Source organism: Erinaceus europaeus, chromosome 18 (assembly GCF_950295315.1).
Source record: "Erinaceus europaeus chromosome 18, mEriEur2.1, whole genome shotgun sequence".
Classification (NCBI taxonomy): Eukaryota; Metazoa; Chordata; class Mammalia; order Eulipotyphla; family Erinaceidae; genus Erinaceus; species Erinaceus europaeus.
Window position 1 is genome coordinate 78,382,334 of NC_080179.1, and position 215,940 is coordinate 78,598,273.

Below are 215,940 nucleotides of genomic sequence, written 5' to 3' on the forward strand. Positions count from 1 at the left end.
GTAACTGCTTCCCAGCTGAACATGAGCGTTGACAGGTCGGTCCATACTGCAACCTGGCTCTCTCTTTCCCTAGTGGGGAAGGGCTCTGGGGAAGCGGAGCTCCAGGACACATGGGTGGGGTTGTCTGTCCAGGGAAGTCTGGTCAGCATCATGCTAGCATCTGGAACCTGGTGGTGCAAAATAGAGTTAACTTATAAATCCAAACCAATTGTTGACCAGTGATGGGCCTAAAGAGTGGACTAGTACAGATGAAGAGTGTGGTTGCTCTCCATTTTGTAGACAGCTAGGAGGCATATTTGAGTTACATTCCAAAGGGCCTGTGGCTATACTAGTGTTTGTTTGTTTGTTTGTTTTTCAGCCTGAGCCTGAAATCTGAAATGCAGGTAGATCCTAATTATTCTCTGGGGAGGCAATGTCATGGCTGGCAGAAGGACCAGAAAGCTGGATCAGGGATGAGAGTAGCTCCCAAATCTGGGAAAGGTGTATAAATATTCTTGGCCATCAACCCAATTGATGTGATGTGATCTGATCTGGGGTCCATATTCAGCTTAGGAGTGAGCCTATGTGAATTGGGTTAACTTTGCAAAAGCCCTGCTTCCCTTTTCTCTCTCTCTCTCTCTCTCTCTCTCTCTCTCTCTCAAGTGTCTCCCTCTCTCTCCCTCTTTCTTTCTTTCTCTCTCTCTCCCTCAGCTTCTTTCTCCTTTCTTTTCTTCCTAACTTCTTTCTGCTCTCTGTCATATCAGTACTCACCTAGGGTTTAGGGTAATGCTGGTCATTGAACTCTTCTTTTCCTCTCTACATTTTTTTTTATGTTGTCAGTAAGTAATGACTTAACTATTGAAGTACTACCTGGACCCTTAGGCAAGACAACTGCTTTGCCACCACCAGACCTTTTCTTCTCCTCCTCCTGCTCCTCCTCCTGCTCCTCCACCTCCTCCTCCTCAGCTGGGAGTGGGTCTCCCTGTGGGAGTGGGGCTTGTGCTCTCCTTGGCCCTGGTGCCTGGTTCTCCCGCTCCAGGAGAAGCAGTTGGGTGGGTCAGCAGGCAGCCTGTGGAGCAGAGGCAGTTAGCCGGCAGCAGGCATCATGCAGGCAGGCAGGCAGGCAGGCAGGCAGGCTGTCCGTGTGTATGTGGCGTGCGTGTGGGTGCGCAGCGTGTCCCCGCATGTGTCGCTGCCAGCCTGCCTGCCTGTGCAGCGGTGTGGGCTTTGTGAGGGGTGCCGGGTGGTGATGGTGGTGGTGGCTGGGGCGGAGGCTGGGGCGGCGTGGGGTGGGTGGGGGTGGTGTGTTGGGTGCAGGTGGCCAGCGGGCACTCGTGGAGGGGTGGCAGTGTGCGGAGCCGGCCAGTGGGCGTCGCTGTTGCGCCGGCGGCTGGCGGCTTGGCTTCTTGAGGCCGGCAGAAAGGGCTGTGTGCGTCTACGGCCATACCACCCTGAACACGCCCGATCTCGTCTGATCTCGGAAGCTAAGCAGGGTCGGGCCTGGTTAGTACTTGGATGGGAGACCGCCTGGGAATACCGGGTGCTGTAGGCTTTTGCTGCCTGCCTGCCTGCCTGCCTGCCTGCCTCTGCAGCGCATTGCCCAGCAGCTTGTCCTGGGCACACGACCCCTTCTTCTCTCTCGCTCTCTCTCTTTTTCATCTGTTCTGGACAAGTTGTTTTTTTGGAAAGACTTTTTTATGGATGAGAACGATAGGAGGACAGAGGGAGAACCACACATCACTCTGGCACATGTGCTGCCGGGGATCCAACTCGGGACCTCATGCTTGAGAGTCTAAAGCTTGACCACCCCACCACCTCCCGGAATCCTTTTTGAAAATCATTGTTATGTCTTGATTCATTCCCTTTGGTTGCCCTGGTTGTTTTATTGTTGGAGTTATGATGGATGTCGTTGTTGTTGGATAGGACCGAGAGAAATGGAGAGTGGAGGGGAAGACAGAGAGGGAGAGAGAAAGACAGACACCCACAGACCTGCTTCACCACTTGGGAAGCGACTCCCCTGCAGGTGGGGAGCCGGGGGCTCGAACAGGGATCCTTACGCCAGTCCTTGTGCTTTGCGCCAGGTGTGCTTAAGCTTCTCTCTCTCTGTCTCTGTCTCTCTCTGCCTCTCTCCCTCTCTCTGTCTCTCTCCCTCTCTCTCTCAAATTTATTTATTTATTTATTTATTTATTTATTTATTTATTTATCAAAAAGAAACATTGAGAAAACCACTGGAGAAGAGGGGTCCAACTGCACACAATTCCCACCACCAGAACTCTGTATCCCCTCCCCTCCCTTGCCCTCCCCTCCTCTGGTAGCTTTCCAATTCTTTATCCCTCTGGGAGTATGGACCCAGGGTCACTGTGGGATGCAGAAGGTGTGTGTGCGTGTGTGTGTGTGTGTGTGTGTGTGCGTGCGTGCGTGCGTGTGTGTGCACGCGTGTGTACGTGTGCATGTGCATGTGCGTGTGCATGTGCATGTGCGTGTGTGGTGTGCGGGTGGGAGTTCTGGCTTCTGTAACTGCTTCCCAGCTGAACATGAGCGTTGACAGGTCGGTCCATACTGCAACCTGGCTCTCTCTTTCCCTAGCGGGGAAGGGCTCTGGGGAAGCGGAGCTCCAGGACACATGGGTGGGGTTGTCTGTCCAGGGAAGTCTGGTCAGCATCATGCTAGCATCTGGAACCTGGTGGTGCAAAATAGAGTTAACTTATAAATCCAAACCAATTGTTGACCAATGATGGGCCTAAAGAGTGGACTAGTACAGATGAAGAGTGTGGTTGCTCTCCATTTTGTAGACAGCTAGGAGGCATATTTGAGTTACATTCCAAAGGGCCTGTGGCTATACTAGTGTTTCTTTGTTTGTTTGTTTGTTTTTCAGCCTGAGCCTGAAATCTGAAATGCAGGTAGATCCTAATTATTCTCTGGGGAGGCAATGTCATGGCTGGCAGAAGGACCAGAAAGCTGGATCAGGGATGAGAGTAGCTCCCAAATCTGGGAAAGGTGTATAAATATTCTTGGCCATCAACCCAATTGATGTGATGTGATCTGATCTGGGGTCCATATTCAGCTTAGGAGTGAGCCTATGTGAATTGGGTTAACTTTGCAAAAGCCCTGCTTCCCTTTTCTCTCTCTCTCTCTCTCTCAAGTGTCTCCCTCTCTCTCCCTCTTTCTTTCTTTCTTTCTCTCTCTCTCCCTCAGCTTCTTTCTCCTTTCTTTTCTTCCTAACTTCTTTCTGCTCTCTGTCATATCAGTACTCACCTAGGGTTTAGGGTAATGCTGGTCATTGAACTCTTCTTTTCCTCTCTACATTTTTTTTTATGTTGTCAGTAAGTAATGACTTAACTATTGAAGTACTACCTGGACCCTTAGGCAAGACAACTGCTTTGCCACCACCAGACCTTTTCTTCTCCTCCTCCTGCTCCTCCTCCTGCTCCTCCACCTCCTCCTCCTCAGCTGGGAGTGGGTCTCCCTGTGGGAGTGGGGCTTGTGCTCTCCTTGGCCCTGGTGCCTGGTTCTCCCGCTCCAGGAGAAGCAGTTGGGTGGGTCAGCAGGCAGCCTGTGGAGCAGAGGCAGTTAGCCGGCAGCAGGCATCATGCAGGCAGGCAGGCAGGCAGGCAGGCAGGCAGGCAGGCTGTCCGTGTGTATGTGGCGTGCGTGTGGGTGCGCAGCGTGTCCCCGCATGTGTCGCTGCCAGCCTGCCTGCCTGTGCAGCGGTGTGGGCTTTGTGAGGGGTGCTGGGTGGTGATGGTGGTGGTGGCTGGGGCGGAGGCTGGGGCGGCGTGGGGTGGGTGGGGGTGGTGTGTTGGTTGCAGGTGGCCAGCGGGCACTCGTGGAGGGGTGGCAGTGTGCGGAGCCGGCCAGTGGGCATCGCTGTTGCGCCGGCGGCTGGCGGCTTGGCTTCTTGAGGCCGGCAGAAAGGGCTGTGTGCGTCTACGGCCATACCACCCTGAACACGCCCGATCTCGTCTGATCTCGGAAGCTAAGCAGGGTCGGGCCTGGTTAGTACTTGGATGGGAGACCGCCTGGGAATACCGGGTGCTGTAGGCTTTTGCTGCCTGCCTGCCTGCCTGCCTGCCTCTGCAGCGCATTGCCCAGCAGCTTGTCCTGGGCACACGACCCCTTCTTCTCTCTCGCTCTCTCTCTTTTTCATCTGTTCTGGACAAGTTGTTTTTTTGGAAAGACTTTTTTATGGATGAGAACGATAGGAGGACAGAGGGAGAACCACACATCACTCTGGCACATGTGCTGCCGGGGATCCAACTCGGGACCTCATGCTTGAGAGTCTAAAGCTTGACCACCCCACCACCTCCCGGAATCCTTTTGGAAAATCATTGTTATGTCTTGATTCATTCCCTTTGGTTGCCCTGGTTGTTTTATTGTTGGAGTTATGATGGATGTCGTTGTTGTTGGATAGGACCGAGAGAAATGGAGAGTGGAGGGGAAGACAGAGAGGGAGAGAGAAAGACAGACACCCACAGACCTGCTTCACCACTTGGGAAGCGACTCCCCTGCAGGTGGGGAGCCGGGGGCTCGAACAGGGATCCTTACGCCAGTCCTTGTGCTTTGCGCCAGGTGTGCTTAAGCTTCTCTCTCTCTGTCTCTGTCTCTCTCTGCCTCTCTCCCTCTCTCTGTCTCTCTCCCTCTCTCTCTCAAATTTATTTATTTATTTATCAAAAAGAAACATTGAGAAAACCACTGGAGAAGAGGGGTCCAACTGCACACAATTCCCACCACCAGAACTCTGTATCCCCTCCCCTCCCTTGCCCTCCCCTCCTCTGGTAGCTTTCCAATTCTTTATCCCTCTGGGAGTATGGACCCAGGGTCACTGTGGGATGCAGAAGGTGTGTGTGCGTGTGTGTGTGTGTGTGTGTGTGTGTGCGTGCGTGCGTGCGTGTGTGTGCACGCGTGTGTACGTGTGCATGTGCATGTGCGTGTGCGTGTGCATGTGCGTGTGTGGTGTGCGGGTGGGAGTTCTGGCTTCTGTAACTGCTTCCCAGCTGAACATGAGCGTTGACAGGTCGGTCCATACTGCAACCTGGCTCTCTCTTTCCCTAGCGGGGAAGGGCTCTGGGGAAGCGGAGCTCCAGGACACATGGGTGGGGTTGTCTGTCCAGGGAAGTCTGGTCAGCATCATGCTAGCATCTGGAACCTGGTGGTGCAAAATAGAGTTAACTTATAAATCCAAACCAATTGTTGACCAATGATGGGCCTAAAGAGTGGACTAGTACAGATGAAGAGTGTGGTTGCTCTCCATTTTGTAGACAGCTAGGAGGCATATTTGAGTTACATTCCAAAGGGCCTGTGGCTATACTAGTGTTTCTTTGTTTGTTTGTTTGTTTGTTTGTTTTTCAGCCTGAGCCTGAAATCTGAAATGCAGGTAGATCCTAATTATTCTCTGGGGAGGCAATGTCATGGCTGGCAGAAGGACCAGAAAGCTGGATCAGGGATGAGAGTAGCTCCCAAATCTGGGAAAGGTGTATAAATATTCTTGGCCATCAACCCAATTGATGTGATGTGATGTGATGTGATCTGATCTGGGGTCCATATTCAGCTTAGGAGTGAGCCTATGTGAATTGGGTTAACTTTGCAAAAGCCCTGCTTCCCTTTTCTCTCTCTCTCTCTCTCTCAAGTGTCTCCCTCTCTCTCCCTCTTTCTTTCTTTCTTTCTCTCTCTCTCCCTCAGCTTCTTTCTCCTTTCTTTTCTTCCTAACTTCTTTCTGCTCTCTGTCATATCAGTACTCACCTAGGGTTTAGGGTAATGCTGGTCATTGAACTCTTCTTTTCCTCTCTACATTTTTTTTTATGTTGTCAGTAAGTAATGACTTAACTATTGAAGTACTACCTGGACCCTTAGGCAAGACAACTGCTTTGCCACCACCAGACCTTTTCTTCTCCTCCTCCTGCTCCTCCTCCTGCTCCTCCACCTCCTCCTCCTCAGCTGGGAGTGGGTCTCCCTGTGGGAGTGGGGCTTGTGCTCTCCTTGGCCCTGGTGCCTGGTTCTCCCGCTCCAGGAGAAGCAGTTGGGTGGGTCAGCAGGCAGCCTGTGGAGCAGAGGCAGTTAGCCGGCAGCAGGCATCATGCAGGCAGGCAGGCAGGCAGGCAGGCAGGCAGGCAGGCAGGCTGTCCGTGTGTATGTGGCGTGCGTGTGGGTGCACAGCGTGTCCCCGCATGTGTCGCTGCCAGCCTGCCTGCCTGTGCAGCGGTGTGGGCTTTGTGAGGGGTGCCGGGTGGTGATGGTGGTGGTGGCTGGGGCGGAGGCTGGGGCGGCGTGGGGTGGGTGGGGGTGGTGTGTTGGGTGCAGGTGGCCAGCGGGCACTCGTGGAGGGGTGGCAGTGTGCGGAGCCGGCCAGTGGGCGTCGCTGTTGCGCCGGCGGCTGGCGGCTTGGCTTCTTGAGGCCGGCAGAAAGGGCTGTGTGCGTCTACGGCCATACCACCCTGAACACGCCCGATCTCGTCTGATCTCGGAAGCTAAGCAGGGTCGGGCCTGGTTAGTACTTGGATGGGAGACCGCCTGGGAATACCGGGTGCTGTAGGCTTTTGCTGCCTGCCTGCCTGCCTGCCTGCCTCTGCAGCGCATTGCCCAGCAGCTTGTCCTGGGCACACGACCCCTTCTTCTCTCTCGCTCTCTCTCTTTTTCATCTGTTCTGGACAAGTTGTTTTTTTGGAAAGACTTTTTTATGGATGAGAACGATAGGAGGACAGAGGGAGAACCACACATCACTCTGGCACATGTGCTGCCGGGGATCCAACTCGGGACCTCATGCTTGAGAGTCTAAAGCTTGACCACCCCACCACCTCCCGGAATCCTTTTGGAAAATCATTGTTATGTCTTGATTCATTCCCTTTGGTTGCCCTGGTTGTTTTATTGTTGGAGTTATGATGGATGTCGTTGTTGTTGGATAGGACCGAGAGAAATGGAGAGTGGAGGGGAAGACAGAGAGGGAGAGAGAAAGACAGACACCCACAGACCTGCTTCACCACTTGGGAAGCGACTCCCCTGCAGGTGGGGAGCCGGGGGCTCGAACAGGGATCCTTACGCCAGTCCTTGTGCTTTGCGCCAGGTGTGCTTAAGCTTCTCTCTCTCTGTCTCTGTCTCTCTCTGCCTCTCTCCCTCTCTCTGTCTCTCTCCCTCTCTCTCTCAAATTTATTTATTTATTTATCAAAAAGAAACATTGAGAAAACCACTGGAGAAGAGGGGTCCAACTGCACACAATTCCCACCACCAGAACTCTGTATCCCCTCCCCTCCCTTGCCCTCCCCTCCTCTGGTAGCTTTCCAATTCTTTATCCCTCTGGGAGTATGGACCCAGGGTCACTGTGGGATGCAGAAGGTGTGTGTGCGTGTGTGTGTGTGTGTGTGTGTGTGTGCGTGCGTGCGTGCGTGTGTGTGCACGCGTGTGTACGTGTGCATGTGCATGTGCGTGTGCGTGTGCATGTGCGTGTGTGGTGTGCGGGTGGGAGTTCTGGCTTCTGTAACTGCTTCCCAGCTGAACATGAGCGTTGACAGGTCGGTCCATACTGCAACCTGGCTCTCTCTTTCCCTAGCGGGGAAGGGCTCTGGGGAAGCGGAGCTCCAGGACACATGGGTGGGGTTGTCTGTCCAGGGAAGTCTGGTCAGCATCATGCTAGCATCTGGAACCTGGTGGTGCAAAATAGAGTTAACTTATAAATCCAAACCAATTGTTGACCAATGATGGGCCTAAAGAGTGGACTAGTACAGATGAAGAGTGTGGTTGCTCTCCATTTTGTAGACAGCTAGGAGGCATATTTGAGTTACATTCCAAAGGGCCTGTGGCTATACTAGTGTTTGTTTGTTTGTTTGTTTTTCAGCCTGAGCCTGAAATCTGAAATGCAGGTAGATCCTAATTATTCTCTGGGGAGGCAATGTCATGGCTGGCAGAAGGACCAGAAAGCTGGATCAGGGATGAGAGTAGCTCCCAAATCTGGGAAAGGTGTATAAATATTCTTGGCCATCAACCCAATTGATGTGATGTGATGTGATGTGATCTGATCTGGGGTCCATATTCAGCTTAGGAGTGAGCCTATGTGAATTGGGTTAACTTTGCAAAAGCCCTGCTTCCCTTTTCTCTCTCTCTCTCTCTCTCTCAAGTGTCTCCCTCTCTCTCCCTCTTTCTTTCTTTCTTTCTCTCTCTCTCCCTCAGCTTCTTTCTCCTTTCTTTTCTTCCTAACTTCTTTCTGCTCTCTGTCATATCAGTACTCACCTAGGGTTTAGGGTAATGCTGGTCATTGAACTCTTCTTTTCCTCTCTACATTTTTTTTTATGTTGTCAGTAAGTAATGACTTAACTATTGAAGTACTACCTGGACCCTTAGGCAAGACAACTGCTTTGCCACCACCAGACCTTTTCTTCTCCTCCTCCTGCTCCTCCTCCTGCTCCTCCACCTCCTCCTCCTCAGCTGGGAGTGGGTCTCCCTGTGGGAGTGGGGCTTGTGCTCTCCTTGGCCCTGGTGCCTGGTTCTCCCGCTCCAGGAGAAGCAGTTGGGTGGGTCAGCAGGCAGCCTGTGGAGCAGAGGCAGTTAGCCGGCAGCAGGCATCATGCAGGCAGGCAGGCAGGCAGGCAGGCAGGCAGGCAGGCAGGCTGTCCGTGTGTATGTGGCGTGCGTGTGGGTGCACAGCGTGTCCCCGCATGTGTCGCTGCCAGCCTGCCTGCCTGTGCAGCGGTGTGGGCTTTGTGAGGGGTGCCGGGTGGTGATGGTGGTGGTGGCTGGGGCGGAGGCTGGGGCGGCGTGGGGTGGGTGGGGGTGGTGTGTTGGGTGCAGGTGGCCAGCGGGCACTCGTGGAGGGGTGGCAGTGTGCGGAGCCGGCCAGTGGGCGTCGCTGTTGCGCCGGCGGCTGGCGGCTTGGCTTCTTGAGGCCGGCAGAAAGGGCTGTGTGCGTCTACGGCCATACCACCCTGAACACGCCCGATCTCGTCTGATCTCGGAAGCTAAGCAGGGTCGGCCCTGGTTAGTACTTGGATGGGAGACCGCCTGGGAATACCGGGTGCTGTAGGCTTTTGCTGCCTGCCTGCCTGCCTGCCTGCCTCTGCAGCGCATTGCCCAGCAGCTTGTCCTGGGCACACGACCCCTTCTTCTCTCTCGCTCTCTCTCTTTTTCATCTGTTCTGGACAAGTTGTTTTTTTGGAAAGACTTTTTTATGGATGAGAACGATAGGAGGACAGAGGGAGAACCACACATCACTCTGGCACATGTGCTGCCGGGGATCCAACTCGGGACCTCATGCTTGAGAGTCTAAAGCTTGACCACCCCACCACCTCCCGGAATCCTTTTGGAAAATCATTGTTATGTCTTGATTCATTCCCTTTGGTTGCCCTGGTTGTTTTATTGTTGGAGTTATGATGGATGTCGTTGTTGTTGGATAGGACCGAGAGAAATGGAGAGTGGAGGGGAAGACAGAGAGGGAGAGAGAAAGACAGACACCCACAGACCTGCTTCACCACTTGGGAAGCGACTCCCCTGCAGGTGGGGAGCCGGGGGCTCGAACAGGGATCCTTACGCCAGTCCTTGTGCTTTGCGCCAGGTGTGCTTAAGCTTCTCTCTCTCTGTCTCTGTCTCTCTCTGCCTCTCTCCCTCTCTCTGTCTCTCTCCCTCTCTCTCTCAAATTTATTTATTTATTTATTCATTTATTTATCAAAAAGAAACATTGAGAAAACCACTGGAGAAGAGGGGTCCAACTGCACACAATTCCCACCACCAGAACTCTGTATCCCCTCCCCTCCCTTGCCCTCCCCTCCTCTGGTAGCTTTCCAATTCTTTATCCCTCTGGGAGTATGGACCCAGGGTCACTGTGGGATGCAGAAGGTGTGTGTGCGTGTGTGTGTGTGTGTGTGTGCGTGCGTGCGTGCGTGCGTGTGTGTGCACGCGTGTGTACGTGTGCATGTGCATGTGCGTGTGCGTGTGCATGTGCGTGTGTGGTGTGCGGGTGGGAGTTCTGGCTTCTGTAACTGCTTCCCAGCTGAACATGAGCGTTGACAGGTCGGTCCATACTGCAACCTGGCTCTCTCTTTCCCTAGCGGGGAAGGGCTCTGGGGAAGCGGAGCTCCAGGACACATGGGTGGGGTTGTCTGTCCAGGGAAGTCTGGTCAGCATCATGCTAGCATCTGGAACCTGGTGGTGCAAAATAGAGTTAACTTATAAATGCAAACCAATTGTTGACCAATGATGGGCCTAAAGAGTGGACTAGTACAGATGAAGAGTGTGGTTGCTCTCCATTTTGTAGACAGCTAGGAGGCATATTTGAGTTACATTCCAAAGGGCCTGTGGCTATACTAGTGTTTCTTTGTTTGTTTGTTTGTTTGTTTTTCAGCCTGAGCCTGAAATCTGAAATGCAGGTAGATCCTAATTATTCTCTGGGGAGGCAATGTCATGGCTGGCAGAAGGACCAGAAAGCTGGATCAGGGATGAGAGTAGCTCCCAAATCTGGGAAAGGTGTATAAATATTCTTGGCCATCAACCCAATTGATGTGATGTGATGTGATGTGATCTGATCTGGGGTCCATATTCAGCTTAGGAGTGAGCCTATGTGAATTGGGTTAACTTTGCAAAAGCCCTGCTTCCCTTTTCTCTCTCTCTCTCTCTCTCTCTCTCTCTCTCTCTCTCAAGTGTCTCCCTCTCTCTCCCTCTTTCTTTCTTTCTTTCTCTCTCTCTCCCTCAGCTTCTTTCTCCTTTCTTTTCTTCCTAACTTCTTTCTGCTCTCTGTCATATCAGTACTCACCTAGGGTTTAGGGTAATGCTGGTCATTGAACTCTTCTTTTCCTCTCTACATTTTTTTTTATGTTGTCAGTAAGTAATGACTTAACTATTGAAGTACTACCTGGACCCTTAGGCAAGACAACTGCTTTGCCACCACCAGACCTTTTCTGCTCCTCCTCCTGCTCCTCCTCCTGCTCCTCCACCTCCTCCTCCTCAGCTGGGAGTGGGTCTCCCTGTGGGAGTGGGGCTTGTGCTCTCCTTGGCCCTGGTGCCTGGTTCTCCCGCTCCAGGAGAAGCAGTTGGGTGGGTCAGCAGGCAGCCTGTGGAGCAGAGGCAGTTAGCCGGCAGCAGGCATCATGCAGGCAGGCAGGCAGGCAGGCAGGCAGGCAGGCAGGCAGGCAGGCTGTCCGTGTGTATGTGGCGTGCGTGTGGGTGCGCAGCGTGTCCCCGCATGTGTCGCTGCCAGCCTGCCTGCCTGTGCAGCGGTGTGGGCTTTGTGAGGGGTGCCGGGTGGTGATGGTGGTGGTGGCTGGGGCGGAGGCTGGGGCGGCGTGGGGTGGGTGGGGGTGGTGTGTTGGGTGCAGGTGGCCAGCGGGCACTCGTGGAGGGGTGGCAGTGTGCGGAGCCGGCCAGTGGGCGTCGCTGTTGCGCCGGCGGCTGGCGGCTTGGCTTCTTGAGGCCGGCAGAAAGGGCTGTGTGCGTCTACGGCCATACCACCCTGAACACGCCCGATCTCTTCTGATCTCGGAAGCTAAGCAGGGTCGGGCCTGGTTAGTACTTGGATGGGAGACCGCCTGGGAATACCGGGTGCTGTAGGCTTTTGCTGCCTGCCTGCCTGCCTGCCTGCCTCTGCAGCGCATTGCCCAGCATCTTGTCCTGGGCACACGACCCCTTCTTCTCTCTCGCTCTCTCTCTTTTTCATCTGTTCTGGACAAGTTGTTTTTTTGGAAAGACTTTTTTATGGATGAGAACGATAGGAGGACAGAGGGAGAACCACACATCACTCTGGCACATGTGCTGCCGGGGATCCAACTCGGGACCTCATGCTTGAGAGTCTAAAGCTTGACCACCCCACCACCTCCCGGAATCCTTTTTGAAAATCATTGTTATGTCTTGATTCATTCCCTTTGGTTGCCCTGGTTGTTTTATTGTTGGAGTTATGATGGATGTCGTTGTTGTTGGATAGGACCGAGAGAAATGGAGAGTGGAGGGGAAGACAGAGAGGGAGAGAGAAAGACAGACACCCACAGACCTGCTTCACCACTTGGGAAGCGACTCCCCTGCAGGTGGGGAGCCGGGGGCTCGAACAGGGATCCTTACGCCAGTCCTTGTGCTTTGCGCCAGGTGTGCTTAAGCTTCTCTCTCTCTGTCTCTGTCTCTCTCTGCCTCTCTCCCTCTCTCTGTCTCTCTCCCTCTCTCTCTCAAATTTATTTATTTATTTATTCATTTATTTATCAAAAAGAAACATTGAGAAAACCACTGGAGAAGAGGGGTCCAACTGCACACAATTCCCACCACCAGAACTCTGTATCCCCTCCCCTCCCTTGCCCTCCCCTCCTCTGGTAGCTTTCCAATTCTTTATCCCTCTGGGAGTATGGACCCAGGGTCACTGTGGGATGCAGAAGGTGTGTGTGCGTGTGTGTGTGTGTGTGTGTGTGTGTGTGCGTGCGTGCGTGCGTGTGTGTGCACGCGTGTGTACGTGTGCATGTGCATGTGCGTGTGCGTGTGCATGTGCGTGTGTGGTGTGCGGGTGGGAGTTCTGGCTTCTGTAACTGCTTCCCAGCTGAACATGAGCGTTGACAGGTCGGTCCATACTGCAACCTGGCTCTCTCTTTCCCTAGTGGGGAAGGGCTCTGGGGAAGCGGAGCTCCAGGACACATGGGTGGGGTTGTCTGTCCAGGGAAGTCTGGTCAGCATCATGCTAGCATCTGGAACCTGGTGGTGCAAAATAGAGTTAACTTATAAATCCAAACCAATTGTTGACCAATGATGGGCCTAAAGAGTGGACTAGTACAGATGAAGAGTGTGGTTGCTCTCCATTTTGTAGACAGCTAGGAGGCATATTTGAGTTACATTCCAAAGGGCCTGTGGCTATACTAGTGTTTGTTTGTTTGTTTGTTTGTTTGTTTTTCAGCCTGAGCCTGAAATCTGAAATGCAGGTAGATCCTAATTATTCTCTGGGGAGGCAATGTCATGGCTGGCAGAAGGACCAGAAAGCTGGATCAGGGATGAGAGTAGCTCCCAAATCTGGGAAAGGTGTATAAATATTCTTGGCCATCAACCCAATTGATGTGATGTGATCTGATCTGGGGTCCATATTCAGCTTAGGAGTGAGCCTATGTGAATTGGGTTAACTTTGCAAAAGCCCTGCTTCCCTTTTCTCTCTCTCTCTCTCTCTCAAGTGTCTCCCTCTCTCTCCCTCTTTCTTTCTTTCTTTCTTTCTCTCTCCCTCAGCTTCTTTCTCCTTTCTTTTCTTCCTAACTTCTTTCTGCTCTCTGTCATATCAGTACTCACCTAGGGTTTAGGGTAATGCTGGTCATTGAACTCTTCTTTTCCTCTCTACATTTTTTTTATGTTGTCAGTAAGTAATGACTTAACTATTGAAGTACTACCTGGACCCTTAGGCAAGACAACTGCTTTGCCACCACCAGACCTTTTCTTCTCCTCCTCCTGCTCCTCCTCCTGCTCCTCCACCTCCTCCTCCTCAGCTGGGAGTGGGTCTCCCTGTGGGAGTGGGGCTTGTGCTCTCCTTGGCCCTGGTGCCTGGTTCTCCCGCTCCAGGAGAAGCAGTTGGGTGGGTCAGCAGGCAGCCTGTGGAGCAGAGGCAGTTAGCCGGCAGCAGGCATCATGCAGGCAGGCAGGCAGGCAGGCAGGCAGGCAGGCAGGCTGTCCGTGTGTATGTGGCGTGCGTGTGGGTGCGCAGCGTGTCCCCGCATGTGTCGCTGCCAGCCTGCCTGCCTGTGCAGCGGTGTGGGCTTTGTGAGGGGTGCCGGGTGGTGATGGTGGTGGTGGCTGGGGCGGAGGCTGGGGCGGCGTGGGGTGGGTGGGGGTGGTGTGTTGGGTGCAGGTGGCCAGCGGGCACTCGTGGAGGGGTGGCAGTGTGCGGAGCCGGCCAGTGGGCGTCGCTGTTGCGCCGGCGGCTGGCGGCTTGGCTTCTTGAGGCCGGCAGAAAGGGCTGTGTGCGTCTACGGCCATACCACCCTGAACACGCCCGATCTCGTCTGATCTCGGAAGCTAAGCAGGGTCGGGCCTGGTTAGTACTTGGATGGGAGACCGCCTGGGAATACCGGGTGCTGTAGGCTTTTGCTGCCTGCCTGCCTGCCTGCCTGCCTGCCTCTGCAGCGCATTGCCCAGCATCTTGTCCTGGGCACACGACCCCTTCTTCTCTCTCGCTCTCTCTCTTTTTCATCTGTTCTGGACAAGTTGTTTTTTTGGAAAGACTTTTTTATGGATGAGAACGATAGGAGGACAGAGGGAGAACCACACATCACTCTGGCACATGTGCTGCCGGGGATCCAACTCGGGACCTCATGCTTGAGAGTCTAAAGCTTGACCACCCCACCACCTCCCGGAATCCTTTTTGAAAATCATTGTTATGTCTTGATTCATTCCCTTTGGTTGCCCTGGTTGTTTTATTGTTGGAGTTATGATGGATGTCGTTGTTGTTGGATAGGACCGAGAGAAATGGAGAGTGGAGGGGAAGACAGAGAGGGAGAGAGAAAGACAGACACCCACAGACCTGCTTCACCACTTGGGAAGCGACTCCCCTGCAGGTGGGGAGCCGGGGGCTCGAACAGGGATCCTTACGCCAGTCCTTGTGCTTTGCGCCAGGTGTGCTTAAGCTTCTCTCTCTCTGTCTCTGTCTCTCTCTGCCTCTCTCCCTCTCTCTGTCTCTCTCCCTCTCTCTCTCAAATTTATTTATTTATTTATTTATTTATTTATCAAAAAGAAACATTGAGAAAACCACTGGAGAAGAGGGGTCCAACTGCACACAATTCCCACCACCAGAACTCTGTATCCCCTCCCCTCCCTTGCCCTCCCCTCCTCTGGTAGCTTTCCAATTCTTTATCCCTCTGGGAGTATGGACCCAGGGTCACTGTGGGATGCAGAAGGTGTGTGTGCGTGTGTGTGTGTGTGTGTGTGTGCGTGCGTGCGTGCGTGTGTGTGCACGCGTGTGTACGTGTGCATGTGCGTGTGCGTGTGCGTGTGCATGTGCGTGTGTGGTGTGCGGGTGGGAGTTCTGGCTTCTGTAACTGCTTCCCAGCTGAACATGAGCGTTGACAGGTCGGTCCATACTGCAACCTGGCTCTCTCTTTCCCTAGCGGGGAAGGGCTCTGGGGAAGCGGAGCTCCAGGACACATGGGTGGGGTTGTCTGTCCAGGGAAGTCTGGTCAGCATCATGCTAGCATCTGGAACCTGGTGGTGCAAAATAGAGTTAACTTATAAATCCAAACCAATTGTTGACCAATGATGGGCCTAAAGAGTGGACTAGTACAGATGAAGAGTGTGGTTGCTCTCCATTTTGTAGACAGCTAGGAGGCATATTTGAGTTACATTCCAAAGGGCCTGTGGCTATACTAGTGTTTCTTTGTTTGTTTGTTTGTTTTTCAGCCTGAGCCTGAAATCTGAAATGCAGGTAGATCCTAATTATTCTCTGGGGAGGCAATGTCATGGCTGGCAGAAGGACCAGAAAGCTGGATCAGGGATGAGAGTAGCTCCCAAATCTGGGAAAGGTGTATAAATATTCTTGGCCATCAACCCAATTGATGTGATGTGATGTGATCTGATCTGGGGTCCATATTCAGCTTAGGAGTGAGCCTATGTGAATTGGGTTAACTTTGCAAAAGCCCTGCTTCCCTTTTCTCTCTCTCTCTCTCTCTCAAGTGTCTCCCTCTCTCTCCCTCTTTCTTTCTTTCTTTCTCTCTCTCTCCCTCAGCTTCTTTCTCCTTTCTTTTCTTCCTAACTTCTTTCTGCTCTCTGTCATATCAGTACTCACCTAGGGTTTAGGGTAATGCTGGTCATTGAACTCTTCTTTTCCTCTCTACATTTTTTTTTATGTTGTCAGTAAGTAATGACTTAACTATTGAAGTACTACCTGGACCCTTAGGCAAGACAACTGCTTTGCCACCACCAGACCTTTTCTTCTCCTCCTCCTGCTCCTCCACCTCCTCCTCCTCAGCTGGGAGTGGGTCTCCCTGTGGGAGTGGGGCTTGTGCTCTCCTTGGCCCTGGTGCCTGGTTCTCCCGCTCCAGGAGAAGCAGTTGGGTGGGTCAGCAGGCAGCCTGTGGAGCAGAGGCAGTTAGCCGGCAGCAGGCATCATGCAGGCAGGCAGGCAGGCAGGCAGGCAGGCAGGCAGGCTGTCCGTGTGTATGTGGCGTGCGTGTGGGTGCGCAGCGTGTCCCCGCATGTGTCGCTGCCAGCCTGCCTGCCTGTGCAGCGGTGTGGGCTTTGTGAGGGGTGCCGGGTGGTGATGGTGGTGGTGGCTGGGGCGGAGGCTGGGGCGGCGTGGGGTGGGTGGGGGTGGTGTGTTGGGTGCAGGTGGCCAGCGGGCACTCGTGGAGGGGTGGCAGTGTGCGGAGCCGGCCAGTGGGCGTCGCTGTTGCGCCGGCGGCTGGCGGCTTGGCTTCTTGAGGCCGGCAGAAAGGGCTGTGTGCGTCTACGGCCATACCACCCTGAACACGCCCGATCTCGTCTGATCTCGGAAGCTAAGCAGGGTCGGGCCTGGTTAGCACTTGGATGGGAGACCGCCTGGGAATACCGGGTGCTGTAGGCTTTTGCTGCCTGCCTGCCTGCCTCTGCAGCGCATTGCCCAGCAGCTTGTCCTGGGCACACGACCCCTTCTTCTCTCTCGCTCTCTCTCTTTTTCATCTGTTCTGGACAAGTTGTTTTTTTGGAAAGACTTTTTTATGGATGAGAACGATAGGAGGACAGAGGGAGAACCACACATCACTCTGGCACATGTGCTGCCGGGGATCCAACTCGGGACCTCATGCTTGAGAGTCTAAAGCTTGACCACCCCACCACCTCCCGGAATCCTTTTTGAAAATCATTGTTATGTCTTGATTCATTCCCTTTGGTTGCCCTGGTTGTTTTATTGTTGGAGTTATGATGGATGTCGTTGTTGTTGGATAGGACCGAGAGAAATGGAGAGTGGAGGGGAAGACAGAGAGGGAGAGAGAAAGACAGACACCCACAGACCTGCTTCACCACTTGGGAAGCGACTCCCCTGCAGGTGGGGAGCCGGGGGCTCGAACAGGGATCCTTACGCCAGTCCTTGTGCTTTGCGCCAGGTGTGCTTAAGCTTCTCTCTCTCTGTCTCTGTCTCTCTCTGCCTCTCTCCCTCTCTCTGTCTCTCTCTCTCTCTCTCTCAAATTTATTTATTTATTTATTCATTTATTTATCAAAAAGAAACATTGAGAAAACCACTGGAGAAGAGGGGTCCAACTGCACACAATTCCCACCACCAGAACTCTGTATCCCCTCCCCTCCCTTGCCCTCCCCTCCTCTGGTAGCTTTCCAATTCTTTATCCCTCTGGGAGTATGGACCCAGGGTCACTGTGGGATGCAGAAGGTGTGTGTGCGTGTGTGTGTGTGTGTGTGTGTGTGCGCGTGCGTGCGTGCGTGTGTGTGCACGCGTGTGTACGTGTGCATGTGCATGTGCGTGTGCGTGTGCATGTGCGTGTGTGGTGTGCGGGTGGGAGTTCTGGCTTCTGTAACTGCTTCCCAGCTGAACATGAGCGTTGACAGGTCGGTCCATACTGCAACCTGGCTCTCTCTTTCCCTAGCGGGGAAGGGCTCTGGGAAAGCGGAGCTCCAGGACACATGGGTGGGGTTGTCTGTCCAGGGAAGTCTGGTCAGCATCATGCTAGCATCTGGAACCTGGTGGTGCAAAGTAGAGTTAACTTATAAATCCAAACCAATTGTTGACCAATGATGGGCCTAAAGAGTGGACTAGTACAGATGAAGAGTGTGGTTGCTCTCCATTTTGTAGACAGCTAGGAGGCATATTTGAGTTACATTCCAAAGGGCCTGTGGCTATACTAGTGTTTCTTTGTTTGTTTGTTTGTTTGTTTGTTTTTCAGCCTGAGCCTGAAATCTGAAATGCAGGTAGATCCTAATTATTCTCTGGGGAGGCAATGTCATGGCTGGCAGAAGGACCAGAAAGCTGGATCAGGGATGAGAGTAGCTCCCAAATCTGGGAAAGGTGTATAAATATTCTTGGCCATCAACCCAATTGATGTGATGTGATGTGATGTGATCTGATCTGGGGTCCATATTCAGCTTAGGAGTGAGCCTGTGTGAATTGGGTTAACTTTGCAAAAGCCCTGCTTCCCTTTTCTCTCTCTCTCTCTCTCAAGTGTCTCCCTCTCTCTCCCTCTTTCTTTCTTTCTCTCTCTCTCCCTCAGCTTCTTTCTCCTTTCTTTTCTTCCTAACTTCTTTCTGCTCTCTGTCATATCAGTACTCACCTAGGGTTTAGGGTAATGCTGGTCATTGAACTCTTCTTTTCCTCTCTACATTTTTTTTATGTTGTCAGTAAGTAATGACTTAACTATTGAAGTACTACCTGGACCCTTAGGCAAGACAACTGCTTTGCCACCACCAGACCTTTTCTTCTCCTCCTCCTGCTCCTCCTCCTGCTCCTCCACCTCCTCCTCCTCAGCTGGGAGTGGGTCTCCCTGTGGGAGTGGGGCTTGTGCTCTCCTTGGCCCTGGTGCCTGGTTCTCCCGCTCCAGGAGAAGCAGTTGGGTGGGTCAGCAGGCAGCCTGTGGAGCAGAGGCAGTTAGCCGGCAGCAGGCATCATGCAGGCAGGCAGGCAGGCAGGCAGGCAGGCAGGCAGGCAGGCAGGCTGTCCGTGTGTATGTGGCGTGCGTGTGGGTGCGCAGCGTGTCCCCGCATGTGTCGCTGCCAGCCTGCCTGCCTGTGCAGCGGTGTGGGCTTTGTGAGGGGTGCCGGGTGGTGATGGTGGTGGTGGCTGGGGCGGAGGCTGGGGCGGCGTGGGGTGGGTGGGGGTGGTGTGTTGGGTGCAGGTGGCCAGCGGGCACTCGTGGAGGGGTGGCAGTGTGCGGAGCCGGCCAGTGGGCGTCGCTGTTGCGCCGGCGGCTGGCGGCTTGGCTTCTTGAGGCCGGCAGAAAGGGCTGTGTGCGTCTACGGCCATACCACCCTGAACACGCCCGATCTCGTCTCATCTCGGAAGCTAAGCAGGGTCGGGCCTGGTTAGTACTTGGATGGGAGACCGCCTGGGAATACCGGGTGCTGTAGGCTTTTGCTGCCTGCCTGCCTGCCTGCCTGCCTCTGCAGCGCATTGCCCAGCATCTTGTCCTGGGCACACGACCCCTTCTTCTCTCTCGCTCTCTCTCTTTTTCATCTGTTCTGGACAAGTTGTTTTTTTCGAAAGACTTTTTTATGGATGAGAACGATAGGAGGACAGAGGGAGAACCACACATCACTCTGGCACATGTGCTGCCGGGGATCCAACTCGGGACCTCATGCTTGAGAGTCTAAAGCTTGACCACCCCACCACCTCCCGGAATCCTTTTTGAAAATCATTGTTATGTCTTGATTCATTCCCTTTGGTTGCCCTGGTTGTTTTATTGTTGGAGTTATGATGGATGTCGTTGTTGTTGGATAGGACCGAGAGAAATGGAGAGTGGAGGGGAAGACAGAGAGGGAGAGAGAAAGACAGACACCCACAGACCTGCTTCACCACTTGGGAAGCGACTCCCCTGCAGGTGGGGAGCCGGGGGCTCGAACAGGGATCCTTACGCCAGTCCTTGTGCTTTGCGCCAGGTGTGCTTAAGCTTCTCTCTCTCTGTCTCTGTCTCTCTCTGCCTCTCTCCCTCTCTCTGTCTCTCTCCCTCTCTCTCTCAAATTTATTTATTTATTTATTTATTTATTTATCAAAAAGAAACATTGAGAAAACCACTGGAGAAGAGGGGTCCAACTGCACACAATTCCCACCACCAGAACTCTGTATCCCCTCCCCTCCCTTGCCCTCCCCTCCTCTGGTAGCTTTCCAATTCTTTATCCCTCTGGGAGTATGGACCCAGGGTCACTGTGGGATGCAGAAGGTGTGTGTGCGTGTGTGTGTGTGTGTGCGTGCGTGCGTGCGTGTGTGTGCACGCGTGTGTACGTGTGCATGTGCGTGTGCGTGTGCGTGTGCATGTGCGTGTGTGGTGTGCGGGTGGGAGTTCTGGCTTCTGTAACTGCTTCCCAGCTGAACATGAGCGTTGACAGGTCGGTCCATACTGCAACCTGGCTCTCTCTTTCCCTAGCGGGGAAGGGCTCTGGGGAAGCGGAGCTCCAGGACACATGGGTGGGGTTGTCTGTCCAGGGAAGTCTGGTCAGCATCATGCTAGCATCTGGAACCTGGTGGTGCAAAATAGAGTTAACTTATAAATCCAAACCAATTGTTGACCAATGATGGGCCTAAAGAGTGGACTAGTACAGATGAAGAGTGTGGTTGCTCTCCATTTTGTAGACAGCTAGGAGGCATATTTGAGTTACATTCCAAAGGGCCTGTGGCTATACTAGTGTTTCTTTGTTTGTTTGTTTGTTTTTCAGCCTGAGCCTGAAATCTGAAATGCAGGTAGATCCTAATTATTCTCTGGGGAGGCAATGTCATGGCTGGCAGAAGGACCAGAAAGCTGGATCAGGGATGAGAGTAGCTCCCAAATCTGGGAAAGGTGTATAAATATTCTTGGCCATCAACCCAATTGATGTGATGTGATGTGATCTGATCTGGGGTCCATATTCAGCTTAGGAGTGAGCCTATGTGAATTGGGTTAACTTTGCAAAAGCCCTGCTTCCCTTTTCTCTCTCTCTCTCTCAAGTGTCTCCCTCTCTCTCCCTCTTTCTTTCTTTCTTTCTCTCTCTCTCCCTCAGCTTCTTTCTCCTTTCTTTTCTTCCTAACTTCTTTCTGCTCTCTGTCATATCAGTACTCACCTAGGGTTTAGGGTAATGCTGGTCATTGAACTCTTCTTTTCCTCTCTACATTTTTTTTTATGTTGTCAGTAAGTAATGACTTAACTATTGAAGTACTACCTGGACCCTTAGGCAAGACAACTGCTTTGCCACCACCAGACCTTTTCTTCTCCTCCTCCTGCTCCTCCTCCTGCTCCTCCACCTCCTCCTCCTCAGCTGGGAGTGGGTCTCCCTGTGGGAGTGGGGCTTGTGCTCTCCTTGGCCCTGGTGCCTGGTTCTCCCGCTCCAGGAGAAGCAGTTGGGTGGGTCAGCAGGCAGCCTGTGGAGCAGAGGCAGTTAGCCGGCAGCAGGCATCATGCAGGCAGGCAGGCAGGCAGGCAGGCAGGCAGGCAGGCTGTCCGTGTGTATGTGGCGTGCGTGTGGGTGCGCAGCGTGTCCCCGCATGTGTCGCTGCCAGCCTGCCTGCCTGTGCAGCGGTGTGGGCTTTGTGAGGGGTGCCGGGTGGTGATGGTGGTGGTGGCTGGGGCGGAGGCTGGGGCGGCGTGGGGTGGGTGGGGGTGGTGTGTTGGGTGCAGGTGGCCAGCGGGCACTCGTGGAGGGGTGGCAGTGTGCGGAGCCGGCCAGTGGGCGTCGCTGTTGCGCCGGCGGCTGGCGGCTTGGCTTCTTGAGGCTGGCAGAAAGGGCTGTGTGCGTCTACGGCCATACCACCCTGAACACGCCCGATCTCGTCTGATCTCGGAAGCTAAGCAGGGTAGGGCCTGGTTAGCACTTGGATGGGAGACCGCCTGGAATACCGGGTGCTGTAGGCTTTTGCTGCCTGCCTGCCTGCCTGCCTGCCTCTGCAGCGCATTGCCCAGCAGCTTGTCCTGGGCACACGACCCCTTCTTCTCTCTCGCTCTCTCTCTTTTTCATCTGTTCTGGACAAGTTGTTTTTTTGGAAAGACTTTTTATGGATGAGAACGATAGGAGGACAGAGGGAGAACCACACATCACTCTGGCACATGTGCTGCCGGGGATCCAACTCGGGACCTCATGCTTGAGAGTCTAAAGCTTGACCACCCCACCACCTCCCGGAATCCTTTTTGAAAATCATTGTTATGTCTTGATTCATTCCCTTTGGTTGCCCTGGTTGTTTTATTGTTGGAGTTATGATGGATGTCGTTGTTGTTGGATAGGACCGAGAGAAATGGAGAGTGGAGGGGAAGACAGAGAGGGAGAGAGAAAGACAGACACCCACAGACCTGCTTCACCACTTGGAAGCGACTCCCCTGCAGGTGGGGAGCCGGGGCTCGAACAGGGATCCTTACGCCAGTCCTTGTGCTTTGCGCCAGGTGTGCTTAAGCTTCTCTCTCTCTGTCTCTGTCTCTCTCTGCCTCTCTCCCTCTCTCTGTCTCTCTCTCTCTCTCTCTCAAATTTATTTATTTATTTATTCATTTATTTATCAAAAAGAAACATTGAGAAAACCACTGGAGAAGAGGGGTCCAACTGCACACAATTCCACCACCAGAACTCTGTATCCCCTCCCCTCCCTTGCCCTCCCCTCCTCTGGTAGCTTTCCAATTCTTTATCCCTCTGGGAGTATGGACCCAGGGTCACTGTGGATGCAGAAGGTGTGTGTGCGTGTGTGTGTGTGTGTGTGTGTGTGCGCGTGCGTGCGTGCGTGTGTGTGCACGCGTGTGTACGTGTGCATGTGCATGTGCGTGTGCGTGTGCATGTGCGTGTGTGGTGTGCGGGTGGGAGTTCTGGCTTCTGTAACTGCTTCCCAGCTGAACATGAGCGTTGACAGGTCGGTCCATACTGCAACCTGGCTCTCTCTTTCCCTAGCGGGGAAGGCTCTGGAAAGCGGAGCTCCAGGACACATGGGTGGGGTTGTCTGTCCAGGGAAGTCTGGTCAGCATCATGCTAGCATCTGGAACCTGGTGGTGCAAAGTAGAGTTAACTTATAAATCCAAACCAATTGTTGACCAATGATGGGCCTAAAGAGTGGACTAGTACAGATGAAGAGTGTGGTTGCTCTCCATTTTGTAGACAGCTAGGAGGCATATTTGAGTTACATTCCAAAGGGCCTGTGGCTATACTAGTGTTTCTTTGTTTGTTTGTTTGTTTGTTTGTTTTTCAGCCTGAGCCTGAAATCTGAAATGCAGGTAGATCCTAATTATTCTCTGGGGAGGCAATGTCATGGCTGGCAGAAGGACCAGAAAGCTGGATCAGGGATGAGAGTAGCTCCCAAATCTGGGAAAGGTGTATAAATATTCTTGGCCATCAACCCAATTGATGTGATGTGATGTGATGTGATCTGATCTGGGGTCCATATTCAGCTTAGGAGTGAGCCTGTGTGAATTGGGTTAACTTTGCAAAAGCCCTGCTTCCCTTTTCTCTCTCTCTCTCTCTCAAGTGTCTCCCTCTCTCTCCCTCTTTCTTTCTTTCTCTCTCTCTCCCTCAGCTTCTTTCTCCTTTCTTTTCTTCCTAACTTCTTTCTGCTCTCTGTCATATCAGTACTCACCTAGGGTTTAGGGTAATGCTGGTCATTGAACTCTTCTTTTCCTCTCTACATTTTTTTTATGTTGTCAGTAAGTAATGACTTAACTATTGAAGTACTACCTGGACCCTTAGGCAAGACAACTGCTTTGCCACCACCCCACCACCAGACCTTTTCTTCTCCTCCTCCTGCTCCTCCTCCTGCTCCTCCACCTCCTCCTCCTCAGCTGGGAGTGGGTCTCCCTGTGGGAGTGGGGCTTGTGCTCTCCTTGGCCCTGGTGCCTGGTTCTCCCGCTCCAGGAGAAGCAGTTGGGTGGGTCAGCAGGCAGCCTGTGGAGCAGAGGCAGTTAGCCGGCAGCAGGCATCATGCAGGCAGGCAGGCAGGCAGGCAGGCAGGCAGGCAGGCAGGCAGGCTGTCCGTGTGTATGTGGCGTGCGTGTGGGTGCGCAGCGTGTCCCCGCATGTGTCGCTGCCAGCCTGCCTGCCTGTGCAGCGGTGTGGGCTTTGTGAGGGGTGCCGGGTGGTGATGGTGGTGGTGGCTGGGGCGGAGGCTGGGGCGGCGTGGGGTGGGTGGGGGTGGTGTGTTGGGTGCAGGTGGCCAGCGGGCACTCGTGGAGGGGTGGCAGTGTGCGGAGCCGGCCAGTGGGCGTCGCTGTTGCGCCGGCGGCTGGCGGCTTGGCTTCTTGAGGCCGGCAGAAAGGGCTGTGTGCGTCTACGGCCATACCACCCTGAACACGCCCGATCTCGTCTCATCTCGGAAGCTAAGCAGGGTCGGGCCTGGTTAGTACTTGGATGGGAGACCGCCTGGGAATACCGGGTGCTGTAGGTTTTTGCTGCCTGCCTGCCTGCCTGCCTGCCTCTGCAGCGCATTGCCCAGCATCTTGTCCTGGGCACACGACCCCTTCTTCTCTCTCGCTCTCTCTCTTTTTCATCTGTTCTGGACAAGTTGTTTTTTTCGAAAGACTTTTTTATGGATGAGAACGATAGGAGGACAGAGGGAGAACCACACATCACTCTGGCACATGTGCTGCCGGGGATCCAACTCGGGACCTCATGCTTGAGAGTCTAAAGCTTGACCACCCCACCACCTCCCGGAATCCTTTTTGAAAATCATTGTTATGTCTTGATTCATTCCCTTTGGTTGCCCTGGTTGTTTCATTGTTGGAGTTATGATGGATGTCGTTGTTGTTGGATAGGACCGAGAGAAATGGAGAGTGGAGGGGAAGACAGAGAGGGAGAGAGAAAGACAGACACCCACAGACCTGCTTCACCACTTGGGAAGCGACTCCCCTGCAGGTGGGGAGCCGGGGGCTCGAACAGGGATCCTTACGCCAGTCCTTGTGCTTTGCGCCAGGTGTGCTTAAGCTTCTCTCTCTCTGTCTCTGTCTCTCTCTGCCTCTCTCCCTCTCTCTGTCTCTCTCCCTCTCTCTCTCAAATTTATTTATTTATTTATTTATTTATTTATCAAAAAGAAACATTGAGAAAACCACTGGAGAAGAGGGGTCCAACTGCACACAATTCCCACCACCAGAACTCTGTATCCCCTCCCCTCCCTTGCCCTCCCCTCCTCTGGTAGCTTTCCAATTCTTTATCCCTCTGGGAGTATGGACCCAGGGTCACTGTGGGATGCAGAAGGTGTGTGTGCGTGTGTGTGTGTGTGTGTGTGTGTGTGCGTGCGTGCGTGCGTGTGTGTGCACGCGTGTGTACGTGTGCATGTGCGTGTGCGTGTGCGTGTGCATGTGCGTGTGTGGTGTGCGGGTGGGAGTTCTGGCTTCTGTAACTGCTTCCCAGCTGAACATGAGCGTTGACAGGTCGGTCCATACTGCAACCTGGCTCTCTCTTTCCCTAGCGGGGAAGGGCTCTGGGGAAGCGGAGCTCCAGGACACATGGGTGGGGTTGTCTGTCCAGGGAAGTCTGGTCAGCATCATGCTAGCATCTGGAACCTGGTGGTGCAAAATAGAGTTAACTTATAAATCCAAACCAATTGTTGACCAATGATGGGCCTAAAGAGTGGACTAGTACAGATGAAGAGTGTGGTTGCTCTCCATTTTGTAGACAGCTAGGAGGCATATTTGAGTTACATTCCAAAGGGCCTGTGGCTATACTAGTGTTTCTTTGTTTGTTTGTTTGTTTTTCAGCCTGAGCCTGAAATCTGAAATGCAGGTAGATCCTAATTATTCTCTGGGGAGGCAATGTCATGGCTGGCAGAAGGACCAGAAAGCTGGATCAGGGATGAGAGTAGCTCCCAAATCTGGGAAAGGTGTATAAATATTCTTGGCCATCAACCCAATTGATGTGATGTGATGTGATCTGATCTGGGGTCCATATTCAGCTTAGGAGTGAGCCTATGTGAATTGGGTTAACTTTGCAAAAGCCCTGCTTCCCTTTTCTCTCTCTCTCTCTCAAGTGTCTCCCTCTCTCTCCCTCTTTCTTTCTTTCTTTCTCTCTCTCTCCCTCAGCTTCTTTCTCCTTTCTTTTCTTCCTAACTTCTTTCTGCTCTCTGTCATATCAGTACTCACCTAGGGTTTAGGGTAATGCTGGTCATTGAACTCTTCTTTTCCTCTCTACATTTTTTTTTATGTTGTCAGTAAGTAATGACTTAACTATTGAAGTACTACCTGGACCCTTAGGCAAGACAACTGCTTTGCCACCACCAGACCTTTTCTTCTCCTCCTCCTGCTCCTACACCTCCTCCTCCTCAGCTGGGAGTGGGTCTCCCTGTGGGAGTGGGGCTTGTGCTCTCCTTGGCCCTGGTGCCTGGTTCTCCCGCTCCAGGAGAAGCAGTTGGGTGGGTCAGCAGGCAGCCTGTGGAGCAGAGGCAGTTAGCCGGCAGCAGGCATCATGCAGGCAGGCAGGCAGGCAGGCAGGCAGGCTGTCCGTGTGTATGTGGCGTGCGTGTGGGTGCGCAGCGTGTCCCCGCATGTGTCGCTGCCAGCCTGCCTGCCTGTGCAGCGGTGTGGGCTTTGTGAGGGGTGCCGGGTGGTGATGGTGGTGGTGGCTGGGGCGGAGGCTGGGGCGGCGTGGGGTGGGTGGGGGTGGTGTGTTGGGTGCAGGTGGCCAGCGGGCACTCGTGGAGGGGTGGCAGTGTGCGGAGCCGGCCAGTGGGCGTCGCTGTTGCGCCGGCGGCTGGCGGCTTGGCTTCTTGAGGCCGGCAGAAAGGGCTGTGTGCGTCTACGGCCATACCACCCTGAACACGCCCGATCTCGTCTGATCTCGGAAGCTAAGCAGGGTCGGGCCTGGTTAGCACTTGGATGGGAGACCGCCTGGGAATACCGGGTGCTGTAGGCTTTTGCTGCCTGCCTGCCTGCCTGCCTGCCTCTGCAGCGCATTGCCCAGCAGCTTGTCCTGGGCACACGACCCCTTCTTCTCTCTCGCTCTCTCTCTTTTTCATCTGTTCTGGACAAGTTGTTTTTTTGGAAAGACTTTTTTATGGATGAGAACGATAGGAGGACAGAGGGAGAACCACACATCACTCTGGCACATGTGCTGCCGGGGATCCAACTCGGGACCTCATGCTTGAGAGTCTAAAGCTTGACCACCCCACCACCTCCCGGAATCCTTTTTGAAAATCATTGTTATGTCTTGATTCATTCCCTTTGGTTGCCCTGGTTGTTTTATTGTTGGAGTTATGATGGATGTCGTTGTTGTTGGATAGGACCGAGAGAAATGGAGAGTGGAGGGGAAGACAGAGAGGGAGAGAGAAAGACAGACACCCACAGACCTGCTTCACCACTTGGGAAGCGACTCCCCTGCAGGTGGGGAGCCGGGGGCTCGAACAGGGATCCTTACGCCAGTCCTTGTGCTTTGCGCCAGGTGTGCTTAAGCTTCTCTCTCTCTGTCTCTGTCTCTCTCTGCCTCTCTCCCTCTCTCTGTCTCTCTCTCTCTCTCTCTCAAATTTATTTATTTATTTATTCATTTATTTATCAAAAAGAAACATTGAGAAAACCACTGGAGAAGAGGGGTCCAACTGCACACAATTCCCACCACCAGAACTCTGTATCCCCTCCCCTCCCTTGCCCTCCCCTCCTCTGGTAGCTTTCCAATTCTTTATCCCTCTGGGAGTATGGACCCAGGGTCACTGTGGGATGCAGAAGGTGTGTGTGCGTGTGTGTGTGTGTGTGTGTGTGCGCGTGCGTGCGTGCGTGTGTGTGCACGCGTGTGTACGTGTGCATGTGCATGTGCGTGTGCGTGTGCATGTGCGTGTGTGGTGTGCGGGTGGGAGTTCTGGCTTCTGTAACTGCTTCCCAGCTGAACATGAGCGTTGACAGGTCGGTCCATACTGCAACCTGGCTCTCTCTTTCCCTAGCGGGGAAGGGCTCTGGGAAAGCGGAGCTCCAGGACACATGGGTGGGGTTGTCTGTCCAGGGAAGTCTGGTCAGCATCATGCTAGCATCTGGAACCTGGTGGTGCAAAGTAGAGTTAACTTATAAATCCAAACCAATTGTTGACCAATGATGGGCCTAAAGAGTGGACTAGTACAGATGAAGAGTGTGGTTGCTCTCCATTTTGTAGACAGCTAGGAGGCATATTTGAGTTACATTCCAAAGGGCCTGTGGCTATACTAGTGTTTCTTTGTTTGTTTGTTTGTTTGTTTGTTTTTCAGCCTGAGCCTGAAATCTGAAATGCAGGTAGATCCTAATTATTCTCTGGGGAGGCAATGTCATGGCTGGCAGAAGGACCAGAAAGCTGGATCAGGGATGAGAGTAGCTCCCAAATCTGGGAAAGGTGTATAAATATTCTTGGCCATCAACCCAATTGATGTGATGTGATGTGATGTGATCTGATCTGGGGTCCATATTCAGCTTAGGAGTGAGCCTGTGTGAATTGGGTTATCTTTGCAAAAGCCCTGCTTCCCTTTTCTCTCTCTCTCTCTCTCAAGTGTCTCCCTCTCTCTCCCTCTTTCTTTCTTTCTTTCTCTCTCTCTCCCTCAGCTTCTTTCTCCTTTCTTTTCTTCCTAACTTCTTTCTGCTCTCTGTCATATCAGTACTCACCTAGGGTTTAGGGTAATGCTGGTCATTGAACTCTTCTTTTCCTCTCTACATTTTTTTTATGTTGTCAGTAAGTAATGACTTAACTATTGAAGTACTACCTGGACCCTTAGGCAAGACAACTGCTTTGCCACCACCAGACCTTTTCTTCTCCTCCTCCTGCTCCTCCTCCTGCTCCTCCACCTCCTCCTCCTCAGCTGGGAGTGGGTCTCCCTGTGGGAGTGGGGCTTGTGCTCTCCTTGGCCCTGGTGCCTGGTTCTCCCGCTCCAGGAGAAGCAGTTGGGTGGGTCAGCAGGCAGCCTGTGGAGCAGAGGCAGTTAGCCGGCAGCAGGCATCATGCAGGCAGGCAGGCAGGCAGGCAGGCAGGCAGGCAGGCAGGCAGGCTGTCCGTGTGTATGTGGCGTGCGTGTGGGTGCGCAGCGTGTCCCCGCATGTGTCGCTGCCAGCCTGCCTGCCTGTGCAGCGGTGTGGGCTTTGTGAGGGGTGCCGGGTGGTGATGGTGGTGGTGGCTGGGGCGGAGGCTGGGGCGGCGTGGGGTGGGTGGGGGTGGTGTGTTGGGTGCAGGTGGCCAGCGGGCACTCGTGGAGGGGTGGCAGTGTGCGGAGCCGGCCAGTGGGCGTCGCTGTTGCGCCGGCGGCTGGCGGCTTGGCTTCTTGAGGCCGGCAGAAAGGGCTGTGTGCGTCTACGGCCATACCACCCTGAACACGCCCGATCTCGTCTGATCTCGGAAACTAAGCAGGGTCGGGCCTGGTTAGTACTTGGATGGGAGACCGCCTGGGAATACCGGGTGCTGTAGGCTTTTGCTGCCTGCCTGCCTGCCTGCCTGCCTGCCTCTGCAGCGCATTGCCCAGCAGCTTGTCCTGGGCACACGACCCCTTCTTCTCTCTCGCTCTCTCTCTTTTTCATCTGTTCTGGACAAGTTGTTTTTTTGGAAAGACTTTTTTATGGATGAGAACGATAGGAGGACAGAGGGAGAACCACACATCACTCTGGCACATGTGCTGCCGGGGATCCAACTCGGGACCTCATGCTTGAGAGTCTAAAGCTTGACCACCCCACCACCTCCCGGAATCCTTTTTGAAAATCATTGTTATGTCTTGATTCATTCCCTTTGGTTGCCCTGGTTGTTTTATTGTTGGAGTTATGATGGATGTCGTTGTTGTTGGATAGGACCGAGAGAAATGGAGAGTGGAGGGGAAGACAGAGAGGGAGAGAGAAAGACAGACACCCACAGACCTGCTTCACCACTTGGGAAGCGACTCCCCTGCAGGTGGGGAGCCGGGGGCTCGAACAGGGATCCTTACGCCAGTCCTTGTGCTTTGCGCCAGGTGTGCTTAAGCTTCTCTCTCTCTGTCTCTGTCTCTCTCTGCCTCTCTCCCTCTCTCTGTCTCTCTCCCTCTCTCTCTCAAATTTATTTATTTATTTATTTATTTATTTATCAAAAAGAAACATTGAGAAAACCACTGGAGAAGAGGGGTCCAACTGCACACAATTCCCACCACCAGAACTCTGTATCCCCTCCCCTCCCTTGCCCTCCCCTCCTCTGGTAGCTTTCCAATTCTTTATCCCTCTGGGAGTATGGACCCAGGGTCACTGTGGGATGCAGAAGGTGTGTGTGCGTGTGTGTGTGTGTGTGTGTGTGTGTGCGTGCGTGCGTGCGTGTGTGTGCACACGTGTGTACGTGTGCATGTGCATGTGCGTGTGCGTGTGCATGTGCGTGTGTGGTGTGCGGGTGGGAGTTCTGGCTTCTGTAACTGCTTCCCAGCTGAACATGAGCGTTGACAGGTCGGTCCATACTGCAACCTGGCTCTCTCTTTCCCTAGCGGGGAAGGGCTCTGGGGAAGCGGAGCTCCAGGACACATGGGTGGGGTTGTCTGTCCAGGGAAGTCTGGTCAGCATCATGCTAGCATCTGGAACCTGGTGGTGCAAAATAGAGTTAACTTATAAATCCAAACCAATTGTTGACCAATGATGGGCCTAAAGAGTGGACTAGTACAGATGAAGAGTGTGGTTGCTCTCCATTTTGTAGACAGCTAGGAGGCATATTTGAGTTACATTCCAAAGGGCCTGTGGCTATACTAGTGTTTCTTTGTTTGTTTGTTTGTTTTTCAGCCTGAGCCTGAAATCTGAAATGCAGGTAGATCCTAATTATTCTCTGGGGAGGCAATGTCATGGCTGGCAGAAGGACCAGAAAGCTGGATCAGGGATGAGAGTAGCTCCCAAATCTGGGAAAGGTGTATAAATATTCTTGGCCATCAACCCAATTGATGTGATGTGATGTGATGTGATCTGATCTGGGGTCCATATTCAGCTTAGGAGTGAGCCTATGTGAATTGGGTTAACTTTGCAAAAGCCCTGCTTCCCTTTTCTCTCTCTCTCTCTCAAGTGTCTCCCTCTCTCTCCCTCTTTCTTTCTTTCTTTCTCTCTCTCTCCCTCAGCTTCTTTCTCCTTTCTTTTCTTCCTAACTTCTTTCTGCTCTCTGTCATATCAGTACTCACCTAGGGTTTAGGGTAATGCTGGTCATTGAACTCTTCTTTTCCTCTCTACATTTTTTTTTATGTTGTCAGTAAGTAATGACTTAACTATTGAAGTACTACCTGGACCCTTAGGCAAGACAACTGCTTTGCCACCACCAGACCTTTTCTTCTCCTCCTCCTGCTCCTCCTCCTGCTCCTCCACCTCCTCCTCCTCAGCTGGGAGTGGGTCTCCCTGTGGGAGTGGGGCTTGTGCTCTCCTTGGCCCTGGTGCCTGGTTCTCCCGCTCCAGGAGAAGCAGTTGGGTGGGTCAGCAGGCAGCCTGTGGAGCAGAGGCAGTTAGCCGGCAGCAGGCATCATGCAGGCAGGCAGGCAGGCAGGCAGGCAGGCAGGCAGGCAGGCTGTCCGTGTGTATGTGGCGTGCGTGTGGGTGCGCAGCGTGTCCCCGCATGTGTCGCTGCCAGCCTGCCTGCCTGTGCAGCGGTGTGGGCTTTGTGAGGGGTGCCGGGTGGTGATGGTGGTGGTGGCTGGGGCGGAGGCTGGGGCGGCGTGGGGTGGGTGGGGGTGGTGTGTTGGGTGCAGGTGGCCAGCGGGCACTCGTGGAGGGGTGGCAGTGTGCGGAGCCGGCCAGTGGGCGTCGCTGTTGCGCCGGCGGCTGGCGGCTTGGCTTCTTGAGGCCGGCAGAAAGGGCTGTGTGCGTCTACGGCCATACCACCCTGAACACGCCCGATCTCGTCTGATCTCGGAAGCTAAGCAGGGTCGGGCCTGGTTAGTACTTGGATGGGAGACCGCCTGGGAATACCGGGTGCTGTAGGCTTTTGCTGCCTGCCTGCCTGCCTGCCTGCCTGCCTCTGCAGCGCATTGCCCAGCAGCTTGTCCTGGGCACACGACCCCTTCTTCTCTCTCGCTCTCTCTCTTTTTCATCTGTTCTGGACAAGTTGTTTTTTTGGAAAGACTTTTTTATGGATGAGAACGATAGGAGGACAGAGGGAGAACCACACATCACTCTGGCACATGTGCTGCCGGGGATCCAACTCGGGACCTCATGCTTGAGAGTCTAAAGCTTGACCACCCCACCACCTCCCGGAATCCTTTTGGAAAATCATTGTTATGTCTTGATTCATTCCCTTTGGTTGCCCTGGTTGTTTTATTGTTGGAGTTATGATGGATGTCGTTGTTGTTGGATAGGACCGAGAGAAATGGAGAGTGGAGGGGAAGACAGAGAGGGAGAGAGAAAGACAGACACCCACAGACCTGCTTCACCACTTGGGAAGCGACTCCCCTGCAGGTGGGGAGCCGGGGGCTCGAACAGGGATCCTTACGCCAGTCCTTGTGCTTTGCGCCAGGTGTGCTTAAGCTTCTCTCTCTCTGTCTCTGTCTCTCTCTGCCTCTCTCCCTCTCTCTGTCTCTCTCCCTCTCTCTCTCAAATTTATTTATTTATTTATTTATTTATTTATTTATTTATCAAAAAGAAACATTGAGAAAACCACTGGAGAAGAGGGGTCCAACTGCACACAATTCCCACCACCAGAACTCTGTATCCCCTCCCCTCCCTTGCCCTCCCCTCCTCTGGTAGCTTTCCAATTCTTTATCCCTCTGGGAGTATGGACCCAGGGTCACTGTGGGATGCAGAAGGTGTGTGTGCGTGTGTGTGTGTGTGTGCGTGCGTGCGTGCGTGTGTGTGCACGCGTGTGTACGTGTGCATGTGCATGTGCGTGTGCGTGTGCATGTGCGTGTGTGGTGTGCGGGTGGGAGTTCTGGCTTCTGTAACTGCTTCCCAGCTGAACATGAGCGTTGACAGGTCGGTCCATACTGCAACCTGGCTCTCTCTTTCCCTAGTGGGGAAGGGCTCTGGGGAAGCGGAGCTCCAGGACACATGGGTGGGGTTGTCTGTCCAGGGAAGTCTGGTCAGCATCATGCTAGCATCTGGAACCTGGTGGTGCAAAATAGAGTTAACTTATAAATGCAAACCAATTGTTGACCAATGATGGGCCTAAAGAGTGGACTAGTACAGATGAAGAGTGTGGTTGCTCTCCATTTTGTAGACAGCTAGGAGGCATATTTGAGTTACATTCCAAAGGGCCTGTGGCTATACTAGTGTTTGTTTGTTTGTTTGTTTTTCAGCCTGAGCCTGAAATCTGAAATGCAGGTAGATCCTAATTATTCTCTGGGGAGGCAATGTCATGGCTGGCAGAAGGACCAGAAAGCTGGATCAGGGATGAGAGTAGCTCCCAAATCTGGGAAAGGTGTATAAATATTCTTGGCCATCAACCCAATTGATGTGATGTGATCTGATCTGGGGTCCATATTCAGCTTAGGAGTGAGCCTATGTGAATTGGGTTAACTTTGCAAAAGCCCTGCTTCCCTTTTCTCTCTCTCTCTCTCTCTCTCTCTCTCTCTCAAGTGTCTCCCTCTCTCTCCCTCTTTCTTTCTTTCTCTCTCTCTCCCTCAGCTTCTTTCTCCTTTCTTTTCTTCCTAACTTCTTTCTGCTCTCTGTCATATCAGTACTCACCTAGGGTTTAGGGTAATGCTGGTCATTGAACTCTTCTTTTCCTCTCTACATTTTTTTTTATGTTGTCAGTAAGTAATGACTTAACTATTGAAGTACTACCTGGACCCTTAGGCAAGACAACTGCTTTGCCACCACCAGACCTTTTCTTCTCCTCCTCCTGCTCCTCCTCCTGCTCCTCCACCTCCTCCTCCTCAGCTGGGAGTGGGTCTCCCTGTGGGAGTGGGGCTTGTGCTCTCCTTGGCCCTGGTGCCTGGTTCTCCCGCTCCAGGAGAAGCAGTTGGGTGGGTCAGCAGGCAGCCTGTGGAGCAGAGGCAGTTAGCCGGCAGCAGGCATCATGCAGGCAGGCAGGCAGGCAGGCAGGCAGGCTGTCCGTGTGTATGTGGCGTGCGTGTGGGTGCGCAGCGTGTCCCCGCATGTGTCGCTGCCAGCCTGCCTGCCTGTGCAGCGGTGTGGGCTTTGTGAGGGGTGCCGGGTGGTGATGGTGGTGGTGGCTGGGGCGGAGGCTGGGGCGGCGTGGGGTGGGTGGGGGTGGTGTGTTGGGTGCAGGTGGCCAGCGGGCACTCGTGGAGGGGTGGCAGTGTGCGGAGCCGGCCAGTGGGCGTCGCTGTTGCGCCGGCGGCTGGCGGCTTGGCTTCTTGAGGCCGGCAGAAAGGGCTGTGTGCGTCTACGGCCATACCACCCTGAACACGCCCGATCTCGTCTGATCTCGGAAGCTAAGCAGGGTCGGGCCTGGTTAGTACTTGGATGGGAGACCGCCTGGGAATACCGGGTGCTGTAGGCTTTTGCTGCCTGCCTGCCTGCCTGCCTCTGCAGCGCATTGCCCAGCAGCTTGTCCTGGGCACACGACCCCTTCTTCTCTCTCGCTCTCTCTCTTTTTCATCTGTTCTGGACAAGTTGTTTTTTTGGAAAGACTTTTTTATGGATGAGAACGATAGGAGGACAGAGGGAGAACCACACATCACTCTGGCACATGTGCTGCCGGGGATCCAACTCGGGACCTCATGCTTGAGAGTCTAAAGCTTGACCACCCCACCACCTCCCGGAATCCTTTTGGAAAATCATTGTTATGTCTTGATTCATTCCCTTTGGTTGCCCTGGTTGTTTTATTGTTGGAGTTATGATGGATGTCGTTGTTGTTGGATAGGACCGAGAGAAATGGAGAGTGGAGGGGAAGACAGAGAGGGAGAGAGAAAGACAGACACCCACAGACCTGCTTCACCACTTGGGAAGCGACTCCCCTGCAGGTGGGGAGCCGGGGGCTCGAACAGGGATCCTTACGCCAGTCCTTGTGCTTTGCGCCAGGTGTGCTTAAGCTTCTCTCTCTCTGTCTCTGTCTCTCTCTGCCTCTCTCCCTCTCTCTGTCTCTCTCCCTCTCTCTCTCAAATTTATTTATTTATTTATTTATCAAAAAGAAACATTGAGAAAACCACTGGAGAAGAGGGGTCCAACTGCACACAATTCCCACCACCAGAACTCTGTATCCCCTCCCCTCCCTTGCCCTCCCCTCCTCTGGTAGCTTTCCAATTCTTTATCCCTCTGGGAGTATGGACCCAGGGTCACTGTGGGATGCAGAAGGTGTGTGTGCGTGTGTGTGTGTGTGTGTGTGCGTGCGTGCGTGCGTGCGTGTGTGTGCACGCGTGTGTACGTGTGCATGTGCATGTGCGTGTGCATGTGCATGTGCGTGTGTGGTGTGCGGGTGGGAGTTCTGGCTTCTGTAACTGCTTCCCAGCTGAACATGAGCGTTGACAGGTCGGTCCATACTGCAACCTGGCTCTCTCTTTCCCTAGCGGGGAAGGGCTCTGGGGAAGCGGAGCTCCAGGACACATGGGTGGGGTTGTCTGTCCAGGGAAGTCTGGTCAGCATCATGCTAGCATCTGGAACCTGGTGGTGCAAAATAGAGTTAACTTATAAATCCAAACCAATTGTTGACCAATGATGGGCCTAAAGAGTGGACTAGTACAGATGAAGAGTGTGGTTGCTCTCCATTTTGTAGACAGCTAGGAGGCATATTTGAGTTACATTCCAAAGGGCCTGTGGCTATACTAGTGTTTCTTTGTTTGTTTGTTTGTTTTTCAGCCTGAGCCTGAAATCTGAAATGCAGGTAGATCCTAATTATTCTCTGGGGAGGCAATGTCATGGCTGGCAGAAGGACCAGAAAGCTGGATCAGGGATGAGAGTAGCTCCCAAATCTGGGAAAGGTGTATAAATATTCTTGGCCATCAACCCAATTGATGTGATGTGATGTGATGTGATCTGATCTGGGGTCCATATTCAGCTTAGGAGTGAGCCTATGTGAATTGGGTTAACTTTGCAAAAGCCCTGCTTCCCTTTTCTCTCTCTCTCTCTCTCTCAAGTGTCTCCCTCTCTCTCCCTCTTTCTTTCTTTCTTTCTCTCTCTCTCCCTCAGCTTCTTTCTCCTTTCTTTTCTTCCTAACTTCTTTCTGCTCTCTGTCATATCAGTACTCACCTAGGGTTTAGGGTAATGCTGGTCATTGAACTCTTCTTTTCCTCTCTACATTTTTTTTTATGTTGTCAGTAAGTAATGACTTAACTATTGAAGTACTACCTGGACCCTTAGGCAAGACAACTGCTTTGCCACCACCAGACCTTTTCTTCTCCTCCTCCTGCTCCTCCTCCTGCTCCTCCACCTCCTCCTCCTCAGCTGGGAGTGGGTCTCCCTGTGGGAGTGGGGCTTGTGCTCTCCTTGGCCCTGGTGCCTGGTTCTCCCGCTCCAGGAGAAGCAGTTGGGTGGGTCAGCAGGCAGCCTGTGGAGCAGAGGCAGTTAGCCGGCAGCAGGCATCATGCAGGCAGGCAGGCAGGCAGGCAGGCAGGCAGGCAGGCAGGCTGTCCGTGTGTATGTGGCGTGCGTGTGGGTGCGCAGCGTGTCCCCGCATGTGTCGCTGCCAGCCTGCCTGCCTGTGCAGCGGTGTGGGCTTTGTGAGGGGTGCCGGGTGGTGATGGTGGTGGTGGCTGGGGCGGAGGCTGGGGCGGCGTGGGGTGGGTGGGGGTGGTGTGTTGGGTGCAGGTGGCCAGCGGGCACTCGTGGAGGGGTGGCAGTGTGCGGAGCCGGCCAGTGGGCGTCGCTGTTGCGCCGGCGGCTGGCGGCTTGGCTTCTTGAGGCCGGCAGAAAGGGCTGTGTGCGTCTACGGCCATACCACCCTGAACACGCCCGATCTCGTCTGATCTCGGAAGCTAAGCAGGGTCGGGCCTGGTTAGTACTTGGATGGGAGACCGCCTGGGAATACCGGGTGCTGTAGGCTTTTGCTGCCTGCCTGCCTGCCTGCCTGCCTGCCTCTGCAGCGCATTGCCCAGCAGCTTGTCCTGGGCACACGACCCCTTCTTCTCTCTCGCTCTCTCTCTTTTTCATCTGTTCTGGACAAGTTGTTTTTTTGGAAAGACTTTTTTATGGATGAGAACGATAGGAGGACAGAGGGAGAACCACACATCACTCTGGCACATGTGCTGCCGGGGATCCAACTCGGGACCTCATGCTTGAGAGTCTAAAGCTTGACCACCCCACCACCTCCCGGAATCCTTTTGGAAAATCATTGTTATGTCTTGATTCATTCCCTTTGGTTGCCCTGGTTGTTTTATTGTTGGAGTTATGATGGATGTCGTTGTTGTTGGATAGGACCGAGAGAAATGGAGAGTGGAGGGGAAGACAGAGAGGGAGAGAGAAAGACAGACACCCACAGACCTGCTTCACCACTTGGGAAGCGACTCCCCTGCAGGTGGGGAGCCGGGGGCTCGAACAGGGATCCTTACGCCAGTCCTTGTGCTTTGCGCCAGGTGTGCTTAAGCTTCTCTCTCTCTGTCTCTGTCTCTCTCTGCCTCTCTCCCTCTCTCTGTCTCTCTCCCTCTCTCTCTCAAATTTATTTATTTATTTATTTATTTATTTATTTATTTATCAAAAAGAAACATTGAGAAAACCACTGGAGAAGAGGGGTCCAACTGCACACAATTCCCACCACCAGAACTCTGTATCCCCTCCCCTCCCTTGCCCTCCCCTCCTCTGGTAGCTTTCCAATTCTTTATCCCTCTGGGAGTATGGACCCAGGGTCACTGTGGGATGCAGAAGGTGTGTGTGCGTGTGTGTGTGTGTGTGCGTGCGTGCGTGCGTGTGTGTGCACGCGTGTGTACGTGTGCATGTGCATGTGCGTGTGCGTGTGCATGTGCGTGTGTGGTGTGCGGGTGGGAGTTCTGGCTTCTGTAACTGCTTCCCAGCTGAACATGAGCGTTGACAGGTCGGTCCATACTGCAACCTGGCTCTCTCTTTCCCTAGTGGGGAAGGGCTCTGGGGAAGCGGAGCTCCAGGACACATGGGTGGGGTTGTCTGTCCAGGGAAGTCTGGTCAGCATCATGCTAGCATCTGGAACCTGGTGGTGCAAAATAGAGTTAACTTATAAATGCAAACCAATTGTTGACCAATGATGGGCCTAAAGAGTGGACTAGTACAGATGAAGAGTGTGGTTGCTCTCCATTTTGTAGACAGCTAGGAGGCATATTTGAGTTACATTCCAAAGGGCCTGTGGCTATACTAGTGTTTGTTTGTTTGTTTGTTTTTCAGCCTGAGCCTGAAATCTGAAATGCAGGTAGATCCTAATTATTCTCTGGGGAGGCAATGTCATGGCTGGCAGAAGGACCAGAAAGCTGGATCAGGGATGAGAGTAGCTCCCAAATCTGGGAAAGGTGTATAAATATTCTTGGCCATCAACCCAATTGATGTGATGTGATCTGATCTGGGGTCCATATTCAGCTTAGGAGTGAGCCTATGTGAATTGGGTTAACTTTGCAAAAGCCCTGCTTCCCTTTTCTCTCTCTCTCTCTCTCTCTCTCTCTCTCTCAAGTGTCTCCCTCTCTCTCCCTCTTTCTTTCTTTCTCTCTCTCTCCCTCAGCTTCTTTCTCCTTTCTTTTCTTCCTAACTTCTTTCTGCTCTCTGTCATATCAGTACTCACCTAGGGTTTAGGGTAATGCTGGTCATTGAACTCTTCTTTTCCTCTCTACATTTTTTTTTATGTTGTCAGTAAGTAATGACTTAACTATTGAAGTACTACCTGGACCCTTAGGCAAGACAACTGCTTTGCCACCACCAGACCTTTTCTTCTCCTCCTCCTGCTCCTCCTCCTGCTCCTCCACCTCCTCCTCCTCAGCTGGGAGTGGGTCTCCCTGTGGGAGTGGGGCTTGTGCTCTCCTTGGCCCTGGTGCCTGGTTCTCCCGCTCCAGGAGAAGCAGTTGGGTGGGTCAGCAGGCAGCCTGTGGAGCAGAGGCAGTTAGCCGGCAGCAGGCATCATGCAGGCAGGCAGGCAGGCAGGCAGGCAGGCTGTCCGTGTGTATGTGGCGTGCGTGTGGGTGCGCAGCGTGTCCCCGCATGTGTCGCTGCCAGCCTGCCTGCCTGTGCAGCGGTGTGGGCTTTGTGAGGGGTGCCGGGTGGTGATGGTGGTGGTGGCTGGGGCGGAGGCTGGGGCGGCGTGGGGTGGGTGGGGGTGGTGTGTTGGGTGCAGGTGGCCAGCGGGCACTCGTGGAGGGGTGGCAGTGTGCGGAGCCGGCCAGTGGGCGTCGCTGTTGCGCCGGCGGCTGGCGGCTTGGCTTCTTGAGGCCGGCAGAAAGGGCTGTGTGCGTCTACGGCCATACCACCCTGAACACGCCCGATCTCGTCTGATCTCGGAAGCTAAGCAGGGTCGGGCCTGGTTAGTACTTGGATGGGAGACCGCCTGGGAATACCGGGTGCTGTAGGCTTTTGCTGCCTGCCTGCCTGCCTGCCTCTGCAGCGCATTGCCCAGCAGCTTGTCCTGGGCACACGACCCCTTCTTCTCTCTCGCTCTCTCTCTTTTTCATCTGTTCTGGACAAGTTGTTTTTTTGGAAAGACTTTTTTATGGATGAGAACGATAGGAGGACAGAGGGAGAACCACACATCACTCTGGCACATGTGCTGCCGGGGATCCAACTCGGGACCTCATGCTTGAGAGTCTAAAGCTTGACCACCCCACCACCTCCCGGAATCCTTTTGGAAAATCATTGTTATGTCTTGATTCATTCCCTTTGGTTGCCCTGGTTGTTTTATTGTTGGAGTTATGATGGATGTCGTTGTTGTTGGATAGGACCGAGAGAAATGGAGAGTGGAGGGGAAGACAGAGAGGGAGAGAGAAAGACAGACACCCACAGACCTGCTTCACCACTTGGGAAGCGACTCCCCTGCAGGTGGGGAGCCGGGGGCTCGAACAGGGATCCTTACGCCAGTCCTTGTGCTTTGCGCCAGGTGTGCTTAAGCTTCTCTCTCTCTGTCTCTGTCTCTCTCTGCCTCTCTCCCTCTCTCTGTCTCTCTCCCTCTCTCTCTCAAATTTATTTATTTATTTATTTATCAAAAAGAAACATTGAGAAAACCACTGGAGAAGAGGGGTCCAACTGCACACAATTCCCACCACCAGAACTCTGTATCCCCTCCCCTCCCTTGCCCTCCCCTCCTCTGGTAGCTTTCCAATTCTTTATCCCTCTGGGAGTATGGACCCAGGGTCACTGTGGGATGCAGAAGGTGTGTGTGCGTGTGTGTGTGTGTGTGTGTGCGTGCGTGCGTGCGTGCGTGTGTGTGCACGCGTGTGTACGTGTGCATGTGCATGTGCGTGTGCATGTGCATGTGCGTGTGTGGTGTGCGGGTGGGAGTTCTGGCTTCTGTAACTGCTTCCCAGCTGAACATGAGCGTTGACAGGTCGGTCCATACTGCAACCTGGCTCTCTCTTTCCCTAGCGGGGAAGGGCTCTGGGGAAGCGGAGCTCCAGGACACATGGGTGGGGTTGTCTGTCCAGGGAAGTCTGGTCAGCATCATGCTAGCATCTGGAACCTGGTGGTGCAAAATAGAGTTAACTTATAAATCCAAACCAATTGTTGACCAATGATGGGCCTAAAGAGTGGACTAGTACAGATGAAGAGTGTGGTTGCTCTCCATTTTGTAGACAGCTAGGAGGCATATTTGAGTTACATTCCAAAGGGCCTGTGGCTATACTAGTGTTTCTTTGTTTGTTTGTTTGTTTGTTTGTTTTTCAGCCTGAGCCTGAAATCTGAAATGCAGGTAGATCCTAATTATTCTCTGGGGAGGCAATGTCATGGCTGGCAGAAGGACCAGAAAGCTGGATCAGGGATGAGAGTAGCTCCCAAATCTGGGAAAGGTGTATAAATATTCTTGGCCATCAACCCAATTGATGTGATGTGATGTGATGTGATCTGATCTGGGGTCCATATTCAGCTTAGGAGTGAGCCTATGTGAATTGGGTTAACTTTGCAAAAGCCCTGCTTCCCTTTTCTCTCTCTCTCTCTCTCTCAAGTGTCTCCCTCTCTCTCCCTCTTTCTTTCTTTCTTTCTCTCTCTCTCCCTCAGCTTCTTTCTCCTTTCTTTTCTTCCTAACTTCTTTCTGCTCTCTGTCATATCAGTACTCACCTAGGGTTTAGGGTAATGCTGGTCATTGAACTCTTCTTTTCCTCTCTACATTTTTTTTTATGTTGTCAGTAAGTAATGACTTAACTATTGAAGTACTACCTGGACCCTTAGGCAAGACAACTGCTTTGCCACCACCAGACCTTTTCTTCTCCTCCTCCTGCTCCTCCTCCTGCTCCTCCACCTCCTCCTCCTCAGCTGGGAGTGGGTCTCCCTGTGGGAGTGGGGCTTGTGCTCTCCTTGGCCCTGGTGCCTGGTTCTCCCGCTCCAGGAGAAGCAGTTGGGTGGGTCAGCAGGCAGCCTGTGGAGCAGAGGCAGTTAGCCGGCAGCAGGCATCATGCAGGCAGGCAGGCAGGCAGGCAGGCAGGCAGGCAGGCTGTCCGTGTGTATGTGGCGTGCGTGTGGGTGCGCAGCGTGTCCCCGCATGTGTCGCTGCCAGCCTGCCTGCCTGTGCAGCGGTGTGGGCTTTGTGAGGGGTGCCGGGTGGTGATGGTGGTGGTGGCTGGGGCGGAGGCTGGGGCGGCGTGGGGTGGGTGGGGGTGGTGTGTTGGGTGCAGGTGGCCAGCGGGCACTCGTGGAGGGGTGGCAGTGTGCGGAGCCGGCCAGTGGGCGTCGCTGTTGCGCCGGCGGCTGGCGGCTTGGCTTCTTGAGGCCGGCAGAAAGGGCTGTGTGCGTCTACGGCCATACCACCCTGAACACGCCCGATCTCGTCTGATCTCGGAAGCTAAGCAGGGTCGGGCCTGGTTAGTACTTGGATGGGAGACCGCCTGGGAATACCGGGTGCTGTAGGCTTTTGCTGCCTGCCTGCCTGCCTGCCTGCCTCTGCAGCGCATTGCCCAGCATCTTGTCCTGGGCACACGACCCCTTCTTCTCTCTCGCTCTCTCTCTTTTTCATCTGTTCTGGACAAGTTGTTTTTTTGGAAAGACTTTTTTATGGATGAGAACGATAGGAGGACAGAGGGAGAACCACACATCACTCTGGCACATGTGCTGCCGGGGATCCAACTCGGGACCTCATGCTTGAGAGTCTAAAGCTTGACCACCCCACCACCTCCCGGAATCCTTTTTGAAAATCATTGTTATGTCTTGATTCATTCCCTTTGGTTGCCCTGGTTGTTTTATTGTTGGAGTTATGATGGATGTCGTTGTTGTTGGATAGGACCGAGAGAAATGGAGAGTGGAGGGGAAGACAGAGAGGGAGAGAGAAAGACAGACACCCACAGACCTGCTTCACCACTTGGGAAGCGACTCCCCTGCAGGTGGGGAGCCGGGGGCTCGAACAGGGATCCTTACGCCAGTCCTTGTGCTTTGCGCCAGGTGTGCTTAAGCTTCTCTCTCTCTGTCTCTGTCTCTCTCTGCCTCTCTCCCTCTCTCTGTCTCTCTCCCTCTCTCTCTCAAATTTATTTATTTATTTATCAAAAAGAAACATTGAGAAAACCACTGGAGAAGAGGGGTCCAACTGCACACAATTCCCACCACCAGAACTCTGTATCCCCTCCCCTCCCTTGCCCTCCCCTCCTCTGGTAGCTTTCCAATTCTTTATCCCTCTGGGAGTATGGACCCAGGGTCACTGTGGGATGCAGAAGGTGTGTGTGCGTGTGTGTGTGTGTGTGTGTGTGTGCGTGCGTGCGTGCGTGTGTGTGCACGCGTGTGTACGTGTGCATGTGCATGTGCGTGTGCGTGTGCATGTGCGTGTGTGGTGTGCGGGTGGGAGTTCTGGCTTCTGTAACTGCTTCCCAGCTGAACATGAGCGTTGACAGGTCGGTCCATACTGCAACCTGGCTCTCTCTTTCCCTAGCGGGGAAGGGCTCTGGGGAAGCGGAGCTCCAGGACACATGGGTGGGGTTGTCTGTCCAGGGAAGTCTGGTCAGCATCATGCTAGCATCTGGAACCTGGTGGTGCAAAATAGAGTTAACTTATAAATCCAAACCAATTGTTGACCAATGATGGGCCTAAAGAGTGGACTAGTACAGATGAAGAGTGTGGTTGCTCTCCATTTTGTAGACAGCTAGGAGGCATATTTGAGTTACATTCCAAAGGGCCTGTGGCTATACTAGTGTTTCTTTGTTTGTTTGTTTTTCAGCCTGAGCCTGAAATCTGAAATGCAGGTAGATCCTAATTATTCTCTGGGGAGGCAATGTCATGGCTGGCAGAAGGACCAGAAAGCTGGATCAGGGATGAGAGTAGCTCCCAAATCTGGGAAAGGTGTATAAATATTCTTGGCCATCAACCCAATTGATGTGATGTGATGTGATGTGATCTGATCTGGGGTCCATATTCAGCTTAGGAGTGAGCCTATGTGAATTGGGTTAACTTTGCAAAAGCCCTGCTTCCCTTTTCTCTCTCTCTCTCTCTCTCAAGTGTCTCCCTCTCTCTCCCTCTTTCTTTCTTTCTTTCTCTCTCTCTCCCTCAGCTTCTTTCTCCTTTCTTTTCTTCCTAACTTCTTTCTGCTCTCTGTCATATCAGTACTCACCTAGGGTTTAGGGTAATGCTGGTCATTGAACTCTTCTTTTCCTCTCTACATTTTTTTTTATGTTGTCAGTAAGTAATGACTTAACTATTGAAGTACTACCTGGACCCTTAGGCAAGACAACTGCTTTGCCACCACCAGACCTTTTCTTCTCCTCCTCCTGCTCCTCCTCCTGCTCCTCCACCTCCTCCTCCTCAGCTGGGAGTGGGTCTCCCTGTGGGAGTGGGGCTTGTGCTCTCCTTGGCCCTGGTGCCTGGTTCTCCCGCTCCAGGAGAAGCAGTTGGGTGGGTCAGCAGGCAGCCTGTGGAGCAGAGGCAGTTAGCCGGCAGCAGGCATCATGCAGGCAGGCAGGCAGGCAGGCAGGCAGGCAGGCTGTCCGTGTGTATGTGGCGTGCGTGTGGGTGCGCAGCGTGTCCCCGCATGTGTCGCTGCCAGCCTGCCTGCCTGTGCAGCGGTGTGGGCTTTGTGAGGGGTGCCGGGTGGTGATGGTGGTGGTGGCTGGGGCGGAGGCTGGGGCGGCGTGGGGTGGGTGGGGGTGGTGTGTTGGGTGCAGGTGGCCAGCGGGCACTCGTGGAGGGGTGGCAGTGTGCGGAGCCGGCCAGTGGGCGTCGCTGTTGCGCCGGCGGCTGGCGGCTTGGCTTCTTGAGGCCGGCAGAAAGGGCTGTGTGCGTCTACGGCCATACCACCCTGAACACGCCCGATCTCGTCTGATCTCGGAAGCTAAGCAGGGTCGGGCCTGGTTAGTACTTGGATGGGAGACCGCCTGGGAATACCGGGTGCTGTAGGCTTTTGCTGCCTGCCTGCCTGCCTGCCTGCCTCTGCAGCGCATTGCCCAGCAGCTTGTCCTGGGCACACGACCCCTTCTTCTCTCTCGCTCTCTCTCTTTTTCATCTGTTCTGGACAAGTTGTTTTTTTGGAAAGACTTTTTTATGGATGAGAACGATAGGAGGACAGAGGGAGAACCACACATCACTCTGGCACATGTGCTGCCGGGGATCCAACTCGGGACCTCATGCTTGAGAGTCTAAAGCTTGACCACCCCACCACCTCCCGGAATCCTTTTTGAAAATCATTGTTATGTCTTGATTCATTCCCTTTGGTTGCCCTGGTTGTTTTATTGTTGGAGTTATGATGGATGTCGTTGTTGTTGGATAGGACCGAGAGAAATGGAGAGTGGAGGGGAAGACAGAGAGGGAGAGAGAAAGACAGACACCCACAGACCTGCTTCACCACTTGGGAAGCGACTCCCCTGCAGGTGGGGAGCCGGGGGCTCGAACAGGGATCCTTACGCCAGTCCTTGTGCTTTGCGCCAGGTGTGCTTAAGCTTCTCTCTCTCTGTCTCTGTCTCTCTCTGCCTCTCTCCCTCTCTCTGTCTCTCTCCCTCTCTCTCTCAAATTTATTTATTTATTTATCAAAAAGAAACATTGAGAAAACCACTGGAGAAGAGGGGTCCAACTGCACACAATTCCCACCACCAGAACTCTGTATCCCCTCCCCTCCCTTGCCCTCCCCTCCTCTGGTAGCTTTCCAATTCTTTATCCCTCTGGGAGTATGGACCCAGGGTCACTGTGGGATGCAGAAGGTGTGTGTGCGTGTGTGTGTGTGTGTGTGTGCGTGCGTGCGTGCGTGTGTGTGCACGCGTGTGTACGTGTGCATGTGCATGTGCGTGTGCGTGTGCATGTGCGTGTGTGGTGTGCGGGTGGGAGTTCTGGCTTCTGTAACTGCTTCCCAGCTGAACATGAGCGTTGACAGGTCGGTCCATACTGCAACCTGGCTCTCTCTTTCCCTAGCGGGGAAGGGCTCTGGGGAAGCGGAGCTCCAGGACACATGGGTGGGGTTGTCTGTCCAGGGAAGTCTGGTCAGCATCATGCTAGCATCTGGAACCTGGTGGTGCAAAATAGAGTTAACTTATAAATCCAAACCAATTGTTGACCAATGATGGGCCTAAAGAGTGGACTAGTACAGATGAAGAGTGTGGTTGCTCTCCATTTTGTAGACAGCTAGGAGGCATATTTGAGTTACATTCCAAAGGGCCTGTGGCTATACTAGTGTTTCTTTGTTTGTTTGTTTGTTTGTTTTTCAGCCTGAGCCTGAAATCTGAAATGCAGGTAGATCCTAATTATTCTCTGGGGAGGCAATGTCATGGCTGGCAGAAGGACCAAAAAGCTGGATCAGGGATGAGAGTAGCTCCCAAATCTGGGAAAGGTGTATAAATATTCTTGGCCATCAACCCAATTGATGTGATGTGATGTGATGTGATCTGATCTGGGGTCCATATTCAGCTTAGGAGTGAGCCTATGTGAATTGGGTTAACTTTGCAAAAGCCCTGCTTCCCTTTTCTCTCTCTCTCTCTCTCTCAAGTGTCTCCCTCTCTCTCCCTCTTTCTTTCTTTCTTTCTCTCTCTCTCCCTCAGCTTCTTTCTCCTTTCTTTTCTTCCTAACTTCTTTCTGCTCTCTGTCATATCAGTACTCACCTAGGGTTTAGGGTAATGCTGGTCATTGAACTCTTCTTTTCCTCTCTACATTTTTTTTTATGTTGTCAGTAAGTAATGACTTAACTATTGAAGTACTACCTGGACCCTTAGGCAAGACAACTGCTTTGCCACCACCAGACCTTTTCTTCTCCTCCTCCTGCTCCTCCTCCTGCTCCTCCACCTCCTCCTCCTCAGCTGGGAGTGGGTCTCCCTGTGGGAGTGGGGCTTGTGCTCTCCTTGGCCCTGGTGCCTGGTTCTCCCGCTCCAGGAGAAGCAGTTGGGTGGGTCAGCAGGCAGCCTGTGGAGCAGAGGCAGTTAGCCGGCAGCAGGCATCATGCAGGCAGGCAGGCAGGCAGGCAGGCAGGCAGGCAGGCAGGCTGTCCGTGTGTATGTGGCGTGCGTGTGGGTGCGCAGCGTGTCCCCGCATGTGTCGCTGCCAGCCTGCCTGCCTGTGCAGCGGTGTGGGCTTTGTGAGGGGTGCCGGGTGGTGATGGTGGTGGTGGCTGGGGCGGAGGCTGGGGCGGCGTGGGGTGGGTGGGGGTGGTGTGTTGGGTGCAGGTGGCCAGCGGGCACTCGTGGAGGGGTGGCAGTGTGCGGAGCCGGCCAGTGGGCGTCGCTGTTGCGCCGGCGGCTGGCGGCTTGGCTTCTTGAGGCCGGCAGAAAGGGCTGTGTGCGTCTACGGCCATACCACCCTGAACACGCCCGATCTCGTCTGATCTCGGAAGCTAAGCAGGGTCGGGCCTGGTTAGTACTTGGATGGGAGACCGCCTGGGAATACCGGGTGCTGTAGGCTTTTGCTGCCTGCCTGCCTGCCTGCCTGCCTCTGCAGCGCATTGCCCAGCAGCTTGTCCTGGGCACACGACCCCTTCTTCTCTCTCGCTCTCTCTCTTTTTCATCTGTTCTGGACAAGTTGTTTTTTTGGAAAGACTTTTTTATGGATGAGAACGATAGGAGGACAGAGGGAGAACCACACATCACTCTGGCACATGTGCTGCCGGGGATCCAACTCGGGACCTCATGCTTGAGAGTCTAAAGCTTGACCACCCCACCACCTCCCGGAATCCTTTTTGAAAATCATTGTTATGTCTTGATTCATTCCCTTTGGTTGCCCTGGTTGTTTTATTGTTGGAGTTATGAATGATGTCGTTGTTGTTGGATAGGACCGAGAGAAATGGAGAGTGGAGGGGAAGACAGAGAGGGAGAGAGAAAGACAGACACCCACAGACCTGCTTCACCACTTGGGAAGCGACTCCCCTGCAGGTGGGGAGCCGGGGGCTCGAACAGGGATCCTTACGCCAGTCCTTGTGCTTTGCGCCAGGTGTGCTTAAGCTTCTCTCTCTCTGTCTCTGTCTCTCTCTGCCTCTCTCCCTCTCTCTGTCTCTCTCCCTCTCTCTCTCAAATTTATTTATTTATTTATTCATTTATTTATCAAAAAGAAACATTGAGAAAACCACTGGAGAAGAGGGGTCCAACTGCACACAATTCCCACCACCAGAACTCTGTATCCCCTCCCCTCCCTTGCCCTCCCCTCCTCTGGTAGCTTTCCAATTCTTTATCCCTCTGGGAGTATGGACCCAGGGTCACTGTGGGATGCAGAAGGTGTGTGTGCGTGTGTGTGTGTGTGTGCGTGCGTGCGTGCGTGTGTGTGCACGCGTGTGTACGTGTGCATGTGCATGTGCGTGTGCGTGTGCATGTGCGTGTGTGGTGTGCGGGTGGGAGTTCTGGCTTCTGTAACTGCTTCCCAGCTGAACATGAGCGTTGACAGGTCGGTCCATACTGCAACCTGGCTCTCTCTTTCCCTAGCGGGGAAGGGCTCTGGGGAAGCGGAGCTCCAGGACACATGGGTGGGGTTGTCTGTCCAGGGAAGTCTGGTCAGCATCATGCTAGCATCTGGAACCTGGTGGTGCAAAATAGAGTTAACTTATAAATCCAAACCAATTGTTGACCAATGATGGGCCTAAAGAGTGGACTAGTACAGATGAAGAGTGTGGTTGCTCTCCATTTTGTAGACAGCTAGGAGGCATATTTGAGTTACATTCCAAAGGGCCTGTGGCTATACTAGTGTTTGTTTGTTTGTTTGTTTGTTTGTTTTTCAGCCTGAGCCTGAAATCTGAAATGCAGGTAGATCCTAATTATTCTCTGGGGAGGCAATGTCATGGCTGGCAGAAGGACCAGAAAGCTGGATCAGGGATGAGAGTAGCTCCCAAATCTGGGAAAGGTGTATAAATATTCTTGGCCATCAACCCAATTGATGTGATGTGATCTGATCTGGGGTCCATATTCAGCTTAGGAGTGAGCCTATGTGAATTGGGTTAACTTTGCAAAAGCCCTGCTTCCCTTTTCTCTCTCTCTCTCTCTCTCAAGTGTCTCCCTCTCTCTCCCTCTTTCTTTCTTTCTTTCTTTCTCTCTCCCTCAGCTTCTTTCTCCTTTCTTTTCTTCCTAACTTCTTTCTGCTCTCTGTCATATCAGTACTCACCTAGGGTTTAGGGTAATGCTGGTCATTGAACTCTTCTTTTCCTCTCTACATTTTTTTTTATGTTGTCAGTAAGTAATGACTTAACTATTGAAGTACTACCTGGACCCTTAGGCAAGACAACTGCTTTGCCACCACCAGACCTTTTCTTCTCCTCCTCCTGCTCCTCCTCCTGCTCCTCCACCTCCTCCTCCTCAGCTGGGAGTGGGTCTCCCTGTGGGAGTGGGGCTTGTGCTCTCCTTGGCCCTGGTGCCTGGTTCTCCCGCTCCAGGAGAAGCAGTTGGGTGGGTCAGCAGGCAGCCTGTGGAGCAGAGGCAGTTAGCCGGCAGCAGGCATCATGCAGGCAGGCAGGCAGGCAGGCAGGCAGGCAGGCAGGCAGGCAGGCTGTCCGTGTGTATGTGGCGTGCGTGTGGGTGCGCAGCGTGTCCCCGCATGTGTCGCTGCCAGCCTGCCTGCCTGTGCAGCGGTGTGGGCTTTGTGAGGGGTGCTGGGTGGTGATGGTGGTGGTGGCTGGGGCGGAGGCTGGGGCGGCGTGGGGTGGGTGGGGGTGGTGTGTTGGGTGCAGGTGGCCAGCGGGCACTCGTGGAGGGGTGGCAGTGTGCGGAGCCGGCCAGTGGGCATCGCTGTTGCGCCGGCGGCTGGCGGCTTGGCTTCTTGAGGCCGGCAGAAAGGGCTGTGTGCGTCTACGGCCATACCACCCTGAACACGCCCGATCTCGTCTGATCTCGGAAGCTAAGCAGGGTCGGGCCTGGTTAGTACTTGGATGGGAGACCGCCTGGGAATACCGGGTGCTGTAGGCTTTTGCTGCCTGCCTGCCTGCCTGCCTGCCTCTGCAGCGCATTGCCCAGCATCTTGTCCTGGGCACACGACCCCTTCTTCTCTCTCGCTCTCTCTCTTTTTCATCTGTTCTGGACAAGTTGTTTTTTTGGAAAGACTTTTTTATGGATGAGAACGATAGGAGGACAGAGGGAGAACCACACATCACTCTGGCACATGTGCTGCCGGGGATCCAACTCGGGACCTCATGCTTGAGAGTCTAAAGCTTGACCACCCCACCACCTCCCGGAATCCTTTTTGAAAATCATTGTTATGTCTTGATTCATTCCCTTTGGTTGCCCTGGTTGTTTTATTGTTGGAGTTATGATGGATGTCGTTGTTGTTGGATAGGACCGAGAGAAATGGAGAGTGGAGGGGAAGACAGAGAGGGAGAGAGAAAGACAGACACCCACAGACCTGCTTCACCACTTGGGAAGCGACTCCCCTGCAGGTGGGGAGCCGGGGGCTCGAACAGGGATCCTTACGCCAGTCCTTGTGCTTTGCGCCAGGTGTGCTTAAGCTTCTCTCTCTCTGTCTCTGTCTCTCTCTGCCTCTCTCCCTCTCTCTGTCTCTCTCCCTCTCTCTCTCAAATTTATTTATTTATTTATTTATTTATTTATTTATTTATTTATCAAAAAGAAACATTGAGAAAACCACTGGAGAAGAGGGGTCCAACTGCACACAATTCCCACCACCAGAACTCTGTATCCCCTCCCCTCCCTTGCCCTCCCCTCCTCTGGTAGCTTTCCAATTCTTTATCCCTCTGGGAGTATGGACCCAGGGTCACTGTGGGATGCAGAAGGTGTGTGTGCGTGTGTGTGTGTGTGTGTGTGCGTGCGTGCGTGCGTGCGTGTGTGTGCACGCGTGTGTACGTGTGCATGTGCATGTGCGTGTGCATGTGCATGTGCGTGTGTGGTGTGCGGGTGGGAGTTCTGGCTTCTGTAACTGCTTCCCAGCTGAACATGAGCGTTGACAGGTCGGTCCATACTGCAACCTGGCTCTCTCTTTCCCTAGCGGGGAAGGGCTCTGGGGAAGCGGAGCTCCAGGACACATGGGTGGGGTTGTCTGTCCAGGGAAGTCTGGTCAGCATCATGCTAGCATCTGGAACCTGGTGGTGCAAAATAGAGTTAACTTATAAATCCAAACCAATTGTTGACCAATGATGGGCCTAAAGAGTGGACTAGTACAGATGAAGAGTGTGGTTGCTCTCCATTTTGTAGACAGCTAGGAGGCATATTTGAGTTACATTCCAAAGGGCCTGTGGCTATACTAGTGTTTCTTTGTTTGTTTGTTTGTTTTTCAGCCTGAGCCTGAAATCTGAAATGCAGGTAGATCCTAATTATTCTCTGGGGAGGCAATGTCATGGCTGGCAGAAGGACCAGAAAGCTGGATCAGGGATGAGAGTAGCTCCCAAATCTGGGAAAGGTGTATAAATATTCTTGGCCATCAACCCAATTGATGTGATGTGATCTGATCTGGGGTCCATATTCAGCTTAGGAGTGAGCCTATGTGAATTGGGTTAACTTTGCAAAAGCCCTGCTTCCCTTTTCTCTCTCTCTCTCTCTCTCAAGTGTCTCCCTCTCTCTCCCTCTTTCTTTCTTTCTTTCTCTCTCTCTCCCTCAGCTTCTTTCTCCTTTCTTTTCTTCCTAACTTCTTTCTGCTCTCTGTCATATCAGTACTCACCTAGGGTTTAGGGTAATGCTGGTCATTGAACTCTTCTTTTCCTCTCTACATTTTTTTTTATGTTGTCAGTAAGTAATGACTTAACTATTGAAGTACTACCTGGACCCTTAGGCAAGACAACTGCTTTGCCACCACCAGACCTTTTCTTCTCCTCCTCCTGCTCCTCCTCCTGCTCCTCCACCTCCTCCTCCTCAGCTGGGAGTGGGTCTCCCTGTGGGAGTGGGGCTTGTGCTCTCCTTGGCCCTGGTGCCTGGTTCTCCCGCTCCAGGAGAAGCAGTTGGGTGGGTCAGCAGGCAGCCTGTGGAGCAGAGGCAGTTAGCCGGCAGCAGGCATCATGCAGGCAGGCAGGCAGGCAGGCAGGCAGGCAGGCAGGCAGGCTGTCCGTGTGTATGTGGCGTGCGTGTGGGTGCGCAGCGTGTCCCCGCATGTGTCGCTGCCAGCCTGCCTGCCTGTGCAGCGGTGTGGGCTTTGTGAGGGGTGCTGGGTGGTGATGGTGGTGGTGGCTGGGGCGGAGGCTGGGGCGGCGTGGGGTGGGTGGGGGTGGTGTGTTGGGTGCAGGTGGCCAGCGGGCACTCGTGGAGGGGTGGCAGTGTGCGGAGCCGGCCAGTGGGCATCGCTGTTGCGCCGGCGGCTGGCGGCTTGGCTTCTTGAGGCCGGCAGAAAGGGCTGTGTGCGTCTACGGCCATACCACCCTGAACACGCCCGATCTCGTCTGATCTCGGAAGCTAAGCAGGGTCGGGCCTGGTTAGTACTTGGATGGGAGACCGCCTGGGAATACCGGGTGCTGTAGGCTTTTGCTGCCTGCCTGCCTGCCTGCCTGCCTCTGCAGCGCATTGCCCAGCAGCTTGTCCTGGGCACACGACCCCTTCTTCTCTCTCGCTCTCTCTCTTTTTCATCTGTTCTGGACAAGTTGTTTTTTTGGAAAGACTTTTTTATGGATGAGAACGATAGGAGGACAGAGGGAGAACCACACATCACTCTGGCACATGTGCTGCCGGGGATCCAACTCGGGACCTCATGCTTGAGAGTCTAAAGCTTGACCACCCCACCACCTCCCGGAATCCTTTTGGAAAATCATTGTTATGTCTTGATTCATTCCCTTTGGTTGCCCTGGTTGTTTTATTGTTGGAGTTATGATGGATGTCGTTGTTGTTGGATAGGACCGAGAGAAATGGAGAGTGGAGGGGAAGACAGAGAGGGAGAGAGAAAGACAGACACCCACAGACCTGCTTCACCACTTGGGAAGCGACTCCCCTGCAGGTGGGGAGCCGGGGGCTCGAACAGGGATCCTTACGCCAGTCCTTGTGCTTTGCGCCAGGTGTGCTTAAGCTTCTCTCTCTCTGTCTCTGTCTCTCTCTGCCTCTCTCCCTCTCTCTGTCTCTCTCCCTCTCTCTCTCAAATTTATTTATTTATTTATCAAAAAGAAACATTGAGAAAACCACTGGAGAAGAGGGGTCCAACTGCACACAATTCCCACCACCAGAACTCTGTATCCCCTCCCCTCCCTTGCCCTCCCCTCCTCTGGTAGCTTTCCAATTCTTTATCCCTCTGGGAGTATGGACCCAGGGTCACTGTGGGATGCAGAAGGTGTGTGTGCGTGTGTGTGTGTGTGTGTGTGTGTGTGCGTGCGTGCGTGCGTGTGTGTGCACGCGTGTGTACGTGTGCATGTGCATGTGCGTGTGCGTGTGCATGTGCGTGTGTGGTGTGCGGGTGGGAGTTCTGGCTTCTGTAACTGCTTCCCAGCTGAACATGAGCGTTGACAGGTCGGTCCATACTGCAACCTGGCTCTCTCTTTCCCTAGCGGGGAAGGGCTCTGGGGAAGCGGAGCTCCAGGACACATGGGTGGGGTTGTCTGTCCAGGGAAGTCTGGTCAGCATCATGCTAGCATCTGGAACCTGGTGGTGCAAAATAGAGTTAACTTATAAATCCAAACCAATTGTTGACCAATGATGGGCCTAAAGAGTGGACTAGTACAGATGAAGAGTGTGGTTGCTCTCCATTTTGTAGACAGCTAGGAGGCATATTTGAGTTACATTCCAAAGGGCCTGTGGCTATACTAGTGTTTCTTTGTTTGTTTGTTTTTCAGCCTGAGCCTGAAATCTGAAATGCAGGTAGATCCTAATTATTCTCTGGGGAGGCAATGTCATGGCTGGCAGAAGGACCAGAAAGCTGGATCAGGGATGAGAGTAGCTCCCAAATCTGGGAAAGGTGTATAAATATTCTTGGCCATCAACCCAATTGATGTGATGTGATGTGATGTGATCTGATCTGGGGTCCATATTCAGCTTAGGAGTGAGCCTATGTGAATTGGGTTAACTTTGCAAAAGCCCTGCTTCCCTTTTCTCTCTCTCTCTCTCTCTCAAGTGTCTCCCTCTCTCTCCCTCTTTCTTTCTTTCTTTCTCTCTCTCTCCCTCAGCTTCTTTCTCCTTTCTTTTCTTCCTAACTTCTTTCTGCTCTCTGTCATATCAGTACTCACCTAGGGTTTAGGGTAATGCTGGTCATTGAACTCTTCTTTTCCTCTCTACATTTTTTTTTATGTTGTCAGTAAGTAATGACTTAACTATTGAAGTACTACCTGGACCCTTAGGCAAGACAACTGCTTTGCCACCACCAGACCTTTTCTTCTCCTCCTCCTGCTCCTCCTCCTGCTCCTCCACCTCCTCCTCCTCAGCTGGGAGTGGGTCTCCCTGTGGGAGTGGGGCTTGTGCTCTCCTTGGCCCTGGTGCCTGGTTCTCCCGCTCCAGGAGAAGCAGTTGGGTGGGTCAGCAGGCAGCCTGTGGAGCAGAGGCAGTTAGCCGGCAGCAGGCATCATGCAGGCAGGCAGGCAGGCAGGCAGGCAGGCAGGCTGTCCGTGTGTATGTGGCGTGCGTGTGGGTGCGCAGCGTGTCCCCGCATGTGTCGCTGCCAGCCTGCCTGCCTGTGCAGCGGTGTGGGCTTTGTGAGGGGTGCCGGGTGGTGATGGTGGTGGTGGCTGGGGCGGAGGCTGGGGCGGCGTGGGGTGGGTGGGGGTGGTGTGTTGGGTGCAGGTGGCCAGCGGGCACTCGTGGAGGGGTGGCAGTGTGCGGAGCCGGCCAGTGGGCGTCGCTGTTGCGCCGGCGGCTGGCGGCTTGGCTTCTTGAGGCCGGCAGAAAGGGCTGTGTGCGTCTACGGCCATACCACCCTGAACACGCCCGATCTCGTCTGATCTCGGAAGCTAAGCAGGGTCGGGCCTGGTTAGTACTTGGATGGGAGACCGCCTGGGAATACCGGGTGCTGTAGGCTTTTGCTGCCTGCCTGCCTGCCTGCCTGCCTCTGCAGCGCATTGCCCAGCAGCTTGTCCTGGGCACACGACCCCTTCTTCTCTCTCGCTCTCTCTCTTTTTCATCTGTTCTGGACAAGTTGTTTTTTTGGAAAGACTTTTTTATGGATGAGAACGATAGGAGGACAGAGGGAGAACCACACATCACTCTGGCACATGTGCTGCCGGGGATCCAACTCGGGACCTCATGCTTGAGAGTCTAAAGCTTGACCACCCCACCACCTCCCGGAATCCTTTTTGAAAATCATTGTTATGTCTTGATTCATTCCCTTTGGTTGCCCTGGTTGTTTTATTGTTGGAGTTATGATGGATGTCGTTGTTGTTGGATAGGACCGAGAGAAATGGAGAGTGGAGGGGAAGACAGAGAGGGAGAGAGAAAGACAGACACCCACAGACCTGCTTCACCACTTGGGAAGCGACTCCCCTGCAGGTGGGGAGCCGGGGGCTCGAACAGGGATCCTTACGCCAGTCCTTGTGCTTTGCGCCAGGTGTGCTTAAGCTTCTCTCTCTCTGTCTCTGTCTCTCTCTGCCTCTCTCCCTCTCTCTGTCTCTCTCCCTCTCTCTCTCAAATTTATTTATTTATTTATCAAAAAGAAACATTGAGAAAACCACTGGAGAAGAGGGGTCCAACTGCACACAATTCCCACCACCAGAACTCTGTATCCCCTCCCCTCCCTTGCCCTCCCCTCCTCTGGTAGCTTTCCAATTCTTTATCCCTCTGGGAGTATGGACCCAGGGTCACTGTGGGATGCAGAAGGTGTGTGTGCGTGTGTGTGTGTGTGTGTGTGCGTGCGTGCGTGCGTGTGTGTGCACGCGTGTGTACGTGTGCATGTGCATGTGCGTGTGCGTGTGCATGTGCGTGTGTGGTGTGCGGGTGGGAGTTCTGGCTTCTGTAACTGCTTCCCAGCTGAACATGAGCGTTGACAGGTCGGTCCATACTGCAACCTGGCTCTCTCTTTCCCTAGCGGGGAAGGGCTCTGGGGAAGCGGAGCTCCAGGACACATGGGTGGGGTTGTCTGTCCAGGGAAGTCTGGTCAGCATCATGCTAGCATCTGGAACCTGGTGGTGCAAAATAGAGTTAACTTATAAATCCAAACCAATTGTTGACCAATGATGGGCCTAAAGAGTGGACTAGTACAGATGAAGAGTGTGGTTGCTCTCCATTTTGTAGACAGCTAGGAGGCATATTTGAGTTACATTCCAAAGGGCCTGTGGCTATACTAGTGTTTCTTTGTTTGTTTGTTTGTTTGTTTTTCAGCCTGAGCCTGAAATCTGAAATGCAGGTAGATCCTAATTATTCTCTGGGGAGGCAATGTCATGGCTGGCAGAAGGACCAAAAAGCTGGATCAGGGATGAGAGTAGCTCCCAAATCTGGGAAAGGTGTATAAATATTCTTGGCCATCAACCCAATTGATGTGATGTGATGTGATGTGATCTGATCTGGGGTCCATATTCAGCTTAGGAGTGAGCCTATGTGAATTGGGTTAACTTTGCAAAAGCCCTGCTTCCCTTTTCTCTCTCTCTCTCTCTCTCAAGTGTCTCCCTCTCTCTCCCTCTTTCTTTCTTTCTTTCTCTCTCTCTCCCTCAGCTTCTTTCTCCTTTCTTTTCTTCCTAACTTCTTTCTGCTCTCTGTCATATCAGTACTCACCTAGGGTTTAGGGTAATGCTGGTCATTGAACTCTTCTTTTCCTCTCTACATTTTTTTTTATGTTGTCAGTAAGTAATGACTTAACTATTGAAGTACTACCTGGACCCTTAGGCAAGACAACTGCTTTGCCACCACCAGACCTTTTCTTCTCCTCCTCCTGCTCCTCCTCCTGCTCCTCCACCTCCTCCTCCTCAGCTGGGAGTGGGTCTCCCTGTGGGAGTGGGGCTTGTGCTCTCCTTGGCCCTGGTGCCTGGTTCTCCCGCTCCAGGAGAAGCAGTTGGGTGGGTCAGCAGGCAGCCTGTGGAGCAGAGGCAGTTAGCCGGCAGCAGGCATCATGCAGGCAGGCAGGCAGGCAGGCAGGCAGGCAGGCAGGCAGGCTGTCCGTGTGTATGTGGCGTGCGTGTGGGTGCGCAGCGTGTCCCCGCATGTGTCGCTGCCAGCCTGCCTGCCTGTGCAGCGGTGTGGGCTTTGTGAGGGGTGCCGGGTGGTGATGGTGGTGGTGGCTGGGGCGGAGGCTGGGGCGGCGTGGGGTGGGTGGGGGTGGTGTGTTGGGTGCAGGTGGCCAGCGGGCACTCGTGGAGGGGTGGCAGTGTGCGGAGCCGGCCAGTGGGCGTCGCTGTTGCGCCGGCGGCTGGCGGCTTGGCTTCTTGAGGCCGGCAGAAAGGGCTGTGTGCGTCTACGGCCATACCACCCTGAACACGCCCGATCTCGTCTGATCTCGGAAGCTAAGCAGGGTCGGGCCTGGTTAGTACTTGGATGGGAGACCGCCTGGGAATACCGGGTGCTGTAGGCTTTTGCTGCCTGCCTGCCTGCCTGCCTGCCTCTGCAGCGCATTGCCCAGCAGCTTGTCCTGGGCACACGACCCCTTCTTCTCTCTCGCTCTCTCTCTTTTTCATCTGTTCTGGACAAGTTGTTTTTTTGGAAAGACTTTTTTATGGATGAGAACGATAGGAGGACAGAGGGAGAACCACACATCACTCTGGCACATGTGCTGCCGGGGATCCAACTCGGGACCTCATGCTTGAGAGTCTAAAGCTTGACCACCCCACCACCTCCCGGAATCCTTTTTGAAAATCATTGTTATGTCTTGATTCATTCCCTTTGGTTGCCCTGGTTGTTTTATTGTTGGAGTTATGAATGATGTCGTTGTTGTTGGATAGGACCGAGAGAAATGGAGAGTGGAGGGGAAGACAGAGAGGGAGAGAGAAAGACAGACACCCACAGACCTGCTTCACCACTTGGGAAGCGACTCCCCTGCAGGTGGGGAGCCGGGGGCTCGAACAGGGATCCTTACGCCAGTCCTTGTGCTTTGCGCCAGGTGTGCTTAAGCTTCTCTCTCTCTGTCTCTGTCTCTCTCTGCCTCTCTCCCTCTCTCTGTCTCTCTCCCTCTCTCTCTCAAATTTATTTATTTATTTATTCATTTATTTATCAAAAAGAAACATTGAGAAAACCACTGGAGAAGAGGGGTCCAACTGCACACAATTCCCACCACCAGAACTCTGTATCCCCTCCCCTCCCTTGCCCTCCCCTCCTCTGGTAGCTTTCCAATTCTTTATCCCTCTGGGAGTATGGACCCAGGGTCACTGTGGGATGCAGAAGGTGTGTGTGCGTGTGTGTGTGTGTGTGCGTGCGTGCGTGCGTGTGTGTGCACGCGTGTGTACGTGTGCATGTGCATGTGCGTGTGCGTGTGCATGTGCGTGTGTGGTGTGCGGGTGGGAGTTCTGGCTTCTGTAACTGCTTCCCAGCTGAACATGAGCGTTGACAGGTCGGTCCATACTGCAACCTGGCTCTCTCTTTCCCTAGCGGGGAAGGGCTCTGGGGAAGCGGAGCTCCAGGACACATGGGTGGGGTTGTCTGTCCAGGGAAGTCTGGTCAGCATCATGCTAGCATCTGGAACCTGGTGGTGCAAAATAGAGTTAACTTATAAATCCAAACCAATTGTTGACCAATGATGGGCCTAAAGAGTGGACTAGTACAGATGAAGAGTGTGGTTGCTCTCCATTTTGTAGACAGCTAGGAGGCATATTTGAGTTACATTCCAAAGGGCCTGTGGCTATACTAGTGTTTGTTTGTTTGTTTGTTTGTTTGTTTTTCAGCCTGAGCCTGAAATCTGAAATGCAGGTAGATCCTAATTATTCTCTGGGGAGGCAATGTCATGGCTGGCAGAAGGACCAGAAAGCTGGATCAGGGATGAGAGTAGCTCCCAAATCTGGGAAAGGTGTATAAATATTCTTGGCCATCAACCCAATTGATGTGATGTGATCTGATCTGGGGTCCATATTCAGCTTAGGAGTGAGCCTATGTGAATTGGGTTAACTTTGCAAAAGCCCTGCTTCCCTTTTCTCTCTCTCTCTCTCTCTCAAGTGTCTCCCTCTCTCTCCCTCTTTCTTTCTTTCTTTCTTTCTCTCTCCCTCAGCTTCTTTCTCCTTTCTTTTCTTCCTAACTTCTTTCTGCTCTCTGTCATATCAGTACTCACCTAGGGTTTAGGGTAATGCTGGTCATTGAACTCTTCTTTTCCTCTCTACATTTTTTTTTATGTTGTCAGTAAGTAATGACTTAACTATTGAAGTACTACCTGGACCCTTAGGCAAGACAACTGCTTTGCCACCACCAGACCTTTTCTTCTCCTCCTCCTGCTCCTCCTCCTGCTCCTCCACCTCCTCCTCCTCAGCTGGGAGTGGGTCTCCCTGTGGGAGTGGGGCTTGTGCTCTCCTTGGCCCTGGTGCCTGGTTCTCCCGCTCCAGGAGAAGCAGTTGGGTGGGTCAGCAGGCAGCCTGTGGAGCAGAGGCAGTTAGCCGGCAGCAGGCATCATGCAGGCAGGCAGGCAGGCAGGCAGGCAGGCAGGCAGGCAGGCAGGCTGTCCGTGTGTATGTGGCGTGCGTGTGGGTGCGCAGCGTGTCCCCGCATGTGTCGCTGCCAGCCTGCCTGCCTGTGCAGCGGTGTGGGCTTTGTGAGGGGTGCTGGGTGGTGATGGTGGTGGTGGCTGGGGCGGAGGCTGGGGCGGCGTGGGGTGGGTGGGGGTGGTGTGTTGGGTGCAGGTGGCCAGCGGGCACTCGTGGAGGGGTGGCAGTGTGCGGAGCCGGCCAGTGGGCATCGCTGTTGCGCCGGCGGCTGGCGGCTTGGCTTCTTGAGGCCGGCAGAAAGGGCTGTGTGCGTCTACGGCCATACCACCCTGAACACGCCCGATCTCGTCTGATCTCGGAAGCTAAGCAGGGTCGGGCCTGGTTAGTACTTGGATGGGAGACCGCCTGGGAATACCGGGTGCTGTAGGCTTTTGCTGCCTGCCTGCCTGCCTGCCTGCCTCTGCAGCGCATTGCCCAGCATCTTGTCCTGGGCACACGACCCCTTCTTCTCTCTCGCTCTCTCTCTTTTTCATCTGTTCTGGACAAGTTGTTTTTTTGGAAAGACTTTTTTATGGATGAGAACGATAGGAGGACAGAGGGAGAACCACACATCACTCTGGCACATGTGCTGCCGGGGATCCAACTCGGGACCTCATGCTTGAGAGTCTAAAGCTTGACCACCCCACCACCTCCCGGAATCCTTTTTGAAAATCATTGTTATGTCTTGATTCATTCCCTTTGGTTGCCCTGGTTGTTTTATTGTTGGAGTTATGATGGATGTCGTTGTTGTTGGATAGGACCGAGAGAAATGGAGAGTGGAGGGGAAGACAGAGAGGGAGAGAGAAAGACAGACACCCACAGACCTGCTTCACCACTTGGGAAGCGACTCCCCTGCAGGTGGGGAGCCGGGGGCTCGAACAGGGATCCTTACGCCAGTCCTTGTGCTTTGCGCCAGGTGTGCTTAAGCTTCTCTCTCTCTGTCTCTGTCTCTCTCTGCCTCTCTCCCTCTCTCTGTCTCTCTCCCTCTCTCTCTCAAATTTATTTATTTATTTATTTATTTATTTATTTATTTATTTATCAAAAAGAAACATTGAGAAAACCACTGGAGAAGAGGGGTCCAACTGCACACAATTCCCACCACCAGAACTCTGTATCCCCTCCCCTCCCTTGCCCTCCCCTCCTCTGGTAGCTTTCCAATTCTTTATCCCTCTGGGAGTATGGACCCAGGGTCACTGTGGGATGCAGAAGGTGTGTGTGCGTGTGTGTGTGTGTGTGTGTGCGTGCGTGCGTGCGTGCGTGTGTGTGCACGCGTGTGTACGTGTGCATGTGCATGTGCGTGTGCATGTGCATGTGCGTGTGTGGTGTGCGGGTGGGAGTTCTGGCTTCTGTAACTGCTTCCCAGCTGAACATGAGCGTTGACAGGTCGGTCCATACTGCAACCTGGCTCTCTCTTTCCCTAGCGGGGAAGGGCTCTGGGGAAGCGGAGCTCCAGGACACATGGGTGGGGTTGTCTGTCCAGGGAAGTCTGGTCAGCATCATGCTAGCATCTGGAACCTGGTGGTGCAAAATAGAGTTAACTTATAAATCCAAACCAATTGTTGACCAATGATGGGCCTAAAGAGTGGACTAGTACAGATGAAGAGTGTGGTTGCTCTCCATTTTGTAGACAGCTAGGAGGCATATTTGAGTTACATTCCAAAGGGCCTGTGGCTATACTAGTGTTTCTTTGTTTGTTTGTTTGTTTTTCAGCCTGAGCCTGAAATCTGAAATGCAGGTAGATCCTAATTATTCTCTGGGGAGGCAATGTCATGGCTGGCAGAAGGACCAGAAAGCTGGATCAGGGATGAGAGTAGCTCCCAAATCTGGGAAAGGTGTATAAATATTCTTGGCCATCAACCCAATTGATGTGATGTGATCTGATCTGGGGTCCATATTCAGCTTAGGAGTGAGCCTATGTGAATTGGGTTAACTTTGCAAAAGCCCTGCTTCCCTTTTCTCTCTCTCTCTCTCTCTCAAGTGTCTCCCTCTCTCTCCCTCTTTCTTTCTTTCTTTCTCTCTCTCTCCCTCAGCTTCTTTCTCCTTTCTTTTCTTCCTAACTTCTTTCTGCTCTCTGTCATATCAGTACTCACCTAGGGTTTAGGGTAATGCTGGTCATTGAACTCTTCTTTTCCTCTCTACATTTTTTTTTATGTTGTCAGTAAGTAATGACTTAACTATTGAAGTACTACCTGGACCCTTAGGCAAGACAACTGCTTTGCCACCACCAGACCTTTTCTTCTCCTCCTCCTGCTCCTCCTCCTGCTCCTCCACCTCCTCCTCCTCAGCTGGGAGTGGGTCTCCCTGTGGGAGTGGGGCTTGTGCTCTCCTTGGCCCTGGTGCCTGGTTCTCCCGCTCCAGGAGAAGCAGTTGGGTGGGTCAGCAGGCAGCCTGTGGAGCAGAGGCAGTTAGCCGGCAGCAGGCATCATGCAGGCAGGCAGGCAGGCAGGCAGGCAGGCAGGCAGGCAGGCTGTCCGTGTGTATGTGGCGTGCGTGTGGGTGCGCAGCGTGTCCCCGCATGTGTCGCTGCCAGCCTGCCTGCCTGTGCAGCGGTGTGGGCTTTGTGAGGGGTGCTGGGTGGTGATGGTGGTGGTGGCTGGGGCGGAGGCTGGGGCGGCGTGGGGTGGGTGGGGGTGGTGTGTTGGGTGCAGGTGGCCAGCGGGCACTCGTGGAGGGGTGGCAGTGTGCGGAGCCGGCCAGTGGGCATCGCTGTTGCGCCGGCGGCTGGCGGCTTGGCTTCTTGAGGCCGGCAGAAAGGGCTGTGTGCGTCTACGGCCATACCACCCTGAACACGCCCGATCTCGTCTGATCTCGGAAGCTAAGCAGGGTCGGGCCTGGTTAGTACTTGGATGGGAGACCGCCTGGGAATACCGGGTGCTGTAGGCTTTTGCTGCCTGCCTGCCTGCCTGCCTGCCTCTGCAGCGCATTGCCCAGCAGCTTGTCCTGGGCACACGACCCCTTCTTCTCTCTCGCTCTCTCTCTTTTTCATCTGTTCTGGACAAGTTGTTTTTTTGGAAAGACTTTTTTATGGATGAGAACGATAGGAGGACAGAGGGAGAACCACACATCACTCTGGCACATGTGCTGCCGGGGATCCAACTCGGGACCTCATGCTTGAGAGTCTAAAGCTTGACCACCCCACCACCTCCCGGAATCCTTTTGGAAAATCATTGTTATGTCTTGATTCATTCCCTTTGGTTGCCCTGGTTGTTTTATTGTTGGAGTTATGATGGATGTCGTTGTTGTTGGATAGGACCGAGAGAAATGGAGAGTGGAGGGGAAGACAGAGAGGGAGAGAGAAAGACAGACACCCACAGACCTGCTTCACCACTTGGGAAGCGACTCCCCTGCAGGTGGGGAGCCGGGGGCTCGAACAGGGATCCTTACGCCAGTCCTTGTGCTTTGCGCCAGGTGTGCTTAAGCTTCTCTCTCTCTGTCTCTGTCTCTCTCTGCCTCTCTCCCTCTCTCTGTCTCTCTCCCTCTCTCTCTCAAATTTATTTATTTATTTATCAAAAAGAAACATTGAGAAAACCACTGGAGAAGAGGGGTCCAACTGCACACAATTCCCACCACCAGAACTCTGTATCCCCTCCCCTCCCTTGCCCTCCCCTCCTCTGGTAGCTTTCCAATTCTTTATCCCTCTGGGAGTATGGACCCAGGGTCACTGTGGGATGCAGAAGGTGTGTGTGCGTGTGTGTGTGTGTGTGTGTGTGTGTGCGTGCGTGCGTGCGTGTGTGTGCACGCGTGTGTACGTGTGCATGTGCATGTGCGTGTGCGTGTGCATGTGCGTGTGTGGTGTGCGGGTGGGAGTTCTGGCTTCTGTAACTGCTTCCCAGCTGAACATGAGCGTTGACAGGTCGGTCCATACTGCAACCTGGCTCTCTCTTTCCCTAGCGGGGAAGGGCTCTGGGGAAGCGGAGCTCCAGGACACATGGGTGGGGTTGTCTGTCCAGGGAAGTCTGGTCAGCATCATGCTAGCATCTGGAACCTGGTGGTGCAAAATAGAGTTAACTTATAAATCCAAACCAATTGTTGACCAATGATGGGCCTAAAGAGTGGACTAGTACAGATGAAGAGTGTGGTTGCTCTCCATTTTGTAGACAGCTAGGAGGCATATTTGAGTTACATTCCAAAGGGCCTGTGGCTATACTAGTGTTTGTTTGTTTGTTTGTTTTTCAGCCTGAGCCTGAAATCTGAAATGCAGGTAGATCCTAATTATTCTCTGGGGAGGCAATGTCATGGCTGGCAGAAGGACCAGAAAGCTGGATCAGGGATGAGAGTAGCTCCCAAATCTGGGAAAGGTGTATAAATATTCTTGGCCATCAACCCAATTGATGTGATGTGATGTGATGTGATCTGATCTGGGGTCCATATTCAGCTTAGGAGTGAGCCTATGTGAATTGGGTTAACTTTGCAAAAGCCCTGCTTCCCTTTTCTCTCTCTCTCTCTCTCTCAAGTGTCTCCCTCTCTCTCCCTCTTTCTTTCTTTCTTTCTCTCTCTCTCCCTCAGCTTCTTTCTCCTTTCTTTTCTTCCTAACTTCTTTCTGCTCTCTGTCATATCAGTACTCACCTAGGGTTTAGGGTAATGCTGGTCATTGAACTCTTCTTTTCCTCTCTACATTTTTTTTTATGTTGTCAGTAAGTAATGACTTAACTATTGAAGTACTACCTGGACCCTTAGGCAAGACAACTGCTTTGCCACCACCAGACCTTTTCTTCTCCTCCTCCTGCTCCTCCTCCTGCTCCTCCACCTCCTCCTCCTCAGCTGGGAGTGGGTCTCCCTGTGGGAGTGGGGCTTGTGCTCTCCTTGGCCCTGGTGCCTGGTTCTCCCGCTCCAGGAGAAGCAGTTGGGTGGGTCAGCAGGCAGCCTGTGGAGCAGAGGCAGTTAGCCGGCAGCAGGCATCATGCAGGCAGGCAGGCAGGCAGGCAGGCAGGCAGGCAGGCAGGCTGTCCGTGTGTATGTGGCGTGCGTGTGGGTGCACAGCGTGTCCCCGCATGTGTCGCTGCCAGCCTGCCTGCCTGTGCAGCGGTGTGGGCTTTGTGAGGGGTGCCGGGTGGTGATGGTGGTGGTGGCTGGGGCGGAGGCTGGGGCGGCGTGGGGTGGGTGGGGGTGGTGTGTTGGGTGCAGGTGGCCAGCGGGCACTCGTGGAGGGGTGGCAGTGTGCGGAGCCGGCCAGTGGGCGTCGCTGTTGCGCCGGCGGCTGGCGGCTTGGCTTCTTGAGGCCGGCAGAAAGGGCTGTGTGCGTCTACGGCCATACCACCCTGAACACGCCCGATCTCGTCTGATCTCGGAAGCTAAGCAGGGTCGGGCCTGGTTAGTACTTGGATGGGAGACCGCCTGGGAATACCGGGTGCTGTAGGCTTTTGCTGCCTGCCTGCCTGCCTGCCTGCCTCTGCAGCGCATTGCCCAGCAGCTTGTCCTGGGCACACGACCCCTTCTTCTCTCTCGCTCTCTCTCTTTTTCATCTGTTCTGGACAAGTTGTTTTTTTGGAAAGACTTTTTTATGGATGAGAACGATAGGAGGACAGAGGGAGAACCACACATCACTCTGGCACATGTGCTGCCGGGGATCCAACTCGGGACCTCATGCTTGAGAGTCTAAAGCTTGACCACCCCACCACCTCCCGGAATCCTTTTGGAAAATCATTGTTATGTCTTGATTCATTCCCTTTGGTTGCCCTGGTTGTTTTATTGTTGGAGTTATGATGGATGTCGTTGTTGTTGGATAGGACCGAGAGAAATGGAGAGTGGAGGGGAAGACAGAGAGGGAGAGAGAAAGACAGACACCCACAGACCTGCTTCACCACTTGGGAAGCGACTCCCCTGCAGGTGGGGAGCCGGGGGCTCGAACAGGGATCCTTACGCCAGTCCTTGTGCTTTGCGCCAGGTGTGCTTAAGCTTCTCTCTCTCTGTCTCTGTCTCTCTCTGCCTCTCTCCCTCTCTCTGTCTCTCTCCCTCTCTCTCTCAAATTTATTTATTTATTTATTCATTTATTTATCAAAAAGAAACATTGAGAAAACCACTGGAGAAGAGGGGTCCAACTGCACACAATTCCCACCACCAGAACTCTGTATCCCCTCCCCTCCCTTGCCCTCCCCTCCTCTGGTAGCTTTCCAATTCTTTATCCCTCTGGGAGTATGGACCCAGGGTCACTGTGGGATGCAGAAGGTGTGTGTGCGTGTGTGTGCGTGTGTGTGTGCGTGCGTGCGTGCGTGCGTGTGTGTGCACGCGTGTGTACGTGTGCATGTGCATGTGCGTGTGCGTGTGCATGTGCGTGTGTGGTGTGCGGGTGGGAGTTCTGGCTTCTGTAACTGCTTCCCAGCTGAACATGAGCGTTGACAGGTCGGTCCATACTGCAACCTGGCTCTCTCTTTCCCTAGCGGGGAAGGGCTCTGGGGAAGCGGAGCTCCAGGACACATGGGTGGGGTTGTCTGTCCAGGGAAGTCTGGTCAGCATCATGCTAGCATCTGGAACCTGGTGGTGCAAAATAGAGTTAACTTATAAATGCAAACCAATTGTTGACCAATGATGGGCCTAAAGAGTGGACTAGTACAGATGAAGAGTGTGGTTGCTCTCCATTTTGTAGACAGCTAGGAGGCATATTTGAGTTACATTCCAAAGGGCCTGTGGCTATACTAGTGTTTCTTTGTTTGTTTGTTTGTTTGTTTTTCAGCCTGAGCCTGAAATCTGAAATGCAGGTAGATCCTAATTATTCTCTGGGGAGGCAATGTCATGGCTGGCAGAAGGACCAGAAAGCTGGATCAGGGATGAGAGTAGCTCCCAAATCTGGGAAAGGTGTATAAATATTCTTGGCCATCAACCCAATTGATGTGATGTGATGTGATGTGATCTGATCTGGGGTCCATATTCAGCTTAGGAGTGAGCCTATGTGAATTGGGTTAACTTTGCAAAAGCCCTGCTTCCCTTTTCTCTCTCTCTCTCTCTCTCTCTCTCTCTCTCTCTCAAGTGTCTCCCTCTCTCTCCCTCTTTCTTTCTTTCTTTCTCTCTCTCTCCCTCAGCTTCTTTCTCCTTTCTTTTCTTCCTAACTTCTTTCTGCTCTCTGTCATATCAGTACTCACCTAGGGTTTAGGGTAATGCTGGTCATTGAACTCTTCTTTTCCTCTCTACATTTTTTTTTATGTTGTCAGTAAGTAATGACTTAACTATTGAAGTACTACCTGGACCCTTAGGCAAGACAACTGCTTTGCCACCACCAGACCTTTTCTTCTCCTCCTCCTGCTCCTCCTCCTGCTCCTCCACCTCCTCCTCCTCAGCTGGGAGTGGGTCTCCCTGTGGGAGTGGGGCTTGTGCTCTCCTTGGCCCTGGTGCCTGGTTCTCCCGCTCCAGGAGAAGCAGTTGGGTGGGTCAGCAGGCAGCCTGTGGAGCAGAGGCAGTTAGCCGGCAGCAGGCATCATGCAGGCAGGCAGGCAGGCAGGCAGGCAGGCAGGCAGGCAGGCAGGCTGTCCGTGTGTATGTGGCGTGCGTGTGGGTGCGCAGCGTGTCCCCGCATGTGTCGCTGCCAGCCTGCCTGCCTGTGCAGCGGTGTGGGCTTTGTGAGGGGTGCCGGGTGGTGATGGTGGTGGTGGCTGGGGCGGAGGCTGGGGCGGCGTGGGGTGGGTGGGGGTGGTGTGTTGGGTGCAGGTGGCCAGCGGGCACTCGTGGAGGGGTGGCAGTGTGCGGAGCCGGCCAGTGGGCGTCGCTGTTGCGCCGGCGGCTGGCGGCTTGGCTTCTTGAGGCCGGCAGAAAGGGCTGTGTGCGTCTACGGCCATACCACCCTGAACACGCCCGATCTCGTCTGATCTCGGAAGCTAAGCAGGGTTGGGCCTGGTTAGTACTTGGATGGGAGACCGCCTGGGAATACCGGGTGCTGTAGGCTTTTGCTGCCTGCCTGCCTGCCTGCCTGCCTCTGCAGCGCATTGCCCAGCATCTTGTCCTGGGCACACGACCCCTTCTTCTCTCTCGCTCTCTCTCTTTTTCATCTGTTCTGGACAAGTTGTTTTTTTGGAAAGACTTTTTTATGGATGAGAACGATAGGAGGACAGAGGGAGAACCACACATCACTCTGGCACATGTGCTGCCGGGGATCCAACTCGGGACCTCATGCTTGAGAGTCTAAAGCTTGACCACCCCACCACCTCCCGGAATCCTTTTTGAAAATCATTGTTATGTCTTGATTCATTCCCTTTGGTTGCCCTGGTTGTTTTATTGTTGGAGTTATGATGGATGTCGTTGTTGTTGGATAGGACCGAGAGAAATGGAGAGTGGAGGGGAAGACAGAGAGGGAGAGAGAAAGACAGACACCCACAGACCTGCTTCACCACTTGGGAAGCGACTCCCCTGCAGGTGGGGAGCCGGGGGCTCGAACAGGGATCCTTACGCCAGTCCTTGTGCTTTGCGCCAGGTGTGCTTAAGCTTCTCTCTCTCTGTCTCTGTCTCTCTCTGCCTCTCTCCCTCTCTCTGTCTCTCTCCCTCTCTCTCTCAAATTTATTTATTTATTTATTCATTTATTTATCAAAAAGAAACATTGAGAAAACCACTGGAGAAGAGGGGTCCAACTGCACACAATTCCCACCACCAGAACTCTGTATCCCCTCCCCTCCCTTGCCCTCCCCTCCTCTGGTAGCTTTCCAATTCTTTATCCCTCTGGGAGTATGGACCCAGGGTCACTGTGGGATGCAGAAGGTGTGTGTGCGTGTGTGTGTGTGTGTGTGTGTGTGTGTGCGTGCGTGCGTGCGTGTGTGTGCACGCGTGTGTACGTGTGCATGTGCATGTGCGTGTGCGTGTGCATGTGCGTGTGTGGTGTGCGGGTGGGAGTTCTGGCTTCTGTAACTGCTTCCCAGCTGAACATGAGCGTTGACAGGTCGGTCCATACTGCAACCTGGCTCTCTCTTTCCCTAGTGGGGAAGGGCTCTGGGGAAGCGGAGCTCCAGGACACATGGGTGGGGTTGTCTGTCCAGGGAAGTCTGGTCAGCATCATGCTAGCATCTGGAACCTGGTGGTGCAAAATAGAGTTAACTTATAAATCCAAACCAATTGTTGACCAATGATGGGCCTAAAGAGTGGACTAGTACAGATGAAGAGTGTGGTTGCTCTCCATTTTGTAGACAGCTAGGAGGCATATTTGAGTTACATTCCAAAGGGCCTGTGGCTATACTAGTGTTTGTTTGTTTGTTTGTTTGTTTGTTTTTCAGCCTGAGCCTGAAATCTGAAATGCAGGTAGATCCTAATTATTCTCTGGGGAGGCAATGTCATGGCTGGCAGAAGGACCAGAAAGCTGGATCAGGGATGAGAGTAGCTCCCAAATCTGGGAAAGGTGTATAAATATTCTTGGCCATCAACCCAATTGATGTGATGTGATCTGATCTGGGGTCCATATTCAGCTTAGGAGTGAGCCTATGTGAATTGGGTTAACTTTGCAAAAGCCCTGCTTCCCTTTTCTCTCTCTCTCTCTCTCTCAAGTGTCTCCCTCTCTCTCCCTCTTTCTTTCTTTCTTTCTTTCTCTCTCCCTCAGCTTCTTTCTCCTTTCTTTTCTTCCTAACTTCTTTCTGCTCTCTGTCATATCAGTACTCACCTAGGGTTTAGGGTAATGCTGGTCATTGAACTCTTCTTTTCCTCTCTACATTTTTTTTTATGTTGTCAGTAAGTAATGACTTAACTATTGAAGTACTACCTGGACCCTTAGGCAAGACAACTGCTTTGCCACCACCAGACCTTTTCTTCTCCTCCTCCTGCTCCTCCTCCTGCTCCTCCACCTCCTCCTCCTCAGCTGGGAGTGGGTCTCCCTGTGGGAGTGGGGCTTGTGCTCTCCTTGGCCCTGGTGCCTGGTTCTCCCGCTCCAGGAGAAGCAGTTGGGTGGGTCAGCAGGCAGCCTGTGGAGCAGAGGCAGTTAGCCGGCAGCAGGCATCATGCAGGCAGGCAGGCAGGCAGGCAGGCAGGCAGGCAGGCAGGCAGGCTGTCCGTGTGTATGTGGCGTGCGTGTGGGTGCGCAGCGTGTCCCCGCATGTGTCGCTGCCAGCCTGCCTGCCTGTGCAGCGGTGTGGGCTTTGTGAGGGGTGCTGGGTGGTGATGGTGGTGGTGGCTGGGGCGGAGGCTGGGGCGGCGTGGGGTGGGTGGGGGTGGTGTGTTGGGTGCAGGTGGCCAGCGGGCACTCGTGGAGGGGTGGCAGTGTGCGGAGCCGGCCAGTGGGCATCGCTGTTGCGCCGGCGGCTGGCGGCTTGGCTTCTTGAGGCCGGCAGAAAGGGCTGTGTGCGTCTACGGCCATACCACCCTGAACACGCCCGATCTCGTCTGATCTCGGAAGCTAAGCAGGGTCGGGCCTGGTTAGTACTTGGATGGGAGACCGCCTGGGAATACCGGGTGCTGTAGGCTTTTGCTGCCTGCCTGCCTGCCTGCCTGCCTCTGCAGCGCATTGCCCAGCAGCTTGTCCTGGGCACACGACCCCTTCTTCTCTCTCGCTCTCTCTCTTTTTCATCTGTTCTGGACAAGTTGTTTTTTTGGAAAGACTTTTTTATGGATGAGAACGATAGGAGGACAGAGGGAGAACCACACATCACTCTGGCACATGTGCTGCCGGGGATCCAACTCGGGACCTCATGCTTGAGAGTCTAAAGCTTGACCACCCCACCACCTCCCGGAATCCTTTTGGAAAATCATTGTTATGTCTTGATTCATTCCCTTTGGTTGCCCTGGTTGTTTTATTGTTGGAGTTATGATGGATGTCGTTGTTGTTGGATAGGACCGAGAGAAATGGAGAGTGGAGGGGAAGACAGAGAGGGAGAGAGAAAGACAGACACCCACAGACCTGCTTCACCACTTGGGAAGCGACTCCCCTGCAGGTGGGGAGCCGGGGGCTCGAACAGGGATCCTTACGCCAGTCCTTGTGCTTTGCGCCAGGTGTGCTTAAGCTTCTCTCTCTCTGTCTCTGTCTCTCTCTGCCTCTCTCCCTCTCTCTGTCTCTCTCCCTCTCTCTCTCAAATTTATTTATTTATTTATCAAAAAGAAACATTGAGAAAACCACTGGAGAAGAGGGGTCCAACTGCACACAATTCCCACCACCAGAACTCTGTATCCCCTCCCCTCCCTTGCCCTCCCCTCCTCTGGTAGCTTTCCAATTCTTTATCCCTCTGGGAGTATGGACCCAGGGTCACTGTGGGATGCAGAAGGTGTGTGTGCGTGTGTGTGTGTGTGTGTGTGTGTGTGCGTGCGTGCGTGCGTGTGTGTGCACGCGTGTGTACGTGTGCATGTGCATGTGCGTGTGCGTGTGCATGTGCGTGTGTGGTGTGCGGGTGGGAGTTCTGGCTTCTGTAACTGCTTCCCAGCTGAACATGAGCGTTGACAGGTCGGTCCATACTGCAACCTGGCTCTCTCTTTCCCTAGCGGGGAAGGGCTCTGGGGAAGCGGAGCTCCAGGACACATGGGTGGGGTTGTCTGTCCAGGGAAGTCTGGTCAGCATCATGCTAGCATCTGGAACCTGGTGGTGCAAAATAGAGTTAACTTATAAATCCAAACCAATTGTTGACCAATGATGGGCCTAAAGAGTGGACTAGTACAGATGAAGAGTGTGGTTGCTCTCCATTTTGTAGACAGCTAGGAGGCATATTTGAGTTACATTCCAAAGGGCCTGTGGCTATACTAGTGTTTGTTTGTTTGTTTGTTTTTCAGCCTGAGCCTGAAATCTGAAATGCAGGTAGATCCTAATTATTCTCTGGGGAGGCAATGTCATGGCTGGCAGAAGGACCAGAAAGCTGGATCAGGGATGAGAGTAGCTCCCAAATCTGGGAAAGGTGTATAAATATTCTTGGCCATCAACCCAATTGATGTGATGTGATGTGATGTGATCTGATCTGGGGTCCATATTCAGCTTAGGAGTGAGCCTATGTGAATTGGGTTAACTTTGCAAAAGCCCTGCTTCCCTTTTCTCTCTCTCTCTCTCTCTCTCTCTCTCTCTCTCTCAAGTGTCTCCCTCTCTCTCCCTCTTTCTTTCTTTCTTTCTCTCTCTCTCCCTCAGCTTCTTTCTCCTTTCTTTTCTTCCTAACTTCTTTCTGCTCTCTGTCATATCAGTACTCACCTAGGGTTTAGGGTAATGCTGGTCATTGAACTCTTCTTTTCCTCTCTACATTTTTTTTTATGTTGTCAGTAAGTAATGACTTAACTATTGAAGTACTACCTGGACCCTTAGGCAAGACAACTGCTTTGCCACCACCAGACCTTTTCTTCTCCTCCTCCTGCTCCTCCTCCTGCTCCTCCACCTCCTCCTCCTCAGCTGGGAGTGGGTCTCCCTGTGGGAGTGGGGCTTGTGCTCTCCTTGGCCCTGGTGCCTGGTTCTCCCGCTCCAGGAGAAGCAGTTGGGTGGGTCAGCAGGCAGCCTGTGGAGCAGAGGCAGTTAGCCGGCAGCAGGCATCATGCAGGCAGGCAGGCAGGCAGGCAGGCAGGCAGGCAGGCAGGCAGGCTGTCCGTGTGTATGTGGCGTGCGTGTGGGTGCACAGCGTGTCCCCGCATGTGTCGCTGCCAGCCTGCCTGCCTGTGCAGCGGTGTGGGCTTTGTGAGGGGTGCCGGGTGGTGATGGTGGTGGTGGCTGGGGCGGAGGCTGGGGCGGCGTGGGGTGGGTGGGGGTGGTGTGTTGGGTGCAGGTGGCCAGCGGGCACTCGTGGAGGGGTGGCAGTGTGCGGAGCCGGCCAGTGGGCGTCGCTGTTGCGCCGGCGGCTGGCGGCTTGGCTTCTTGAGGCCGGCAGAAAGGGCTGTGTGCGTCTACGGCCATACCACCCTGAACACGCCCGATCTCGTCTGATCTCGGAAGCTAAGCAGGGTCGGGCCTGGTTAGTACTTGGATGGGAGACCGCCTGGGAATACCGGGTGCTGTAGGCTTTTGCTGCCTGCCTGCCTGCCTGCCTGCCTCTGCAGCGCATTGCCCAGCAGCTTGTCCTGGGCACACGACCCCTTCTTCTCTCTCGCTCTCTCTCTTTTTCATCTGTTCTGGACAAGTTGTTTTTTTGGAAAGACTTTTTTATGGATGAGAACGATAGGAGGACAGAGGGAGAACCACACATCACTCTGGCACATGTGCTGCCGGGGATCCAACTCGGGACCTCATGCTTGAGAGTCTAAAGCTTGACCACCCCACCACCTCCCGGAATCCTTTTGGAAAATCATTGTTATGTCTTGATTCATTCCCTTTGGTTGCCCTGGTTGTTTTATTGTTGGAGTTATGATGGATGTCGTTGTTGTTGGATAGGACCGAGAGAAATGGAGAGTGGAGGGGAAGACAGAGAGGGAGAGAGAAAGACAGACACCCACAGACCTGCTTCACCACTTGGGAAGCGACTCCCCTGCAGGTGGGGAGCCGGGGGCTCGAACAGGGATCCTTACGCCAGTCCTTGTGCTTTGCGCCAGGTGTGCTTAAGCTTCTCTCTCTCTGTCTCTGTCTCTCTCTGCCTCTCTCCCTCTCTCTGTCTCTCTCCCTCTCTCTCTCAAATTTATTTATTTATTTATTCATTTATTTATCAAAAAGAAACATTGAGAAAACCACTGGAGAAGAGGGGTCCAACTGCACACAATTCCCACCACCAGAACTCTGTATCCCCTCCCCTCCCTTGCCCTCCCCTCCTCTGGTAGCTTTCCAATTCTTTATCCCTCTGGGAGTATGGACCCAGGGTCACTGTGGGATGCAGAAGGTGTGTGTGCGTGTGTGTGCGTGTGTGTGTGCGTGCGTGCGTGCGTGCGTGTGTGTGCACGCGTGTGTACGTGTGCATGTGCATGTGCGTGTGCGTGTGCATGTGCGTGTGTGGTGTGCGGGTGGGAGTTCTGGCTTCTGTAACTGCTTCCCAGCTGAACATGAGCGTTGACAGGTCGGTCCATACTGCAACCTGGCTCTCTCTTTCCCTAGCGGGGAAGGGCTCTGGGGAAGCGGAGCTCCAGGACACATGGGTGGGGTTGTCTGTCCAGGGAAGTCTGGTCAGCATCATGCTAGCATCTGGAACCTGGTGGTGCAAAATAGAGTTAACTCATAAATGCAAACCAATTGTTGACCAATGATGGGCCTAAAGAGTGGACTAGTACAGATGAAGAGTGTGGTTGCTCTCCATTTTGTAGACAGCTAGGAGGCATATTTGAGTTACATTCCAAAGGGCCTGTGGCTATACTAGTGTTTCTTTGTTTGTTTGTTTGTTTGTTTTTCAGCCTGAGCCTGAAATCTGAAATGCAGGTAGATCCTAATTATTCTCTGGGGAGGCAATGTCATGGCTGGCAGAAGGACCAGAAAGCTGGATCAGGGATGAGAGTAGCTCCCAAATCTGGGAAAGGTGTATAAATATTCTTGGCCATCAACCCAATTGATGTGATGTGATGTGATGTGATCTGATCTGGGGTCCATATTCAGCTTAGGAGTGAGCCTATGTGAATTGGGTTAACTTTGCAAAAGCCCTGCTTCCCTTTTCTCTCTCTCTCTCTCTCTCTCTCTCTCTCTCAAGTGTCTCCCTCTCTCTCCCTCTTTCTTTCTTTCTTTCTCTCTCTCTCCCTCAGCTTCTTTCTCCTTTCTTTTCTTCCTAACTTCTTTCTGCTCTCTGTCATATCAGTACTCACCTAGGGTTTAGGGTAATGCTGGTCATTGAACTCTTCTTTTCCTCTCTACATTTTTTTTTATGTTGTCAGTAAGTAATGACTTAACTATTGAAGTACTACCTGGACCCTTAGGCAAGACAACTGCTTTGCCACCACCAGACCTTTTCTTCTCCTCCTCCTGCTCCTCCTCCTGCTCCTCCACCTCCTCCTCCTCAGCTGGGAGTGGGTCTCCCTGTGGGAGTGGGGCTTGTGCTCTCCTTGGCCCTGGTGCCTGGTTCTCCCGCTCCAGGAGAAGCAGTTGGGTGGGTCAGCAGGCAGCCTGTGGAGCAGAGGCAGTTAGCCGGCAGCAGGCATCATGCAGGCAGGCAGGCAGGCAGGCAGGCAGGCAGGCAGGCAGGCTGTCCGTGTGTATGTGGCGTGCGTGTGGGTGCGCAGCGTGTCCCCGCATGTGTCGCTGCCAGCCTGCCTGCCTGTGCAGCGGTGTGGGCTTTGTGAGGGGTGCCGGGTGGTGATGGTGGTGGTGGCTGGGGCGGAGGCTGGGGCGGCGTGGGGTGGGTGGGGGTGGTGTGTTGGGTGCAGGTGGCCAGCGGGCACTCGTGGAGGGGTGGCAGTGTGCGGAGCCGGCCAGTGGGCGTCGCTGTTGCGCCGGCGGCTGGCGGCTTGGCTTCTTGAGGCCGGCAGAAAGGGCTGTGTGCGTCTACGGCCATACCACCCTGAACACGCCCGATCTCGTCTGATCTCGGAAGCTAAGCAGGGTTGGGCCTGGTTAGTACTTGGATGGGAGACCGCCTGGGAATACCGGGTGCTGTAGGCTTTTGCTGCCTGCCTGCCTGCCTGCCTGCCTCTGCAGCGCATTGCCCAGCATCTTGTCCTGGGCACACGACCCCTTCTTCTCTCTCGCTCTCTCTCTTTTTCATCTGTTCTGGACAAGTTGTTTTTTTGGAAAGACTTTTTTATGGATGAGAACGATAGGAGGACAGAGGGAGAACCACACATCACTCTGGCACATGTGCTGCCGGGGATCCAACTCGGGACCTCATGCTTGAGAGTCTAAAGCTTGACCACCCCACCACCTCCCGGAATCCTTTTTGAAAATCATTGTTATGTCTTGATTCATTCCCTTTGGTTGCCCTGGTTGTTTTATTGTTGGAGTTATGATGGATGTCGTTGTTGTTGGATAGGACCGAGAGAAATGGAGAGTGGAGGGGAAGACAGAGAGGGAGAGAGAAAGACAGACACCCACAGACCTGCTTCACCACTTGGGAAGCGACTCCCCTGCAGGTGGGGAGCCGGGGGCTCGAACAGGGATCCTTACGCCAGTCCTTGTGCTTTGCGCCAGGTGTGCTTAAGCTTCTCTCTCTCTGTCTCTGTCTCTCTCTGCCTCTCTCCCTCTCTCTGTCTCTCTCCCTCTCTCTCTCAAATTTATTTATTTATTTATTCATTTATTTATCAAAAAGAAACATTGAGAAAACCACTGGAGAAGAGGGGTCCAACTGCACACAATTCCCACCACCAGAACTCTGTATCCCCTCCCCTCCCTTGCCCTCCCCTCCTCTGGTAGCTTTCCAATTCTTTATCCCTCTGGGAGTATGGACCCAGGGTCACTGTGGGATGCAGAAGGTGTGTGTGCGTGTGTGTGTGTGTGTGTGTGTGTGTGTGCGTGCGTGCGTGCGTGTGTGTGCACGCGTGTGTACGTGTGCATGTGCATGTGCGTGTGCGTGTGCATGTGCGTGTGTGGTGTGCGGGTGGGAGTTCTGGCTTCTGTAACTGCTTCCCAGCTGAACATGAGCGTTGACAGGTCGGTCCATACTGCAACCTGGCTCTCTCTTTCCCTAGTGGGGAAGGGCTCTGGGGAAGCGGAGCTCCAGGACACATGGGTGGGGTTGTCTGTCCAGGGAAGTCTGGTCAGCATCATGCTAGCATCTGGAACCTGGTGGTGCAAAATAGAGTTAACTTATAAATCCAAACCAATTGTTGACCAATGATGGGCCTAAAGAGTGGACTAGTACAGATGAAGAGTGTGGTTGCTCTCCATTTTGTAGACAGCTAGGAGGCATATTTGAGTTACATTCCAAAGGGCCTGTGGCTATACTAGTGTTTGTTTGTTTGTTTGTTTGTTTGTTTTTCAGCCTGAGCCTGAAATCTGAAATGCAGGTAGATCCTAATTATTCTCTGGGGAGGCAATGTCATGGCTGGCAGAAGGACCAGAAAGCTGGATCAGGGATGAGAGTAGCTCCCAAATCTGGGAAAGGTGTATAAATATTCTTGGCCATCAACCCAATTGATGTGATGTGATCTGATCTGGGGTCCATATTCAGCTTAGGAGTGAGCCTATGTGAATTGGGTTAACTTTGCAAAAGCCCTGCTTCCCTTTTCTCTCTCTCTCTCTCTCTCAAGTGTCTCCCTCTCTCTCCCTCTTTCTTTCTTTCTTTCTTTCTCTCTCCCTCAGCTTCTTTCTCCTTTCTTTTCTTCCTAACTTCTTTCTGCTCTCTGTCATATCAGTACTCACCTAGGGTTTAGGGTAATGCTGGTCATTGAACTCTTCTTTTCCTCTCTACATTTTTTTTATGTTGTCAGTAAGTAATGACTTAACTATTGAAGTACTACCTGGACCCTTAGGCAAGACAACTGCTTTGCCACCACCAGACCTTTTCTTCTCCTCCTCCTGCTCCTCCTCCTGCTCCTACACCTCCTCCTCCTCAGCTGGGAGTGGGTCTCCCTGTGGGAGTGGGGCTTGTGCTCTCCTTGGCCCTGGTGCCTGGTTCTCCCGCTCCAGGAGAAGCAGTTGGGTGGGTCAGCAGGCAGCCTGTGGAGCAGAGGCAGTTAGCCGGCAGCAGGCATCATGCAGGCAGGCAGGCAGGCAGGCAGGCAGGCAGGCTGTCCGTGTGTATGTGGCGTGCGTGTGGGTGCGCAGCGTGTCCCCGCATGTGTCGCTGCCAGCCTGCCTGCCTGTGCAGCGGTGTGGGCTTTGTGAGGGGTGCCGGGTGGTGATGGTGGTGGTGGCTGGGGCGGAGGCTGGGGCGGCGTGGGGTGGGTGGGGGTGGTGTGTTGGGTGCAGGTGGCCAGCGGGCACTCGTGGAGGGGTGGCAGTGTGCGGAGCCGGCCAGTGGGCGTCGCTGTTGCGCCGGCGGCTGGCGGCTTGGCTTCTTGAGGCCGGCAGAAAGGGCTGTGTGCGTCTACGGCCATACCACCCTGAACACGCCCGATGTCGTCTGATCTCGGAAGCTAAGCAGGGTCGGGCCTGGTTAGTACTTGGATGGGAGACCGCCTGGGAATACCGGGTGCTGTAGGCTTTTGCTGCCTGCCTGCCTGCCTGCCTGCCTGCCTCTGCAGCGCATTGCCCAGCATCTTGTCCTGGGCACACGACCCCTTCTTCTCTCTCGCTCTCTCTCTTTTTCATCTGTTCTGGACAAGTTGTTTTTTTGGAAAGACTTTTTTATGGATGAGAACGATAGGAGGACAGAGGGAGAACCACACATCACTCTGGCACATGTGCTGCCGGGGATCCAACTCGGGACCTCATGCTTGAGAGTCTAAAGCTTGACCACCCCACCACCTCCCGGAATCCTTTTTGAAAATCATTGTTATGTCTTGATTCATTCCCTTTGGTTGCCCTGGTTGTTTTATTGTTGGAGTTATGATGGATGTCGTTGTTGTTGGATAGGACCGAGAGAAATGGAGAGTGGAGGGGAAGACAGAGAGGGAGAGAGAAAGACAGACACCCACAGACCTGCTTCACCACTTGGGAAGCGACTCCCCTGCAGGTGGGGAGCCGGGGGCTCGAACAGGGATCCTTACGCCAGTCCTTGTGCTTTGCGCCAGGTGTGCTTAAGCTTCTCTCTCTCTGTCTCTGTCTCTCTCTGCCTCTCTCCCTCTCTCTGTCTCTCTCCCTCTCTCTCTCAAATTTATTTATTTATTTATTTATTTATTTATCAAAAAGAAACATTGAGAAAACCACTGGAGAAGAGGGGTCCAACTGCACACAATTCCCACCACCAGAACTCTGTATCCCCTCCCCTCCCTTGCCCTCCCCTCCTCTGGTAGCTTTCCAATTCTTTATCCCTCTGGGAGTATGGACCCAGGGTCACTGTGGGATGCAGAAGGTGTGTGTGCGTGTGTGTGTGTGTGTGTGTGTGCGCGTGCGTGCGTGCGTGTGTGTGCACGCGTGTGTACGTGTGCATGTGCGTGTGCGTGTGCGTGTGCATGTGCGTGTGTGGTGTGCGGGTGGGAGTTCTGGCTTCTGTAACTGCTTCCCAGCTGAACATGAGCGTTGACAGGTCGGTCCATACTGCAACCTGGCTCTCTCTTTCCCTAGCGGGGAAGGGCTCTGGGGAAGCGGAGCTCCAGGACACATGGGTGGGGTTGTCTGTCCAGGGAAGTCTGGTCAGCATCATGCTAGCATCTGGAACCTGGTGGTGCAAAATAGAGTTAACTTATAAATCCAAACCAATTGTTGACCAATGATGGGCCTAAAGAGTGGACTAGTACAGATGAAGAGTGTGGTTGCTCTCCATTTTGTAGACAGCTAGGAGGCATATTTGAGTTACATTCCAAAGGGCCTGTGGCTATACTAGTGTTTCTTTGTTTGTTTGTTTGTTTTTCAGCCTGAGCCTGAAATCTGAAATGCAGGTAGATCCTAATTATTCTCTGGGGAGGCAATGTCATGGCTGGCAGAAGGACCAGAAAGCTGGATCAGGGATGAGAGTAGCTCCCAAATCTGGGAAAGGTGTATAAATATTCTTGGCCATCAACCCAATTGATGTGATGTGATGTGATCTGATCTGGGGTCCATATTCAGCTTAGGAGTGAGCCTATGTGAATTGGGTTAACTTTGCAAAAGCCCTGCTTCCCTTTTCTCTCTCTCTCTCTCAAGTGTCTCCCTCTCTCTCCCTCTTTCTTTCTTTCTTTCTCTCTCTCTCCCTCAGCTTCTTTCTCCTTTCTTTTCTTCCTAACTTCTTTCTGCTCTCTGTCATATCAGTACTCACCTAGGGTTTAGGGTAATGCTGGTCATTGAACTCTTCTTTTCCTCTCTACATTTTTTTTTATGTTGTCAGTAAGTAATGACTTAACTATTGAAGTACTACCTGGACCCTTAGGCAAGACAACTGCTTTGCCACCACCAGACCTTTTCTTCTCCTCCTCCTGCTCCTACACCTCCTCCTCCTCAGCTGGGAGTGGGTCTCCCTGTGGGAGTGGGGCTTGTGCTCTCCTTGGCCCTGGTGCCTGGTTCTCCCGCTCCAGGAGAAGCAGTTGGGTGGGTCAGCAGGCAGCCTGTGGAGCAGAGGCAGTTAGCCGGCAGCAGGCATCATGCAGGCAGGCAGGCAGGCAGGCAGGCAGGCAGGCAGGCTGTCCGTGTGTATGTGGCGTGCGTGTGGGTGCGCAGCGTGTCCCCGCATGTGTCGCTGCCAGCCTGCCTGCCTGTGCAGCGGTGTGGGCTTTGTGAGGGGTGCCGGGTGGTGATGGTGGTGGTGGCTGGGGCGGAGGCTGGGGCGGCGTGGGGTGGGTGGGGGTGGTGTGTTGGGTGCAGGTGGCCAGCGGGCACTCGTGGAGGGGTGGCAGTGTGCGGAGCCGGCCAGTGGGCGTCGCTGTTGCGCCGGCGGCTGGCGGCTTGGCTTCTTGAGGCCGGCAGAAAGGGCTGTGTGCGTCTACGGCCATACCACCCTGAACACGCCCGATCTCGTCTGATCTCGGAAGCTAAGCAGGGTCGGGCCTGGTTAGCACTTGGATGGGAGACCGCCTGGGAATACCGGGTGCTGTAGGCTTTTGCTGCCTGCCTGCCTGCCTGCCTGCCTCTGCAGCGCATTGCCCAGCAGCTTGTCCTGGGCACACGACCCCTTCTTCTCTCTCGCTCTCTCTCTTTTTCATCTGTTCTGGACAAGTTGTTTTTTTGGAAAGACTTTTTTATGGATGAGAACGATAGGAGGACAGAGGGAGAACCACACATCACTCTGGCACATGTGCTGCCGGGGATCCAACTCGGGACCTCATGCTTGAGAGTCTAAAGCTTGACCACCCCACCACCTCCCGGAATCCTTTTTGAAAATCATTGTTATGTCTTGATTCATTCCCTTTGGTTGCCCTGGTTGTTTTATTGTTGGAGTTATGATGGATGTCGTTGTTGTTGGATAGGACCGAGAGAAATGGAGAGTGGAGGGGAAGACAGAGAGGGAGAGAGAAAGACAGACACCCACAGACCTGCTTCACCACTTGGGAAGCGACTCCCCTGCAGGTGGGGAGCCGGGGGCTCGAACAGGGATCCTTACGCCAGTCCTTGTGCTTTGCGCCAGGTGTGCTTAAGCTTCTCTCTCTCTGTCTCTGTCTCTCTCTGCCTCTCTCCCTCTCTCTGTCTCTCTCCCTCTCTCTCTCAAATTTATTTATTTATTTATTCATTTATTTATCAAAAAGAAACATTGAGAAAACCACTGGAGAAGAGGGGTCCAACTGCACACAATTCCCACCACCAGAACTCTGTATCCCCTCCCCTCCCTTGCCCTCCCCTCCTCTGGTAGCTTTCCAATTCTTTATCCCTCTGGGAGTATGGACCCAGGGTCACTGTGGGATGCAGAAGGTGTGTGTGCGTGTGTGTGTGTGTGTGTGTGTGCGCGTGCGTGCGTGCGTGTGTGTGCACGCGTGTGTACGTGTGCATGTGCATGTGCGTGTGCGTGTGCATGTGCGTGTGTGGTGTGCGGGTGGGAGTTCTGGCTTCTGTAACTGCTTCCCAGCTGAACATGAGCGTTGACAGGTCGGTCCATACTGCAACCTGGCTCTCTCTTTCCCTAGCGGGGAAGGGCTCTGGGAAAGCGGAGCTCCAGGACACATGGGTGGGGTTGTCTGTCCAGGGAAGTCTGGTCAGCATCATGCTAGCATCTGGAACCTGGTGGTGCAAAGTAGAGTTAACTTATAAATCCAAACCAATTGTTGACCAATGATGGGCCTAAAGAGTGGACTAGTACAGATGAAGAGTGTGGTTGCTCTCCATTTTGTAGACAGCTAGGAGGCATATTTGAGTTACATTCCAAAGGGCCTGTGGCTATACTAGTGTTTCTTTGTTTGTTTGTTTGTTTGTTTGTTTTTCAGCCTGAGCCTGAAATCTGAAATGCAGGTAGATCCTAATTATTCTCTGGGGAGGCAATGTCATGGCTGGCAGAAGGACCAGAAAGCTGGATCAGGGATGAGAGTAGCTCCCAAATCTGGGAAAGGTGTATAAATATTCTTGGCCATCAACCCAATTGATGTGATGTGATGTGATGTGATCTGATCTGGGGTCCATATTCAGCTTAGGAGTGAGCCTGTGTGAATTGGGTTAACTTTGCAAAAGCCCTGCTTCCCTTTTCTCTCTCTCTCTCTCTCAAGTGTCTCCCTCTCTCTCCCTCTTTCTTTCTTTCTCTCTCTCTCCCTCAGCTTCTTTCTCCTTTCTTTTCTTCCTAACTTCTTTCTGCTCTCTGTCATATCAGTACTCACCTAGGGTTTAGGGTAATGCTGGTCATTGAACTCTTCTTTTCCTCTCTACATTTTTTTTATGTTGTCAGTAAGTAATGACTTAACTATTGAAGTACTACCTGGACCCTTAGGCAAGACAACTGCTTTGCCACCACCAGACCTTTTCTTCTCCTCCTCCTGCTCCTCCTCCTGCTCCTCCACCTCCTCCTCCTCAGCTGGGAGTGGGTCTCCCTGTGGGAGTGGGGCTTGTGCTCTCCTTGGCCCTGGTGCCTGGTTCTCCCGCTCCAGGAGAAGCAGTTGGGTGGGTCAGCAGGCAGCCTGTGGAGCAGAGGCAGTTAGCCGGCAGCAGGCATCATGCAGGCAGGCAGGCAGGCAGGCAGGCAGGCAGGCAGGCAGGCAGGCTGTCCGTGTGTATGTGGCGTGCGTGTGGGTGCGCAGCGTGTCCCCGCATGTGTCGCTGCCAGCCTGCCTGCCTGTGCAGCGGTGTGGGCTTTGTGAGGGGTGCCGGGTGGTGATGGTGGTGGTGGCTGGGGCGGAGGCTGGGGCGGCGTGGGGTGGGTGGGGGTGGTGTGTTGGGTGCAGGTGGCCAGCGGGCACTCGTGGAGGGGTGGCAGTGTGCGGAGCCGGCCAGTGGGCGTCGCTGTTGCGCCGGCGGCTGGCGGCTTGGCTTCTTGAGGCCGGCAGAAAGGGCTGTGTGCGTCTACGGCCATACCACCCTGAACACGCCCGATCTCGTCTGATCTCGGAAGCTAAGCAGGGTCGGGCCTGGTTAGTACTTGGATGGGAGACCGCCTGGGAATACCGGGTGCTGTAGGCTTTTGCTGCCTGCCTGCCTGCCTGCCTGCCTGCCTCTGCAGCGCATTGCCCAGCAGCTTGTCCTGGGCACACGACCCCTTCTTCTCTCTCGCTCTCTCTCTTTTTCATCTGTTCTGGACAAGTTGTTTTTTTGGAAAGACTTTTTTATGGATGAGAACGATAGGAGGACAGAGGGAGAACCACACATCACTCTGGCACATGTGCTGCCGGGGATCCAACTCGGGACCTCACGCTTGAGAGTCTAAAGCTTGACCACCCCACCACCTCCCGGAATCCTTTTTGAAAATCATTGTTATGTCTTGATTCATTCCCTTTGGTTGCCCTGGTTGTTTTATTGTTGGAGTTATGATGGATGTCGTTGTTGTTGGATAGGACCGAGAGAAATGGAGAGTGGAGGGGAAGACAGAGAGGGAGAGAGAAAGACAGACACCCACAGACCTGCTTCACCACTTGGGAAGCGACTCCCCTGCAGGTGGGGAGCCGGGGGCTCGAACAGGGATCCTTACGCCAGTCCTTGTGCTTTGCGCCAGGTGTGCTTAAGCTTCTCTCTCTCTGTCTCTGTCTCTCTCTGCCTCTCTCCCTCTCTCTGTCTCTCTCCCTCTCTCTCTCAAATTTATTTATTTATTTATTTATTTATTTATTTATCAAAAAGAAACATTGAGAAAACCACTGGAGAAGAGGGGTCCAACTGCACACAATTCCCACCACCAGAACTCTGTATCCCCTCCCCTCCCTTGCCCTCCCCTCCTCTGGTAGCTTTCCAATTCTTTATCCCTCTGGGAGTATGGACCCAGGGTCACTGTGGGATGCAGAAGGTGTGTGTGCGTGTGCGTGTGCATGTGCGTGTGTGGTGTGCGGGTGGGAGTTCTGGCTTCTGTAACTGCTTCCCAGCTGAACATGAGCGTTGACAGGTCGGTCCATACTGCAACCTGGCTCTCTCTTTCCCTAGCGGGGAAGGGCTCTGGGGAAGCGGAGCTCCAGGACACATGGGTGGGGTTGTCTGTCCAGGGAAGTCTGGTCAGCATCATGCTAGCATCTGGAACCTGGTGGTGCAAAATAGAGTTAACTTATAAATCCAAACCAATTGTTGACCAATGATGGGCCTAAAGAGTGGACTAGTACAGATGAAGAGTGTGGTTGCTCTCCATTTTGTAGACAGCTAGGAGGCATATTTGAGTTACATTCCAAAGGGCCTGTGGCTATACTAGTGTTTCTTTGTTTGTTTGTTTGTTTTTCAGCCTGAGCCTGAAATCTGAAATGCAGGTAGATCCTAATTATTCTCTGGGGAGGCAATGTCATGGCTGGCAGAAGGACCAGAAAGCTGGATCAGGGATGAGAGTAGCTCCCAAATCTGGGAAAGGTGTATAAATATTCTTGGCCATCAACCCAATTGATGTGATGTGATGTGATGTGATCTGATCTGGGGTCCATATTCAGCTTAGGAGTGAGCCTATGTGAATTGGGTTAACTTTGCAAAAGCCCTGCTTCCCTTTTCTCTCTCTCTCTCTCTCTCAAGTGTCTCCCTCTCTCTCCCTCTTTCTTTCTTTCTTTCTCTCTCTCTCCCTCAGCTTCTTTCTCCTTTCTTTTCTTCCTAACTTCTTTCTGCTCTCTGTCATATCAGTACTCACCTAGGGTTTAGGGTAATGCTGGTCATTGAACTCTTCTTTTCCTCTCTACATTTTTTTTTATGTTGTCAGTAAGTAATGACTTAACTATTGAAGTACTACCTGGACCCTTAGGCAAGACAACTGCTTTGCCACCACCAGACCTTTTCTTCTCCTCCTCCTGCTCCTCCTCCTGCTCCTCCACCTCCTCCTCCTCAGCTGGGAGTGGGTCTCCCTGTGGGAGTGGGGCTTGTGCTCTCCTTGGCCCTGGTGCCTGGTTCTCCCGCTCCAGGAGAAGCAGTTGGGTGGGTCAGCAGGCAGCCTGTGGAGCAGAGGCAGTTAGCCGGCAGCAGGCATCATGCAGGCAGGCAGGCAGGCAGGCAGGCAGGCAGGCAGGCTGTCCGTGTGTATGTGGCGTGCGTGTGGGTGCGCAGCATGTCCCCGCATGTGTCGCTGCCAGCCTGCCTGCCTGTGCAGCGGTGTGGGCTTTGTGAGGGGTGCCGGGTGGTGATGGTGGTGGTGGCTGGGGCGGAGGCTGGGGCGGCGTGGGGTGGGTGGGGGTGGTGTGTTGGGTGCAGGTGGCCAGCGGGCACTCGTGGAGGGGTGGCAGTGTGCGGAGCCGGCCAGTGGGCGTCGCTGTTGCGCCGGCGGCTGGCGGCTTGGCTTCTTGAGGCCGGCAGAAAGGGCTGTGTGCGTCTACGGCCATACCACCCTGAACACGCCCGATCTCGTCTGATCTCGGAAGCTAAGCAGGGTCGGGCCTGGTTAGTACTTGGATGGGAGACCGCCTGGGAATACCGGGTGCTGTAGGCTTTTGCTGCCTGCCTGCCTGCCTGCCTGCCTGCCTGCCTCTGCAGCGCATTGCCCAGCAGCTTGTCCTGGGCACACGACCCCTTCTTCTCTCTCGCTCTCTCTCTTTTTCATCTGTTCTGGACAAGTTGTTTTTTTGGAAAGACTTTTTTATGGATGAGAACGATAGGAGGACAGAGGGAGAACCACACATCACTCTGGCACATGTGCTGCCGGGGATCCAACTCGGGACCTCATGCTTGAGAGTCTAAAGCTTGACCACCCCACCACCTCCCGGAATCCTTTTTGAAAATCATTGTTATGTCTTGATTCATTCCCTTTGGTTGCCCTGGTTGTTTTATTGTTGGAGTTATGATGGATGTCGTTGTTGTTGGATAGGACCGAGAGAAATGGAGAGTGGAGGGGAAGACAGAGAGGGAGAGAGAAAGACAGACACCCACAGACCTGCTTCACCACTTGGGAAGCGACTCCCCTGCAGGTGGGGAGCCGGGGGCTCGAACAGGGATCCTTACGCCAGTCCTTGTGCTTTGCGCCAGGTGTGCTTAAGCTTCTCTCTCTCTGTCTCTGTCTCTCTCTGCCTCTCTCCCTCTCTCTGTCTCTCTCCCTCTCTCTCTCAAATTTATTTATTTATTTATCAAAAAGAAACATTGAGAAAACCACTGGAGAAGAGGGGTCCAACTGCACACAATTCCCACCACCAGAACTCTGTATCCCCTCCCCTCCCTTGCCCTCCCCTCCTCTGGTAGCTTTCCAATTCTTTATCCCTCTGGGAGTATGGACCCAGGGTCACTGTGGGATGCAGAAGGTGTGTGTGCGTGTGTGTGTGTGTGTGTGCGCGTGCGTGCGTGCGTGTGTGTGCACGCGTGTGTACGTGTGCATGTGCATGTGCGTGTGCGTGTGCATGTGCGTGTGTGGTGTGCGGGTGGGAGTTCTGGCTTCTGTAACTGCTTCCCAGCTGAACATGAGCGTTGACAGGTCGGTCCATACTGCAACCTGGCTCTCTCTTTCCCTAGCGGGGAAGGGCTCTGGGAAAGCGGAGCTCCAGGACACATGGGTGGGGTTGTCTGTCCAGGGAAGTCTGGTCAGCATCATGCTAGCATCTGGAACCTGGTGGTGCAAAGTAGAGTTAACTTATAAATCCAAACCAATTGTTGACCAATGATGGGCCTAAAGAGTGGACTAGTACAGATGAAGAGTGTGGTTGCTCTCCATTTTGTAGACAGCTAGGAGGCATATTTGAGTTACATTCCAAAGGGCCTGTGGCTATACTAGTGTTTCTTTGTTTGTTTGTTTGTTTGTTTTTCAGCCTGAGCCTGAAATCTGAAATGCAGGTAGATCCTAATTATTCTCTGGGGAGGCAATGTCATGGCTGGCAGAAGGACCAGAAAGCTGGATCAGGGATGAGAGTAGCTCCCAAATCTGGGAAAGGTGTATAAATATTCTTGGCCATCAACCCAATTGATGTGATGTGATGTGATGTGATCTGATCTGGGGTCCATATTCAGCTTAGGAGTGAGCCTGTGTGAATTGGGTTAACTTTGCAAAAGCCCTGCTTCCCTTTTCTCTCTCTCTCTCTCTCTCTCAAGTGTCTCCCTCTCTCTCCCTCTTTCTTTCTTTCTTTCTCTCTCTCTCCCTCAGCTTCTTTCTCCTTTCTTTTCTTCCTAACTTCTTTCTGCTCTCTGTCATATCAGTACTCACCTAGGGTTTAGGGTAATGCTGGTCATTGAACTCTTCTTTTCCTCTCTACATTTTTTTTATGTTGTCAGTAAGTAATGACTTAACTATTGAAGTACTACCTGGACCCTTAGGCAAGACAACTGCTTTGCCACCACCAGACCTTTTCTTCTCCTCCTCCTGCTCCTCCTCCTGCTCCTCCACCTCCTCCTCCTCAGCTGGGAGTGGGTCTCCCTGTGGGAGTGGGGCTTGTGCTCTCCTTGGCCCTGGTGCCTGGTTCTCCCGCTCCAGGAGAAGCAGTTGGGTGGGTCAGCAGGCAGCCTGTGGAGCAGAGGCAGTTAGCCGGCAGCAGGCATCATGCAGGCAGGCAGGCAGGCAGGCAGGCAGGCAGGCTGTCCGTGTGTATGTGGCGTGCGTGTGGGTGCGCAGCGTGTCCCCGCATGTGTCGCTGCCAGCCTGCCTGCCTGTGCAGCGGTGTGGGCTTTGTGAGGGGTGCCGGGTGGTGATGGTGGTGGTGGCTGGGGCGGAGGCTGGGGCGGCGTGGGGTGGGTGGGGGTGGTGTGTTGGGTGCAGGTGGCCAGCGGGCACTCGTGGAGGGGTGGCAGTGTGCGGAGCCGGCCAGTGGGCGTCGCTGTTGCGCCGGCGGCTGGCGGCTTGGCTTCTTGAGGCCGGCAGAAAGGGCTGTGTACGTCTACGGCCATACCACCCTGAACACGCCCGATCTCGTCTGATCTCGGAAGCTAAGCAGGGTCGGGCCTGGTTAGTACTTGGATGGGAGACCGCCTGGGAATACCGGGTGCTGTAGGCTTTTGCTGCCTGCCTGCCTGCCTGCCTGCCTGCCTGCCTCTGCAGCGCATTGCCCAGCAGCTTGTCCTGGGCACACGACCCCTTCTTCTCTCTCGCTCTCTCTCTTTTTCATCTGTTCTGGACAAGTTGTTTTTTTGGAAAGACTTTTTTATGGATGAGAACGATAGGAGGACAGAGGGAGAACCACACATCACTCTGGCACATGTGCTGCCGGGGATCCAACTCGGGACCTCATGCTTGAGAGTCTTAAGCTTGACCACCCCACCACCTCCCGGAATCCTTTTTGAAAATCATTGTTATGTCTTGATTCATTCCCTTTGGTTGCCCTGGTTGTTTTATTGTTGGAGTTATGATGGATGTCGTTGTTGTTGGATAGGACCGAGAGAAATGGAGAGTGGAGGGGAAGACAGAGAGGGAGAGAGAAAGACAGACACCCACAGACCTGCTTCACCACTTGGGAAGCGACTCCCCTGCAGGTGGGGAGCCGGGGGCTCGAACAGGGATCCTTACGCCAGTCCTTGTGCTTTGCGCCAGGTGTGCTTAAGCTTCTCTCTCTCTGTCTCTGTCTCTCTCTGCCTCTCTCCCTCTCTCTGTCTCTCTCCCTCTCTCTCTCAAATTTATTTATTTATTTATTTATTTATTTATCAAAAAGAAACATTGAGAAAACCACTGGAGAAGAGGGGTCCAACTGCACACAATTCCCACCACCAGAACTCTGTATCCCCTCCCCTCCCTTGCCCTCCCCTCCTCTGGTAGCTTTCCAATTCTTTATCCCTCTGGGAGTATGGACCCAGGGTCACTGTGGGATGCAGAAGGTGTGTGTGCGTGTGTGTGTGTGTGTGTGTGTGTGTGCGTGCGTGCGTGCGTGTGTGTGCACACGTGTGTACGTGTGCATGTGCATGTGCGTGTGCGTGTGCATGTGCGTGTGTGGTGTGCGGGTGGGAGTTCTGGCTTCTGTAACTGCTTCCCAGCTGAACATGAGCGTTGACAGGTCGGTCCATACTGCAACCTGGCTCTCTCTTTCCCTAGCGGGGAAGGGCTCTGGGGAAGCGGAGCTCCAGGACACATGGGTGGGGTTGTCTGTCCAGGGAAGTCTGGTCAGCATCATGCTAGCATCTGGAACCTGGTGGTGCAAAATAGAGTTAACTTATAAATCCAAACCAATTGTTGACCAATGATGGGCCTAAAGAGTGGACTAGTACAGATGAAGAGTGTGGTTGCTCTCCATTTTGTAGACAGCTAGGAGGCATATTTGAGTTACATTCCAAAGGGCCTGTGGCTATACTAGTGTTTCTTTGTTTGTTTGTTTGTTTTTCAGCCTGAGCCTGAAATCTGAAATGCAGGTAGATCCTAATTATTCTCTGGGGAGGCAATGTCATGGCTGGCAGAAGGACCAGAAAGCTGGATCAGGGATGAGAGTAGCTCCCAAATCTGGGAAAGGTGTATAAATATTCTTGGCCATCAACCCAATTGATGTGATGTGATGTGATGTGATCTGATCTGGGGTCCATATTCAGCTTAGGAGTGAGCCTATGTGAATTGGGTTAACTTTGCAAAAGCCCTGCTTCCCTTTTCTCTCTCTCTCTCTCAAGTGTCTCCCTCTCTCTCCCTCTTTCTTTCTTTCTTTCTCTCTCTCTCCCTCAGCTTCTTTCTCCTTTCTTTTCTTCCTAACTTCTTTCTGCTCTCTGTCATATCAGTACTCACCTAGGGTTTAGGGTAATGCTGGTCATTGAACTCTTCTTTTCCTCTCTACATTTTTTTTTATGTTGTCAGTAAGTAATGACTTAACTATTGAAGTACTACCTGGACCCTTAGGCAAGACAACTGCTTTGCCACCACCAGACCTTTTCTTCTCCTCCTCCTGCTCCTCCTCCTGCTCCTCCACCTCCTCCTCCTCAGCTGGGAGTGGGTCTCCCTGTGGGAGTGGGGCTTGTGCTCTCCTTGGCCCTGGTGCCTGGTTCTCCCGCTCCAGGAGAAGCAGTTGGGTGGGTCAGCAGGCAGCCTGTGGAGCAGAGGCAGTTAGCCGGCAGCAGGCATCATGCAGGCAGGCAGGCAGGCAGGCAGGCAGGCAGGCTGTCCGTGTGTATGTGGCGTGCGTGTGGGTGCGCAGCGTGTCCCCGCATGTGTCGCTGCCAGCCTGCCTGCCTGTGCAGCGGTGTGGGCTTTGTGAGGGGTGCCGGGTGGTGATGGTGGTGGTGGCTGGGGCGGAGGCTGGGGCGGCGTGGGGTGGGTGGGGGTGGTGTGTTGGGTGCAGGTGGCCAGCGGGCACTCGTGGAGGGGTGGCAGTGTGCGGAGCCGGCCAGTGGGCGTCGCTGTTGCGCCGGCGGCTGGCGGCTTGGCTTCTTGAGGCCGGCAGAAAGGGCTGTGTGCGTCTACGGCCATACCACCCTGAACACGCCCGATCTCGTCTGATCTCGGAAGCTAAGCAGGGTCGGGCCTGGTTAGTACTTGGATGGGAGACCGCCTGGGAATACCGGGTGCTGTAGGCTTTTGCTGCCTGCCTGCCTGCCTGCCTGCCTGCCTCTGCAGCGCATTGCCCAGCAGCTTGTCCTGGGCACACGACCCCTTCTTCTCTCTCGCTCTCTCTCTTTTTCATCTGTTCTGGACAAGTTGTTTTTTTGGAAAGACTTTTTTATGGATGAGAACGATAGGAGGACAGAGGGAGAACCACACATCACTCTGGCACATGTGCTGCCGGGGATCCAACTCGGGACCTCATGCTTGAGAGTCTAAAGCTTGACCACCCCACCACCTCCCGGAATCCTTTTTGAAAATCATTGTTATGTCTTGATTCATTCCCTTTGGTTGCCCTGGTTGTTTTATTGTTGGAGTTATGATGGATGTCGTTGTTGTTGGATAGGACCGAGAGAAATGGAGAGTGGAGGGGAAGACAGAGAGGGAGAGAGAAAGACAGACACCCACAGACCTGCTTCACCACTTGGGAAGCGACTCCCCTGTAGGTGGGGAGCCGGGGGCTCGAACAGGGATCCTTACGCCAGTCCTTGTGCTTTGCGCCAGGTGTGCTTAAGCTTCTCTCTCTCTGTCTCTGTCTCTCTCTGCCTCTCTCCCTCTCTCTGTCTCTCTCCCTCTCTCTCTCAAATTTATTTATTTATTTATCAAAAAGAAACATTGAGAAAACCACTGGAGAAGAGGGGTCCAACTGCACACAATTCCCACCACCAGAACTCTGTATCCCCTCCCCTCCCTTGCCCTCCCCTCCTCTGGTAGCTTTCCAATTCTTTATCCCTCTGGGAGTATGGACCCAGGGTCACTGTGGGATGCAGAAGGTGTGTGTGCGTGTGTGTGTGTGTGTGTGTGTGCGTGCGTGCGTGCGTGCGTGTGTGTGCACGCGTGTGTACGTGTGCATGTGCATGTGCGTGTGCGTGTGCATGTGCGTGTGTGGTGTGCGGGTGGGAGTTCTGGCTTCTGTAACTGCTTCCCAGCTGAACATGAGCGTTGACAGGTCGGTCCATACTGCAACCTGGCTCTCTCTTTCCCTAGCGGGGAAGGGCTCTGGGGAAGCGGAGCTCCAGGACACATGGGTGGGGTTGTCTGTCCAGGGAAGTCTGGTCAGCATCATGCTAGCATCTGGAACCTGGTGGTGCAAAATAGAGTTAACTTATAAATCCAAACCAATTGTTGACCAATGATGGGCCTAAAGAGTGGACTAGTACAGATGAAGAGTGTGGTTGCTCTCCATTTTGTAGACAGCTAGGAGGCATATTTGAGTTACATTCCAAAGGGCCTGTGGCTATACTAGTGTTTCTTTGTTTGTTTGTTTGTTTGTTTTTCAGCCTGAGCCTGAAATCTGAAATGCAGGTAGATCCTAATTATTCTCTGGGGAGGCAATGTCATGGCTGGCAGAAGGACCAGAAAGCTGGATCAGGGATGAGAGTAGCTCCCAAATCTGGGAAAGGTGTATAAATATTCTTGGCCATCAACCCAATTGATGTGATGTGATGTGATGTGATCTGATCTGGGGTCCATATTCAGCTTAGGAGTGAGCCTATGTGAATTGGGTTAACTTTGCAAAAGCCCTGCTTCCCTTTTCTCTCTCTCTCTCTCTCTCTCTCTCAAGTGTCTCCCTCTCTCTCCCTCTTTCTTTCTTTCTCTCTCTCTCCCTCAGCTTCTTTCTCCTTTCTTTTCTTCCTAACTTCTTTCTGCTCTCTGTCATATCAGTACTCACCTAGGGTTTAGGGTAATGCTGGTCATTGAACTCTTCTTTTCCTCTCTACATTTTTTTTTATGTTGTCAGTAAGTAATGACTTAACTATTGAAGTACTACCTGGACCCTTAGGCAAGACAACTGCTTTGCCACCACCAGACCTTTTCTTCTCCTCCTCCTGCTCCTCCTCCTGCTCCTCCACCTCCTCCTCCTCAGCTGGGAGTGGGTCTCCCTGTGGGAGTGGGGCTTGTGCTCTCCTTGGCCCTGGTGCCTGGTTCTCCCGCTCCAGGAGAAGCAGTTGGGTGGGTCAGCAGGCAGCCTGTGGAGCAGAGGCAGTTAGCCGGCAGCAGGCATCATGCAGGCAGGCAGGCAGGCAGGCAGGCAGGCAGGCTGTCCGTGTGTATGTGGCGTGCGTGTGGGTGCGCAGCGTGTCCCCGCATGTGTCGCTGCCAGCCTGCCTGCCTGTGCAGCGGTGTGGGCTTTGTGAGGGGTGCCGGGTGGTGATGGTGGTGGTGGCTGGGGCGGAGGCTGGGGCGGCGTGGGGTGGGTGGGGGTGGTGTGTTGGGTGCAGGTGGCCAGCGGGCACTCGTGGAGGGGTGGCAGTGTGCGGAGCCGGCCAGTGGGCGTCGCTGTTGCGCCGGCGGCTGGCGGCTTGGCTTCTTGAGGCCGGCAGAAAGGGCTGTGTGCGTCTACGGCCATACCACCCTGAACACGCCCGATCTCGTCTGATCTCGGAAGCTAAGCAGGGTCGGGCCTGGTTAGTACTTGGATGGGAGACCGCCTGGGAATACCGGGTGCTGTAGGCTTTTGCTGCCTGCCTGCCTGCCTGCCTGCCTCTGCAGCGCATTGCCCAGCAGCTTGTCCTGGGCACACGACCCCTTCTTCTCTCTCGCTCTCTCTCTTTTTCATCTTTTCTGGACAAGTTGTTTTTTTGGAAAGACTTTTTTATGGATGAGAACGATAGGAGGACAGAGGGAGAACCACACATCACTCTGGCACATGTGCTGCCGGGGATCCAACTCGGGACCTCATGCTTGAGAGTCTAAAGCTTGACCACCCCACCACCTCCCGGAATCCTTTTTGAAAATCATTGTTATGTCTTGATTCATTCCCTTTGGTTGCCCTGGTTGTTTTATTGTTGGAGTTATGATGGATGTCGTTGTTGTTGGATAGGACCGAGAGAAATGGAGAGTGGAGGGGAAGACAGAGAGGGAGAGAGAAAGACAGACACCCACAGACCTGCTTCACCACTTGGGAAGCGACTCCCCTGCAGGTGGGGAGCCGGGGGCTCGAACAGGGATCCTTACGCCAGTCCTTGTGCTTTGCGCCAGGTGTGCTTAAGCTTCTCTCTCTCTGTCTCTGTCTCTCTCTGCCTCTCTCCCTCTCTCTGTCTCTCTCCCTCTCTCTCTCAAATTTATTTATTTATTTATTTATTTATTTATTTATTTATCAAAAAGAAACATTGAGAAAACCACTGGAGAAGAGGGGTCCAACTGCACACAATTCCCACCACCAGAACTCTGTATCCCCTCCCCTCCCTTGCCCTCCCCTCCTCTGGTAGCTTTCCAATTCTTTATCCCTCTGGGAGTATGGACCCAGGGTCACTGTGGGATGCAGAAGGTGTGTGTGCGTGTGTGTGTGTGTGTGTGTGCGTGCGTGCGTGCGTGCGTGTGTGTGCACGCGTGTGTACGTGTGCATGTGCATGTGCGTGTGCATGTGCATGTGCGTGTGTGGTGTGCGGGTGGGAGTTCTGGCTTCTGTAACTGCTTCCCAGCTGAACATGAGCGTTGACAGGTCGGTCCATACTGCAACCTGGCTCTCTCTTTCCCTAGCGGGGAAGGGCTCTGGGGAAGCGGAGCTCCAGGACACATGGGTGGGGTTGTCTGTCCAGGGAAGTCTGGTCAGCATCATGCTAGCATCTGGAACCTGGTGGTGCAAAATAGAGTTAACTTATAAATCCAAACCAATTGTTGACCAATGATGGGCCTAAAGAGTGGACTAGTACAGATGAAGAGTGTGGTTGCTCTCCATTTTGTAGACAGCTAGGAGGCATATTTGAGTTACATTCCAAAGGGCCTGTGGCTATACTAGTGTTTCTTTGTTTGTTTGTTTGTTTTTCAGCCTGAGCCTGAAATCTGAAATGCAGGTAGATCCTAATTATTCTCTGGGGAGGCAATGTCATGGCTGGCAGAAGGACCAGAAAGCTGGATCAGGGATGAGAGTAGCTCCCAAATCTGGGAAAGGTGTATAAATATTCTTGGCCATCAACCCAATTGATGTGATGTGATCTGATCTGGGGTCCATATTCAGCTTAGGAGTGAGCCTATGTGAATTGGGTTAACTTTGCAAAAGCCCTGCTTCCCTTTTCTCTCTCTCTCTCTCTCTCAAGTGTCTCCCTCTCTCTCCCTCTTTCTTTCTTTCTTTCTCTCTCTCTCCCTCAGCTTCTTTCTCCTTTCTTTTCTTCCTAACTTCTTTCTGCTCTCTGTCATATCAGTACTCACCTAGGGTTTAGGGTAATGCTGGTCATTGAACTCTTCTTTTCCTCTCTACATTTTTTTTTATGTTGTCAGTAAGTAATGACTTAACTATTGAAGTACTACCTGGACCCTTAGGCAAGACAACTGCTTTGCCACCACCAGACCTTTTCTTCTCCTCCTCCTGCTCCTCCTCCTGCTCCTCCACCTCCTCCTCCTCAGCTGGGAGTGGGTCTCCCTGTGGGAGTGGGGCTTGTGCTCTCCTTGGCCCTGGTGCCTGGTTCTCCCGCTCCAGGAGAAGCAGTTGGGTGGGTCAGCAGGCAGCCTGTGGAGCAGAGGCAGTTAGCCGGCAGCAGGCATCATGCAGGCAGGCAGGCAGGCAGGCAGGCAGGCAGGCAGGCAGGCAGGCTGTCCGTGTGTATGTGGCGTGCGTGTGGGTGCGCAGCGTGTCCCCGCATGTGTCGCTGCCAGCCTGCCTGCCTGTGCAGCGGTGTGGGCTTTGTGAGGGGTGCCGGGTGGTGATGGTGGTGGTGGCTGGGGCGGAGGCTGGGGCGGCGTGGGGTGGGTGGGGGTGGTGTGTTGGGTGCAGGTGGCCAGCGGGCACTCGTGGAGGGGTGGCAGTGTGCGGAGCCGGCCAGTGGGCGTCGCTGTTGCGCCGGCGGCTGGCGGCTTGGCTTCTTGAGGCCGGCAGAAAGGGCTGTGTGCGTCTACGGCCATACCACCCTGAACACGCCCGATCTCGTCTGATCTCGGAAGCTAAGCAGGGTCGGGCCTGGTTAGTACTTGGATGGGAGACCGCCTGGGAATACCGGGTGCTGTAGGCTTTTGCTGCCTGCCTGCCTGCCTGCCTGCCTGCCTCTGCAGCGCATTGCCCAGCAGCTTGTCCTGGGCACACGACCCCTTCTTCTCTCTCGCTCTCTCTCTTTTTCATCTGTTCTGGACAAGTTGTTTTTTTGGAAAGACTTTTTTATGGATGAGAACGATAGGAGGACAGAGGGAGAACCACACATCACTCTGGCACATGTGCTGCCGGGGATCCAACTCGGGACCTCACGCTTGAGAGTCTAAAGCTTGACCACCCCACCACCTCCCGGAATCCTTTTGGAAAATCATTGTTATGTCTTGATTCATTCCCTTTGGTTGCCCTGGTTGTTTTATTGTTGGAGTTATGATGGATGTCGTTGTTGTTGGATAGGACCGAGAGAAATGGAGAGTGGAGGGGAAGACAGAGAGGGAGAGAGAAAGACAGACACCCACAGACCTGCTTCACCACTTGGGAAGCGACTCCCCTGCAGGTGGGGAGCCGGGGGCTCGAACAGGGATCCTTACGCCAGTCCTTGTGCTTTGCGCCAGGTGTGCTTAAGCTTCTCTCTCTCTGTCTCTGTCTCTCTCTGCCTCTCTCCCTCTCTCTGTCTCTCTCCCTCTCTCTCTCAAATTTATTTATTTATTTATCAAAAAGAAACATTGAGAAAACCACTGGAGAAGAGGGGTCCAACTGCACACAATTCCCACCACCAGAACTCTGTATCCCCTCCCCTCCCTTGCCCTCCCCTCCTCTGGTAGCTTTCCAATTCTTTATCCCTCTGGGAGTATGGACCCAGGGTCACTGTGGGATGCAGAAGGTGTGTGTGCGTGTGTGTGTGTGTGTGTGTGTGTGTGCGTGCGTGCGTGCGTGTGTGTGCACGCGTGTGTACGTGTGCATGTGCATGTGCGTGTGCGTGTGCATGTGCGTGTGTGGTGTGCGGGTGGGAGTTCTGGCTTCTGTAACTGCTTCCCAGCTGAACATGAGCGTTGACAGGTCGGTCCATACTGCAACCTGGCTCTCTCTTTCCCTAGCGGGGAAGGGCTCTGGGGAAGCGGAGCTCCAGGACACATGGGTGGGGTTGTCTGTCCAGGGAAGTCTGGTCAGCATCATGCTAGCATCTGGAACCTGGTGGTGCAAAATAGAGTTAACTTATAAATCCAAACCAATTGTTGACCAATGATGGGCCTAAAGAGTGGACTAGTACAGATGAAGAGTGTGGTTGCTCTCCATTTTGTAGACAGCTAGGAGGCATATTTGAGTTACATTCCAAAGGGCCTGTGGCTATACTAGTGTTTCTTTGTTTGTTTGTTTGTTTGTTTTTCAGCCTGAGCCTGAAATCTGAAATGCAGGTAGATCCTAATTATTCTCTGGGGAGGCAATGTCATGGCTGGCAGAAGGACCAGAAAGCTGGATCAGGGATGAGAGTAGCTCCCAAATCTGGGAAAGGTGTATAAATATTCTTGGCCATCAACCCAATTGATGTGATGTGATGTGATGTGATCTGATCTGGGGTCCATATTCAGCTTAGGAGTGAGCCTATGTGAATTGGGTTAACTTTGCAAAAGCCCTGCTTCCCTTTTCTCTCTCTCTCTCTCTCTCTCTCTCAAGTGTCTCCCTCTCTCTCCCTCTTTCTTTCTTTCTCTCTCTCTCCCTCAGCTTCTTTCTCCTTTCTTTTCTTCCTAACTTCTTTCTGCTCTCTGTCATATCAGTACTCACCTAGGGTTTAGGGTAATGCTGGTCATTGAACTCTTCTTTTCCTCTCTACATTTTTTTTTATGTTGTCAGTAAGTAATGACTTAACTATTGAAGTACTACCTGGACCCTTAGGCAAGACAACTGCTTTGCCACCACCAGACCTTTTCTTCTCCTCCTCCTGCTCCTCCTCCTGCTCCTCCACCTCCTCCTCCTCAGCTGGGAGTGGGTCTCCCTGTGGGAGTGGGGCTTGTGCTCTCCTTGGCCCTGGTGCCTGGTTCTCCCGCTCCAGGAGAAGCAGTTGGGTGGGTCAGCAGGCAGCCTGTGGAGCAGAGGCAGTTAGCCGGCAGCAGGCATCATGCAGGCAGGCAGGCAGGCAGGCAGGCAGGCAGGCTGTCCGTGTGTATGTGGCGTGCGTGTGGGTGCGCAGCGTGTCCCCGCATGTGTCGCTGCCAGCCTGCCTGCCTGTGCAGCGGTGTGGGCTTTGTGAGGGGTGCCGGGTGGTGATGGTGGTGGTGGCTGGGGCGGAGGCTGGGGCGGCGTGGGGTGGGTGGGGGTGGTGTGTTGGGTGCAGGTGGCCAGCGGGCACTCGTGGAGGGGTGGCAGTGTGCGGAGCCGGCCAGTGGGCGTCGCTGTTGCGCCGGCGGCTGGCGGCTTGGCTTCTTGAGGCCGGCAGAAAGGGCTGTGTGCGTCTACGGCCATACCACCCTGAACACGCCCGATCTCGTCTGATCTCGGAAGCTAAGCAGGGTCGGGCCTGGTTAGTACTTGGATGGGAGACCGCCTGGGAATACCGGGTGCTGTAGGCTTTTGCTGCCTGCCTGCCTGCCTGCCTGCCTCTGCAGCGCATTGCCCAGCAGCTTGTCCTGGGCACACGACCCCTTCTTCTCTCTCGCTCTCTCTCTTTTTCATCTGTTCTGGACAAGTTGTTTTTTTGGAAAGACTTTTTTATGGATGAGAACGATAGGAGGACAGAGGGAGAACCACACATCACTCTGGCACATGTGCTGCCGGGGATCCAACTCGGGACCTCATGCTTGAGAGTCTAAAGCTTGACCACCCCACCACCTCCCGGAATCCTTTTTGAAAATCATTGTTATGTCTTGATTCATTCCCTTTGGTTGCCCTGGTTGTTTTATTGTTGGAGTTATGATGGATGTCGTTGTTGTTGGATAGGACCGAGAGAAATGGAGAGTGGAGGGGAAGACAGAGAGGGAGAGAGAAAGACAGACACCCACAGACCTGCTTCACCACTTGGGAAGCGACTCCCCTGCAGGTGGGGAGCCGGGGGCTCGAACAGGGATCCTTACGCCAGTCCTTGTGCTTTGCGCCAGGTGTGCTTAAGCTTCTCTCTCTCTGTCTCTGTCTCTCTCTGCCTCTCTCCCTCTCTCTGTCTCTCTCCCTCTCTCTCTCAAATTTATTTATTTATTTATTTATTTATTTATTTATTTATCAAAAAGAAACATTGAGAAAACCACTGGAGAAGAGGGGTCCAACTGCACACAATTCCCACCACCAGAACTCTGTATCCCCTCCCCTCCCTTGCCCTCCCCTCCTCTGGTAGCTTTCCAATTCTTTATCCCTCTGGGAGTATGGACCCAGGGTCACTGTGGGATGCAGAAGGTGTGTGTGCGTGTGTGTGTGTGTGTGTGTGCGTGCGTGCGTGCGTGCGTGTGTGTGCACGCGTGTGTACGTGTGCATGTGCATGTGCGTGTGCATGTGCATGTGCGTGTGTGGTGTGCGGGTGGGAGTTCTGGCTTCTGTAACTGCTTCCCAGCTGAACATGAGCGTTGACAGGTCGGTCCATACTGCAACCTGGCTCTCTCTTTCCCTAGCGGGGAAGGGCTCTGGGGAAGCGGAGCTCCAGGACACATGGGTGGGGTTGTCTGTCCAGGGAAGTCTGGTCAGCATCATGCTAGCATCTGGAACCTGGTGGTGCAAAATAGAGTTAACTTATAAATCCAAACCAATTGTTGACCAATGATGGGCCTAAAGAGTGGACTAGTACAGATGAAGAGTGTGGTTGCTCTCCATTTTGTAGACAGCTAGGAGGCATATTTGAGTTACATTCCAAAGGGCCTGTGGCTATACTAGTGTTTCTTTGTTTGTTTGTTTGTTTTTCAGCCTGAGCCTGAAATCTGAAATGCAGGTAGATCCTAATTATTCTCTGGGGAGGCAATGTCATGGCTGGCAGAAGGACCAGAAAGCTGGATCAGGGATGAGAGTAGCTCCCAAATCTGGGAAAGGTGTATAAATATTCTTGGCCATCAACCCAATTGATGTGATGTGATCTGATCTGGGGTCCATATTCAGCTTAGGAGTGAGCCTATGTGAATTGGGTTAACTTTGCAAAAGCCCTGCTTCCCTTTTCTCTCTCTCTCTCTCAAGTGTCTCCCTCTCTCTCCCTCTTTCTTTCTTTCTTTCTCTCTCTCTCCCTCAGCTTCTTTCTCCTTTCTTTTCTTCCTAACTTCTTTCTGCTCTCTGTCATATCAGTACTCACCTAGGGTTTAGGGTAATGCTGGTCATTGAACTCTTCTTTTCCTCTCTACATTTTTTTTTATGTTGTCAGTAAGTAATGACTTAACTATTGAAGTACTACCTGGACCCTTAGGCAAGACAACTGCTTTGCCACCACCAGACCTTTTCTTCTCCTCCTCCTGCTCCTCCTCCTGCTCCTCCACCTCCTCCTCCTCAGCTGGGAGTGGGTCTCCCTGTGGGAGTGGGGCTTGTGCTCTCCTTGGCCCTGGTGCCTGGTTCTCCCGCTCCAGGAGAAGCAGTTGGGTGGGTCAGCAGGCAGCCTGTGGAGCAGAGGCAGTTAGCCGGCAGCAGGCATCATGCAGGCAGGCAGGCAGGCAGGCAGGCAGGCAGGCAGGCAGGCAGGCTGTCCGTGTGTATGTGGCGTGCGTGTGGGTGCGCAGCGTGTCCCCGCATGTGTCGCTGCCAGCCTGCCTGCCTGTGCAGCGGTGTGGGCTTTGTGAGGGGTGCCGGGTGGTGATGGTGGTGGTGGCTGGGGCGGAGGCTGGGGCGGCGTGGGGTGGGTGGGGGTGGTGTGTTGGGTGCAGGTGGCCAGCGGGCACTCGTGGAGGGGTGGCAGTGTGCGGAGCCGGCCAGTGGGCGTCGCTGTTGCGCCGGCGGCTGGCGGCTTGGCTTCTTGAGGCCGGCAGAAAGGGCTGTGTGCGTCTACGGCCATACCACCCTGAACACGCCCGATCTCGTCTGATCTCGGAAGCTAAGCAGGGTCGGGCCTGGTTAGTACTTGGATGGGAGACCGCCTGGGAATACCGGGTGCTGTAGGCTTTTGCTGCCTGCCTGCCTGCCTGCCTGCCTCTGCAGCGCATTGCCCAGCATCTTGTCCTGGGCACACGACCCCTTCTTCTCTCTCGCTCTCTCTCTTTTTCATCTGTTCTGGACAAGTTGTTTTTTTGGAAAGACTTTTTTATGGATGAGAACGATAGGAGGACAGAGGGAGAACCACACATCACTCTGGCACATGTGCTGCCGGGGATCCAACTCGGGACCTCATGCTTGAGAGTCTAAAGCTTGACCACCCCACCACCTCCCGGAATCCTTTTTGAAAATCATTGTTATGTCTTGATTCATTCCCTTTGGTTGCCCTGGTTGTTTTATTGTTGGAGTTATGATGGATGTCGTTGTTGTTGGATAGGACCGAGAGAAATGGAGAGTGGAGGGGAAGACAGAGAGGGAGAGAGAAAGACAGACACCCACAGACCTGCTTCACCACTTGGGAAGCGACTCCCCTGCAGGTGGGGAGCCGGGGGCTCGAACAGGGATCCTTACGCCAGTCCTTGTGCTTTGCGCCAGGTGTGCTTAAGCTTCTCTCTCTCTGTCTCTGTCTCTCTCTGCCTCTCTCCCTCTCTCTGTCTCTCTCCCTCTCTCTCTCAAATTTATTTATTTATTTATCAAAAAGAAACATTGAGAAAACCACTGGAGAAGAGGGGTCCAACTGCACACAATTCCCACCACCAGAACTCTGTATCCCCTCCCCTCCCTTGCCCTCCCCTCCTCTGGTAGCTTTCCAATTCTTTATCCCTCTGGGAGTATGGACCCAGGGTCACTGTGGGATGCAGAAGGTGTGTGTGCGTGTGTGTGTGTGTGTGTGTGTGTGTGCGTGCGTGCGTGCGTGTGTGTGCACGCGTGTGTACGTGTGCATGTGCATGTGCGTGTGCGTGTGCATGTGCGTGTGTGGTGTGCGGGTGGGAGTTCTGGCTTCTGTAACTGCTTCCCAGCTGAACATGAGCGTTGACAGGTCGGTCCATACTGCAACCTGGCTCTCTCTTTCCCTAGCGGGGAAGGGCTCTGGGGAAGCGGAGCTCCAGGACACATGGGTGGGGTTGTCTGTCCAGGGAAGTCTGGTCAGCATCATGCTAGCATCTGGAACCTGGTGGTGCAAAATAGAGTTAACTTATAAATCCAAACCAATTGTTGACCAATGATGGGCCTAAAGAGTGGACTAGTACAGATGAAGAGTGTGGTTGCTCTCCATTTTGTAGACAGCTAGGAGGCATATTTGAGTTACATTCCAAAGGGCCTGTGGCTATACTAGTGTTTGTTTGTTTGTTTGTTTGTTTGTTTTTCAGCCTGAGCCTGAAATCTGAAATGCAGGTAGATCCTAATTATTCTCTGGGGAGGCAATGTCATGGCTGGCAGAAGGACCAGAAAGCTGGATCAGGGATGAGAGTAGCTCCCAAATCTGGGAAAGGTGTATAAATATTCTTGGCCATCAACCCAATTGATGTGATGTGATGTGATGTGATCTGATCTGGGGTCCATATTCAGCTTAGGAGTGAGCCTATGTGAATTGGGTTAACTTTGCAAAAGCCCTGCTTCCCTTTTCTCTCTCTCTCTCTCTCTCTCTCTCAAGTGTCTCCCTCTCTCTCCCTCTTTCTTTCTTTCTCTCTCTCTCCCTCAGCTTCTTTCTCCTTTCTTTTCTTCCTAACTTCTTTCTGCTCTCTGTCATATCAGTACTCACCTAGGGTTTAGGGTAATGCTGGTCATTGAACTCTTCTTTTCCTCTCTACATTTTTTTTTATGTTGTCAGTAAGTAATGACTTAACTATTGAAGTACTACCTGGACCCTTAGGCAAGACAACTGCTTTGCCACCACCAGACCTTTTCTTCTCCTCCTCCTGCTCCTCCTCCTGCTCCTCCACCTCCTCCTCCTCAGCTGGGAGTGGGTCTCCCTGTGGGAGTGGGGCTTGTGCTCTCCTTGGCCCTGGTGCCTGGTTCTCCCGCTCCAGGAGAAGCAGTTGGGTGGGTCAGCAGGCAGCCTGTGGAGCAGAGGCAGTTAGCCGGCAGCAGGCATCATGCAGGCAGGCAGGCAGGCAGGCAGGCAGGCAGGCTGTCCGTGTGTATGTGGCGTGCGTGTGGGTGCGCAGCGTGTCCCCGCATGTGTCGCTGCCAGCCTGCCTGCCTGTGCAGCGGTGTGGGCTTTGTGAGGGGTGCCGGGTGGTGATGGTGGTGGTGGCTGGGGCGGAGGCTGGGGCGGCGTGGGGTGGGTGGGGGTGGTGTGTTGGGTGCAGGTGGCCAGCGGGCACTCGTGGAGGGGTGGCAGTGTGCGGAGCCGGCCAGTGGGCGTCGCTGTTGCGCCGGCGGCTGGCGGCTTGGCTTCTTGAGGCCGGCAGAAAGGGCTGTGTGCGTCTACGGCCATACCACCCTGAACACGCCCGATCTCGTCTGATCTCGGAAGCTAAGCAGGGTCGGGCCTGGTTAGTACTTGGATGGGAGACCGCCTGGGAATACCGGGTGCTGTAGGCTTTTGCTGCCTGCCTGCCTGCCTGCCTGCCTCTGCAGCGCATTGCCCAGCAGCTTGTCCTGGGCACACGACCCCTTCTTCTCTCTCGCTCTCTCTCTTTTTCATCTGTTCTGGACAAGTTGTTTTTTTGGAAAGACTTTTTTATGGATGAGAACGATAGGAGGACAGAGGGAGAACCACACATCACTCTGGCACATGTGCTGCCGGGGATCCAACTCGGGACCTCATGCTTGAGAGTCTAAAGCTTGACCACCCCACCACCTCCCGGAATCCTTTTTGAAAATCATTGTTATGTCTTGATTCATTCCCTTTGGTTGCCCTGGTTGTTTTATTGTTGGAGTTATGATGGATGTCGTTGTTGTTGGATAGGACCGAGAGAAATGGAGAGTGGAGGGGAAGACAGAGAGGGAGAGAGAAAGACAGACACCCACAGACCTGCTTCACCACTTGGGAAGCGACTCCCCTGCAGGTGGGGAGCCGGGGGCTCGAACAGGGATCCTTACGCCAGTCCTTGTGCTTTGCGCCAGGTGTGCTTAAGCTTCTCTCTCTCTGTCTCTGTCTCTCTCTGCCTCTCTCCCTCTCTCTGTCTCTCTCCCTCTCTCTCTCAAATTTATTTATTTATTTATCAAAAAGAAACATTGAGAAAACCACTGGAGAAGAGGGGTCCAACTGCACACAATTCCCACCACCAGAACTCTGTATCCCCTCCCCTCCCTTGCCCTCCCCTCCTCTGGTAGCTTTCCAATTCTTTATCCCTCTGGGAGTATGGACCCAGGGTCACTGTGGGATGCAGAAGGTGTGTGTGCGTGTGTGTGTGTGTGTGTGTGTGTGTGCGTGCGTGCGTGCGTGTGTGTGCACGCGTGTGTACGTGTGCATGTGCATGTGCGTGTGCGTGTGCATGTGCGTGTGTGGTGTGCGGGTGGGAGTTCTGGCTTCTGTAACTGCTTCCCAGCTGAACATGAGCGTTGACAGGTCGGTCCATACTGCAACCTGGCTCTCTCTTTCCCTAGCGGGGAAGGGCTCTGGGGAAGCGGAGCTCCAGGACACATGGGTGGGGTTGTCTGTCCAGGGAAGTCTGGTCAGCATCATGCTAGCATCTGGAACCTGGTGGTGCAAAATAGAGTTAACTTATAAATCCAAACCAATTGTTGACCAATGATGGGCCTAAAGAGTGGACTAGTACAGATGAAGAGTGTGGTTGCTCTCCATTTTGTAGACAGCTAGGAGGCATATTTGAGTTACATTCCAAAGGGCCTGTGGCTATACTAGTGTTTGTTTGTTTGTTTGTTTGTTTGTTTTTCAGCCTGAGCCTGAAATCTGAAATGCAGGTAGATCCTAATTATTCTCTGGGGAGGCAATGTCATGGCTGGCAGAAGGACCAGAAAGCTGGATCAGGGATGAGAGTAGCTCCCAAATCTGGGAAAGGTGTATAAATATTCTTGGCCATCAACCCAATTGATGTGATGTGATGTGATGTGATCTGATCTGGGGTCCATATTCAGCTTAGGAGTGAGCCTATGTGAATTGGGTTAACTTTGCAAAAGCCCTGCTTCCCTTTTCTCTCTCTCTCTCTCTCTCTCTCTCAAGTGTCTCCCTCTCTCTCCCTCTTTCTTTCTTTCTCTCTCTCTCCCTCAGCTTCTTTCTCCTTTCTTTTCTTCCTAACTTCTTTCTGCTCTCTGTCATATCAGTACTCACCTAGGGTTTAGGGTAATGCTGGTCATTGAACTCTTCTTTTCCTCTCTACATTTTTTTTTATGTTGTCAGTAAGTAATGACTTAACTATTGAAGTACTACCTGGACCCTTAGGCAAGACAACTGCTTTGCCACCACCAGACCTTTTCTTCTCCTCCTCCTGCTCCTCCTCCTGCTCCTCCACCTCCTCCTCCTCAGCTGGGAGTGGGTCTCCCTGTGGGAGTGGGGCTTGTGCTCTCCTTGGCCCTGGTGCCTGGTTCTCCCGCTCCAGGAGAAGCAGTTGGGTGGGTCAGCAGGCAGCCTGTGGAGCAGAGGCAGTTAGCCGGCAGCAGGCATCATGCAGGCAGGCAGGCAGGCAGGCAGGCAGGCAGGCTGTCCGTGTGTATGTGGCGTGCGTGTGGGTGCGCAGCGTGTCCCCGCATGTGTCGCTGCCAGCCTGCCTGCCTGTGCAGCGGTGTGGGCTTTGTGAGGGGTGCCGGGTGGTGATGGTGGTGGTGGCTGGGGCGGAGGCTGGGGCGGCGTGGGGTGGGTGGGGGTGGTGTGTTGGGTGCAGGTGGCCAGCGGGCACTCGTGGAGGGGTGGCAGTGTGCGGAGCCGGCCAGTGGGCGTCGCTGTTGCGCCGGCGGCTGGCGGCTTGGCTTCTTGAGGCCGGCAGAAAGGGCTGTGTGCGTCTACGGCCATACCACCCTGAACACGCCCGATCTCGTCTGATCTCGGAAGCTAAGCAGGGTCGGGCCTGGTTAGTACTTGGATGGGAGACCGCCTGGGAATACCGGGTGCTGTAGGCTTTTGCTGCCTGCCTGCCTGCCTGCCTGCCTGCCTCTGCAGCGCATTGCCCAGCAGCTTGTCCTGGGCACACGACCCCTTCTTCTCTCTCGCTCTCTCTCTTTTTCATCTGTTCTGGACAAGTTGTTTTTTTGGAAAGACTTTTTTATGGATGAGAACGATAGGAGGACAGAGGGAGAACCACACATCACTCTGGCACATGTGCTGCCGGGGATCCAACTCGGGACCTCATGCTTGAGAGTCTAAAGCTTGACCACCCCACCACCTCCCGGAATCCTTTTGGAAAATCATTGTTATGTCTTGATTCATTCCCTTTGGTTGCCCTGGTTGTTTTATTGTTGGAGTTATGATGGATGTCGTTGTTGTTGGATAGGACCGAGAGAAATGGAGAGTGGAGGGGAAGACAGAGAGGGAGAGAGAAAGACAGACACCCACAGACCTGCTTCACCACTTGGGAAGCGACTCCCCTGCAGGTGGGGAGCCGGGGGCTCGAACAGGGATCCTTACGCCAGTCCTTGTGCTTTGCGCCAGGTGTGCTTAAGCTTCTCTCTCTCTGTCTCTGTCTCTCTCTGCCTCTCTCCCTCTCTCTGTCTCTCTCCCTCTCTCTCTCAAATTTATTTATTTATTTATTTATTTATTTATTTATTTATTTATTTATTTATCAAAAAGAAACATTGAGAAAACCACTGGAGAAGAGGGGTCCAACTGCACACAATTCCCACCACCAGAACTCTGTATCCCCTCCCCTCCCTTGCCCTCCCCTCCTCTGGTAGCTTTCCAATTCTTTATCCCTCTGGGAGTATGGACCCAGGGTCACTGTGGGATGCAGAAGGTGTGTGTGCGTGTGTGTGTGTGTGTGTGTGCGTGCGTGCGTGCGTGCGTGTGTGTGCACGCGTGTGTACGTGTGCATGTGCATGTGCGTGTGCATGTGCATGTGCGTGTGTGGTGTGCGGGTGGGAGTTCTGGCTTCTGTAACTGCTTCCCAGCTGAACATGAGCGTTGACAGGTCGGTCCATACTGCAACCTGGCTCTCTCTTTCCCTAGCGGGGAAGGGCTCTGGGGAAGCGGAGCTCCAGGACACATGGGTGGGGTTGTCTGTCCAGGGAAGTCTGGTCAGCATCATGCTAGCATCTGGAACCTGGTGGTGCAAAATAGAGTTAACTTATAAATCCAAACCAATTGTTGACCAATGATGGGCCTAAAGAGTGGACTAGTACAGATGAAGAGTGTGGTTGCTCTCCATTTTGTAGACAGCTAGGAGGCATATTTGAGTTACATTCCAAAGGGCCTGTGGCTATACTAGTGTTTCTTTGTTTGTTTGTTTGTTTTTCAGCCTGAGCCTGAAATCTGAAATGCAGGTAGATCCTAATTATTCTCTGGGGAGGCAATGTCATGGCTGGCAGAAGGACCAGAAAGCTGGATCAGGGATGAGAGTAGCTCCCAAATCTGGGAAAGGTGTATAAATATTCTTGGCCATCAACCCAATTGATGTGATGTGATCTGATCTGGGGTCCATATTCAGCTTAGGAGTGAGCCTATGTGAATTGGGTTAACTTTGCAAAAGCCCTGCTTCCCTTTTCTCTCTCTCTCTCTCTCTCAAGTGTCTCCCTCTCTCTCCCTCTTTCTTTCTTTCTTTCTCTCTCTCTCCCTCAGCTTCTTTCTCCTTTCTTTTCTTCCTAACTTCTTTCTGCTCTCTGTCATATCAGTACTCACCTAGGGTTTAGGGTAATGCTGGTCATTGAACTCTTCTTTTCCTCTCTACATTTTTTTTTATGTTGTCAGTAAGTAATGACTTAACTATTGAAGTACTACCTGGACCCTTAGGCAAGACAACTGCTTTGCCACCACCAGACCTTTTCTTCTCCTCCTCCTGCTCCTCCTCCTGCTCCTCCACCTCCTCCTCCTCAGCTGGGAGTGGGTCTCCCTGTGGGAGTGGGGCTTGTGCTCTCCTTGGCCCTGGTGCCTGGTTCTCCCGCTCCAGGAGAAGCAGTTGGGTGGGTCAGCAGGCAGCCTGTGGAGCAGAGGCAGTTAGCCGGCAGCAGGCATCATGCAGGCAGGCAGGCAGGCAGGCAGGCAGGCAGGCAGGCAGGCAGGCTGTCCGTGTGTATGTGGCGTGCGTGTGGGTGCGCAGCGTGTCCCCGCATGTGTCGCTGCCAGCCTGCCTGCCTGTGCAGCGGTGTGGGCTTTGTGAGGGGTGCCGGGTGGTGATGGTGGTGGTGGCTGGGGCGGAGGCTGGGGCGGCGTGGGGTGGGTGGGGGTGGTGTGTTGGGTGCAGGTGGCCAGCGGGCACTCGTGGAGGGGTGGCAGTGTGCGGAGCCGGCCAGTGGGCGTCGCTGTTGCGCCGGCGGCTGGCGGCTTGGCTTCTTGAGGCCGGCAGAAAGGGCTGTGTACGTCTACGGCCATACCACCCTGAACACGCCCGATCTCGTCTGATCTCGGAAGCTAAGCAGGGTCGGGCCTGGTTAGTACTTGGATGGGAGACCGCCTGGGAATACCGGGTGCTGTAGGCTTTTGCTGCCTGCCTGCCTGCCTGCCTGCCTCTGCAGCGCATTGCCCAGCATCTTGTCCTGGGCACACGACCCCTTCTTCTCTCTCGCTCTCTCTCTTTTTCATCTGTTCTGGACAAGTTGTTTTTTTGGAAAGACTTTTTTATGGATGAGAACGATAGGAGGACAGAGGGAGAACCACACATCACTCTGGCACATGTGCTGCCGGGGATCCAACTCGGGACCTCATGCTTGAGAGTCTAAAGCTTGACCACCCCACCACCTCCCGGAATCCTTTTTGAAAATCATTGTTATGTCTTGATTCATTCCCTTTGGTTGCCCTGGTTGTTTTATTGTTGGAGTTATGATGGATGTCGTTGTTGTTGGATAGGACCGAGAGAAATGGAGAGTGGAGGGGAAGACAGAGAGGGAGAGAGAAAGACAGACACCCACAGACCTGCTTCACCACTTGGGAAGCGACTCCCCTGCAGGTGGGGAGCCGGGGGCTCGAACAGGGATCCTTACGCCAGTCCTTGTGCTTTGCGCCAGGTGTGCTTAAGCTTCTCTCTCTCTGTCTCTGTCTCTCTCTGCCTCTCTCCCTCTCTCTGTCTCTCTCCCTCTCTCTCTCAAATTTATTTATTTATTTATCAAAAAGAAACATTGAGAAAACCACTGGAGAAGAGGGGTCCAACTGCACACAATTCCCACCACCAGAACTCTGTATCCCCTCCCCTCCCTTGCCCTCCCCTCCTCTGGTAGCTTTCCAATTCTTTATCCCTCTGGGAGTATGGACCCAGGGTCACTGTGGGATGCAGAAGGTGTGTGTGCGTGTGTGTGTGTGTGTGTGTGTGTGTGCGTGCGTGCGTGCGTGTGTGTGCACGCGTGTGTACGTGTGCATGTGCATGTGCGTGTGCGTGTGCATGTGCGTGTGTGGTGTGCGGGTGGGAGTTCTGGCTTCTGTAACTGCTTCCCAGCTGAACATGAGCGTTGACAGGTCGGTCCATACTGCAACCTGGCTCTCTCTTTCCCTAGCGGGGAAGGGCTCTGGGGAAGCGGAGCTCCAGGACACATGGGTGGGGTTGTCTGTCCAGGGAAGTCTGGTCAGCATCATGCTAGCATCTGGAACCTGGTGGTGCAAAATAGAGTTAACTTATAAATCCAAACCAATTGTTGACCAATGATGGGCCTAAAGAGTGGACTAGTACAGATGAAGAGTGTGGTTGCTCTCCATTTTGTAGACAGCTAGGAGGCATATTTGAGTTACATTCCAAAGGGCCTGTGGCTATACTAGTGTTTCTTTGTTTGTTTGTTTGTTTTTCAGCCTGAGCCTGAAATCTGAAATGCAGGTAGATCCTAATTATTCTCTGGGGAGGCAATGTCATGGCTGGCAGAAGGACCAGAAAGCTGGATCAGGGATGAGAGTAGCTCCCAAATCTGGGAAAGGTGTATAAATATTCTTGGCCATCAACCCAATTGATGTGATGTGATGTGATGTGATCTGATCTGGGGTCCATATTCAGCTTAGGAGTGAGCCTATGTGAATTGGGTTAACTTTGCAAAAGCCCTGCTTCCCTTTTCTCTCTCTCTCTCTCTCTCTCTCTCAAGTGTCTCCCTCTCTCTCCCTCTTTCTTTCTTTCTTTCTCTCTCTCTCCCTCAGCTTCTTTCTCCTTTCTTTTCTTCCTAACTTCTTTCTGCTCTCTGTCATATCAGTACTCACCTAGGGTTTAGGGTAATGCTGGTCATTGAACTCTTCTTTTCCTCTCTACATTTTTTTTTATGTTGTCAGTAAGTAATGACTTAACTATTGAAGTACTACCTGGACCCTTAGGCAAGACAACTGCTTTGCCACCACCAGACCTTTTCTTCTCCTCCTCCTGCTCCTCCTCCTGCTCCTCCACCTCCTCCTCCTCAGCTGGGAGTGGGTCTCCCTGTGGGAGTGGGGCTTGTGCTCTCCTTGGCCCTGGTGCCTGGTTCTCCCGCTCCAGGAGAAGCAGTTGGGTGGGTCAGCAGGCAGCCTGTGGAGCAGAGGCAGTTAGCCGGCAGCAGGCATCATGCAGGCAGGCAGGCAGGCAGGCAGGCAGGCAGGCAGGCTGTCCGTGTGTATGTGGCGTGCGTGTGGGTGCACAGCGTGTCCCCGCATGTGTCGCTGCCAGCCTGCCTGCCTGTGCAGCGGTGTGGGCTTTGTGAGGGGTGCCGGGTGGTGATGGTGGTGGTGGCTGGGGCGGAGGCTGGGGCGGCGTGGGGTGGGTGGGGGTGGTGTGTTGGGTGCAGGTGGCCAGCGGGCACTCGTGGAGGGGTGGCAGTGTGCGGAGCCGGCCAGTGGGCGTCGCTGTTGCGCCGGCGGCTGGCGGCTTGGCTTCTTGAGGCCGGCAGAAAGGGCTGTGTGCGTCTACGGCCATACCACCCTGAACACGCCCGATCTCGTCTGATCTCGGAAGCTAAGCAGGGTCGGGCCTGGTTAGTACTTGGATGGGAGACCGCCTGGGAATACCGGGTGCTGTAGGCTTTTGCTGCCTGCCTGCCTGCCTGCCTGCCTCTGCAGCGCATTGCCCAGCAGCTTGTCCTGGGCACACGACCCCTTCTTCTCTCTCGCTCTCTCTCTTTTTCATCTGTTCTGGACAAGTTGTTTTTTTGGAAAGACTTTTTTATGGATGAGAACGATAGGAGGACAGAGGGAGAACCACACATCACTCTGGCACATGTGCTGCCGGGGATCCAACTCGGGACCTCATGCTTGAGAGTCTAAAGCTTGACCACCCCACCACCTCCCGGAATCCTTTTGGAAAATCATTGTTATGTCTTGATTCATTCCCTTTGGTTGCCCTGGTTGTTTTATTGTTGGAGTTATGATGGATGTCGTTGTTGTTGGATAGGACCGAGAGAAATGGAGAGTGGAGGGGAAGACAGAGAGGGAGAGAGAAAGACAGACACCCACAGACCTGCTTCACCACTTGGGAAGCGACTCCCCTGCAGGTGGGGAGCCGGGGGCTCGAACAGGGATCCTTACGCCAGTCCTTGTGCTTTGCGCCAGGTGTGCTTAAGCTTCTCTCTCTCTGTCTCTGTCTCTCTCTGCCTCTCTCCCTCTCTCTGTCTCTCTCCCTCTCTCTCTCAAATTTATTTATTTATTTATTCATTTATTTATCAAAAAGAAACATTGAGAAAACCACTGGAGAAGAGGGGTCCAACTGCACACAATTCCCACCACCAGAACTCTGTATCCCCTCCCCTCCCTTGCCCTCCCCTCCTCTGGTAGCTTTCCAATTCTTTATCCCTCTGGGAGTATGGACCCAGGGTCACTGTGGGATGCAGAAGGTGTGTGTGCGTGTGTGTGTGTGTGTGTGTGTGCGTGCGTGCGTGCGTGCGTGTGTGTGCACGCGTGTGTACGTGTGCATGTGCATGTGCGTGTGCGTGTGCATGTGCGTGTGTGGTGTGCGGGTGGGAGTTCTGGCTTCTGTAACTGCTTCCCAGCTGAACATGAGCGTTGACAGGTCGGTCCATACTGCAACCTGGCTCTCTCTTTCCCTAGCGGGGAAGGGCTCTGGGGAAGCGGAGCTCCAGGACACATGGGTGGGGTTGTCTGTCCAGGGAAGTCTGGTCAGCATCATGCTAGCATCTGGAACCTGGTGGTGCAAAATAGAGTTAACTTATAAATGCAAACCAATTGTTGACCAATGATGGGCCTAAAGAGTGGACTAGTACAGATGAAGAGTGTGGTTGCTCTCCATTTTGTAGACAGCTAGGAGGCATATTTGAGTTACATTCCAAAGGGCCTGTGGCTATACTAGTGTTTCTTTGTTTGTTTGTTTGTTTGTTTTTCAGCCTGAGCCTGAAATCTGAAATGCAGGTAGATCCTAATTATTCTCTGGGGAGGCAATGTCATGGCTGGCAGAAGGACCAGAAAGCTGGATCAGGGATGAGAGTAGCTCCCAAATCTGGGAAAGGTGTATAAATATTCTTGGCCATCAACCCAATTGATGTGATGTGATGTGATGTGATCTGATCTGGGGTCCATATTCAGCTTAGGAGTGAGCCTATGTGAATTGGGTTAACTTTGCAAAAGCCCTGCTTCCCTTTTCTCTCTCTCTCTCTCTCTCTCTCTCTCTCTCTCAAGTGTCTCCCTCTCTCTCCCTCTTTCTTTCTTTCTTTCTTTCTCTCTCTCTCCCTCAGCTTCTTTCTCCTTTCTTTTCTTCCTAACTTCTTTCTGCTCTCTGTCATATCAGTACTCACCTAGGGTTTAGGGTAATGCTGGTCATTGAACTCTTCTTTTCCTCTCTACATTTTTTTTTATGTTGTCAGTAAGTAATGACTTAACTATTGAAGTACTACCTGGACCCTTAGGCAAGACAACTGCTTTGCCACCACCAGACCTTTTCTTCTCCTCCTCCTGCTCCTCCTCCTGCTCCTCCACCTCCTCCTCCTCAGCTGGGAGTGGGTCTCCCTGTGGGAGTGGGGCTTGTGCTCTCCTTGGCCCTGGTGCCTGGTTCTCCCGCTCCAGGAGAAGCAGTTGGGTGGGTCAGCAGGCAGCCTGTGGAGCAGAGGCAGTTAGCCGGCAGCAGGCATCATGCAGGCAGGCAGGCAGGCAGGCAGGCAGGCAGGCAGGCAGGCTGTCCGTGTGTATGTGGCGTGCGTGTGGGTGCGCAGCGTGTCCCCGCATGTGTCGCTGCCAGCCTGCCTGCCTGTGCAGCGGTGTGGGCTTTGTGAGGGGTGCCGGGTGGTGATGGTGGTGGTGGCTGGGGCGGAGGCTGGGGCGGCGTGGGGTGGGTGGGGGTGGTGTGTTGGGTGCAGGTGGCCAGCGGGCACTCGTGGAGGGGTGGCAGTGTGCGGAGCCGGCCAGTGGGCGTCGCTGTTGCGCCGGCGGCTGGCGGCTTGGCTTCTTGAGGCCGGCAGAAAGGGCTGTGTGCGTCTACGGCCATACCACCCTGAACACGCCCGATCTCGTCTGATCTCGGAAGCTAAGCAGGGTCGGGCCTGGTTAGTACTTGGATGGGAGACCGCCTGGGATTACCGGGTGCTGTAGGCTTTTGCTGCCTGCCTGCCTGCCTGCCTGCCTCTGCAGCGCATTGCCCAGCATCTTGTCCTGGGCACACGACCCCTTCTTCTCTCTCGCTCTCTCTCTTTTTCATCTGTTCTGGACAAGTTGTTTTTTTGGAAAGACTTTTTTATGGATGAGAACGATAGGAGGACAGAGGGAGAACCACACATCACTCTGGCACATGTGCTGCCGGGGATCCAACTCGGGACCTCATGCTTGAGAGTCTAAAGCTTGACCACCCCACCACCTCCCGGAATCCTTTTGGAAAATCATTGTTATGTCTTGATTCATTCCCTTTGGTTGCCCTGGTTGTTTTATTGTTGGAGTTATGATGGATGTCGTTGTTGTTGGATAGGACCGAGAGAAATGGAGAGTGGAGGGGAAGACAGAGAGGGAGAGAGAAAGACAGACACCCACAGACCTGCTTCACCACTTGGGAAGCGACTCCCCTGCAGGTGGGGAGCCGGGGGCTCGAACAGGGATCCTTACGCCAGTCCTTGTGCTTTGCGCCAGGTGTGCTTAAGCTTCTCTCTCTCTGTCTCTGTCTCTCTCTGCCTCTCTCCCTCTCTCTGTCTCTCTCCCTCTCTCTCTCAAATTTATTTATTTATTTATTCATTTATTTATCAAAAAGAAACATTGAGAAAACCACTGGAGAAGAGGGGTCCAACTGCACACAATTCCCACCACCAGAACTCTGTATCCCCTCCCCTCCCTTGCCCTCCCCTCCTCTGGTAGCTTTCCAATTCTTTATCCCTCTGGGAGTATGGACCCAGGGTCACTGTGGGATGCAGAAGGTGTGTGTGCGTGTGTGTGTGTGTGTGTGTGTGTGTGTGCGTGCGTGCGTGCGTGTGTGTGCACACGTGTGTACGTGTGCATGTGCATGTGCGTGTGCGTGTGCATGTGCGTGTGTGGTGTGCGGGTGGGAGTTCTGGCTTCTGTAACTGCTTCCCAGCTGAACATGAGCGTTGACAGGTCGGTCCATACTGCAACCTGGCTCTCTCTTTCCCTAGTGGGGAAGGGCTCTGGGGAAGCGGAGCTCCAGGACACATGGGTGGGGTTGTCTGTCCAGGGAAGTCTGGTCAGCATCATGCTAGCATCTGGAACCTGGTGGTGCAAAATAGAGTTAACTTATAAATCCAAACCAATTGTTGACCAATGATGGGCCTAAAGAGTGGACTAGTACAGATGAAGAGTGTGGTTGCTCTCCATTTTGTAGACAGCTAGGAGGCATATTTGAGTTACATTCCAAAGGGCATGTGGCTATACTAGTGTTTGTTTGTTTGTTTGTTTGTTTGTTTTTCAGCCTGAGCCTGAAATCTGAAATGCAGGTAGATCCTAATTATTCTCTGGGGAGGCAATGTCATGGCTGGCAGAAGGACCAGAAAGCTGGATCAGGGATGAGAGTAGCTCCCAAATCTGGGAAAGGTGTATAAATATTCTTGGCCATCAACCCAATTGATGTGATGTGATCTGATCTGGGGTCCATATTCAGCTTAGGAGTGAGCCTATGTGAATTGGGTTAACTTTGCAAAAGCCCTGCTTCCCTTTTCTCTCTCTCTCTCTCTCTCAAGTGTCTCCCTCTCTCTCCCTCTTTCTTTCTTTCTTTCTTTCTCTCTCCCTCAGCTTCTTTCTCCTTTCTTTTCTTCCTAACTTCTTTCTGCTCTCTGTCATATCAGTACTCACCTAGGGTTTAGGGTAATGCTGGTCATTGAACTCTTCTTTTCCTCTCTACATTTTTTTTATGTTGTCAGTAAGTAATGACTTAACTATTGAAGTACTACCTGGACCCTTAGGCAAGACAACTGCTTTGCCACCACCAGACCTTTTCTTCTCCTCCTCCTGCTCCTCCTCCTGCTCCTCCACCTCCTCCTCCTCAGCTGGGAGTGGGTCTCCCTGTGGGAGTGGGGCTTGTGCTCTCCTTGGCCCTGGTGCCTGGTTCTCCCGCTCCAGGAGAAGCAGTTGGGTGGGTCAGCAGGCAGCCTGTGGAGCAGAGGCAGTTAGCCGGCAGCAGGCATCATGCAGGCAGGCAGGCAGGCAGGCAGGCAGGCTGTCCGTGTGTATGTGGCGTGCGTGTGGGTGCGCAGCGTGTCCCCGCATGTGTCGCTGCCAGCCTGCCTGCCTGTGCAGCGGTGTGGGCTTTGTGAGGGGTGCCGGGTGGTGATGGTGGTGGTGGCTGGGGCGGAGGCTGGGGCGGCGTGGGGTGGGTGGGGGTGGTGTGTTGGGTGCAGGTGGCCAGCGGGCACTCGTGGAGGGGTGGCAGTGTGCGGAGCCGGCCAGTGGGCGTCGCTGTTGCGCCGGCGGCTGGCGGCTTGGCTTCTTGAGGCCGGCAGAAAGGGCTGTGTGCGTCTACGGCCATACCACCCTGAACACGCCCGATCTCGTCTGATCTCGGAAGCTAAGCAGGGTCGGGCCTGGTTAGTACTTGGATGGGAGACCGCCTGGGAATACCGGGTGCTGTAGGCTTTTGCTGCCTGCCTGCCTGCCTGCCTGCCTGCCTGCCTCTGCAGCGCATTGCCCAGCATCTTGTCCTGGGCACACGACCCCTTCTTCTCTCTCGCTCTCTCTCTTTTTCATCTGTTCTGGACAAGTTGTTTTTTTGGAAAGACTTTTTTATGGATGAGAACGATAGGAGGACAGAGGGAGAACCACACATCACTCTGGCACATGTGCTGCCGGGGATCCAACTCGGGACCTCATGCTTGAGAGTCTAAAGCTTGACCACCCCACCACCTCCCGGAATCCTTTTTGAAAATCATTGTTATGTCTTGATTCATTCCCTTTGGTTGCCCTGGTTGTTTTATTGTTGGAGTTATGATGGATGTCGTTGTTGTTGGATAGGACCGAGAGAAATGGAGAGTGGAGGGGAAGACAGAGAGGGAGAGAGAAAGACAGACACCCACAGACCTGCTTCACCACTTGGGAAGCGACTCCCCTGCAGGTGGGGAGCCGGGGGCTCGAACAGGGATCCTTACGCCAGTCCTTGTGCTTTGCGCCAGGTGTGCTTAAGCTTCTCTCTCTCTGTCTCTCTCTGCCTCTCTCCCTCTCTCTGTCTCTCTCCCTCTCTCTCTCAAATTTATTTATTTATTTATTTATTTATTTATTTATTTATCAAAAAGAAACATTGAGAAAACCACTGGAGAAGAGGGGTCCAACTGCACACAATTCCCACCACCAGAACTCTGTATCCCCTCCCCTCCCTTGCCCTCCCCTCCTCTGGTAGCTTTCCAATTCTTTATCCCTCTGGGAGTATGGACCCAGGGTCACTGTGGGATGCAGAAGGTGTGTGTGCGTGTGTGTGTGTGTGTGTGTGTGCGTGCGTGCGTGCGTGTGTGTGCACGCGTGTGTACGTGTGCATGTGCGTGTGCGTGTGCGTGTGCATGTGCGTGTGTGGTGTGCGGGTGGGAGTTCTGGCTTCTGTAACTGCTTCCCAGCTGAACATGAGCGTTGACAGGTCGGTCCATACTGCAACCTGGCTCTCTCTTTCCCTAGCGGGGAAGGGCTCTGGGGAAGCGGAGCTCCAGGACACATGGGTGGGGTTGTCTGTCCAGGGAAGTCTGGTCAGCATCATGCTAGCATCTGGAACCTGGTGGTGCAAAATAGAGTTAACTTATAAATCCAAACCAATTGTTGACCAATGATGGGCCTAAAGAGTGGACTAGTACAGATGAAGAGTGTGGTTGCTCTCCATTTTGTAGACAGCTAGGAGGCATATTTGAGTTACATTCCAAAGGGCCTGTGGCTATACTAGTGTTTCTTTGTTTGTTTGTTTGTTTTTCAGCCTGAGCCTGAAATCTGAAATGCAGGTAGATCCTAATTATTCTCTGGGGAGGCAATGTCATGGCTGGCAGAAGGACCAGAAAGCTGGATCAGGGATGAGAGTAGCTCCCAAATCTGGGAAAGGTGTATAAATATTCTTGGCCATCAACCCAATTGATGTGATGTGATGTGATGTGATCTGATCTGGGGTCCATATTCAGCTTAGGAGTGAGCCTATGTGAATTGGGTTAACTTTGCAAAAGCCCTGCTTCCCTTTTCTCTCTCTCTCTCTCAAGTGTCTCCCTCTCTCTCCCTCTTTCTTTCTTTCTTTCTCTCTCTCTCCCTCAGCTTCTTTCTCCTTTCTTTTCTTCCTAACTTCTTTCTGCTCTCTGTCATATCAGTACTCACCTAGGGTTTAGGGTAATGCTGGTCATTGAACTCTTCTTTTCCTCTCTACATTTTTTTTTATGTTGTCAGTAAGTAATGATTTAACTATTGAAGTACTACCTGGACCCTTAGGCAAGACAACTGCTTTGCCACCACCAGACCTTTTCTTCTCCTCCTCCTGCTCCTACACCTCCTCCTCCTCAGCTGGGAGTGGGTCTCCCTGTGGGAGTGGGGCTTGTGCTCTCCTTGGCCCTGGTGCCTGGTTCTCCCGCTCCAGGAGAAGCAGTTGGGTGGGTCAGCAGGCAGCCTGTGGAGCAGAGGCAGTTAGCCGGCAGCAGGCATCATGCAGGCAGGCAGGCAGGCAGGCAGGCAGGCAGGCAGGCTGTCCGTGTGTATGTGGCGTGCGTGTGGGTGCGCAGCGTGTCCCCGCATGTGTCGCTGCCAGCCTGCCTGCCTGTGCAGCGGTGTGGGCTTTGTGAGGGGTGCCGGGTGGTGATGGTGGTGGTGGCTGGGGCGGAGGCTGGGGCGGCGTGGGGTGGGTGGGGGTGGTGTGTTGGGTGCAGGTGGCCAGCGGGCACTCGTGGAGGGGTGGCAGTGTGCGGAGCCGGCCAGTGGGCGTCGCTGTTGCGCCGGCGGCTGGCGGCTTGGCTTCTTGAGGCCGGCAGAAAGGGCTGTGTGCGTCTACGGCCATACCACCCTGAACACGCCCGATCTCGTCTGATCTCGGAAGCTAAGCAGGGTCGGGCCTGGTTAGTACTTGGATGGGAGACCGCCTGGGAATACCGGGTGCTGTAGGCTTTTGCTGCCTGCCTGCCTGCCTGCCTGCCTGCCTGCCTCTGCAGCGCATTGCCCAGCAGCTTGTCCTGGGCACACGACCCCTTCTTCTCTCTCGCTCTCTCTCTTTTTCATCTGTTCTGGACAAGTTGTTTTTTTGGAAAGACTTTTTTATGGATGAGAACGATAGGAGGACAGAGGGAGAACCACACATCACTCTGGCACATGTGCTGCCGGGGATCCAACTCGGGACCTCATGCTTGAGAGTCTAAAGCTTGACCACCCCACCACCTCCCGGAATCCTTTTTGAAAATCATTGTTATGTCTTGATTCATTCCCTTTGGTTGCCCTGGTTGTTTTATTGTTGGAGTTATGATGGATGTCGTTGTTGTTGGATAGGACCGAGAGAAATGGAGAGTGGAGGGGAAGACAGAGAGGGAGAGAGAAAGACAGACACCCACAGACCTGCTTCACCACTTGGGAAGCGACTCCCCTGCAGGTGGGGAGCCGGGGGCTCGAACAGGGATCCTTACGCCAGTCCTTGTGCTTTGCGCCAGGTGTGCTTAAGCTTCTCTCTCTCTGTCTCTGTCTCTCTCTGCCTCTCTCCCTCTCTCTGTCTCTCTCCCTCTCTCTCTCAAATTTATTTATTTATTTATCAAAAAGAAACATTGAGAAAACCACTGGAGAAGAGGGGTCCAACTGCACACAATTCCCACCACCAGAACTCTGTATCCCCTCCCCTCCCTTGCCCTCCCCTCCTCTGGTAGCTTTCCAATTCTTTATCCCTCTGGGAGTATGGACCCAGGGTCACTGTGGGATGCAGAAGGTGTGTGTGCGTGTGTGTGTGTGTGTGTGCGCGTGCGTGCGTGCGTGTGTGTGCACGCGTGTGTACGTGTGCATGTGCATGTGCGTGTGCGTGTGCATGTGCGTGTGTGGTGTGCGGGTGGGAGTTCTGGCTTCTGTAACTGCTTCCCAGCTGAACATGAGCGTTGACAGGTCGGTCCATACTGCAACCTGGCTCTCTCTTTCCCTAGCGGGGAAGGGCTCTGGGAAAGCGGAGCTCCAGGACATATGGGTGGGGTTGTCTGTCCAGGGAAGTCTGGTCAGCATCATGCTAGCATCTGGAACCTGGTGGTGCAAAGTAGAGTTAACTTATAAATCCAAACCAATTGTTGACCAATGATGGGCCTAAAGAGTGGACTAGTACAGATGAAGAGTGTGGTTGCTCTCCATTTTGTAGACAGCTAGGAGGCATATTTGAGTTACATTCCAAAGGGCCTGTGGCTATACTAGTGTTTCTTTGTTTGTTTGTTTGTTTGTTTGTTTTTCAGCCTGAGCCTGAAATCTGAAATGCAGGTAGATCCTAATTATTCTCTGGGGAGGCAATGTCATGGCTGGCAGAAGGACCAGAAAGCTGGATCAGGGATGAGAGTAGCTCCCAAATCTGGGAAAGGTGTATAAATATTCTTGGCCATCAACCCAATTGATGTGATGTGATGTGATGTGATCTGATCTGGGGTCCATATTCAGCTTAGGAGTGAGCCTGTGTGAATTGGGTTAACTTTGCAAAAGCCCTGCTTCCCTTTTCTCTCTCTCTCTCTCTCTCAAGTGTCTCCCTCTCTCTCCCTCTTTCTTTCTTTCTCTCTCTCTCCCTCAGCTTCTTTCTCCTTTCTTTTCTTCCTAACTTCTTTCTGCTCTCTGTCATATCAGTACTCACCTAGGGTTTAGGGTAATGCTGGTCATTGAACTCTTCTTTTCCTCTCTACATTTTTTTTATGTTGTCAGTAAGTAATGACTTAACTATTGAAGTACTACCTGGACCCTTAGGCAAGACAACTGCTTTGCCACCACCAGACCTTTTCTTCTCCTCCTCCTGCTCCTCCTCCTGCTCCTCCACCTCCTCCTCCTCAGCTGGGAGTGGGTCTCCCTGTGGGAGTGGGGCTTGTGCTCTCCTTGGCCCTGGTGCCTGGTTCTCCCGCTCCAGGAGAAGCAGTTGGGTGGGTCAGCAGGCAGCCTGTGGAGCAGAGGCAGTTAGCCGGCAGCAGGCATCATGCAGGCAGGCAGGCAGGCAGGCAGGCAGGCAGGCAGGCTGTCCGTGTGTATGTGGCGTGCGTGTGGGTGCGCAGCGTGTCCCCGCATGTGTCGCTGCCAGCCTGCCTGCCTGTGCAGCGGTGTGGGCTTTGTGAGGGGTGCCGGGTGGTGATGGTGGTGGTGGCTGGGGCGGAGGCTGGGGCGGCGTGGGGTGGGTGGGGGTGGTGTGTTGGGTGCAGGTGGCCAGCGGGCACTCGTGGAGGGGTGGCAGTGTGCGGAGCCGGCCAGTGGGCGTCGCTGTTGCGCCGGCGGCTGGCGGCTTGGCTTCTTGAGGCCGGCAGAAAGGGCTGTGTGCGTCTACGGCCATACCACCCTGAACACGCCCGATCTCGTCTGATCTCGGAAGCTAAGCAGGGTCGGGCCTGGTTAGTACTTGGATGGGAGACCGCCTGGGAATACCGGGTGCTGTAGGCTTTTGCTGCCTGCCTGCCTGCCTGCCTGCCTGCCTGCCTCTGCAGCGCATTGCCCAGCAGCTTGTCCTGGGCACACGACCCCTTCTTCTCTCTCGCTCTCTCTCTTTTTCATCTGTTCTGGACAAGTTGTTTTTTTGGAAAGACTTTTTTATGGATGAGAACGATAGGAGGACAGAGGGAGAACCACACATCACTCTGGCACATGTGCTGCCGGGGATCCAACTCGGGACCTCATGCTTGAGAGTCTTAAGCTTGACCACCCCACCACCTCCCGGAATCCTTTTTGAAAATCATTGTTATGTCTTGATTCATTCCCTTTGGTTGCCCTGGTTGTTTTATTGTTGGAGTTATGATGGATGTCGTTGTTGTTGGATAGGACCGAGAGAAATGGAGAGTGGAGGGGAAGACAGAGAGGGAGAGAGAAAGACAGACACCCACAGACCTGCTTCACCACTTGGGAAGCGACTCCCCTGCAGGTGGGGAGCCGGGGGCTCGAACAGGGATCCTTACGCCAGTCCTTGTGCTTTGCGCCAGGTGTGCTTAAGCTTCTCTCTCTCTGTCTCTGTCTCTCTCTGCCTCTCTCCCTCTCTCTGTCTCTCTCCCTCTCTCTCTCAAATTTATTTATTTATTTATTTATTTATTTATCAAAAAGAAACATTGAGAAAACCACTGGAGAAGAGGGGTCCAACTGCACACAATTCCCACCACCAGAACTCTGTATCCCCTCCCCTCCCTTGCCCTCCCCTCCTCTGGTAGCTTTCCAATTCTTTATCCCTCTGGGAGTATGGACCCAGGGTCACTGTGGGATGCAGAAGGTGTGTGTGCGTGTGTGTGTGTGTGTGTGTGTGTGTGTGTGTGCGTGCGTGCGTGCGTGTGTGTGCACGCGTGTGTACGTGTGCATGTGCGTGTGCGTGTGCATGTGCGTGTGTGGTGTGCGGGTGGGAGTTCTGGCTTCTGTAACTGCTTCCCAGCTGAACATGAGCGTTGACAGGTCGGTCCATACTGCAACCTGGCTCTCTCTTTCCCTAGCGGGGAAGGGCTCTGGGGAAGCGGAGCTCCAGGACACATGGGTGGGGTTGTCTGTCCAGGGAAGTCTGGTCAGCATCATGCTAGCATCTGGAACCTGGTGGTGCAAAATAGAGTTAACTTATAAATCCAAACCAATTGTTGACCAATGATGGGCCTAAAGAGTGGACTAGTACAGATGAAGAGTGTGGTTGCTCTCCATTTTGTAGACAGCTAGGAGGCATATTTGAGTTACATTCCAAAGGGCCTGTGGCTATACTAGTGTTTGTTTGTTTGTTTGTTTGTTTGTTTTTCAGCCTGAGCCTGAAATCTGAAATGCAGGTAGATCCTAATTATTCTCTGGGGAGGCAATGTCATGGCTGGCAGAAGGACCAGAAAGCTGGATCAGGGATGAGAGTAGCTCCCAAATCTGGGAAAGGTGTATAAATATTCTTGGCCATCAACCCAATTGATGTGATGTGATGTGATGTGATCTGATCTGGGGTCCATATTCAGCTTAGGAGTGAGCCTGTGTGAATTGGGTTAACTTTGCAAAAGCCCTGCTTCCCTTTTCTCTCTCTCTCTCTCAAGTGTCTCCCTCTCTCTCCCTCTTTCTTTCTTTCTTTCTCTCTCACTCCCTCAGCTTCTTTCTCCTTTCTTTTCTTCCTAACTTCTTTCTGCTCTCTGTCATATCAGTACTCACCTAGGGTTTAGGGTAATGCTGGTCATTGAACTCTTCTTTTCCTCTCTACATTTTTTTTTATGTTGTCAGTAAGTAATGACTTAACTATTGAAGTACTACCTGGACCCTTAGGCAAGACAACTGCTTTGCCACCACCAGACCTTTTCTTCTCCTCCTCCTGCTCCTCCTCCTGCTCCTCCACCTCCTCCTCCTCAGCTGGGAGTGGGTCTCCCTGTGGGAGTGGGGCTTGTGCTCTCCTTGGCCCTGGTGCCTGGTTCTCCCGCTCCAGGAGAAGCAGTTGGGTGGGTCAGCAGGCAGCCTGTGGAGCAGAGGCAGTTAGCCGGCAGCAGGCATCATGCAGGCAGGCAGGCAGGCAGGCAGGCAGGCAGGCAGGCAGGCAGGCTGTCCGTGTGTATGTGGCGTGCGTGTGGGTGCGCAGCATGTCCCCGCATGTGTCGCTGCCAGCCTGCCTGCCTGTGCAGCGGTGTGGGCTTTGTGAGGGGTGCTGGGTGGTGATGGTGGTGGTGGCTGGGGCGGAGGCTGGGGCGGCGTGGGGTGGGTGGGGGTGGTGTGTTGGGTGCAGGTGGCCAGCGGGCACTCGTGGAGGGGTGGCAGTGTGCGGAGCCGGCCAGTGGGCGTCGCTGTTGCGCCGGCGGCTGGCGGCTTGGCTTCTTGAGGCCGGCAGAAAGGGCTGTGTGCGTCTACGGCCATACCACCCTGAACACGCCCGATCTCGTCTGATCTCGGAAGCTAAGCAGGGTCGGGCCTGGTTAGTACTTGGATGGGAGACCGCCTGGGAATACCGGGTGCTGTAGGCTTTTGCTGCCTGCCTGCCTGCCTGCCTGCCTGCCTGCCTCTGCAGCGCATTGCCCAGCAGCTTGTCCTGGGCACACGACCCCTTCTTCTCTCTCGCTCTCTCTCTTTTTCATCTGTTCTGGACAAGTTGTTTTTTTGGAAAGACTTTTTTATGGATGAGAACGATAGGAGGACAGAGGGAGAACCACACATCACTCTGGCACATGTGCTGCCGGGGATCCAACTCGGGACCTCATGCTTGAGAGTCTAAAGCTTGACCACCCCACCACCTCCCGGAATCCTTTTGGAAAATCATTGTTATGTCTTGATTCATTCCCTTTGGTTGCCCTGGTTGTTTTATTGTTGGAGTTATGATGGATGTCGTTGTTGTTGGATAGGACCGAGAGAAATGGAGAGTGGAGGGGAAGACAGAGAGGGAGAGAGAAAGACAGACACCCACAGACCTGCTTCACCACTTGGGAAGCGACTCCCCTGCAGGTGGGGAGCCGGGGGCTCGAACAGGGATCCTTACGCCAGTCCTTGTGCTTTGCGCCAGGTGTGCTTAAGCTTCTCTCTCTCTGTCTCTGTCTCTCTCTGCCTCTCTCCCTCTCTCTGTCTCTCTCCCTCTCTCTCTCAAATTTATTTATTTATTTATCAAAAAGAAACATTGAGAAAACCACTGGAGAAGAGTGGTCCAACTGCACACAATTCCCACCACCAGAACTCTGTATCCCCTCCCCTCCCTTGCCCTCCCCTCCTCTGGTAGCTTTCCAATTCTTTATCCCTCTGGGAGTATGGACCCAGGGTCACTGTGGGATGCAGAAGGTGTGTGTGCGTGTGTGTGTGTGTGTGTGCGCGTGCGTGCGTGCGTGTGTGTGCACGCGTGTGTACGTGTGCATGTGCATGTGCGTGTGCGTGTGCATGTGCGTGTGTGGTGTGCGGGTGGGAGTTCTGGCTTCTGTAACTGCTTCCCAGCTGAACATGAGCGTTGACAGGTCGGTCCATACTGCAACCTGGCTCTCTCTTTCCCTAGCGGGGAAGGGCTCTGGGAAAGCGGAGCTCCAGGACACATGGGTGGGGTTGTCTGTCCAGGGAAGTCTGGTCAGCATCATGCTAGCATCTGGAACCTGGTGGTGCAAAGTAGAGTTAACTTATAAATCCAAACCAATTGTTGACCAATGATGGGCCTAAAGAGTGGACTAGTACAGATGAAGAGTGTGGTTGCTCTCCATTTTGTAGACAGCTAGGAGGCATATTTGAGTTACATTCCAAAGGGCCTGTGGCTATACTAGTGTTTCTTTGTTTGTTTGTTTGTTTGTTTGTTTTTCAGCCTGAGCCTGAAATCTGAAATGCAGGTAGATCCTAATTATTCTCTGGGGAGGCAATGTCATGGCTGGCAGAAGGACCAGAAAGCTGGATCAGGGATGAGAGTAGCTCCCAAATCTGGGAAAGGTGTATAAATATTCTTGGCCATCAACCCAATTGATGTGATGTGATGTGATGTGATCTGATCTGGGGTCCATATTCAGCTTAGGAGTGAGCCTGTGTGAATTGGGTTAACTTTGCAAAAGCCCTGCTTCCCTTTTCTCTCTCTCTCTCTCTCTCAAGTGTCTCCCTCTCTCTCCCTCTTTCTTTCTTTCTCTCTCTCTCCCTCAGCTTCTTTCTCCTTTCTTTTCTTCCTAACTTCTTTCTGCTCTCTGTCATATCAGTACTCACCTAGGGTTTAGGGTAATGCTGGTCATTGAACTCTTCTTTTCCTCTCTACATTTTTTTTATGTTGTCAGTAAGTAATGACTTAACTATTGAAGTACTACCTGGACCCTTAGGCAAGACAACTGCTTTGCCACCACCAGACCTTTTCTTCTCCTCCTCCTGCTCCTCCTCCTGCTCCTCCACCTCCTCCTCCTCAGCTGGGAGTGGGTCTCCCTGTGGGAGTGGGGCTTGTGCTCTCCTTGGTCCTGGTGCCTGGTTCTCCCGCTCCAGGAGAAGCAGTTGGGTGGGTCAGCAGGCAGCCTGTGGAGCAGAGGCAGTTAGCCGGCAGCAGGCATCATGCAGGCAGGCAGGCAGGCAGGCTGTCCGTGTGTATGTGGCGTGCGTGTGGGTGCGCAGCATGTCCCCGCATGTGTCGCTGCCAGCCTGCCTGCCTGTGCAGCGGTGTGGGCTTTGTGAGGGGTGCTGGGTGGTGATGGTGGTGGTGGCTGGGGCGGAGGCTGGGGCGGCGTGGGGTGGGTGGGGGTGGTGTGTTGGGTGCAGGTGGCCAGCGGGCACTCGTGGAGGGGTGGCAGTGTGCGGAGCCGGCCAGTGGGCGTCGCTGTTGCGCCGGCGGCTGGCGGCTTGGCTTCTTGAGGCCGGCAGAAAGGGCTGTGTGCGTCTATGGCCATACCACCCTGAACACGCCCGATCTCGTCTGATCTCGGAAGCTAAGCAGGGTCGGGCCTGGTTAGTACTTGGATGGGAGACCGCCTGGGAATACCGGGTGCTGTAGGCTTTTGCTGCCTGCCTGCCTGCCTGCCTGCCTGCCTGCCTCTGCAGCGCATTGCCCAGCAGCTTGTCCTGGGCACACGACCCCTTCTTCTCTCTCGCTCTCTCTCTTTTTCATCTGTTCTGGACAAGTTGTTTTTTTGGAAAGACTTTTTTATGGATGAGAACGATAGGAGGACAGAGGGAGAACCACACATCACTCTGGCACATGTGCTGCCGGGGATCCAACTCGGGACCTCATGCTTGAGAGTCTAAAGCTTGACCACCCCACCACCTCCCGGAATCCTTTTTGAAAATCATTGTTATGTCTTGATTCATTCCCTTTGGTTGCCCTGGTTGTTTTATTGTTGGAGTTATGATGGATGTCGTTGTTGTTGGATAGGACCGAGAGAAATGGAGAGTGGAGGGGAAGACAGAGAGGGAGAGAGAAAGACAGACACCCACAGACCTGCTTCACCACTTGGGAAGCGACTCCCCTGCAGGTGGGGAGCCGGGGGCTCGAACAGGGATCCTTACGCCAGTCCTTGTGCTTTGCGCCAGGTGTGCTTAAGCTTCTCTCTCTCTGTCTCTGTCTCTCTCTGCCTCTCTCCCTCTCTCTGTCTCTCTCCCTCTCTCTCTCAAATTTATTTATTTATTTATTCATTTATTTATCAAAAAGAAACATTGAGAAAACCACTGGAGAAGAGGGGTCCAACTGCACACAATTCCCACCACCAGAACTCTGTATACCCTCCCCTCCCTTGCCCTCCCCTCCTCTGGTAGCTTTCCAATTCTTTATCCCTCTGGGAGTATGGACCCAGGGTCACTGTGGGATGCAGAAGGTGTGTGTGCGTGTGTGTGTGTGTGTGCGTGCGTGCGTGCGTGTGTGTGCACGCGTGTGTACGTGTGCATGTGCATGTGCGTGTGCGTGTGCGTGTGTGGTGTGCGGGTGGGAGTTCTGGCTTCTGTAACTGCTTCCCAGCTGAACATGAGCGTTGACAGGTCGGTCCATACTGCAACCTGGCTCTCTCTTTCCCTAGCGGGGAAGGGCTCTGGGGAAGCGGAGCTCCAGGACACATGGGTGGGGTTGTCTGTCCAGGGAAGTCTGGTCAGCATCATGCTAGCATCTGGAACCTGGTGGTGCAAAATAGAGTTAACTTATAAATCCAAACCAATTGTTGACCAATGATGGGCCTAAAGAGTGGACTAGTACAGATGAAGAGTGTGGTTGCTCTCCATTTTGTAGACAGCTAGGAGGCATATTTGAGTTACATTCCAAAGGGCCTGTGGCTATACTAGTGTTTCTTTGTTTGTTTGTTTGTTTGTTTTTCAGCCTGAGCCTGAAATCTGAAATGCAGGTAGATCCTAATTATTCTCTGGGGAGGCAATGTCATGGCTGGCAGAAGGACCAGAAAGCTGGATCAGGGATGAGAGTAGCTCCCAAATCTGGGAAAGGTGTATAAATATTCTTGGCCATCAACCCAATTGATGTGATGTGATGTGATGTGATCTGATCTGGGGTCCATATTCAGCTTAGGAGTGAGCCTATGTGAATTGGGTTAACTTTGCAAAAGCCCTGCTTCCCTTTTCTCTCTCTCTCTCTCTCTCAAGTGTCTCCCTCTCTCTCCCTCTTTCTTTCTTTCTTTCTCTCTCTCTCCCTCAGCTTCTTTCTCCTTTCTTTTCTTCCTAACTTCTTTCTGCTCTCTGTCATATCAGTACTCACCTAGGGTTTAGGGTAATGCTGGTCATTGAACTCTTCTTTTCCTCTCTACATTTTTTTTTATGTTGTCAGTAAGTAATGACTTAACTATTGAAGTACTACCTGGACCCTTAGGCAAGACAACTGCTTTGCCACCACCAGACCTTTTCTTCTCCTCCTCCTGCTCCTCCTCCTGCTCCTCCACCTCCTCCTCCTCAGCTGGGAGTGGGTCTCCCTGTGGGAGTGGGGCTTGTGCTCTCCTTGGTCCTGGTGCCTGGTTCTCCCGCTCCAGGAGAAGCAGTTGGGTGGGTCAGCAGGCAGCCTGTGGAGCAGAGGCAGTTAGCCGGCAGCAGGCATCATGCAGGCAGGCAGGCAGGCAGGCTGTCCGTGTGTATGTGGCGTGCGTGTGGGTGCGCAGCGTGTCCCCGCATGTGTCGCTGCCAGCCTGCCTGCCTGTGCAGCGGTGTGGGCTTTGTGAGGGGTGCCGGGTGGTGATGGTGGTGGTGGCTGGGGCGGAGGCTGGGGCGGCGTGGGGTGGGTGGGGGTGGTGTGTTGGGTGCAGGTGGCCAGCGGGCACTCGTGGAGGGGTGGCAGTGTGCGGAGCCGGCCAGTGGGCGTCGCTGTTGCGCCGGCGGCTGGCGGCTTGGCTTCTTGAGGCCGGCAGAAAGGGCTGTGTGCGTCTACGGCCATACCACCCTGAACACGCCCGATCTCGTCTGATCTCGGAAGCTAAGCAGGGTCGGGCCTGGTTAGTACTTGGATGGGAGACCGCCTGGGAATACCGGGTGCTGTAGGCTTTTGCTGCCTGCCTGCCTGCCTGCCTGCCTGCCTGCCTCTGCAGCGCATTGCCCAGCAGCTTGTCCTGGGCACACGACCCCTTCTTCTCTCTCGCTCTCTCTCTTTTTCATCTGTTCTGGACAAGTTGTTTTTTTGGAAAGACTTTTTTATGGATGAGAACGATAGGAGGACAGAGGGAGAACCACACATCACTCTGGCACATGTGCTGCCGGGGATCCAACTCGGGACCTCATGCTTGAGAGTCTAAAGCTTGACCACCCCACCACCTCCCGGAATCCTTTTGGAAAATCATTGTTATGTCTTGATTCATTCCCTTTGGTTGCCCTGGTTGTTTTATTGTTGGAGTTATGATGGATGTCGTTGTTGTTGGATAGGACCGAGAGAAATGGAGAGTGGAGGGGAAGACAGAGAGGGAGAGAGAAAGACAGACACCCACAGACCTGCTTCACCACTTGGGAAGCGACTCCCCTGCAGGTGGGGAGCCGGGGGCTCGAACAGGGATCCTTACGCCAGTCCTTGTGCTTTGCGCCAGGTGTGCTTAAGCTTCTCTCTCTCTGTCTCTGTCTCTCTCTGCCTCTCTCCCTCTCTCTGTCTCTCTCCCTCTCTCTCTCAAATTTATTTATTTATTTATTTATTTATTTATCAAAAAGAAACATTGAGAAAACCACTGGAGAAGAGGGGTCCAACTGCACACAATTCCCACCACCAGAACTCTGTATCCCCTCCCCTCCCTTGCCCTCCCCTCCTCTGGTAGCTTTCCAATTCTTTATCCCTCTGGGAGTATGGACCCAGGGTCACTGTGGGATGCAGAAGGTGTGTGTGCGTGTGTGTGTGTGTGTGCGTGCGTGCGTGCGTGTGTGTGCACGCGTGTGTACGTGTGCATGTGCATGTGCGTGTGCGTGTGCATGTGCGTGTGTGGTGTGCGGGTGGGAGTTCTGGCTTCTGTAACTGCTTCCCAGCTGAACATGAGCGTTGACAGGTCGGTCCATACTGCAACCTGGCTCTCTCTTTCCCTAGCGGGGAAGGGCTCTGGGGAAGCGGAGCTCCAGGACACATGGGTGGGGTTGTCTGTCCAGGGAAGTCTGGTCAGCATCATGCTAGCATCTGGAACCTGGTGGTGCAAAATAGAGTTAACTTATAAATCCAAACCAATTGTTGACCAATGATGGGCCTAAAGAGTGGACTAGTACAGATGAAGAGTGTGGTTGCTCTCCATTTTGTAGACAGCTAGGAGGCATATTTGAGTTACATTCCAAAGGGCCTGTGGCTATACTAGTGTTTGTTTGTTTGTTTGTTTGTTTGTTTTTCAGCCTGAGCCTGAAATCTGAAATGCAGGTAGATCCTAATTATTCTCTGGGGAGGCAATGTCATGGCTGGCAGAAGGACCAGAAAGCTGGATCAGGGATGAGAGTAGCTCCCAAATCTGGGAAAGGTGTATAAATATTCTTGGCCATCAACCCAATTGATGTGATGTGATCTGATCTGGGGTCCATATTCAGCTTAGGAGTGAGCCTATGTGAATTGGGTTAACTTTGCAAAAGCCCTGCTTCCCTTTTCTCTCTCTCTCTCTCAAGTGTCTCCCTCTCTCTCCCTCTTTCTTTCTTTCTTTCTTTCTCTCTCTCTCCCTCAGCTTCATTCTCCTTTCTTTTCTTCCTAACTTCTTTCTGCTCTCTGTCATATCAGTACTCACCTAGGGTTTAGGGTAATGCTGGTCATTGAACTCTTCTTTTCCTCTCTACATTTTTTTTTATGTTGTCAGTAAGTAATGACTTAACTATTAAAGTACTACCTGGACCCTTAGGCAAGACAACTGCTTTGCCACCACCAGACCTTTTCTTCTCCTCCTCCTGCTCCTCCTCCTGCTCCTCCACCTCCTCCTCCTCAGCTGGGATTGGGTCTCCCTGTGGGAGTGGGGCTTGTGCTCTCCTTGGCCCTGGTGCCTGGTTCTCCCGCTCCAGGAGAAGCAGTTGGGTGGGTCAGCAGGCAGCCTGTGGAGCAGAGGCAGTTAGCCGGCAGCAGGCATCATGCAGGCAGGCAGGCAGGCAGGCAGGCAGGCAGGCTGTCCGTGTGTATGTGGCGTGCGTGTGGGTGCGCAGCGTGTCCCCGCATGTGTCGCTGCCAGCCTGCCTGCCTGTGCAGCGGTGTGGGCTTTGTGAGGGGTGCCGGGTGGTGATGGTGGTGGTGGCTGGGGCGGAGGCTGGGGCGGCGTGGGGTGGGTGGGGGTGGTGTGTTGGGTGCAGGTGGCCAGCGGGCACTCGTGGAGGGGTGGCAGTGTGCGGAGCCGGCCAGTGGGCGTCGCTGTTGCGCCGGCGGCTGGCGGCTTGGCTTCTTGAGGCCGGCAGAAAGGGCTGTGTGCGTCTACGGCCATACCACCCTGAACACGCCCGATCTCGTCTGATCTCGGAAGCTAAGCAGGGTCGGGCCTGGTTAGTACTTGGATGGGAGACCGCCTGGGAATACCGGGTGCTGTAGGCTTTTGCTGCCTGCCTGCCTGCCTGCCTGCCTGCCTCTGCAGCGCATTGCCCAGCAGCTTGTCCTGGGCACACGACCCCTTCTTCTCTCTCGCTCTCTCTCTTTTTCATCTGTTCTGGACAAGTTGTTTTTTTGGAAAGACTTTTTTATGGATGAGAACGATAGGAGGACAGAGGGAGAACCACACATCACTCTGGCACATGTGCTGCCGGGGATCCAACTCGGGACCTCATGCTTGAGAGTCTAAAGCTTGACCACCCCACCACCTCCCGGAATCCTTTTTGAAAATCATTGTTATGTCTTGATTCATTCCCTTTGGTTGCCCTGGTTGTTTTATTGTTGGAGTTATGATGGATGTCGTTGTTGTTGGATAGGACCGAGAGAAATGGAGAGTGGAGGGGAAGACAGAGAGGGAGAGAGAAAGACAGACACCCACAGACCTGCTTCACCACTTGGGAAGCGACTCCCCTGCAGGTGGGGAGCCGGGGGCTCGAACAGGGATCCTTACGCCAGTCCTTGTGCTTTGCGCCAGGTGTGCTTAAGCTTCTCTCTCTCTGTCTCTGTCTCTCTCTGCCTCTCTCCCTCTCTCTGTCTCTCTCCCTCTCTCTCTCAAATTTATTTATTTATTTATTTATTTATCAAAAAGAAACATTGAGAAAACCACTGGAGAAGAGGGGTCCAACTGCACACAATTCCCACCACCAGAACTCTGTATCCCCTCCCCTCCCTTGCCCTCCCCTCCTCTGGTAGCTTTCCAATTCTTTATCCCTCTGGGAGTATGGACCCAGGGTCACTGTGGGATGCAGAAGGTGTGTGTGCGTGTGTGTGTGTGTGTGCGTGCGTGCGTGCGTGCGTGTGTGTGCACGCATGTGTACGTGTGCATGTGCATGTGCGTGTGCGTGTGCATGTGCGTGTGTGGTGTGCGGGTGGGAGTTCTGGCTTCTGTAACTGCTTCCCAGCTGAACATGAGCGTTGACAGGTCGGTCCATACTGCAACCTGGCTCTCTCTTTCCCTAGCGGGGAAGGGCTCTGGGGAAGCGGAGCTCCAGGACACATGGGTGGGGTTGTCTGTCCAGGGAAGTCTGGTCAGCATCATGCTAGCATCTGGAACCTGGTGGTGCAAAATAGAGTTAACTTATAAATCCAAACCAATTGTTGACCAATGATGGGCCTAAAGAGTGGACTAGTACAGATGAAGAGTGTGGTTGCTCTCCATTTTGTAGACAGCTAGGAGGCATATTTGAGTTACATTCCAAAGGGCCTGTGGCTATACTAGTGTTTCTTTGTTTGTTTGTTTTTCAGCCTGAGCCTGAAATCTGAAATGCAGGTAGATCCTAATTATTCTCTGGGGAGGCAATGTCATGGCTGGCAGAAGGACCAGAAAGCTGGATCAGGGATGAGAGTAGCTCCCAAATCTGGGAAAGGTGTATAAATATTCTTGGCCATCAACCCAATTGATGTGATGTGATGTGATGTGATCTGATCTGGGGTCCATATTCAGCTTAGGAGTGAGCCTATGTGAATTGGGTTAACTTTGCAAAAGCCCTGCTTCCCTTTTCTCTCTCTCTCTCTCTCTCTCTCTCTCTCTCTCTCTCAAGTGTCTCCCTCTCTCTCCCTCTTTCTTTCTTTCTTTCTCTCTCTCTCCCTCAGCTTCTTTCTCCTTTCTTTTCTTCCTAACTTCTTTCTGCTCTCTGTCATATCAGTACTCACCTAGGGTTTAGGGTAATGCTGGTCACTGAACTCTTCTTTTCCTCTCTACATTTTTTTTTATGTTGTCAGTAAGTAATGACTTAACTATTGAAGTACTACCTGGACCCTTAGGCAAGACAACTGCTTTGCCACCACCAGACCTTTTCTTCTCCTCCTCCTGCTCCTCCTCCTGCTCCTCCACCTCCTCCTCCTCAGCTGGGAGTGGGTCTCCCTGTGGGAGTGGGGCTTGTGCTCTCCTTGCCCCTGGTGCCTGGTTCTCCTGCTCCAGGAGAAGCAGTTGGGTGGGTCAGCAGGCAGCCTGTGGAGCAGAGGCAGTTAGCCGGCAGCAGGCATCATGCAGGCAGGCAGGCTGTCCGTGTGTATGTGGCATGCGTGTTTGTGCGCAGCGTGTCCCCGCATGTGTCGCTGCCAGCCTGCCTGCCTGTGCAGCGGTGTGGGCTTTGTGAGGGGTGCTGGGTGGTGATGGTGGTGGTGGCTGGGGCGGAGGCTGGGGCGGCGTGGGGTGGGTGGGGGTGGTGTGTTGGGTGCAGGTGGCCAGCGGGCACTCGTGGAGGGGTGGCAGTGTGCGGAGCCGGCCAGTGGGCGTCGCTGTTGCCGGCGGCTGTCGGCTTGGCTTCTTGAGGCCGGCAGAAAGGGCTTTGTGTGTGTATGGCCATACCACCCTGAGCACGCCCGATCTCGTCAGATCTTGGAAGCTAAGCAGGGTCGGGCCTGGTTAGTACTTGGATGGGAGACCGCCTGGGAATACCGGGTGCTGTAGGCTTTTGCTGCCTGCCTGCCTGCCTGCCTCTGCAGCGCATTGCCCAGCATCTTGTCCTGGGCACATGACCCCTTCTTCTCTCTCGCTCTCTCTCTTTTTCATCTGTTCTGGAGAAGTTGTTTTTTTGGAAAGACTTTTTTATGGATGAGAACGATAGGAGGACAGAGGGAGAACCACACATCACTCTGGCACATGTGCTGCCGGGGATCCAACTCGGGACCTCATGCTTGAGAGTCTAAAGCTTGACCACCCCACCACCTCCCGGAATCCTTTTTGAAAATCATTGTTATGTCTTGATTCATTCCCTTTGGTTGCCCTGGTTGTTTTGTTGTTGGAGTTATGAATGATGTCGTTTTTGTTGGATAGGACCGAGAGAAATGGAGAGTGGAGGGGAAGACAGAGAGGGAGAGAGAAAGACAGACACCCACAGACCTGCTTCACCACTTGGGAATCGACTCCCCTGCAGGTGGGGAGCCGGGTGCTCGAACAGGGATCCTCATGCTAGTCCTTGTGCTTTGTGCCAGGTGTGCTTAAGCTTCTCTCTCTCTGTCCCTGTCTCTCTTTCTCTCTCCTTCTCTCTGTCTCTCTCCCTCTCTCTCTTAAATTTATTTATTTATTTATCAAAAAGAAACTTTGAGAAAAAACCACTGGAGAAGAGGGGTCCAACTGCACACAATTCCCACCACCAGAACTCTGTATCCCCTCCCCTCCCCTTCCCTCCCCTCCTCTGGTAGCTATCCAATTCTTTATCCCTCTGGAAGTATGGACCCAGGGTCACTGTGGGATGCCGAAGGTGGGGAGGAGGTCTGGCTTCTGTAACTGCTTCCCCGCTGAACCTGGGCGTTGACAGGTCGGGCCATACTCCCAGCCTGTCTCTGTCTTTCCCTAGTGGGGAAGGGCTCTGGGCAATCAGAGCTCCAGGACACATGGGTGGGGTTATCTGTCCAGGGATATCTGGTCGGCGCCCTCCTAGCATCTGGAAGCTGGTGGCTGAAAAGAGAGTTCACATAGAAAGCCAAACCAATTGTTTATCAGCCTTGAACTGAAAGGCTGCAGGAGTGCAGATGAAGAGTGGTTGCAGGTGGCAGGGGTTGAGGCCTAGGGGTGGGGCTGGGCCAGTCTGAAGTGAAGCATGCTGAGGGTTGTGTTGATCAGTTCGGGAACAGCGGAGGCAATAACAATGTTTGAAAGGAGTGGTGGGCAGGAGGCAGCAAAGGGAGGCCCACCCTAGAGGTTCCAGGACTGGGGCAAATAGAGGCTCTCTAGAGGAAGTGGGAGGTTCCTGCTGTCTTCGGGGTGAAGAGACAATAGATAGTTATTGGTAGAATCACATGATTTTGCAATTGGGTTCACTTGATCATCTTTGATTTCATTTTTTATTTCTACAAAGGAAACATTGACTGGAACCCCTAGGCTAAGAGGGGACCGACCTGACACAATTCCCACCACCAGAAGTCTGTATCCCATTCCGTCCCCTGATAGCTTTCCTATTCTTTAACCATCTGGGAGTATGGACCCAAGGTCACTGTGGTATGCAGAAGGGTTTGTGTGTGTGTGTGTGTGTGTGTGTGCGTGTGTGTATGCCAGAAACTTAACACTTCTCCCCTCCACCCATGAAACTATGATCTTTTACTTGGGTGCAAAACATCAACTCCAATCCAAGTTATTTTAGGGAAAAGTGTGTACGTCTCAGTGGGAAGGTGTGTGTGTGTAAGTGTGCATAAGTGAGTTTCAATTATGATTCCCGCTGTTGTTTCTTTATTCCTGATGCAGGGTCTTAGGAACTGGGTTATGTTAAGACAAAGGAAGTTTCCACTGCACAAGTGGTTTTTCAAGTATGAATGGCACATTGGATTGTGGACACTGTTGTGCATTCTCCCAGGTGGTCCTCAGATGGGTTCTTTCCTTTGCTATTCCCATGCTGTGTGTAATTTTCTGGGTAGACTCAAAGAGGAGTGGCATGGGGAGCTCAGCTGCATTCTGCTGTATGTCCACAAGGTGGCAGAAAAGCCCATAGTTGAGTGTAGTGATTCTGTGGAATGAGGAGAACTCTGGGATTTGTGGCCCGTGGACAGCAAGGTTGAAATTGACATAGAGTGCCCTAGACATCTGTTCTTTCCTGTGGGGTGGGGGGATCCCCCATTTGGCTTTGCAAGTGGAAGGGGTTTCTCTCTCTGTCTGGGATGACTCTACTGGGAGCTTGTGAATCCCTGTGCTCAGCGGCACTCTGCTGGGTGTCCACAAGAGGGAAGCACCAGGGCGGACTAAGGCCCCATGGGGCAAGTGCCCTGAGGCACTGGGCTAGGAGAGTGGCGACAGTGTTTCTGGGTGTGCCCCAAGAGCATGGCCAGCCTAGCTCAGAGAGGCAGTGTCCTAAGGACGGGCCCAGACAGGAGCTGTGGGGGTCGTGTTTGCAGAAACAGGGCCTTAAGTGGACGGCAGAAAGTCCCCGGGGGCAGGCCTCACTGCCCGTGCCCAATGAGCCTGAGGGGAGGGCCCAGTGGGTATTCATAGAGACAGCTGGCCAATCAGAGAGGAGGAACATCACCCTCAGGGGCGTGAACCAAGAGCTGGCCAATGAAAACAGAGGAGGAGTTGTGAGGGCGGGCCTCAGAGAGCAGCCCACCAATGAGAACCTGGGTGCTGGCTCTGGGTGGGCGTACCCCTGGAGGTCAGCCAATCAAGGTCCAGCAGAGTGCCTGGTGGATGGGCCCTCGGCAGGCTGTCTAATGAGCGCCTGGGGCGGGCCTCGGTGCGCATGTGTATAACTTCGTTTGTGCCTGTGCCTCTGTGCATGTGTGCGTGTGTGTGACTGTGAGAGTGTGTGTTTGTGTGTGTGTGTGTGTGTGAGGGAGAGAGAGAGAGAGAACAACAGAATCACTGTGGTTCAGGTGATTTTGTGCAAAACACTTGGCACATTCTGATTTACAGCTCAATATTGACACCATTGTAGCTCTCCTTGGCCCTTGGTCACTTTTTTTCTTTTCAGATGTAAAGACACTGAAGAGGGAGAGGTTTTTGCCCTGAGGCTCGGCCTGGGAACTAGCAGCTGCCCTGTGTATGTTGCCAGACTAGAAAACTTGTGGTGCCTGTCCATGTGGAGAGTCTCCTTGATGAGTTCCTTCTCGAGCCTTTTTCGCTCGGTCCTGTTGGAGCTGCATATAGCTAATGATTTGGAGATTTTACTCCTTTGGACAATTCTTTTCCTGATGCACAGTTTCTCTCCAGGTTTTAGCAATCAATTGTTTGAATGTCATATCGAATCCATTGTAGAAAATGACTACATCAGTCTCTCTCTCTCTCTCTCTCTCTCTCTCTATATATATATATATATATATATATATATATGTAACATGTAGAGGTCTGAAAATATTTTTCAGAATGTTCACTATTTAACCTACAATGTTTTTAACCTCACAAATATTTATTCTGTTCTTTCTTGGGGGATGAATGGTTTACAGTCAACAGTTACATGTAATAGTGGGCACGGGGGTAATTTTTCCCACTTTTCCCTGTATTTCTTACATCATTTGTAACTTTCTTATTGAGGAGAAGGAAACAGTCATAAATTGAGAGAGCAGGGCCCAAGCAGGAAGAGAGACAGAGAGACAGCTGCAGCTCTGATTTGCCAATTGCCCATCTTTTCCCTAGCTGTGTAAGTGGTGACCAGGGGCTCAAAATGGGTTCCTGGGCTTCCACATAGTTCCCTGGCAGCTCCACCAGCTGTCCCTCCAACCCATGCTCCCTTCGTTGTCCATGTAACTATCGATCTGCTCTAGGCACTTCTCACCTTCATATGCCAGAAACTTAACACTTTTCCACTCCACCCATGAAACTTTGACCTTTTACTTGGGTGCAAAACAGCAACTCTAATCCAAGTTTTTTCAGGGAAAAGTGTGTGTGTCTGTTAGTGATTGTGTGTGTGTGTGTGTAAATGTGTTTCAGTTATGATTACCACTGTTGTTTCTTTATTCCTGATACAGGGTCTTACGAACTGGGTTGCACTATGACAAAGGAAGTATCCACTGCACAAGTGCTTTTGCAAGTATGAATGGCACATTGGATTCTGGACACTGTGTGCATTCTCCCAGGTGGTCCTCACCTTGGTTCTTTTCTTTGATATTCCCATGCTGTGTGTAATTTTCTGTGTAGACTCAATGAGGTGTGGCATGGGGAGCTTAGCTGCATTCTTTTTTTTTTAGTTTAAAGTTACATCACACCTTGCAGTGGATTAGAAAATGTGTCTTTTTTTCTTTTTTATTTAAGAGAGGATTAATTAACAAAACCATAGGGTAGGAGGGTTACAACTCCACACAATTCCCACCACCCAATCTCCATATCCCACCGCCTCCCCTGATAGCTTTCCCATTCTCTATCCCTTGGGAGCATGGACCCATGGTCATTATGGGTTGCAGAAGGTAGAAGGTCTGACTTCTGTAATTGCTTCCCCGCTGAACATGGGCGTTGACTGGTCGGTCCATACTCCCAGTCTGCCTCTCTCTTTTTGTAGTAGGGTGGGTCTCTGGGGAAGCTGAGCTCCAGGACACATTGGTGGGGTCTTCAGTCAAGGGAAGCCTGACCGGCATCCTGATGACATCTGGAACCTGGTGACTGTAAAGAGAGTTAACATACGAAGCCAAACACATTGTTGAGCAATCATGGACCCAAAGCTTGGAATAGTGGAGAGGAAGTGTTAGGGAGGTACTCACTGCAAACTCTAGTGTACTTCTGCTTTCAGGTATATATTTTGCAGTAGTTTGTGGATACGTGTGAACATATGCTCTCTCTCACAGAAACTGGTGTATATCTAGGTTTTGGGACTTTGTTAGAAAGTGAACCACCTGAGATGGAATTAGAGTATACTATAAAAGGAAAGGTCTCACCCGAGTAATGAAGCTGAAGGGTTGTCATTCCACACGTGAAGTCTCTGGACACAGTCTGAAGTGAAGCATGTTGAGGTGGCAATTGTTGTGTTGGTTAGGTTGTGATCAGCGGATGCAATATTATTTGATATGGATTGGGAGAGGCATACGGGAAAGTGGGCCCTATACAAGGGTTCCAGGACTGGGGGAAGTAGGGGCTCTATAGTGGAGATGTGAGGTTCCTGCTGTCTTAGGGTTCAAAAAGACAATAGATAGTTAATGTTATCACATTATTTGGTAATTGGGTTAACTTTGAAAAGTCCTTTTGTTAGGGTTTGCTGTACAGTATCCAGTATCTTGCATATATCTGTGCTATTGGATGCTTCTGATCTACTTGGTCTAGGCTTTTGAGAGAGTCTGCATATTAATTACACAGCCTATATATTTAAAAGATTCAGTGTGTTTTGAAAAACTTTGAGACATACAATTGATTTTCCCCCTCTCATATTGATTAACTAGTGATTTATATGACTACATTTTACTAGGAGTGTGCATAAACACCATTCCCACCACCAAAAGACTGTGACCCATCCCTCCCGCCCACTCCCACCCCCCACTGGCCCAGGAAGCTGCATGTCTACCCCTCACCACATGGTTTTTACTGTGGTGCCCTACTTAAAATTTGGTCAGGTTCTGCCTTTAGTTTCCCTTTCAAATCTTCTTAGCCAACTTCTGTTGATGAGTGGGATCATCCCATACTCATCTTTATCTTTCTGACTTAGCTCACTTAACATAATTCCTTCTAGCTCTGTCCAAGATGGGTCAGAGAAGGTGGGTTCATTGTTCTTGATAGCTGTATAGTATTCCATTGTGTATATAAACCACAGCTTTCTCAGTCACTCATCTGTTGTTGGGCATCTGGGTTGCTTCCAGGTTTTAGCTATTATGAATTGTGCTGCTATGAACATAGGAGTACACACCTCTTTTTGGTTGGGTGTTATGGAGTCCTTGGGGTATAACCCCAGGAGAGGAATTACTGGATCATATGGAAGGTCCATGTCTAGCCTTGTGAGAGTTTTCCAGACTGCTCTCCACAGAGGCTGTACCAATTACATTCCCACCAGCAATGTAAAAGGGTTCCTCTATCCCCACAACCTCTCCAGCATTGGTTGCTGCTGTCCTTTTTGATGTATGCCATTCTTACAGGAGTGAGGTGGTATCTTAATGTTGTCTTAATTTGCATTTCTCTGACAATCAGTGGCCTAGAGCAGTTTTTCATATGTTTGTTAGCCTTTTGGATCTCCTCTGTAGTGAATGTTTTGTTCATATCCTCTGCCCATTTTTCGATGGGGTCATTTGCTTTTTTGGTGCTAAGTTTGCAGAGCTCTTTATATATTTTGGTGATTAGTTTCTTGTCTGATGTATGGCATGTGAAGATCTTCTCCATTCTGTGAGGGGTCTTTTGTTTAATAGTTTCTTTGGATGTGCAGAAGCTTTTCAATTTGATGTAGTCCCATTGGTTTGTTTCTGCTTTAGTCTTCCTTGAAATTGGGTTTGATTCATCAAAGATGTCCTTGAGGTGTAGGTTGGAAAGTGTTTTACCAATGTTTTCCTCTAAGTATTTGATTGTTTCTGGTCTGACATCTAGGTCTTTGATCCATTTGGAGTTGATTTTTGTTTCTGGTGAGATAAAGTGGTTCAATTTCATTCTTCTGCATGTTACAACCCAGTTTTCCCAGCACCATATATTGAAGAGAGCCTCCTTTTTCCATTTAATCCTTTGGGCCCCCTCATCAAAGATTAGATGTCAATAGGTGTGGGGATTTATTTCTGGGCTTTCAATTCTGTTCCACTGGTCTGTGTGCCTATTTTTGTTCCAGTACCATGCTGTTTTGATGATGATGACTTTATAATATAGTTTAAGGTCTCGGAGTGTGATGCCTCCATTTCTGTTTCTTTTCCTCAAGATGGTTTTGGCAATTCTAGTTGTTTTAATGTTCCAGATAAATGATTGTAGTGTTTGTTCTATTCTCTTAAAGAAGCTTGCCACTGATTTTTGTATATTTATTTTGTATCCTGATACCTTGCTATATTGCATAGTAACTTCCAGTAATTTTCTGCTGGATTATTTCAGTTTTTCTATATATACTATCATATCATCTGCAAATAGTGAGAGCTAGACTTCTTCCATTCCAATCTGCATTCCTTTGATTTCTTTCTCTTGCCTGATTGCTATGGCAAGAACTTCCAATACTATGTTGAAGAGAAACGGTGACAGTGGACAGCCCTATTCCCCGATCTGAGGGGGAATGCTTTCAGCTTCTTTCCATTGAGTATGATGTTGGCTCTAGGTTTGCTATATATAGACTCCACTATCTTGAGGAATTTCCCATCTATTCCCATTTTCTGTAGAATTTTGAGCATGAATGTGTATTGGATTTTGTCAAAGGCTTTCTCTGCATCTATTGAGATAATCATGTGGTTTTTGGCTTTGCTTTTATTGATGTGGTGAATGACATTGATTGAATTACAGATGTTGAACCAGCCTTGCATTCCTGGGATGAATCCCACTTGGTCGTGAACAATCTTTTTGATATGTTGCTGTATCCAGTTGGCCAAGATCTTGTTTAATATTTTGACATCTGTGTTCATCAGAGATATTGGTCTGTAGTTTTCCTTTTTTGTTCTGTCCCTATCAGCTTTTGGTATCAGGGTGATGTTGGCTTCATAGAAGGTGGAAGATAGTATTCCTGTTTCTTCAATCTTATGGAAAAGCTTAAGAAGTATGGGTACTAACTGTTTCCTGAAAGTTTTGTAGAATTCGTTTGTGAAGCCATCTGGTCCAGGACTTTTGTTGGTGGGGAGATTCTTAATAACGGTTTCAATTTCTTTGTGATTGGTGCATTTAGATTTTGTAGTTCTTCTTGGTTCATTTTTGGAAGGGCATATGCTTCTAGGAATTGTTCCATTTCTTCAAGATTCTCTAGCTTGGTGGCGTATAGTTCTTTATAGAAGTTTCACAGGATTCTCTGGATTTCTGTGGTGTCAGTTGTGATATCTCCTCCATCGTTTACAATTCTATTAATTTGAGTCTTCTCTCTTTTTTTTGGTGAGTCTGGCTAGGGGGTTGTCAATTTTGTTTAATCTTTCAAAGAACCAACCTTTGGCTTCATTGATCTTTTGTATGGTTCTTTTATTTTTGATTTCTGCTCTAACTTTAGTTATTTCTGTCCTTCTGGTTGCTTTAGGGTTCCTTTGTTCCTCTTCCTCTAAGTCCTTGAGGTGTGCAGTAAGGTAGTTCATTTGAGCTTCTTCTTGGTGTTTCATATGTGATTGTATGGCTATAAGTTTCCCTCTCAGTACTGCTTTAGCTGTGTCCCAAATATTTTGATAGGTTGTGTCTTCATTTTCATTAGTTCCCAGGAACATTTGAATTTCCTGCTTGAGTGGCTTTCTGACCCACTGGTTCTTAAAAGGATTATGTTGTTTAGTTTCCAAATTCTGTGACTTTTAATAATTTTCTGTTTGTTGTTAAATGTTAGTTTTACTCCACTGTGGTCTGAGAAGATACTTGGAATGATTTCAATGTTCTTGAATTTATTGATGCTGTCTTTGTGGCCTAATATGTGGTCTCTCCTTGAGTATGTGTTATGTGGATTTGAAAAGAAGGTGTATTCCAGTTTTTTGGGGTGAAGGACTCTGAAAATGTCCAAGAGGTCTGGTCTGTCAATCTCTTCATTCAATTCTCTTGTATCTTTTTTGGTTCTCTGCTTTGTTGATCTAAGTGTGAGAGTGTGGTATTGAAGTCTCCCACTATTATTGTATTACTATTGATGTATTTTTGAAATTCGTTCAGTAGGTGCTTAATGTATTTATATGGTCCCTCATTGGGTGCATAGATGTTAATAATTGTCAAGTCTTCTTGGCTGATTGATCCTCTAATCATTATGTAATGTCCTTGCCTATCTTTTATTATTTTATTTAATTTAAAATCTATCGTGTCTGAGATGAGAATGGCTGTTACTGCCCTTTTTTGTGGTCCGTTAGCCTGTATGATAGTTTTCCATCCTTTCACTTTAAGTCTGTGTTTGTCTTGTGAAAGATGGAATTCTTGCAAACAGCATATGGTTGGGTTATGTTTTATGATCCATCCCTGCACCCTGTGCCTTTTGATGGGTGAGTTTAAGCCATTGACATTTATTGATATTATGGATTTAATGTATTGTAGTGCCATTGTTCAAAAAATTTTTGTTTGCTCTGATATATTGCAAGTATTATAGTGATGTTCTTGTTTATCAGAGGTCTTTTAGAACCTCTTTCAGGGCCGGTTTGGTGATGGTTACCTCCTTTAACTGTTGTTTGTCTAAGAAGGTTTTGATCCCTCCATCTCATTTGAATGAAAGTCTAGCAGGATATATTATCCTTGGTTGAAACCTTTTTTCATTCAGGGCTCGATAGATATCTTGCCATTCTCTTCTGGCTTTTAGAGTTTGAGTGGAGAAGTCAGCAGATAATCTTATGGGTTTTCCCTTGTATGTGACTTTTTGTTTCTCTCTTGCAGCCTTTAGGATCCTTTCTCTATCCTTACTTCTTCTCATTGTGACTATGATGTATCTTGGTGTCTTCAGGTCTGGGTTGATTCTGTTTGGTACTCTCTAGGCCTCTTGAATCTTGATGTCCTTTCTGTTATTCAGGTCTGGGAAGTTTTCTTCTATTATTTCCTCTAGAGTGCTTGCTTCCCCTTCTTCTCTTTCTTTCTCTGGCAGGCCAATTATACGAATGTTACTTCTTTTGAGATCATCCCATATGTCTCTGTTGTTGTTTTCAGTGTCTCTCAATCTCTTTTTAAGCTCTTTCACCTCTTTCTTAGTTTTCTCTAACTCATCCTCTGTCTGACTAATTCTGTTTTCTGCTTCTGTTAGTCTGCTTTCCCTTGCCTCAGCTTCTTTCTTCATTATAGATATTTCAGCTTTCAGTTCTCTAATTGCCTCAAGATAATCAGTATTTTCCTTTGGGGTCTCAACTGTTGTTTCCCTAATACTGCCATTCCTTTCCTCCAATGTTTTTTTCATTTTTGTGATTAATAAGTTTATTATTGCTTGCATACTTTTCTTATCTATGGTTACTTCTGGATGATTTGTAGTTTCTTCTGGGCTCTTGTCTTCATTCTTTGGGGTAGCGGTTTTATTTGTTTTTTATGTACCCTTTTTTGATTTATGTGTTTCTTTTTTATGCTCTGTTGTTCCTCAGTTGTGTCTTGAGTACAAGCAACACTGTACTAAATACCTTTATGACAATTGCATTCACCAACCTCAGGAATTACAGTAGCAACTGAAGCAAGTATTGAAGCAGTTTAATCACTACCAGTTAGCCAAACAATTTTTCCAATCCGTGAAAAAATAGTAACCAAATCCCAGTGAAGAAGAAAGAAAAAAGAAAGAAGGGATAGCAAGAATAGACAGTTATGAAAATCTACTATCCACTGTATATTCTAGGGGTAAGAAGAGGGGAAAGGGAACTAGAGCAGAGATACACACATAGAGAGTCCACTCTGAGTCAGATTTTCCCCCAAAGTAATTCACAAATTCAGAAAGGCAAAGAAGAAGGAAGGAAGAAGTGTATGACAAGATAAAAAGAAAAAAGAAAAAAGAGAGAGAAAAGGGAAAAGATAAAAAAGAGCTGTAATTAAAGAGCAGTGAAAGGAAAGGTTTTTTTATTACTTTATTTTTAATTTAATTTAATTTTTTGATTGGCTAGGAGGGGGAGGGAGGGGAGAGTCTGTAGAGGAGGTAGGATTAAGGATACAAGTTCCTCCCACAATAGATAAGATGCCCACTACCCTAGCAATGAAAGATACCCTAAGAGTTCATTCTGATCAACCTAAAGGGGGGGGAGATATATGCCTTTACATACTATTAATAATAAAATAGAGCAGTGTAAAAAAAAAACCCTATCCTAGATTACCTCAAACCTTGTGATTAGATTCAGCTATTTTTTTAAGAATGAAAAAAAACAAAACAAAAAACCCTCAGGACTAGACAAGAATAGCTGAAATAGACAGTTATGCAAATCTACTATCCATTGTATATTCTAGGGGTGGCTAAAGGAGGAAGGGAAGTTGAGCAGAGACACTCGCAGTGAGGGTCCACTCTGAGTCAGAATTCTTCCCCAGAATAATTCCCAAATGTGTATCAGTGAATTAAAAAAGGACACTGGTGGTGTGGGTGCTGGGGGCTGTGGCTTTGGAAGCTGTAGGATTAAGGTAGAAAGGATTACAAGAATGAGAAAAAGAAAAAAAGAGAGAGAAAAAAGAAAAAGATAAGAAAAATAACAGTCATAAAACAGTGGTGAAAGGAAAGGGTTTTTTAAAAATTTATTTATTTTAATTATTTAATAAGCTATGCGGGGTGAGGTGGGGGGTTGGCTACTTAGAAATAAAAAAGGCCAGAGGTTTCAGAAGGGTATAGACTTAGAATGAATGATATTCCATGGTGGGACAGGAATTTGGTAAAGAAAGAAGCTTGGCAGGGGAGCCTGCTAGGAGCTTGTCCCCAGGGACTGGTTATGGGGGATAAGGGGGAGGAGGTATGCTTAATAATTAAAAGGAAAATTTTTTTCCCTTTTTTCATACTCGATTTCTTAACCCAAATTAAGTTATAGTCAGCTCCTTGGTGTCACCGCTAGGACCCCTTATTGACTGGCCTACTAAAGGCAGAAAATCATACCATTTCCAGGAGATGTGGACAGAGCTCAAGCCACTAGCAGCTTCTCAGTCTGCCATCTTCTGGGAACCACCAACAGCCTCCTTTTTCATAAATAAATATATATGTGTCATTTTTAGAATTGTCGACCTATGTATTTGATCTTAATTCAGAATTACCACCTTTATAACAGCCTCCTTTTTCATAAATAATTGGACACATAGTTGGAGCAGGATTCACTACATTTTAAGTAATAGAACATTCCAGTAGCATTTCTGATAGTGTTTCTATCAGCATCCTTATTGTAATTATCATAGCACAGAACTTGCCTCCTTTTTCTAGTGTAAGCTGCAATACGTATGCTTTTGTTTTCACTCTCTGGAAATCTTAATTTCCCTGGACCTGAACTGTCAGGGAATTTTTAAATCAGCCCTCTGTTTCTCAGCAGATGTTTTCTATGTTTCTACTGTAATCAGGTCTTCTTGTGGTTTTTCTTTTTATTTTTTTTTCAAATCTTCCTAGATCCCCATTTATTTGCATATTTATTTACTTATTTATTTATTCAGATATTACATGAGGGGGTAATTTCTTCTGCTTGATAGATTTTCTCTTATAATTGAAGGGAACTTTTGATGCACAATACATTCCCTGTCACAAATACTACACATATATGCTGAAGGCTGGGGTTGTCTGGGGTCTGTGGGCATGAGAGCTGCTGCCTTACAATCTCTACAACCCAGGTTTGAATCTGTCATGAATGAACACAGTGTAGGAGGTTTCTGACTTCTGGTCTCTTTCCAACTCTTCTATTTCTCTTCTTGCCTTCTCTGTCTCTAACTCTCACTTGCTCCCATTCACTCTGTCTTCACTCATTAATATTTTACTTAGATTCTTATTTTACTGACAGGCCCAGATATACAAAGAGAGTTCCCAGAGCACTGCTGAGCTCTGGCTTGTTGTGTTGGCGATTTCACCTAGGCTACTGAGCCTCAGCTTTGTAAGTCTCTCTGCCACAAGCCATATTCTGTCTACTCATATCCATGCCAGTATCTCTCAGAGTTTATCATAAATATATACATATATATGTATATATATGTCATTTTTAGGATTGTTGACCAATGTATTTTATCTTTATGCAGAATTGTAACACTTATAACAGCCTCCTTTTTCATAAATAATTGACCACATAGTTGGAGCAGGATTCACTACAATTATAAATAGTATAACCTTCCAGTAGCATTTCTAAGAGCATTTCTATCAGCATCCTTATTGTAATTATCATAGCACATCCTTTTTCCAGTGTAAGCTTCAATACGCATGCCTTTGTGTTCATTCTCTGGAAATCTTAATTTGCCTGTACCCTGAAGTGTCAGGGAATTTTTGAAGCAGCCCTCTGTTTCTCAGCAGATGGTTTCTATGTTTCTCCTGTAATCAGGTCTTCTTTTTTTTTTTTTGCTTTTATTTTTCATTTTTTCAAATCCTTCTAGATCATCCCCATGTATTTGCATACTTATTTATGTATTTATTTAGTCAGATATCACATGAGGGGTCAATTCTTATGCTTGATAGATTTTCTCTTATAATTGAAGGGAACTTTTGATGCACAATACTTTTCCTGTCGCAAATACTACACACTACTACTACTACACTGTTTTTGACAGTGATGTCCAATACACAATGGATTAGTATTACATGGTTCTAAAGAATTTTCACTATTTTACCTACAATGTTTTTAACCTTGCAAACATTTATTCTGTTCTTTATTGGGGCATGAATGGTTTACAGTCAACAGTTACATGTAATAGTGGGCACGGGGGGGTAATTTTTCCCACTTTCCCTGTATTTCTGCATATCATTTGAAACTGTCTTATTTAGGAGAAGGGAACAGTCATAAATTGAGACAGCAGGGCCCAAGCAGGAAGACAGACAGAGAGACAGCTGTAGCTCTGATTTGCCACTAGCCCAGCTTTTCCCTAGCTGGGTAAGTGGTGACAATGGGCTCAAAACGGGGTCCTGGGCTTCCACATAGTTCCCTGACAGCTCCACCAGGTGTCCCTCCAACCCATGCTCCCTTCGTTGTCCATGTCACTATAGATCTGCTCTAGGCATTTCTCACCTTCATATGCCAGAAATTTAACACTTCTCCCCTCCACCCATGAAACTTTAACCTTTTACTTGGATGCAAACAGCAACTCCAATCCAGGTTATTTCAGGGAAAAGTGTGTGCGTCTGTGAGTGTGTGTGTTTGTGTGTTTGTGTAAGTGTGTTTCAGTTATGATTACCACTGTTGTTTCTTCATTTGCCAGAATCTGGGCTACCTAGCTTGCCCTGACCAGCTAGGTTCTATGTACATAGTTTGTAGGTGAGGACAGCTACCTTTCCACCCATGCTCTGAGAGTACTATAGGTGAGCTCTGAGCACACACAGACACACACACACAGAGACAGACAGACAGACAGACACACACACACAAACTACTGTCAGGTCTGGTAGTAGAGCATATGGTGAAGACTTGGGCTGTCTTGGTCTTTGGGCATGAGAGCTGCTGCCTTACAATCTCTACAAGCCAGGTTTGAACCTGTCATGAATGAACACAATGTAGGAGGTTTTTGACTTCTGGTCTCTTTCCAACTCTTCTATTTCTCTTCTCGCCTTCTCTGTCTCTGACTCTCACATGCTCTCACTCACTCTGTCTGCACTCATTAATATTTTACTTATATACTTATTTTACTGACAGGCCCAGATATACAAAGAGAGTTCCCAGAGCACAGCTGAGCTCTGGCTTGTTGTGTTGGTGATTTCACCTAGGCTACTGAGCCTCAGCTTTGTAAGTCTCTCTGCCACAAGCCATATTCTGTCTACTCATATCCATGCCAGTATCTCTCAGGGTTTATAATAAAGATATACATATAAATATATATATATACATTTATATAACTGTCATTTTTAGAATTGTCGACCTATGTATTTGATCTTAATTCAGAATTACCACATTTATAACAGCCTCCTTTTTTTGAAGCAGCCCTCTGTTTCTCAGCAGATGGTTTCTATGTTTCTGCTGTAATCAGGTCTTCTTGTGTCTTTTGTTTTTATTTTTATTTTTTCAAATCCTTCCTAGATCATCCCCATTTCTTTGCATATTTCCTGTGGACCACCACAGTGGATGAGCAGAAGGAGGGTCAAGGGTCTCGAAGGCAACCTTCCAGGTGGGTCAGGAGTCTGCGCGAGGGAGAACAGATAGACACCACACTCTATTGGAGGGTGAATCTGGACTCATTTTAATACTGAAACTGCAGTAGTTTTTATACTTTTTTCAGATTACATTCAGGTTGCCTAAACAACCAGCTTAGTCTTGTGGCTCTGGCAGGCTACATGTTACTCCCCTATAACTGTAAAGAATGGTACAATGCTTAGTATCACCCTGTTCTCAGGGGAGGTTATAGCCAGTATTGTTTTTGATTTTGCTGAGGGATATTTCTATCATTAATCTTCTAAGAGGGGACATACAGATCTTTGCCTAGTAGTGGACCACTGCTTATCTAGGTCTGGTACAGTATAACTATTAATCTTTCTTTGTTTCAATATGTCAACTTGTACCTGGGAGGCCTCAATCTCTGCATTATTCCTTTGAGGGGCAGGTCATAACATGACTTGTTTTGTCCATCTACCTTCCCCACTTTCATAATGTAACTTTCAAATATGCCCCTGTGTAAGGGAGAGGGGTTGCTTCTGACTCTCCATTCCCACCAGGCACTGCCAAAGCATTATTTTTTTTAATTGGGGAATTAATGTTTTACATTCAACAGTAAGTACAATAGTTTGTACATGTATAATATTCCCCAGTTTCCCATATAACAATACAACCCCCACTAGGTCCTCTGAATCCTTCTTGGACCTGTATTCTCCCCACCCACACACCCCATAGTCTTTTACTTTGGTGCGATATGCCAATTCCAGTTCAGGTTCTACTTGTGTTTTCTTTCTGATCTTGTTTTTCAACTTCGACCTGAGAGTGAGATGACCCCATATTCATCCTTCTGTTTCTGACTTAATTCACTCAACATGATTTTTTCAAGGTCCATCCAAGATTGGCTGAAAACGGTGAAGTCACCATTTTTTACAGCTGAGTAGTATTCCATTGTGTATATAGACCACAACTTGCTCAGCCACTCATCTGTGGTTGGACACCTGGGTTGCTTCCAGGTTTTGGCTATTACAAATTGTGCTTCCAAGAACATATGTGTACACAGATCTTTTTGGATGGATATGTTGGGTTCTTTAGGATATATCCCCAGGAGAGGAATTGCAGGGTCATAGGGTATGTCTATTTCTAGCCTTTGGAGAGTTCTCCAGACTGTTCTCCACAGAGGTTGGACCAATTTACATTCCCACCAGCAGTGTAGGAGGGTTTCTTTGACCCCACACCCTCTCCAGCATTTGCTGCTGTTACCTTTTCTTATGTATGACATTCTCATAGGAGTGAAGTGGTATCTCGTTGTTGTCTTTATTTTCATTTCTTTGACTATCAGAGACTTGGAGCATTTTTTCATATGTTTCTCATCCTTTTAGATCTCTTCTATGGTGAATATTCTGTCAAAGTCCATTTTTGGATGGGGTTATTTGTTGTCTTGTTGTTGAGTTTGGCGAGCTCTTTATATATGTTGGTTATTAAACTCTTGTCTGATGTATGGCATGTAAAGATCTTCTCCCATTCTATGAGGGGTCTCTTGGTTTGGGTAGTGGTTTCTTTTGCTGTAAAGAAGCTTTTTAATTTGTTGTAGTCCCATAGGTTTATACTTGCCTTAGTCTTCTTTGTAATTGGATTCGTTTCATTGAAGATGTCTTTAAAGTTTATGTGGAAAAGAGTTCTGCCAATATTTTCTTCTAAGTATCTGATAGTTTGTGGTCTAACATCCAAGTCCTTGATCCATTTGCAATTTACTTTTGTATTTGGTGAAATACAGTGGTTCAGTTTCATTCTTCTGCATGTTTCAACCCATTGTTTCCAACACCATTTGTTGAAGAGACTCTGCTTTCCCCCATGTAATAGTGTGAGCCCCTTTGTCAAAGATTAGATGTCTGTAGGTGTGGGGGCTCACTTCTGGGCTCTCAATTATATTCCACTGGTCAGTGTGTCTATTCATGTTCCAGTACCAAGCAGTTTTGATGACAACAGCCCTATAATACAATTTGAGATCTGGGAGTGTGATGCCTTCGGTTCTGTTCTTTTTTCTCAAGATTGTTTTGGCAATTCTAGGTCTTTTCTGGTTCCAGATAAACATTTGTAGAATTTTTTCTATTCTTCTAAAAACTGTTCTTGGGATCTTGATGGAGATAGCATTAAATTTGTAGATGGCTCTGGGTAGTATATTCATTTTGATGATGTTAATTCTTCCTACCCATGAACATGGAATATTTTTCCACTTCTTTGTGTCTTTTTCAATTTCCTTGAGTACTGACTCATAATTTTCAGTATACACGTCTTTCACTTCTTTCGTTTGGTTTACTCCTAGATATTTTATTGCTTTTGTTGATATAGTAAAAGGAATTGATTTCTGGATTTCAATTTCTTCTAGCTTAGTGTTTGCATAGAGGAATGCCACTGACTTTTGTATGTTAATTTTGTAGCCTGACACTGTATTTCCTGGTGATTTCCAAAAGCTTCTTGCTGGATTCTTTAGGTTTTTCTGTGTATACTATCATGTCCTCTGCAAATAGGGAGAGTTTGACTTCTTCTCGTCCAATCTGTATCCCTTGAATTCTTTGATCTTGCCTGATTGCTATGGCAAGAACTTCCAACACTATGTTGAATAGTAATGGTGATAGTGGGCAGCCCTTTCTAGTACCTGATCTGAGTGGAAATGCTTCCAGTTTTTCACCATTGATTATGATGTTGGCTGTAGGTTTGCTATATATAGACTCCACTATCTTCAGGAATTTTCCATCTATTCCCATTTTTTGTAGTGTTTTGATCATAAAGGGATGTTGTATTTTGTCAAAGGCTTTCTCTGCATCTATTGATATGACCATGTGGTTTTTAGTCTTGCTTTTGCTAATGTGGCGGATCACATTGATTGATTTACATATATTAAACCAACCTTGCATACCTTGGATAAACTCCACTTGGTCATGAGTAACAATATTTTTGATATACTGCTGTATCCGGTTGGCTAGAATTTTGTTCAATATTTTCGCATGTATGTTCATGAGAGATATTGGTCTGTAGTTTTCTTTTTTTGGTTGTGTCCCTGTATGCTTTTGGTATCAGGGTGATGTTGGCTTCATAGAAGCTGGCAGTGAGTATTCCAGTGTCTTCAATCTGAAAGACTTTTAAAAGTAGAGGTATTAGTTCTTCTTTGAAGGTTTTGAAGAAATCATTTGTAAAACCATCTAGTCCAGGACTTTTATTTTTGGGGAGGTTTTTGATAACTGTTTCAATTTCATTGGTTGTGATGGGCCTGTTCATGTTATCCACTTCCTCTTTACTTAGTTTTGGAAGTTGGTAGGTATCTAGGAAATCGTCCATTTCTTCCAGGTTCTCTAGCTTGGTAGCATATAGTTGTTCATAGTAGCCTCGCATGATATGTTGAATTTCTGCAGTGTCTGTTGTGATATCTCCTCTTTCATTTACTATCCGATTTATTTGGGTCTTCTCCCTTTTTGTTTTGTGAGTCTGGCTAAAGGTTTGTCAGTTTTGTTTATTCTTTCGAAGAACCAACATTTACTTTCATTGATCTTTTGTATGGTTTTATTCTTCTCAATGTTATTGATTTCTGCCCTAACTTTAGTGATTTCTGTCCTTCTGGTTGCTTTAGGGTTCCTTTGTTGTTATTCTTCTAGGTCTTTAAGATGTGCAATCAGGCTGTTTATTTGTGCTTTTTTTGTTTACTATTGTGTGCTTGTATAGCTATGAACTTCCCTCTCAGTACTGCCTTAGCTGTGTTTAAAATATTTTGATAGCTTGTGTCTTAATTTTAATTGAAGTCTAGAAACATTTTGATTTCTTCCTTGATTTTCTCTTTGACCCAGAGGTTGTTAAGAAGTGTACTGTTGAGCTTCCACATTTTGGGACTACTACTAATCTTTTGTTGAGTGTTAAGTGTTAGTTTAATTCCACTGTGGTCTGAGAAGATGCTTGGGATGATTTCAGTGCTCTTGAATTGGCTGATGCTGTCTTTGTGGCCTAACATATGGTTTATCCTTGAGAATGACCCATGTGGATTCAGGTAAAATGTGTATTCCAGTTTCTTGGGATGAATGACTGAAAATGTCCAATAGTTCTAGTTTATCTATCTCTTCATTTAGCTCCCTTATGTCTTCATTGATTTTCTTCCTGGATGATCTGTCAAGTTGAGAGAGTGGGGTGTTGAAGTCCCCTACTATTATTGTGTTGCTGTTAATATATTGCTGTAGCTCTTTCAGTAGAAGTTTGATGTATTTAGATGGCTTCTCATTGGGTGCATAGATGTTAATAATAGTTAAGTCCTCTTGATTGACTGATCCTCTGAGCATTAAGTAGTGTCTATTCCTATCTTTTTAATCTTATCTATTTTAAAGTCTATCATGTCAGATATGAGAATAGCTGTTCCTGCCCTTTTGTGTGGGCCATTGGATTGTATGATAGTTTTCCATCCTTTCACTTTAAGTCTGTGTTTGTCTTGTTGAGTTAGGTGGGTTTCCTGTAGCAACATATTGTTGGGTTGTATTTTCTGATCCATCTTCCTACTCTGTGTCTTTTAATCGGTGAATTCAGGCCATTGACATTTATTGATATCAAAGATTGAAGATATTTTAACGCCATTCTTGTAGAGTTTTGGAGTATTCTGATATATGTCCTATTTATGATGGTCTAGCAGGATATAGTGTTCTTGGTTGAAAGCCTTTCTCATTGAGCACTCGATAGATATCTTGCCATTCTCTTCTGGCCTGTATTGTTTGTGTGGAGAAGTATGCTGCTAATCTTATGGGTTTTCCTCTGTAGGTGACTCTTTGTTTTTCTCTTGCAGCCTTCAGGATCCTTTCTTTATCCTTATTCCTTTCCATTGTAAATATGATGTGTCTTGGTGTCTTTAAGTCTGGGTTAATTCTGTTTTGGACCCTCTGGGCTTCTTGAATCTTTATGTCTTTGATATTGTCTAGACTAGAGAAGTTTTCAGCTATTATGGCCTGAAGCAGGGAAGCTGTATTTCTTTATTCAGGAACAACGATTAATAAACTAAGACAAACTAATCACCAAACAGAACTCTGCTGTCTCTGCCATGCTCGGGTGGGAAGATGTAGGACTTTCTGTGGAGGGGGGAGGGCTTAAATGGCTGCCAACCTTGTGAGATTTATGCGTCCTCCTGTGCTCAACCCCTCTTTATAGAGAGAGACTTACCTGGAGAGACTCATCTTATAGGTTTAAGCGCAGCCTGCTCAACCATCTCTTCACAATATCTCTACATCTTTTCTATCTTTCTACCTAGTAATAGCATAAGATGTACAAAGTCTATAAAAGACTATCATGGGGCAGAAACCTTTTGGGCATAAGCCTAAATGACATAACAAAATAGGAAGAGATAAGTAGGGGAGAAGTAAAAGCCAGTGTGGTGTGAAGGGAAGGATTGGTGTGTAAAGGAGCATTCCCTGTTTGGGTGGGGAAAGGGGCAAGGGTACATAATGAGGGGGAGGCGGGAGGCATGACCCACCAAACAGAGGGGCTATTTGGCATTGTATAGTCCTCAAGGCAACAGTCTGTAAAGTCTATGAATTACTCAGGATCAGTCTATGAAAAACCAGCAACGTGAAGGGAAGGAAGCTGCTGTAAAATTGTCTAAAGTGTCCAAAGGGTATACCAGCAAGTCCGATAGAAGTCTCAGTCCAATGTAGGCGACTAGCGGGAGAAATGGCAGGGGATGAAATGCTGCATGAGGAAGGTCAGCCTCTGGAATTCTGCTTTTCTGTAGATTGTGAGCTGGAACCGCGAAAACGTGACAGGTCAAAGCAAAAGCAGGAAAGGCAGACAGGCAGTAAAAAGGTTCTGTCCTTGGAGTCTGCGAATCAGATTCTTCAGATCGCGTTGAGTGACATCTAGGGTTTCGGGGGGTGTGCCACGGTAGTCGTGCCATCTAGTGAGTGACGTCAGGGTGTGCAGGGGTTCAGATGGTTTTTCCGGGATTCCTGTGAAAGAAACACAAACAATCTGCTTCTCGTGGTTAGCAGGGCATCTGATTTGAATGCTTTATAGAAGAAGAGGTTTGGTGACTTGACCAACTAAGTATTGGGGGATGTATCTTTCCTATTCATTTATGATTACATTTTATATTATTTGTCATGGTAGTCAGCCGTTTATCTGGAAGGTCCTGGGTGATTCATGGGGAAAAAGACCTTATCTTTTAACAAAGACTCTAAGGTGTAGGGAAGCGGGAACTATCTTATCCCTTTTTTTTTTTGTATCTTGTATCTTGCCTTTTGTTGCCCTAGTTGTTCTTGTTGTAATTATATTGTTGTTATTGCTGATATTGTGGTTGTTGGATAGAACAGAGAGAAATGGAGAGAGGAGGGAAAGACAGAGGGAGATAAAGATACCTGTAGACCTGCTTCACCACCTGTGAAGTGATTCCCCTGCAGGTGAGGAGCCGGGGGCTCAAACTGGGATCCTCAAGCCAGTTCTTGCTAAACTCGCTGCGCCACCACCCGATTCCCAGGAACTATCTTTTAACATAAACTCTATGGCCATGCCAATAGCAACCTTGAGGGCACATGTGGCTCCCCACATGTCCCCCTGTCTTATATCATGTTTTGATGTTTGGCGGACTTTGTTTTGTGGCAGGGTGGACTGTGCCTGTCTTAGGTTGGGGATCAGCCTTCCGTCTTACCCGTCATTGGAACACCTGGTCATTTTTGCCCAGTAGTACCAGATGCCCTGTCTTAGGTTGACTGGATAGCGCTAGTTTCCTCTTACCCGTCATTGGCTAGCCAGCCCTCTACATGGTGGACGTTCTGATGGAGGGGGGCAAATCCTCCACAGCAACTCAATATTCTGCCATGTCCAGCCTATGATAGTGACTTTGTATAGGTTGCATCTTTATGGCATCAATCTGTTGCTGCAAAAGGCCATGAGCTTGTTAAGAATTATAGGACTGTGGTCCGGCAGGTGATGCAGTGACTAAAGCCTTGGACTCTTAAGCATGAGGTCCTGAGTTCGATCCCTGGCAGCACATGTACCAGAGTGAGTCAGGTTCTTTCTCTCTTTCTCATTAATAAATAAATTTAAAATGTTGAAAAAAAAAGAATTATAGGACCTATTGTGAGCAGAAGAAGTAAAACAAGCTAGGGTCCCACAACTAAGGGTATACAGGTAAGGAAGGGGGAATGTATCCATTGATATGAAGAGGTAGGAGCATATCTCAAGTCTAAGGGAAGCAGTCAGTGAATGTGATGTCCAGGGGAACAGCCATTTGTCTTTTGGGGTAGTAAAGGATGTCCGTGGCATGGGTGATGTTATAAAGAGAAACATCTTTAAATTGTTGGCTGACAAAGGCAGGCCTATGGTGGCAAGACAAGATACACCAGTTAAGTTTACAAGAATATGTGAATGTTGCTAATTCACATAGGTTGGATATGGAGGAACTTCTTACAGTTTAATACCTTACCGTATGAACAGATGATTCCTCATATGAAGGCTTGATAGCTGTAATCACTTACTTGTGAAAAACAATAAAACTTGTAACAAGTTAGAGGTTTACTATAATTGACTTTGGACTATAAGCAGACTCAGGTTACTTAGAGAGTTAATGCATGTTAGTAACAATGGTTTTAACATTTAGAGTACTTCTGAGCAGATGGGTCATACAAAAAATTTTTGGTCATTCAGCACACTCACTCACAAAACACAACTGGCCATTCATAACATAAGACATTCAGGGAAGGGGTAGGAGAGAGGGCTCTGTCCTCCTGTGCTCTTTATAGAGACCCCTCTTTATAGAGAGAGACTTACCTGGAGAGACTCATCTTATAGGTTTAAGCGCAGCCTGCTCAACCATCTCTTCACAATATCTTCTTCTTCTCCCTCTCTTTCTTCCTATGTTAAGCCAATAATGCATATATTGTTTCTTTTGAAGTCATCCCATAGGTCTCTGTTGTTGTTTTCAGAATCTCTTAATCTCTTTTTGAGATCTCTTACTTCTTTTTTAGTTGTCTCTAATATGTCCTCAATATTGCTAATTCTGTCTTCAGCCTCATAGATTCTATTCTCTTTGCCCTCTACTGTTTTCTGGAGTTCATCTATTTTGTTTCCCTGTTCTGATACTGTTTTAGCTTGTTCAGCTAGTTGTGTTCTTAGCTCAGCTATTTCAGCTTTCAGCTCTCTAATAAACTTGAGATAGTGTTTTCTTCCAGAGTCTCATTTGTTGTTCCAGTATTTCTGATTACAATTCTTTCAAACTCTTTACTAACTCCTGTGATTATTTCCTTAGCTAATTTTTGGATGTTGACCTTGTTATTTTGTGCTTCACCTTTTGGGGGGCTTTTAGCTGGACAGATGTCCTGGTTAGTTTCTCCAATATTTCTTCTTGTTGGTGTACCCATTTTATATATTCTGTTATGAGTTCCCTCTCTTAGTAATTTTCAAATTACTGATCACTATTTCCTGGGTTCACTTGTGTCAATCCAGTAAGGTAATTAAAGGGTTCACAGTGGTGGAAGTTGATAGTTGTTTCAATAGTATTTTAATTCCTGAGTTGGAGCTCAGTGATTTAAAAGCCTCTTTTTTTCTTCTCTGTAGGCTATGGGAGCCTGAGGGCTTCTAACTTAATCACTGACTCCTAACTAAGAGATAAGGCAGAGTGTGGCAGAGATAGTCTGGTGGTTATGCAAAGAGACTTTCACAGCCCCACAGCTATGCCTCAGAGTTATAGGTCTTCTGAATTTTCTGGTTAGATCTCTGTCCCCCGGTGCCCCTCTCTGCCGCTGCTCCAGATTCTGAGGGCAGTATCAATGGAGACTCAGAGTTGCACTTGGTGAGTCTCCAGGGAGTCCTCTCCTCCCTTAAGCTGTCCCCTTGTTTGTGGGACAGACTGGAGGTGGTATCTCAACTGATAGAGCATCGGACTGCTACCAGCCACTTAGTCTGTCCCTAGGCTCCTCTCTGTCACAAGCCACGTGTTTGCACTCACCGGTGATTTGGTGGGTTCCTGTAGTAGTTCTAGTCCTGTCTTGTTTCAGTCCCAGGTGATCTCCTTTGGTATTCCTAGTTGATCCGGGAGAGGAGAGGAGAGGAGAGAAACAGATCTGCTGCTGCTTGTAGCCCCGCCTCCGGAAGTCCCCAAAGCATTATTAATCAATTGTGACACTGCACAAGTGCTTCTGCAAGTATGAATGGCACATTGGATTCGGGATAATGTTGTTCATTCTGCCAGGTGATCCCCACCTTGGTTCTTCCCTTTGCTATTCCCATGCTATGTGTAATTTTTTGTGAAGACTCAATTGGGAGTGGCATGGGAAGCTCAGCAGCATTATGCTGTGTGTCCACAAGGTGGCAGCAATGCCCATAGTTGAGTGTAGTGATTCTGTGGAATGAGGAGAACTCCAGGATTTGTGGCTCATGGAGAGCAAGGTTTGAAATTCATATAGACTGCCCTAGAAATCTGTTCTCTCCTGTGGGGTGTGGGGATCCACCATTTGGCTTTTCAAGTGTATAGGGTTTCTCTCTTTGTGTGGGATTACTCTACTGGGAGCTTGTGAATCCCTGTGCTCAGCTGCATTCTGCTGAGTGTCCATAAGAGGGCAGCACCAGAGCGGGACTGAGGCCCCTCAGGGCAAGTGCCCTGGAGGCAGTGGCCAAGGAGAGAGGCAACAGTGTTTCTGGGTGTGCACCAAGAGCATGGCCAGCCTAGCACAGGCAGTGTCCTAAGGAAAGGCCCAGACAGGAGCTGTGGGGTCATGTTTACAGAAACAGGGCCTTGGGAACATGACAAAGTCCCTGGGGGTAGGCCTAAAAGCCTGTGCCCAATGAGCCTGAGGGGAGGGCCGAGAGGGTATTCATAGAGACAGATGGCCAATCAAAGAGGAACATGACCTTCAGGGGTGTGAACCAAGAGCTGGCCAATGAGAACAGAGGAGAAGTTGCGAGGGTGGGGCTCAGAGAGGAGCTCACCAATGAGTGCATGGGTGCCTGCTCTGGGTGGCGTGCCTCTAGATGTTGGCCAATCAGGGTCTAGCGGAAGTGCCTGGGGGCGGGTTCTGGGGAAGATGTCCAATTAGCGCCTGGGGCAGGCCTTGTGGGTGGAGCCCAGGAGGCTGGCCAATCACAGGCCAGGGTCGGTGACTTTCCTGGACAGGGCCTAGGGCCTGGCCTATCAGGGGGCGCCCCCTCAGAGAGTAGCCCGCCAATGGGAGACTTTAGAAGGTTCCTAGGTGTGTGTCACCAGGACACCAGGCCAATCAGAGTCGAGTTGAAGTGGCTGGTGGGCGGGCCTTCCAGAGCCTGTACAATGAGCATGCTTCAGGGCCATGTGGGCAGTGCTCAAGGCCACTGGCCAATCACTGACTAGGGGCCCTGACCCTCCTGGGCATGGCCAATGACACTGGACAATGAGATTTCTTTCAGGGCTTCTGGGCATGGCCTAGGCCTCTGGCCTATCAGAGCCTGGGGGCGCCCTGTGGACGTAGGATGCCTGCCAATGTTAGCCCAGTGCTGGCCTTAAAAGGGTGGGCGTGATTCCAGGAAGTGCGAATCAGTCTTCAGCCCAGGGCCCTCAGGGCCCTCAATGCCCTCAGGACTCTCTGGCCAGGCCTTGCAGAAGCTGTCCACTGGGCATGTGCATAAATCAGTTTGTGCCTGTGCCTGTGTGGATGCGTGTGTGTGTGTGTGTGTGTGTGTTTGTGTGTGTGAAGGAGAGAGAGAGAAAGAACCATAGAATCACTGTGGCACAGGTGATTTTGTGCAAAACACTTGGCACATTATGGATTACAGCTGAATATTTCACCATTGTAGCTCTCCTTGGCCCTTGGTCACTTTTCTTCTTTCTAGATGTAAAAACAATGAGAGGGAGAGGATTTTGCCCTGAGGATTGCACAGGGAATTATCAGCTGCCCTGTATGTGTTGCCAGACGAGGACATTTGTTGTGGTGCCTGTCCGTGTAGAGAATTTCCTGGATGAGTTCCTTCTCGAACCATTTTTGCTTGGTCCTGTATGAGCTGCATATAGCTAATGATGTGGAGATTTTACTACATTTGACAATTCTTTTCTTGATGCACAATTTTCTCCCAGGTTTTAACAATCAACTGAATGTCACATCGAATCCATTGTAGAAAATGATTACATTACTGTTATATATATATATACATATATATGTATATATATACATATATATATATATATATATATATATATATATATATATATATATATGCAACACAGAGATGTCTGAACAATTTTTTAGGTAGAGCACTGCACAGCTCTGGTTTATGGTGGTAATAGGGCTTGACCTGGCTTTTGCCAGCCACAGTTCTTCTTCTAGCGTTTGCCAGCCAAAGTTATGAGAGGCATCTCACAGAGCCATCCGTATTCCTCTAATCACATTTCAAATCTCCCTTAGCTCAAGCTACCCCTGAGAAATCATCTACTTACCTCTTGCTCTTTTTGTTCATCTAGTCCTATCCGAAAAATGTAAATAAAAAAGAAATAGACATAGTATAGTTACCTGCACACAGGGCAGGCTGAGGCTGGACCATGGAGATGCAATCAGCCAACCTGCATCTCTTGGCTGGAGCATCACAAAGACTACTTCCAATTTGGAGTGGCAAGGGCAGTTTAGGAGAATGGGCTGCATGCCAAGTGTTGCTTTTCAGAGTGGCTGAGACCTAGATGTTTGAAGTGTTCCCCTTCGTCAGAAACATAAAATAACAATACCACTCGTAAGAAGTATGCATGGAGAGTATGTCTTCAGTGCTCCAGCACTGATCAACACAGGGCCAGAAATTTCATCTACTTCTGTCTACTTGGTTTCTCTCTCACTGTTTATAATTGCCTTCTTTACTGGGCCCTTACTGGAAGTCAGTGCCTGCATCGTGAGGTCAGTCTTCCTGTTATTGACGTTTTCCTTTCTTTGCCTTTTGGATTATTCAGTCTCATGCATATCAAGTAGTTCAGAGGGGAATTGAGGAGACAGCCTACCTGCTGCAAGTTCCAGGCATATGTCCATCCCCAGCTGCTGCTGTCCAGGCCCTCTGTGCTGGACTCCCCATCTCCTTGGCCCTGAGGCTGACACTCAGCCTAAATGCAGCCCTCCTCTCCTTCCTGCACAGCGTCCTTGTCCTTATCCCAGGAGAGCCCAGGTCAAGAGAAGTGAAACTCTATCCCACTGGCACACATATTGTGCTTTCCCTATATTGGGTTGAATGTAAAGGATCTGTGGCACTGATGACCACACCAGTGTGAAGATTTCCACCACGCAAAGCTGAAGCTTCCAGGGTTCAGAAAGAGGGTGTTTAGATGGCTGTGAAATGTCTTTTCCAAGTGCCTCATGGGGTTTCAAATCATGTTGAAACGTGAAGTTCTCTCTTGTGTCTAGGAAATATTCTCACCTATGGTCAGAAGGCCCGCCCAACTCGGATCACAGCTCTGGGCCAATAACCCGGCATCAGGCAGTCAGCCATCCTGCTGGCTCCTGGAGGGATTCCTGGGTATCTCCTCAGGACCCAAGTGGTAACAGGTGTTTCCAGTTGCCTTTGTTAGCAGGATCCAGGCACTCAGGTGAGGGGTGGGGCTGTGATCTCCACTGCAAGCTCCTGACTCAGCCAATGGAGGCACCCATCTTCCTTTTGTCTCTCCATAGCAAGGGCCCAGGGAGCTTCTGGTTCCTGCATGCAGAGTGACTTACCTGGGACACTCATGCATGCTCTCTTCAGGAAATCAGAGTGCGATTTGTGGACACCTGAACACCAATGGATGGGTCTGTGAGAGGCCACTGGAGCAATTCCCTTAGCAGGACCATAATGGTAGGTGTAAGGGGCTGGGTTTATCCACTATTGTTTGGTCAAACAGAGTTCCCATCCATGTTGAAAACACATCTCTGCCTGGGTGCTTGTTGGGCTTGTAGTCTGCTGGCCTTAGCAGTGGACTGAGAGTCTGGAGGCTGAGCAGGCAGCCAAACGTGACTGGCCAGGCCCATGCCCCTGAATTCTTTGGGGTGCCCAGCTTCCCCTGGTGACAGTGTTTGGATGATAGTGAGGCATGACTCAGATTCCAAGATGTGGGACAGGAATGAAGCGAGCCACTTCTTTGAAGCACCTGTAGGAGTCTGCAGAGGGGACAGAGTTAATTGGAATTGCAGGAATAGATTTGTTGGTAAGATCACTGAACAGACGCCAGTTTTCTTTCTGAAAGTTCCATCTTAGTTTCTCCCAGCACAGCATCAGTGGGAGCTGGAGACCAATGTGGATGATAGCTGGGCGGTGATGACTGTGTGGGAAGATCTTGAGAACTTGTCTCGTAGCGGGAAAGGCTTGGCCGTTGACTGTGATAATCCAGCACAGGTCGGGTGACGAGTCTTTATTCCATCTAGCACTGTGAAAAGAGCCTGGCTGTTTGGGATCGTATAATAGGGAGAGGTCATTCGCTGAAGCCCAGTCGGCTAAGATAGAGCCTTCAGCACGAGTGGAGGAATATCCCCAGTCTTGGTGATGACTATTAAAGTCTCCAACGTAAACGGCTGGGTGATTCGGGCTAGGCAGGACCTCGTTATCCCATGAGGCACTGGGAGGCTTATATACATTGACGAGCTGAATAGTTCCAATAGTAATGGAGTTGTAGAAGGTCGAAGAGGCCATATGGTAAACGTCTGCAAGACACGATTTGGCGTAGATGGCTCGGCCATGTTTATGATGGAGATTATAGCATATTAAATCGAATCCACTGATGGTGAATCGAGCAGCTTCATCGACTGCTATATGTATTTCTTGTAGGCAGATAACATCTGCCTGATGCTGAATCGCCAATTGACCAATAAGAACGCGTTTGGCAAAGGACAGCCCCTGAACATTAAGTTGGAGGACTCAAAGAGCAGGACCAACAGCTTGAAAGCTGGCAGGAGCTGCTTGTTGCTGGCTTTGAAAGTGACTGGGATCCATGTGGATTCAGTCGGCTAGGAAGGATCGTCAGTTTCCCCAATGAATGGGTACTCACATGTGAAGATTATAGCGGTTTTGAAACCAAAGAAAGACCCAACACTGGCCGCCAGCTATAGACCAATTTCTCTCCTCTCCGTGTGTTACAAACTCCTTGAGAGGCTGCTTCTGTCACGTATTTCTCATCTTACAGAGAAATTCCTATCACCCGCCCAAGCTGGTTTCCGCCCAGGAAGATCTACCTGCGAACAAGCCCTGGCCCTCTGAACTTACATTGAAAATGGATTCCAGAAGAATTTAAAGACGGATGCTGTCTTTGTTGATCTCACAGCAGCATATGACATGGTCTGGCACCGTGGTCTCCTAGTCAAGATCTCAAGATGCCTGCCTCCATGGGTGGCCAACACTATATCGTTTCTTCTCCAAAACAGAAGATGCTGGGTACATCTGGGTGACAAGTCTAGCAGATGGAGACTTGTCTCAAGTGGCCTCCCCCAGGGCTCTGTTCTGGCTCCTACGCTATTTAACATTTACATGACCTCCCAGAAACTTCTTCAAGGAAGTTCATCTACGCCGATGACATCTGCTGTGCAACTCAGGCATCAAAGTTCGACATCCTCGAGGAAACACTCACGAAAGACATGTCTCTGATATCTGATTACTGTAAAAAAATGGCGACTAATCCCTAGCACTGCAAAAACGGTATCATCTGTTTTCCATCTACACCATGCCTCAGCCTCGCGTGAGCTTAATGTGCAGCTTGGTGATACGAGAATCCAGCATGAAGCCCAGCCAGTCTATCTTGGCGTTACTCTGGATCGCACTCTGTCATTTCACGAACATCTCATAAAAACTGCAGCAAAGGTGGGCGCGAGGAATCACATCATTGCAAGACTGGCCAGCTCCTCATGGGGCGCGAGCGCTTCCACACTACAATCATCATCTCTGGCATTATGCTATTCCACTGCAGAATACTGTGCCCCAGTATGGTTCCGTAGCCCCCATGTCCACTTGGTCGATTCCAAATTATATTCCTCCATGAGGATCATTTCTGGAACCATCCATTCCACCCCGGTTCCATGGCTGCCAGTTCTCAGCAACATCGCCCCGCCAGATATTCGTCGGGATGCAGCATCATCTAAGTTCATTTCCCACATCTACACTTGACCGGACCTGCCAATATAAGCGGATATCTTCACCCACCCTGTCCAACGCTTGACGTCTCCTCACCCAATCTGGTCCCCTATGCCTACACTGAACTTCTCTGTTCCAGTCTCTTGGAAACAGAGTTGGCAGTCATCTGAGGTAAAGAACAAACACCTCATCACAGACCCCTGCAAGCGTCAACCCGGCTTTGACATCGCACGTTATGATTGGGCCCTCCTCAATTGCTATCGAACAGGCCATGGCCAGTGTGCCGCTATGTTCCATCGCTGGGGAGCCAGAGACGACCCAAACTGCCCCTGCAGCTCCAGACAATGACCCACATAGTCAACGACTGCCACCTCTCCAGATTCAAAGGAGGTCTCGAAACTTTACATCAGGCTCAACCTGATGCTGTTTGACTGGCTACGGAAGAAGGGAAAACACTAGAAGAAAAGTGAAGCATGAGATTCAATGGGGAACTCAGGAGAGCAAGACATGAGAGTCCCTTTGCAACTCCATGCAGTCATGCTGCTTTTCTATATCTGCTTCTGGGAAGAGGGTAGCCGGGTTTAAAGTGGATGGGGCTACAAATTGTATTCTTGGGGAATCTAGGAGGAGGCCTTAAAAGTGAGTTAGTCTGGCATTGCTCATCCACTTTCCTGGGCGTTGTTTCAATACCCCTTCAATAGCATGTGGAGTGGTAATCTTTAGAGCCTGCCCCAAAGTCAGTTTATCTGTGTCTTTTACCAATGTAGCTGAGGCCGCTATTATTTGTAGGCAGGGTGGCCATCCTGCTGCCACTGGGTCTAGTTTTTTTTATATATAAGCGACTGGCCGCTTCCAGGGTCCCAATACCTGGATCATTACTCCTTTAGCTATCCCCTTTTTCTTATCTATGAACATCTGAAACGGCTTTGTGGGGACTGGGAGGGTCAAGGCAGGTGCCAACAGGAGGGCTTCTTTGAGCTGATGGAAAGCCAAGTCCATAGCCTCAGTCCACCCCCACTCTCCTTTTTCAGCCGCACCTTCATATAGGGGTCGAGCAATTTCTGCAAACCCAGGGATCCTTAAGTGGCAGTACGCCACCAATTCTAGGAACTCTCGCACCCCCCTCTTATTGGTGGGGGTCGGTATGCCCAGAATCATCTGCTTCATTGCTTGGGTGAGCAATCTCTGCCCACCTCTCAGTTTGTATCCCTAATAGACAACCTCCTCTTTGCAGATCTGTGCTTTCTTTATGCTGGCCCTATATCCCAGCTGTCCAAGTGTCTGCAATAAGTCTTTAGTCCCTTCCATACACAGTTCTTTATCTGGGACAGCCAGGAGAAGGGCATCAATGTATTTTAAAAGCGTCAGCTGTGGGTGGGCATTTCTGTACTCACTCAGGTCTCAGTGTAGTGCCTCGTTGAACAAAGTAGTCAAATTTTTGAATCCCTGAGGGAGCCTGGTCCAGGTCAACTGTCCTGCGATGCCAGGTCAACTGTCCTGTGATGCCACAGGACTCCTCGATCCACTCAAAGGCAAAAACTTCCTGGTTTTTAGGTGCCAGTGGCAGGCTGAAAAATGCATCTTTCAATTCCAGTATAGTATACCAAACATGAGTTGGGGTCAGAGCCAACAATAAAGTATAAGGGTTAGGTACTGTGGGGTATGTGTCCATGGTCCTGTCATTTACCTCCCTTAGGTCCTGTACAGGCCAATAATTTCCAGTTCCAGATTTTTTTACAGGCAAAAGGGTATTCCATGGTGATCTGCATTGCCTCAATATTCCCAGATCTAAAAGGTGTTTTATGTGAGGGGTGATTCCCTCCCTTGCTTCCAATGTCATTGGGTATTGTTTAATGTGGACTGGTTCAGCCCCAGGTTTAAGTTCTATGAACAGGGGTGCCTGTTTCACTACCAATCTGGGACCCCCTGTTTCTGCCCATGCCTGGAGATAAGCTTGCAGCCACCATCCTGATAAGGTTTCCCCAGCCTTTGCTGTATCATAGAGGCGGTATTCATCTACCAATGACATGGTCAAGACTTATAGGGGCTGAGTTTGGCAGTCAGTTACTCTAATTTTTCCTTTCAAAATGTATCCTAGCCCCGACCTTGTTCAGGAGGTCTCATCCTAGTAGTGGTGCTGGACATTCCAGAATGACCATAAAAGAATGTGTGACCTGGCCTACGCTTAGGTTAACCCTTCTTTTAGTAGTCCAGTTATAGATCTTCTTCCCTGTGGCTCCCTGTGCCCAGCTCTGTTTATTGTCTAATTGTCCTAGTGGCTGGGTGAGGACTGTGTTGGGCCCCAGTGTCCACCAGGAAGCTCACAGGCTGCCCTCCACTTCTAGTGTTATCTGCGGCTCAGGGAGGGACTCTGAACCGAGACATCCCTAGTCACTATCTTCCTCTGCCAGCAGGACCTGCTTAAGTTTGTTTGTCATGGTCTTCTTTTGGCACTCTTTTGCCCAATGTCTCTTCTCTTTGCAGTAAGCACACTGGTCTTTCTCTAACCTTTTTCTCTCTCCCCCCTTTTTTCTTCTTTCTTTTTTTCTGTCCTGACCCCCTATCTCTTTCTCTTACATGTCTGTCTCCTTGAGTGACGGCATACAGGATTTTTGTCAATTCCCTACTCTGCTTCTTCCCTTCAGCAGCCCAGTACTTCCTTCTTCAGCTCTCAGCTGCTCCTCCCTCTCCTCAGGGTTTTCTCTGTTGTTATAAACTTTCTTTGCCACCTCTACCAAGTCCCTCAAGGATTTTTCCCCTAGTCGATCTACCTTCTGCAATTTTTTTCTGATGTCTAAAGCCAACTGATTGACAAATGCCATTATCACAGCTGCCTTGCTTTCCTCTGCTTCAGGGTCCATGGGTGTGAACTGCCTAAAAGCCTCTATGATTCTTTCTAGAAATGCTGCAGGAATTTCTTGCAGTCCCTGCCTCATGTCCCCCACTTTGGCTAGGTTGGTCGGCTTCCTAGCCGCTGCTCGGGGCCATTAGAGTCTGGCGGTAGACACGGAGACGCTCCCTACCTTCTGCTGAATTGAAATCCCAGGAGGGTCGAGTCAATGGGAAAGCCACTGCGATTAGGTCTGGATTTTGGGTGGGCTTCCCATTGGGCCCAGGGATGGCTTTCCGCGCCTCATTCTGGATCTTTTCTCTCTCGTCCATGGTAAACAAGACCTCTAAGAGCCGCTGCAAGTCATACCAGGTAGTTGGATTTGTAAAGATAACAGAATCTAACAAGTTAATCAATGTCTTAGGTTCTTGAGAGAAGGGGGGTTCTGAGTTTTCCAATTATACACGCCAGAGGTAGAGAATGGCCAATAATAGAGTGTCTGGTTCCCTTCCTCATCTGGGGAACCTACTGCTTACAGCAGGAGTGCCTTAGGGACTGAAGTGGGTTCTGACAATGTGGGATCCCTCTGCCCCTGCTGGGGCTGGAGGCCAAATGCAGGTCCTGAGGCATGCTGATCTCCCTCATCTGGAGGCAGAGGAACTGTTGGCTGTTGACAGGGAGGGTGGTTTTTCTGTCCTCTGGTACCTGCGGAATAAGGTGGGGGAAGTTCTGGCCCTAGATCAATGAGATCGGAACAAGGGATGGAGTCTGAGAGCACCATTGGCTTCTTGGAACTCAGCCACTTAGCCTCTGCCACCAATACTTTTGGAGGAACCTGTGAGGGAATCGAAACCTTGATCCATGTGGAGGGGGGTCTTTGGAACTGGGTTGTGCTCTGACAAAGAAAATTTCCACTGCACAAGTGCTTCTGCAAGTATGAATGGCACATTGGATTCGGGATACTGTTGTTCATTCTCCCAGGTGATCTTCACCTTGGTTCTTCCCTTTGCTATTCCCATGCTGTGTGTAATTTTCTGTGAAGACTCAATTGGGAGTGGCATGGGGAGCTCAGCTGCCTTCTGCTGTGTGTCCACAAGGTGGCATCAAAGCCGGTAGTTGAGTGTAGTGATTTTGTGGAATGAGGAGAACTCCGGGATTTGTGTCCCATGAAGAGCAAGGTTTGAAATTCACATAGACTGCCCTAGACATCTATTCTCTCCTGTGGGGTAGGGGGAACCCCCTATTTGTCTTTGCAAGTGAATGGGGTTTCACTCTGGATTGACTCTACTGGGAGCTTGTGAATCCCTGTGCTCAGCTAGCTGCATTCTGCTGAGTGTCCACAAGAGGGCAGCACCAGTGAAGTACTGAGGCTCCTTGGGGCAAGTTCCCTGGAGGCAGTGGCCAAGGAGAGTGGCAAAAGTCTTTCTGGGTGTGCCCCAAGATCATGGCCAGCCTAGTGCAGACAGTGTCCTAAGAAAAGGCCCAGACAGGAGCTGTGGGGGGTTGTGTGTCCAGAAACAGGGCCTTCAGAGGATGGCTGAAAGTCCTCAGGGGCGGCCCTTAAAGCCCATGCTCAATGAGCATGAGGGGAAGGCCGTGTGTGTATTCATAGAGACAGCTGACCAATCATAGAAGAGGAGCATGATCTTCAGGGACGTGAACCTAGAGCTGGCCAATGAGAACTGAGGAGGAGTTGCGAGGGTGGGCCTAGGAGAGCATCCCAGCAATGAGAGCCCGGGTGCCTGCTCTGGGTGGCGTGCCTCTGGATGTTGGCCAATCAGTGTCCAGCAGAAGTGCCTGGGGGCTAGGCCCTCGGGAGGCTGTCCAATGTGAACCTAGGGTGGGCCTTGTTGGTGGAGCCCAGGAGGCTGGAAAATCATGGGCCAGGGGCAGTGACCTTTCTGGGCATGCCCTAGGGCCTGGCCTATCAGAGGCCACCCCCTCAGAGAGCAGCCCACCAATGGGAGCCAAGAGAAGGTAGCTGGGGGCGTGTCCCGGGACACCAGGCCAATCAGAGTCGAGTGAAAGTGGCTGGTGGGCAGGCCCTCCAGTGGCGGTCCAATGAGCATACTGCAGGGCCATGTGGGCGGTGCTCAAGGCCGCTGGCCAATCACTGACTAGGGGCCCTGAGCCTCCTGGGCATGGCCAAGAACACTGGCCAATGAGATTGTTGGCAGTGGTTTTGGGCGTTTCCTAGGCCTCTGGCCTATCTGAACCTGGTTTCTCCCTATGGGTGGGCCTTCTGAAGGAAGCCCGCCAATGGGAGTCCAGAGCTGGCCTTAAAAGGCTGGGTGAGCTTCCAGGAAGTGTGAAGTGGAGTTCAGCCTATGGCCCTCAGGGCCCTCAGTGCCCTCAGTGCCCTCAGTGCCCAGCCTTGTAAAAGCTGTCCATTGGGCATCCCTGTGTGGATGCGGGCATGTGTGTGTGTGTGTGTGTGTGTGTGTGAGGGAAAGAGAGAGAGAACCACAGAATCACTGTGACACAGGTGATTTCATACATAACATTTGGCACATTATGGATTACAGATGAATATTGTCACCATTCTTGCTCTCCTTGGCCCTTGGTCACTTTACTTATTTTCAGATGTAAATACACTGAATAGGGAGAGGTTTCTGCCCTGAGACCTGCACTGGGAACTAGCAGCTGCCCTGTGTGTGTTCCCAGACTAGGAAGCTTGTTGTGGTGGCTGTCCATGTAGAGACTTTCCTGGATGAGTTCCTTCTCGAGCTTTTTTTTGCTCGGTCCTATAGGAGCTGCATATACCTAATGATTTGGATATATTACTCCATTTGACAATTCTTTTCTTTATGTTAAGTTTCTCTGCAGGTTTTAACAATCAATTGTTTTAATGTCATATCGAATCCACTGTACAAAATGGTTACATCAGTGTAATGTAATATATATATGTATATATATGTATATATATAAACATAACATACAGATATTTGAACAGTATCTTTTAGTTAGAGCACTGCTCAGCTCTGGATTATAGTGGTTATAGGGAATGACCTGGCCCTTCCCAGCCACAGTCTTGAGATTCATCTCACAGAGCACTTCATATTCTTCTTATCACTCTTCAAAACTCTCTTAACACAAGATACCTTTGACAAATCATCTACTCACCTCTTCCTCTTTTTGTGCACCAATTCCTACAAGAAAATGTAAATAAAAGAAGAAATAGAGTATAGTTACCTGCACACAGGACAGGCTGAGTCTGGACCAGGGGGATTCAATCAGCCAGCCTGCATCTCTTGGCTGGAGCATCACTAATACTACTTCCAATTTGGAGAGGCAATGGCAGTTTAAGAGAATGGGCTGCATGCCAAGTGTTGCTTTTCAGAGTGGCTGAGACCTAGATGTTTGAAGTGTTACCCTTCATCAGAAACATAAAATAACAATACCACTCATAAGAAGTATGCATTGGACATGGAGAGTATGTCTTCAGTGATCCAGCACTGATCAACACAGGGCCAGAATTTTTGTCCTTTTCTGTCTCTGTCATTCTGTCTCTCTCACTGTGTCACATATTTCTCATCTTACAGAGAAATTCTGCCTCCATGGCCTGCCTCCATGGGTGGCCAACACTATATCGTTTCTTCTCCAAAACAGAAGATTCTGGGTACATCTGGGTGACAAGTCTAGCAGATGGAGACTTGTCTCAAGTGGCCTCCCCCAGGGCTCTGTTCTGCCCCTGCGGCTCCAGACAGACTATGACCCACATAGTCAACGACTGCCACCTCTCCAGATTCAAAGGAGGTCTTGAAACTTTACATCAGGCTCAACCTGATGCTGTTGACTGGCTACGGAAGAAGGGCGAACGCTAGAAGAAGAAGAACTGTGTCTACATGCCTTCTTCACTGGGCCTTTACTGGAAGTCAGTGCATGCATCGTGAACTCAGTTTTCCTGCTGTTGAAATTTTCCTTTCTTTGCCCTTTGGATTATTTCGTCTCATGCATATGGGGTAGTTCAGAGGGGAACTGAGGAGACAGCATTCCTGCTGCAGGTTCCAGGCATATGTCCATCCCCAGCTGCAGCTGTCCGGGCTCTCTGTGCTTGACTCCCATTCTCCAGGGCCCTGAGGCTGACACTCAGCCTAAATGCGGCCCTCCTCTCCTTCCTGCACAGCGTCCTTGTCCTTATTCCATGAGAGCCCAGGTCAAGAGTAGTGAAACTCTATCCCCCTGGCACACACATTGTGCTTTCCCTCTATTGGGCCAAATGTAAAGGATCTGTGGTACTGATGGACACACCAGTGTCCAGATATTCGATGCAAAGCTGAAGCTTCCAGGGTTCAGAAAGTGGGTGTTTTGATGGCTGTGAAATGTCTTTTACAAGTGCCTCATGGGGTTTAAAATGATTTTGAAACCTGAAGTTCTTTCTTGTGTCTAGGCAATATTCTCACCTATGGCCAGAAAGCCTGCCCATCTAGGAGCACAGCTCAGGGCCAGTAACCCAGGTCCAGGAGGTCAGCCTGCCTTCTGGCTCCTAGAGGGATTCCTGAGTGGTAACAAGTGTTTCCAGTTGCCTTTGCTACTAGGATTCATGCACTCAGGTGAGTGGTGGGGCTGCAATCTCTCCTGGAAGCTCCTGACTCAGCCAATGGAGGCACCCATCTTCCTTTTCTTTCTCCGTCTCAAGGGCACTGGGGAGCTTCTTGTTCCTGCATGTAGAGCGACTTTGCATTGGACACTCATGCATGCCCTCTTCTTGAAATCTAAGTGTGATGTGTGGACAACTGAACACCAGCGTTTGGGTCTGTGAGAGGCCACAGGAGAAATTCCCTTAGCAGGACCCAAAGGGTAGGTGTAAGAGGCTGGGTTCATCCACTATTGTTGGGTTGAACAGAGTTCCCATCCATGTTGAAAACACAGCTCTGCCTGGGTGCTTTCTGGGCTTCTAGTCTGCTGCCTGGAGCAGTGGACTGAGTCTGGAGGCTTACCAGGCATCCAAAAACGACTGGCCAGACTCATGCCCCTGAATTCTGTGGTGGGTGCCCCAGCTTCCCCCGGTGACAGTTTTTGGATGACAGTGAGGCATGGGATTGAATGGGGAACTCAGGAAAGCAAGACATGAGAGTCCCTTTGCATATGCATTCTTGCTTAGACAGATTCTGGGCTACCTGATTGCCCTGACAGCTGGGTTCATTGTAGGTAGATTGCAGGTGAGGTTGGCTACCTAGCCACATATGCTCTGAGACTATTATAGGTGAGCTCTGAGCACACACACACACACACACACACACACACACACACACACACACACACACACACACACACACACTACTGTCAGTTTGGTAGTACAGCATATGGTGAAGGTTGGGATGTCTTGGGTCTGTGGGCATGATAGATGCTGCCTTACAATCTCTACAATGCAGGTTTGAACCTGTCATGAATGATTATTCAGTCTCATGCTTTATCGGGGTGTTCTGAGGTTAACTGAGGAGGCAGCTTTCCTGCTGCAGTTTCTAGGCCTTTTTCCTTCCCCAGCTGCAGTTGCCCAGACCCTCTGTGCTTGACTCCCCTTCTTCAAGGCACGGTGACTGACACTCATCCTAAACCCTGTCCTCCTCTCCTTCCTGCACAGCATTCTTGTCCTTATCCCATGATAGCACAGGTCAAGAGAAGTGAAACTATATGCCACTGTCCCAGTGTGCTTTCCCTATATGTGGGTCGAATTTGAAGGATATGTGGAACTGAAGACCACACCAGTGTCCAGATTTCCATGCCAAAGGTGAATAAACTTCAAGTGTTTAGAAAGAGTGTGCTTTGTTTGACCTGACTTCTGATGTGAAATGTCTATTCCAAGTGCCTCATGAGGTCCAATCATTTTGAACTGTGAAATTTCTTCTTGTGTCTAGGCAATATTCTCATCTATGGCCAGAAGGCCCACCAAACTCGGAGCACAACTCTGGGCCAATGAGCTGGGGTCAAAAGGTCAGCCAGTCCACAGGCTCCTGGAAGGATTCCTGAGTATCTTCTTAGGGACCAAGCTTTAACAGGTGTTTCCAAGTGCATTTGTTAGAAGCAGCCAAGCACTCAGGAGGGTGCGTCTGTGATTTCCACTGGAAGCTCCTGACTCAGCCAATAGAGGCACACATCTTCCTTTTGTCTTTTGTCTTTCCGTAGCAAAGTACTGGCCAGGGCAACTTCTGGTTTTTTCCCGCAGAGCGACATTGCATGGGAGACTCATGCAAGCCCTCTTTTGGGAATCTCTCTGAGTGTGATGTGTGGATACCTGGACAACATCTGTCAGGGCTGTGAGAGGCTACAGGAGCAATTTCCTTAGCAGAGCCTGAAGGGTAGGTGTAAGTGGCCGGGTTCATCCACTGTTGTTTGCTCAAGCAGAGTTCCCATCCATGTTGAAAATACAGCTCTGCCTGGGTGCTTGCTGGCTTGTAGTCTGATGCCCTGAGAAGTGGACTGAGAGTCTGGAGGCTGAGAAGGCAGCCAAACAGGACTGGCCAGGCTCATGCCCTTGAATGCTGAGGGGTGCCCCAGCTTTCCCTGTGGGTGAAAGTTTCTGGATGATAGTGAGGCAGGTGATTAAAGTGAGAACTATGGAGAGTCAGACATGACTGTCCCTTTACATATGCATTCCTACTTAGGCAGAATCTGGGTTACCTGGCCTGTCCCTGACCAGGTGGGGTGTCTGTAGTTAGGTTGCAGGTGAGGGTGGCTACCTAGCAGCCATGCAGTGAGACTAGTATAGATGAGCTCTGAGCACACACACACACACACACACACACAGGCACACATGCATACACACATGCACACACACATATTCACACTTGTCCATGCCTGGTAGAAAATTATATGGAAAGCCTAGTGTAGGTCTGGGTGTCTGTTGGCATGAGAGTTGCTGCCTTACCATCTCTACAACCCAGGTTTGAACCTGTCAAGAATGAAAGCAGAGCAGGAGGTTTTGGTGCTATGGTTTCTTTCAGGGTCTAGTTCTTCTCCAACATTTCTGTCTCTACCTCTCAGATGTTCTCACTCATTCTGTCTCCACTCGTTAATATTTTACTTATATCCTTATTTTACTGACAGGCCCAGATATACAAAGAGTGTTACCAGAGCACTGCTGAGTTCTGGCTTGCTGTGTTGGTGATTACAACTTGGCTACTGGAGCCTCAGCTTTGGAAGTCTCTCTGGCACAAGCCATATTTTGTCTCCTCATATCCATGCCTGTATTTTCAGAATTTATAATAAAGATATATATATATATATATATCACCCAGAGAAGCAGCCAGGACTAGAGAGGGTGGCAATTATACCTGCAAATTCACAATACAGGTATATGCTAACTATCACTGAGCTTGTGAATATTTATCTATGTGTCTACATATATATATATATATATATATATATATATATATATATATATATATATCTTTTTTAGAATTGATGACCCATGTATTTGATCTCAATTTGGAAATACCACGTTTGTACGAGACTCATTTTTCATAAATAAGTGGCCACATACTAAGAGCAGGATTCACTACAATTATAAATAATTGAGCTTTCCAATAACATTTCTAATAGCATTTCTAGCAGTATCCTTATTGTAATGATCATAGCACAGAAATTGCCTCTTTATTTTCTAGTCTAAGGTTCAATACATATGTGTTTGTTTTCATTCTCCATAAATCTTAAATTCCCTGAACACTGAAGTGTCAGGGAACTTCTGCAGCAGTCATCAGTTTCTCAGCAGTCTGTCTGGACAATACTGCCATCATCTGTTCTTCTGGAGCTTTGCATTTTTAAGTGTTTGCCAAATTTTTTCCTAGATCCTCCCCATTTATTTGCATATTTATTTATTTAGACAGGTATCCCATGGGGAGTATTTTCTTCTGCTTGGTATATTTTATTTTGCAATTTTAGGGATCTTTTGATGCACAATACAATTCCTGTCACAAATTCTACACATTATCTTAGTTCATGTTAGTGACATCCAATGCACAATGGATTTGAATTGCATGGCTTAAAGAATTGTCACTATTTTACTTAAAATGTTTGTAACCTCAATAATTCACTGTTCTTTACTGGGGGTGAATGGTTTACATTCAGCAGTTAAATATAACAGTGGGCACAGGGATAATATTTCTCACTTTTCCTGTATTTATGTACATTATTTTAATTTTTCTTATTTACTAGGAGATGGTCAGAAATTGATAGGGCAGGGAACCAATCAGGAAGAGAGGAAGAGAGACAGAGAGACAGCTGCAGCTCTGATTTTCCACTAGCCCAGCTTTTCCTCAGCCAGGTAAGTGGTGACAAGGGGCTCAAAATGGGGTCCTGACACATTGTTTTCTGTGAACTTAACCAGGTGTCCCTCCACCCAGGCTCCCTTCATTAACCATGTAACTATCTAATGGCTCTAGGCACTTCTCTTCCTTCATATTCCAGAAACTTAACACTTCCCTGTCCACCCATGAAACTTTGACATTTTACTCGGCGACAATACAGCAACTCCAATCCAAGTTATCTCAGGAAAAATTGAGTGTGTGTGTGTGTGTGTGTGTGTGTGGTAGAGTGTTGGTTATCACTGTTGTTTCTTTATTCCTGCCTTAGGGTATTATTAACCATTTTGTGCTATGTCAAAGGTAGTTTACACTGCACAATTTGCTGTTTGCAAATCCAGCCCTCCTCTGCCTCCTGCACAGAGTCCTTCTCCTTATCCCATGAGAGGCCAGGTCAAGAGATGTGAAACTACATGCCACTGGCACATTACATTTTCCCCATATGTGGGTCGAATTTGAAGGATATGTGGCACTGATGACCACACAAGTGACAAGATTTTCACACAAAATCTGAAGCTTCCAGGGTTTAGAAAGAGGGTGCTTTGATTGACCTGACTTCTGATGTGAAATGTCTTTTCCAAGTGCCTCATGAGGTCAAATTGTTTTGAAACTTGAAGTTCCTTCTTCTGTCTAGGCAATATTCTCACCTATGGCTAGAAGGCCACTAAACTAGGAGCACATCTCTGGGCCAATAACCTGAAGGCTCCAGGAGGGATTCCTATGTATCTCCTCAGGGCCAAAGCTGTAAGAGGTGTTTCCAATTTCCTTTGCTAGCAGGATCCAGGCACTGTCAGTCCTTGAAATTCTTAACAGAAACTTAGTGCCTGCTGACATTTATCAGGAGATGGCTGGATTCCCCAAGGCCAGCTCTTAAACCCCTGGCAGCCCTCAGAATGTTCAGGTACTGCAAGCCAGCTTGACTTTACTGTACTTTCATTAGCCAGGGATGCCTGGCTCCACCCAGGGACTGGAAGGGTCAGTACTCTTCCTGAGTGATTGGCATTTAATGTCCAGAACCACCTACATTGTGCCCCCCAGAAGTTCCTTGTTAATACCTCTGTGAGGACCCATTGAAGCACTTCTGCTTGACTCTGATTGGCTGGTTTTCAGATACATGCCCCCAAGTGTAGGAACCTGGGCTCTCTTATGCCAGCTGTTCTGAGCCCAACCCTTGGCCCACTACCTTTGCTGATTAGATCGTTCTTAGGGACCCCCTAGGAAGGTCAGTACTCTTGGTTTTTGATAGATCAGAAGACTGAAAGACAGCCTACCCAGCCCACCCCTCACGCTCCCTGATCAGGTCTATAAGGCCCCTTTGCTGGACTCTTACTGGCTTGTTCTTCTAAACATGCACCCCATAGCCCCTATCTGGGTTCTCATTGGAGGGCTATTTTCTGAGACCCGCCTTACAGATGATGCCTGCACTTTGATAAGCAATGCTCTTCAGCCATGCTCAGAAGCCCTGTCAGTAATCTCCTTGACAAGTGCCTTTGGGAACCTTCAAGGAATCTCTCTTCTGCTTTTGTGCTGCCCTCTTGTGGACATACAACAGAATTCAGCAGAGCACAGGAATTCAGAAGCTCCCAATGGAGTCTCCCTAGACCAGTAAAGAAACCCCATCCACCTAGAAAGCAAAACGGGGAATCAATACACCCTAGAAGAACGATTTTTGGGAAACGTGTGTGCAATTCAAACGTTGACATATGTAGTCGACAATACCTGATCTACTCTCATTTTACAAAACATATACACAGAAGTACATGGGTTGCTGCCACCTTGTGGTCACACAGCAGAATGTAGCTGTGCTCCCATTTGGCAACTCCCAATGGAATCTATATTTAATCTTCATTTTCCCTTTTGTTGTCCTTGTTGTATTTTTATTGTTGTTGTAGTTATTGTTGTTATTGATGTTGTCATTGTTACATAGGACAGAGAGAAATGGATAAAGGAGGGGACGACAGCAGGGGAGAGAAAGATAGACACCTGCAGACCTGCTTCACCGCCTGTGAAGTGACTCCCTTGCAGGTGGGGAGCTGGGGGCTCGAACGGGTATCCTTGAGGCAGCCGTTGTGCTTTGCACTGCTTGCGCTTAACTGCAGTGCTTAACCGCCCGACTCCCCAATAGCATCTATAAAATGACAGGAAGCATAGGCATGGGAAGAGCCATGTTGAGAAATGACTTCGGGAAAGAGACAGTTTTGTGAGTCCAATGTGCCATTCATTCATGCAAAAGCACTTGTGCTGAGGGAATTTGCTAGGCCAAGCAGTGGCACACATATTGAAATACACACATCACAGAGTGAACTTGTATTGTCATGGGCACAACCAAGGATGAAGCCTAGTCCCTAACACACTGAGGTATACTTCTGAGCTATATATATATATATATATTTGCAAGAGCATTATAAGTGAGAGGAGGAGCATAACAGAGCTTCTTTCTGGACTGTGTGATACTGGGGCTCAAACTCAGGGAGTCTTTGGCAGCAAGCCTCAGAGTTAACTTAATCCTGTTTGAAATATAAATAAGTAGTGGTCCAGGAGGTGGCGCAGTGGATAAAGCATTGGATTCTCGAGCATGAGGTCCCGAGTTCAATCCCTGGCAGCACATGTACCAGAGTGATATCTGGTTCTTTCTCTCTCTCTCTCTTCCTATCTTTCTCATTAATAAATAAATAAATTCTTTAAAAAAAGAAATATAAATAAGTAAACAAACAATAAACAAATATATAATAATGCCAGGAAATGGTACATGGATAAGTTCACATGTCACAGTGCACAAGGACCCAGGTTCAAGCTTTGTTCTAAACCTGATAGGGGAAAGATTTATAGAAACAGAAACTCATGCCATGCTTCTTCTGAGAGCTGTGAGGTGCCTCCTGAGGGCTGGAGGGTGAGTTTATACCTGCTCAGGGATTAGGGAGATTTCCTGTGCCCTTGCCCTCTCCCCCTAGCTGCTCCAGCATCCACTGGATTTGCTGCTAGGGGGACTCAGTGATAGACAGGAATCCTCTATCTGCTCCTGGTCCTGAATGGGTTCCCAGTAGCCTCTTCCCAGTGGGTATGGCAGCAGAGGGACTGACCCAGAGATAGGACACACCTGGATCATCATTCATGGCTGGAGCCCAAGTCCCCTACCCACAGCCTGGCCTGGTGGGTTCTACCTTGGTCCTGCCTATGGGGGACCAGCATGGCTGTTGTCTGAAGGGGTGGGAGCTGTGGCTGGCTGCCATGAACTAGATTCCAGCCTCAGAGGCCAGCATCAGCCATGAGTGGCTTGGGGCAGTGACAAACTTCCTGGTGCAGGCAGGGCCCTTACCTGGCTAATCTCCCTGGGCCACGTGGCACAAGCCAGTGGGTTATGTTGTGCAACCCCTCCTGCTAGGCCCCCACATGAGTGAGGCCCAGTTTGTGGGCAGCTAGGAGAGCTGGCATGGCCTGTCCTTGAGCCTGGATCATCAGCCTCACCTGCATCACCATCACCTGACATATGCCATGCCAGGAATCAGGCTTTGGATCTCATGCTCAAATTTCCAATACAGTGATCCCTTTTGGACAGCTATAGCAATAGATTGTCAGCCTCCCCCAAATTTTCTGAGGACCTCTAGGTGCAAAACTAAACATCAGTTGGTGAACAAAGGTCAATCTTATCAGTTTCATATGTATTTTTCTTTTTTTCCTGTTTAGTACTCAAATATAGTGGAGATGATCTTTTTCTTTCATTTGTTCTTCAGAGACAAATTCTGAGGTAGAGAGGGAAAGATGATGGGGGAAGAGGCAGGGAGAGGTCCTGAGTATAGAACCTCAATCTGAGGCTGGTTCATGTCATGCTGGTATTCAAACTCAACCTCATAATTGAGAGTTCAGTTCTCTGTCCACTTAGCTTTCTCTCTCTCACTCACTCACTCACTTTTCTTCCGTGGCATATGTGTGTCTACGGGTGTAATATAATGTCTTTATTTATATATAATTTAAAAGAAACAGAGCAGAATGGGAGAAGATGGGAAGACAGAGACACCTACAGCCCTACTCCAACACGTGAAGCTTTTCCCCTGTAGATGTTGAGCCTGACACCTTGTGCACTTCAGTGTGTATACTTAAGCAGATGTGCCACCACCTGGTCTCTCATTGGTATAATATACTGGAAAAATTCAGCCTAAAATAATGAAACCCAAGTGATGATGAATACACACACACACACACACACACACACACTCCAGAAAGGAAAACACAAAGCAGAATTTGCTTTTCCTGCTCCTCCCCTGGCAGTCTCCACTGCAATGGAGGGAAGGAATGAGTGTTGGAATAGGACTGGGGTCTGATCACCTTCCCACCCCACGCATCTCCTTTCTCTAGCCCCAGTTTCGGAGGGCGCCATGCTGCACGCACCTCAGCTAGCTGGTGGATGGGGGGCATCTGGGCCTGTCTCAGCCTGGGACTAGAGACAAGGCTTGCAGACAGGTGGCTGGACCCCTATGGGCCAGCTGCGGGCTGTAGGCGGGGCTGGGAGCAGCTCAGCGGCCTTATTCAAGGTGAATCATCAAGGCCAGGCCCTGGCCCCTCCCATGCAGCCTGCACCTGGGCCAATGGCGCTGCATGGGGGCGGGTGGGGCTCAGCGGGGGCCCACTTTCTCCATGCCCTGGGCAATTATTCACGCGCCTGGTCCATTGCTTGCACCGGGTGCTGCTGCTAGACCACCTTCCTTGGTCGCTCCATCCAGGCCTCAGCACAGCCTCTCCCTGGGTTCCCACACCCTCTCCTGCGCCGCCCCGAGCTGGAAGGCAGCGCAGAGCCCAGACTGGAGTTGGAGGTGAGTGTCCATGGCGGGGCAGAGCTGGGGTGGGAGGGAAGGTGGCGCCAGACAGGCGGTCAGTCCTCTGAGCAGCCAGGCTTCAGGGTGACTAGGCGGCGTGGTGGCCCGAACTTGGGGCCCCATGAAGCCTGCGCCAGGCCCTGGTCGCCCGCGAGGTGAGCCGGGGGCTGTGCTTTGTGGAGACAGAGAGGTCGGGGGCTTCCAACACCTCCAGGAGGTATGGAGCCCGGTCCCGGCACCTCAAGGGCCTGGCGGGTCAGAACCAGGTCTACTGCTCCCGGGAGTTGCTCTCCGGCCATGCCAAGCCCGGTCCCAGGAGGAGAGAGGGGCCTCCAGCGCACCACCCCTATTGGAGGAGCAGGTGGCTGGGATCCCGCACATCACCCCAGGAGCTTGGGGGGCCCTGAGCTCAGCTCTTCATGGGGGGCGACTGGAAGGGGCGCACCCCGCGGGCACACGCCGCCCTGCCCGAGGCTGGTTTGGGAGGCTTTCCCCAGGGCATGGGCGCTCAGGTCCCCCATCTCCAATGCCCCGCCCACAGCCCCACCATGCTTCTGCTGAGGGCTGTGAGGTGCCTCCGGAAGGCGAGGGGGGATTAGGGAGATTTATGTGACCTCACCTCCTCCCCCTAGCCACCCCGTTGGCTAGGTGAAGCCCCAGCCGCCTGGCTGCTTGAAGCTGGCGATTAAATGCTGCAATTCATCCCGGTGCTGGGTGGTGGCTGTGTATTGTGCTCCCCCCGCCCCACCCCTCGGCGGGGTCACAGCCTCCAACTGGTGCGCCCTGTGATCAGGACAGTGTATGGTTTCTCAGTCCAGGCGGCACTGCTGACTGTGGACTAGAAGCCTCAAGCAGGAACCTCTGGCTTGCTTTTACCATTAGGCCCCCTTCCAGTCTCCTGTCATGTGGTTGTGAGAGAGCAGGGGAGGGGCAGGCCATAGAGCTGTGTTCTCAGTTTTGTGAGATTTCAGTATGTAATCTAGAGCCTCCCACATGCAAGGTCTGCACTCTGCCTGCAACACTACAGGGAATCAGGCCTGGTCATCTCAGCCCAGCCTTCATGCTGTCTCCCACCCCACATTCAATGTTCCTAAGAGTGTTAGTATAGTACAAGGGATAAGAAAGGGGGAGAGAGGGAGGGACACCACAGCACTGCTTCGTTTGAGTTTTAAGTTGCAGGTTTCACTGGCTTTACCACCTTCTCTGCTCATTAAATTCTGTTTATTGTTTAGTCTACATTTTGCATTATTCTTTTAAAACTATGTTATTTATTTGGAAGACACAGATCAGTTGTGGTGATAGAGACCTGTAGCACTGTTTCACTTTTTGTGAAGTTTCCCCCCTGCTTGGTAGTACTGAGGCTTTAACCCAGTGCATTATAACATGTGTGCAGCACTCTCCTTCCCCTACTGTATTTATTTTTCTACTAGAACACTGGTACACTCCAGCTCATTGTGGCAAAGGGAATAGAGCCTGTGACTTTGAAACCTCAGACATGAGATTCTTATTGCATCAGCACTGTGCAGCCTCCCCCATCCTGATGAGTCTCAGCTGGCTGTGCTTACGGCTAAATTTCCCACAAGTAACCTCGTGCCCCACCTGCAGTGAGTCAAATTCAAGAGTGAAGCTTGTTCACAGGTGTATATCTTTTTGTCCTCTCTCCCTAACCCTTCTATTTTTTATAGTCTATCTAATTAAAATGAGAAATAATGGGAGTCGGTGGTAGCGCAGCAGGTAAAGCCATGTGGCGCAAAGCACAAGGACTGGGGTAAGGATCCGGGTTCGAGCCCCTGGCTTCCCACCTGCAGGGGAGGCCCTTCACAGGCGGTAAAGCAAGTCTGCAGGGGTTGAATATCTTTCTCTCCCCTGCTGTCTTCTCCTCCTCTCTCCATATCTCTCTGTCCTATCCAACAACAACATCAATAAGACACAATGACGATAAAACAAGGGGGGGAATTTAAAAAAAGAAATATTAAGAAATAAAATGTAAATATGGCCACCAGGACTAGTTCATCCGTACTTGCTGTGCCCCAGTAATAACTTTGTTGGCCATAAAAAAGAGAAATTTCTCTTTGTTCATAATTTCCACATCCAATGTAAACCTGTTTTAAAGCTCAAAGTCTTAAATGGTTATAATGCTGACTTTTTTTTTCAGAGAGAGACACAGTACAACACTGTATCTTCCCTCGGGATGATGGGGACTGGGACTGAATTTGGGTTGTGCCCATGATAAAGGAAGTTCACTGTCCCAAGAAACTCTCCAGTCAGCCCACATTTAACCCATTTTGAGTCAATCATCTGTCATTTTTTGTCTCAGATTTTACTTCTCTGCACTTTCTCAGTTGTCTGTTGTTGCAATTTCATGAAAACACTGTCGGGGTGTTGTTTTCCTTATCCAAACCATTGACTATGGGTGAATCCTGCCTATTTTTATAATTAATTTCTGTTGATATCTATATCTCCTGGGATTACACCATCTCACTAGCTAATATTGTATTTTTGTCAGTAGGAATCTCTTGGTTTGATTTTGCTTTTCAAGATAGACTTATTCTTAATTAGACTCTTAATATTCGGTCTGAATGTTTACATCTCCTTTAACTTTTTTAACCAGGGAACTGGAAATTTTAATCGGGATTATCTTAAATCAGCAGATGGTAATAATGTACTGTGGCCATTTTTTTTCCATTGTATGAGCATGATTGCCTTCACATTTATTTAGGGATCACGTGGTTCCTTTGGGTATTATTTCATAATTGTTAGGATGTGAGTCGTATGTATATTCCAGGAAAGTGCTTTAGTTGTGCAGCCTTATTTTGCACTTCTGAAATACAAATTTTGATTCTTGATAGTACATACATGTTTTAAAATCAATGTTGTCTTTATTTTAAATGTTTACACAAATTCTCTAGTCTACTCCAGATCACTTTGAATTTTTAGCAGGATATGTAAATGGCGTGACATGGTCTGTGAATAGGTACTGCTATATTTTCTCTCTCTATCTCTCAGTGTGCGTGTTATATTTCCTCACTTCTCTGGATCAGGTTTTAGGAAAGTATGAAGTGATAGCAGGTGTCATGCTCTATGAAGAGAGTTCTGTTTAGATCTCATAGTATATATGCTAATAAAACTTTCTCAATATGTGAAGTAAATATTAATGAAGATAATATGCTATTTGAGTTTAACTTATAATATCAGTGATAAATATGTGTTTGTGGTATTTGCAATAAATATCCACTGTGCCTACTCCCAGACCACTATGTTGATATTTTATAAAGTTTAAAATATTTGTTACTTTTTAAATATTTTATTTATTTATTTTAATTTTCAAATATTTATTTATTTTACTATTAAATATTTTATTTATTCATGCATTTCAATATTTTATTTATTTTAAATTTTATTATTTTACAAATTTTATTTGTAAAATTTTAAATATTTAATTAATTTATTTTATTTAGCAATAAATACAGAAGAAGCAACAGATTAGGCCAGCAGTGCTCATTTCTAGTTGTTGTTGGTGCTGTGAATTGAACCTTCAGACATAGAAGTCTTTTTGCATAGCTATTTTGCTATAACAGAGCTCTAAAATTATTCATTAAGATAGAGATGAGCAGAGGCCCAGACTGACACCCTGAATCTTATGATGCTGGACCTTGTGTTTTAGATTTCAAAGTGTTATACACTGTTTAATCAACCCAACCACTTCATTCTGAAACAATAATGACTATAAAGAGCATTGAATGTCTTAAACCAGAGCTAAACCATGCTCTGGTGTTTCTGTTTATTTATTTCTGTATCTCTCTCATTAAAAGTAATAAAACATTTAAAAAAGAGTATTTCATCTTATGTTTTCTGTACTCTAATATTCTTTGTGGTATTAATGAATTCTACTTGGCTTTCATGTTACTGGCTAAGTGTTAAATTATTAATTAGGGATTAAGAGATGTTACAGTTTCTCAGGCTAAGGATTGTGCATTAAAGCCTAGCATAAATTTGTATTATTTATCCTTTCTTTTTGGCTCCAGGGTTATTGCTGGGGCTTGGTACCTGCACTGCTCCTGGAGGCTATTTTTCTCCTTTTATTGCCCTAGTTGTTTATCATTGTTGTTGTCATTTGCTATCATTGGTAGATAGGATAGAGAGAAATTGAGAGAGAGAGGAAGGGAAGACTGGGAGAAAAAGAGAAGACACCTGCAAACCTGCTTCCTGGCTTGTGAAACGACCCTTCTGCAGGTGGGGAGAAGGGGCCTCAAACTAGAATCCTTACATTAGTCCTTATGCTTTGCACCATGTGCACTTAACTCACTGTGCTACTGCCTAGCCCCCAAATGTGAGTCATTTATCTGTTATAATTGTAGTGAATATCCTGTACTAGGATTATTAGCAGAATGTTATTCCTAATATGTAAAGGTCATAAGTCAAAGAGATACATTTCGCAGTTAACAGGGCATTGTTCTGTCACAGGAATGGATCTAAAGTGATTTAAAAATTAATTTACTGAGGTATTTTTTTGTTCTTTAAATCTTTTATTTTTTTTGATGTTCCATATACAACCACATGCAAGTTTGTTTGATAACTTTCAAAACCAATGTAAAATACAGAGCTTTAAATTTTGTGCTTCTAAGAATATTTTTCTGAGTCTTTCTTTAACTTTATATATATTTTCTATTAGGAGGCTAGTGGCTTATGATTCAGTTGTTAGCACATGGGCCAAATTATTCAGCTTTCCATGATACGTGTCTGTAAATCATGTCACAGGCCAGCCCAGGTGTTAATCTGTTCTAATATGGCTCATGTGTGATTGCAGGTGGCCACATTAATAATCCTACAAGATGCATTTGTGACCACAGACTTTGCAGTCTGGGTTACACATAGCCCCAGTTAAATTTCTTTTTAATTTTTTATTGGGGGATTAATAGTTTACATTTGATAGCAAAACACACTAGTGTGTACATGCATAACATTCCCCACTTTTCCACATAACAGTTCAACCCCTACTAGGTTCTCCTCTGCCATCATGTTCTTGTTAACAATGTAATCAAGTACTGGTGAACACACAATCCAGGTAGATTCTAGGGATGTTGTCATGGTACTCTGGAATGTCCTTTTATACACAATTAACTTTAACTCAGCCATCTTTTCCAGGGACAGGATCTTTTCTCCAGGTTGAGAATTTTTTTTCTCCTTGGGTGAGGTCTATTCTTCAGTGCGTGTGGGAAGTCTTTGGAAAGTATATAGGACAACACATCTTTTTTAGCATTTGTTGACTATATGTATATTTTTTAACCCCTTTGTGTATGTGCCCAATGATAAAATGAGTGATGGTTTAAATCAGTGTTAGCAGACAAGCTCTGCTCAATGATGGTTGTCTGTCTGAATCACAGGATGTTATGAATATATCTATTTGCACTACTTTAAAATAAATATTTACTTATTTATGTGTTATATATTTTATTTGTTGGATAGAAACCGAGAGAAGCTGATTGGAAAGGGTCCATAAAAGCTGTTTCACTTGCATCATTGATTTATGGTTCTGAAACTCACCCCTCACTCAGCACCACAGGTGGGCACCAGGGAGTTGAACACAGGTACTTGCACATAGTAAGATCAGTCTTCAGCTAGATGCCAAACCTGGCCTCTTGTTTATTTTTTAACACCCTGTCTGACCTGCCTGCTTTGACCCACTCTGAGATTCTGTGCACCTGTTCTGACTTTCTTTGTGCGTGATCTGCTGGGCTCTGACCTGATTTGGTGGTTTCTGACCTGTGCACCTTCTCAGACTCTCTGTGCACCTGTGCTATGTGCTCTGACCTGTGTGATTTCTGCCTGCATACTCTTCTGATTCTTTCTGTGCAAGTACCACCCATGTGATTTCCTGGGTCCTAGTTAAGGCTTTAGTTCTCTCATGAGTGGTTGGTGTTTCAGTTCTGCTTCAGCAGAGGAAACTTGCTCTGTGGAAGTTGGGCAGAATGTGGAATTTCTGCCATCTTGTCAAGTAGGATGGAGGCAGCTTCTGAGGAAACAGGTCTGCTTTGGGGGACTCTCTGCTCTGGTTTCTATCACAATGACCTTCTATGCTCCTGCACTGTCTCCCTGTAATCTTCCTTTGCCTTCTCTGTGCCCCTCTGACCTTCCCAAAGTCTGCTCTTACTCCTTTTGACCTTTCTTTAACATGTTCTGTAGCAGTCTGACCTTCTTTGTGCATGCAATGTCCCACTGTTACCTGAGCATCTGCACTGATCCCAATTCACCTCTGTGCACAGGCTGGCTCTACTTCTCTGACCAACACTGTACCTGCTCTGGCACCCTCTGACATTTCTTGGGCTTGCTCTGATTCCATCTAATACTTTTCCAGGGCCTGCTTTGTAACCCTAAGACATTTGTGCATCTACTTTGACTCCTTCTGGCATTCTGCATGCCTGTTATATCACTGTCTGACCTTTGCTGTGCCTGCTTTGTTTCATCTGACATACTGAATGATGGCAGTGTCTCACTTTGACCTTCCACCTTCCTGCTTTGTCCCTCTCTGACCTTCTGTGTGCCAGGTCTGACACCCTCTGACCTTTTGTACTCCTGCTGTGACACTCTCTGACCTTCTGTGATTTCTGTCTGTACACTACTCTAATTCTCTCTGCTTAAGTCCCACCTATGTGCTTCCCTGCCTATGAGTTGAGACTTCAATCTGTTCAGAATTGGCTGGTGTCTCCTTTCTGCTGTGGCTTGAAGAAACTTGCTCTGTGGGTGGTGAGCAGAATGGAAGTCCTGCCATCTTGTCAAGTGAGATGGCGGCGTCCTCTGAGGAAACAGGGCTTATCTAGTGGCCTGTCTACTCTTGTTTCTGTTACAGTGATCTTCAGTGCTCCTGCTCTCTCCACCTCTAACCTTCCTTGAGCCTGATCTGTTCCCCTCTGACGTATGCACCTGCTGTGATATCCTCTGACCATCTATGTGCATGCTCTAAGCATCTTTGACATTCTGTGGACCTGCTCTGTCTCTGACATTCTGTGTACCAGCTCTGATCATCTTTGACCTGTGCACATGTTCTGACCTTTTGTGCACCTGCTACAACCTTCTGTACACCTGCTCTATCCTCTCTGACAAACTTTTCACCTGTTCTGACTCACTCTGTCCTTCTCTGTGCTTGTTCTGATGCACTTGATCTGTGTACGTGTTCTGACCCTCTCTGACCTCTTTGATTTCTGCCTTCTCACTCCTCAGATTATCCCTGTGCAAGTCCCAAACATGGGGTTTCAGTTCTCTCAGAAGTGGCTATTGTGATAGTTCTGCTATGACTTCAGGAAACTAGCACTGTGCATAGTCAGTAGGGCTGCTCTGGTGGTCTCTCTGCTCTTCTTTCTGTAACTTTCTTCCTTTTGTGCTTCTGCTCTCTATCCCTCTGAACTTCCTTGCACCTGTTCAGTCCCCTCTGATCTTTCCTCAGTTTGACTTGACCATTTTGCACTTGCTTCCCCCTCTGACATTTTTGTCTGCTCTGTCCACTCTGAACTGTGCACCTTCACTGATCTCCATTCACCTTCCATGCACTGACTGCCTCTAAACCCTCTCCTACATAGTGCCTATTCTGATACCTGCTGACCTTTCCAGGGCATTCTCAGATTTCCTCTAACATTTCCTGGGACTGCTATGTGCCCCTAATACATTTTGGCACCTACTTTGACTCCCTCCGTCTGACATTATGTGCACCTGTCATGTCTCCCTTTGACCTTTCCTGTGCCTGCTCTGACCTACTGTGTGCCTGCTTTCACCCTCTGTGACCTACTGTTGGCCTGTTAGGAGTCACTCTGACATTCTCCACACCTGCTCTGACCCACTTTTATCTCCTGTGGCCCTGCTTTCTTTTCATCTAAACCTCCGTGCACTTGTTCTGTACTCCTGACCTTGTGTGTCCTTTCTGTGTCCTACACTGATCTGTGTCTCATCTATTGCCCTCTGAACATATATGCTCCTTCTCTGTCCCACTCCTATCTTCTTTTTTTCTGCTCTGTCCCTCCTGATCTGAACCTCTCTGATTTTCTATGCATCTTCTCTGACCTGTGTGCCTGCTCTGATCGTCTCTGTGTCTGCTCTTTCCCCCTCTGACTTATTGTGCCTCTTCTGTTGCCCTCTCACCTTCTTTCCACCTGCTCTGACCAGCTCCTTATGTGTGCCTGCTCTGTCCCCATCTCACCTTCTGGCTGCCAGCTCTTTCCTCCTCTGACCTATGTTTGCCTGCTGTGACACACTCTGAACTTCTATGTGCATGCTCTGATCCTCTCTGTCTTTATGTACACCTCCTGACTCTCTCTGACCTTCTGTGTGCCTGCTTTGTTGCTCTCAGACTTTCTTTTTGCCTGATCCTCCCCCCCAAAGATCTTTTTGCCTATTTTTACTCACTCTGACCTTCTGAAAGCCTGCTCTGACCCTCTCTGACATCTCTGACCTCTGTGTACCTGCTGTCACCCTCTGTGTTGAGCATCTTTTGCGACCTTCTCTGAGTTTCTATGCACCTACTCTGACTCTCTCTGACCTTCTGTGTGCCTTCTCTGACCCTCTCTTACATTCTGTGCTCCATCCTACTTTCTCTGAGCCTGCTCTGACCCTCTCTAACCTTATGTGCATCTTCTGATTTTCTTTACTCCTGCTCTGACCTCATGTGCACCTGTTAACCTTCTGTGCACCTGCTCTGAACATCTCTGGCCTTCTGTAACCTTCTGTATGCCTTCTCTAATGCACTCTGACCTTTTGTGTACCATGCACCTGGGCTGAGCTCTGACATCTGGGAGTTGTCCCTGTGCTCTGCTCTGAATCTGTTTGCTAACTGGAAGGAGACCAAATTGTATATATTCTGCTAAAAACTAAAACACTAAGTTAGGATATTCATAAGACCTACATTCTTGCATAAAAACAGTGGGTTGCAAAGTATATATGGTACATATGTCTTTGATTACAGAGATATTTAGTTGAGCAGTATAAATGTTCTCTGAAAGTATAGTCTATGTGGAGTCGGCGGTAGTGCAGTGGGTTACATGCACATGGTGCGAAGCTAGGACCAGCATAAGGATCCCAGTTTGAGTCCCCAGCTCCCCACCTGCAGGTGCATCCCTTCACAGGTAGTGAAGCAGTTCTGCAGGTGTCTTTCTCTACCCCTGTCTCTCTTATTTCTGCTGTGTCTTGAGGAAACTTGCTTTGTGGAAGGTGAGCAGAATGTGGAATTTCTGCCATCTTGTGAAGTGGGATGGAGACAGCCTCTGAGGAAACAGGACTGATATAGTTGTCACTCTGTTCTTGATTTCTGTAAAAATGAACTTTGATGCTCCCGCTCTCTGTTCCTCTAGCCTTCCTTGAGCATGATTTGTTCCCCTCTTAGGTGTGCACCTGCTCTGACATCGTCTGACCATCTATGCTCCTGCTCTGACATGCTTTGACCTTCTGTGCACCTGCTACGATATTCTGCATGCTTGCCCTGTCCCCCTCTGACCTCTTTGTTCTTAGTCTGTCACCTCTGACAAACTTTTTCCCTGGTCTCACTCATTCTGACATTCTTTTCACCAGATCTGACAGGTTCTGACCTCCCATGAACCTGCTCTGAAAAACTATCCTGTGTGCCTGCTCTGACTCTCTCTGACCTCTTTGATTTCTGCCTGCTCACTCCTCTGATTCTCTCTGTGCAAGTCCCAAAAATGCAATTTCCTGCCTCCTAGCTGAGGCCTCAGTCCTCTCAGAAGTTGCTGATGTCTCAATTCTGCAAATGCTTCAAGAAACTTGCTTTGTGGAAAACAAGGAGGGCTGCTCTTTGGGGTTCTCTATGCTCTGTTTTTTGTAATTGTGACCTTCTATGCTTCTGCTCTCTTATCTCTCTGAACTTTCTCGCACCTGCTCTGTTGCACCCTCTGATCTTCCCTGAGTCTGCTTTGACATTTTTGTACCTTCTCTGTCCCCCCCGACCTTCTTTTTGTCTGCTCTGTCCACTCTGACCGGCTCAACCATGAGGTCCCAGTTAAATCCCCAGCAGGACATGTCCCAGAGTGATGTCTGGTTCGTTCTCTCTTCCTATTTTATTATGAATAAATAAATTAATTCTTAAAAGTAGAAATTATAATTAAGGTGTATATATACATCTATTTATCAAAGGAGATAAAGAACACTCAGAGTAGCAGTCAGGTCCAGAAGTGCTGGGAATAAAACCTGAAAGTTCACAGAGAAGAGTCAAGTTGACCATCACTGAGTTTTTATAAAATTAGACTGCAATTTAATAAATGTTGACCAGTGTATTTGATCTTAAGTCACAATCATCACATATTTACCTGATTCCAATTTCATAAGCTCTTGGCCACATGCCTGGACCAAGATTTAACTACATCCGGAAAAAAAAAAAGGGGGAGGTGGGGAATCAATCAGTAGTGCAGCGGGTTAAGTGCAGATGGTGCAAAGCACAGTGATGGGCTCAATGATCCCATTTCAAGCCCCCGGCTCCCCATCTGCAGGGGAGTCGCTTCACAGGTGAAGCATGTCCGCAGGTGTCTATCTTCCTCTCCCCCTCTCTGTCTTCCCCTCTTCTCTCCATTTCTCTCTGTCCTATCTAACAAAAATGACACCAATGGCAATAATAACTACAATAAAACAAGGGCAACAAAAGGAAATATATAAATAAATATTTTTAAAAAGTAAAAAAAGAGGGAGTCTCAGAAGTAGTTGGTGTGACTTAGAAAGGAAGAGAAGTTAGAGAAATAGGAATAAATGGGCAAATAAATATATGTATATAATATATATATATATATATATATATATATATATATATATATATAGACATAGAGAACTACTGCATTTTCCAATAAATGGAAATGGAACCAGAACTCTGTAGGTGGAAAAGGTATTTCATTATACTCCTGAAATAGTTTTGTAGATCAATATTACATCACTAATAACAAAAAGAATTTTCCTGCTTAGTATTACTTTATCCATTACTAAGGGCTGCAACAAAATGCAGCTGAGCACAGGAATTCAGATGTTCCCAGTGGAGTCTTCCTAGAACAATAGAGAAACCTCATCCACTTGTAAAGCAAAATGGGAGATCACCACACCCGAGAGGGAAGAAAAAAATGTTTTAGCAATCTTATGTGCAATTCAAACCTTGCCATCTTTGACATCCATAGTGCCAATGCCTGAGATCCCCTTATTTCACAAAATGCTTACACAGAACTACAGGGTTTGCTGCCACCTTTGGCTACACAGCAGAATGCAGCTGTACTCCCATTTGGCAACTCCCTATGGAATCTTCTCAGAAAATGACAGAAAGCATAGGCATGGGAAAGTCAAGTTGAGGAATGACTTAGGGAAAGAAAGACAGTTTTGTGAATCCAATGTGCCATTCGTTCATTCAAAACCTCTTGTTCATAGGGAACTACATAGGCCAGGAAGTGGCACACATGGTGAAATGCACACATGACAGAGTGAACTTGCCTTGTCATGGGCACAACCCAGGATCAAGGCCAGTCCATAACAGAGTGAGGTAGGGTTCTGAACTGTAAAGATATATATAATTTGCAAAGAGCATTCACTTAGACCTCACACATGCAAGTCTTGTGATTTGGCCACAACTTCTTGCTTCACAAGTCTTCTTCTAGCATTTGCCCTTCTTCCGTAGCCAGTCAACAGCATCAGGTTGAGCTTCACAAGTTATACAGCAGGTCTAAAGGTCTCTCTCTCTTTATTATTTTATATTTAATAACACACACAGAGAGAGAGACAGAGAGAGAGAGAGAGAAATACCAGGGCACTACTCACCTCTGGCTTATGATGGTGCTGGGAATTGAACTTGTGACATTAGAAAGTATTTTGCATAACCATTATGTTGTCTACCCAGCACTCTCCATTTCCTTCTTGCCTTTCAATGTCTCTCTATCCTCTATCAAATAAAACTAGTTATCTCTCTATCAAATAAAACTAGAAAGAAAAGAAAAAATAGCTCCTGGCAGTGGGATTGGTTGTCACCAAGCCTCAGAGATAACCCTGGTGGAAATAGAAACAAATAAGTAAACAAACAAATACATACATATATACATAATAAGGCCAGGTAATGGCACATGGTTAAGTGTTGTATGCTTTACATTGGGTTGTTCTAGTTCTCCCCCTCCAAGAGAATTGGATCAGTCCAGTTAGTTTTGCGGGCCCACTTGGCCCCGCCCCTAGGAACCTGGACAGAGTTCCAGAGGGACAGAGTTAGAGTGCTTGCACCACTGCAAAGAGACAGCAGAGTTCTGTTTGGTGATTAGTTTGGTTTAGTTTATGAATCGTTGTTCCTGAATAAAGAAACACAGCTTCCCTGCCCAGCCTTTGTCCCTGGTCGTCTCTGTTACCTGCCCGTGAAGCTAGCCCGGCCAGCTGGAGCCGCTGAATTTTAACAACAGTTAAGTGAACCTATTACAGTGCACAAGGACCCAGGTTCAAGCGTGTGATACACACCTGATGGGGGACAGCTTTATAGAAGTGGAAAATCAGTGCTGCAGATATTTCTCTCTCTCCTCTGTGTTCACCTCCCTTCTCAATTACTATCTCTATCCAATAATAAAAACTAAAAACATTTGTTTAATATGTTAAATAGTCAAAATTCCATGCTTAGTGGGTCAGGAGATAGCTCCTGGGGAGAGTGTATGCCCATCCATGTACACCTTCCAAGAGAGGAACAAGAGAGGCCTCAGTGCTGTGCTATCTCTCCCTGTGAGCATCCCTGTATCTGTATATCTGTGTCTCTAGAAGAAGAAATGATAATTTTCTTTTTTTGAGGTTTGATTTATTCATGAAGAAGATAGGAAGAGAGAGAAAGAAAGAATCAGACATCACTCTGGTACATGTGCTTCCGAGGAGGACTGAACTCAGGACCTCATGTTTGAGAGTCCAGTGCCTTATCCACTGTGCCACCTACCAGATCACTATGGCGATATTTGACATAGTTTCAAATATTTGATATTTTGAAAATATTTTATTTATTTTACTGGAGGAGCTAGCAACAAGTACAGAAGAAGAAACAGGTGGGGCCAGCAGTGATCATTTCTAGTTGGTGGTGCTGTGAATTGAACCTGGGAATTCTAAACCTCTTTTTACATAGCTATCTTGCTATAACACAAGCCCTAAAATTATTCATCGAGAGAGATGAGCAGAGGCCAAGACTGAGACCCTGAATCTTATGATAGTGGACCTTGTGTATTAGAGTTCAAAGCATTATACCCTGTTTAATCAACCCAACCACTCTATTCTGAAGCAATAATGGCTATAAAAAGTGATGAATTTCATTCTCTGAAGTTTAATCTCCAGCACCACCGTAAACCTGAGATAAACCTTGCTCTGGTGTTTCTGTTTATTTCTCTCTGTATCTCTCTCATTAAAACTAGTAAAACATTTTAAAAAGAGTATTTCATTTTATGTTTTCCGTACTATAATATTCTTTGTGGTATTAATGAATTGTATTTGGCTTTGATGGTACCGGCTAAGTGTTAGGTTATCAATTAGGGATTGATAGATGTTAGTTTCTCAGGCTAAGCATTGTGCATTAAAGCCTAGCATAAATTTGTATTATTTATATATATTTTTGGCTCCAGGGTTATTGCTGGGGCTTAGTACATGCACTGCTCCTGGAGGCTATTTTTTTCCTTTTATTGCCCTAGTTGTTTATCATTGTAGTTATTGTTGTCATTGTTGGACAGGACAGAGGAAAATCAATCAGCTCGGCTCCCTCTTTGTTTCCCCGCCTGAGTCTTTGCTCAGTATGGGAGGCATGAGTTCCAGTGCTTGATCAGGCAGTGGAGTGGGATCTTCTTGGCATTAGTAAGATTTTTTTTTTGTTTTACCAGAGCACTGCTTAGCTGCAGTTCATGGTAATGCAGGGGATTGTGCCTGGGACTTTGAAGCTTCAGGCAGGAGAGTCTTTTTGCATAACCATTATGCTATCTCCTCTGCCCTCTCTGTGTCTTTATTAAACAGATGCAGGGGGGAAGTGACCCCACAGCAGCTAGAGTGATAGGTGTGGGGGCAGCCTGGGTTGGGCTGCTGACTTCTCCCCTCTCAGAGGGCACCATGCTGCAGGCACCTCAGCTAGCTCAGGGCTGGGGAGGTGGGGGGTTGGGGTGGTGTTGTGGGGACATCTGGGCGTGCCTTGGTTTGGGACTGGGGAGCAGGCTTGCAGGAAGGCGGCAGGACCCCTAGAGGCCAGCTCAGGGCTGTAGGCGGGGCTGGGAGGGGCTCCGCAGCCACATTCAAGGTGAATCCTCACCGCCAGCCATCTGCCCCTCCTCCGCCACCTGCACCTGGGCCAATGGCACGGCACGGGTGGCGGGCGGGGCTCCCTCTTCAAGCAATTAATCCCACGCCGGACTGATTGCCTGCCCCGCGGGCTGCAGCCTGCTCACCTCCCTCCTGCCTCGCCTTCCTGCCCCCGCACCCTCTCCTGCGCCACCTCTCCTGCCCAGTGGTGGCGGCTCCTCCCCAGGTGTCCTGGCAGAGGCCTCCCCCCCCCCCCCCGCGGCTGTCTCCCGACAGTTAGGTAGCCCGGCCTCAGCTGGGCTCCCTCTTGGTTCCCCTGCCTGGGTCTTTGCTCAGTATGGGAGGCATGAGTTCCAGTGCTTGATCAGGCAGTGGAGTGGGATCTTCTTGGCATTAGTAAGAGTTTTTTGTTTTACCAGAGCACTGCTTAGCTGCAGTTCATGGTAATGCAGGGGATTGTGCCTGGGACTTTGAAGCTTCAGGCAGGAGAGTCTTTTTGCATAACCATTATGCTATCTCCTCTGCCCTCTCTGTGTCTTTATTAAACAGATGCAGGGGGGGAGGTGACCCCACAGCAGCTAGAGTGATAGGTGTGGGGGCAGCCTGGGTTGGGCTGCTGACTTCTCCCCTCTCAGAGGGCACCATGCTGCAGGCACCTCAGCTAGCTCAGGGCTGGGGAGGTGGGGGGTTGGGGTGGTGTTGTGGGGACATCTGGGCGTGCCTTGGTTTGGGACTGGGGAGCAGGCTTGCAGGAAGGCGGCAGGACCCCTAGGGGCCAGCTCAGGGCTGTAGGCGGGGCTGGGAGGGGCTCCGCAGCCACATTCAAGGTGAATCCTCACCGCCAGCCATCTGCCCCTCCTCCGCCACCTGCACCTGGGCCAATGGCGCGGCACGGGTGGCGGGCGGGGCTCCCTCTTCAAGCAATTAATCCCACGCCGGACTGATTGCCTGCCCCGCGGGCTGCAGCCTGCTCACCTCCCTCCTGCCTCGCCGTCCTGCCCCCGCACCCTCTCCTGCGCCACCTCTCCTGCCCAGTGGTGGCGGCTCATCCCCAGGTGTCCTGGCAGAGGCCTCCCCCCCCCCCCCCCCGCGGCTGTCTCCCGACAGTTAGGTAGCCCGGCCTCAGCTGGGCTCCCTCTTGGTTCCCCTGCCTGGGTCTTTGCTCAGTATGGGAGGCATGAGTTCCAGTGCTTGATCAGGCAGTGGAGTGGGATCTTCTTGGCATTAGTAAGAGTTTTTTTTGTTTTACCAGAGCACTGCTTAGCTGCAGTTCATGGTAATGCAGGGGATTGTGCCTGGGACTTTGAAGCTTCAGGCAGGAGAGTCTTTTTGCATAACCATTATGCTATCTCCTCTGCCCTCTCTGTGTCTTTATTAAACAGATGCAGGGGGGGAGGTGACCCCACAGCAGCTAGAGTGATAGGTGTGGGGGCAGCCTGGGTTGGGCTGCTGACTTCTCCCCTCTCAGAGGGCACCATGCTGCAGGCACCTCAGCTAGCTCAGGGCTGGGGAGGTGGGGGGTTGGGGTGGTGTTGTGGGGACATCTGGGCGTGCCTTGGTTTGGGACTGGGGAGCAGGCTTGCAGGAAGGCGGCAGGACCCCTAGAGGCCAGCTCAGGGCTGTAGGCGGGGCTGGGAGGGGCTCCGCAGCCACATTCAAGGTGAATCCTCACCGCCAGCCATCTGCCCCTCCTCCGCCACCTGCACCTGGGCCAATGGCGCGGCACGGGTGGCGGGCGGGGCTCCCTCTTCAAGCAATTAATCCCACGCCGGACTGATTGCCTGCCCCGCGGGCTGCAGCCTGCTCACCTCCCTCCTGCCTCGCCGTCCTGCCCCCGCACCCTCTCCTGCGCCACCTCTCCTGCCCAGTGGTGGCGGCTCATCCCCAGGTGTCCTGGCAGAGGCCTCCCCCCCCCCCCGCGGCTGTCTCCCGACAGTTAGGTAGCCCGGCCTCAGCTGGGCTCCCTCTTGGTTCCCCTGCCTGGGTCTTTGCTCAGTATGGGAGGCATGAGTTCCAGTGCTTGATCAGGCAGTGGAGTGGGATCTTCTTGGCATTAGTAAGAGTTTTTTTTGTTTTACCAGAGCACTGCTTAGCTGCAGTTCATGGTAATGCAGGGGATTGTGCCTGGGACTTTGAAGCTTCAGGCAGGAGAGTCTTTTTGCATAACCATTATGCTATCTCCTCTGCCCTCTCTGTGTCTTTATTAAACAGATGCAGGGGGGGAGGTGACCCCACAGCAGCTAGAGTGATAGGTGTGGGGGCAGCCTGGGTTGGGCTGCTGACTTCTCCCCTCTCAGAGGGCACCATGCTGCAGGCACCTCAGCTAGCTCAGGGCTGGGGAGGTGGGGGGTTGGGGTGGTGTTGTGGGGACATCTGGGCGTGCCTTGGTTTGGGACTGGGGAGCAGGCTTGCAGGAAGGCGGCAGGACCCCTAGAGGCCAGCTCAGGGCTGTAGGCGGGGCTGGGAGGGGCTCCGCAGCCACATTCAAGGTGAATCCTCACCGCCAGCCATCTGCCTCTCCTCCGCCACCTGCACCTGGGCCAATGGCGCGGCACGGGTGGCGGGCGGGGCTCCCTCTTCAAGCAATTAATCCCACGCCGGACTGATTGCCTGCCCCGCGGGCTGCAGCCTGCTCACCTCCCTCCTGCCTCGCCGTCCTGCCCCCGCACCCTCTCCTGCGCCACCTCTCCTGCCCAGTGGTGGCGGCTCATCCCCAGGTGTCCTGGCAGAGGCCTCCCCCCCCCCCGCGGCTGTCTCCCGACAGTTAGGTAGCCCGGCCTCAGCTGGGCTCCCTCTTGGTTCCCCTGCCTGGGTCTTTGCTCAGTATGGGAGGCATGAGTTCCAGTGCTTGATCAGGCAGTGGAGTGGGATCTTCTTGGCATTAGTAAGAGTTTTTTTTGTTTTACCAGAGCACTGCTTAGCTGCAGTTCATGGTAATGCAGGGGATTGTGCCTGGGACTTTGAAGCTTCAGGCAGGAGAGTCTTTTTGCATAACCATTATGCTATCTCCTCTGCCCTCTCTGTGTCTTTATTAAACAGATGCAGGGGGGGAGGTGACCCCACAGCAGCTAGAGTGATAGGTGTGGGGGCAGCCTGGGTTGGGCTGCTGACTTCTCCCCTCTCAGAGGCCACCTCAGCTAGCTCAGGGCTGGCGGGGGTGGGGGGTGGTGGGGACATCTGGGCGTGCCTTGGCTTGGGACTGGGGAGCAGGCTTGCAGGAAGGCGGCAGGACCCCTAGGGGCCAGCTCAGGGCTGTAGGCGGGGTTGGGAGGGGCTCCGCAGCCACATTCAAGGTGAATCCTCACCGCCAGCCATCTGCCCCTCCTCCGCCACCTGCACCTGGGCCAATGGCGTGGCATGGGGGGCAGGCGGGGCTCCCTCTTCAAGCAATTAATCCCACGCCGGACTGATTGCCTGCCCCGCGGGCTGCAGCCTGCTCACCTCCCTCCTGCCGCACCGTCCTGCCCCTGCACCCTCTCCTGCGCCGCCTCTCCTGCCCAGTGGTGGCGGCTCCTCCCCAGGTGTCCTGGCAGAGGCCTCTCCCCCCCCCCCCGCGGCTGTCTCCCGACAGTTAGGTAGCCCGGCCTCAGCTGGGCTCCCTCTTGGTTCCCCTGCCTGGGTCTTTGCTCAGTATGGGAGGCATGAGTTCCAGTGCTTGATCAGGCAGTGGAGTGGGATCTTCTTGGCATTAGTAAGAGTTTTTTTGTTTTACCAGAGCACTGCTTAGCTGCAGTTCATGGTAATGCAGGGGATTGTGCCTGGGACTTAGAAGCTTCAGGAAGGAGAGTCTTTTTGCATAACCATTATGCTATCTCCTCTGCCCTCTTTGTGTCTTTATTAAACAGATGTAGGGGGGAGGTGACCCCACAGCAGCTAGAGTGATAGGTGTGGGGGCAGCCTGGGTTGGGCTGCTGACTTCTCCCCTCTCAGAGGGCACCATGCTGCAGGCATCTCAGCTAGCTCAGGGCTGGCGGGGGTGGGGGGGTGGGGTGGTTTTGTGGGGACATCTCGGCGTGCCTTGGCTTGGGACTGGGGAGCAGGCTTGCAGGAAGGCGGCAGGACCCCTAGGGGCCAGCTCAGGGGGCTGTAGGCGGGGTTGGGAGGGGCTCCCCCCCGGAAGAGGCCCCCCCGCGGCTGTCTCCCGACAGTCAGGTAGCGCGGCCTCAGCTCGGCTCCCTCTTTGTTCCCCCACCGGGGTCTTGGCTCTGGCACCACCTCCTCCCGTGGCCCTCCAGGGAGTTCTGGGTGCTGCGTTCAGCCCATGCCCCTCGGCTTCACTTCCATCACTCTGCCCTCTGCGGAACAGAAACCCCCCTTTTATTTATTTTTATTAATTTTTTTTTAGCAGAGCACTGCTCAGCTCTGGCTTATGGTGGTGTGGGCGATTGAACCTGGGACTTGAGAGCCTCAGGCATGAAAGTCTCTTTTGCATAACCATTATGCGGTACCCCCACCTGTTTTTTTACTTTTTTGCCTCGTTTCCCTTCGTGTGGCCAAAGAAGGGAGCTGGAAGGAGGTGATGGAGAGCCCACACTGGAGTGCGAGGTGAGTGTCCAGGGCGTGGAGCAACCGGGGCGGGAGGGAAGGTGGCGCCATGCGGTTGGTATGTACTCTGAGCCGCCATCCTTCGCGGTGACCGCGGCGTGGTGGCCTGAACTTGGGGACCATGATTCCTGCACCCGGTCCTGGGTGGTCACGTGGGTTGATTCCGGCTCCGCTTGGCTGGGACACCCAGGTCGGGGGCTTTCGAAACCTCCCGGAGGGATCGAGCAGGTAGGCTGACGCCTCAGACTTCTGGCGGGTCAGGCTCAGGAGTAGCTCTCTGGCCAAGGCCAAGGTCCCGGGGGAGAGGGGGCCCACCGCACCTCCCCCAGCGGAGGAGCACGTGATGGCTGATATCCCGCCCGTCCCACTAGGAGCTTGTGGGACCCCTAAGCTCAGCTCTGCATGGGGGGTGACTGGAAGGGGCGCACCCGGTGGGCATGTGTCCCCTAGACCTCGAGGCTGGTCTGGGAGGCTGTCCCCAGGGCATGGATGCTCAGGTGCGTGGAGCCGGCCATGCTGAATCCCCCTCCCCCATCTTCAGTTACCCCCACCTGCTGCCCCGCCATGCTTCTGATGAGGGCCGGGGGGAGGCCCTTATACTCGCAGAGGATTAGCTGTTTGGGTTTAACTGATAATATCTGTGAGAAATAGGTGTTTCTGGTATTTGCAGTAAAGTTTCAATAAAAAGCATTGTGGGAGAGCACACAGTTCACTGACATGTTAGCATTTCTGAGGTTTTCCCATCAAGCACCCTACACCCCAACTGAAGAGTAGGAGCTTAATAAGTAGTAAAGCACATATATTTTATTACAGTGCTATTTTGACTAATTTAAAGACAGTATATCAAATCGCATTGGGTTTTGTTTAAAGTTTTTTGTTTTTTTTTTAACCGGAGCACTGCTCAGCTCTGGCTTATGGTGGTGCGGGGGATTGAGCCTGGGACTTTGGAGCCTCAGGCATGAGAGTCTCTTTGCATAACTATTATGATATCTATCCTCTGTCCTAACATTTCCTAATCTACATAATTAATAGAATAAGTTGTTGCCTTGGCTTGGGACTGGGGAGCAGGCTTGCAGGCAGGCTGCACGACCCCTAGGGGCCAGCTCAGGGCTGTAGGCGGGGTTGGGAGGGGCGCCATGACCACATTCAAGGTGAATATTCACGGCCAGCCATCAGCCCCTCCTCCGCCGCCTGCACCTGGGCCAATGGCGCAGCACGGGGGGCGGGCGGGGCTCCCTCTTCAAGCAATTAATCCCACGTGGGACTCATTGCCTGCCCCGCGGGCTGCAGCCTGCTCACCTTCCTCCTGTGGCACAGTCCTGCCCCCGCACAGCTTCTCCATTCGGTCCCGCACCCTCTCCTGCGCCACCTCCTGCCCAGTGGTGGTGGCTCCTCCCCAGGTGTCCCGGCAGAGGCCTCCCCCCCGTGGCTGTCTCCGGACAGTCAGGTAGCGTGGCCTCAGTTAGGCTCCCTCTTTGTTCCCCCACCGGGGTCTTGGCTCTGGCGCCACCTCCTCCCGTGCCCCTCCAGGGAGTTCTGGGCGCTGCGTTCAGCCCATGCCCCTCGGCTTCACTTCCATCACTCTGCCTGCTGCGGAACAGGAACCCCCCTTTTATTTATTTTTATTAATTTTTTTAGCAGAGCACTGCTCAGCTCTGGCTTATGGTGGTGTGGGCGATTGAACCTGGGACTTGAGAGCCTCAGGCATGAAAGTCTCTTTTGCATAACCATTATGCGATAGCCCCACCTGTTTTTTTACTTTTTTGCCTCGTTTCCCTCCGTGTGGCCAAAGAAGGGAGCTGGAAGGCTGCGGTGGAGAGCCCAGACTGGAGTGCGAGGTGAGTGTCCAGGGCGTGGAGCAACCGGGGCGGGAGGGAAGGTGGCGCCATGCGGTTGGTAGGTCCTCTGAGCAGCCATCCTTCGTGGTGACCGCGGCATGGTGGCCTGAACTTGGGGCCCATGAATCCTGCGCCCGGCCCTGGGTGGTCACCCGGGTTGATTAGGGCTCCGCTTGGCCGGGACACCCAGGTCGGGGGCTTTAGAAACCTCCCGGAGGGATCGAGCAGGGTGGCTGACGCCTCAGACTTCTGGCGGGTCAGGCCCATGAGTTGCTGCTCCCAGGAGTAGCTCTCTGGCCAAGGCCAAGGTCCCGGGGGAGAGGGGGCCCACCGCACCTCCCCCAGCGGAGGAGCACGTGGTTGCTGATATCCCGTCAGTCCCACTAGGAGCTTGCGGGGCCCCTGAGCTCTGCTCTGCGTGGGGGGTGACTGGAAGGGGCGCACCGGCGGGCACGTGTCCCCTAGACCTTGAGGCTGGTCTGGGAGGCTGTCCCCAGGGCATGGGCGCTCAGGAGCGTGGAGCCGGCCATGCTGAATCCCCCTCCCCCATCTTCAGTTCCCCCACCTGATGCCCCGCCATGCTTCTGATGAGGGCTGCAATGTGCCTGCTGAGGGCCTCGGTAGGCGCTTAGATCTGCCAGGGATTAGCTATTTGGGTTTAACTGATAATATCTGTGAGAAACAGGTGTTTCTGGTATTTGCAATAAAGTTTCAATAAAAAGCATTGTGGGAGAGCACAGGTGGTGCCACAGTTCACTGACAACATGTTAGCATTTCTGATCAAGAACCCTTGTCCCCAACTGCAGAGTAGGAGCATGGTAAGTGGTGAAGTACTCTATCTTGCCTTTCCCTGTTTTTTTTGTAATCTATATCCCATAAAGGAATGAATAAATAAAAATTATAAAGCAGGGAGTCGGGCTGTAGCGGAGCGGGTTAGGTGCAGGTGGCGCAAAGCACAAGGACCAGCATAAAGATCCCGCTTCGAACCCTGGCTCCCCACCTGCAGGGGAGTCGCTTCACAGGAGGTGAAGCAGGTGCAGGTGTCTGTCTTTCTCTCCTCCTCTCTGTCTTCCCCTCCTCTCTCCATTTCTCTCTGTCCTATCCAACAACAACAATAATAACTACAACAATAAAACAACAAGGGCAATAAAAGGAAATACATAAATAAAATAAATATTTAAAAAAATGATAAAGCAATACTAGATAAATTAATTATTCTAAACTTGATGTTGATTTCAGGAATAGATATTAAGACTGCTTTCAAAAACATCTATCTTTACAATGCTATTTTCATTCTAATTTAAAGACTGAGTATATCAAATCACATTGGGCTTTGTTTAAAGTTTCTGAATCTACATAATTAATAGAATTAATTATTTTAAATCATTGTACTGTAGGATTTTGATAAGACTCTTATTCTGGTGTAATGACAGTGACTTGTGAAGAATATATCCTACATATCTGTTTGAGTATGTTGATATCTTTATTTTTCAGATATTTATTCCCTTTTGTTGCCCTTATTGTTTTATTGTTGTAGTTATGATTGATGTCCTTGTTGGATAGGACAGAGAAATCAAGAGGAGGGGAAGACAAGGGGGGAGAGAAAGACAGACCTGCATATCAGCTTCACCACCTGTGAAGGGCCTCCCCTACAGGTGGGGAGCCTGGGGCTTGAACTGGGATCCTTATGCGGTCCTTGCAATTTGTGCCACGTGCTCTTAACCCTCTGCATTACCTCCCGACTCCCGATTATGTTGATATCTTAGTGAAGTATAGAAATAATCCCTGACTGTATAGTCTTTATGGTGATGTGTTTTTAAATATTTAATTTTTTATTTATTGACTCGTGAGAAATGATAGGAGAAACAATCAGACAGCAATCTGCCACATGTGATGCCGGGGATTGAACTCAGGACCTTCCAACTATCCTGGAGGGATTGAGCAGGGTCTCCCAGCACCTCAAAGCCCTGGCAGGTCAGGCCCAGGAGTTCCTGCTCCCAGGAGTAGCTCTCCTTTCAAGGTCAAGCCTGGTCCCTGGAGGAGAGGGGGGCCTCCAGCACACCTCCCCCTATTGGAGGAACACGTGGCTGATATACCACTAGCTTTTAGGAGCTTGCAGGGCCCCTAAGCTTAGCTTCGTGGGGGGGCAACTGGAAGGGGGCATGCCCCCCTGGACCCTGAGTCTTGGGTAGGAGGTTGTCCCCAGGGAATGGGTGCTCAGGTGCAAGGAGCCAGCTATGCTGAATCCCCCTCTCCCCTGCCCAATTCCCCACCCACAACCATGCCATCCATGCTTCTGCTGAGGGCTGGGCTCAGAGGCTGTCCCCAGGGCAGGCTGAAGCCCCCTCCCCCATCCCCAGTTCTCCACCTGCAGCTCAGCCATGCTTCTGCTGAAGGCTTTGAGGTTACCTCCTGAGGGCTGTGGGAGGCACTTATACCTGCCTGGGATTAGGTAGACTGCCTGTGGCCTAGCTCCTCACTAGCCCCAGCTGCCTGGCTTCTGCCCTGCTGCTTTCTATGCTTCTGGTTTCTCCTTGTGCTGGGTGCTGGCTGTGTGTTGTGCCCCTCCTGCCCCATCCCTCGGCTCTGTCACAGACTCCAAAGGGTGCTACTGTGATCACCACGGGCGAGGGGGTGGTTTCTCAGTCTAGGTGGTGCTTGCTGACATCAGACTCCAAGCCCCAGGTAGGATACCATCTTCTGCTTTTGCCTTTAGGCCCCTTTCCAGTCTCCTGTCCAGGGGAATTATGTCCTCTGATGTGATTCTCTTGCATCACCATTAAGCTGTTTTCCCAGCTCATAGGAAGACATATTGATGCACATGTTCTACATTTTGCTATGTCTTTATCAAATCAAAAAAAATAGTGGCGTATAATTGTGGCTATCAGTGCAGGTATGTCTCAGTTCTTGCTATGTAGTTTTAACTGTTAATTTATTTTATTTTACTTATTTTTTTCACCAGAGCACCAATAAGCTCTGGTTTATGGTGGGGCAGGGGATTGAACCAGGGACTTTGGAGCTTCAGGCTTGGCAGTCTGTTTGCATAACCATTATGCTATCTACCCCTGCCTGTTAATTGTTTTGTTACTTTCTTTTGACATATTGGGGATTTGTTTTTGAAGATTATTCTCTTTATAATTCACTTTTCCTGTATCGAGACAACAAGTGGAGGGAGAGATGGAGACTGAAAGAAACATCCAATAATCAATAAATGAAAACATGAGAGTATATATATGCATATTTATACTCATGTTCCAGTGCAGAGATTTGAGTGTGAGAGGTAGGCTGATAGGCAAATCCCCATCACAAAAACCTGTCTCAGTGTCTTGGGGGCTGGGCTTGAGCCCGGGTTGTGCCGTGACAAAGGAAGTTCACACTGCACAAGTGCTTTTGCATGTATGAATGGCACATTGGATTCTTGATACTGTTGTAAGTTTTTATCTTCAAGGCGACCCTCACCTTATTTGTTCCCATTCCCATTCTTTGTGTATTTTTCTGTGAAGACTCCACTGAGAGTGGCAAGGGGAATGCAGATGCATTCTGTTTTTTTCATAGATTTATTTATTTTCCCTTTTTGTTGCCCTTATTGTTTTCCATAGTTGTTGTTGTTGTTGATATGGAGAGAGGAGGGGAAGACAGGGAGAGAGTGATAGACACCTGCAGATCTGCTTCACAGCCTGTGAGGTGACTCCCCTACAGGTGGGTAGCAGGTGGGATCCTAATACAGGTCCTTGTGCTCTGCGCCACATGCACTTAACCCACTGCGCTATTGCCCGACTCCCCTCATTCTGTTTTATTACAACAAGGAGGCAGCAAAGCACATAACTAGAGATTTTGTGCAGTGAGAGCTCAGGATTTGTCCCCGGTGCATGTCAAGGTTTGAATTACACATAGACTCCCCTAGACATCTGTTCTTTCCTCTTAGGTATGGGGATTCCGAATTTGGCTTTCCAAGTGGATGGGGCTTCACCATGGGGAGGTTGTGAATTCTCTTGCTCAGCTGCATTCTGCTGAGTGTCCACAAGAGGGAAGCACAAGAGAGGGACTAAGACTTCAGGCTTCTTCAGTAGTCATTCTATTGCATTTCTCTCCCAGTTCTTGCCATATACTTTTAATTGTTAATTGTTTTAATACTTTTTTAACATTAGAGATTGGGTTCACTCTGTTTAAAATATTTAACTTCATATATAGAGACAGTGAGTGAAGGAGGAAATAAGAGAGTGGAAAGAGACTGAAACATATGCAGCCCTCTTCACTACTTGTTAAACTTTACCCCTGCAGGTGAAGACCAGGATGTTCAACCTTGGTCTTTCTGTTCATTGTATTGTGTGCATTTAACCAGGTGTGCTACCACCTGGTCCTCAGATTGTTTTTGAATCCCAGGGAGATTCTTTTAAATCCGATTCTATAACTAGTATTCTTCCTTATCCCCTTTTATCTCTCACATAAGTGGATAAGTGTACACATTGAAGTGTGCAAGGTTTTCGGTTCCCCACCTTCAGGGAGAAAGCTTCACAAATGTTAGACTAGGGCTGCAAGTGTATATCTTTCTCTCCATGCTTTCAAATTTTTCAGTCTCTAACCACTTATAAAGGGAAATAAAAATAGAACAGCACACCCAAGCACACACTCACATGCCAATGAAGAGAAGGGAAGAGAGAGAGGGAGAGAGATAGACTACAGCACAGAAACCTGCCTAAGTGTGTTACTGAGTTTGACATGTCTTGCATTGCTATCAGCTACTGTGATGTTTTATGTTTGTGTGCTTTTCTTTACAGACTTGGCATGCAGTCCTGGCTCACGGGATTCAATATTTATGAATTCTCATCTGTCACAACATGGAACTACTGGACAAGGTAAGAACTTTGAAAGTTGGGCGAGGGTGTGAGAACACTCTGAAAACACCAAGGGAATGTTGGGGAAACCTTTCAGAGCCTGGATGATTGCTAAGCAAAAGGTCCCAGTAGCAATACATCATAGCATTAGGTAGTGAGGTGCTAAGTATATTTTTTCACTAATCAGCAGGTGTATAAATATTGTAAACAGTAATTACAAAATGTACCATTTACTTTAGGGTTCCAATTGCACTACCTTTCTTATATACTTATAAATTTTTGTTCTGTACTTGGCCTCCAGTGTATATGACATTTTACAGGTTTGCAGTTTAAATTTCTTTTTCATTTTTATTTGTTTTTATTTATTTATCTATTTTAAAAATATTTATTCCATTTTGTTATTTTTATTGTTGTAGTCATCATTGCTGCATAGGACAGACAGAAATGGAGAGAGGAGAAGACAGAGAGGGGGAGAGAAAGACGCCTACAGACCTGTTTCACTGCTTGTGAGGCAACTCCTCTGTAGGTGGGGAGCCGAGGTCTTGAACTGGGATCCTTACACCAGTCCTTGTACTTTGTGCCACCTGCAGTTAACCTGCTGTGCTAACGCCCCACTCCCTTTCATTTTTATTTAAAAAAAACTGTTTTATGTATTATGAGAGTAAGAAGTTGATAGGGGAGTGTGGATAGAAATAAGGACACATACCTAGAGCCCTTCTTCCACATGCATGAAGCTCCTCCCCTGCTAGTGGGGACCATGGTATTTTACTGGGTTCTTGATCACTGTAATGTGTACATAACCAGGTCTTGCACCAAATACCCCCATACCTTTCTTATTTATAATGTCTGCTATTTAAAATGTTCTCTTTATTTATCATTTGATACTGAGATATTAAGAAGAATAGGGAGGTTGAGATAGGGAGATTCAGAGATACCTGCAGTGCTACTTCATTAAATTCTCCTGATATGGCCTACAAAACTGTTTTACACAAAACTAATTCATGTATCAAAAGGTGTGTGTCTTTCAAATTGAGTATAGTAGTTGTCTTTATGAGGTTGAAAGTTCAATCCTTCACTAGTCATTCGGGGTCATACTCTGGATTTTCTTTCTGCTTACCTCTCTGAAAAAAACAGAATATCATTGTAGTTCTCTATCAGTTTCAGAACCTCATGCATACCTGTTCTATTGTCTTCCACGTATCATCCTAACCTGCACTACACCACATCAATAAATATTTTTTAAAAAATGTCTCTGGCCTTTTTTTTGATTTCGAGGTTATTGATAAGAATTTAATTGTGAAAGTGTTTTGTCATTCTGGACTATGTTTCACTGTGTCTTTGCTAATGTGTTTACATGAAATAACATTATGCATGCCTGGTTTTCCTTTCAAACAAGTTTCTTATATTAGATGATGTTAACTGTGGTTGATCAACATAACTGCTTTTTATATAGTCTGTTTTATGTAATTTGCCATTGCTGTGGGTTGATCATGCTTAGGGGGAAATGACATTTGCAGAAGTGTTGGTATAAATGTTATGACTTCTTTTTTAAATTTTTACTTATAAAGGGGAAATATTGGCCAGAACATAGGATGAGAGGGATTTAATTCAACAAAATTCCCAACATCAGAACTCAGTATTCCATCCCCACCCTTGCTAGCTTTTCTATTTTATCCCACTTAGAATATGGATCCAGGATCATTATAGGCTGTGTAAGGTGCATTTTTTCCTCTAGAATTGCTGGCTCTTGGTGACTGCATCTTGAATCTACTGCTCCTGGAGGCTATTCCCCCTATTTTTGTTGCCCTTTTTTAGAAATCATTTTTGTGGTTATTATTGTTATTCATGTGGTTGTCATGGATAGGAAAGAGAAATGAAAACTGGGTGAGAGAAAGTAGCAACACCTTGCAGGTACGGAGCAGGGGGCTGAAAACGGGATCCTTAGGCCGGACTCTGCACTTTAGGCTGTATGTACTAAACCCATTGCACTACAGCCCAACACCCAAGAAGTTGCATTTTCTACTTTGTACCCTGTGCATCATTCTATGTTACCTTAGCCAGCTGCAACAGTGCCCCTGTCCCTAAAGTTTTATTATTTTTTAAAAAATATATATTTACTTTTTGTTTCCCTTGTTCTTTTTTTTTTTTAGAGGGACCTGATCAAAGTCCCGTACTTTTTTTCAAATATTTATTTTATTTATTCCCTTTGTTGCTCTTGTTGTTTTAATGTTGTAGTTATTATTGTTGTTGTCATTGTTGGATAGGACAGAGAAATGGAGAGAGGAGGGGAAGACAGAGAGGAGAGAAAGATAGACACCTGCAGACCTGCTTCACCGCCTGTGAAGCAACTCCCCTGCAGGTGGGGAGCCGGGGCTCGAACCAGGATCCTTATGCCGGTCCTTGTGCTTTGCGCCACCTGCACTTAACCCTCTGCTCTACAGCCCGACTCCCTCTTTATCGTTCTTGAAGTTGTTGTTGTTCTTGTTGGATAGGGCTGAGAGAATACAGAGAGGAGGTGAAGACAGGGAGAGAGAGGCAGAGACCTGCGGTGACTCCTGCAGATGGGTAGCCATGGTCTCGAACCACATTCCTTATGCAGGTCCTTTGCACCACCTGTGCCCAACCCGCTGCACTACCACCCAACTCCCCTAAAATTCCATTCTTATATGGAAAAATTTAATATTTCATTTACATTAAGGAGAGAAAATCAGAAAATCAGAGTGTGATAGGCAGAAACAGAGAGAGATAGAGAGATACAGAGAAGTATCCCACAGTACAAAAGCCTGTTTCAGTGTCTTGAACCTGGGTTGTGCCATGGCAAAGGCAGTTCACTCTCACAAGTGCTTTTGCATGGATGAATGGTATTGGATTCTGGATACTGTTTCTTCTCCAAAGAGATCTGCACCTTTCTTCTTCCCATTCCCATGCTTTATGTAGTTTTCTGTGAAGGCTCAATTGAGCATGCCATGGGGGGAGCTCAGCTGCATTCTGCTGTGTGTCCACAATGTGGCAGCTAGGCACATAATTTTGTGTAGAGATTTTACAGAATGAGGAGAGCTCAGGCTTTTTGCCCCATGGATGTCAAGGATTGTATTGCACATAGGCTCCCATATGACATCTGTTCTTTCCTCTAGTGTGTAGGGCTTTCCCATTTGGCTTTCAAAGTGTATGGAGTTTCTCTTTCTAGTAAGACTCCATTGAGGGCTTGTGAATTCCCATGCTCAGCTGCACTGTGCTGAGTGTCCACAAGGGGACAAAAGAAGTGTGATGCTGAGGCATAGGGTAAGTGCCCTAGAATCAGTGGCCAAGTGTAGTGCCAGCTTGGTCTCTGGGCATGTCCAAAGAGCCTGGCCTATCAGAGCATAGGCACTATGTAGAGGAGCGGCCTCAGAAAACAGTGCAGCAATATGAGCCTATATAGGAGTTGTGGGTGTTGTGTTTGCAGAAATAGGCCAGTCAGCATACAGCAGGAGGTCCTTGGGACTGACATTAATGAGCAAGAGTTGAGTGCTGTCTGGGCGTACCTCTCTGTTGTTTTCGATGGGTTATGCTGTTTTCGCCGGGCTGGCTTCACGGGCGGATAACAGATGACCAGGGACTTATGGTTGAGCTGTAGGCAGTATCTCTTTATTCATGCAGGACGCAGCACAATCTAAGATGAGCTAAGCTAAACTCAAGTACTGTAAAACTCACAATGCTGTCTTTATATATACTTGCCAAGTAAGGTGGAAACAGGATGTGACAGAGAGGGTGGAGAGAAAAGTGACTGAAAATCAGAGTGTGACAAAGAGGGGGCAGATTAGGTAAGAATCCTATCACTGAACCACAAATGCCCTGGAGGGTGGGTGGAACTTGTTAACAGTGGTTATGTAAATAGAATGAAGTGGTTATGTAAATAGAATAGTGTTAAGCAGGGGGGATTTAAACCCAATGAAACAGAAGGGGTCTCATGCATACCAACACCTCTAGACTGCTGGCCAATCAAAGAACAGGAGCAGTGACCTTCAGTGACTTGGCACAAGGAAGTCTATCAGCACAGGCAGTGTTGTGAGGGTGGGCTTCAGGGAGCATCCTGTCAATGAGAGCCCAGTTGCCTGTTCTGGGGAGGAATCCCTTCATAAGGCATCCTATCAGGCTCCAGCTGAATTGCTTTGCAGGTGGGCCACATGGATGCTGTCCAATGAGCAGCTAGTGGTGCCCCAGAGGGAGTGATGACATTATGGGCATACCTTAAGAACTGGCCTACTAGAGGGCAGTCCTCAGAAAGTTGCCTAGCAATCGGAGCCCAGAAATGGGGTTTTGGTGACTTGTCTTGAACCCAGCCCAATCTGATTTGACTAGAAGGGGCTCATGGGCAGGTCTTTAAGAGGTTGTCATGTGAGCCAGGAGGTCTGGTGGCAGTTCTCAACACCACTTGCCAATCTATAACTAGGCTGATATAATTATAATTAATAACTGATCCTCCTGGGCATGTCCAAGGACAATGGCCAATGAGATTGATGGCAGGCATTCTAGGCATGTCCTAAGTCTCTGACCTAGTTACTGGGCAGTTAACAGTGGGTAAGCATTTTGAAGGAAGCTCACTAATGGAAACCCAGAGGTGCCCATTGTTGAGCATGCTTCCTTTTAATTGCAAATCAGATTCCAGCCAAGGAATATTACTTTCTTTGATAGGCCGGCTTGCATGATTGTACTGTTGAAGTCTTATCAGGGCTATGGAGAATAGTAATGGTGAGAGTTAAAGACTTTAGGCTAATGGTTTCAGTTCCTTTTCACGTTGAGTGCTGAATCTTGCCAAAGCTTGATGACTATTTCCATTTTTGCAGTTGTGATTGGTGTGTTTAGGCTTTTTCTTGTATCTTGCTAGGTGATAAGGCTGTAAGATTCCATATTTTAAGATTATTCTTTCATAGTTTTGAAATATTTAACTCATAAGGCCATGAAGTTTATTTTCATTGGCTTTGTTGTGAGGGTACTGTGGTTTGCATTGTTAGTTCGACTGCTTTTTTATGTTTCAAATATTTTTCTATTGTTGCAGTTTAACAATGTTTTGTTATAATGACCTGTTCTAATCTTAATCCTCAAACTGTAATAGATTCAAGTAGACTACGGGAGCATTTAGATATTCACCATAGCGACATGGAAACATGACTTACATTTTCTGCCCCATTTTATCCTTTATGCCCAAAATGACAAGATTCCAATCTTATCTCTGTTTACATAAATAACATCACTATTAGAGATATCTGTAGAGATAATACTACCCTTTAGAAAACATGAGGCAGCAGAAATGGACATAACATTTTGCTGCTCTACCAGTTTTCTCCCTAAGTACTGTAACATATTTTGTTATTTTTTTGTAACAGGTTTATTGATGGAACTTACATTCTGAAGCAATGTCAGTGCTCATAATAGCCATTGTTTATTTTTTTCTTCCTTTTTTGAGAGTGTTTGAGAGGCAAAGAATGGAACCAACTAGCACTCCTCAAGAACTCACAAAGCAACTCCCATTATTTGGGACTGTGCCTCAAAGTTCATTACTTACACATGTAGCCTGCATTTTTGCAAGTGAGCTACCACCCAAACTTATTACTTTTTGGTAATGTGTGCTTTGCATTATTTGGTAATGTGTGCTGAGCATTCATGCCCTTGAGGGCATGAATCCCTTAACACAGAGACATAATCACCTGACACACAGACACACACACACACACACACACACACACACACACACACACACTGAGCTACAATACACTCATCTAGGGTGGGTATTGTATCTTTTTTTCAACAGGATCTGAATTCCTAAAACCATTGTGAAGGTAGGTGCTGCTCCTTTCAGGCACAGAAAAAAAAAACTTCGGACCTCATCAAAAAAAGGTAAGGAGTAGTGAGAATAGTTGAGAGAGTTAAACAGGTTAAGTGTGTATGGTTAGCTTTAGGTTTTAAGTTTGAACTGGGGCTCACAGCCTTCTAGTTATCTTCCACTAACTTTTCTCTCTTTCTGGAAGTGTTAACCAAAATTATTTGGCACAAAGATGGTAGCAGTTATGGGCCCTGTAATTTCCTCTTGTGGCATCAGGCTTTATATTCTATGTCATCTCAACTTTAGAGGTATACAAGCACACATTCTGTGAGTTAGAAACTTGTTTTTAGAAAGTATGTGTGTAGATAAGGGAATATGTCTGAGTTTGAATTTGAAGAGTTTGCATTAGAGGTTAAGTTCAGATGAGTGTTCAAGCAAGTATTCAAATACTACTTATAACCCTGATGGTGGTTATATGTTTGGCTGTCTCTCATACAAATACTTGTCTCAAATCTCTTTTCCTCTTAATTCCTGATAGAATTTTTTTAAACACCCAAGAGCTTTCATGTTGCACATGTGAGTCCTCTCAGTTTTAGCCCTCCCTGCCACAAAAATATTATCAGACTCAAAGTATTGGCATCAAGGCTATTGCAAACAGATTGTTCACCCCATATATAGCACAAATATAATCTGTGAGTTCAGTGCATATAGCCATTTCCACACGCACCCAACCCAAACATATGGTTGTGTTTGGTTAGAGAAGCTTTATATGAGTGTTAGAGTAGGTCTTCAGTGTCTTTATCACTCCCCTTATCACTCTTGTGCTGTTGTCAGCCTCAGCGCTTGATCACTTTCAGCAACCACCTTCACACATTTCATACATATAATTACTGTGTACGTAACCTGTGAAATTATCATGTTTAAATGTACAGAATAGTGGTGTTCTGTCGCCCTCTTGTGGACATTTAGCAGAATGCACCAGAGAACAGAAAAAATGTTGAGTTTAGGATATTATTTGCAGTTTAGGGTTAGAAATTAGGGTTAGGGTTGTTAGCTTAATGGTTGTTAGGGATGTTAAGGTTAGGGCTAGGGTTTAGGCTGGATGTGTCATAACTGACCCTTTTTTAGTTTTTACAATTTAGTTAGGTGTAAGGATCCTGGTTTGAGCCCTCAACTCCCCACCTGCAGGGGAGTCACTTCACAGGCGGTGAAGCAGGTCTGCAGGTGTCTATCTTTCTCTCCCCTTCTATGTCTTCCCCATCTCTCTCCATTTCTCTCTGTTCTATCCAACAACGAATTGCGTTTACAAGGGCAATAATAATAACCACAACAAATGGCCTCCAGGAGCGGTGGACTCATGGTGCAGGCACTGAGCCCAGCAATAACCCTGGAGGAGGAAAAAAAAGATAACAGAGCAGAGAGGCCCCTAGAACAGCCCTACTTCCACAGGAAAGGCAGCACTGCCAGTCTCTGACACACTTCCAAGAAGCCTACTGCCATTCATCTGGAAAGGGCTCACTTCCCCAGTGACAGCTCCTGAACTTCAGTCTCTGACACACTTCCAAGAAGCCTACTGCCATTCATCTGGAAAGGGCTCACTTCCCCAGTGACAGCTCCTGAACTTCAGCCAGCCCTCAACATGGCCAGGGACTGGTGACAATGCACCCTTGCCCTTCCTTTACTCTCATTGCTAAGGACTGTCTGGTTCCACCCAGGTACTGGGAGGGTCTGTGCTCTTCCTGGGTGATTCGCAGCTAATACCAGGACCATCTACGGTGCCCTTCCCTGAAGCTCCTTGTTAGGACTCTGTGAGGATACCCCCAGCACTTCTGCTTGACTTTGATTGGCTGTGTTTTAGAGACCCCCCCCAGAGTAGTAACCTGTGCTCTCATTGGCCAGCTTCTCTCTGAGCGCCACCCCAGGACCACTGCCTGTCCTGATTGGCCAGTCCTTAGGGGCAGTCTATGAAGGTGAGTAATCTTGGTTCATGATAGGTCAGAAATCTCAAGGACAGCCTACCCAGCCCTCCCTTCATGCTCCTTTGGCAGTGTCTTTAAGGCTTGCCTCAGAAGCGCCTTTGCTGGACTCTGATTGGTGTGTATCTCCAAACGTGCACTCCTTAGCGCTTGTCTGGTCTCTCATTTCTGGGCTGTTTTCTGAGGCCTGCCTTCTGGACAATGCTGCCACCTTGTGGGCACACAGCAGAATGCAGTAGTGCTCCTATTCTGCAAATTCCAGTGCAATGTTATCAGAAAGAACAGGCATGGGAAGAGCCAAGTTGGGCAGTGACTAGGGAAAGAAAGTCTTGTGAATCCAGTGTGCCATTCATTCATGCAAAAGCACTTGTGCAGAGGGAAATGCACACATCACAGTGAATTTGCCTTATGTACACAACCCAGGATCAAGCCCAGTCCCTAACACACTGAGAGAGGTTTCAGAGCTATCATGATATGTACATTTTCAAAGAGCATTCCCTTATATATGAATGAGACAAAGGGGAAGACAGACAGCATCTCTCTGGACTGTGTAGACCCCTAGTCCTCTCTCCATGGTGCACCCCTGCCTTGGGCTGGAACCAAAGAGACAGGCCAGCCGTATGCATCTTTCACAACAGGCAGTCAGTCCTATGAGCAGCCATCATGCTTAACTTCCGCCACCCTCCCCAATTCCCCACCCGCAGCCCCACCAAGTTTCTGTGGCCTTGATGTGCCTCCAGAGGGCTGGGGCATTATAACTGCCCTAGGATTAGGGAGACTGCCCTGGCCTAGGTGAAGCCTCATCTGCCTGGCTTCTGCCCAGCTGCTTGAAGTTTGGGGTTAAATGCTCCAGCTTCTGGTGCTGGGTGGTGGCCGTGTGTTGTGCCCACGCTCACCCCCCCCCCCCAAGGGCAGACTCCTAAGGGTACCACTGTGATCATGGCGGGAAAGGGGATGACCATGGAATAGAGGCCTCAGGCTGGAGCCCCTGGTCTGCTTTTTCCATTAGGCCCCCTTCCAGTATCCTGTCCTATGGTTGTGAGAGTAGGGGAGTGACAGGCTATAGAGCTGTGTCCTCCATTCTGTGAAATTCCAGTATGTAATCTAGAGCCTCCCACATACAAGGTCTTCACTCTACAACACTACAGAGACTCAGGCCTGGTCATCTCAGCTTAGCTTTTGTGCTGTCTCCCACCCCACCTTCATTATTCCTAAGAGTTTATTTTTAAATTATTTTTTAATTATCTTTATTGGATAGAGACAGTCAGAAGTCAAGAGCAAAGGGGTGCTAGAAAGGGAATGATAGAGTGACACCTGCATTATAATACATGCGTTTAACCAGGTGCACCACCCCCAGCCCCCCAAGATGTTATTTATTTTAAAAATTATATATTATAAAATCATATATTTTAAATATTTATTCCATTTTGTTGCCTTTTATTGTTGAGGTTATTATTGTTGTTGATATTGTCATCGTTGGATAGGACTGAGGAGGGGAACACAAAAAGGTCCAGATAGACATGTGCAGACCTGCTTCACCAATTGTGAAGTGATTACCTGCAGATAGTGACCTGGGGTCTCAAACCTGGATGCTTACAGTGGTCATTGTGCTTCGCACTACCTGCTACTGCCCGACTCTGCCCAAAAAGCTTATTGTAGTAAGTGGGATAAGAAAGGGGTACAGAGTGAGTGACACCACAGCACTGCCTTTGAGCAGGAACTCAAACCTAGATTGATCCACAGGTCCTTGTGCATCATCTTATGTGCACTTAACCAAGTGCACCTGTACTCCAATGCCTATAGTACCATCCTTATAATAAAACAATTAAATATTTAATTTATTTTAATATGAGAAACAATGAGTAAGTTTCTGTTTTAGACTACTCCTAGGTGTAGACCAAGTAGGTGTAGGTGTAGAAGTAGGTGGAGATCATGGTCTTTAACCTAGTCCTTCTTGTGTACTGTAGTACGTGCACTTTATCAGGTAGACCACTAACTGGTCTTTTGCCTGGTTTTTATTTTATTTTATTTTATTTATTCCCTTTTGTTGCCCTTGTTTTATTGTAGTTATTATTGTTGTCATTGTTGGGTAGGACAGAGAGAAATGGAGAGGGGAGGGGGAAGACAGAGGGAGAGAATGACAGAAACCTGCAGACCTGCTTCTCCGCTTGTGAAGCGACCCCCTGCTGGTGTGGAGCCAGGCCTCGAACCAGGATGCCTACGCAGGTCCTTGTGCTTAGCGCCACCTGTGCTTAACCCTCTGCGCTACAGCCCGACTCCCCTTTGCCTGGTTTTGAATACAAAGGAGATTCTTTTACTTCAGAGCCTATTACGACTTCTAAGTATCCTTCATTATCCCTTTCTATATCTCAGGTCATTGGGTACGTTTACACATTGGAGTGCACAAAGTCTCAGAAGTCCCTGATGGCCATATGCCAGGAGAAATCTCCATAAGTGCTTTAGCAGGGCTCCAAATGTCTCTTTGTTTTATTTATCACTGTCTCTTCCCTCTCAATTCATCTGTTTATCCAATAATCCATAAATTATAATATGAGGTTACACCCATGCTCGCTTACACTCACGTGCCAATGAAGAGATTTGAGTGTGAGAGACAGGCAGACAGAAACAGAAAGAAGACTCCCCCTGCACAAAATCCTGCCCCAGTGTCTTAGGGACTGGGGTTGAAGCTGGGTTGTGGCATGCAAAAGCCAGTTCTCTCTGCAAAAGTGCTTTTGTATGTTTGTCACATTGCATTTGGATACGGTTCCTTCTCCAAAGCGATCCTCACCTTTGCTCTTCCTCTTCCCAGGCTTTGTGTAATTTCCTGTGAAGACTTCATTGAGAATGGCATGTGTATCTCAGTTGCATTCTGCTATGTCCACAAGGTGGCAGAAAAGATCATAGTTTTGTGTAGATTTTGTAGAATGAGAATTCCAGTTCTTTGACCTGTGGATGTCAAGTTTTATATTCCACATAGGTTCCCCATGACCTCTTTTATTTCCTTTCATGTGTAGTGCTCCCCCATTTGGCTTTCCAAGTGGATGGGGTTTCTTTCTCTTTCTGGGAAGACTCCATTGAGAGCTTGTGAATTCCCATGCTCTGCTGCATTATGCTGAGTGTCCACAAGTGCGAGACTGAGGCATAGGGCAAGTGCCCTAGAACCAATGGCCAGGTGTAGTGCCAGCTAGGTTTCTGGGTATGCCCAAATAGCTTGGCCTATCAGATTACAGGCACTGTCCAGAGGAGGGGCCTCAGAAAACAGTCCAGCAATAAGAGCCCAGGTAGGAGTTGTGGAGGTTGTGTTTGCAGAAACAGGCCAGTAAGGGTACAGCAGACAGTCATTGGGATGGACCACAGAGTCATTGCCCAATGAGCATGAGTCCATGTCCCTGTGGGCGTACCTCTAGACTGCCGCCCAACCGCAGAAATGCAGTGAGTTTCAGGGGTATGGCCCAGGCAGTGTTGTGTGGTTCAGCCTCAGCATGCAGCCAATGAGAGCTGAGTTGCCTGCTCTGGGGAAGAGCCTTTGAAAGTCGTCCTATCAGGGTCCAGCAGAAGGGCCTACTAAGTGGGCCACCTGGATGCTCTCCAATGAGCAGCTAGGGTAATTCTTGAGGCTTGAACCCCAGAGGGAGTTATGACCTTCCTAGGCATGCCTTAAAAATTGGGCTCTTAGTTTGCAGTCCTCAGAGAGCAACCTAGGAATGATAGTCTAGAAATGGGGTAGTTTGGGCTGGTTATTTAGACAAGATTTGAGCAGAAGTGGCATATGGGTGGTCTGTTCAGTGAGCATGTGGGGAGGGTAAGGTGGGCAGTAAATAAGACCACTGGCATATCACTGACCCTGGGCACTGATCCTCTTGGGCGTATCCAAGGATACTGGCCAATGATATTGATGGCAGGCATTCTGGGCATTTCCTAAGCCTCTGTCTGATCAGATCTTCGACAGTCAACTGTGGGCGGGCCTTCTGAAGGAAGCTCACTAATGGGAGCCCAGAGGTGGCCTTTGTTGAGCATGCTTCCTTTAAGTGCAAATCAGAGTCCAGCCAAGGACACTCAAGGCCAGGTCTTAGAGATGCTGTACACTGAGGTGGGGAGGGATCCATGCCCCATCCACAGAATAGGAGCAGTGATCTTCTAGAGATCCTCTATCAGAGCACAGGCAGTGTTGCAAGGGCAGTCCTCAGATAGAAGCCCATAGCTGGCCTGAGAGCAGCCGTTTGGGAGCTCAACTGTGTTCTGCTGTGTGGCCACAAGGTGGCAGGAAACAGTAGTTCTGTGTAGGCATTTTATGAGATGAACTTTAAGCTGTGTCTACTAAACTCTTCACTACAGCCCAACACCCAAGAAGATGCATTTTCTACTTTTTACTTTGTGCATCACACTATGTGCCCTTAGCCAGGTGCACCAGTGCCCCACTCCCTAAAGTTCCAGTCTTATATGGAGAAGTTTAAGTAATATTTAATTTATATTAAGGAGAGCAAATCTGAGAGAGAATTATGATATGATAGAGACAAAGGCAGACCAGATACTGCTTAGCTCTCTCTGATAAATCTGGAAATTGAAATAGTTTCTTTACAGTCTCAGGCACATGTTAGTGATTGCGTTTATAAAGTTTATTATCTTTAAAATATTTATTTTCATTGTGTCAAGACAGATCTAGAAAGTATAGGGTGAGACAGAGCAGTAGACAGAAACTCCTGCAGCCCTATTTACCACCTATAGTTTTTCCTGAGCTAGGTGGAGACCAAGGTCTTCAACCTAGGTCTTTGTGCAATGTAGTGCATTCACTCTGATTACCCCAGCAATGAGAGCCCAGTTGCCTGTTCTGGGGAGGAGTGCCTTTGAAAGTTATCCTATCAGGGTCTAGCAGAAGTGCCTTGGAGGTGGGCCACATTGATGCTGTCCAATCAATAACTGGTTGGACTTGTGAGTGGAGCCCCAGAGGGAACGATGACCTTCCTGGGCATGCCTTAAGAATTGGCCTGTTAGAGGGCAGTCCTCTGAAAGTGACCTAGCAATGGGAGCCTAGAAATGGGGTTGTTGAGACTTGTCTATATATCCATCCCAATCAGATTTGAGCAGAAGTGCCATATGGGCGGTCTTTAAGAGATTGTCCATTGACCATGCATCGAGGGCCAGGTTTTCAGTTCTCAAGACCACTGGCCAATCACTCTCCCTTGGCACTGATCCTCTTGGGCGTGTTCAAGGACACTGGCCAGTGAGATTTCTGACAGGCATTCTAGGCATATGCTGAGCCTCTGACCTAGCAGAGCCTGGGCAGTTAACTGTGGGTAGGTGTTCTGAAGGATGGCCATGAATGGAAGCCCAGAGGTGGCTTTTGTTGAGCATGCTTCCTTTAAGTGCAAATCAGAGTCCAGCCAAGGGCACTCAAGGCCAGGTCTTGGAGATGCTGTCCACTGCGGTGGGGAGGCTCCATACCCCATCCACAGAATAGGAGCAGTGATTTTAGAGATCCTCTATCATAGCACAGGCAGTGTTGCAAGGGCAGTCCTCACATAGCCCGTGGTAGGCCTGAGAGCAGTTGAATGGGAGCTCAACTGTGTTCTGCTGTGTGGCCACAAGGTGGCAGGAAACACTAGTTCTGTGTAGGCATTTTATGAGATGAACTTTAAGCTGTGTCTACTAAACCCTCTTCACTACAGCCCAACACCCAAGAAGATGCATTTTCTACTTTTTACTTTGTGCATCACACTATGTGCCCTTAGCCAGGTGCACCAGTGCCCCACTCCCTAAAGTTCCAGTCTTATATGGAGACGTTTAAGTAATTAATTTATACTAAGGAGAGCAAATCTGAAAGTGAATTATGATATGATAGAGACAAAGACAGACCGGATACTGCTCAGCTCTCTGATAAATCTGGAAATTGAAATAGTTTCTTTACAGTCTCAGGCACATGTTAGTGATTGGGTTTATAAAGTTTATCTTTAAAATATTTACTTTTATTGTGTCAAGACAGATCTAGAAAGTATAGGGTGAGACAGAGCAGTAGACAGAAACTCCTGCAGCCCTATTTACCATCTATAGTTTTTCCTGAGCTAGGTGGAGACCAGGGTCTTCAACCTAGGTCTTTGTGAAATGTAGTGCGTTCACTCTGATTACCCCAGCAATGAGAGCCCAGTTGCCTGTTCTGGGGAGGAGTGCCTTTGAAAGTTATCCTATCAGGGTCTAGCAGAAGTGCCTTGGAGGTGGTCCACATTGCTGTCCAATGAATAACTGGTTGAACTTGTGAGTGGAGCCCCAGAGGGAATGATGACTTTCCTGGGCATGCCTTAAGAAT

The 215,940-nt window shown here is 50.3% G+C and overlaps 53 non-coding genes across 53 annotated transcripts; all 53 read left to right on the forward strand.

Moving 5' to 3' along the window:
- The first annotated feature begins 1,412 nt into the window (after positions 1-1,412).
- LOC132534374 (5S ribosomal RNA) lies at positions 1,413-1,531 on the forward strand. Its single transcript, XR_009546096.1, has one exon. It is a non-coding gene; the product is annotated as a 5S ribosomal RNA (ribosomal RNA).
- A 2,373-nt stretch (positions 1,532-3,904) lies between these two features.
- On the forward strand, positions 3,905-4,023 carry LOC132534375 (5S ribosomal RNA). The gene has a single exon (XR_009546097.1). It is a non-coding gene; the product is annotated as a 5S ribosomal RNA (ribosomal RNA).
- A 2,369-nt stretch (positions 4,024-6,392) lies between these two features.
- On the forward strand, positions 6,393-6,511 carry LOC132534376 (5S ribosomal RNA). The gene has a single exon (XR_009546098.1). It is a non-coding gene; the product is annotated as a 5S ribosomal RNA (ribosomal RNA).
- Positions 6,512-8,870: 2,359 nt separating this feature from the next.
- LOC132534426 (5S ribosomal RNA) lies at positions 8,871-8,989 on the forward strand. The gene has a single exon (XR_009546153.1). It is a non-coding gene; the product is annotated as a 5S ribosomal RNA (ribosomal RNA).
- A 2,397-nt stretch (positions 8,990-11,386) lies between these two features.
- Positions 11,387-11,505, forward strand: LOC132534420 (5S ribosomal RNA). The gene has a single exon (XR_009546147.1). It is a non-coding gene; the product is annotated as a 5S ribosomal RNA (ribosomal RNA).
- A 2,364-nt stretch (positions 11,506-13,869) lies between these two features.
- On the forward strand, positions 13,870-13,988 carry LOC132534377 (5S ribosomal RNA). Its single transcript, XR_009546099.1, has one exon. It is a non-coding gene; the product is annotated as a 5S ribosomal RNA (ribosomal RNA).
- Positions 13,989-16,340: 2,352 nt separating this feature from the next.
- Positions 16,341-16,459, forward strand: LOC132534431 (5S ribosomal RNA). Its single transcript, XR_009546158.1, has one exon. It is a non-coding gene; the product is annotated as a 5S ribosomal RNA (ribosomal RNA).
- A 2,370-nt stretch (positions 16,460-18,829) lies between these two features.
- LOC132534438 (5S ribosomal RNA) lies at positions 18,830-18,948 on the forward strand. The gene has a single exon (XR_009546165.1). It is a non-coding gene; the product is annotated as a 5S ribosomal RNA (ribosomal RNA).
- Positions 18,949-21,298: 2,350 nt separating this feature from the next.
- Positions 21,299-21,416, forward strand: LOC132534440 (5S ribosomal RNA). The gene has a single exon (XR_009546167.1). It is a non-coding gene; the product is annotated as a 5S ribosomal RNA (ribosomal RNA).
- A 2,379-nt stretch (positions 21,417-23,795) lies between these two features.
- On the forward strand, positions 23,796-23,914 carry LOC132534439 (5S ribosomal RNA). The gene has a single exon (XR_009546166.1). It is a non-coding gene; the product is annotated as a 5S ribosomal RNA (ribosomal RNA).
- A 2,340-nt stretch (positions 23,915-26,254) lies between these two features.
- LOC132534432 (5S ribosomal RNA) lies at positions 26,255-26,373 on the forward strand. The gene has a single exon (XR_009546159.1). It is a non-coding gene; the product is annotated as a 5S ribosomal RNA (ribosomal RNA).
- A 2,380-nt stretch (positions 26,374-28,753) lies between these two features.
- Positions 28,754-28,872, forward strand: LOC132534427 (5S ribosomal RNA). The gene has a single exon (XR_009546154.1). It is a non-coding gene; the product is annotated as a 5S ribosomal RNA (ribosomal RNA).
- Positions 28,873-31,245: 2,373 nt separating this feature from the next.
- LOC132534378 (5S ribosomal RNA) lies at positions 31,246-31,364 on the forward strand. Its single transcript, XR_009546100.1, has one exon. It is a non-coding gene; the product is annotated as a 5S ribosomal RNA (ribosomal RNA).
- Positions 31,365-33,721: 2,357 nt separating this feature from the next.
- LOC132534379 (5S ribosomal RNA) lies at positions 33,722-33,840 on the forward strand. Its single transcript, XR_009546101.1, has one exon. It is a non-coding gene; the product is annotated as a 5S ribosomal RNA (ribosomal RNA).
- A 2,359-nt stretch (positions 33,841-36,199) lies between these two features.
- On the forward strand, positions 36,200-36,318 carry LOC132534380 (5S ribosomal RNA). Its single transcript, XR_009546102.1, has one exon. It is a non-coding gene; the product is annotated as a 5S ribosomal RNA (ribosomal RNA).
- Positions 36,319-38,675: 2,357 nt separating this feature from the next.
- Positions 38,676-38,794, forward strand: LOC132534382 (5S ribosomal RNA). The gene has a single exon (XR_009546104.1). It is a non-coding gene; the product is annotated as a 5S ribosomal RNA (ribosomal RNA).
- A 2,363-nt stretch (positions 38,795-41,157) lies between these two features.
- LOC132534383 (5S ribosomal RNA) lies at positions 41,158-41,276 on the forward strand. The gene has a single exon (XR_009546105.1). It is a non-coding gene; the product is annotated as a 5S ribosomal RNA (ribosomal RNA).
- Positions 41,277-43,623: 2,347 nt separating this feature from the next.
- Positions 43,624-43,742, forward strand: LOC132534384 (5S ribosomal RNA). The gene has a single exon (XR_009546106.1). It is a non-coding gene; the product is annotated as a 5S ribosomal RNA (ribosomal RNA).
- Positions 43,743-46,101: 2,359 nt separating this feature from the next.
- Positions 46,102-46,220, forward strand: LOC132534385 (5S ribosomal RNA). The gene has a single exon (XR_009546107.1). It is a non-coding gene; the product is annotated as a 5S ribosomal RNA (ribosomal RNA).
- Positions 46,221-48,581: 2,361 nt separating this feature from the next.
- On the forward strand, positions 48,582-48,700 carry LOC132534386 (5S ribosomal RNA). The gene has a single exon (XR_009546108.1). It is a non-coding gene; the product is annotated as a 5S ribosomal RNA (ribosomal RNA).
- Positions 48,701-51,073: 2,373 nt separating this feature from the next.
- On the forward strand, positions 51,074-51,192 carry LOC132534387 (5S ribosomal RNA). The gene has a single exon (XR_009546109.1). It is a non-coding gene; the product is annotated as a 5S ribosomal RNA (ribosomal RNA).
- Positions 51,193-53,541: 2,349 nt separating this feature from the next.
- LOC132534388 (5S ribosomal RNA) lies at positions 53,542-53,660 on the forward strand. Its single transcript, XR_009546110.1, has one exon. It is a non-coding gene; the product is annotated as a 5S ribosomal RNA (ribosomal RNA).
- A 2,359-nt stretch (positions 53,661-56,019) lies between these two features.
- On the forward strand, positions 56,020-56,138 carry LOC132534389 (5S ribosomal RNA). Its single transcript, XR_009546112.1, has one exon. It is a non-coding gene; the product is annotated as a 5S ribosomal RNA (ribosomal RNA).
- A 2,361-nt stretch (positions 56,139-58,499) lies between these two features.
- Positions 58,500-58,618, forward strand: LOC132534390 (5S ribosomal RNA). Its single transcript, XR_009546113.1, has one exon. It is a non-coding gene; the product is annotated as a 5S ribosomal RNA (ribosomal RNA).
- A 2,373-nt stretch (positions 58,619-60,991) lies between these two features.
- LOC132534391 (5S ribosomal RNA) lies at positions 60,992-61,110 on the forward strand. Its single transcript, XR_009546114.1, has one exon. It is a non-coding gene; the product is annotated as a 5S ribosomal RNA (ribosomal RNA).
- Positions 61,111-63,467: 2,357 nt separating this feature from the next.
- Positions 63,468-63,586, forward strand: LOC132534393 (5S ribosomal RNA). Its single transcript, XR_009546116.1, has one exon. It is a non-coding gene; the product is annotated as a 5S ribosomal RNA (ribosomal RNA).
- A 2,395-nt stretch (positions 63,587-65,981) lies between these two features.
- LOC132534363 (5S ribosomal RNA) lies at positions 65,982-66,100 on the forward strand. Its single transcript, XR_009546085.1, has one exon. It is a non-coding gene; the product is annotated as a 5S ribosomal RNA (ribosomal RNA).
- A 2,373-nt stretch (positions 66,101-68,473) lies between these two features.
- LOC132534394 (5S ribosomal RNA) lies at positions 68,474-68,592 on the forward strand. Its single transcript, XR_009546118.1, has one exon. It is a non-coding gene; the product is annotated as a 5S ribosomal RNA (ribosomal RNA).
- A 2,377-nt stretch (positions 68,593-70,969) lies between these two features.
- On the forward strand, positions 70,970-71,088 carry LOC132534395 (5S ribosomal RNA). Its single transcript, XR_009546119.1, has one exon. It is a non-coding gene; the product is annotated as a 5S ribosomal RNA (ribosomal RNA).
- A 2,387-nt stretch (positions 71,089-73,475) lies between these two features.
- Positions 73,476-73,594, forward strand: LOC132534448 (5S ribosomal RNA). The gene has a single exon (XR_009546173.1). It is a non-coding gene; the product is annotated as a 5S ribosomal RNA (ribosomal RNA).
- A 2,360-nt stretch (positions 73,595-75,954) lies between these two features.
- On the forward strand, positions 75,955-76,073 carry LOC132534437 (5S ribosomal RNA). Its single transcript, XR_009546164.1, has one exon. It is a non-coding gene; the product is annotated as a 5S ribosomal RNA (ribosomal RNA).
- Positions 76,074-78,423: 2,350 nt separating this feature from the next.
- Positions 78,424-78,542, forward strand: LOC132534433 (5S ribosomal RNA). Its single transcript, XR_009546160.1, has one exon. It is a non-coding gene; the product is annotated as a 5S ribosomal RNA (ribosomal RNA).
- Positions 78,543-80,918: 2,376 nt separating this feature from the next.
- LOC132534396 (5S ribosomal RNA) lies at positions 80,919-81,037 on the forward strand. The gene has a single exon (XR_009546120.1). It is a non-coding gene; the product is annotated as a 5S ribosomal RNA (ribosomal RNA).
- A 2,297-nt stretch (positions 81,038-83,334) lies between these two features.
- LOC132534397 (5S ribosomal RNA) lies at positions 83,335-83,453 on the forward strand. The gene has a single exon (XR_009546121.1). It is a non-coding gene; the product is annotated as a 5S ribosomal RNA (ribosomal RNA).
- Positions 83,454-85,813: 2,360 nt separating this feature from the next.
- LOC132534398 (5S ribosomal RNA) lies at positions 85,814-85,932 on the forward strand. Its single transcript, XR_009546122.1, has one exon. It is a non-coding gene; the product is annotated as a 5S ribosomal RNA (ribosomal RNA).
- A 2,369-nt stretch (positions 85,933-88,301) lies between these two features.
- Positions 88,302-88,420, forward strand: LOC132534399 (5S ribosomal RNA). The gene has a single exon (XR_009546124.1). It is a non-coding gene; the product is annotated as a 5S ribosomal RNA (ribosomal RNA).
- A 2,363-nt stretch (positions 88,421-90,783) lies between these two features.
- LOC132534400 (5S ribosomal RNA) lies at positions 90,784-90,902 on the forward strand. The gene has a single exon (XR_009546125.1). It is a non-coding gene; the product is annotated as a 5S ribosomal RNA (ribosomal RNA).
- A 2,373-nt stretch (positions 90,903-93,275) lies between these two features.
- Positions 93,276-93,394, forward strand: LOC132534401 (5S ribosomal RNA). Its single transcript, XR_009546126.1, has one exon. It is a non-coding gene; the product is annotated as a 5S ribosomal RNA (ribosomal RNA).
- Positions 93,395-95,757: 2,363 nt separating this feature from the next.
- LOC132534402 (5S ribosomal RNA) lies at positions 95,758-95,876 on the forward strand. The gene has a single exon (XR_009546127.1). It is a non-coding gene; the product is annotated as a 5S ribosomal RNA (ribosomal RNA).
- Positions 95,877-98,245: 2,369 nt separating this feature from the next.
- On the forward strand, positions 98,246-98,364 carry LOC132534404 (5S ribosomal RNA). Its single transcript, XR_009546130.1, has one exon. It is a non-coding gene; the product is annotated as a 5S ribosomal RNA (ribosomal RNA).
- Positions 98,365-100,723: 2,359 nt separating this feature from the next.
- Positions 100,724-100,842, forward strand: LOC132534405 (5S ribosomal RNA). The gene has a single exon (XR_009546131.1). It is a non-coding gene; the product is annotated as a 5S ribosomal RNA (ribosomal RNA).
- Positions 100,843-103,201: 2,359 nt separating this feature from the next.
- Positions 103,202-103,320, forward strand: LOC132534406 (5S ribosomal RNA). The gene has a single exon (XR_009546132.1). It is a non-coding gene; the product is annotated as a 5S ribosomal RNA (ribosomal RNA).
- Positions 103,321-105,709: 2,389 nt separating this feature from the next.
- On the forward strand, positions 105,710-105,828 carry LOC132534407 (5S ribosomal RNA). The gene has a single exon (XR_009546133.1). It is a non-coding gene; the product is annotated as a 5S ribosomal RNA (ribosomal RNA).
- A 2,363-nt stretch (positions 105,829-108,191) lies between these two features.
- On the forward strand, positions 108,192-108,310 carry LOC132534408 (5S ribosomal RNA). The gene has a single exon (XR_009546134.1). It is a non-coding gene; the product is annotated as a 5S ribosomal RNA (ribosomal RNA).
- Positions 108,311-110,705: 2,395 nt separating this feature from the next.
- On the forward strand, positions 110,706-110,824 carry LOC132534429 (5S ribosomal RNA). The gene has a single exon (XR_009546156.1). It is a non-coding gene; the product is annotated as a 5S ribosomal RNA (ribosomal RNA).
- A 2,356-nt stretch (positions 110,825-113,180) lies between these two features.
- On the forward strand, positions 113,181-113,299 carry LOC132534409 (5S ribosomal RNA). Its single transcript, XR_009546136.1, has one exon. It is a non-coding gene; the product is annotated as a 5S ribosomal RNA (ribosomal RNA).
- A 2,359-nt stretch (positions 113,300-115,658) lies between these two features.
- On the forward strand, positions 115,659-115,777 carry LOC132534410 (5S ribosomal RNA). The gene has a single exon (XR_009546137.1). It is a non-coding gene; the product is annotated as a 5S ribosomal RNA (ribosomal RNA).
- Positions 115,778-118,139: 2,362 nt separating this feature from the next.
- On the forward strand, positions 118,140-118,258 carry LOC132534411 (5S ribosomal RNA). The gene has a single exon (XR_009546138.1). It is a non-coding gene; the product is annotated as a 5S ribosomal RNA (ribosomal RNA).
- A 2,385-nt stretch (positions 118,259-120,643) lies between these two features.
- LOC132534412 (5S ribosomal RNA) lies at positions 120,644-120,762 on the forward strand. The gene has a single exon (XR_009546139.1). It is a non-coding gene; the product is annotated as a 5S ribosomal RNA (ribosomal RNA).
- Positions 120,763-123,108: 2,346 nt separating this feature from the next.
- LOC132534419 (5S ribosomal RNA) lies at positions 123,109-123,227 on the forward strand. Its single transcript, XR_009546146.1, has one exon. It is a non-coding gene; the product is annotated as a 5S ribosomal RNA (ribosomal RNA).
- A 2,349-nt stretch (positions 123,228-125,576) lies between these two features.
- Positions 125,577-125,695, forward strand: LOC132534413 (5S ribosomal RNA). Its single transcript, XR_009546140.1, has one exon. It is a non-coding gene; the product is annotated as a 5S ribosomal RNA (ribosomal RNA).
- Positions 125,696-128,052: 2,357 nt separating this feature from the next.
- On the forward strand, positions 128,053-128,171 carry LOC132534415 (5S ribosomal RNA). Its single transcript, XR_009546142.1, has one exon. It is a non-coding gene; the product is annotated as a 5S ribosomal RNA (ribosomal RNA).
- A 2,351-nt stretch (positions 128,172-130,522) lies between these two features.
- On the forward strand, positions 130,523-130,641 carry LOC132534441 (5S ribosomal RNA). The gene has a single exon (XR_009546168.1). It is a non-coding gene; the product is annotated as a 5S ribosomal RNA (ribosomal RNA).
- Positions 130,642-215,940: the final 85,299 nt, after the last annotated feature.